Consider the following 288,358-nt stretch of genomic DNA (forward strand, 5'->3'; position numbering starts at 1 on the left):
GAAAAACAAAACAAAACAAAAACATAAGGCAATCTCGACCGGCTGGGAAGTAAGGACAGATCCGGCAGCCCAGCGTTTCCTTGGCAACGGGGCAAGCGCATCGCCACAGGAAAAGATTTGTTACTCTACCCCAGTGTGTGTTCCAAAACGTATGGGGGAACCTGTTGCGTTGTTCTCCTCAGTTCAGCCCTCCTCTTCTGCACCGGACTGGGAAACATCCCGGAGCAGCTGACCCCCCTCCCCGCCCCCCGAAACCCCGTCCACTGCCACAGCTGGCTAAGAGTGTGTATGGGGAGGAGGAGGGGGACATGGAGAAGGAGGCACAGGTGGTGGCGGGGTGGTCCCACGTGCGGAATCCTTTTCCTCTTTCTGCCTCTTGTAGTCTTCACGTGTTCCGCTCTGCTAAACGGTGGGGCCGTGGTATGCTCCCCAGAGTTCCCGCAGAGCCCAGCCTACCTGTAGGGGCGCGGGCAATCTTTGGAAAAGCTTAAGCGAAAGCGTCCCTCCTTCCCGCTGCGCTCCGTGAGGTGCCCCCAGGTCCGAGGCGGCGCGGTCACTGCGGCTCCCGGCCCCTTGGCGAGTCCGCCCCTGGCTGCGGCGGCGCGGGGCGAGGGCGGGAGGCGCGCGGCACCCGCACGCCCGGTATGCAAATACCCGGCCGGGGCCGTCCACCGCCTCCCCGCGCTCGGGGATAAAATGACGGGGCGGGGCGCCGCCGCCGCAGAAGCCGCTGGCCCGGGAGCCGACCGCGCGCTCCGGCCCAGCGCCTCTCTCCGCCCGCGCCGTCCGCGGAGGCAGCGCGCGCACAGCGCCCGCCGGCGCCGCTCAGCCCGTGTCCCGCCCGCCATGGCCCGCGCCGGGTCGGCTCCGGGTAAGGACGGGCAGCGAATCGGAGACTTGGGGCGGGGAGGGGGTGGGCGCGCACCGGGACCTCGAGGGAGGTGGCTTGCATCTCCTTGCGGGCCGCCTTCTCCTGGCGTCGAGAGGCACCTGCCTCGCCCGCACTTTCTGAACGGGAACCTGGGAGCCCGTCGCGCACCAGACCCAGCGCCTCAGCTGCGCTCTACCTGAGACCGGGCAGATGGCATTTCCCCAGGTTCTGAGAAGGGACAGTTTGTCCCAGGCCATCAGCAGTGGAGACCGAAAAAAACTGCGTTTGGTATGCACAGGATTAGAAGGAATTTAGAGTCTTTTGGATTAGAGTAAGATTGGTAGTCCAAAAAAAGTAAATAAAAGTTCCCTATTAAGAGCCCTGGTGGCGCAGTGATTAAAGCGCTCGGCCATTAACCTAAAGGTAGGGCGTTGGAATCCACCAGCCTCTCCAAAGCAGAAAGATGTGGCAGTCGGCTTCCGTAAAGATTTACAGCCTTAGAAACCCAGTGGGGGCATTTCTACTCTGTCCTATAGGGTCGCTATGATTTGGAATCGACTAGATGGCAGTGGGTTTCTAGTAAGAGATTATTGTATTGGTTTTTTCCCCCTAGCCATCCAGAGACACTTTCGGGAGGCAATGGGAGGGAGAGAAGCATAGAGGCTGAGAAGAGAAAGGTGTGAGTGTGTACACGTTTGAATGAGCAGAACTCATAGCCTGTACAGGCCAGAGACGCTGGACAGAAAATTCTTGCCAAGCCCAGCTACTTACCCAGCTCTGCAAATTGGATATATCTATGCTGTGGAGGAAACCCTGGTGGCGTAGTGGTTAGGTACTATGGCTGCTAACCAAGAGGTCAGCAGTTCAAATCCACCAGGCACTCCTTGGAAACTCTGTGGGGCAGTTCTGCGCTGTCCTATAGGGTCACTATGAGTCGAAATCGACTCAAGCGCAGTGGCAGTGGGTGGGAGTGCTGTGGAAAAAAGACTTTAGTAGCCCTTTTTTCTCCTTTCCCTTATTGAAACAAAGATGAGTCCTTCTGAAATCAACTCCATTTTTTAAAGCTAGAACCAGTCTCAGGGTGGGTGAATTAAGGCCTGGAGTTTGCTCTGCAGCCTGTGGTGCAAATTCCTGCCTGGTCTCTTTCCTTCCTTCACACCTGTCCACAATTCCAGGAGATGCAATATGGAAGGAAGAAAAATACTGTCCAAGAAGGTGTCCAAGTCCATCTTATTATTCTCTATTTTATATGAGGTATAGGATTTTCCTGGAATGGGGAGAACAGGAATCCTGCTTCTCTTCCCCGCCTTCCCTCTTTCTTAAAACCAGTCAGAACCACCCTAAGGATGGAGGACCTTAGCTTGTCTTCAGAACTGAGATAAGCACCTGGCAGAGAGGCAAATAGGTACCCTCGGGCTATAGAGCCTGAACTGGGAGGTCAAGGGGCAAAGAATGGGAAAAGCCACAGATCCTAGATAGGATTAATTTCAGAGGGAAGGGAGTGACTGTTTTACACACCTCTCCTCATGTTTCTGTTTGTGTATATTTGTGTTGGTTCTGGTCAGTCACTGGATTAAAGAAGACAGGAAGCATGTCAGAGTTCTGGCTGATTTCTGCCCCTGGCGACAAGGAAAATTTACAAGCTCTGGAGAGGATGAACACTGTAACTTCCAAGTCTAACCTGTCTTACAATACCAAATTTGCTATTCCTGACTTCAAGGTAAAATTCATGGGAGGAGGAAGGAGGTGGTGGGTGGGAGGAGTGGGTGTTGTCTGGGAAAACAAGGAGAAGATATAAGGGCAAAGGCTGTACCACTGAGGACCAGCCTGGGGTTCAGAATGAATCGGGGGAGTTGATGGTCTGAATGGGACTTGACCACATAGCTCAAAATTAACCAGTGGACTTGGAGCCACAGTGAAGAATGAATAGGAGGAAAAGGCTATGGGTAGCAGTGTCTAATGCTTCAAAAAGTGGGGAGAGCATTTATACACTTGCTGTCCTTAGGTTCTTCCTATTTTGTCTTCAACATCTAAGAAGACCAACAATCTAGTTAAGCCGTGCTGGCTTGGAGGGCTTCAGCCTTGAGTATCCTCTTAACCCAGGAGGCACAGGAGGAAACCCAGGATCCTTCTGGGTTTGCAGAGGAGAAAGAAGGGGATTTAGTAATAGCTAGGAGGGTGGCAGAAAGAGGTTTGAGTAATGATGGAGAGTCTGAGGGCTCTTGTAGTGGAGAACAAAGTTAAAATAAAACTAACTCCAAAGAGGAGCAAAATATGTGTACAGTCTTCAAAAAGAGTGGTAACACTGTGTTCCGAGCCCATAATTTGCTGACTTTAAAGCCTGCCCCTGTGCCGGGCAGACATAATGAAGGTTAGTGAGTTCAGCATCATCCTCTTACCATTTACTATGTGTGGGAGACTATGCAAGAATCTGAAGGATACAAAGATGCTGGAAGAAAAGGCCTGACTTCTGTCAGATTTGCTTAAAACCCAGTCAAGTTGTTTGAAAAGAAGGAAATTTGTTTATTAAAGACATCCAAACCAAAAAAAAAAAAAAAAAAACCTACCAAACCCATTGCTATTTAGTTGATTCCAACTCATAGTGACCCTACAGGACAGAGTATAACTGCCCCATAGAGTTTCCAAGGACTGGCTGGTGGATTCGAACTGCCGACCTTTTGGCTAGCAGGTGAGCTCTTGACTACTGCGCTGCCAGGGCTTCTAGAGACATCCAGTCCTCATAATTTCCTAGTGATATTTTTTTTCTTCTAAATTTTATTTTGTTGTTGTTGAGAATATACACAGCAAAACATACATTCTTGGAGCTGGGCAACCATTCTCACCCTCCTTTTCTGAGTTGTTCCTCCCTCATTAACATAAACTCACTGCCCCCTAAGATCCCTATCTAATTTTTCCAGTTGCTGTTGTCAATTTGACCTCCCATATGGATCATTCTTAAAAGAACATAATGCTCAGGACAGACCTTTTTTTACTAGTTAGGCTACCTGTTCAGTCTTAAGATGACTTCAGGTATGTTTTTGGTTTAATGTTTAAAGATTATCTCAGGGCAATAGTTTCAGGGTCCTTAGGGTTTTGAAGAGTTTCCCTCTAAAGTTTAAAGATTATTTCAATGCAATAGTTTAAGGGATTCATCCACCCTCCATGGCTCTAGAAAGTCTAGAGTCCATGAGAGTTTGTCCTAATGATATTTTAATGTCTGGGTGGTGGTTAATCATATGATAGCAAACTTTTTCCTTCGATTCTGTGAATAGACTTTTATATTCGATTTTTGACATTGTAATAATTTCCACATATCAAGGAACAGACCATTTATAAATAATTTGAAAATAAAAGGACCTCGATAATGATGAAGCAGAAGGAAAAACTGCCTCCCCTCCCTGGCAAGATCATTGTCAATACAGCAAAGAAGACCTGAGGAAGGGGTTGGTGGGAGAATCTTGAAGAAGGAAAGCTTTTAGTAATGATAACTTCTCAAACCTTTCTCTGATGTGTCTCTTCCTTAACTATAAGGATTAGTCATGTGAATAGCTGACCACCATTCAAAGAGGAAAATGAGCAGAGGTCAGACCATAGCATAAGTCACTCCTTCCTATGGCAAACCTATGATAGTTTCTCCTGTTGGCAAGAGAACACTTCAGAGTCCATCAGGTTTTTCCCAGTTTCCAGTCTAGCCATTGACTCAAGATGAAAGTTACAGAATTCACTGCACTATTTTTGAAATGGCAAACCACACTTAACCTGCCATAAAGTGTGTGTGCTTAAAACTTATTTGTGATCTTTCTAGGTGGGGACCTTGGATTCCCTTGTTGGTCTCTCTGATGAGTTGGGGAAACTCGATATCTTTGCTGAAAGGTAAAATATTTTGTATTTACTACATACAAGTCCAAATTTGGCATTGTTGTCACAGGACACAGTGTTCTTGCTTTGGCTGAACCCATGCTTGTCTAAACTCAGTCCTAGAAGTCAGCTGAAAGAGCCTGGGGAGGTCTGCTTGATGATACCAGGTCAACAGGGGCAGTTGATGAATAGGGGGAGTTTTGTTTGCTGGAGGCAGCATTTTTTTTTTTTAATTGTTTTTTAGGTGAAAGTCTACAGCTCAAGTTAATTTCTTATACAAAAATTTGTACACATATTATTATGTGACCCTAGTTGCTATCCCTATAATGTGACAGCACACTCCCCCTTTCCACCCCTCATTTCCCATGTCCATTCAATCAGCTTCTATCCTTTACTGCCTTCTCATCTCGCCTCTGGACAGGAAGTGCCCATTTAGTCACATGTACCTACTTAAAGTAGGAGGCACACTCTTTACGAGTATTACTTTGTTTTATAGTCCAGCCTAATCTTTGTCTGAAGAGTCAGCATCGGGAATGGTTTTAGTTCCGGGTTAACAGAGTCCGAGGGCCATGCCTTCTGGGGTTCGTCTAGTCTCAGTCAGACCATTAAGTCTGGTCTTCTTATATGAATTTGAGTTCTGCACCCTACTTTTCTCCTGCTCCGTCAGGGACTCGGTTTTTTTCCCTGTCAGGGCGGTCATTGGTGATAGCCGGGCATCATCTAGTTCTGGTCTCAGGCTGATGGGAGTCTCTGGTTTATGTGGCCCTTTTGTCTCTTGGGTTAATATTTTCCTTGTGTCTTTGGTGTTCTTCATTCTCCTTTGCTCCAGGTAGGCTGGGACCAATTGATGCATCTTAGATGGCCACTCACAAGCTTTTAATACCCCAGACGCCACATACCAAAGTGGGATGCAGAGTATTTTCTTAATACACTTTGTTATGCCAGCTGACCTAGATGTCCCCTGAAACCATGGTCCCCAGACCCCCACCCTGTTACTCTGTCCCTTGAAGTGTTTGGTTGCATTCAGTAAATGTGTTAGTTTTTTATTTAGTCAAGTTGTGCTGACTTCCTGTATCGTGTGTTGTCCTTCCCTTCAACTAAGATAATTCTTGTCTACTTATCTAGTTAGTGAATACGCCTCTCCCTCCCTCCCCACCCCGTAACCATCAAAGAATGTCTTCTGTGTTTAAACCTTTTCTTGAGTTCTCATAATAGTGGTCTCATATGATATTTGTCCTTTTGCGACTTGACTAATTTCACTTACCCTAATATGGATGCAGCATTTTTTTTAGGGACCTGCCTTGAAAAGGAAGAAGGCCATAATGTAAGGTGCAGAAAAACTTAAAAAAAAAAAATCAGTATAGTTTTTTTTCCAAAAAACTTTTGAAGTTTTTCTTTTTAGTGACATTTGCACGTACTAAAAAGTTCAAACAATACTAAAAGGTATACAGTGAAAATTAAGTTTTCCTCTCCTCTTCCCTTGTCCCCTAATTCTGCTCTTTTAAGGCAATATTATCATCAGTTTTTAGGTGAGTCTTCCAGAGATAGCCTATACAAAACAAAAAAAAACAAACAAAAAACAACCAAACGAGTTGCCATCGAATCTACTCCAACTCATGGTGACCCCATGTGTTACAGAGTGAACTATGAATATGTTCTTAAAAATCGTTTTATACAAATGGTAGTATACTGTCTGCACCTTGCTTTTTTTCATTTAATAATGTATCTTAGAGATGGTTTCATGTCAGTCCATGTCTGAGTTATCTAGTGCTGCTATAACAGAAATACCACAAGTGGATGGCTTTAACAAACAGAAATTTATTCTTTCACAGTTTAGGAGGCTAGAAGTCCGAATTCTGGGCACCAGCTTCAGGGGAAGGCTTTCTTTCTGTCAGCTCTGGTGGAAGGTCATTGTCATCAGTCTTCCCCTGGTCTAGGAGCTTCTCCATACAGGAACCCTCTCCTCCCAGCACTTCTTTCTTGGTAGTATGAGGTCCCCCTCCTCTCTGCTTATTTCTGTCTTTTGTATCTCAAAAGAGATTATCTCAAGATGCAGCCTACTCCTGTAGATTGTGTCTTGCCTCATTAACATAACTACCTCTAATCCTGCCTCATTAAACATCAGAGAGGTAGGATTTACAACACATAGGAAAGTCACTTCAGATTGCAAGATGGTGGCCAACTGCGTGGTACTGGGAATCATGGCCTAGCCAAGTTGACACACATTTTAGGGGGACACAGTTCAATCCATAACAGTCTAAAACTGCACATTCATTTTACTGGTCACGCTACCTTGGATAGATGTATCATAATTTATTTGAATTTACCTGTTGATAGCTATTTATGTTGCTTTAGTTTTTGCTAGTACCAGCAATGCTTTAGTTGTCATTAGTTGCTGTCAGTCAATTCCGACTCATGGTGGCCCCAGGTGTTGTAATGACTCTTTTTCATACTTCTTTGTGCACATGTAGAGGTAAGATAATTAAAAGTGAAGTTGCTGGGCCAAGGAGTATATACATTTAAATTTTTACTGATATGCCCAAATTACCCTTCAAAGTTGTTCTCATTTATACTACCATCGAAAACGTGAAACTTTTTTTAAAGAGTCTTAAAATCACACTTATTTTTTAAAAAAATTACTACAAATCTGGTGATAATCACTGGAAAGCATTTATATATCATAAAAAAACTTGAAAAAGAAAGTACAAATATTTATACCACCCAGAGATAACCACTGTTGCGGTTTTGCGGTATGTCCCTGTATTTTTTTCTGCACTAAGTATTGTTTATGCGTATATATATATATATTAATAAAAACGAGATCACATTACACAGTTTTGTAACTTGCTTTTGCCTTTATATCTTGAACTTTTTATGGAGCCCTGGTGGCTGTACTTGTTAACCAAAGGGTTTGCAATTTGAATCTACCAGCTGTTCCCTGGAAGCTCTATGGGGCAATTCTTCCTATAGGGTTGCTACGAGTTGGAATCAACTCAGTGGCAACAGGTTTTGGTTAACTATCCCACTGCATATGGATTTGCCACAATTTATCTACGAGGTAGTTTTTAAATATAATAATGTTTTGGTATAGATGGAAGTCTATTGTTTACCAAGTGTTTTCATTTGATTATCACCTCCTGAACTCCAGCACCCTGACTTAGACCCAGGGATTCTGACTGTTGACCCTGCTGACTCCTTACGGGGTTTCAAATTTTCAGGGCTGGTGGACATGCTTTTTTCTTTTCAGTGGAATATGGCTGCTACTGTTCTTTCTAAACGAATGTTTATGGCAACTGTATAATTAGGAGCCCTGTGAATATACTTTGAGGATTTCTAATCTGCAGATTGGTGCCATGGGCTAGAAATTAGGTTTTCTGTGTTTTAATTGCTGTTCACCTGCCGATTGTCTAAGCTTGTTAGTAACGTTTTACTGTATATGGGATGCTGGACACACTACATAAGGCAGTCCTTTTGAAACTCACATTCTTTGAGAAAGTTAACCTCTGGCTTCCAAGTCTGTAAAATGGGATAATAGGACCATCTCTCTGCTTTCACCACTACCTGTCAGTTTGTTGTACTGTGGTGGCTTGTGTGTTGCTATGATGCTGGTGAAGCTATGCCACCAGTATTTCAAATATCAGGAGGGTCACCCGTGGTGGACAGGTATCAGCAGAGCTTCCAGACTAAGACAGACTAGGAAGAAAAGCCTGGCAATCTACTTCTGAATATCAGCCAATAAAAACCCTATGGATCACAACAAGATATTATCTGTTATAGTGCTGGAAAATGAGCACCCTAAGTTGGAAGGCACTCAAAATACACAGTGACCTCAACAATGGATTCAAACATACCAACATTGTGAAGATGGCACAGGACCAAACAATATTTTGTTGTGTTGTACATGGGGTCACCATGAGTCAGAGCTGACAACTAATGAGGATTCTGCTTTCATGGGAGAAGGAAAGGAAGTAAAATAATGTTAAACCAGGTATTAGCAAATCTAGGACATGTCCCGTGATAAATTAACACCTGAGAGATGGTGCCAGCATCTACAGCAGTTTAGGGGTGAAGTTGTAGGTAGGCTGCTCACCACCAAGAAGCAGGGCCTGATGGATACCACCCCATTTCCCCTGGGCTGGCGATAGTCTTGCATTTTTCAGGCAGTCCTGACAAACCACAGCATGAGGTTGTTCAGTCAGGTGCAGTGATGTTGGCTTAAGAATGAGTTGTTCTGATGGCCTCCTACAGAAATGACAGCTATTCAGCCTTTTATTTTTCTAGAACTTGTCTTTGCCATCAGCTGTTGTCTACTCTAGGGCAAGTCCTCTAACCTCTTCCTTATTCACCAGAATATCCCTCTAGCTTTGTCATCTTCTACTCCTGGGTTATTACTGTTTCCACTTTGATTTCTTCTGTTTGTTTCCGTAAACATTGATGTTTTATTCTGCCTGGTACTTATTTGCCCCACAAGTTGCTTGAGATGGTACTGTAGCATATGTTTAAGAAATAATATCAAAACGTGTGAGCAAACAAGGTGATGGCTGTCCTTATGAAACGGATAGGGGCTATATTAATTAAAGTGTTTTAAAAAACACAAGGACAAGGTGTCATAAGAATGAAAATCACTGTGCATTGTTTATTTTATTTTGTTTTTGTGGGTATATTTTCTCAAATCCCTTCCTATCGGGGGAAGGAAAAATGCTGTGATCTGAGCCCCTCAAAATTCTTATTTCCAGCATTTATCTAGTCCAGGGGTTCATATGACCCTGTTCAGAGAGTGTAATGCTGGAGCTTGGTGTAAAATAGTGGAATATACGAGTAAAGCATGGAGACCCTCTTCAATTCTTTGAAATGTTCTTCCTGATTCTTTGAAAAGTACTCAAGTGTTATTGGATAAATAAAGGCTAGCTGGGTTTGTAACCCAGGCAGCGTAAACCTGTCAGCACTGCTTCTGGCCAGGAGAACAGAGAAGGGACAAGCTTTTTCAAGGTGTATTGTTTCCATATCCTTTTATTATTTATTTACTGAGAGCACTGGAGTGTTTTTCCATGTGGCTGGGAGAGAACTTTTGCTTACTGAACCTTTCCTTTTGATTTATTTCCGTTTATTAACCTACTCCTTATTTACATTGTAATTTGTGAACATTTGAGAAACCAAACAATTTTCTCTAAAAAAAAAAGTAAATAAAAAAGCCCCCCCCCCCCCCACTGTCTTAAAGAAGTGTTTGAGTCCCTCACAGTATCTTAGCTTGTTTTGGGGTGCTGGTTGAAATATTACATTTCACAGGCACCTGGGCGTTCAGATGTACCTCGTGGGTTTCTCTGGTAATTGTTGGCTGTCACTAGCCCCTGACAGCATTGTCTGTTTTGTAGAATAGCTGATGGCTTTTTCATTACCCACGTGGTTCCATGAAGTTGACTGAAGGTTGGCTGATCAAACATGGCATACCTGAGTGTGGATGTGTGTTCAGAGAGTGAATCAGTTCTTCTAAGGACATTCTAGAGAGAAACAAACAAACAAAAAATTACCCAAATGTAAAAATATCAGGTTGAGGTTATCTTCATGATACATTCATTGAACAAATGTCAGCTGAATGCCTAATATGCGATGTAGTAGAGTCGTCAAAGCTGCGTGGTGGTTCTACTGGGTGCCTTCCTCAGCCTTCTGCTCTCTCTCTGTAATGACTATTTCAAACCTTCTCTACCTTCCATTCTCCCATCCACCCCCGTTAACGCCTTTCTCACCCTGCACAGTTCCCCTAGACTCTTCCTCGACCTCCTCCCGAGCCCGTTCTTTTCCGATCTACCTATTTACCCTCTCACGGTGCAGATATCACCTCTCCTTCTTAGCACTGGAAACCCTGGTGGCTTAGTGGTTATGTGCTATGGCTGCTAACCAAAAGGTCGGCAGTTCAGTCCACCGGGACTCCTTGGAAACCCTATGGGGCAGTTCTATTCTGTCCTGTAGGGTCACTGTAAGTCTGAATCGAAGCAGCGGCAACGGCTTTGGTTTTTTCTTAGCGGCTACCACAGGTGACTTTAACAATTGCTCGTGGGATTATTCAGTTAGTATCTGTTTTCCCAGCTAGACTGTAAGCCCCACAAGGCCAGTCTTTTGCCACAGTTAGATCCCCAGCCCTGTAACATAATTGACTACATGAAAGAATGAAGGAAAGGAAAAATTCAGGAACATTAGTGCTGGACAGGCCCTTAGAGATCTAATCTAACCCCTTCATGTTCCAAATGAGGAAACAGGCCCAGAGAGAAGCTTCTAGAAAAAACTGGGTGGGCAGAGCATGGGTAAGACCCTGGATCCACCCACTCGCCCATCAATGTCTGTCTGGCTGCCTGTCCATCCGTCTGCCTCCCCTGCCTCTAACTGGATCCCATTTCCTTCAACAGGATTTAGCGGCTGGGCTTTACATTATGCTTCAAGTTCGGGAGGGTCATTGATAGAACTAACCAGAAAATGGCTTTATTTCCTCTTCCCTTCTATCCTTCCAGTCTCATCATCTGTCATTGTTGTTTCTTATGATATCACTTAATAGTATTTTTAATACAGTCACATTTAGAAAATCAAACAGTATAAAAAGGTACAAAAAGAAAATAGAAAAATTCTACTTTAACTCCAATCCCTGTCCCCATAGGTAACCATTAGGATTGTCTGTGTTTCCTTCCATGGTAAAAAGCAAACACAAATATGTACATTTCATAATCCAGCCCAAAGGCTTACCAATCTTAAAAACCTTATTTTGAGGTACATACTATTTTTTTTTTTTTTACTAAGCACAGACAGCTCTTTTGTTTGTTATATTCCGAGCATCTAAGGCAGCAGCTGGCACACCATTGGTGCAAAGATTCTACTGATAATTTATTTAGGATTACACTGAAATTAAGGACAGTTAACAACACCTTATACTGCCCTGGGTGGCACAGACAGCTAAGCTCTCAACTACTTGCTGTTCAAAGTCACCCAGAGGTACCTTGGAAGAAAGTCCTGGCAATCTGCTTCTGAAAGGTCACATCCTGGAAAACTCTAAGGAGCATAGTTCTATGCTGCAACATATGGGGTTGCCATTAGTTGGAATTGACTGGATGACACCTGAAAAAAAAAATTCTTATAATTTTTAGTGTTTCCATAAGTGTGGTTCATTTTTCTATTGACTCAATTCTTTTTCCTTGGTCCTCTCATAGAACTGTTAACATTTTATTCAATAAAGGTCCTGCATAGTATGTTATTGGATTATTTTGCTGAGTGTTTTCTATTTTATTGCCATTATAAATGAGATCTTTTCTCCATTGTATTTTTTTATATGCTTATTGTTTGTAAATAGGAAAAGTACTGATTTTCCATGTATTAATTTTGTGGCCCACTAACTTACTGAGTTTCCTTAGTTTTCTCTAATGGTTTTTCAGCTGATTTTCTTAGATTTTCTAGACACATGGTAATATTTGCAAATAATAATAATTTCATCTCCTTTGCTTATGTTTCTTTTTCTTGTTTAATTGCATAGGCTAATATTCCATACAAATGTTTGTTAGTTATGGTAGTGGACATCTTAGTGTTGTTCCTGACTTTAATTTGAATATTTCTAGTGTCTCACTATCAAATATCATTTTGACAATTTTAAATATATGTTATCATGGGGTGGTTCTATGCTGACCTATGGGGTCACTATGAGTTGGCATCAACTTGATAGCAATTGGTTTGGTTTGGTTTGGTTTAAGGAAGTATCTGTGTCTTTCTATTTTTATCTGGAATGAGTATTGAATTTTTTTAATTCCTTTTTATGCATGTAATGAGATGGGTTTTTTTTTTCCTGTTTGAACCTAATATGGTGTACTTATTGATAGATACCATAATTATTGAATAATCCTTGCAACCCAATCAGAAAGTTGAAGTCTATTTGCTAATTATTTATTTAAGATTTTCTATCAGTATTTATAAAGTCAGGAAAGATGTGCATCAGGGTTGTATTCTTTCACCATACCTATTCGATCTCTATGCTGAGCAAATAATCCGAGCAGCTGGACTTTATGAAGAAAAATGGGGCATCAAGATTGGAGGGAGACTTATTAACAATCTGCATCACACAGATGACACAACCTTGCTTCCTGAAAGAGAAGAGGACTTCAGGCACTTACTAATGAAGATTAAAGACTACAGCCTAAAGTATGGCTTACATCTCAACATAATGAAAACAGAAATCCTCACAATCCAAGCAACATTATGATAAACGGAGAAAACATTGAAATTGTCAAGGATTTCATTTTACTTGGATCCACAATCAACACCTGTGGAAGAAGCGATCAGGAAATCAAATGACATATTGCATTGGGCAAATCTGCTGCAAAAGACCTCTTTAAAGTGCTGAAAAGCAAAGATGTCACCTTGAAGACTAAGTGCATGTGACCCAAGCCATGTGTTTTCAGTTGCATGCGAAAGCTGGACAATGAATAAAGAAGACTGAAGAATTGACGCCTTTGAATTATGGTGTTGGTGAAGAATATTGAACATACCATGGACTGCCACAAGAACAAACAAATCTGTCTTGGAAGAAGTGCAGCCAGAATGCTCCTTAGAAGCAAGGATGGTGAGACTATGTGTCACATACTTTGGACATGTTATCAGGAGGGATCAATCCCTGGAGAAGGACATCATGCTTAGTAGAGAGTCAGAGAAAAAGAGGAAGACCCTTAATGAGATAGATTGACACAGTGGCTGCAACAATGGGCTCAAACATAACAAGGATTGTGAGGATGACAGAGGACCAGGCAGTGTTTTGTTCTGTTGTACATGGGGTTGCTATGAATCAGAACTGACTCGATGGCTCCTAATGACCACAAAATCAGTATTTATGACTAAGATGATAATACCAACTTCCCCAAATCAAATCAAACCTGTTGCCATCAAGTCAATTCTGACTCACAGCAACCCTACAGGACAGGGTAGAACTGCCCAATAGTTTCCAAGGAGTCGCTGGTGGATTCAAACTGATGAGCTTTTGGTTAGCAGTCAAGCTCTTAACTACCGCACCACAAGGGCTCCAGTACTAACATGGCTAACATACGATAGTTAGCACCTGTTAAGTGCTTGCTCTGACAGGCATAGAGACACGTAGTGATGAAGCTAAGATCAGATGTTAGGGAGTCTGGCTCCTGAGTCCCCATTCTTAACCACAATATTAAGATTGGTCTATGGCTTTCCATTTTTGTGCTACCAGTTTTAGTGTAAGAATGATGATGGCATTGTAAAATGAATTTGGAAACTTTCCTTCTTTTTCTATCCTCTGTGCTCTGTCCAGTATAATATCCACTAGCCACATGGAGCTACTGAACACTTGAATGTGGCTAGTCTGAATTAAGATGTGCTGTAATGTAAGATGCCTATTGCATTTTGAAAACTTTGTCCAAAAATGAGAGTTAAATATCTCATTAATAATTTTTTTTTTTGTTTTGGGTACATGTTGCAATGATAGTATTTTGGATATATTGGGTTCAATAAAATACATTGTTAAAATTAATTTCACTTGTTTCTTTTTACTTTTTTTAATGCGTCCACTAGAAAATTTAAATTACATATGTGGCTCTCATTATATATTTCTAATAGGCAGGGCTGGGTTAGAACTGTAGACCAAACCAAACCGAACCAAATCTGTTGCCGTTGAGCCAATTCTGACTCTAAGAGACCATATAGGACAGAGTAGAGCTCCAGGGAGCAGCTGGTGGATTTGAACTGCCAACCTCTTGGTTAGCAGCCGAACTCTTAACCACTGCATCACCAGGGCTCCAGAACTCTAGACAGTGCTTCTCAAAATTGAACATGAAAGTGAATCATCTGGGGATCTTGATAAAATGCAGATTCTGACTCATTGGGTCTGTGCTGCAGCCTGAGATTCTGCATTCCCTACAAGCTCCCCCGTGGTGCTGATGCTGCTGGTCTGCAGACCACGCTTGGCATACCAAGGCTGAACATTATGAAATCAGTGGCTCTCAAACTCCAGTGTGCTTCAGAATCCCCTGGAGGGTTTGCTAAAAGACGGGTTACTGGAATCTACCCTCAGAGCTGGGGTGGGGGGCCTGAGAAGCTACAGTTCTGACAAGCTCCCGGTGATGCTGCTGCTGCTCCTGCACCATGCTTTGTGAACTGCTTCTATAAATGGTAATGGAATGGTCTGCTTCTTATAGGCTTAAAATATATCTTTATGAAGCTCTGGGTCTGGTACATTTTTACTAGTCCTTTGATAATATCCACACATTTTTCCAGTATTATTGGTCTGTTGGTTTTCTCTTTGGAGGAGGAGGGATATCGATTTTGGTAAATTGAATTTCTCTAGGAAATAATCCATTTCATGAACTTTTCAAAGCTGTTTGCATAGTGTCTACCAGCTTACATTCTTTTGAGTTTTATAATTATCTCTGTATTTGCTCATTTTTTTTCATATTTGTGTTATCTTTGATTAGGCTATTCAGTGGTTTATCTATTTCACTCTTTAAGAGAAGTGGGTTTTGTTTTAATTTTATTTATTTATTTTTTAATTTGTGCTTTAGGTGAAAATTTACAGAGGAATTTAGTTTCTCATTCAACAATTTATATACAAATTGTTTTGTGGCATTGGTTGCAATCCTCAATCCCCAACACTCTCTCCTCCCACACCCCAATTCCCTGTTTCCATCTGTTCATTTTTCCTATTTTTCCTGTTGCTTTGGGGAGGTGTTGCCCTTTTGGTCTTGTATATATGATTGAACATTCTGCATGTGTTATTGTTTGTTTTAGAGACCTGTCTAATCTTTGTTTAAAGGGTGAACTTTGGGAATGGCTTCAGTTCTGAGTTAAAGTGGTTCCCTGGGGGCCTTATTCTCGGGGGGTTCTTCCAGTCTCTGTCAGACCTGTAAGTCTGTCTTCTTTCGTGTGTGTGAATTTGAATTTTGTCCTATATTTTTCTCCTGCTTTGTCTGGGACTTTCTACTGGGATCCCTGTCAGAGAAGTTGTTGGTGGTAGCTGGGCACCATCTGGTTCTTCTGGACTCAGGCTGGTGGAGGCTGTAGTGTTTGTGGCCCCTTAGTCCTTTGGACTAGTATTTCCCTTGTGTCTTTGATTTTATTCATTTTCCCTTGCTCCAGATGGGATGGGACCAGTAGATATATCTTAGATGGCCACTCGCAAGGTTTTAAGACCCCAGATGCTACTCACCAAAGTTGGATGTAGAACATTTTCTTTATGAACTCTGTTATTCCAGTTGACCTAGATGACCCTCACAGCCATGGTCCACAGCCCTCAGCCCCAGTAACTCAGTCCCTCAGGGTGTTTGAATGTGTCTATGAAGCTTAAGAGAAGTGGTTTTTATCTCCAGTTTATCAATTTATACTTTTCCTGATTTCTTATTCCTTAATTTTTGCGCTTAATTTTATTTTTCCTGCTTCATTTGGGTTTTCTTTTTTTTAAACAAAATATAGTGAGTTGCATCCTTATTTCATTTATTTTCTTCTGTAATGGTTAAGATAATGGACTTTTCTCTGAGAATTGTATAACTTAAGCTTAGATATGTGGTATTTTCATAATTTTTTTAAAAGACTTTCTTCAATTTTGTCCCCCTTTTTTTGGGAGGCTGGAATCTTTTTGTTTCTGTTTTGGTCTTTATTTTTTGATTCTTTTGCCGTGTGGTTAGAGAATGAAGTAGGGGCTATTTCTGTCTTTGAAGATTTGAGGTTTTCTTTGTGACCTAATACATTGTTGATTTTTCTGTGTTGTGTGTCTACCCAGAATGAGTACTTTGATTTCATTGTATAGAATTGATACATGTTTATGGAACCAACATTACCATATACCTTTACTTTTATGCTTTATGCACTTTGGTGCTTTTATTGCATCCATAGATATCTACAACTCCATTGAAATTGACCCCTTTACCATTCTCTAGTGCCTCCATTTGCAGTGTTTTCTGCCTTGAGTTCTACTCTATTTCCGATGTTGATATCACTTCCTGATTTGGTAACTGCTATTTATCAATCACCCACTGCACGTCAGACACCGTGTTAGGTGCTTTACAGTTCCTCATGGAATCTTTTCCACAGCCCTGTGAAGTAGGTTAATATCCACATTTCATAGAATATTAAGGTTCAGAGTTAAGTTACTTGTGTAAGATCGCATAGCTGATTAGCGTCAGGCCTTAACTTCCGACTACTTGATTCTCTGCCCTTTCTGTCAAAGGGTCATTGGCAGAGGACAGCTTCTCCCTTCCTCGCCTGCCTTTATCTTTAGTTCAGGCCCTGCTGGGATAACCTCTGTATTTGTCCTAGGTGACCCAGTATCTAACATGGTGTCCCCCTCCTTTCCTCCAGTTGCCAGCAGCTCTCACCAAACCGGAAGTGCAGCCTGCAGAGAAGGAAGGAATGTCAGCCTGCTGCTTTTTATACTGTATGCATTAGGTCAAGACCAGCCTGAGGCAATTTTGTGAAACTCACAAAATATTTCCTTGGAGGTTAACTTTAGCATAAGGCTGTTCCATCTTGGACAATGGTTAAGTCCCATCTGGGACTCATGGCCCCATTATTTGCCACGTCTCCACTCAATCATTTTCACTTAACATACTGTGTTGGTGCTTTTCATACCTTCAATAAATGGCAGCCATTTAGACTTTATTTTCGAGAACTTAAGGGGTAATTTTAATTGGTTCTTTTCAGACCTTTTTTGCATTGGCTTTGGCACAGTGGTTAAGAGCTATGGGCTACTAACCGAAAAAGGTCAGCAGTTCGAATCCCCTAGCCACTCCTTGGAAGCCCTGTGGAGCAGTTCTTTCTACTCTGTCCTAGGGGGTCACTATGAGTTGGAATGAACTTGATGGCCACGGGTTTGGTTTGGTTTTATGACTAAGTTAATGATACCATTTTCAACAAACACCTGACATTTATACATTCTTCTTCCTCACGAGCTCTTTTCCATCTCAATTAAAGGCTCCTTGGACCCAAGCACCTGACGCTCAAACAAATAGCCTGGGCACTACTTTCCTGTCTAGCCTCTTACGGATTCCACCTCCATAACCTATCCCATATCCATCTGCATCTCAGCATGTGCAGTGCTACAACCTAATGGAAACCACCTTAATCTCTTTTCTATATTATTGCAACAGACTCTAACCAATCTCATCACCACCCAACAGCCAAAGTTATCCTTTTTAAAACAGGATGTCACTGGACTCTTTTGCTTGAAACCCTCCCATGGCTTTCCAGAGCCCTTAAAATGAAATCCAAACTCTTGACCCTGGCTTCCAGATCCCTCTAGAATCAGGCCCCAGGCTTCCTCTTTTAGGCCCCACTGGTCCACTCACCTCCTTCCACACTGGCTCTAGCCTACCTGTATTTTGCACAAACTGTTTCCTTAGCCTGGAATGCCTCCCCACCCCTGAATCCCACCCTTGAGTGTTGGGTTCTTCTTTTTTTTTTAAATAATATTTTATTAAGTTTTTGATGAAAGTTTACACAGCAAGTTAGATTCGCGTTTGACAATTTCCACACAAATCGTTTGGTGACGTTAGTCACAGCGTGCCAACATTCTCTTTAATTGTGTTCGGTTTATTCCCTTTCCAGCACACTTACTACTCACTTACTGTCTTATCTGACAGTTGCATTTATGACAATAGTAAAAAAATCTACTATCCAACTATTTTGTCCATTCATGACATATGTCTGGGAGTAACGATTGCTGAGATGCAAGGTGAGAGAACACTGGCTGTGATGGTTAAGGTTATGTGTCAGTTTGGCTGGGCCATGAATCTCAGTGGTTTGGCAGTGGTGTAATGATGTAATTTGGCAGTTATGTAATGATGTAATTTGGCAGTTGTACTACTATGTCAATAAGTGAGGAGCGAGTATACTCTAGTTTCCCTGCCCCCTTATCTTCTCATCTTTAATTCTGAGTAATTGCTGACCTTTTGGTCTTATACTGATAGTTTTTATGTTGGGCACCAATCTTACAGGTAATATCCTTTATTTTGTGAGCCTCTCTGCTATTTCCCTAAAACGTGATCTTGGGATAGGTTTAAAGAGTGCCTCAGGGCGAAAATCTCAGGGATTGTTCTGTTCTTTACTGTTTGTCTGTTTTTTTTTTTTTTAATAAGAATTTGAGTTCTGCTCCATATTTTTCTCCCATTCCATCCAGGACCAACTATCATGACCCTGAGGAGAACAGTCGATGGTGGTAGCCAGGTACCATCTAGTTCTGGTCTCAGGGTAAATGAGATTGTGGCTCGGGTAGACCTGTTTCTTCTCCACACTTTTGGCTACTTTCTTACTGTTATGCTCCTGGTGAGTAGAGACCCATAGTTGTGTCTTAGATGGCTGCTTGCAAGTTTTTAAGATCCCAGATGCTATTCACTTTACTAGGATGCAGATCACAATTTTTGTGAACTATATTATGCCAATCAGGAAACCCTGATAGTGTAGTGGTTAAGAGTTGGGCTGCTAACCAAAAGGTTGCCAGTTCAAATCCACCAGGCACTCCTTGGAAACCCTATGGGGCAGTTCTCTGACCTACAGAGTCACTGAGTCGGAACTGACTCTACAGCAATAGATTTGGTGGTTTTTTAGGGTTTTTTTTTTTTTGTTATTATGCCAAATGACTGAATTGTCCCAAGACTATTGTCCTAGGCCTTCAAACCCAGGGAACCAATGTTGGAAGGTGGTTGTATATGAGGAGAATACATATTTGTGTCTTCAGTGAATATATAGAACTGCCCCCACAGGGTTTCCAAGGAGCATGTGGTGGATTTGAACTGCCAACCTTTTGGTTAACAACCATAGCTCTTAACCACTGCGCCACTAGGGCTCCTATAGATATTTCTATCTGCTCATACCTGTACAGCAATTTGCCTGTACCCATCCATATGTGCTCGAATGCTTGTTTTTACTTTGGGCTGTACTCACTATGGACACACTTCGGTTCCACTTTTTCCATCACCAAAAATAGTTAGTCTCTATAAAGACTACTTTCCCCACCTCATTCCACTCCGCTCCCCCAGTAACCACCAATGAACATTGGTCTGTCTGCATTTATTTATTCTTGTCTTTTTATAAAAGAGGCATCATACAATATTTGTCCTTATGTGCTTGACTTATTTCACTTAGCATTATGCCCTCCAGGTCCATCCGTTTTATAATATGTTTCCCAGACCCGTCATTGTTCTTTATGGCTGTGTAGCATTCCATTGGATGTATGAACCACAATTTGCGTATCCATTCATCCATTGATGGACACCTTGGTTGCTTCCACTTATTTGCTATTGTGAATAAGGCAGCAGTGAACTTGGATGTGTTTATGTCTGTTCGTGTCATCATTTTTAGGTCTCTAGAGTACATACCATGGAAAATCTGGTGGTGTAGAGGTTAAGAGTTACGGCTGCTAAACAAAAGTTTGCCAGTTCAAATCTACCAGGTGCGCCTTGGAAACCCTATGGGGCAGTTCTGCTCTGTCCTGTAGAGTCGGTATGAGTCAGAATTGACTTGATGGCAAAGGGTTTTGGTAGGGTATGTACCAGACCCCTGGTGGCACAGCGGTTAAAGCACTTGGCTGCTAACCAAAAGGTCGGTGGTTCGAACTCACCAGCCGCTCCATGGGAGAAACATTTGGCAGTCTGCTTCTGTAAAGATTTACAGTCTTGGAAACTCTATGGGGCAGTTCTACTCTGTCCTATAGGGTCACTATGAGTCAGAATCAATTCAAAGGCAGAGGGTTTAATTTTTTTGTTTTGATTTAGGGTGTATACCTAGGAGTGGGATTGCTGGATGATAGGGTAGTTCTATTTCTGTTTTTTTGAGAAAGCCATGCTGACTGTTCCTTGTCATCTGGATCTCAGTTTAAATGCCACCTCCAGCCTGCTCCCTCTAGGCCACTCGGTTTGAGTTCTGAACATTCCACAGGCCAGCTGTTTAATCCTTTCCTTGTTTTTGTCTGTCTCTTCCTGTAAAATATATGCCCCAGGGAAGCAGGAATCTTACAAAGTTATTAGATCACCGCTTCATTTTAGGTAAGGAGGTTGGGCAGTGGGGTCAGTTAGTTCTCCACTTTTCCACTTCGAGACTCACAGGCTGCAGTCAAGGTGTTGGCAGGGCTTTGTTCCTTTTCCGAGGCTCTGACAGAAAATCTGCTTCCAGGCTCATTCAAGTTATTTGATGGAATTCAACTCCATGCAGTTGTAGGACTGCTGTCCCCATTTCCTTGCTGGCTGTTGGATGGGATTGGGAGGAGTTGTTTCTCAGCTTCTGGAGGGTGCCTTTATTCCCTGGCTCCTGAAGCCCTGGTGGCTCAGTGGTTAAGAGCTCGGCTGCTAAGCAAAAGGTCAGCAGTTCAAACCCATCAGCTGTGACTTGGAAACTCTTTGGGCCAATTCTACTCTGTCCCATAGGGTCACTATGAGTCAGAGTTGAATCAACTCGATGGCAATGGGTTTGTTTGTTTGCTTTTTTTTTTTTTTTTTGCCCCCTTCAAAGCCAGCAAGGGCCCAGTCCTTATCAAACTTTGATTTCTACCTTGTCTGTCTTGTCAAGGAATCTTATTTGTATCCCTAGCTGCTAGAAGAGTGCTTGGCTCATAGTAGGTACTGAGTAAATATTTACTGAATCCATGTCCATCACCTCTCAGCAGAGGGCCTCCAATTTTAGCATCCATAAAATCTCTTGGGCAATTTTTAATTTTTATTTTTTAAAAACGCAGGTCCTTGAGCACCGGCCCCAGGGATTCTGATCTAGTTGGTTTGGGGTGAGGCCTAGGAACCTGCATTTTAAATTAGGGCTCCAGGTGCTTCCGAGGCAGGTGGTCTTTAGCTTTGAGAAATGCTGTTATGGTTCAACAAACACTTTATATAACCATTATCCCATTTAATCCCAAAGTACTTCTAAAAAGTCAGTCCCATAGCCAGAGAGACTATGTGGATGTTCAAAAGTTTTTAATAAGGTCACCCCCCGCCCTGCCAAACAGGTACATTCACATTCATCAAAAATAAACACCACGTAAAAGGATATACAAAGTAATGTCTCCCTCCTGCTCCTCCCACTCAACTTCCTTCCTCAGTACCCCCTTAGGAAACCACTTTTATTAGTTTCTTAAATACATTTCTGGTGGTTCTTTATGCAAACACAAAAGCATTCCAGCACATATTTCTATTTCTGCCCTTAAAAAAAAAAAAAAAAAAAAGTAGCATGCTACATATGCTATTTTGCATTTGCTTTTTTTCCCACCTAACAATATATCCTGGGAAGTTTTTCCCACCAGTAACTAGAGAGGTCTCTGCCTGTCTCACTTGCTTTTTAAGTTACCTAGCATTCCTCCAAGGAGCCCCGGTGGTGAAGTGTTAAGCGTTTCAGAGTTGGAATCAACTCTCTATGACAAATGGTTTGGTTATTTGGTTTTTAGCATTCCACCATGTGGAAGTACCATAGCTTATGAACCAGTCCCTTGTAGTTTTTTTTTTTTTTTATAGTTGGGTGGAAACCCTGGTGGCGTAGTGGTTAAGAGCTATGGCTACTAACCAAAAGGTTGGCAGTTCGAATCCACCAGGCGCTCTTTGGAAACCCTATGGACAGTTCTACTCTGTCCTGTAGGGTCACTATGAGTTGGAATCAACTCGTTGGCAGCAGGTTTGGTTTTATAGTTGGACACTTGGGTTACTTACTTTTTGAGTGAGGGGGCTGTTAACAGTACAGCAGCATGTAATCTAGCACACACATCATTACTTTGTATGTATAAATGTGCAGGTTTATCCACAAGATAATTTCTCAGCAAATTTCTGCGTCCAAGGGTCAAATGCCTTTGTAATTTTGACAGATGTCTAAACATTGCTCCTTGTGGTTGAACATTTTGCACTTTTAACAGCAGTCAAGGTAGCCATTTCCCCATAACCTTTCTAACAGACCGTATTATCAGATATATTTTGGTTTTCATAGATGAGTTGTTTTTAATAGCTTTATCAAGACATAAATGATGTACAAAAATGGCAAATTTTTGTTTTTTTCTTCCCAAATGTGTTTTTTTAAAGATTATTTTCAGCAACAATAACAAAATAAGTTATCTTTAAAAAATATACACAGCAAAACTACACTAAATCACCAGTTTCTGTGTGCACAGTGCAGTTACATTGATTACATTCTTCAAGTTGCGCAACCATTCTCACCCTCCTTTTCTGAATTTTTCCTTCCCAATTAACGTAAAGTCACTGCCCACTAAGGTTCCTATCTAATCTTTGGAGTTGCTGTTGTCAGTTTGATCCCATATCGATAGATCTTAGAAGAGCCCAGTGCTCAAGACAGACATTCTTTACTAGTTAAGCTAAACTATTGTTTGGTGTTAAGATGACTTCAGGGGATATTTTTGGTTTAAGACTTGAAGATTATCTTATGGTAATAGTTTCATTGGTTATTCCAGCCTCCATGGCTCCAGAAACTGGATTCAACGAGAATGTTAAGTTTTGTTCCTCATTTTCTCCCTTTTGATCAGAATTCTTCTATAGAACCTTTGATCGAAAGGTTCAGTAATGGTAGCCAGGCATCATCCAGTTCTCCTGGTCACGTGACAAAGGAGGCAATTGTTCATGGAGGCAGTTAGCTACACATCCATTTCCTCCTCTTATTCCTCACTCTCCTATGTTGCTACAGGTGAGTAGAGACCAATTATTGGGCCTTGGATGGCTGCTTGTAAGCTTTAAAGACTCCAAACATTATGTAATGAACTAGGGGGTAGAACAAAAGCACTAAACAAGTTATTAAGCCAATGAACTGGGATGTTGCATGAATCCATGACCCTAAACCTCCAAACCAAGGGACCAAGCTCCATGAGGTGTTTGGTTGTATATAAGCAGCATCGACAGCTATTCTTTTTTTTTTTTTGTCATTGTTGTAAATACATCTGTCATACAACTTTTGCCAGTTCAATTTTTTACAAGTGTACAACTTATTGACAGCACTTACAATGACCGACTATGCAACCCTACCTTTAATCAAGGCAATTTTTCCACCACAATTAATCCCCCGTTTCCCCCTTCCACACACCCCTGGTAGTGTTTTGATTTACATCTCTCTGATGGCTAATGATGTTGAGCGTCTCTCCATGTGTCTGGTGGCCATTTGAATATCCTCGTTGGTAAAATCTCTACTCAAGTCCTTTGCCTGTTTTATGATTGGGTTATTTGTATTTTTGTTAAGTTGTTGACGTTTTGTATATATTTTGGTTACTAGATTCTTATTGGATATATAGTTTCCGAAGATATTCTCCCAGTGTGTAACTTGTCTTTTCACCTTTTTTGGTAAAGTCTTTTGATGAACAAAAGTTAAAGATGGCAAATTTTTGAAGCGTACCATTTGATGAAGTTTGACATTTATAAGTCTGCCAAATCATCAACGGTCAAGATAATGTTTCCTTGTGTCCTGCACCCCTCGGCACTGATCTGATTCCTGTCACTACAGAATTGTTTGCATTTTTAAGGATTTTTATAGAAATGGAATAATATGCTATATAATCTTTTTATCTGATTTTTTTCATTCATTTTTCATTTTGAGATTCATCCATGTTGTGTTTGTATTTTAATAGTTAATTTTTACTGCTGAATAGTGTTCTGTTTTATGCATATACCACAATTTATTTATCTATTCACTGTTAGGGGACATTTGGGTTGTTCCCAATTTTTGGCTGTTACAAATAAAGCTATTATGAACATTCATGTACAAGTCTTTGTCCTGACAGATGTTTTCATGTCTTTCCGGTAAATACCTGTCCTTTGGGGCAGCTAGAGGAACCCTGATGGTGCAAATGATTGAGCACTTGGCTGCTAATTGAAACTTTGGAAGTTGTAACTCACTTGCCCAGCGGTTCTGCAGGAGAAAGACCTAACAATCGGTTCCCATAAAGATGTATAAATAAATAAATAAACCAAACCTATTGCCGTGGAGTCGATTCCGACTCATAGCAACCCTATAGGACTGAGTAGAACTGCCCCGTAGGGTTTCCAAGATTGTAATCTTCATGGAAGCAGACTGCCACCTCTTTACGCCAAAGAGAGGCTGGTGAGTTCAAACTGGGGACCTTTTGGTTAGCAGCTGAGTGCTTAACCACTGCATCACCAGGGCTCCTTTCCATAAAGATTACAGCCTAGGAAAGCCTATGGGGCAGTTCTGCTCTATCACATGGGGTACTATGAGTTGAAATCAACTCTACAGCACCTAATAACAACAGGTCAGCTAGGGTCCTGGGTACCCAGAGTGTGGTATGTGCAACCTCTGGGGCCCTCAAATCATGAACGCTTTATTCTATGGCAATGAGCATGCCTTGTAAGAGAAGCAAATCAGGAACGTTGAAAGCGCAAAGTCCCATGGACTTGGTACTGCAGCTGCATTGAGTGCTTACGGTTTGTAGACAGATGCCTTGGCTGTCTAGTGCTGCTTTAACAGAAGTACAAGTGGATGGCATTAACAAACAGAAATTTCTTCTCTCACAGTTAAGGAGGTTAGAAGTCCCAATTCAGGGTGCTGGCTCTAGGGGAAGGCTTTCTGTCTCTGTCAGCTCTGGAAGAAAGTCCTGTCTCTTGGACCTTTTGTGCCTGGGTGATCTTTATGTGGCTTGGCATCTTTCTTCCCCCATTGCTGCTGCTTTCATCTCTTTTATATCTCAAAAGAAATTGGATCAAGACACACCCTACACTAATCCAGTGTCTTAACATGACAAAGACAACCAATTTCCAGATGGGGTAGTAACCACAGGCATAGAGGTTAGGATTTACAACACATATTCTTGGGTAACACAATTCAATCCATGACAAGAGGGGAACTGAGAGGTCCATGGTCTTGGGGATGAGTTGGATGAGTAAAGACATGGTCCCCATGCTGGGCGATCAGTGCTGTGAAGCAGGAATGGCGGGTAGTGTGGCAGCTCTGGGGAGTGTCTGACCAACGTCCTGGTTCACATCTTAAAGAATCTGCTTAGCAAGCCAGCATTTGCAGAGCATCTGTGTATTTTTCAGGAGCCACTCTATTTTTATAGGAGCTGGTGATGGTACAATGAATAAAGCTTCAGACATTACTTATTTATTGAGGTACCCACGTGAGGAAACCAGCACTCTTAACCCAGCGTGGTAACTGCTTTGGTGGAGGTATGTTTCGAATGTAAGCACCATGAGAGTAGGAATTATTTTCTGTTCACCATTATATGCCCATGACATCATCTGGCATGTATCTGGTACTCAGTAAGTTTGTTGAATGCAAGAAGTGGCACATATCGAGTAGGGGTATATTGTATTTGTTAGGGTGGCTTGCTTAGAAGAGGTGGCGCTTGGGCTGAGCTATAAGGATGAATAGCATCCAGGTGACTCAGGATATTCCTGTTTGCTCAGGAAGGCTGGCACAGAAAGGGAAGGTTGGGAGAGTGGGGAAAAATGAGGCCAGACAGGCAGGGGGGTAAACTCTGCTAAGGAGCTTGGACATCCCTATTTGAATCATGGCAGTTACAAGCCATGATATGATGTGTGTTTTTAGGAAGGTTGCTTTGGCCGCGGCAGGAGGGATGAGCGGGAGGGGATCAGAGCAGGAGAGGAAGGGAAAGCAGTGAAGGCAACCCTGAGAAGGATGGCCGTGGCCTGTCTAGGGTTGTGACCCAGGGCAGGGCTTGGACAATTTTTTGTAGCTATAAAATACAGTAGTGATTGGAAAGAAGAACAGTGGAACCAGGGAACTTTGGAGAAAGTGGTGACACTCAACACAAGGGCTGCTTACTACATTTTGTTGGGGCCAAGCCAATCCTTGGCCTTCTCCTTCAGGCTCCGTCAAAGCCAAGGGGAAGGTCAGGCCTTTTTTTTTTTTTTTAATCGAGATATAAATCACATACTGTAATACTCAACCTCTTAGCGTGTACAATCCATTGATCTCCAGTATATTCGCAAAGTTGAAAGACTGTCACCACCATCTAGTTCTGAAACATTTTCATCGCCCCCAAAAGGAAACCCTGTGCCCATTACCATAGGGGCAGTGGTGGTTCAGTGGTAGAATTCTCACCTTCCACGTGAGAGACCTGGGTTCAATTCCTGGCCAGTGCACCTCATGTGCAGCCACCAACCCGTCTGTCTGTGGAGGCTTGTGTGTTGCTGTGATGCTGAACCGGTTTCAGCAGAAGCTTCCAGGCTAAAGTGGGCTAGGAAGATGATCCTGGTGATCTTCTGAAAATCAGCCGGTGCAAACAATGGACCGCAGTGATCCAGTCCTCAGCTGATCATGCGACTTGTGCAGGACCAGACAGTTTCATTCCATTGTGTGCGAGGTTGCCATGAGTCAGGGACTGACTTGAGGGGAGCTAACAACAACAACAACACACCCATTAGCAGTCACACCTTCTCTGTCCTCCCCCCCACCTCCCAGCCCCCAAAAACTACTAATCCACTTATTGTCTGTTCTGGACATTTCGTGTATATGGGGGGAAAAAAAGAAGCCTGTTGCCGACAAATCTGTTTTGCACAGAACTTTACCTCTGGTCACTAATAATAGCCATTGCCATAGAGTTGATTCCGACTCATAATGACCTTGTAGGACAGAGTAGAACTGCTCCATAGGGTTTCCAAGGAGCGGCTGGTAGATTTGAATTGCTGACCTTTTGGTTAGCAGCCAAGCTCTTAACCACTACTCCACCAGAGTTCCTGGACACAGAAGGCCAGGATATTTGGCCATCTCCCTGCAGATTTGCCAGGAACAGTGAGTCACAGAGCATTAGAAGGTGATCCGATGTAAGTGTGAGGCCCCCTAGCAGGTGGGGATGGAGTGACTCTACCCTGAGGATCAGAGGGGTGTCCCTGAACCCCAGCGGCCTCTGCAGAGCCGACAAAATGTTTGCCTGGACAGCCTACCTCTTCTTTCTTTTTAAAAAACTCTAAGAGGAAACAGACAGGAATTTAAAAGGGGAGAGGTTTTACAAATAGTACTATGCTATTAGAAGTCAATTTATTACTTCAAAAAATGCAGTTGAGGCAGAAAACATTGCACTGGGCAGGGAGGCCTTGTCTTTGTCTTGGTTCTGCCGCAAAGTACTAGGTGACCTCAGGAGGTCCCTGTCCCTCCTTGATCTCTAAATGTTGTTTCAGCTGTGACCCTGTGCGACCTATTTTTTTATGGTGATAAAACACATACTTCATTCTTTTAGAATTAAACCCAATGAATGTCTTTGCATAAATCTTGATATAAAGTTTGTCAGCATTTTTGATTATCTCCAGAAGTTGGATTCCCAGAAGTGGAATTACTGGTTCAGTGGATATAGACATATTTCAAGCTGTTTGTAGATATTGCCAAATTGTTTTCCAATGAGTTTGCAAGAAAGTACCATTTCCTCATGCCGTTACCTGTTCACGTCTTAAAAAAAAAATTACCTGACAAAATGAAAATGGTGCGCAGTTGTTTTCATGTGTGTTTCTTTGGTTACCAGTGAGAGTAAATGTATTTTCAAGTGCCTGTCAGCCATTCGTAGTTCTAGTTTTTATGATGTGCCTGTTCTTGGCCTTGGCCCATTCATCTCATGGGCCTGGCTGAGGGTGCCCACCACCAGGGCCACGTCCCTTTCCCGTCCTGTGACCCCTGCAGCTCCATGTGAATGGAGTCACTTCAGTTGGGCAACGTGGCCTCGCTGCTTGGTGGGCTGGCTTTGGCAAACTCTATAGAACTTAAATGTGTGTTGTTCTTTTCCAACCTAGATGCCCAGTTATTCCCAAAAGACTGCGGGACCCCAGAGCTTTTTGTTAGCGCTTCTCTGAGAGCTGAGTTCAGCACTAGGAGCCTTGCTTGCCCATCTCCCCGGAAGGGCAGACCTTTTCTCTGAGGGTATGTTACTGGGTGGAAACCCCAGGTTTTTGCTCGGCATGACTGGTATTGGCCAATAAATGAGAGACCCAATTGGGAGAACAGGAAAGTTACCTTTATTTCGTTGTATGAGAAAAAGGAGTCAGTCAGAGCTGCTGCTGCCAAGACTGCTTGCCAAGCGCAGGCAGGCAAGTTACTTTTAAAGCGACTTCGTACAAGTCACGTCAGCAACAGGCTTAATCATACTATGCAGGCGCAATGGGGTTTACATATAACCTCCAAGCAGAAGCAAAATTCAGATGCAAAGCTGGGGCCGGGGAGGGGACAGAAAAGGAAACAATTTTTCAATACAACACTGTAGGGGAGGAAGCCAGGTAAAGAATACAGCACTGTGGGGGCTCTGTCTCAGGTATATTTGGCTTTTTGAGGGGGCCCAGGCCTACTCTGCTGGGCAGGCCACAAAGTGGGTGAATCAAGCTGTGTAATATCCAACATGGCCACAGAGAATTCTGTTTTGACTGACAAAAGTCATTGTGCTGAATGGCTCTGCAGATAGTATGTGGAGGTCAGTTGTCATGCAAGTCAATTCTGACTCGTGGCACCCCGACGTGTGTCAGAGCTTAACTGTGCTCCACAGGGTGTTTCAACGGCTGACTTTCTGGAACAATTTAGCAATATGTACAGTCTGGCCTTTCTTCTGAGGTGCCTCTGAGTGAACTTGAACCTCCAAGCTTTTGGTAACTCTACTACCCAGGGACTCCAGTATGCAGAGGAGAATCCCAAAATGTTTGGATCAATTGCAGCCTCATTTGAATAAGATCAGTCCTTTATTTAGGGTTCCAGTTTGGAGAAAACAAACAAACAAAAAAAAAACCTGTTGCCGTTGAGTCGATTCCTACTCATAGTGATTCCTACTCATAGTGACCCTGTAATACACAGTAGAGCTACCCAGTAGGGTTTCCAAGAAGTACCTGGTGGATTCAAACTGCTTATGTTTTGGTTAGCAGCCATAGCTCTTAACCACTACGCCACCAGGGTTTCCTCCAGTTTGGAGAAGCAAGGCTAAAATTCAAAGCATGCTGTCCCTGCAGACAGAGTCCACCAGGGCTCCAAACCTCCCAGAAGCTTCACTGAATCTTTGTTGCTGTTTTTAAGGAAAGCCATTGAATTGCTCTCTAGTCCCATTTTTCTGGTGACTTAGCTGCAGGGCACGTTGATACTCATTGTGCCTTGGCCAGGAGGAAACAGAGACAAAGGAGCCTGGCGAGACATCCAGGGGCTCCATGAGTTGCCCCAGGTTTTTGTGTGCAAGCCTTCAGGGCCTCACTTCTTCAGTTTCTAGGGTTTACGTGTGGCTGCAGGAGGGAGGCCAGGCCTAGTGGGACTCCTCCAATTTAGAAACACTAAGGATTGCTAGGCCCTGTGGCGGCAGAGCTTGGAATTTTAATTATGCAGTAAAAGACATGCCAGGCTGTTCGTACAGCAACCGGTGTAATAGTCAAAGACTTGCTTTAGAGGCAGGGCTATTGGGAGGGTGGAGGTCAAGGGTTAGTACTAGCTGACTGTCTCCTGCCAACTTAGTGACCTTTCTCTGTCTCTCTGAGCCTCAATTTCCTTAGTTCTTGGGGACTTAGCCCTACCTTGTTTGTTTTGAGGATTCTAGATATATCTGACCCTGAAAACCCATTGCTGTTGAGTCAATTACAACTCATAGATGACCCTATAGGACAGAATAAAACAGCAAGGAGCAGCTGGTGGATTCAAACTGCCGACTTTTTGGTTAGTATCCGAGCTCTTAACCATAACGCCACCAGGACTCTGCATATCTGACCCTCCCAGTGCCGTCAAGTCGATTCCAACTCATAGCTACCCTATAGGACAGAGTAGAACTGCCCCATAGAGTTTCCAAGGAGTGCCTGGCAGATTGGAACTGCTGACCCTTTGGTTAGCAGCCATAGCACTTAACCACTGTGCCACCAGGTTTTCCATCTGACCCTAGCCATAGTATTTTCAGTCGCCTCATATTCATGGGAAAGCTGGACAACGAATAAGGAAGATCAAAGAAGAATTGACGCCTTTAAATTATTGTGTTGGCAACGAATATTGAATATATCATGGATTACCAGAGAAATAAACAAATCTGTCTTGGAAGAAGTACGGCCAGAATGCTCATTAGAAGGGAGAATGGCGAGACTTTGTCTCGTGTACTTTGGACATGTTATCAGGAGGGACCAGTCCCAGGAGAATGACATCATGCTTGGTGAAGTAGAGGGTCAGCAAAAAAGAGGAAGACCTCAGTGAGATGAATTGACACAGTAGCTGCAACAATGGGCTCAAACATAGCAATGATTGATTGTGAGGATGGCTTAGAACCAGGCAGAGTTTCTTTCTGTTTTTAATAGGATGGCTGACACCTAACAATGACGGATGTATCTGTGCAAAGTACCTTTCTGAGGATTCAAAGAAAGAGCTCCATAAATGCAAACTATTTAAAACCCTAAGGACCCTGAAACTATTGCCCTGAGATAATCTTTAAATCTTAAACCAAAAGTATCCCCTGAAGGTCTAGGGACCATGGTTTCAGGGGACATCTAAGCCAATTGGCATAATAACATCTATTAAGAAAACATACTGCATCCCACTTTGGAGAGTGGCGTCTGGGGTCTTAAATGCTTGCAAGCAGCCGTCCAAGATGCATCATTTGGTCTCAACCTACCTGGAGCAAAGGAGAATGAAGAATACAAAAGACACCAGGTAAATATGAGCCCAGGAGACAGCAGGGGCCACATAAACCGGAGACTACATCAGCCTGAGACTAGAAGAACTAGATGGTGCCTGGCTACCACATGACTGCCCTGACAGGGAACACAACAGAGAATCCCTGATGAAGCAGGAGAACAGTGGGATGCAGACCTCAAATTCTCATAAAAAGACCAGACTTAATGGTCTGACTGAGACTAGAGGGACCCCAGAGGTCATTGTCCCTGGACCCTCCATAGCCCAAGACTAGAACCATTCCCAAAGCCAACTCTTCAGACAGGGATTGGACTGGACTATAGGATAGAAAACGATACTGGTAAGGAGTGAGCTTCTTGACTCAAGTAGATACATGAGACTTTGTGGGCAGCTCCTGTCTGAAGGTAAGATGAGAAGGCAGAGGGGCACAGGACCTGGTTGAATAGACACGGGGAATGCAGGGTGGGGAGGAGGAGTGTGCTGTCTCATTAGGGGGAGAACAGCTAGGATTATGTAGCAAGGCATGTGTAAGTTTTTGTATGAGAGACTGACTTGATTTGTGAACTTTCACTTAAAGCACAATTTGAAAAAATTCCCTGAAGTCATCTTAACACCAATCAATAGTAAAGAATGTCAGCCTTGAGCATTATGCTCTTTTAAGAATTATCTATATGGGATCAAATTGACAACAGCAACTGGAAAGATTAGGTAGGAACCCTAGGAGGGCAGTGAGTTTATGTGAATGGTGGAGGAACAATTCAGAAAAGGAGGATGAGAATGGTTGTTATCAATGTCCCTAAATTTTATGTATAGAAATTGTTGAATTGGTATATCTTTTGCTGTATATATTCTCAGCAACAACAACAAAATAAATAAAATTTAGGGAGGAAAAAAAAGAACTGAGGAAAAAAAAATCCTAAGGAAACTCCAGTAGGCCACTTCCTTGTTTGCCCTTTCCTCACAGGTATCTAGGTAATTTCTGAAAACCAAACCAACCCTATTCTGCTTTTGCCTGAATTATCCAGAAAATCCAGGGGGAAGGGGAAACCCTCTCTTTTAAGTTGCATACACTTGCCCTGAGGAACCTTATATCCACCCTACTGTCATAAGCGTTTCACTGCTAACCGAAAGTTGGGCAATTCAAATCCACCTGCCACTCCTTGGAAACGCTATGAGGCAGTTCTAGTCTGTCCTATAGGGTTGCTATCAGTCAGAATTGATGTGTCAGCAATGGGTTTCGTTTTTGGGGTCATGAGGAGAACTGGACCTGTAGGACACCTAGCCCTTCTTCCCATAAAGCAAGGGGGTGGGGTGGTGGGTGGCATATCTCTCACCTGGGGTAGAGGGCCTTCCCAGTGCTGTCAAATCAATTCTGACTCGTGGCGACCCCATGTGTCACAGAGTAGAACTGCTGCATAGGGTTTTCTTGGCTATAATCTTTACAGAATCAGATCAGCAGGCCTGTCTTCCTCAGAGCCACTAGTTGGGTTCAAACTGCCAACCTTTATTATTATTATTTGTTGTTGTTGTGCTTTAGGTGGAGGTTTACAGAGCAAAGAGCAAACAGGTTTCTCATTAAACAACTAATACACGTATTGTTTTGTGACATTCGTTGCCAACCCCATGACATGTCCACACTCTCCCCTTCCCTACCTTGGGTTCCCCATTACCTCTTGCCTTCTCTCCTTTCCCCTGGGCTGGTGTGCCCATTTAGTCTCTTCTGGTTTTATGGGCCTGTCTAGTCTTTGGATGAAGGGTGAACCTCAGGAGTGACTTCATTACTGAGCTAAAAGAGTTCCGGGGGCCATACTCTCAGGGTTTCTCCAGTCTCTGTCAGGCCAGTAAGTCTGGTCTTTTTGTGTGTGTGTGTGAATTAGAATTTTGTTCTACATTTTTCTCTAGCTCTGTCCGAGACCCTCTTTTGTGATCCCTGTCAGGGCAGTTGGTGGTGGTAGCCGGGCGAATCCTCCTACTTTATTCTTCTTCAATAGTGCTTTACTTATCCAGGGCTTCTTTCCATTTAAAGTTAATGATTAGTTTTTCCATCTCTTTAAAGAGCGCTGGAAACCCTGGTGGCATAGTGGTTAAGTGCTGCAGCTGCTAACCAAAAGGTCAGCAGTTCAAATTCACCAGGTGCTCCTTGGAAACTCTATGGGGCAGTTCTACTCTGACCTATAAGGTCGTCGACTCAACGGCAACGGGTTTGGTTTTGGGTTAAAGAATGCTGTTGGTATTTGGATTGGGATTGCATTGTATTTGTCAATTGCTTTGGATAGAATTGACATTTTCACCGTGTTGGGTCTACCCACCCATGAGCATGGTATGTTTTTCTGTTTCTGTAGGTCTCTTTTGGTTTCTTGCAGTAGTGTTTTGTAGTTTTCTTTGTTCAGGTCTTTTACATCCCTGGTTAGATTTATTCCTAAGTATTTTATTTTTTTTAGGGACTATTATAAAGGGTATTGTTTTCCAGATTTTCTTTTCATCATTCTCTTTATTGGTGTATAGAAATCCAACTGATTTTTGTATGTTTGCCTTGTATCCTGTTACTCTGCTGAATCTTTCTACTAGTTCCCATAGTTTTCACATGGAATCTTTTGGATTTTCTATGTATGGTATCATATTATCTGCAAATAGGGACAATTTTACTTCTTCCTTACCAATTTGGATGCCCTTTATTTGTTTTTCCTGCCTTATTGCTCTAGCTGGGCCTTCCAGCACAATGTTAAATAGGAGTGGTGATAAAGGGCATCCTTGTCTTGTTCCTATTCTCAAGGGGAATAATTTCAGCCTCTCTGCATAAAGAATGGTGTTGGCTGTTGGTTTTGCATAGATGCCCTTTATTTTGTTGAGGAATGTCCCTTTTTACAGACAGGGTAAATTGTTTCTGCCACCCAGGGACTGTATACTTGGTCCACAGAAGTGCTCAAAAAATGTCTGTAGAATGAACAAACAGATGAAGCCTTGCTATGCACAATTTGCTATAGAGAATTCTGTGGAGACACTGTGTAAAAATGTCATTTATGAAGACTGTTCCGCTGTACTCGAGCCCTGGGGTAGGTGCTAGGGACTCAGGTGAGTGAAGAGATCAGTCTTGCCCTTCAGATTCACCTAGTCCTGTGCAGCCTTCCTGGAGAGCCAGGAGGCGTGGAGTCAGCCTGTCCTGCAGCCCCTCCGAAAGCCAGAGGCTTCAGCTTCCTGTGGAACCAGAAATCAGCAGGACTATGAGGTGCTCCTATAGTGTTTGTGGAAAGAAAGAAAGGAGCATTTTTATAACACTCCTGGCCACAGGCAGATCTACGAAGCTGCCTGGGGCAGCACCTTTTGTCCTGACCTCTCTCCCTCAGGTCCTGAGGGTCCTGCTGCCTGCCCAGGTCCAGAAGGCCTCCTCACCTTCTCCGTTCTGCACCTGCCTTACCTCATACCTAGGCATGCCCCCCCCCCCCCCCCCGCCCAACTCTTCCCATAGCCATTTTACTCATTTACTCCCTTTGGAGGTCTCACAAATGGCTACCAATGTAACACCAGTTAAATTGAAAGAAATATTAATGGACTGTGCCCAGGAGCATGCTTTCATTTTATTCGTTCATTTACAAATTGCTTTGCTTATTTGTAATACCACTATTGGCTTTTTGTTACTAATACATGCTGGTTATTTTTTTTTTAAATCCAAATTCTACCTTTGCAATTCCACTCCTCAAAGGACACCACTTCAACAATTTAGTACCAATCTTCTCAGACTTTTCTGTGCCTATACAAGCATGCATTTGTATGTTCTTGGGTTTTTTTTTTTTTTTTTTTTCACAAAAACGGAATCATAGGTACTATAGATACTCACTTCTTCCCCTATACTCTGTGGTGGACAAGGAGCCCTAGTGGTGCCATGGTTAAGCACTTGGCTGCTAACTGAAAGGTCTGCAGTACAAACCCAGCAGTGTCTCCATGGCAGAAGAGACCTGGTGATCTGCTCCCAAAAAGATTAGAGCCTAAGGAAACACTATGGGGCAGTTCTGCTCTGTCACGTGGGCTCACTATGAGTTGGAATCGACTCAGTGGCACCTAACACCAACTATGATGGATACCCTTTCATGGCAATAGATAAGGGATCTGTCTCATTCTTTTTTAGAGACTTCTTGGTGATCAGATGTTGATAAACACTGAAGTGGCTCCCTGTCTTTTCATAGTTAAAAGCTATGCTTCGGCAAGCATCCTTCTATGTATAGTCTTTCTGCATGCAGGTGAGTATAGCAGAAGGACAAATTTTTAGAAGTGGAATTGCTGGGTCAAAATACCTAGTGTGAAAAAACATTCAGTAGATAGGCTATCAAAGATATTCTATCAAAGTGGAATTGCTGGGTCAAAATGTCTAGCGTGAAGAAACATTTGATAGGTAGTCTAAAAACTCTACTTAGGTTGTACCAGTCGACACCCTGTATCAACAGTGCACTGGTGTACCTGTTTCTCCAGGTACTTGCCAATGCTGTAAATTATGAATCTTTGTAGTATGCCAATCTGATAAGTGAAAAATGATATTTCGGAGCAAGTGAGATTGAGTTTTTTTCCTAATGCTTATGGACCATTTGTTTTTGCTCTTCTGTGAATCTACAGATTTGCAGGCCCCCTCACTTTAATGCTGCAAATATTTGAATTTAGGGGAAATTCTAGCATCTAACCCTTGCTCTGACTCTATCTTAAACTTCATGAAGAGATTGGCATGCTTGGTTGGTAATTTATTTATTTTATTTTCTACTAGCTGAAGTAGAAAACGCTGGTGATGTAGTGGTTAAGTGCTATGGCTGCTAACCAAAGGGTCAGCAGTTCAAATCCGCCAGGCGCTCCTTGGAAGCTCTATGGGGCCGTTCTACCCTGTCCTATAGGGTCGCTATGAGTCAGAATCAATTCGACAGCACTGGGTTTGTTTTTTTTTTGTTTGTTTACTAGCAAAAGTAATATATGTTTTAGCTAATTCAAACAACATAAAAATACATAAAAAGTGCAAGTTTCCATTATTATACCTTCAGAGATACCCAGTGTTAAGAGTTTGGTCTTTTCTTTCAGGATTTTTTTCTAGATACACACACAGTGGTTAAGAGATACGATGTACTATGGCTGCTAACCGAAAGGTCAACAGTTCACATCTACCAGCCACTCCTTGGAAACCCTACGGAACAGTTCTGCTCTGTCCTATAAGGTCGCTATGAGTCAGAATTGATTCGATGGCAGTGGGTTTTATACTGGCATATAATATTTTAAAGTGGGATTATAGGCTTTACATCCTTAAATTTTTTTTAAACTTTGTTTTAAACGTAAGTTTAAACTTCCAGAAAAGTTGCAAGAATGTTAAAGAAGTTCCCACATACCCTTCACCTTGTTGTTGTTAGGTACTGTCGAGTCAGTTCCAACTCATAGCAACCCTGTGTACAACAGAACGAAACAGTGGCAGGTCCTACACCATTTCACAATCATTGCTATGTTTGAGCCCATTGTTGCAGCCACTGTGTCAATCCATCTCATTGAGGGTCTCCTCCTTTTTTGCTGACCCTCTACTTTACCAAGCATGTCATTCTCCAGGGGACTGGTCTTTCCTAATAACATGCCCCAAATTCACCTACTTTTTCCTAAATGTTAACTTTTACTACACTTGCTTTATCCTGTTTTTCTCTGAATTCTTTAACAGTAAGTTGCAGACATGATGTCCCTTTACCTATACATACTTTAGAGTATATTTCCCCAAAACAAGGGCATTCTCTTATATAACCTTAGTACAATGGTCAAAATCAGGAAAAAAATTCTGTTGCTTATTCTACAGACTTTACTTGGGTATTGTTCATTGTCTCACTAGTGTCCTTTCTAGCAAAAGAAAATCTCATATTCTCAGATCGCTCTTCTGTTGAACACTGAGATGGCTTTCTGTCTTTTGCAATTGTCGTGTCTCTTTAAACCAGTCGTGTCAAGTCAACTCTAGCTCATGGTGACTCCGTGTGTGTCAGGGTAGAACTGTGCTCTACAGGGTTTTCAGTGGCTGGTTTGTTAGAAGTAGATCACCAGACTTTTCTTCCGAGATACTGCTAGATGGACTTGAACCTCCAACCTTTAGTTAGTGCTGCTAACTAAAGCCTCAGTTAATCTGAAACAGCTATTCAGACTTTCTTTGACTTTCATGACACTCAATGTTTTGGAGTACAGGTGAGCTATTTCATAAAATTATTCTTAATTTGAATTTATTGGTGTTTCCTCATGATTGGATGAAGGCCATGAGCTTTTGATGGGAATAACACAGAAGTGATGTTGTGTTTTTGGTGCATTCTATCACGAAGCACACATTGTCGACTTTTTTCTCATTCTTGGTGCCGTCACCTTTGGTTGCTTTACTAAGGTGGTATCAGCTTCAAGATATATTGTTTTAAATGAGGTAAAATTTACATACAGTGAAATGAACACATCTTAAGTGAACAGATTGAGTTTTGACAACTGTATACATCAGTGTAACCAGCACCCTAACCACGGTCTTTATGTGCTGTTTTGTAATTTTCTTTTTTTACTAAAAATGTGATTTGTACATTTTCCTTTATGGATTTGTATACATTTTGGTGAATTATTTTAAGAAAAAGTGCCAGAATTTAGTTTCGACCAGTGTCATGGATTGAATTGTGTCCCCCCAAAATATGTGTCAACTTGGTTAGGCCTTGATTCCCAGTATTGTGTGTTTGTCCTCCATTTTGTGATGGTAACTTTATGTTAAAGAGGATTAGGGTGGAATTGTAACATCCTGACACAGGTCACATCCATGATCCAATGTAAATGTAAAGACAGTTTCCCTGAGGTGTCCCTGCACCACCTTTTATCTCTCAAGAGAAAAAGAAAAGGGAAGTGAGCGAAGAGGGGGGACCTCATACCACCAAGAAAGTGGTGCCAGGAGCAGGGCCCATACTTTGGACCTGAAGTTCCTGCACTGAGATGCTCCCAGACCAAAGGAAGACTGATGACAAGAACATTCCTCCAGAGCCAACACAGGGAGAAAGCTTTCCCCTGGAGCCAGCACCCTGAATGCAGACTGAATGCCTACTGAACTGTGAGAGAATAAACTTCTCTTTGTTAAAGCCACCCACTTGTGGTATTTCTGTTATACCAGCATTAGACGACTAAGACAACTAGCAATGAAGATCATGGACCTTGGAGTCAAGCAGTCTTGGGATCAGTTCCTGCCTTGACTCATGTTAGCTGTGTAGAGTGACCTTTAGCTCTCAAGTCTTAATTTTTTTTTATTGTACTTTGGATGAAGATGTACAGAACAAACTAGCTTCTCATTAAACAGTACACATATTGTTTTATGACATTGGTTAACAACCCCATGACATGTCAACACTGTCCCTTCTTGACCTTGTTCCCTGTTACCAGCTTTCCTGTCCCCTCCTGCCTTCTAGTCCTTGCCTCTGGACTGGTGTGCCCCTTTAGTCTCTTTTTGTTTTATGGACCTGTCTAATCTTTGGGTGAAGGGTAAACCTCAGGAGTGACTTCATTACTGAGCTAACAGGGAGTCTGGGGGCAATACTCTCAGGGTTTCTCCAGTATCTGTCAGGCCAGTAAGTCTCATCTTTTTTTGTGAGTTAGAATTTTGTTCTACATTTTTCTCCAGCTCTGTCCGAGACCCTCTATTGTGACCCTGTCAGAGCAATCCGTGGTGGTAGCCGGGCACCATCTAGTTGTGCTGGACTTAGTCTGGTGGAGGCTGTGGTAGTTGTGGCCCATTAGTCCTCTGGACTAATCTTTCTCTTGTGTCTTTGGTTTTCTTCATTCTTTCTTGCTCCCGAAGGGGTGAGACCAGTGGAGTATCTTAGATGGCCCCTGTTGTAGTAATGCCAAAGAAAGTTTTATTTGGCATATATTCAAAAAGGCAAAAGTGGGAAGCTAACAAGCATGCTGCTAGAACCATGTCTACCTGAGTCCAAGCAGATATTACAGAATGCACAAGAATGGAAAAATGGACAAGCATGCTGTTACAGTCATGCCTGCTTGAGTCCAAGGAATGTTATAGAATAGGCAAGAATGGGAAAGTGGACAAGCATGCTGTCACAGTCATGTCTGTCCAAGTCCAAGGAACTATTACAGAATGACCGGTGTATATTAACATTACAAAATGGGCAAAACCATCAAAAGCTTCACCCTTTCACAAATTGGCTAGAAATTGTAATCCTACATTTTGAATTGTCTTTCTCAAAAATCATTGGTACCGGTTTCAGTAAGGACAGTCAAGAGGATCTTCATTGGTCCAACAGATTGTCTATGCAGTAAATGCTAATAGAAGAAGATAAGAGCGGAAAGTCTTTTGTGTTTTGGTTGATTGGCTTATGTCAAATGTTCTCTAAAAGATATTTTCTAGGATTATCCTAGCTATTATCTTTATACCTCAGGGCCCAGTTGATGTGTCCTGTGAGTCCTTATGAGCCCAACTCCAGCTGGGTCACATTCTCTCTGCTCAAGGACAGGTAATAATGAGTCCAATATTATTTCCTAAGTCATTCCCACTTATTGATCAGAGAGTGGAGATGACACATCAATAATCAATAACTGGACTTAGTTGAGCTCCCAGATGATGGCCATCACAGGCTCTTTAAACTCATGGTGCTGGTTTTCCACTCAGTAGCATCTGGTTCTTCACCAGGATCTTAACAGTGATGCTGTCATCAATTGCATTGCCTTAGCAAGCAGAATCCATGGGCATCAACATTTCAGCCCAAGGCTTTTCTTTTGCCTTTTTAAGTGTGTAAGACAATAGAAAAACAATAGAAGATAAGTTTTATTATGCCGAATACTATCAGGGTGTGGACTAAGAATATTACTGTTCCTTGCAGTAGTGACCTAGACCATATACTTATTCCTGATGGTAACCAACCAAATAAATTGGATGTTTGTGTTACCAGGTGGCTTGCTGTCTAATTCTTTGCATACCTTGTTCTACTTCTCCTGTGTTATGTATCCAAATGCAACAAGAGGTATTTGCTACAGCACAGACTACACTTTCTCAGGATAATAAAAATCTAAGGCTATTTTTAGAGGTCAGCTTGGTTTATGAGGTCAGAGATCACTATTCAATTTCCAACCCACTAGTAACTTTGTCTGCTATTTGTCCCATGGTGATCAATAAATTTCTTAAAGATTTTCTCCAATTCAAATATACCATAACTAGGAATTAAAGCTCTTAGAAATGACCAACCCCACCCTGAGTGTTGGACCAGTGGACTTTCTTCTGACTCTTGTTTTACAATGGGTAACAAATTAACACTACCTTTCCAGTATTTACTAGCAACATTACTGTGAACATTGAAACATCTTAATTCTCAAAGTGTGTTATCCATGCATTTACCAGGAATCTGAACAAGAGATTGCCCACATAAACTCACTGTCAGTTGGAAAGGGATCATTTAAAATTAGTATAGTTGGATCCACCACACACAAAGTTTGTCTACAGAAGACGGAAGGTATAGAAAAATTGACATGTAACGACCAGATTTTCACTGCAGAATACATGATTAACAAGGTGATATAGGATGGACCTCCTCTGTTGGAGATCTTCAGTTAATCTGTTTAAACATACTAAGTGTTCTTCTTCAGGGCAAGTTGCCCCTCCTTGGTCTACCTATTAAGTCACGGCTCACTTTCTCAGAAGCTGAAATGTTACAAAACTGTTTTTATGAGAGAAGAACTTCTAATTCAAGAGTTACAATATCTAAACCCATTAGTTAAATAATTTAGAAGAAAGGAAAATAGTTTCTTATATCCAGAAAGCAGGCACTTAGAACATCAGCCATGTTCCCGGATAAAACCCGTATTATTCCTTTACTCAGTCTTATGTAGTTAATTTTTGTTCCACTTGATTCTGCATTAGCTGCGGTCTGTAAACCCATCAGCTTGTACACAAGATTTCTGGAAGTTTTACTCAGTCTAGACTCAGTCCGTCTTTTTGTCGAAATATTTTGGTCAAACATTTTCAGCAAACCAGCAAAGTAAAAACTTATTTGCAGATGACAAAACCTAATATGGCATGATTAGTTTATAAAAATAATACTCTTATAGTGAAAGACTTGATAGAAATTAATTACAAGCATAATGTAAAAGTCAAAATCAATTAAAAAAACTTTAGATAAAAATAGTTCTAGATATCATTAACTGTATTTTTAAGTCAGGATATACCAAGATTATCAAGTCTCTAAATACTAGAATGGTTTAAAAAAAAAAACAAAAAAAAAAACCTTCGTAGGTAAATAACATGAACTCCCCGGTTAAACCATTGGCTTTGATAAAGTTTGATAAAGTTGAAACCAAGTTAGCAATTAAGAAATAATGGTAAAATTATGACACAATAGCATGTGTTTGCTATCTAATATTAGGCAAAAACACAAGAGGAAGTATTAACATATAAATTTTAACCCAAAGGGAATCAGATATTTCTGTTGATTTTGACAACATAAAATAAAACTTTTTAGCACTTTTCCTTTATAAAAGTTTTTGCGGCTTTCCATGAAGTTTCTGAGTTTTCAGGAGTTTATTATAGTTCACTGTGAAACAAATGCCTATTTAGCCAAAGATCTTGAAGCAAAAAACCGTAGCATTTTTTTTTTTTTTTCTTCTAAAAGCCCTGCCGGTTGGTTTTTGACTCAGGAATCTTATTCTAGTGAGAGGCCAAAACTTTGTTTCAGATTATACAAATAAATCAACATTCTGACTCAGAAATCAAAGAAAATTTTGTTATTTTGACAGTGAGAAACATAATTCTTTGTTTTATATGCTATTTAGCAGTAAAGCTCCTAAAAATCTCATAAATTAAACCACTAAACTCTAGTCAGACTGATAAAAGTTTTGACCATATCAAAAAAATTTTTTTAAATAAACCTTTTAAACATTGTCTCTGTTGCATACCTTTTATAGTGTATCCCTTTAAAATGGCAAAAATGAACACACATTGGCAGATTTAAGTATATATATTCTTTCTCTTGTGGCATAAAATGCAAAAGTATATAAACTTAATGACATATATGTTATTTACTCAATTTAATTTCAGTAAGTTACTTAAAAGGTCTTGGGAATTATTTTAAGCCTGTATACCATAAAACATAACTGTTGAAATAAAGTTTGTTTAAATATTCTAAGTTTTTGTTCAGCTTTTACTACTTCTCATATTTTCCTCAATCTAATTTTAGTCCTTAAAGATTTTATCAACTGGCTTGGGAAATCATAAAGTCTCTGCTCAGTTGACCAATTCATTGATATGGATATAACTTTAAGTGCCTGGCTAAGGTTGGAAACATGTTCCCAGGCCATTTCAGGTGTGTCTCATTGTGATTTCTATTTTTTTTGGCTTCTTAAAGTTACAATAGAGAGAACTTGTTTACAGTTCTTTTATGATTGGGACCAACCCAATTTCTAACTATAGTAAGCTTCCTGGAGCTATATGACCTTGGAGACTGAGGACAGGGGAAGCCTGATGTTGCCCCACCCTCCCTATTTTTTAACTCATGGTTTAAGACAAGATTAGGTCATTCCAATTCATTTACATATGTTTAAAGTCACCTATATATTTTGAAAGGTTTCACTTTTAAGATTGACATAGTATAGAACATAAAGATTTTAGTGTACTCTTCAAATAGACCAATTTATATGAAAATTTCTCCAAATAGCTAACAAAAATCTAAATCCTAAGACAGACACAAGACATAGTTTTTCTAGATGAGAAGAGAACTGAGGTTTTAAGACAGCCTTACAAAACCAACAATTGTCAGCCATAACCTCCAACCTGATACAAGACAGAAGCTCAGACACAATGCTTTAGACCAGAAGTGAGCTCTCAGGACAAAACGAGACAGAAAAACCACATAAACTCAATGAAACAACACCACACAAAACTAGAATATGGGGATCCTAGTTTCTTAAAGTGTATACAACAATTTCTGGTAAGATTGACTCAATTCCACAGAAAAAACAGGTTCTAGATAAAACTTATTAACTTGGCAGATCCTCAGATGGGGGGTATTAGAGCTTTTGACAAAGCCTGAGCATCAAACCTAAGTTCTCCAAAGAGAAAAAGACAACACAAATGAAAGCTCATTTTCCCAAAGTGGTCGCTGAAATTTCATATTACTTGTAGTTTGTAGTATACTCAGTTTATAGTGTTTTTAAATAGGAACCCCAAACCAGTGTCTTGGTAAACCAACCCCAGTGCTGTTGAGTCGATTCAGACTCACAGAATAGAACTGCCATGTAGAGTTCCCAAGGAGCGCCTGGTGGATTTGAACTGCCAACCCCGGTAAAAAAAAAAAAAAAATCCAGGGTCATTTACCGAAGATGTTAAGCTCTAAGGTTCAAGCTTTTGGTTTCCTTCTTTTTGAACTTAATTCCTTCTGACGGCTGGAGAACTAGTCTCTTATTTTAGACCTTAAATATACTAGTTCCTCCAATTGAAGGTAAAGTAGCTACTGATGATTTTAATTTTAAAATCATGATTCTTTATTGAGAAACTGTATCATAAAAACAGGTATGGAGCTGTCATTTCTCCCTTCAAATTACATAACACAACTGTCACCTCCCCCTGAGAATTTGGCACAACAGGTCAGGAGCTGCCACCACCCCCCCACCCCCCCCACCCCCCCGCAAACTAGGCAAAACAGAAAATTATTTTCCAGGTTTTTTCTGAGCCATGAAAAGAAACCTAATGAGGAACGCCGCAGGTTTTGGACAGTGTTTCGCTTAGACCAATGTGTACCTTCGTTGTGCGAGAGCTTGCTTGTGGGTAGCAGGCAGCCTAATGCTCTAGCCTGTCTTGGGACCACCTTATTGTGTCACGGGAGATTAATGCTTGTGATGAGTGCCAGTGATTGTCGTAATGGTTTTATTGGTCGATCCATGCCTGAATTTTTGTGGCTTACAGTGGCTCAGAGCTCTTTGAAAATAGAATTACCTTTTTAATGTTTCAAATACCCAAATCCAGACCTAAACTGCAATTCACCAAGAGTTACTAGATATCGTCCTTAACCAAACGATCAAGCAAAAATCTAAGATTCTCTTTAATCAAACAACTGGTTTTTCAAACAAATAGGCCAAACAAAACTTAAGAAAACATGAGAAAGAGAACAAAAAAGAATAAGCAAAGGCTCATTTTCCAAGAGCACTCTCACCCTGTTGGTGTCCAAGTGACATGGAGTGGGAACACGTGGGTCCAGAAGATAGGACCTCTTTAGCTGGCCTCTGCTCCACAGTCCAGGTCTTCTTGAGTTTGACTGGATTCATAGCTTCAGAAATCCTGCTGATGACACCATTAACTGTTGTAGGGGAAAAAAATCACCAAGTTTAGTAAAGCAAGAGAAAGTTTTATTTGTCACATATTCAAAAAAAGGCAAAAATGGGAAGTGAACAAGCATGCTGCTAGAGCCATGTCTACCTGAGTCCAAGGAAATATTGCAGAATAAGCAAGAATAGGAAAATGGACAACCATGTTGCCACAGCCATGCCTGTCCAAGTCCAGCGAATATTACAGAATAGACAAGAATTGGAAAATGGACAAGCATGCTGTCACAGCCATGTCTGTCTGAGTCCAAGAAACATTACAGAATGACCAGTATATATTAACATTACAAAATGGGCAAAACCACTGAAAGCTTCACCTTTTCACAGATTGGCTAGAAACTGTGATCCTTCTTAACAATCATTGGTACAGGTTTCAGTAAGGACAGTCAAGAGGGTTTTCATTGGTCAAACAAATTTTCTATTCACTAAATGCTAATAGAAAAAGATAAGAATGGAGAGTCTTTTGTGTTCTGGTTGATTGGCTTATGTGAAAGGTTCCCTAAAAGATATCTTCTAGGATTATCCGAGCTATTGTCTTTGTACCTCAGGGCTCAGTTGATATGTCCTTGTGAGCCCAGCTTCAGTAGGCTCACATTCTCTGTCCTTCAAGGACAGGGAATGATGACTCCAATATTATTTCCCAAATCACCACTCACAGGCTTTTAAGACCCCAGATGCTACTCACCAAAGTAGAATGTAAAACTTTTCTTCATAGACTATGTTATGCCAATTGAGCTAGATGTTCCGTGAGACCATGGTCCCACAGCCCTCAGCCCAGTAATTTGGTCCCTCAGAGAGTTTGGATGTGTCTGTGGAGCTTCCGGAAACCCTGGTGGTGTAGTGGTTAAGTGCTACGGCTTCTTACCAAAGGGTCGGCAGTTCGAATCCACCAGGCGCTCCTCGGAAACTCTGTGGGGCAGTTCTGCTCTGTCCTATAGGGTCACTATGAGTCGGAATTGACTCGATGGCACTTGCGTTTTTTTTTGTATGGAGCTTCCATGACCTTACCTTGTATAAGTTGTGATGGCTTTGCCAGTACTGTGTACTGTCTTATCCTTCTTAAAAGTTCAAAGTCTTAATTTTTTTATCTTCAAAATGGGGATGTTTCCTAGCTCAAAACATTGTCTGAAGAATTGAACCCCCAACACACCTAACAGCCCATTCAAATCAATAAGAAAAAGATGAACAAGAGAGTAAAAAACAAAACAAACAAAAACAACAACCAGGCAAAGGATAAAAACCAAAAAACCAAACCCGTTGCCATCAAGTCAATTCCGATTCATAGCGACACTATAGGACTGAGTAGAACTGCCCCATAAGGCAAAGGATAGGAACATGAATTTATGGAAGTAGAGAATAGGTATTTGTAGAGCCAGTAGAGATACGAAAAGATATCCAGCTTCACTGGTGATCAAAGAAATCCAAATTCAAACAAGAATGAGATATAATTTTTCAGTTGTCAGATTGGAAGAGATTAAAAGATTCGTAACACCTAATGTTGATGAAGATTTAGGGTAACAAGCACTCATACATTGTTGATGAAAGTGTAAATTGGCTCAGTATATTTGAAGAGTAGTTTGGCCTTAATTATTAAAATTGAAGATGTTTGTACCCTTTATTACAGTAGTTACTTTTTTAGCAATTCATCCTACATGTATACCTGTACCAGTGGGCAAAATATATTTATAACTATACTCATCTTGACATTTTTAGTATCAAAGTAGACACAACCTAAAGGTCCAATAGTAGCGAATTAGTTATGATGCAATGATTAAAAGGAACGAGGAAGTTCTATTCTTAGGTGAAAAGATTTCACAATAGGGTGTAAGGTGAAAAGGGAAAATTTAAAATAGCCTATAGACTCTTAGGTTCCTTCCAATGAGAAAAAATTGGGAGATTCAACTGTACCACAATGTGTTGTTGTTGACTCTAGTTAATGATCACGTTTAGGTCGGAGCTTGGTATTTTCCACCTTCGGTTGGATCATCTTTTTTGGGAATAGTCATATATATGGATATCTTCCAGTCAGTTGGCCAGGTAGCTGTCTTCCAAATTTCTTGGCATAGACGAGTGAGCACTTCCAGTGCTGCATCCATTTGTTGAAACATCTCAACTGATATTCCGTCAATTCCTGGGGCCTTTTTTTTTTTTTTTTTGCCAGTGCCTTCAGTGAGCTTGGACCTCTTCCTTCAGTACCATCAACTCCTAATCATATGCTACCTCCTGAAATGGTTGACATCTACCAATTATTTTTGGTATAGTGACTCTGTGTTTTCCTTCCATCTTCTTTTGATGCTTCCTGCGTCGTTTAGTATTTTCCTCATAGAATCCTTCAGTATTGAAACTTGAGGCCTGAATTTTTTCTTCAATTCTTTCAGCTTGAGAAATGCTGAGTGTGTTCCTCCCTTTTGGTTTTTTATCTCCAGGTCTTTGTACATGTCATTATAATACTTTACTTTGTCTTCTCTAGCTGCCCCTTGGAAGCAGCAGTCAAGAAATCAAAAGATGCATTGCATTAGGCAAATCTGCTGCAAAAGACCTCTTTAAAGTGTTAAAAAGCCAAGATATCACCTTGAAGACTAAGGTGCACCTGACCCAGACCATGGTGTTTTCAGTCACCTCATATGCGTGCAAAAGCTGGACAATGAATAAGGAAGACCGAAGAAGAATTGATGCCTTTGAATTGTGGTGTTGGTGAAGAATATTGAGTAAAACATGTATTGCCAAAAAAACGAACAAATCTGACTTGGAAGAAGTAAACCAGAATGTTACTTAGAAGCAGGTTGGTGAGATTATGTCTCGCATACTTTGGACATGTTATCAGGAGGGATCCATCCCTGGAGAAGAATGTCATGCTTGGTAAAGTAGGGCCAGCGAAAAAGAGGAAGACCCCCAACAAGATGGATTGACAGAGCGGCTGCAACAGTGGGCTCAACCATAACAACAATTGTGAGAATGGCACAGGACCGGGCGGTATTTCATTCCATTGCACATAGTGTCGCTATGAGTCGGTAACGACTTGACGACACCTAACAACAACAGATCGGAGCTATTTTTTGTGACGCAGAACAAACGTTTTTTCCAGCACCTAAATTCTCTTAGGCCATGTTATTCTGAGGTGTTCAGTGGTGGTGTACATGCCTTAGGGCCAGTATGCAGCCACACTAATTATAGTTGAAGACCTCATAGAGGCTAGAGTCGGGGGCAGCAAAGAGTCGTTGACAAAATGCTGAGGAGTTCTGTTTTTAAATCTATTAAGGAGGAAGCTCATGTGTTATATTAGGTATTATAGGGGTGCCAGGATTTATTTATTCATTCAGCAAACACTTCCTGAGCAGCTCTTCTGGATAAAAGGGCTAGAGTTACCACTGCCCACACATAAGCAAATAATTATGAAAAGTTATAATGAAGGATATAGTAATATGAGACAACAGCCTGGACACTTCACTATAATAATGATAACAGTAGAACCATTGATAGCTTTAGACTGGAAGCTCCATGAGAGCAGGGACTTTTTTTTGTTGTTAGCATCTAGAACAGTGTTTGGCACATAGTAGTTGCTTAATATATGAAATTTGCTAAATGAATGAATGAATAAACTAATGAATGTATCTAATCAGGGTCTCAGCAGAGAACAGAAGACTCCAATTAGGTAATTTGAGGAGAGTCTGTTTATAAAGAGTCACAATGTTTGTGTATGGGGTGTAGGGGAATCACAAGGGGTAGGGCAGACATACAGGGCTGGTGGTGCAGGAGTTGTCACACTGCCTAGGCTGGAAGGAATGAGAAGAGGGAGAGGTTACTGGAACCAGGAGGGAACCAGACTTCCCCCTGTTCCTCCTGTCTCCTGCTAAACCCACCCAAAGCCAGAGGGCCAGAAGCTGCCCAGTGCAGTCCATACAGGCCTGCCTCCCAGGGTTGAGAGCCCATCTGGAGCCGCCAGCTGAAGATGTCTTCCTCACACTTCCAGGGACCTGGTACTTTACTCCCACTATACTTTTTATACTAACCTCTACAAATCACCCTATGCACTAAATAAGCTTATTATCCCCATTTTGCAGCTGAGGAAACTGAGATTGAGGTGAGTTATGTGAATTGTCCAAGGTTATAACTAGTAAGAGGCAGAACCAGTATTCTGAGGAAGTACCGACATTTGTGAAAATTTAAACCCAAGACAGTCCATAGTGACTGTAAAGACAGCAGTGTGGTCTGGTGGCCAAGAGCCTAGGCTTTGGAGTTCACAAACTGGACAGTTGAGGTTTGAATTACTTCTCTGAGCCTCAGTTTCCCCATCTGTAAAATGAAGTAATACCTACCTTTCAGGAATTTTTGTGAGGAACAAATGAGACAATAATTATAGAATGTTTGGCACTTGGAGGACTCTTCTAAGTGGTAGCTGCTACCAAAAGATGCTGTCAACTCAAACCATGGAAATGTTAAATGCGTTTTGGAAATGTGCCAAAATGCTAAGTATGTATTTCCTCCTGAATGGGGGAATACAGTTGTTCATTTTTTTGTTAACTACTTTATACTTGTATTTTTCAGTTCTTGACCATGAGCACCTATTACTTTGACAGTCGGGAAAACAAGTTGGTCCCCTCCCTTCTCCCTGTCTCCTTGCTTTTATCCTCTCAAGTGTTCTCTCCTGCCTGTACCAGGCCATAGTCCCCGGTGCTCCATACTCTGAGTGGCCAGCATAGCCAGTGCTAGGTGCCGGCAACATGGAAGACCATGTACTACGCTGGAATTAAGTGACCCAAGTCCACCCTTCCTGTAAACACTACCTCCGTCCTCAGGGGGCCTGGGAGAAGAACGTGGAGAGATGGCCTGAAGCAAAGATTTGGGTCATCTTTTATACTTTCATACTTTGTCCCTAGGTTGGTATGTTTTCCAGTTGGAATTCTAATTGATTACTGTCCTAGAACAGGTAATTCTTTGCTACCACATGTTCGGTGCCTGTTTAGTTATGTTAATAGTATTAATAGTAACCCTGCAAAATGAATATGATCCTCATTTTATGGGTAGGAAACCTGATGCTGAAAGAGATGAAGTCCATTTAGTTGAGTTCATACATTTGGTCATTGGCAGAGCCATGCAAGATTTGAAACCTTCTGCCACAAATCCCATACTTTACTTCCCTTTTCCAGGCTCCTGAAGCCTCCAGTGTGTTTGGGGGGATCTTTTTATTTCCTGAGTATAATAGCAATACTGGATTATAATAGAAAACATGTAAAATTGGAAGAGTATTTTTATGTTGTTGGCATAGTTTTGTATCTTGTTTTTTTCCAGATTCCATTATAATACATGTCTTGTTCCATGGTATTAGAAGTTCTTTGTAAACTTCATCTTTAGTAGCTGCTTTATAATCCCTCAGCTGGGCATACTCTCATTTACTTAGACAGTTCCCTATTGTTGGACCTTCTGGTTGTGTCCAGTTTTTACTGTTAACAACAGTGTTGTGAAGATACGTCTTTTTATTTAGAAAGGCTTTTCTGTTTGTACGAGTTCCTTAAAATAGTTTCCCAGAAGTGGAATTACTGGTTCAAAGGCTGTTAACATTTTAAGTTCCTTCAGACGTATTGCCACGATATTCCCCCAAAGTGTTGTAGGGGTTCATTTGTCTGTCAGCAGCATATGAGAGGATCTTAGGGCATTTTTCTACTCTAACCAGCTGTTTCTTTTCTTTTATCAAAGCCTCATAAAGAAAATGGCTCAGAGCGTGGTAGAAGTCATGGAAGATGCAAAGGGAAAGGTTCAGGAGAACCTCCTGGCCAACGGAGGTAGGTCAACAAAGTCTCCTTTTTGTGAGTGCTTGTTCAGCTCGTTTTAGACCATCTGTAGCCATAGCTGTGGCCTCGTAGCAATCACTGGAACACTGCAGACGTTCATGAGGCTTTAAATTGACAAGTCCCACAGAGGCCACACACCCTGTTTGTAGCTCAAGATCACCAAGTTGTTGCGAAATAGTCCTCCTGTGTTGTTTCTAAGACATCTGACTTTTTAATGGCGCTCTGGTGGCACAGTGGTTAAGAGCTTGGCTGCTAACCAAAGGTTCACATCCACCAGGCGCTCCTTGGAAGCCCCATGGGACAGTTCTCCTCTGTCCTATAGGGTCGCTATGAGTTAGATTCAACTCCATGGTGATTTTTTTTTTTTTTTTGCTGAACTCCCCAATGAAATTTGACATGAAAGTGGGTTCAGTGGAATCTAAGCCAGGCTCTTGCTGTTTGGCCCACCCATCTCTATCAGACTCCCCTTTTTTCCATGTGGAAAATTCCATCCCCCATACAGTAGAAGAAATGCTGGGATGGATTTATTCCTTTCTCCAAATGAAAGTGGAAAAAATGTGTTCATATGCAGAGGAATACTTCCAACGAGTCTTAATTTGTTGTCCAGTACATAGAAGACCGAGGGCTAGATGGAAAATGCATTTTGTAGCCACATTCACACTGGAATTTCCACTTACTCGATGTTGATAACTGTTTTGACTCCAATGGTGTTTTGACTCATTCTTTGTGTATATATACAATATGAATAAACTTGAAAACTGTGCACAACAAAAACTTTGTTGAGACTTGGAGATTTCAGAATTAGGTGTTAGGGATAATTAAACTTGCGTGACTGTATGCGTGCATATGTATCGAAAATGGAAGTACCTATTACATATTTAACATTTATACCATTAGGTCCATAGATACTTGTATTTTTTCTGTCTGGAAAACATTAAAAGGCTTTTTCATTTGCTTGTTGAAACTGACAAATGGGACTATTTGCCCTCCCAAATCTGAATGTTACTTTGTCTATCAGTGTGATTTAATGACCCCACTTTATTATATTGCAGGTTTGAAGGAAAAAATGAAATGCTTAAAGAGTAGGTCATATGTTGTGTGCCCCATGTTTGCGCTCAGCATGGTGCCCGCTTGCTCCTGGGAAGGGGGATCTTGGTTTGGTTTTAGGGGTACAGTGACCAGGTTACGATGGATTTCTCAAGTGAGAACCTCGTAGCTGGGTCACAATATCTGTATGACTCCATCTTCCCTCCCCCGTATTTCTTGTGTCTCCCTGCCTCTTCCCCGAGTGGCTCCGTGTGCCATCTGGGAACTGGGAAGCCTTGTCTCTGCAGAGTTCAGGCTGAGCATTGGCTTCCTTTGGCTTGCAGTGTGCCTCTCGTCTTCACAACTGTCCACCACGTCTCCCCACCTGCTCTTTGGGGCTGATGGTTTTATGGACACAGGCAGCTTAAATGCCAGGGCTTGGCTTTTGTGTGGTGTTTCTGAGCTTCACTCATACTGGGAGACTTCTTTTGTGCCTTCTGGGGGAATGTCTGTGCTCAAACAGGCCGTTCCTTGCTTAAGCTTTTGAAAAGATACTTGCTCTGTGTTTTCTCCAACCTGCTCAAGCTGGTGGAAGGAAAGACAGGAAATCATTTGAGAGTGAATACAAATGTTTTTTTTTTTTTTTTTTTATTGTGCTTTAAGTGAAAGTTTACAAATCAAGTCAGTCTCTCACACAAAACCTTATATATACCTTGCCGTATACTCCTAGTTGCTCTCCCCTTAATGAGACAGCACACTCCTTCTGTCCACTTTGTGTTTCCGTGTCCATTCAGCCAGCTTCTGTCCCCCTCCGTCTTCACATCTCCCCTCCAGATAGGAGCTGCGCAGATAGTCTCATGTGTCTGCTTGATCCAAGAAGCTCACTCCTCACCAGTATCATTTTCTATCTTATAGTCCAGTCCAATCCCTGTCTTAAGAGTGGGCTTTGGAAATGGTTCCTGTCTTGGACAAACAGAAGGTCTGGGGACCATGAATACAAGTCTTTACAGATTTGAAGTTATCAAAATGCCTTCTCAAATTCGATCTGTGCATCATGCTGAGATTTTTTGCTGATGCTGATATAAAATTATTTTTGTTAAATTATCGGCTGATCTTATTTCCCAGCAGGTGACTCTTAGGGCCCCAGCGTGAAGATCTGGCTTAAGGTAGAGAGCTACTTTTCTTCATAAAAACCTGGTCTTCAGGGCATGAGGAGCCAAGCTTACATTTAATTGTGATCAAAATGCTTACCAGTATCAATTGCTGTCGAGTCACCCCCAACTTATGACAACCCCATGTGTGTCAAAGTAGAACTGTGCTCCGTAGTATTTTTAATGGCTGATTTTTTGGAAGAAGATCACCAGGCCTTTCTTCTGAGGCACCTCTGGGTGAACTTGAACCTCCAACCTTCGGTTAGCAGTCGAGCACATTAACCATGTGCACCACACTGGAACTCCGATCAGAATGCTTACATGCTACTAAAAATTATTATTGCTTACGAAGGGGACAGAAGCTGGCTAACTGGACATGGGAATACAGGGTGGAGAGAAGGAGTGTGCTGTGTCTCATTAGGGGGAGAGCGACAAGGAATACATAGCAAGGTGTATGTAAATTTTTGTATCAGAGACTGATTCGATTTGTGAACTTTCACTTAAAGCACATTGAAAATAAAAAAGAATAAAAACCCTTAACGGACACAGAGCTTCTGTTAAGGGTGATGAAAAAAATTTGCAAATGGAGAGTGGTTTATGGAGAACATAATTAATGTCACTGAATTGTACGTGTAAAAAATGTTGAAATGGTAAATGGTTTGTTATGTATATATTTTTTTTACCACAATAAAAAAGAAAGAACAAAAAAGAATCATTGTTGCTTAAAATTACATGCTAGTCCTGCAGAGTGTCCTTCCTCTCTCCAGATGGTACTGACTCTAAGAGATGGCTGCCTTTCTTCTCTGGAGGAGGAAGTTCAGCTTTCTTTGGTCATGTGTTTCGTTACCTCTAATCCTCCTGTGAACTGGGCTCCCATGACGTCCAAGACTAGTTTTTCCACAGCATGTTCTGTAAACCAACCCTGCACAGTGGTCATGGGCACTAAGTTTTTGATTTTGGGAAGATATTTGCTCTGGGTTTTCCCCAGCTTGCTCAGACTGGTGGAATTAAAGTCAGTAAATCATGCTGGCCTATGCACGGTGTTCCCTGTGCACTCATAGTGCAAGTTCGTGTAAGTAAAGGCTCTGAAAAGTACTGCAGTAAAGAGACTTTTTAGAAACTTTGTTTTACTCAGGCTTTCCCAGTGTTATTTGAATGGGGGAATTCTTTTATTTTATAGAGGTGGGGTTTTTGTCAGATCTCCACCGCAGGACACGCAGGAATTTAAGGCCAGGAGACGAGGTTTTGGAGCCCATCAGGCCTGTGTGCTTATCCTGGTCTGTTGGCTAAATGCACTTTGTGACCTTGACAAGTCACTTCTCTTGGGCTAGATTTTCTCATCTGTGAGTGGAGTTAATAACGATTCCTTTATAGGTGCTTAGCTTTGCTGGGAACCTTTTGTTTTTGTTTGCTCTTCAGCCTTTAGCTGAGCTTTGAGCATGGAAGAACACAGATATATTTGATTACAGCCAAAGCTAAGCAAGCATGCAGTTCTTGGCCTGGGCGTTAGCATGTACACAAAAGACATAAACACCTCAAGGCCCGCCCAGGCATCTAGATACTCTTGCTTCAGCCAGTCCGGTTGCAGGTCATCTGCCTGCCAGGAGGCCTTGTTTGGTTCTCAGACGAGTCCACTGTTGCTCAAGAGGCCTTGCCGTGGGTGCAGCACTGTCTGCAGTGTGCTTCGATTTAGTACAAGCCTGTCTGCATCGTGGCCTGACTTGACACTGTGCCCTCCGAGGATTTCAGGCCGGGGGATCAGAGGAGAGGCTGGTTCTGTCCTGTGCAAGCAGAGAAAGGTGTCAGGAGGGCTGTAGGGGCTGCAGGTTTCTAAGGCAGAGGATGGTCTTCAACCATGTGCTTGCCAAAGGCAACGTGCATGGACAGGGAAGGCTGCCCTTGGATGCATCAGTAGGGACAAAGGTCAGGCCCTGGAGGTGGAGGTGATGCTGAAGACATGGAAGAAGAGGAATCAGAGGAGGCTGTCACAGCAACGGGCCCAGAGGTTTTGTTTGGTGTCTAGGAGAGGTCTGCACCATGTTCTTATCTAACATCCTTCATTCATTTATTCATCGAACACTTCCGAGCATCGGCAAGTACCTGGGTCCATGCTGGATGCTGAGGACTCAGAGATGATTGAGATACAGTCTTTGCAAGACCTTAAAGAGCTCACCGCCTAGTGGGGAAACAGACTCACAGTGTGATATATACTGTGATGGAAATATAGACAGAGTGCTTGGGAGTCCAGGGGGAATCGTCCCAAAGAGATGAGCTAAATCTTAAAGGAATTACAGGACTTCTTCAAGTGGAAAGGGTGAGTCCATTCTCTTGGTCTGAATGCCATGAATGCTTGGTCTGATTTGTCTTTTCTAATAACACAGTTATTAGGAAGATTAATGTCTGAGCACATTTATGGAGCACTTGCTGTGTGCCAGTCACTTTGATTGGCTTTGGGGATACAGACAGTTGAGTCATAGACCTTGCCCTCACATAGCCTGAAAAGAGAAGTAACGGTGATGGCACAGCGTGGTTAATTTAATGGTGGAGGCCAGTGTCCGTGAGCTCAGGCCAGCCAAGGGGAGGAGCGGACAGGGTGGGCTTTTTGAAGGAGTTAGGCCATGTCTTGAGTGTTGAAAGACAAAAGCAGCAGTACGAGAGAGAGACTGAGGTGCTGAGAGTGACTTAGCTTGGTGGGGCACTGGAGTTGACCGAGATGAGGTGGAATGTATCCTAAAATACGCATCTTCCTAACATCTGGTTCCTGACATCTCCTGGAAGCTTGTTTCCTGGCCTACGATGGCGGTGACGATTCCTCCCTTTCAGCATCTGAGCAGAACAGGAGGTAACGTTTGCCCACTCCTGGCACACGGTCTGGTTCAGTCAGTGGGTCTATTACATTCCTGCCATAGGATAAAGCCCAAGCTCCTCTGCAGGCAGTCCATGGCCCTTCACGACCCTTTCTTGTCTGTTCAGCCACCACCACGCTCCCTGCTGTCCTCCAGCCATAGTAGGTCGCTTCCCTCCCAGGCCTGAATCCTTTCTGCAGAATCATTTCCCCGTCATAGCTTGGCTTTCAAGGGCACCCTTCTCAACAGGCAGATACGTTAATCCTAATGCAAATGCTGTAAGTGTATGAAACCAATTTTCCCAAGGACTCTCCTAAGTCCGGGTAACCTAGAAGGTATCTGAATATGGTTCTGGTGAAGGATAAGACCAACGAGCAAGCTTCCTTTTTCCTCCTACGGGATAGCTGTGCCCTAGTTGTGGGTATACCAGGGAAAGGAAATGTGGTTCCTACTACGTGCTAGGCAGGGTGGTAGGTGCTTTATATGCATCGTCTCCTTTTGTAACGAGGGTTACGTAATTTATTCTTTGCCACAGTTTGCTCATCTGTAAAATGGGGATAATAATAGTACTTAATAGGGATGAGTGTAGCCCTAGTGGCACAGTGGTTAAGAGCTACAGTGAGGTACGGCTGCTAGCCAAAAAGGTCCACAGTTCGAATCCACCAGCCACTCCCTGGAAGCTTTATGAGGCAGTTCTACCCTGTCCTACAGGGTTGCTATGAGTCGGAATCAACTCGATGGCCATGGGTTTTATATGTTGATAACTCTGCCACTAGGTCAGATCCCTTTTCTGAACCCCATTTTGTTTCCAAAAGCTTGTTGGGGACTTGTTTACCCACCTGAAGCTTAACGTTGTCCCAGATTGAACTCAATTCTTCTCCCTGCTGCCCCGATCCCATGCTGCCACCTTCTGTGGCTGCTTGGCTGAGTGACTGTCCCCTTCCTCCACCCAGTCACTCATCCTAGAAGTCTGGGTGTCACCCCACCCTCCTTCATGGTCCTCCATCCTGCCGACTCTGGCCTCCTCTCTCTCCACCCATGGCTTTGGGCCCTCTGAGCTTAATCATCTTCTCCTGAACCTGAACAGAAGCCCCCCAGCTGGCTTCTGTCCTCAAAGCCATCCTTAACACCAGCCCACAGAGAAGTGTCCCCGACATGCTCCACCTTGGGCTGGCTGCTCCGCCTCTTGGAGACTTGGCTTTCAGACCTCTTTGGTGACACTTTTCAGGCCCACTTTCAGAGTTGGAGGTGATCTGTGTCCAATTCCTGCACCCACCAGGGCTCAGTAAGTGGAGTCTATTAGCATTATGACTACAGGGTAAAGCCCACACTTCTCTGAGTCCTATGGGATGCTTTGTGACCCTGCCCTTGGCTTTCGTTTTCCACCTCTGTTCATACTTCCTGTTACCTCCAGCTTTGCCCAGTGATTCAGTGCCCAGGACACGTGTTCACCATCCTCCTTGCCTGACGCCTGGCACCCTGCTTCCACCAGTTCACATGCAAACTCCTATGCACCTTCAAGCCTCTGCACAGATACTGTGTCCCCAGTGGAGCCTTTTTTGCCCTCCTGGAATTTAGTTAGGTGTTAACTCCCATCCTCCCACAGCAGCCTGACATTCTTCTGTTATACAGCTCACTGCAGTGTGTTCTTCACCTGATTGTCTCCCAATAAACAGGGAGCTCCTTGAAATCAAGGGTGTGGTGTGTCTGGTCTGATCGCTGTACCCCAGCGGGGTAGAGAGCAGATGTTCAGTAAAGGTGGTTGAAAGTCGAATGAGCAATGAGTCCCTTCATACGCAGAAGAGTAGACTGGGACGGACAGGTGTGCATATAACCTGGGCTGAGAAAGCCAATGTAGAAGGCCCATCTTGCTAGGGTTGGAGGAATTCCAGGGATCGTGATGGCACTGAAACATATGCTGAGTTTCCTGCCTTATCACCAGTTAACTAGTTGCCATCGAGTCAATTTTGACTCATGGCAACCCTGTGTGTGTCAGGGTAGAACCGTGCTCCATAGGGTTTTCTTCTTTTATCTTGCTGTGTTTTAGGTGAAAGTTTACAGCACAAATTAGTTTTCCAGTCAAAAATTTATGCACAAATTGTTTTGTGACTTTGGTTGCAACCTCCGCAATGTGTTGGCACTCTCCCCCTTTCCCTTTCCACCCTGGGTTCTCTTTGTCCGTTAGTTCTTCTAGTTTCCCTGTCCCCACCTGCCTTCTCTTCGTTGCTTTTGGGCAGGTGTTGCCAATTTGGTCATGTCCATATAGTTTTCAATGGCTGATTTTTTGGAAGTAGATCGCCACCACAAGAGGTGACTTATTAAAAAAAGGTAGCATACCAGGGCACCATGAGCGGCTGACCTACCATTTACATTCTTTGGCTATTCATAGAATTAATCTAAAGAGAGCAGGCCCCCCTCCAGGTGTGCATTCTCCCCTCTCCCCTTTCTCAGGTAAGAAAACTGAGGTTCAGAGAGGTGCTGTTACTAATATGCCCAAGGTCCAGGAACTCTGCAGCAGCCCAAGTGGCATTTAGTCTCATATGTATCTGACCCCCAACTCCAGGGCTCTGTCCCCCACCCCACAGCTGGTTAGATCTAGCCAGAAACACCCAGAGGCAACTTTTTGTTGCGGTTGTTTGTTTTTTTTTTGTATGAATATAAGGGTTTATTTTTCTTTCTTTTTTTTTTAAAAAAAAAAATCTGTTTGATTTATTTTTTATTGTTGAGAATATACACAGCAGAAATACACCAATTCAAGTTTCCACCTGTACAGTTCAGTGACTTTGATTACGTTCGTGGTGTTGTGCGACCATTCTCACCCTCCTTTTCCGAGTTGTTCCTCCCCCATTAACATTAACCACTGCCCCCTAAGGCTTCTATCTAGTCTTTCCAGTTACTGTTGTCAGTTTGATGCCATATAGATAGATCTTGAGCATACTGCTCCAGGCAGAGATTCTATACTAGTTAAGCTAAACTATCCTTTGGTGTTGAGATGACTTCAGGGGATATTTTTGGTTTAAGACTTAAAGATTATTTTGGGACAGTAGTTTCAGAGGTCATTTCAGCCTCCAGAAAGACTGGATTCCATGAGAATTTGAAATTTTGTTCCACATTTTCTCCCTTTTGATCAGGATTCTCCTACTGAATCTTTGATCAAAAGGTTCGATAAAGGTAGCTGGGCACCATCCAGTTTTTCTGATCTCATAGCAAAGGAGATAATAGTTCATGGAGGCAATTAGCCACACATCCATTTCCTCTTCCTATTCCTGGCCCTCCTTCCTCTGTCATTCCAGGCAGATAGAGACCAATTCTTGTGCCTTGGAGGGCTGCTTGCAAGTTTTTAAGACTGCAGGCACTATGCAACAAACTAGGACGTAGAACAGAAGCACTAAACACGTTATTAGGCCAATGAACTGGGATGTCCCATGAAACCATGACCCTAAAACTCCAAAACAAGGAACCAAACCCGTTGAGGTGTTTGGCTGTACAGAAGCAGCCTCAGCAGCTACTTTTCTTTTTTTGTCATTGTTGTAAATATATCTATCATACAGTTTTTGCCAGTTCAACTTTTTACAGCTGTACAACTTATTGACAGCAATTACATTGACTGACTGTGTAACCCTACCCTTAATCAATGCAATTTTTCCATCACCATAAACGGAAATTCAGCACTCCATAAGCAGTAACCTTTTCCACCTCCCTCCCTCCCTCCCAACTCTGGCAACCACTAATAAACTTTGGTCTTTATACATGTGCTTGTTCCTGCTTTTTTGTATAAGTGAAGTGTTCTGTTTTGTTTTTGAGAAAGTAAAGGAAAAAAGGAATTAATTGTGAAAACACCGATATTTATTCTATTAACTTAAAAGATTTTTTTCAGTACGTATGCAGCTTTGTTGCATTTCATTTTTAAATTTTATTTTATTATTGTTTTTGTTGAGAATATACACTGCAGACTATACACCAATTCAACAGTTTCTACATGTACAATTCAGTGACATTGATTACATTCTTCGAGTTGTGCAACCATTCTCACCTTTTTTTTCCAAATTGTTCCTACCCTGTGAGTTTCCTATCTAACTTCTGAGTTAACTTATAGACATTTATACAAAGAACATACACAAAAATGCACATCCAAACCAGATGGTAAAAATCGTGTTCACACACTCCATTTCTTTGGCCAGTATTTAAAATGCCTTCTCTAAAATAGACAGTGTTATTTTGAGATTGCCTTCTGTCTAGAGCTTGGGCTCAGGAAGCTTGTCCAGAGCCAGGTGGCTCCCATGATGTGCCTGGGAAGTCCACGAAGGGCTGTAGAGTTCATCTGGGCTTAACTGTGTTTACATACTAACCTGTAGTGCATAATTTCAGGTGAAATTGTATACTACAGATTAGTAAGTAAACACTAGTAAGCCTGTGTATACCTTGCTTATTGGGTAATCCGTCCCTGAGCACAACCTATTTGTACCACCTAGAGACCTTTTGGAAACGAGCTACGGGTGCTAACCAAAAGGTCGGCAGTTTGAATCCACCAGGCACTCCTTGGAAACCCTATGGAGCAGTTCTACTCTGTCCTGTAAGGTTGCTATGAGTATAGGGTCACTATGAGTCGAAATTGACTCGATGGCAATGGGTTTGGCTTTTAGGGGCCTTTTTCTCTTATTGTCATCATCGATGTTGTTAGCTGTCATCAAGTCGGCCCCCGACTCATGGTGACCCCGTGTGTTACAGAATAGAACTATTCCATAGGGTTTTCTTGGCTGTAATCTTTACGGAAGCAGTTTGCCAAGCATTTCTTCCCGTGGAGCTGCTGTGTGGGTTTGAACCACCAGCCTGTAGGTTAGCAGCCATTGGCACTCTGCTTGTGCCTTCCAGGCTCTCATTTCACTAGGGTGGTACATTTGTTACAGCTGATAAATCAATATTGATATATTTGTTATTAATGGAAATCCACATTAGCGTTCACTGTTTTGTGCAGTCCTATGGGTTTTGACAAATGCATAAATGACTATTTGTCTTTACAGCATCACACAATAATTTCCTTGCTCTGAAAATATCCTGTGACGATAATATTTTTCAGAGCATTTTTAGGGTGCCGCTGACAGTTTTGCCTGACAATCAGATGGTTTGCGCAGAACTCTCAGCTCCATTGGGGAATGTTTGCTTTCTCAGAGCTCTAGAGTCTGTCCACCAGTTTTTCTTTGTTTCCTTGGTGAAAACTGTGACTTTTGGCTTGCAATTGGTCTAACAAGCCTTAAAGAGTCCTGATTATTTGTTGAAATGTGTTTTTGTTCTTTTAGTTGACTTAACATCCTTTGTGACCCACTTTGAATGGGACATGGCCAAATACCCTGCAAAGCAGCCGCTGGTGACCGTGGTGGACACACTAGCAAAGGTAAGAGAAGGACCGTCTCTTTGTGGGTCCAGTAAACCTCTGTGGCCTGGGGCAGCTGCCCATCTGCCTTAGTTTCCTAGTGCTGCTGTGTGAGAAATACCACAGTAGGTGGCTTTGGTGAACAAAAATTTATTTTCTCACAATTTAGGAGGCTAGAAGTCTGAATTCAGGGCACCACTATAGGGGAAAGCTCTCTCTGTTTGCTCTACTGGGGAGGGAGGGCCGGGAGGACTTTGTCCAGCTTTTCCATTAGTATCTAGTCAAAAATGGTTGGCTTAAATTGGTTTCAACCTACCTGGAGCAAAGGCGAATGAAGAACACGAAGGACACAAAGTAATTATGAGCCCAAGAGACAGAAAGGGCCACATAAATCAGATACTACGTGAACCTGAGACCAGAAAAACTAGATGGTGCCTGAACACAACTGATGACTGCCCTGATGGAACAAAACAGAGAACCCCTAAAGGAGCGGGAGAGCAGTGGGATGCAGACCTCAAATTCTCATAAAAAGACCAGACTTAATGGCCTGACTAAGACTAGAAGGACCCCAGAGGCCGTGGTCCCCAGACCTTCTGTTAGCCCAAGACAGGAACCATTCCCAAAGCCAACCCTTCAGACAGGGATTGGACTGGACTATAAGATAGAAGATGATACTAGTGAGGAGTGGGCTTCTTGGATCAAGTAGACACGTGAAACTATGTGGGCATCTCCTGTCTGGAGGGTAGATGAGAAGACAGAAGGGGACAGAAGCTGGCTGAATGGACACAGGAATACAGGGTGGAGAGGAGTGTGCTGTCTCATTAGGGAGAGAGCAACTAGGAGTACATAGCAAGGTGTATATAAATTTTTGTATGAGAGACTGACTTGATTTGTAAACTTTCACTTAAAGCACAATAGAAATAAAAAAAAAACTAATTGGCTTAAGACACACCCTACATGGATGGCCTCATTAACATAACAAAGAAAACTCTATTCCCAAATGGGATTACATGGTCAGGTATAGGAGTTAGGATTTACAACCCATATTTTAGGCGGGACACAATTCAATCCATAACACCATCTTAGATGGATCTACATGGCTTTTGGATTCTGATAGAGCAAGAGGCTTGGGGTCCGTCCCACCTCCCAACTCTGCTCCAGCCAGACCTACAGGTGATTTCTGAGGTGTGACCCCCTTCCATGCCCAGGGGAAGGTCAAAGACCTTAGTTGGGAACCTCCCCTGCAGTCTTGGGGTTACGGTGCAGCCCTGGAAACAGTACAGCCAAACAGAACCTGCCCTCCCATATACCCCTCCTTTCCCTGCGTCGTCTGGAGGGGTGGGTGCTGGCTCTGCACCACAGGTGTTCTGAATCCTAGAGCCAAGTCACTAAACTCTGCTCTGCCTCTCTTTTTTTTAAAACTGTTCTGAGGAGGGAGCTCAGCCCCACCCCTCACCTACACACTGGAACACCGACTCTCCCCATCAGGCGATTATTTACATGACAAAAACTGTTTTCCTTTAGTGTTGAGTTTGGCAGGGAGCCTCTTTGGGCACTTTTTAACCCTTTGGTGACCCAATTATTTTCTACTTTGAATTTTTTGTTGACACCAAGTGTTTTCATTAATGGAAGCATGCTGAATCATTATGTCTGAATTTTTGGTAGATTGTATTTTTTTTTTTTCTTGCCCTCTCCCACAAGCCTACCCAAGTGCTTAGAGGTACACATGAAGTACCATAATTATTCCCCAGAGTGCCCAACAGGGTCTTTTGGTACATAAGTGTAACAAATAAAAATTTTCAGAATTTCTATTTTTCCTACAAAAAATTCAGACACCTCATACAGTACCCTATAAAAACAGTTATTTGCAGTACACGCCAGTTCCTTTGGTCAATGGTATAGCAGCATCCCAATAAACCCTGTGGGGCAGTTCTACTCTGTGCTATAGGGTCACTATGAGTTGAAATCGACTCAATGGCTTTACCGGAGAGAACAGCCTCGGTTTTTGTCTTCAGTGTATGAAGAATTCAAACACTCAGACAAATAGTGCCAAGTGAGGAGAGGTTTATTAGCTAGCAGAGGGTTAGTAGCAAAAGTACACTTGACTAGGGAGTGTCAAGTGGGCTACTCAGATATAGAGTCTGAGAGCCCTGATAGTCGTTTTCCTAGGGTTTTATACTCTCTTTCTCTTATCTCTCTCTGTTAATGTTTGACAGCCAAGTCAGGGACCCTATCAACTTAAGGACCTTATCAAGTTAGGGACCCCTATAGGGGCCATTTCCTGGGCTTAACGTTTAACTACGTAGGGACCATCTTATTGAGGAATGTCACCACCCCCCCGTCTCTTCTTCTTCCCTAGTGCAAGCTCTCTCCCTCCCCCTTACAATGGCAGTGGGTTTGGTTGGTTTTATATGTACCACTGGGCATGAAGGGTTAAAAGTGTGGCAGTTGCAGACCCCTAACTCCTAGGAGACATTTATGCTCCTGCTCATCACCCAGGGCACCCAGTCCCTCATTTGAGCTACTTGTGACAATAGTGAAGTCATTAAGTGGTGCAGCGACAATTGTATTGTGTTGATAAGGAACAACAACTTAAAGCTTTTTCTTCCTGAAATAAAAAACTGTGCACAATCTTTTGAGGACCATTGTGGATGTCTAGCAACCAGATTGACTTCTGATTATCTTCACTGAGGGTGGGCTCTGAAGAAGGTTCTGAGATTCAAGTTGACCAGTTATTTCTGCCTTTCCCCCTTCTCCCTCCCTCCACAGTCTCCCCAGCCCTTCTAAAAGTCAGGTCTCTGCTGGCCTGGGTGGTTGGGCAGGACTGGCTCCTGGGCCAGGAACAAAGCCTTTCTGTTCTCATTGTGCCTGGGTGGGTCATCGGGAAGGAGATGGGCCTCCAGGACCCACCCTTGTGCAGCTCTGTTTGTGTCCTGAGAACCAGGTGATGCCCCAGCCTACCTCTCCGGGAACTGGGGTGGAGCTGGGAGATTTGGGGAACCTGGGTGGGGCTCCTCAGGGCACAGCTTACATCACAGAGGTCTGGGCTCCTCTGAGACAATCAGGCAGTGATTCTGGAAGGCCCTTCAAGGAAGGGCTGCCCAGGTCTGGCTTTTCCAGAGGATGTTGTGAACCTCTACCATTTAACCAGACCTAGCCCAGTCAAGGGCAGTCAGTGTGGCTCACTGAGTCTACTCAGGAAATCACCGCCTGGCATGGCTGTTCCAGGGATGCCTGACCCTAGGGATGAGAATGTCCTGGAATATAGTTGGGGTGCTGGCTGAGCACGGGGAGCAGAGAAGTTGTAATGGCAAGAACTCGGCAGGGATTAAGAGACCTGCGTTCTCTCCAGTCCAGTGCCCAAAGAGTGACAGCCAGGAAGGTGGGAAGGGGGAAGGAGAGGCACCAGCCCAGATGGCCTGGAACCCTGCTGGGTTCGTGATTCTTGCATCAAGCCTCTGGGGTGGGTATCACTTTCCTCCACTTCCAGATGAGGAAGTAGGCTCAGAGGTTGTGACGTGTCCCAAGACACCCAGCTTTTAAAGCATTGTAACTGGGATTGGCACGCAGCTGTTAAAGAAGTGTAACTAGGATTGGCACGAAGCTATTAAAGTATTGTAACTAGGACTGGCATGTTACCAGGTGGAAACCCCAGGTTTTGCTCAGCGTGACTCATATTGGCCAATAAACAAGAGACTGAGGTGGGAGAACTTAAAGGTGCCTTTTATTTCATTGTGCAAGGAAGGAAGCAGTCGGGGCTGCTGCCTCCAAGACTGCTTCACGCAGGCGAGGAAAATAGGTACTTTTAAGGGAGTATTACAAGTAGGGAGCTCATATAAGTTATGTCAGCAACACTCAATCATACTATACAGGGGCCAGGATTTTCAAGGGGTAGGCAAAGCAAAACTGCAGTTTCTGATGCAGATTGCCAAGCAATGGTACTGAAAGTGATGAGGCTGGTGGAGCAAAGGAACTACGATTCTGATGCAGATTGCTTAGCCTGCCAAGCAATGGAACTGGAAATGGCTAGACAGGCCGAGCAGCTGCAGTGGAATTTTCACAGCCTGAGGACCCTCTGTATTAGGCAAGCAGCTATTAAAGAAAGTATTGTAACTAGGATTGGCACGCAGCTATTAAAGTATTGTAACTAGGATTGTAGTGCAGGTCTCTGGGGACCGATGCTGGGAACCTGCGTTTTTGAGGCCCGCTGGTGGTCAGAGGCTCCAGCGGGATTGGCTCCCTGACTCCTTCCTGCACTAGGAACATGCTTATGATACCCCCAGCCCTGGCCTCAGGCCTGTTCTCTGAGTGGGAGATCTAAATCTCTTAACTAGAGAGAAAGAAACCCAGAACCCCCTCCGTCCACTGGCAGGGTCCCGTGGAGGCCAAGTCACTGTGCGTGGGGCTCTGAGCAGCTCTTGTGGGTATCTGAGCAGGTCTCTCACACCTGGGAGGAGTACGTGTTTGTACCAAGTTTACAGTGTGCAAAGTACACTTGGGGTTTAGGTCCTGGGATTCCCAAATCAACCCAGAGTGGTGGCTGGGCAGGGATAATCCGGTTTGCAGAGGAGGAAGTGGAGGCCCAAGGCCCCACATGCTGTGGCAGAGCTGGGCTGAGCTGGGAACCTAGCCCCACCTGCTTCCACTGGTGTGAAGTGGTGTTTGTGTTGATGGGAGGGCCTTTGTCCGTAGTTCTCTGACTCACCCAGAGGCCTCCACCCCAGCCCTGCATATTACTTGGCATACGGTGCCCAGCACAGGCTAGTGTCAGTCATCACCAACCAGGTTCAGCTGCAGGTTCAGAAAAGCCCAAATCTCACAGGTTTAACACAACAAGGGTTTATTTCTCAATCACACTTATGCCTGAGAATGGTCAGTGGAGCTGCACCATGTTGACCTACTGGGAAGGCGGGGCACTGGCTGATGGTGTGTCCACCACCTGACACATCCCGGTGTGCTGTGGGAGGGGAATTACTCAGAAGCTGTCAAAGGCTCTGCCTGGCACCCATCACTTCAAGTGTGGAGAAGTGCAAGCTGGCCCTGTGCCTGGAAGGAGCACAGCTGGAAGCATTTGGTGACTAGCTCTGATGACTGCTGTGCTCAGCACCTGTTGAAAAACCCGTTGCCATCCAGTCGATTCCGACTCATAGCAACCCTATAGAACAGAGTAGAACTGCCCCATAGAGTTTCCAAGGAGTGCCTGATGGATTTGAACTGCTGACTTTTTGGTTAGCAGCCATAGCCCTTAACCACCATGCCACCAGGATTTCCAGTGCTCAGCACAGATCGGGTGAATTTGTTGGCAGGACACAGTCTAGGCCTCAGTCCTCCTTGCATACACACCCAAGCTTGGTGCACCCATTTCCCCAATGAGGAAAGTCTGCCTCTTGGCAGAGGTCAGGTTTGATAAGCAAATGTCTTTTAAGCACTACCTGTGTGCTGCCCCTATAGGACAGAATACAACTGCCCCATAAGGTTTCCAAGGAGTGGCTGGTGGATTCAAACTGCCAATGTTTTGGTTAGCGGCCGAGTTCTTAACCACTGTTCCAACAGGGCTCCAGATGTTCTGCCCTCTGCTGGAAATCGCAGAGACGAGTAGACACCGTGTCTGCCCTTGGGGAGCTCAGTGTAGTGAGAGAAAGGACTCACATTTGGAATTATTTCTGTGTCTACTGTACTAAGTCTCACAGTCGGTAGTACTGAGCTTGGAGAGGTTAAGGATCTTACACCAGTTCACACAGCCAATAAGAATTAGAAGTGGCATTCAAGTTGGGCCCAACTGGTTCCTTTTACTGCTTTACTGGTTTCCAAACACCCGACTGCAGCTTTTCATTGCTGTGGGGGAATCAGAAAAGTAAGGACAATGCGGTGATTTGGAGGTTTTTGTTTTTGTTTTTTTCCTTTTTTTAAGAGTATAAATCTTATTTTAAAAATCAAGATCTGTGGATTATACCCCTGGAAATTTCCTGGATATGATGTTATACTATAGTTTTGTAAGATGTTACCAGTGGGAAATCTGGATGAAGGGTACACGGGATCTCTGTGTACTATTTTTACAGGTTCTGTGAATCTCTAATCGTTTCAAAGCAAAATTTTTTTTAAAAATTATAAATCTTAGTTGAAAGGGAAGCCTATCAAAATGTAAAGATAAAAATGTTAAAGGCCCTTGTGACCATCACCCTTACTCACTTCCTTTACTCTCCCTAAAGGCAATCGATGTTTTAAAAGTTTGAAGTGGATCCATATAATGATATGTATAGATATATATAGATATTTCATATTTATGGATATATGGAGTCCTGGTGGTACAGTGGTCAAGAGCTCAGCTGCTAACCAAAAGGTCAGCAGTTCAAATCCACCAGCCACTCCCTGGAAACCCTATGGGGCAGTTCTACTCTGTCCTAGAGGGTCCCTGTGAGTCAGAATCAACTTGATGGCAATGGGTTTAGTTTTTCTGGTATATAAATGTATATTTAAACTCAAAATTGTTCATATCCTACAGATTATTCATTTTTTTCATAAAATGATTCATATAATTGGCTCCCACATACTCCTGAGAATCATCCAATGTAAGTCTACCTCATTCATTTAGTGGCTGCAGAGTATTCCATAACAGGGGATACCCTACTTCATGCAACTAATTCCTTATTAATGGGTTCTGCTGTTAAAGTTTGAGTCCCTGGAGGGTGGGGCTGGTGGTTTTTCTTTAAGTTACAACATACTCAACGTGGTGGTGTCATTGACCTCACCCACTCATTTGCTGCAGTCTTCAGCTGTTGTGTATTGAGGGTGCCCCATGAGTTGGACCCTGTTAAACATTTTTCTTTGCCTCTTGCTAACCCTGTTGTGCCCCCTTGTAGGGAGGGCATTCTCACCACGTTTGGCAGATAGGGCATCTGAGGCCAATCTTACTTCCCCTCTTTGCACCACACGCCCTGCCCCTGCCTGCTCATAGGAGAGAGATATAGGACTTGCTCTCTAAACCCTGGAATTTAGAACAAGGGGATCACCTTGAAACACCAAAAGGGCAACCTGGCTCGGGGCCGAAGGGAGCCTCCTCTGAGGACAGTGCTGCAGAGAGGCACAGGCTGAGCTTGTAAACTGGCACCTCGAGAGAGTAGAGGATGGGGGTCAGCCTGAACTGAGCTCTGGGAGGGCCTGAGAGGGCTAGGCATGGAGGGCCATGGGGCTGCTCAGACATTACAGGATGGTCTTGAAATCAGGAGCCGATTTGGGTCATTGTGTGGCCCTGGGAAAGCCATTCATGCCTCAGTATCTGTAAAGGGGGATATTAAACCCCTCCCTGGCCTGCCCACAGGCTTACGGTCAAAGCCAAATGTTGGAATGTTCTGAGAGCAGAGAGAGAAGTGTAAGCCATCTGTGGGCAAATGGGAAGGACTTGCTGTTTTTCTTAAGAGCACTCTGAGCAATTTGTGGCTCATTTTGAAAAGTTTTATCAATTTTTTGAATACTCAAGGTCACCAGAATATTTTGCTTTTATAAATAGCAATTAGCACAGATCGAAACAGATCTGAAATCCCGAACGGCCGCTTACAACACTCTGAAGACCAACCTGGAGAACCTGGAGAAGAAATCCATGTGAGTACCTGAGCCCCTCCTTGTGGGGCCACCAGATCGACCCCAGCAGGGCTTGTGCACTCACCATTGGGATCACTTGGTGATCAGGTGTGTTTGTCTGTGTGCGGGAGGGTAAGAATCAGACAGACAAACCGTCCTGCCTTGCCAAGGTCTGCATGCTGGAAGAGGAAGACCTGGGGCAGCCGACAGAGTAACTCCTTTCACGTGGCATCCGAGAGAAATAGGAATGCTGCTCCCACCCCACCACCTGCCACTGTCATAGGCAGGTCCTCTGTGGTTCTTGAGAATACCTAGGGGTGTGTTCCTGGGTCCTTCTGTGGGGGCTTTACAGTACAGGGAAGTATAGGGAAAAGGTGTCAGAACCTGGCCCTTGGGAGGAGCCACAGGGAAGTGGGGCTCTGTTGCCAAGTGCAGAGCAGTTTCAGGGGCCTAAGTGCCTTCTCTACCTACCTGAAGGGCCACCATGAAGGAAAGAGAGCAGACTGCTGTGTGAGGCCCAGTAGACAAAATGAGTCACCCAGATGGTAGGAGGTACCAGGGGAAAAGCGTAAGCTCAATGTCATGGTGTCAATGAATACCTGTGCGGTAGTAAGCATTCTCGTTGGTGTGTAAGAAGAAGCCAGGTGAGATCCTGCCAAGGGGGCTGGAAGGTGCTCCCAAGCAGGGTAGAGTTGGCATGGATAATACTCCCTAGACTCTGTGGATCGGGGGCTCCTTCAGTGAGGGAAGTGGCCCAAGGATGCTGAGAACCAGCTGTCAGCTCTCACAGTCATGACTGGTTGGCTCACTTCTGTGAAGAAAGGAAAAGGCACCTGAGAGGCCCGTCCGCTTCTGTTCCTCTCTCCTGAGGGTCGCTGGGACAGCTCTCTTCTTGTGAAAAAAGCAAATCTTACGTCAGTGGAACATTAGAAACCAGAGAGGGAAAAATTTACTTCATCTAGAAACTTATTTTTGCTTACCCTACTTTGCATCAGCACTAAGTGGACACAAACTGAGTTTCGCCTCCTCCTTGATCCTACCCCCTGTGTTGGGGAGCAGGGAGGATGGGAGAAGGCAGGGTGCCAGTGGAAGAGAGTCCTACATGGTGCCAGTGGCATAGACCAGTCAAGGCATTGGACCAGTGGACCGTGGGGCCATTCAGCCACCGGGCCACCCACTCATCGCACCATCAAATTGTAGACATCTTAAGAATTGATTGGGACTTGATCAAACATCTGGTTCAACTAGTGAAGCAATTCACTCATTCATTTGTTCACAGTAACATTCATTGATTTATTGAGCACACACACACTGAGTAAAAGATACCAAGAGGGGCAAAACAGCTCTCCCTCTTCTGTTATTTCTTTTTTTTTCTTTGATAAACATTTATTAGGCAGCTTCCATGCCTTCAGGCCTTACACTAGGCCCTAAAGATCCAAAGCAGAGTAAAAGATAATTTATACTGTTGCAGAGCTCACAATTATTCCTTCAACAAACACTGATTGGAAGTCTTCTTTGTGCCAGGTCCTGGGGATTCAGAGGTAAACTAGACAGGTAGGTCGAAGAGCATGAGGACAGCATGTTAAGTCCTATGGCAGAAAAGCTTGTACATGGTGCCCAAGAGAGGTATCTAAGGGATCTATCACAGTCACAGAGCTGTCCCATGATGGTATCTGTAGGGCTTTGTCAGCAGGTTGGCCAGCCTCTGTAAAATAGTATTTTACCTTTGCCTTTCAAGCTTTGGCCTTGCCTGAATGACTGAGAACTGTTTACGAGCGAAGCACTGTGTGCTAAGCCCACAGCCTCTGTGCTAATATCATGGCCTGTGTGCTAATGCTGCACACAGTCTTGATAGTGATGTCTTGGCCTACTTGCTAATATTATAGCCTTACTCTGTGCGCTAATGGTACCCTGGCCTCCATGCAGACCAGAGCTCCACTGGACACTTAGAAAAGCTATTTCAGGTGAGTGTCCCCCTGACTGCCAGACCTGCAAGGCCTGTAAAGTGAAACGTAGCTATATCTGGGGCCTATCTCTGCCAGTGATGGCCAGGCAGCTTCCCAAGCCAGCCGCCTTGTTGACACTTGAGCAACTGAAGCTGCCCGACACCTCGGGTCCCCTTCCAACAGGTGGCTTGCACGCGGGCAGAGCAGATCACTGAGGTGTGAGACTCGGCAGTCCCTGCGGTGACTGGTGGTAACACCTGAGTCCCTGCCAGCCCCCTGCCCTGGAGCGGGGGAGGCATTGGCCCTGGCTTCCCAGAAACAAAAACAGAGACAAGGGGCGTAGGGTGCACTCAGCCCAGGGGCCAGGGAGGAATAATCATTCATGAGTGTGTCCCAAGACCCCTCACTTTATTCTCTTAGGCTCTAGCTCCCATGGTGTCCGTCCCTCCCCAGGGAACATTCTTGAGACTTCCCTGTTTCCTGTCCCACTGCCTGTGTTGTGGGTATGGCTGGGGGCCAATATGTTCTGAAAACACAGGCCCGTGGTGCCTCTGTTTGCCGATACTGCTCACAACTTATTTGTTTCAAATGGATTTCAGGGGCAACCTCTTCACTCGGACACTGTGCGATATCGTGAGCAAAGAAGACTTTGTGTTGGATTCTGAGTACCTCATCACACTTCTGGTCATCGTTCCGAAGTAAGTGAGCAGGAACGTGGGGTGGATGGGGTCTGGGCCTGCCTTGGGTGCCCAGTGGAGAGACAAGTCAGCCCAGCCCCTGCCGGCCACCAGCCAGCTTCCCCTTGGCAACTGCCCCTGGCCTGGGAAGACCACCAGCATAGGGGTGGTAAGGAATCCCGTTGTGTCCCCCAGGTGGCTGCTCTGTTGGTAGCATCAGTAGTAGTGGTGACAGTGGGCTGGTGGTGATGGCAGTGACAGCACAGAGCATTTATTGAGCAACTGCTGTGTGCCACCTTGTAGCCATTATCCCATTTCATTCTCACCACCAGCCTGTGAGGTATATTATTATGTCCATTGTCCTGGGGCTAGAGAGGTCAGTTTATTTGCCCAAGGTCACACAAGGCCAGGCTTGGAAAGCTTGTGGACATCAGGCCTCCAAGCAGGTATCTATAGGTAAGCTCCTCACACAGCTTGGAGAGCCCTCCTCTCTTCCATGGGGTCCCTAGGACCCTCGCTGCATGTTGAGTCCGGGAGGGGCTGGGCAGGGGATTCCCAGTGCCTACTGCAGGGCCTCAGGGGACAATCGGGGCTTTGTCTTGACCCAGCTCTGCTCACCAGCAGTCCCTTGGGGAAAGGGGTGTGCTGCTTCCTTAATGCTCAGGGCATCCAAGAGCCTCTTCTGCAGAAATCACTGAACCATTCTATGTATTCTCATAGACCAAGCTATACACAATGGCAAAAAACCTATGAATCTCTCTCAGACATGGTGGTGCCTCGGTCAACCAAGTAAGTGAGACTCAAACATGGCCCTGGGTCTCCAAGGGGAGCATGTGTGGGTGCTCTGGGGGCACCAGGGAATACGAGGCCCCCCAGCCACTGACTCTCTGAGTACACGGCCTGCAGTTCCTTCCCCGTCACCCACCTTATCCATGTGCCAAACCCCTCCATCTGTCAAACCTCAGCTTCCCTGCCTGTTCAGTCACCTAGTGCTGCTATAACAGACATACCAGAAGTAGATGGCTTTAACAAAAAGAAATTGATTCTCTCACAGTCTAGTAGGTTACAAGTCCAAATTCAGGGTGTCAACTCCAGGGGAAGGCTTTCTCTCTGTTGGCTCTGGAGGAAGATTCCTTGTCATCAATCTTCCCCTGGTCAAGGAGCTTCTCAGGCGCAGGGACCCTGGGTCCAAAGGACATGCTCTGCTCCTGGTGCTGCTTTCTTGGTGGTATGAGGTCCCCCACTTTCTGCTTGCTTCCCTTTCCTTTTATCTCTTGAGAGAGATAAAAGGTGGTGCAGATCACACCCTAGGGAAACTCCCTTTACATTGGATCAAGAATGTGACCTGGGCAAAAAAAAATTACAATCCCACCCTAATCCTCTTTAACACAAAAGTACAATCACAAAATGGAGGACAACCACACAATACTGGAAATCATGGCCCAGCCAAACTGAAACACACATTTTTTGGGGGACATAATTCAATCTACAACACCATCCCTCCTTCGGGAAGCCATTCCCAGCTCTGCAGGCCGGCAGGGTCCTCCTCAATGCGGCCACAGCCCCTGTACTCATTGCTCGAGCTACCCTCATCCTGTACATTTTCAGGCTTGCCCTCTGATTCTTCCCTGCCTTGGAGGGCCAAGTGAGGTCCTGGCCAGAGCTGCTCCCCAGGGAATGGCTGTCTTAGTTATCTAGTGCTGCTATAACAGAAATACCACAAGTGGGTGGTTTTAACAAACGGAAATTTAATTTCTCACAGTTGGGGAGGTTAGAAGTCTGCATTCAGGGTACCAGCACTAGGGACAGGCTCTTTCTCTCTGTTGCCTCTGTAGGAAGGTCCTTGTCTCTTTTGAGCTTCTGCTCCTGGGCCATCTTCATGTGGCTTGGCATCTCTCTTCCCCATCTCTGCTTGCTCATTTGCTTGTTTAATCTCTGTTATATCTCAAAAGAGATTGACTTAAGACACGTCCTACGCTAATCCAGTTTCTTAACATAACAAAGAAAACCCACTTCTAAATGGGATTATGGAAACCCTGGTGGCATAGTGGTTAAGAGCTATGGCTGCTAACCAAAAGGCTGGCAGTTCAGATCTACCAGGTGCTCCTTGGAAACCCTATGGGGCAGTTCTACTCTGTCCTTTAGGGTCACTATGAGTTGGAATCATCTTGACGGCAACGGGTTTTTTTTTTAAAGGGATTATAACCACGGGTATAGGGGTAGGATTTCCAACATGTATTTTTCGGGGTCACAATTCAGTCCATAGCAATGGCCACAGAGGGTAAAGAGGGCAAGCAGGGGAGAAACCAGTCTCTGCTCATGGCCTGCTGCCATCAGAGCAGGATTGGCCGTGGGGCTGTAAAAATGGCAGGAGGAAAACAGATAAAAATGCTGTGGTGCGTTTTCACAGTGGAATACTACCCAGCTGGGGAAACGAGTGCTTTAGAGGTACATGTATCAGCAGAGATAACCCTCAGTATAAAAGACTGAGTGCCAAAAGCAAGCTGCAGATTGCTTAGAGCTGCGTGCATCAGCAGGGATAAACCTCGTATACAATGTTGAGTGAAGAAAGCAAGAAGGGTACATACCGCATGGAGCTATCTATTTAAAGCCTATAAGTGGACGAAAGTAAACCGTATGTGACTTGGGCACGCATGTGTGTGTGATGGAATCATAGAAGTTAGGGTGGGAATAAGAAATGCCCATCTCAGGATTGTGGTGACCTCTGGGGCAGAGAGGGAGATGCTGTGGGGAGGGCCACATAGAGGGCCTCAACTGTATGGTGTTGTTTTATATCTTAAACTGGGTGACTGGTACATGTTGTATTGTTGGGTGCTGTGGAGTCAATTCTGACTCATAGCGACCCCAAGTAACAGAGTAGAAGTGCTCTATAGGGTTTTTTAGGCTGTAATCTTTATGGAAGCAGATCGCCAGGCCTTTCTCCCATGGAGCCACTGGGCGGGTTCCAACCACCAAACTTGGTTAGCAGCCAAGTACTTAACCATTCTGACACCAGGGCTCCTTATGCTGATACATAAACCAAAGAAAACCTGCTGCTGAGTAGAACTGCCCCAGAGGGTTTCCAAGGAGCAGCTGGTGGATTCGAACTGCCAACCTTTTGGCTAGCAGCCGTGCTCTTAACTACTTCGCCACCAGGGCGCCATGTGATACATAGGGATTTGTTATTCTCCATAATTTTTGTACTTCTGAAATAGTTTGTAATTTAAAAAAAAACAACTTTTTTTTTCTTTTTTTTAATTTTAAAGTGGATCTGAGTGCAGTCGCTGCCCATTCACCTGCCCCACTACACACAGAGAGAGATTAAAGGCTGAGGGCAGGCCTGCCCCTGCCCATCCATGCCCCAGGCCTCTGTCCCGAGGCCCTCTCTCCCAGGGTCATTAGCTCCAGGTAGATAGTATCAGGAGCTACATGGAGGGATACAAGGAACAGGACAGTCACAGCCTGAGGTCACAAGGGGGCAGCTGGAGGAATGAACCAGGGCAGCCAGGCTGCAGGAGGAGGTGAACCTTGAGCCAAGGGGCTGGTCCAGGAAGGCTAAGGAAACGTTACCTGCTCTCAAATGGTTGCCTTTTTGTCACCAAGCACTAGAGGATCACTCAGGCCAGAGCCCCCAGGCCCTAGTACTTTTAATTGTCAGAGGGGACCTGAGAACCCTGATGAGGTGGCTATAAAGGGGTCTTAGAGGCCTTCTGGGCAGCCCCTATGGGTGTGGCTCAGAGAAAGGAAAGGTAGACCGGCCAGGATGCCCACAAGACCCCTCCTGTGTGCGAGGCTTCCCACTTTCAAGGTCTTCTCTCCCACAGGACTTAAAGACACTTCAACCACACACCCCAACAACTCCTGTGTGTGTCGGAGAAAACGTCTCCAGGGATAGTGGCCACCCTGGTCCTGTGTTGAAGGACACCAGGAAGGCCATCTAATTAGAATATTGTTCCGTTGGAAGTGAAATGGACGTTGTGGAATGGTTTCTACCACCTGTCAATCCGCCCTGCCTCATGTCAGAGCTGGGGCACCCTGTTATACAAATGAGATGACCAAGGCCTAGGAGTAGTCTGCCCGGAATCTCACAGGCTGAGAGGGGCTGGAGCTCTTTGGACTCCCAGCCTCGAGCCTTTTCTTCTGCGTAAACCAAAAAGACCAAACCTGTTGCTGTCAAGTAGATTCCAACTCATAGTAGAACTGCCTCGTAGGGTTTCCAAGGAATGGCGGTGGATTTGAACTGCAGACTTTTGGTTAGCAGCTGAGCTCTTAACCACTGTGCCACCAGGGCTTGTTCCTCTGCATAAGGGCCCTGCATTTAGACCATCTGGAGGGCCCTGAGGACTTAGACTGGAAGGGTCAGTGGAAGGGGCAGGAAAGAATGAGAAATGGCAAGGAGTAAAACCGCAGAGCCAGAGTTAGGAAATCACCCCAGACTGATGGGGACAGAGAAGCTGACGTCTAGTACCACCTGGCCCGTGGTGGCCCTGGTGATTAGTCCCATGAATAAGTGTTTCTCTCCAACAGACTGATTGCTGAGGACAACGAGGGTGGCCTCTTCACTGTGACTCTGTTTCGAAAAGTGATTGACGATTTCAAGACCAAGGCCAAAGAAAACAAGTAAGAAAACAAGCAGTGTGGGGGGCTACTCTGGGTTTGGTGTGTCTCCACTTGGGTGTCTGTGCTCGCTGGAAGCTTCCTGATGAAAGCCTCTTCCTTGCTTGTTTTAAGGTTCACTGTCCGTGAATTTTACTATGATGAAAAAGAAATTAAAAGGGAAAGGGAAGAGATGGCCAGATTGCTGTCCGATAAGAAGCAACAGTATGTGAGTATCTGATTGTGGCTGGCCGGATTTTCAGGCATGATGTTGAGCAGGGCCCCCATGCCAATACTTACCAGAGGACAGAAGAGCCCTTCCTTGTCCCCAGCTATCAATCTCCATTGTCCCCACTCCTTTGGGCTCATACCATCTGGGACCATCTGCTCTCATGGGGTCACCAGAGCAAGGTTTAGGGAAATGGGTGATCAGCACATGTAATTGTCAAGGTGGACTATGGACCATGAGCCAAGCGGTATGATATGACCCCACTGAGTCCTGAGGCTGACCCTTCTGGGAAGGAATTATTAACCCCATTTTGCAGATGAGGAAACTGAGGCTTTCAGAGGTCCATTAGTGGGTCTTTCCCCTGGGTAGAGGACCCTGCCTACCCCTCATCTGGGGTTAAGCAGTACAAGTTGGGGGCATCTGTGCCTGCGAGTCACAGTGCTCCAGTCTTGGAGCGTGCCATTGAACATGCAATGCTTGTCCTTAGTGATGTGGTTTCCAGGGAGTGGCACTAAGGAATGTGACATTCTCCATCACCAGCACCTGTGTTTACCTCCCCTGTGTTCTTAGCAAAGATTGGGGTGCTCATCTGCGTGACTTCCGACAATAGCCACTCAGAAACTTTTGGTGTAGAAGGGCAGCTTAGCTCAAGAGGGATAAAATCAGACCCATTTGTGCAATATGAACAGTGTAGCCTTGGGAAGGTCCCTCTACCACTCTGTAAAATGGGGACATTCAAGACTTGGTGTCGCCCAGCCATAGAGCTAGTTGAAGTCAGCTGACTCCCGAGGAGGGTTTTCCGGCCCCTCTTGCCCCTCCTGACCGGAGAGGGTTTTGTGGAGTGCCTTCCAGTTGCGCCTCTAGCTATAGAGAGGAAAGGAAGAATGAGTAGAATGTACTTCAAAGTCTTTTGGAGGAAAGACGGTGTGTAAATATAAAGCTGTAAGTATGTGCTTGAGGTCAAGTACAGTGGCCAGCAGATGTAGGTCCAAGGGGCTTTTGACATGGCTGAGTGTTTGACTGTGGCCTTCTACAAGATCTGGCTGGACGGCCTGGGGCATTCTGCACGTCCAGTTTGACCTCTCTCAACCAAGGGCCCATCTCCCAGGGACTCAAGAGAAGTAGCTATCCATCGAGAATGAGCACCAGCCATGAAGTCCCCCAGATGGGGTTCTCAGAGAGCCCACCTGGACTGGCTGTCCCCCTCTGAAGAGAAAAAGACAACTGATAACATAAAAGCTTGGCTGCTAACCAAAAGGTTGGTAGTTGGAAGCTACCAGCGGCTCCTTGGAAACCCTATGGGGCGGTTCTCCTCTTTCCTGTAGGGTCGCTATGGGTTTTTTTGTTTGTTTCCCCCAAACATAAACACACACATATATGTACCTGTATGTGTGTGTACACATATATGTATATACGTGTATGTGTATGTGTACACCAGGTGAACACATACACTCCTCAAAACCAAATCTTTCAGGCTCCACCTGTGGCTCAGGTGAGTGAGTGTAGTCCCTTCCTGGACAGAAAGGACTGAGTTGGGAGGTCTATAGCCTGAGCCCTGTGAGCGCCAGTCCTCAGAGCAGTGGCTGCAGACCCAAGAGAGTGAGGCAGGAAAATGGACTCGGACGTTGTAGAAAGATGTTCGCCAACAAGAGCTGAAATCCAGCGGGCTTTCTTTAAAAAAAATCCTAATTACCTATGAATTCTCCAGATACTGTCTTTAATTGAGGCTTTTCCCTAGTTGCTTTATGCTGATCTACATAGGGTCTCTGAGTTGGGAGCCAGAGAATGGAGCTTTCATGAGTGTCCAGCCCAGGAGATCCTGCCCGCAGGATAGGCGGTGAAGTAAGGCCTTTGACACCCACCTCAAACCCCCTGAGAATCTTGGGTAATACTCAAGAGTCTGATGTTTGCAACCTGGGTCTCAGGTTGCCAGCTGGGTGATTTTTTTATGTGGTGTAGATTTTTGCACCCCCTGCCTTTTTACTGGGATGGGCCTCTTCCCTGAGGAGCCCTTCCAGGATCTATTTGTGATGGGCAGTAGAGCCCTGAAGGAGACACGCTAACCCAGAAACATTGAGTTCCTTGTGAGGCCCTCTCTGTGTGCCAGTGAGCAGAGCCCCATGCTGGGATCAGCTGGGGTCAGCCCTGGCCCAGGCTTCTTGAGAATCCCTTTGCCCCTTCAGCCTTTTGGAAGTCGATACCAAGCATGTTGCATACTTTTTGTTACTTGTCATCCAGAGTGGGTAGGATGGGTCTGGGGCTTTTAGTTCACTTGAGAGCACAGGGTGGAATTTTCCTGGGCTTTCCACCTGTTTGCAGGGACAGAATGATAAAGGCTAAAAAGTCCTAACAGCACGCCTGACTAATTTTTCTGCATGTAGCATGCATATTAAGTGCACCAGTGAACGCCAAGGAGGCTCTGTGGGCTGGACATGGTGAAAGACATCCTGACCAAGCCTAGACAGATGAGCTCCGCAGGCAGGACTGTTTCCACTAACCACCTCTTGGTGCTATCCTTGTCTGCCAATTCGGGGGTCCCCACAAGGCTTGGCAGAGGGAGGGGGTTAGGGACCAACCCCTCTGCCTCTGATTAGCTCTGTCTGTGGAATATGGAACCCCAAGACTAACACCGCCAGTGGGCTCATGGCCACTTAATCAAACCTCCAGTCCAACCGCCGGGCTGCGTCCCTGGGGTCGGCCAGAATTTCCGAGCCTACTCTCATGTGCTTTTCAGATGAGAATGATGTTTGTTTGTGATGTGTGTTTGCTGAAAGATTAATAAGTCATTTCTGTACCTTTAGCAAACTTCCTGTGTTACCCTTAAAAAGGGATCATCTACCTTCTCGGACCACATGGTTAAGGTAACCCCGCTAGGTAACCCTGATAGGCCCGCTGCGGGGCAGACCGACAGAGAGAGAGAGAGTGAGGGCGAGGGTGAGGTAAGCAACCCCCTGGGAGCCCTGGGGTTCCCTGGCTCACATCTCCTCCCCAGCTCAGGCATCTGTGACTTCTCAGACAGCTCATCCTTGCACTTCCTGTTATCTCATATGGCTTTTGAGGTCTGAAATTCAGGGAGCCCGGAATCATCTGCAGGGCCTCTTTGGAGCTGTCCCCTTCTCTCCCAGCCATGAGTGGTGCTTGTCAGCCAGGGTGCCTCTGCCCTGGCTGGAGGTGGCTGCAGCTGGTGACGGAGCAGGGCCCCTGACTGGGGGTGGGTGGTGGGGGTGGTAGTCGGGCGGTTCAGCCCTCCTCCTGTGGCTGCTCTGATTGGACCCTCACGCCTGACCTTTGCGGGTCATTGGAGGTGTCAGGTAGGAGCTCGGAGCTCTTAATGGAAGACTCTGAGCTCTCCTGGAGTGGCCATGCCAGCATTAATGACAGCTGCTGTGGCCCTGAGGTTTGTGGACTGGTGAGGTGGGGCTTCCTCAGAAACGGGCAGCTGTTGGATGATGCTAGAACCCATGGGACCATCAGGCTGCTGACCTTGTGGCCGAGCCTTGGAAGGCTCCTTGACTGGGCAGTGTCAGATGGAGGCCGGTTAGCCACCTGCTGAAAGCCCTGGAGGTCAGGGGGTTGCCCAGCTGCCCCCACCCTGGTTTGTGGTGGCACCACGCATGTGCTAGGTGGCTGGACTGCTAAGCTTCTCCAGATCAGGGCCTGGATGATGTGATCCTGAGCCTTGCCCAGGGCGTGTCTGATGGACTCCTTCCTGTCTGCTTATGCTGGCTCCTGGGCATTTCTCAGTTCAGGGCTTGCTCTGTCCAGACGCACGTCGTCTTGGCCTGGGCCTCAGGCGCAGCCGTGAGGGGTCACGAGGCTCTTCTGTCTCCACAGGGCCCCCTCCTACGCTGGCTCAAGGTGAACTTCAGTGAAGCCTTTATTGCCTGGATCCACATAAAGGCCCTGAGGGTGTTTGTGGAGTCCGTGCTCAGGTGCGTGAAGTTGGCGTCCCTTGATGAGGAGCTCTCCTGAGGGTGGGGAGGATGGTCCCGTCCTGGTAGGTGCCTGGTGGGGTGGGAGCGGAAGGAGCCAGCTCTGGGGGCCACCTGGGCTGCCTCTCCCGCCTTTCCTGCTGTCTATCCCTGTGCTCTGCATCCCACCCCCTCCTGCCTCCTCTAGACCTGACCAGTCCACCCTGCCCTCCCCTTTCCGCATCTGTGGCTTGTTCCCTCCTGGCTCTTGGTGACATGCTGGAGTCTCCCTGACCCAGCTAAAACGCCCCTCAGCCTGCCTCCTGCTGCTGCCGAGTGCTCCTTCTGTTTCCTGTCGTTAGTACTCTCTCTCTCTCTGGCCTCCCGATTCCCACGTGGCCCTTTCCTGCTCCTGCCCCTCCATGCAGACTAGCAGCCTCCCCAGGGGTCCTATTTTCAGCCCTCAGCCTTCAAGGCCCCACTGCAGCAGGAAAAATAAAACAAAAACAGAAGCACCAGAACACAACTTATTTTGATCTTCAAAAAAAAAAAAAGAATGCAAAATAGGTTCACAGTAGAAAAATTTGGAAACTACAGATAAGCAGAAAGAATGAATAGAAATCACCTGTCATTTTAACACCAAGAGAAAATACCGTGAACTTTACGGCACGTACCCCTATAGTTTTTTGTTGGTATAGTTTTTCATTTATACTTACACAGAATTTTTACTAAAATGGAATCGAGCAGGAAATATTCTTTTGGAGCCTGCTTTGTGCCTTAATAGCCTTCTTATGAACATCCCGTCATTGAGTATTCGGGGTTTGTAACATCGAACATGCTAACTGCACCCTTCTTCCTGAGGGTCCCCTCTCCATGGGCTTCTGTGACCTGCAGTCTCCTGGGGAGGCTCCTCTGGTCCCTCAGACTCTATGGATCTTTCCTAGCTCCTTCCCTGCCTGTGCTGAAGCCTGCCTCAGGCTCCCCTACCTGGCCTTACCGTCTTCCTGGCCACCGCTCCCTAGTGGAGTTTTCCTGCGCACGTCTGGGCCTCCATATCTTGCCATTTGCTGGCTGTAGGCTTGACCTGGGTATCTGGCTCATCTTTCTCCCAAGCTCCAATGGCGCCATCATCCTTCCCATCACCAGGCTCCAAACCTCAGGGTCAGCTTGGACTCCTTCCCTCACTTCCCACCCCACCCCCCATGTACCCCTTGTCTATCTTGCCATTGCTTTCTCTCTTCCGTGTGTCTCCATGCCCCGCTTGCCTGGCTGTTGCCATAGGCCCTTACTTGGTCCCCTGCCTCCACATGGCTGCCAATGTATGTGTGGTTTGGCCCAGGTACAGATCTGACTGTGGTTTGTCATCCTTTCTTGCACCCCTCCTACACACACACACACACACACACACCTCACATTACATCTTGCCTGTAATGGTAAGGATTGCAGAGTTGGGCTGAAATATGTCCTCTAACTGGAGTGTTCTAGCCACCTGTAGAGGGGCCCCAGATAAACCCTGCTTGCTCCAGAAATCAGTGGTATGCAAGGTCCGATAGTGTGGCCTGTCTATGTCTCATGGGATGCCCATTTGCTAGAGAGATAAATACTTATTTTCCTCTACAAGAATATATATATATATTTTTTTCAAAATTGGACTGGGCATCAACTTATAACATTTTACGCTGTATATTTTTCCTGAATACAGATATAATACATGGACACTAAAAAGTTCAAGTTCAGAAATAGACACTGTAGAAAGAGCTCCTTGTCATCCTACTCCTTATGGAAAATCACGGTGAATGGTTAGGTGTGTTTTTAAGACTCTTATCCTTCAAATGGGATCATTTGTACTTAATATTTTGCAACTTGCTTTTTTCATTTGCTTTGTACTTTTTTTTTTTTTGTACTGTACTCCTATCAGCCTCTGTAGAGCTACATAGCCCTTTTAGATGGTTTTTTCATATTTTATCATGTGGAGATACAGTAGTCTAGGAAAATAGATGTTGAAACAGCAGGTTGATTTGAGCAGACAGACAGGTAAGGAACTGAACCGGTTGCCGTCAAGTTGATTCCGACTCATAGCAACCCTATAGGACAGAGTAGAGCTGCTCCATAGGGTTTCCAAGAAGTGCCTGGTGGATTACCAACTGCTGACATTTTGGTTAGCAGTTGTAGCTCTTAACCACTACTCCACCAGGGTTTTCGACAGGTAGGAAATAAAATTCATCTGTTTGTGCCTCTCACCTCCCATGTCTTTTTTTTAATAGTTTATTTTTGCTGCTGTTGAAAATATACACAGAATATACCTCAAATGAACCATTTCTACATATACAATTGAGTGACATAGATTTGTCCCCTCCCTTGTTGCTCTGCCTTCCTTGTCTCAAAGCTATTTGTCTTTTTCCCTACACAGGGGAGGGGCTCTGACTCAGCTCTCTACCTCTGTCGCCTAAGCCAGAGCTGGACAAAGAGTAGATGCTAAATGTTTGACAGAATGTAATCAATGTCAAGTGAACACGGACCTCAGTTGAGGGTGTCCTAGCTCATCCTCATGGATGAAGTGAACCAGGTGTTTAAATTATCCAAGAAGAAAATGGAAATAGGGCCAGGGTGAGTGGTGGGGCTATGATGAATTTGCTGCTTCCTCCAGGTGAAGCCTACCAGGTATCAGGATAATTAGGTCTAGGTCGCTGGAGAAATCTTGGTGGAGGGCAGATATTAGGGAGTCATCAGTGGTAGGGGGTCAGCAGAGCCATTTGTGTGTGTAGGTGAGATGACCCAGGGAGAGTCATAGAGAGGGAAGAGTGCCAAAGAGGAACCTGGGGAGCCCCGCCATCGGAGGAGTTAAGTGGAGGTAGGAAAAAAGCCCATGAAGACTCAGATGGAGGGTACCAGGAAGCCTAAGCAGGAAGGCGTAACCAAGAGTCAAAGCATCAAAAGGTTAGGATTTTAAACGTCCCTTGGATTTGGCCATTAGTAGGTCATTGGTGACCTGTATCAGGTCATTTTTGTGTAGTGGTGCGGGGAGGAGCTAGGGTGTTGTGGATGATAGGATGTGTGATACTCTCAGATTTGCTTCTAGAAGAGTGTGAGAGAGCTCTAGGGAGTTGAAGTTTATTTTAAACTGCAAGATTTGAGCATGTTGATAATGTCAATCGATAATGCTAAGGATTAAAGAGAAAGATTGAGAGACCCGCAGCAGAGGAGCGAGGTTGGTATGGCTACAAGTAGTCTCAGTAATGAGCGAACAGGTAGAGGGCTTCCCATCAGAGGACCTGTGCAATCAGCATGAAGTAGGGGGCGGGGCCCTTTACTGCCACACAGTCTTGGGAGGGAGTAGGATGGGTCAGAGGCTTGAAGAGAATGAGTGGGGAGTACTAACCAGCCATTCCTGGCAGTCACTTTCTGAGCAGAATGAAAGTGTCTGTCTGAATTGGTCCAGAGGGAGGGTATCCGGACCAGGGCCACAAAGAGAGTAAGACAAGAACTGGAAGGATCCTGAAAGAGGGTGGGAAGCTGTGAAACCAAGAGGGGAGGGCTGAGAAAGGGGTCAAGGGCTTGGGGACAGCAACGTTCATTCAGTCAACATTCATTACTTATTGAGTGCCTATTATTCAGTGGGTGCTGGGGACACAACAGTGAACAAAGCAGACTCATGCTTCTGGTAGAGAGGGAAGCTTTAAAGACAGGGACCTTAGTCCGGGAGAAGGATAAACAGTCTCCCAGGGCAATTTGGGAATGACTATGGTGGGATGGGAAACCCTGGTGGCATAGTGGTTAAGTGCTAAGGCCCAAGGGTCAGCAGTTCGAATCCACCAGGCACTCCTTGGAAACTCTATGGGGCAGTTCTACTCTGTCCTATAGGGTCGCTATGAGTCGGAATCGACTTGACAGCACTGGGTTTGGTTTTTTGGTTTATGGTGGGATGACCAGGTTGGAGGATGACAAAGGAGGGGTGGCAAAGCTTGAGCCTTTTAAAAGGAAGGGTTTTGCGTCCAGGTTTTAGTAGAGTGATAGCAGAGTACTGAGTTAGGCTAGGAAGTAGTTCTGGAAGGACTACCTACTCTGCTAGTAGGTGCTACATCCGCTTCCCCTGGGTAATCCCAGAGCCTTGATGACCAAAGATGGGAACAAAAGAAATGAGGGTGGTCAAGTAAGCCATTACTCTCACCAGTGATCCAGCCCATATGCCAATGAGTGTCATTCTTGTCAACACCTGCCAGCCTCTGTGGCACGTGTAAGCTTTAGGTCACATGCTGGCATTTTGCAATCCTGTCCTAGTCTTTTTATCCTGCTTGCCCAGTGTTTTTAGAGGCAACATGATTAGGTAGGTCTTAGGCTTGGTTGTAATAAATGCTGTAGCACCTGTGGTTACAAATGGCCCCCTTTCACATATTTACGTTTACCCCACCTTCCTTTCTGCATATCTCACAGAGTTCAGTATTTCAGCAAATACTTTGCACCATTAGCAGCCAGAAATGAGGACTGGAGAAACCTGGGAGCCAGGGGACAACTTATGGATATTGACTAGGAAATAAAAACTTAAGTGACTACAACAGATCCTGCCACCATGAATCATTTACACAGCAGGCCCCAGTCTGCAAGAACCAGAGTAAAAACACAAGAATAAAAGGGTGTCCTAAGAATTATCACATACATGACTAGAGCATGAAGAAACACGTGTGAGTAGCACTGACCGTTCAGGCATTTGCTGATAGTACATTTAAAAAAAGTCTGACCATCACAGAAGGCATGTTTATTTATATAGTACCCACTATAAATATTTTAACACCTCAGGAGTAATTTGTTCCCACAAATGACTTTCAATGTATTCAGTCATACAACTAAGTACATTTAAAATCTTTTCCTTTCCTTCCATTCAAAAAGCTAGGAAGGAACTCCCCATCTTGATGAACGTGGTTTTGTTTTTGGTACCTTCTCTTTGGTGGAGAAAAACACAACAGCTAAGCTGAGTTTTACAAAAGTTAGAACACTCAGTCCACTTGCCTCCATTCAACATGAGTGTTCACTACGTGATCACTTGGTTAGGGTGAAGGCGCTCTTGGCTGTGGAGTCAGAAACTGTCACTATCAGAAGTGGGTTACAGCATGGTCCAGAGATTTCCCATCCGGAAAGACCTAGTAGTCCCACCTCTGCCCCAGACATTTTCCTCAACCAAGTTTTACTTTGCTTGAAGCTTTTCATGCTTAATCAAACCTACGCTTTACTTCTTCATCCATACTTACATCTGGAGTAACTTACTTACACATTTTATTTCCCTGAAAAGGTATGGACTACCAGTCAATTTTCAGGCAGTGCTCTTACAACCTCATAAGAAGTCATCCACCAAACGTTTGAGAGAAGTGCTGAACTCCATCTTCAGACATCTGGATGAAGTCGCGGCTGCAAGTATATTGGATGTAGGTTTGCAAGTATAATCGCTGTATTTCTGTGGTCAGCCCCAGCTCTCCACATGGGTAGTATTTAAAAAAAAAATGGTACTTGCTAGCCTGTTATGAAACTCTGTATGTCACAAATGTTAAAGTAAAACAAGGAAAGACAGATGTTGTGTGCATGTGTGTTGGTGGAGGAGGGGGGTGCAAAGCAGAAAATATGATCCATGGCTGGAGAGCTTCCTAAAAAACATGAAAAATTAAAAAAGATAAACAGGAAATTGTAGTTTATGCAACTAAAACATATTACCATGTCTCCTTTTACAGGCATCTGTGGAGATCCCAGGATTACAGTTTAATAGCCAGGATTATTTTCCTTACGTCTACTTCCACATTGACCTCAGTCTTCTTGACTAGACAGGTCAGCGGGCACTAAGCTTCCACATCCACGCAAACTGCTACAGATGCTTCTTTTAGCCAGAGAATCGTCTAAACGTCCCGTGGAATTTAAATTTTCAGAGAAATTGCTCACACAGTTAGGTACGGTTGTATTTATTCTTTTTTAAGTTACAATAAAGAAATTGCTCTCAGTCCTGAGTTGCCTCTTCACTTAAATTCTAACATAATTCAGTCTTTATCGTTTAGCTTTTCATCTTTCTGTTTTACATCAGTGTGGACTACCTATAAACTGGTAACCTCCTGCTGTATCTCCTGTCTCAACATTTTGAGAGTTTGGTAAGAATACAAAACACCTTGAGCTCATATGCCCAAACAGTCACTAGTGATACCCCCAAAGACAAAATGCTGGGCAGGAAATGCAGTTCTCAAGTGACAATTCACTGTCTTCCACACTTTTAAACTGGTTTACGTTTACAAATGGAATTTGGAATTTTAGAACACACAAAATCTGTATTGTGGCAGGTATTCAGATGGTATCACTTGAATGAAAACAATCTTTTTTTTCTTTTTGAAAAAGCTTATAAGGAGGAAAGACATCTGGGACATCGCTTTGTAATACTAATTTACTGACTAAACATTAGACCCTGAATTTATGATACGGACACTAATTTCATACATTTATCAGCATTGTCCAGAATATTTCTGTTTTATTCTTTAATGGAAAAAAGCCATTAATTTTCAAATGAAGGGATCACATTAAAAAACACATATAAGAAAACAGCCTCAAAGAACATTCCGGCGGCAGTCAGAGGGATGGAAAAAATGTTTCAACAAACCATCAGTTTTTTTTCAAAATATTATTTGACAGAAAGCAACCCAATTCACTGGCTACAACAATTCATAGAATTTTTTCAATGTTTTCTTGAGATGCAAAAGTTCACTGTTGCAGTGTTTTCAAATGCCCAATCAAGCGTTACTTCTTGGGTTAAAAGGCCACTGGTAGATCCATCTGATTGTTTAAGAATGTTCCTCCACTGCTGGAAAAATCCGCTCCCAAGAAAACTGAATTTTTATGGCGCGCATCTCACAACTCATCTTTCCCTAAGTCATCCAGCTCCACGTCACTGAGATCAATATCATCTTCCACAGGAAGCTGTAAAACAGGAAACCATCGTGAACAAGCAGCGCAGAGTGTAACCCAGAACTGCGGATACCCATGGAGGGCCCTGAACATTCAACAAAACCAGATTCTCCTCGAACCATTAAACTTTTTCACTTTGCCTATTACGTAGATGGAAAAGCTGGGAACTCGGATAAAAAGTGATTTTAACCTAGCACCCCACTATCTCCTTATAACTGAAAGGCCATTTAAATTGTCTTTTTAAGGCAGCGTCTCTGAACTGAAAAGGCCATTTAAATTGTCCTTTTAAGGCAGCTTCTCTGAACTGCACAGGAATAAATGCAAATTGTAAAGCTATAATTTTACATTTCTCTAAGACAAAGTAAATGAATTCCAGGTTATTTACTTAAGGGGTGATAGGAAAGCAACCTAGTAATTACTGAAATTAAGTACCTTGGGTGTCTCATCAAGAATATTTAATTCCCTTTAATAGGGAAGATCAGGTTTAAGTGTCTTGAGAGAGAATGTTAACAAAGGTCCATGAGGCTATGCTAATATTCTGGCATGCCAAGGCTCTGGGTTTCATAGAAAGGAATTGATTTATAAGTAGCAAAAACACACAAGGACAAACCACAGCCTCCTCCAGCCTGAGACCAGAAGAACTAGATGGTGCCTGGCTACGACTACCAACCACTCTGACCAGGATCACAATGGAAGGTCCCAGGTAGAATGGGTAAAAAATGTAGAATTTAAATTCAAAAAAAGAAAAAGACTAGACTTATTGGTCTGAAAGAGAATGGAGGAACCCTCCCCTAAGACTATTGCCCTAAGACAACCTACTAACTTGAAACTACAGACACTCCTGGAGGCCACCGTTCAGGCAAATAATAGGGTGCTACAAAATAAACTATGAGTCGGAATCAACTCGATGGCAGTGGGTTTGGTTTTTTTTTTTTATAAAATAAACATCTGTAAAGAATGTACTCCTTGGGACAGTAGACTCTATGAGACCAAAAGGGCAACATTTGCCCAAAACTAAAGATGAAAAGACATGGAGGGGCAGGGAACTGGACTAAGAGGAAATGGGGAGCGCCGACTGACACGCTGTGGGGATTGTGACCAATGTCATGGAACAATCTGTATAAGAATCATTGACTGGAAAATTAATTTGCTAGGTAACTTTCACCTAAAGCACAATAAAATGTTTTTGAAAAAATGCAGAGGAATTTGGGAAGCAAAAAATGGATTAAAAAAACAAGACTTAAACACCTGACTTACCTCACCATCCTTGCCATCCCAAGGTTCTACTGTACTTATTTTAGGGAAGGCCCCACCTCCTACAGGTGCTGTAGATCCACGCCCAAAAGAGAGTTCCCTTAGGAGAAAAGTTACCAAAACAAGAACGTTGGTTTACAATGGATGGAGGGGGTAGGCAACTTTAAACAATAATGACTTGCCTAAAATGTACAGGGAGAGGTTATTTCTCAACTCTTGGTGCAATGTATTCCTGAAAAATATCTCATGAACAGTATTATGTTCTCAGACAGGGACCATAATACAATCAGGCATGATATTTTTGATTCACGACTTAGCCTCAGATAAAGCCAGTTACTATCAATAATTTTTAAGCCTACCATTATTTTGCTAAAATACAAATTAAGTACATAAAAGCTATCCAAGTTGACCTAGAATGTGGATAAAATCAATACTGATATATTTGATTAATAAAATTCTCAAATTTAAGACCCCAGAAAGGCTTTCTGAAATATGACTAGTTTCTTAAAACTAAATTCCTTTTCCTCACATTTTTGGTGGCAAGCACTTGAAACCAGCCCACAGGCACTAGCAACTGCTTCGAAGTATTATCTGTGCGGCCCTCTCAGTCATCTATGTTGCTGCTGTGTGCTGTTGAGTCGATTCCGACTCATAGCGACCCTATGGTAATCTACAGATGATGGCAATTCTCACGCCTCTACCTTTAAGAGGTATACCAAGGAACAGCATGTGAAGTCTTAACACTGTAGGTATTATTATGAACATGTGACCATAAAGATGTAAAGACAATCCCTAGAGTGAGCAAAGACTTCTTTAAAAGGAACTCGCCAATATGGTCTAGTGAAGGGCACTCTGAACACTGTTTAAAGATGGCGGGGGAGGGGACACCTCCAAAACCCAGGATATCCACTCTCTTGTTATGTGTTTGACAATACTTATTTTGTATGGTCGGGAAAAATACGAGTACCTTTATACATTGCTTTTGCTACCTTGCATTTTTTTTACAATGTATATCAATGGTTATTAAAAGGAAGCAATTTTGCCGTCCCCCTTCCGCCACCCCACCACCACCCCAAGGAACAGTTCCAAGGCCTGGAGACATGTCTGATGGTCACAATACATGGCAATGGTGGGTATCTATTAGGGAGACACCAGGGATGCTGCTAAACATTCTACAATGCACAGGCCAGCCCCCACAACAAAGAATTATTCTGCCCAATATGTCAGTAATGCCTGATGTACACGCATCAGTTATATTCAGAAAACAGAATTAAAAATAGGCTCTAGAAACTCACTTCACCACCAGTCATAAACTGCTAGTATTAGCACAGGACAGGGTCCTGACTAACACACAGGTGTACGGGCAAAGAACATACAGTGGCTCACGCAGTTCTATCTAAAATCTATGTCAGAATGGCTCAATTTACTATATATGGGTCATAGGCAAATTCAAGCTTATAAAGGAAACCCAAACCCATGAGAGTTAAGACAGAGCCAGTAGTCCTCCTCTTGCTAGTTTTGTGTCCTTAATCAGGTTATTTACTATCTGCAAGCATTGGCCCCTTCATCTATAGACTGCAGAGACGTAGCTGCTATTGGACATTTGGTAGATGGGGTCTGTGCTCCCTACTTAATGTCAGCAACAAGAGGGACAGAAAGATGCCAAACCCTCCTTTTAAACAGGAACAAAACTGAGGGGATTATGACTTCAGGGCAGAGTTCAATTCAGCTGTTTGCGTTTTTTCAATACTTCCATAAATGATGTCCCTTCTCTCTCCCACTCTTTTTAGGGCTAACTGCTCACAGGTATCTTCACTACTAACTAAGAGAGACTGGGGGAAACATAGCCCCTGCATTCAAAGAAACTGAATAGCCATCAACTGATAAAAAAAGAAAAATTCCAGTCTGTTCTTCACATCCTGGTGCATAATACACAATTCCAAACTTCTATTTACATTAGTGAACCTGAGAGTCCCTGGGTGGTGTACACAGGTAATGTACTTGCCTGCTAACTGGAAGATAGAAGGTTAGAGTCCACCCAGTGGTGCCTCGGAACAAAGGCTGGAGATCTACTTCCAAAAAAATCAGCCACTGAAAACCCTATGGAGCAATTTACCCTGACACACGTGGGGTTGCCAGGAATTGGAATTGACTTGACAGCAACTGGTAAATTTGGTGTTAGTACAGTTAGCTGATATATAGTAAGCAATTAAATTCTCAATAAGTCTAGCTGACATTTTTCAGGAAGGATGCAGGAATCATTGAGCATGTTGTTTTGAGCTCATTATAGTTTTCAACTGCTGTCACTCTATATTCATAAATTGTTAGTTCAGCTTCACTGTTACTGATTCTTAGTGGTTGTATAAACAACTTTACATATTTGCACTGACAGTATTTTTAACTTTGGTTTTTCAAAAGCCAGATTAAGAGAGGTATGTGTACTTTTCAAGTTCAAATAATTCATGCCTCTCACTGCTAAGCACACATATACATCATTTCTCTGCCAGCTCCAATCCTGGGTTGTTTGAACTAGTCAACTTCATTGGCAGTGTGCTGTGTACAAGCTGACATCTTTCTGTTAGAAAACATTCATATGTAGTGAGAACCAAGTTTCCTGTAATAAGTTTTTCTTCTTTCTACTTATTACCTGACGCTTATCACTGGTAGCTGGCTGGGTAAGGTCTGAGGTCTTGGCTACACCAAGGCCAAGATACAAAGTTTGCGAACCACAAGCCTGTATACTGATCTCCAGCTCAAAAGTAACTGTCTCAAGTTTATGACACGTTATTGTTCCCTGTAACTTTTCCTGGAAGCATTTAGCTTCCTTGTACTTAAACAAAAGAAACTAGAAAAGGAAAACTAGTTGAAAATACAAAACTTAAAACTGGGGTTAGAACTTCCAATTCCAAATAAGTTGAGTCCGCAGGTTCAATCTCATCGTTACTCATTCCTCTCATAAGCTCCCTGAGGGTTTCCACACTGGCATCAACGCTGAGGGATGAAGTACAGCTGAGAAGCAAAGCAGTCCTCACTGTCAGTGTGCCCCGTCCCGTTACCCAGTAAGCTCTCTAAGGGCAAGGATCTCTTTGCTAATCTTTAACTATTCCAGTGACAAGAATCTACTCATTCACTCATAAAATACTTACTATAAGAGCTTACTATTTATCTGCCAGGCTCTATTAGTGACTAGAGCTCTGGTGACACAGTGATTAAGAGCTACAACTGCTAACCAAAAGGTCAGCAGTTCGAATCCACCAGCTACTCCTTGGAAACCCTATGAGGCAGTTCTACTCTGTCCAATATGGTCGCTATGAGTCGGAATCACCTTCACGGCAGCGTGTTTTGTTTTGATTTCTCGGTTATTAGTCAAGTTTTGTGTAAAACTGATTCACCTTTGTGGAGCTCAACAGTTGTGGGGGAAGTCATTAACTGAATAACCACATAACTGAAGAAAAAGTACTGGGAGATATAACTGACTATAATAAAGGCACTGATTTAATCAAGGAGGGTGGAGAACGAGTGCAGGAGAGTGGTGGTGGTGAGGGAAGCCTGTGGGGAAAGGTAAAGGAGTCCTGGTGACGCAGTGGTTAAGTGCTCGGCTGCTATTCAAGAGGTTGGAGGTTCGAACCCACCAGCTGCTCCATGGGAGAAAGATGTGACTCTAAAGATTTACAGCCTTGGAAACCTTACGGGGCAGCTCTACTCTGTCCCCAGGGTCACTATGAGTCGGAACTGACTTGCCAGCCGCGGTAGCGGGTTATGGGGAAAGGTGAGGAGCCTCCTCCTGCCTCAGCAGAAGAAACAATGCACAGAAGACCCTGATGTAGAAGGGAGCAAGGCAGACAGAATAAAAACCTCAAGTAACAAAGGGGTTTCTAAATAAGTTTATGTAAATCAATTCTCATTTCCAATGATCACTTATTTTGTATACAGAATAATTTTACCTCCTAAGAAAGTTTATTTATCAAAAATGAATTCATTCTTTTAAGATATGCTAGGAGTCTGTTTCCCAGGCACACACAACATTTGGGTCTCATGTTAGCAGGGCTCGGAAAGCCAGCGATGAACAGAAAACCCAGGTTCGTTAGTTCTCCTCATAGAACAGTAAGAAGGACAACCTCTGATATATCTGTACCCAGAAGAGCTGATCCACTCTAAGCCTTCAAACTTCATCTATTCTACTCATGGCTGGCACCCAGGGATGACTAACCACATAGGAAATTTACGTTAGAGCCTACAGAAAAATCAGTTTCTAGTTTTCCAGTTGGCAGAGGACCGGATAAGCAAATCCATGATGGGCTGGGGTGGGGGGGCCGGGGGTAGAAAAAAAAAACCACATGCGCTTCATCTGTATCCAAGTTCTAAATATTTAGAGTTTATGAAGAATTAAGAGAACTCTATGACAATTACAAACTTAAGCAGCCCCCCATACATCTTTACAAAAACATCTGATTAAGCACGGTAACCAACTGCAATGCACAGCACCATCTGAGAACTGAATCAAAGAAACCATAAAAATGTAAGATGATGGAGGAAACTAACAATCAGAACAGCAGTACTGTGGTTAGGTTTTAAAAGTTCTCTTTTAGAGATACGTAATAAAACATCCACAGATTAAATGAATGGGATTTGCTTTAAAATATTAGTGGCAGAAGGAAATAAGGTTGATCACAAATTGGTAGTTCTTGAAGTTGAAAATAATGAGTACAAGTGTCCTTTATGCTAGCCTCTACTTCTGTCCATGTTTGAAGTAATTTTTTAAAAAAAGGAAAGTGGAACATTGAATAAAAAGAAAACACCTCATTACTTTGGGTTCCATTTATTTGCAAGCTAAAAAGACTCTAAAACTTAAGACTTAAATTTCCTATTTTATAGATTTCAAATGAGATCAGAGGATTTAGAAGAGATGCATACTTTTAATGTAATAAGCCCTCCCTCAAATTATTAAATCATGGTATACCTTACACTATCTTAAAAATAGCTAACATTAAGGTATTTATTCTGTTCCAGTACTAAACTTATCCTGGTTATTTCTTTCAATTCTCCAATGCCCCCAATAGGAGGTGCTGTTATCTCATGTAGCAAATAAACCGAGGGGCAGAGAAGTTACGCAACTTGCTCAAACAGCTGGCAAGAGAAAGAGCCAGGTTTATACCCAGGCAGAGTCATTAAAAAGCTACCCTCTCAACCACTCCGCTATACCTTCTGCTCTGCTCAAGGTCAGCTTAAACCCGTTGTTGTCTAATGGATACCAGGCATAGCGACCTATGGGCCGGGGTACAACTGCTCCACAGGGTTTCCAGGTCTGTGATCTTTACAGAAACAGACTGCCACATCTTTCTCCTGCACAGCGTCTGGTAGGTTCAAACTACCAGCCTTTCAGTTAGCAGCCAAGCACTTAGCCACTGTGCCACCAGGACTCCTTCAAGGTCAGCTTACAGGTAGCAAAACTAACATGCGGTGACCCTTGACAGTCTCACTTCAGAGCCCATACTCTTCAGGCCACACAGTATAGTCCCCAAACTCCTTCTGCTGATGTGAACTAGTAAGGCTGGCGAAGAGGTGCACAAACTTTCTAAGCATTATTATGACTATTTGCTATTCATCATAACCTTCTGAACCACCTTTGTATGCCGAGTAACTTTCACAGAGCAGCTGATAAATAAGGAAGAAAGTAAGAACTGAAACAAAAACTCTAGGTTAATGCTTTATATTCATCTAAAAGGCGATTATATCAGCTTCTAGGATGAGTTAAATAAATACAGGGCCCCTATGATGTTGTTCCCACGCTGTTGGGAGTCCTTTAAGTAAACGCGCCCATTTTCATATAGTTACATTCCAGAGCCAAATGCCCAGCAATGGAAACCGTATTACCTGAAGCCAGGAGTGCAAAGTTTGCTGGGGTAGGAATGGGGTAGGCAGGGCTGCCTCTATCCCATGAGATCTATGCAAGAATGAGAAAAAGGTGCCCCTTTCGGTAACCCCTTAGAGCCCCATGCCAGGTGCACGGCCTGGCAAGCAGGGTGGCCTGAGGGTAGGAAAATGTTAGCATCACTCATTATATGGAACACTGCTACTGGAAAAAGAACAAAGTAAAGAAACATGATTCCAATGCTCTAATTTGTTATTATCTAATTCTCCAGAATTTCAAATGCAGGATAATTACATTTATTACCTGATCTATATAAACCTAGTTTTGAATCAAAAACTGCAAGGGAACCAACCAGACAGACCAAACAAAAACCCTGCCCACCCAGAAAACAAGAAATTACCTGAGAAACTCATTAATGCCTTGCTCACTGAAAGACCCTTTCAGAAGAGCAAATTTCATCTTGCGTGCGTTGATGGCTGCCATGGCTGGGTATCCGAACCCTCCAATCCCCAACGCGTTCTCAAGTTCATACTGGGCTCCAGCTTCTGCCCACAGCCACCTAGAAAGGCAAGCTGGATTTTAGAGCAAAGATCCCTTTCAAATTAGTTAGAATCCAGTAGATCTTAGTTAAAGAATAAAAGATTATACTTCGAATACTTTGTGGAATGAAATGGGTATAGAAATAAATTAAGAATAGCATACCGTATTTCAGATGTGCCTTTAACTAACTCTAGTTCCTCCCTTTTGTTCCCGTAGGCCCTAACTCCAGAGGTCTACAGAATGAACTGGTCTGTCTATTAGACAGCTGTGGTTTTCCCCAACTCCTACCAGTCCACTAAACTACGTAAGTTTCCCTTCTTTGTTACCTGAAATTCCACCAATATCATTTGAGTTATTTTGCACACTCTTTAAAACATGTAATAATTTCTTTTAAAGAAAGAGTTATAGATGCGTCATTAACAAACACTGTGAAACGTACCTTTAGCTACCTCCTAAAACACTGAAGGATAAATCATTTTAGAACGCAGCATCTTGTGGGCTCATAGTTAGTATTTGTTTGACTAATGATGGAGGGACAAGGTCTTTGTGAGAGGGAGGGACACCAGGTACTGTGGAAGCATCTCTCGGATAACGTGGACAAGAAGCAAGAAGATAAATGAAAAGGTGATACATTTTGTTTTAAAAATTTGCCAAGATCCAGGCTTCACTCTTTATTTAGTCTTCAGAGCTCTAGCAGAAGGCAGCTATATCACTTAAGTTTTTGCTTGCTAGCCTGGAACCCCAACTGCCATTTAAAATGTGACTTTTTTTTAAGTAAAACGTACACTGGGGTACAATGAAATGTCTTATAAACTTTCAGAATCTAACCATTAAAAGCTGTATATAATGAAGTCGTCTTGTAGTTTTATTACACATGATTTTTAAGATTTAAGAATGACTTTTCCAGTTACTTAAAGATAATTTTCCAGTAACTTTGTAGAGGCTACTTTGCGTCAACCCTTATGTGAATCCATGTTTGTTCTGTTATTTGTGGCCACAGAACAATTTTTCCACATCCTCCCTAAAATAAATCTGTGGTTAAGATAACTTGTACAGTGAGATAAAAAATTTTAATAACTTACCCCCACATTTTCTTTTTGTATTTGTCTGCCAACTTCAGAAGGACTTCCAAATAAGAATTTCTGCCTGCAGCTCCTGATTTAAACAGACAGAAGTTCTTAAAGGTAAAAATAAAGCGGTCCATGAAACTGCTCTATTTTAGGAAAGTTCATGGCCACAGAACCAATGGAAAATGAGTTTGTCAGTCTTACCAGTATCGAGAATGTGGGGCAGCACAGCCACGACACAGAGCTGATGATCTTCACACGTTTTCTTGGCAATGTCCTCATTAATTATCTGAGGGGACCCAGGAGACAAAGAACTGTTCTAAGTATTGTTTAAAGGTGCACGACACAACACCCAAGCAAAAACTCAGCACTGTCATCTTCACTAAAGAAAGGGATACTTCTTGTCTGCATTAAGGAAACACTAATGCTCTATAAAAGATGTTTATCCATTATGGTAACTACACTAACAACTTCAGTCTTCTCCATGAACATTACATATTCTAAGATATCTATCTGGGGTGGTGGTGGTGAGGTATTTGCATATGTGGTACAATGAGTTCCTTTATGTGGCTTTTTGCCTTGGTTCTTTGGCGAAACTGCTTGAAACATTTTCCTAAGGAGCTGTTGTAACCTTTGCCCTAGTTCTTTGGAGAAACAACTTGGGGGGCCTCCCAGGTTGCTTTCTACCCCAGAAGGTTGTTAGTTTTTCCCAGAGGAGGCAGTCTCTGCTGGCAGAAAATGTTACCCTCTGAGTTGATTGACAACTCACGGGTAATCGAGAATTGGCTGAACTCTGGTCTGGTGAGGGAGGCCTTGCCTTTTAACTGATGAGGATTGAGATACATAAATGGCTGGCATGCACAGGTTTTCAGAGGCATCTTGGTTGACAGGAGCCAGCAGGCAAGTATGTCCTTGGACATGGAGGGTCCTCCCAGGCCTGGTACAAAAAAAGCTGCAGCTGATTAAGACCTGGGCTGGCAGAGAAGCAGAGCCATGTGGGAACAGAGTAGTCCTGCTACAGTGGTGATGACCTGGGCCAGTTAGCAACTGGGAGGCACTGAGTGGATGAGTGAACTGCTACACTGTCTATGAGCTGGGCCAGTCAGCAGCAGAGAGGCTGATGGCAGGGAGGCCAGAAGCAGACAGCCTGATGGCTGAGGGGCCCAGCTGTGGAGAACTGGTGCTAGGAGAGCAGCAGCTGAGGCAGCTGAGAGGGCTGCTACACTGGCTATGAGCTGGGCCAGCTAGCAGCAGAGGCCCGTGGTAGACAGCCTAACGGCAGAGAAGCTGGGTCCACTGATCACCAGAGGAGGGTAGTGGTGCTGGCTGAAAACAGTGTTAGAGCTGTTCCAGAGAGAGCTGGTCTGCTCCATCAGCCTTTTTGCTCTGAGAGCTGTCCTGGTCAGAAGCTGTACTGCACTGTAGAAGACAGAGAAGTGCTCTCCACTTCGGGGACCCTTCCCGATCTTGCCTGTGGGCTCCCTGACGCTAATCCCAAGCTGTTCCTGTGACTTTCAAGTTGATCCTGAACCTAAGTTGTAGCCTGTTACTTCCTTAATAAGCCACATAACTGTGAGTATGGTCTGTGAGTTCTGTGTGGCTATTGCAATGAATTATGGAACTCAGCAGAGAAGTAGGGAGTACCGTGGGGGTGTGGCTAGTGTCAGAAGTAACGGAGAAGTGCAAGGTGGAGATATACCTGACCTCTGCCTCCTAGGAACCAGCTTTGTGCTGATCCTGATTCTTCTGAATTCAGACAATTCATTTTGCTCTATTACAGTATATACACATAATCTCTGAAATCAGAATGCTTGGGCTCCTATCGTGGCTCTGCCACTTATTATTTATATGAGCTTAAAAAAATTGCTTTAGGAAGCACTCCATGCCTGTTTCCCATATGCAAAAAAAGGGATAAAAATGGTATCTATTATTTTTCATGTAAATGAAAACAATCTAGATGAAAGCATTGGAAAATTACGTGGCTATGTGCACAATAAACACTAGTTATTATTTTGAGAACGATAAATGAAAAAGTGACTGGATCCACTCCATTTTTAAGAAGCTTAGGTACATTTTTGCTCACAGTGCAATTACTTTACTGCTAAAAGCTATGGAAAGAAGCAATTCATTAGGCATCTTTTCGCCCGTTTGAAAGTTCAAATCACTTTAGTATTTCCCACTATCAGACAGGGAAAGCCTTCCTTACTATGAACGATTTAGCTGGCTTACCTCAAGCAGCTCAGGAGGTGGGGCATTATCAGAGAACAAATCTAAGGCCCGTGAAACTATGTCAGACTTTGTCCGACCGCCATCATAATCCACAGGAGACTCGCCTTTCTGAAAAATCTTGATTGTAGGAAATCCCCTAATCTATTAAAAAAAAAAAAAAAAAAAGCAGTGTACAATGTAAAAATAACATTAATTAAAGACAACACAATCTTTATTGTTCCTAAAACCACGTTGGAGGTAATTTAACAAAAACGTCTCAGTGTGCATCAATGTCAAAGGGCGACACACACAGGTAGTGTCCATCGGGGAGTCTCTAACAGACCATGAAGGTTAGCCAAATCTTACTCAAGCCCTGGGCCTACAGTTAATACAATGTATCTGTTCTCAAACAAATGGGTCACCTTTCAAAAGCCATATGAAAACCCTGTGGAAACTTGGGCAAGCTGAGCTACGTTAAGAACACAGAAGTAGTGTGATGTTAAAAAACAAAAATAGGACAGCCCTTAGTTCCAGACTGAATAGTTTTGTCAATAAGGTGACTTACGCTAACCCTCACATCCTTATTTACAGACTGGTTGAACACTTCCCCTCCTGCCCCATAAGGAGGCCTGGAGTACCAAATAAGGAAACACTCGAAAATAACACGTACTTTACAAAGAAATGAGGCTTATAAATACACTCACCCCGTATCGGCTGGCTAGGACCTGATTAACTGTAGCATCTACAGCTGCTAGTTTCACTTTTCCTTTTGTTTGATCTTTTACTTCAGTAGCTGCAGCAGCCCATTCTGGCTCTAGGCTGTGGAAAAAGATTTACATTTTAAAAGTGCATTTCAACTCAAAGCAAATATATTTTACGTAGCTTTTTGTCCAATTCAGATAAGTCACACCTGGAAACCATACTGTATGTAGCTTCACAAACTTATGATGCTACCCTTCACACTTGGTTTCCAATCCTTCATTCAAAAAAAAAAACAAAAAACCAAACCCACTGCCATCCAGTCAATTCTGACTCACAGTAACCCTATCAGAGTAGAACTGCCCCACAGGGTTTCCAAGGAGCACCTGGTGGATTCGAGCTGCCAATCTTTTGGTTAGCAGCTGAACTCTTAACCGCTCGCCACCAGGGTTTCCTTCCAATCCTTCATTACTTCCCCCAAATCTGGATCCTACTCCCTTGTTAATTCTTGAAATGATAAAAGGAACTCTAGGCACTAATGCTAAGGCTTAACATTCATTTAGAATCAGTTTTTCTGCAGAATATCTTGGAGGATACCTATTATCCATTTCACATCTTTGAAAATGAACCAAATACATGCACTACAAGTTCACTGACTTAAAAGACTCAGTGAACAACACTTACTTTTTGCAGTGTCCACACCAAGGAGCATAAAACTCAACCATCCAAACATCTTCACTCTCAAGGACATTTTTATCAAAGGTGTCGTCCGTCAGTTCAATCACGTCTTTCTTACTTGAACTTTCACTTCTGCCCTGTTATTTAAGCATATGCAAAATCTTAAATTACAACTTGGCCAAAAAGAACACCATTCCAATTATAACTCTGTGTGTGTGTGTGCACACACAGAGGACAGAGGTATATATGTATGTACCTACCACTCAGTCTGTCAGTTTGTGTCATACTGTGGTGGCTTGTGTGTTGCTGGAAGCTATGCCACCGGTATTTCAAATACCAGCAACGTCACCCATGGCGGAGCTTCTAGACTAAGACTACGAAGAAATACCTGGCAGTCTACTTTTGTAAAAAATTCACCAGTAAAACCCACGCTGGGGATGACAAGTTGAAGAATGGGGTATCACATTCATAATCAAAAAGAACATTTCAATATCTATTCTGAAGTACAATGCTGTCAGTGATAGGATAATATCCATACACCTACAAGAAAGACCAGTTAATACTACTACTATTCACATTTACACACTAGCCAAAGATGAAGAAATTCAAGATTTTTACCAACTTCTGCAGTCTGAAATCAATCAAACATGCACTAAAGATGCACTGAAAATTACCGGTGATTGGAATGTGAAAGTTGGAAACAAAAAAGGATTGGTAGTTGGAAGATATGGCCTTGGTGATAGAAACGACACCACAGATCTCAGGAAAGAATTTCACAAGACCAATGACTTTTTCGTTGCAAATAGCCTTTCTCAACAACATAAACGGCGATTACACATGTGGACCTCACCAGATGGAACACACTGGAATCAAATCTACATATGTAGAAAGAGATGATGGAGAAGCTCAATATCATCAGTCAGGGCAAGGCCAGGAGCCAGCTGCAGAACAGACCATCAATTGCTCAACTTTAATTGCAAACTCAAGTTGAAGAAAATTAGAATAAGTCCGCGAGAGCCAAAGCATGACCCTGAGTACATTCCACCTGAGTTGAGAGACCATATCAAGAATATATTTGACTCGTGAACACTAATGACCAAAGATCATAAGAGTTATAGAATGACATCAAGGACTCCATACATGAAGGAGGCAAGAGGTCATTATAAAGAGAGGAAAGAAAGACCAAAACGGAGGCCAGAAGAGACTCTGAAACTTGCTCCTGAATGTAGAGGATCTAAAGGAACAGAAGAAATGATCATGTAAAAGAGCTGAACAGAAGATTTCAAAAGGTAGCTCGAGAAGACAAAGTATGATAATGAAATGTGCTCTGACCTGGAGTTAGAAAACCAAAAGGGATGAACACACTCGGCATTTCTCAAGCTGAAAGAACTAAAGAAAAAATTCAAGCCTCGAGTTGCAATTTAAAGGATTCTATGGGCAAAATATTAAGCAACGCAGGAAGCATCAAAAGAAGATGGAAGGAATACACAGAGTCACTATACCAAAAAAAATTGGCCGACCTTCAACCATTTCAGGAGGTAGCATATGATAAAGAACCAACGGTACTGAAGGAAGACATCCAAGCTGCACTGAAGGCACCGGCAAAAAACAAGGCTCGAGGAACTGCTAGAATACGAATTGAGACGTTTCAACAAACAGATGATGTGCTGGAGGTGTTCACCCGTCTATGCCAAGAAATTTGGAAGACGGCAACCTGGCCAACTGACTGGAAGAGATTCATGTTTGTGCCCATTTTCAAGAAAGGTGATTCAACAGAATGTGGAAATTATTTAACAATATCATTAATATCACACTTAAGTAAAATTTTGCAAAGATAATTCAAAAACAGTGGCAGCAGTGCATCGACAGGGAACGGCCAGAAATTCAAGCTAGATTCAGAAGAGTACATGGAATCAGGGATATCACTGCTGATGTCAAATGGATCTTGGCTGAAAGCAGAGAATACCAAAAAGATGTTTACCTGTGTTTTATTGACTATGCAAAGGCATTAGGCTGTGTGGATCATAACAAGTTATGGATAACAATGCAAAGAACAGGAATTCCAGAACACTTAACTGTGCTCAGGAGGAACCTGTACATAGACTAAGAGGCCATTGTTCAAACAGAACAAGGGGATACTGCACAGCTTAAAATCAGGAAAGGTGTGCATCAGGGTTGTATCCTTTCCTCACGTGTGTTCAATCTGTATGCTGAGCAAGCAGTCTGAACAGTCGGACTATATAAAGAAGAATATGGCATCAGGATTGGAGGAAGTCTCATCAACAACATGAAAAATGCAAATAACACAACCTTGCTTGCTGGAAGTGAAGAGGACTTGAAGTACTTACTGATGAAGACCAAAGACCACAGCCTTCAGTATGGATTACACCTCAATATAAAACCAAAAAAACCAAACCCAGTGCTGTCAAGTCGATTCCAACTCATAGCGACCCTACAGGACAGGGTAGAACTACCCCATAGAGTTTCCAAGGAGCACCTCATGGATTTGAACTGCCGGCCCTTTGGTTTGCAGCCATAGCTCTTAACCACTATGCCATCAGGGTTTCCCCTCAACATAAAGAAAACAAAAATCCTCACAATTGGACCAATAAAGTATTATCATGATAAACAGAGAAAATACTGAAGTTGTGAAGGATTTCATTTTACTTGGATCCACAATCAACGCCCACGGAAGCAACAGTCAAGAAAGCAAACAACATTATGCACTGGGCAAATCTGCTGCAAAAGACCTCTTTAAAGGGCTAAAAATAAAAAGCAAAGATGCCACTTTCAGGATTAAGGTGTTCCTGAACCAAGCCATGGTATTTTCAGTCTTCTGATATATATGCCAATGTCGGACAATGAATAAGAAGACCGAAGAATAACTTGTATCTTTCAATTATGGTACTGGCAAAGAATATTGAATATACCATGAACTGCGGGAAGAATGAACAAATCTGTTTTGGAAGAAGTACAACCAGAATGCTCCTTAGAAATGAGGATGGTGAGACTTCGTCTCAAATACTTTGGACACGTTATCAGGAGAGACCTGTCACTGGAAAAGGACAGCATGCTTGGTAAAGTAAAGGGTCAGCAAAAGAAGGGAAGACCCTCAAGGAGATGGGTTGACATAGTGGCTGCAACAACGGGCTCAAGTATAACAACTGTGAGGTGCAGGATCAGGCAGTTTCATTATTGTACACAGGGTTGCTATGAGTCAGAACTAACTCTGTGTGTGTGTGTGTGTGTGTGTGTGTGTGTGTGTGTGTGTGAGAACATTAATCATGTCCACATCTTAAAGAAGTTTTAGAATTTTTATTCTTCAAGTAAAAACTATTCAATTGAAATTGGGGGCATTCCTTAATATTACTATTTTTACATGGTCAACAGGCTACTTTCAATAAAGACCAATATATATAAGTATAAAATACATCATGTACTTCAATTGTATCACCTGCCTTTTTTAGGAGAAACTTTAATAACACTTTTAGTAACACTGTTCTATTTCAGATCCAAGCAAGGATTGTTCTTGCTTTATCTCAGGATGCTACAGATAACTGCAATTACTGTCTTTTCATAAATAAAGTCCCCTAACATTCACAAAAGCTAAAAATAACATTTAATCCTTTTCTTTTGTCCAAGAATTTTCTTCAGTACTAAATCACAGTATTGTTATATTGCTTCCTGTTGCCTGGGCAAATAACACGGGGATTACAAAAAAAAAAGGAGACAACCATGCTCATTAAATGTCTAAGCCTGGAATAAAAGACAAGACTGTGAAAACTTTGGACACATTTTACAGCTATACAAAGAAGCTAGCTTTTCTAGTTTTACAAGCGTGAAGGGCCACCGTAAACACAGACATACACAATATGTAAGAATTTAATGCCTTTTCACGAGCACATACGGGCATCATGACTAAGCTGCATCATTCCCTATAAAGGCATCTACAGTACCAATCCACGAACGGGAACCTCTTTCTCGTCCTCATTTTCCCTATCTATTTATGTAGAATTTTCTATGGCTTTTGGGCCAACTGCCACATACAGGCCAAAGGTTATCCAAATTTCATCCGTGTTCTGTCCTGACCCAGCACCCTTGGCTGGGAGCTCTTTCTCCTTCTGCAGTCCAAACTTTTCTATTTCACCTTGGCTGTAGGAAACCTATTTGGGGGCCTGGTTCGTGGCCTACAGTCACGGCAAGATGCCCCAGGACTGACTGGCTATGGCAGTGTTGACTGACAGGAGGCCACAATGAGCAGGCGAGGTAGCTCTGACTCCCCCTGGGGTCAGCTGACCCAACCCCTATTCTTTTTTTAATGTAAAGTTCACCAATTAAAAACTTTAAAAGAAAAAACAAATGATCTTCTACCAGAAGTCTACATTCAGGCTTCAAAAGTATCACACACTAAAAACTGAAATGATGGAGCCTTACTTGTTTTCCAGAACTATATCCACCACTCCTTCCCCCGAGGCGATCCTTTACAAGCTGTCTTACAGCACTGAGAGCGGCATCTACAATGGCTTCAGCTGTTCTGCCACCTACAGGAAAACAAAGGACAGTCAGACGGAGCGATGGTAGCGGGCCACCTTGCCGTATTTATTGGTTAACTTCAGCTGATGTTCAAACTGATCTAACACGTGTGTATTTAGGACAGAGTACACTTTCCCCCCAGGACGCATCTTGTGCTTGGAAAGCTAATTCCTCTTCTTCCATTTTCTGTTATTAGTGTGAGCAAGAACTTCCTGCTCACTTGTAAATACCACCTACGAATGAGAAACGGAGAGTAATCCACCAAATCACTACTGAGTATATGACATGTACGCTGAAGATGAAGAAGCTTATTATCAAGTAAGGAAGACAGGGAACTTTCTAAGTACAAGTACCGAATGAGGAAAATACTGTTTCTGTGAGACAGTGGATAGGAAAGACTTTGTGGAAAAAGAGGTACCTTTGAAGCCAAGTAACTGGAAAGCAAACCAGGCCTCTTTTTTGGGAAGACATGGATATCACGCTGGAGCGTAGAGATAGGTAAAGTTGGGAGTCGGCCTAAGGGGTTTAAATGTAACCCACAGGATATGTGGAGTCAAGCTTTCTAGAACAAGGGAGGAGCATAATGATTCAAGTGTTCTAGAAAGATCTTAGGTGACTGCATTAAGTGGCCTTAAGGGTAATGGAATAAAGGCTTGAATTTCAACAGATGAAATAAGATTTTAGAGTGAAAGATAGTTAGGATGAATTATTAAAGATGTAGAGACCTGAACAAAACTAAGAAAGTTTCGTTTTGTGTATCATCCTGGGGAAAATTAGTTTGCCAAACTACTGAACAAAAGGGTATATTTTTATACTAAACATATTGTTAAATTATATAATATCCTATACCATGGCCTACAGTAGCAAGATACTGAAAACAACCAAAATGCCCATCAACAGACTGAATTCAAAAGAATACTGTAGAGCCATTAAAAATGATACAAATGTATATTTATTGACATAAAGATATTCACAATATGCTGAATGAAAGAAACTAGATTATAAAACAGTATTAAGTGTGAAGTACAACTTATTTTTAAAATGAAAATATACTCATTAAAATGCTTATCTACACTTTTAAAAAATCCTAAAAATATATACAAAATGCTAGCAGCTGTTATGACCGGGTAATATAATTTCCAGTGACTTATCTGCAATTTCCGTCTCTTATCAAGGCTTGAATATTGAAAAACTTCTAATACATGTCCATAATACAAAATTGAAAAAGTACGAAGGGCTGTATAATGTAACACCTTTCTTCTGCCCTTCTTTGATTCTCAGCCACCAAAGCATCATCTCCAATTTCTCACGTATCCCCCCCCCCTTCAGAGACGGTCTATTGAGTTACAAGCAAGTGTGGTGTGTTTTCTTTCTGCACAAATCAGAGTATGCTGTGTCCACTGCTCTGCTGCCTTTCTATATTCCCTGAACAATTTACCTCAGAAGCTTCCCAAATCACACAGAGGACTGCTTCATGTCTTTTAAACAGGTGCGTGGTATTCCACCACATGGATACATGATCATTTATGTACACAGGCCCCAACTGACCTATATTATTTCCAATCTTTTTATTACAATTGAGGGTTCAATGACTATCCCTGCCTGTATTTGTGTATGTTTGCCAGCTATAAATTTATCTGCAAAAAATATTTCTAGAGGTGGACACAACTGCCAAGACAAAGCATACATGCTTTTTTTTTTATTCCAATAGGTTTCTGCAGACCAAATCGCCCTTCACTAATAACTTACCTTCCTCCCAGCAACAGATGAGAGTACCCGTTTCCCCACCCTCACTAAAAAAAGAAAAAGCTCTTCATTTGATCATGCTTTCTGGGTGCCAATCCTTCTGAACATTCTTGCTATATTTGAGGGATTTTTCTCAAATAGTTGTCTTCCCCTTCGATTCTCAGCTTCTTTTGCACCTAGGACAGATCTACGCCCCTTCGTTCAGATGTGCTGCGCCAAACTCAGAAGTCAGCAACTGTGAGGGAGGCCCTGGGTGGAACCTGCTTTGCTGCAAGTCAGGCAGCGGTTTCCTCCAGTGCTCAGTTAGAGCGGGAATGGGTGCCAGTGGTTTTCTCGTCACAAGAGTCTTGATCCTAGAAGATTATTAGCCTTAAGCCAGGTTCTCCAGCTCTCTCAAAGCATCTGTGAATGGTCTGATGCCTTTTAATAAGCTTTTCTACTGCTTCATCAGCCATTCATTCACTTCTGCCATCCTGGGGCCAGCACCCATTATTATTTCAGGAACTCAAGTATCTGTGGGTTGTCTTAATGATTAAGAATGACTTTCAGGGTTATAAATTTAGAGATCTTTTTTAGTCCTGCTGCCTCAAGACTTGCATCACTGTAAAGGTCCTCCAATCAAAATCTTTAAGAAATCAATTCATGTAAGTAAGTTAATCAGTCAAAAAACCTTTCAATGACAACCTACTGCCCTAAAGAGTAGGGGCAAAAGCAAATATTCTATTCAAAAAAACTTAAAAGGAGTATTCATCTTCATCTGAGATGAGACACTCACCCCCCACTCAAAATATTTTAAAAAGTCTCGAGAAAGATACAGAGAAAGAAAAACAATCAATCAGATATACTGAAGAGTTTATTAGTTGTAAAATACGTTGAAGTCTACAAGAGATGATGAGCCATGAAGTTCTTCCTTACTGACAGTATAAATAAGAAAAAAAAAATTATAAGAACACAATGTTTCAATACCTGAATATTGTTTATGTACCCTATGAAGCCATCGTACTCTGCACACATGGGATCGCCCTGAGTCAGAATTGACTCAATGTCAACTAACAACAGGTTATGGTGTATGTGCCAAGCATCTCATGAAATCAAATTGTCTTCAGAAGACCCATGAGAGAATAAAAACAGAACATGCCCATTGTTGTAGCTGCTGAAGAAGAAGCCAAAGAATAGAACAGTGGAGCTAAGACTGTTTGTCATCTATCCATAAGCTATTTCCACCTTCACCCAGAGCAAGAGAGCTCCCCTTTGCTAGGCCCAAGGTTGTCTGGAATAAATTCTACAATTCCCGGCCTTCTCTGCACCCACTGGTGAGCATGTGACTAACTTCCGAATAACGGGGTGGAAGGTAAAGGGTGAATACAAATTCTGAGAAGTATCCTTCACTTCCCCTTTCCTGATGGCTAAAATGAGGACACAACGGCTACAGTTCCAGCTTAATCTTGAACAATGAGATGGCTTTGGAGATGGAAAACACACATGGCCAAGCAACAAGAGTCCGGATCCCTGATACCATGAAGTAGCATGCCAGCTCTGAACCGACACTTTCAGACATTCTGAATGAGAGACAGAAATTAACTTCTGTCTTTCCTAAACAGTTATTAAGCTAACTGGCTCTCAATCTGAATTTAATCCTAATATAAGAGTAAAAACCCTGTATTTAACCTCAATGAGGCAAGATGACAATAGCATTTGAAGTCTGCAGAAAACTATACACTCAAGAAAAAAGTCCGGTGGCTATTAACTGACATGGAAGTATAAGGAATAATATACACCATGAGGCTATCTTCAGAGTTCACAGACAGGAACTTCGATAGTATCTCTTTAGAAAGTTTCATCTTTCTTTTTTTAAAATAAAGTTCTCTAGTCAAATTGTCCAGAAAAAGCTAATAACTTTTCAGAACACTTCAGACCTGACATCAGAAAGAAAATACAATATAGCAACACTAAGATTGTGTTCAGGTAGTCTCAGTCAGGGAGGCAGAACACGATTATCAAGCATGTCACTTCCATAACACAGCTGGGCAAGCCCGCAACATAAAAACAGCCTACTGCTCCTTAGCGACTTCAGTTATCTGCATCTTCTGAGCCAGTGCCCCTCTCTGGTCTCTATCTGAAAACACACCGCATCAAGAAACACAGTAGATGTGTGGTAATGAATCACCTTTCCAAAACGAAAACAATTTGGCCTTTGTCCTTGGTTCCTGAGAGACAGCCTTTGGAATTTCTTTAGTAATTGAGGTGCTTTTATTATCTAAAATCTCCACACCACACCTGAGATTTGTGGTAATGAGTGGGACTGGCTAGACCAGAAAGACCACCTGGTCAGGAGGTATGATGTAACCTTGCATGCATATGTAACGAGGTCTCAATCCTGATTAGATGATGACTGAGACCAGTAAAGGCCCTGCACCTGGAAGTTTCCTTGTTGGCAAAGTGAGGATGGATGACATGCTGTCTTTGGGATATGGAAGCTCTGTGCTGGGAACCCGCCCAGACCTCGCCCATGTGTCTCTTCCTTATGGTCCTGATTTGTATCCTTTCGATACAATTAATCTGTAATTATCAAACTCAGTGGAGTAGTGGGAGCCAGGCCCAGGGGAGGCCCCCAAGCTTGCGGCTGGTATCCTGAAAGGGTAGCAGGAAAACCCCAAATTTGCGGCCAACAGATCAGAAGTAGGACTGTTGTGTAGACTCTTGGGTTTGCAGGTGGCATCTGCCTATTTGGAGTCTGAAGGACAGTGTCCTTTTAACTTGTGAGCTCTGATCTAGCTCCGGGTGCCAGGGTCAGAGAGGGAGTGTTGTGTGGGTAGCTGGTGTCAAAGATGACTAAGAAGTAGGAAAGTAGTGGGGATTTGATTAATCTCCATTGGATTTATGGTGATTGTTACCCACAAATTAGGAATAAATATTGGAAATTCTTTCTCGTCTTAGACTAGGGGTCAATATACCCAAAAGGGCCAGACTGTAAATATTTTAAGCACTGCAGGCCATACTGTCTGTTGCAACTGCTCGACTTTCTTGCTGTAGTGCAAAAGCAGCCATGGACAATATCTAAGCAAACAGGCATGACTGTGTTCCAAAAAACTTTATTTTCAAAAACACACAGTGGGCCAAATGTCAACCTCTGCTCTAAACATGCAATTTTTACAAGTTAGCGAACTACAGCAAATTAGTATTCCAAAGCAGAAAAGCAGGTGTTTACTCAAAAAAATGAAATTGAACACTCCATAGAACTTTAGAGTTGGGGAGCCTAGAAGAAATGATGTATCTGAGGCCCAGGTGGTGCAACAGTTAAGCACTTAGCTGCTAACCGAAAGGTTGGCAGTTCAAGCCCACCCAGCGGCTCTTTAGAAGAAAGACCTGGCTATCTGTTTCCATAAATATTACAGCCAAAAAGACGCTATGGGGTACTTCTATTGTGTCACATGGGGCAGCTATGAGTTGGAATCAACTCAGTAGCACCCAACAACAACAAAGGCCTTCTCTCCAAGTATTCCGACCCTTAGCTTAGAGATGTACAAAATACGATGACATTTACCAAGTATTTGTCTCATGTTTTATGTGTAATATTTCAATTAAACTTCTTTACAGATAAGAAACAGATTCTGAATGATTAAGTATTTTGTCACAAAGCAAAAGTGTGGTGAAGCTGGCAGTTAGGAACAGGCCAGTGCTCACACAACACAGATTTTGTACTCCCTTCCCTTTCCCTTTTCTGAGGATTTCTCTATCAGCTGGATACGAGACACCAGTACGGACACTACAGTAACTCTTTGTTTCGCTATGATGCTGATTCTCCTCCTCCCTGCAAGCCTGCACTTCTCACATACAGCAAAAAACTAAGACGTCAGACTCCAAGTTCTGTTACTTACAGGTCCCATGTAACAAAATCTTCTTGAAAAAAATTAACTGATTAAATTAGCCATAATTTAAACTTTAAATACTATTATGGTCGATATTTTTATTAGAAGCATGGATCCGACCCAACCCAGCAATTCTGAGCTTCTTCAATACAATGATCCACTTGGGGTATCTGGAACAATACAGCTGTTCTATAAAAGGACAGTGTGACTGAAATAACGTTTAGCCTTGGGAGCCTGGAGCCAGAATTCTGTCAGTTACCTCACCGACTCATAGCAGGTATTCACAATTATATACAGAACAGGAAGAATTTACTTTACGTACTATTAGTAGGAGACTAAATAACAGCCTTAATATTCAAATGCTGTATGTTTAGAAGGCATAAAGATTCATGGGCAAAATAACCCGTAACAACATCAACAGATAATTTAAAGTGACTCTTGGATTAGACGATCTTCTTTTCCCATGTCAATGTGCTCGACCCTTCTCCTTCAGTAAAGTGGAAACGTTAGAGCAAGAATATTTTAAGTAATTATAATGAGAAAGACAAGAGAGAATCATAGAACACGATTACTCTGTCACTGCTAAAGTCGCGTGGGCCTAAACTAGCATAAATAACAAAACTTTTACTTGTATGACACACATTTCATTTAATCTTCAGAACAATTCAGAGGAGGTAAGAATCCTCTATACCATTTTAGACATAAGGAAATTCTGACACAAAGAGGTTGAGAAACTTGCAGGTAGCAGAGCTCACAGGTTACAGGCTCTCTCCTATTTCTCACCTACCTGCTCAAATTATAATTCCAACCAGGGGAATGGAGATGAAAAGTTCTTACCCTGATAATCTTCAGGTCTGTTTTTGTTGGATCCAAAAATCCTGATGGTAGGAAATCCCTGCACGCCATACTGCCCTGCTAGGGACTGGTGCTTATCTGCATCAACTGCACCGACTTTTACAACATCCTGCAGAAAGAGTAGCAAAACACGTATTTTTCTTTCAATTACAACAGATTCCACCGGGCCTGTCATCTGATTCATGTAAACTCAGAGACAAGATAAGAGTAGGTTAAGTTAAAAAACACAGTTAATGAGGGCTTTTGTCTGGGAAATCATAAAAAGAGGATCTTAAAGTAGAATAATGGATGAAATCCAAGACAGCCCAGGGAGGGGACTCTGCAACTCCCAGAATTAGGGTGACTGAGAGTAATTCTGTCATACGTGTGGAAAACATAATTAACAAAAATAGACAACATAAAAACCAAAATATCTGTTATCCTCTTGCTCTCTGATTTTGACAAATAAACAAAGGTTTTGAGCCTCAATATGCAAATTAACTTCTTAGATGTCATTAAACCCCTTTGTATGTGTTTTTAAACATATATAAGTGAATTTGAACATCTCAGAAACTTACTTTTAATGCAGTTGCTACCTTCTTCCATTCTGGTGTTAATCTTTGGCAGTGGCCACACCTTTTAGGAGATAAAAACACAATAAGGCAGCAGTTAAAGCCTTTGATCCCCAATTTAAACAACAATAACAAAAAATCCATCAATGATTTCTTAAGTGAGATGGACTGGGTGCAGGGGCAGGGGCTTGCATGGAGTACAAACACTAATAAAACATGATCAGTGACCTTAACAAAAATTACCATTTTATGACATTTACCACAATCATTTTTCATACCATCCTAGTAGAAAAAGTTTCAGATTCACCGCTCCATTAAGCTGTATCAATTCCTAACACTGGGCTCGAACAGGTCCATTAGAGTTTACCTGGTCCAGTGTGCCTCAGTGTGTGGCCCAAGGAGTAAGGCTAGACAAAAGGCAGATTCATGGGCCCCAGGAAAACAGAGCTCCCAGGGAAGGGGTCCAAGAATCTGCATTTTAATAAGTTCTACTCGTGATTCTTAACCTACTAAGATTCGATGTTCCCTGACCTAGTCCAATCTTTTCCTTTTATAGGTAAGGTATCTGTATTTATAGCCTAGATCTCCGGTGCTGCTTTCAATGTTCTTCAGCTAACAGGGGCTGCTTCTGGAGTTAAGGACGCACACATAGACCTGAATGAGTAAGCCTAACAAGTTGGAAAGCACGTGATACCATAGGTGGTGATAAAAAGAGAGAAAGAAACACAAGAAAAAATAACTAATCTTTTAGCTATTATTGTTGTTAGCTGCCATCAAGTTGGCTGTCCACCAAGGCGATGACCCTGCACACAATGAAACAAAATGCTGCCTTGTCCTGTGCCATCCCCATCGTGGGTTGCTGATCAGACTGTTGTGATCGATAGGGTTTACACTGGCAGATTCTTGTAAGTACATCACCAGGCCTCTTCTTCTAGTCCATCTTGGTCTGGAAGTGCCACTGTAATCTGTTAAGCATCATAGCCACAGGGAAGTCTCCACTGACAGATGGGCGGTGGCTCTGCATGAAGTGCACTGGCTGGGAGCTGAATTGTTGTTGTTGTTAGGTGCCGTCGAGTCAGTTCCGACTCATAGCGACCCGATGCATAAGAGAACGAAACACTGCCCGGTCCTGAGCCATCCTTACAATCGTCGTTATGCTTCATCTCGTTGTTGCAGCCACTGTGTCAATCCACCTCGTTGAGGGTCTTCCTCTTTTCCGCTGACCCTGTACTCTGCCAAGCATGATGTCCTTCTACAGGGACTGATCCCTCCTGACAACATGTCCAAAGTATGTGGGACGCAGTCTCACCATCCTTGCCTCTATGGAGCATTCTGGCCTCACTTCTTCCAAGAGCTGAATTAGGGTCTCCCAACGGGAAGTTGAGAATTCTACCACTGAACCACCACTGCTCCCCTCTCAAGTACTAGTGTTTTAAAAAAAATTAATGTGAGTGCATCACACGTAGAAAAGTACTTTAAAGATTATATATATTATACACAAAACTTAGATTTCTAAGACTCACTCAAGTTGTAAGCAGCTATACTGTTCTTTTTTTTTGTTGTATAATCTTCACTGTATTCGTATACTATCCATATTCACTATATTAATACACCACAGTTCATGTGCCCATAGATTATTTGCTCTATGTATATATATATATTTAAAATAAAGCAAATTCTCTTTTTATGAGGTTTCTAAGGACCTAATTGCGAACTGAAAGATTGGAGGTTTGAACCCACCGGCTGCTCCACAGGACAAAGATGTGGCAGTCTGCCTCCATAAAGATTACAGCCTTGGAAACCATGTGGGGCAGTTCTACTCTGTCCTATAGGGTCACTATTAATCGGAATTGATTCGAGGACAACAGATGAGGACCTAACAAGCAAATACTATGTGCTAGCACCACGATGAGCACTTTTCATATATGATTTCTTTTAATTGGCCAACAACACTAAAGGCAGGCACTGTTTATTTTCCTTTTACACGTGATGAATGGCTGAAAAGTTAAGAAACTTAACCAATATCACACAGCCATGCAATGACCAAGCTGATGTGATTTTCTGATTCTAGATTCCACATTCTTAACTACCACGTAATATCGCCTCTCATTAAACGCAATCCCAATATTTTAAGTCAGGATCCTTTAGGGAAATGTCCTGAAATGTTGCTTCTATATATTTATATATAGTATATCTTATTGCTTAGGGGAGATATTTAGAAGTCCAGGAGTCAAATATTTACAGGGTCCTGTGCTCTTTAAATTCAGTTTATTCTATGAAAGGACTAAAATCAGAGATTGTCAAGTACCGGTAACCGTTGCCATCGAGTCAATTCTGACTCATAGCAACCCTACACAGGACAGAGTAGAGCTGTTTCACAGTTTCTAAGCAGCACCTGTTGGATTCGAACTGCTGACCTTTTGGTTAGCAGCCGTAGCACTTAACCACTATGCCACCAGATTTTCCTTGTCAAGTACATACCCCCTCAGTTTGAATGTTGGGCAATATGCAGACAGATCAACGCACATTAATATAATTTTGGCATACCTTCTGACTTATAAGCAAGGGGCAAAGTGGGCAAATCCCACCTTCATTGCTAACTATGTAAGGATCAGCACGAACCCGATTCTTACCTAGAAGTGAATCAGTCCTCATCTCCCTACATCATCTCCCTCACCAGCCACTCCCAACAGCCCTCTATCTCATCTTTGGTTGGCTGGGACCAGGGCAGGTGGTCCAGCCCCTTAACATCTGACCTGCCAGCCCCTTCTCTCCAGATCGACTGCCCACGCAGCTTTCTCTGATCCCAGCCACCTGAGCCAGGTCAGAACACACAAGGTCTTCAGAATGACCAACAGGTAGATGCCAGCGCCTGCTGACTCTCATTGGCCCTCTGTGGAACGGTTCACAGAACTCACAGAGGGTATCTATATTTCAAATTACTCATTCATTGTAACAAGAAAGAATACAAATGAAGAGACTCACAGGGTGCCCTAGGGAGCCACCACCCTGCCGGAAGTACATGCCTTCTCTAATCCAGGCAGCCCAACCACTTCCGTGTTCAGGGCCTTTTACTGGTTTCATTGTGTAGTCACAATGGGGCCTCACTGCGTATGCATGATTGATTGCATCATGTCCCCCTTCCTTCTTGAGGCTGGCTGACCAGGTGTGGTCTTTGGCGCTCCCACTCATTGTACATGTTTAAGTGTTGCCTGGCTGTTTTAGAAAACAAAGGCACTTTGATTGCTCAAGAAATTTGGTGCAGTGGTTAAGATCTATGGCTGCTAACCAAAAGGTCGGGAGTTCAAATCCACCAGTCGCTCCCCAGAAACTGTATGGGGCAGTTCTACCCTGTTCTATAGGGCCACTATGAGTTGGAATCGATTTGATGGCACAGGTTTAGTTTGGTTTATTTTTCAGGAAGGAGCCCTGGAGATGCAATGGTTAAGTGCTAGGTTGCTAACCTTAAAGGCTGGCAGTCTGAACCCGCCCAATGGCTCCACAGGAGAAAAGACCTCGCAATTTGCTCCTGTAAAGATTACAGCCTAGGAAACCCTATGGGGCAGTTCTACTCTGTCACATAGGGTCGCTATGAGTCAGAATCATTTCAATGGCACCCAGTATCTTTCAGGAACCAAAGACAAACGCCAAACTGAGTTCTTTGTCCCACCCCCTCTAATTCAGAGGCTCTTCACCTAGGGTCCATATACCCTCCCACCCCAGGATTGGTGAATTAAAATGTGGGTGGGGTGGGGGGGGTGTCCATGAACTTGGATGAGGGGAAAAACAATCTCTATTTTCACTAACATATAGTTGAAATTTAGAATTTTCTTCAATTATGAATGCAAACAACCTGCCATAGTTGATTAGTACTTGTGACTTTGTCATGAAAAAAAAATCACAGCTATTTTCATATCACTATAGTTGTCCCATACATGTTTATGCTCGTCATGATTTCAAAATCATGGCAGTTGTTATCCCTGCTGTTGGATTTCGGTAGTTGCTGTCTTCGTAAAGTACTTGCTCTTCACAATCTATTTAATATTTTGGTAACTGTAGTTCATTATTTTAGGTTTCCTTTGTGATCCTGGTGGTGCTGTAGTTAAGCGTTTGGCTGCTAACCAAAAGGTCGGCAGTTCGAATCCACCAGATACTCCCTGAAAACCCTATGGGCCAGTTCTGCTCTGTGCTACAGGGTTGTTATGAGTCGGAATTGACTCTACAGCAACAGGTTTTGTGATCAAAATCTGTTGCATCAAAATCTTTATTCTAAAAAGGGATTTAAAGCCTTCGATAAGCTGCCAAAGTAGTCCAAGGCATCAGGAAGTTAAAAGGTTAGACATTCTCCTACCCAGAGCACCATCAAGTAAAACTCTGCCAATGCCTTAAGGATTATTAATGACATGATCCAGAGGCTGCCTTCTCAAATATGCTGTCTGTACAGTTTTACAATGAGGTATAGTCTCTTCTTTCCTAGCTCTCAAAACAAAGTAAATTATTCATGCCATAAATGATAAAAATAGTCCAAACATGATTAAAAAACAAACTTGTACGAACTGCACACAAAGGCATTCAACAGTTAACTAAACCAAAACCCACTGGCGTCGAGTCGACTCCAACTCATAGTGACCCTACACAGCTTGGTCGATTACTATTTGTGTGTTTACTAATACAAGCAAGCTAACCCACGTAGAATTATCATTTCAATTTAACATACAAGAAACTGGAGCCTTTTAAAAAATAGGAAAAGGTATTAAAATGAATAGTTTTCACAATGTGGCAACATAAACTTTTAAAGTAGAGGGATTTTACCTCAATTGTATAGCTGTTCTTTTTTTCTGCACGAATCATAAGTCTTTATAACTTGGCTTTGAAACTTTTGCTATACTGGACATAAAATGAAATTTTCCATGAGGACTGGTGTTGAGTTTCCAAAACCAAGTTTCATGGTACTCCACAGAATAAAATTTAGGCAATAAAGTAAAAACTTTTATCCAGCATACCCTAAAATACACCCAATTCAGGTTACTCTAAGAATTTAACACTCCTGCTTCAGCTTGTAAGGCACTGGTCACATTTAAAACGACTACTTTAATTCTTTAGAAGAATCCTGATCAAAAGAGGGAAAACGCAGAACCGCAATTTCGAATTCTTACTGACTCCAGACTTTCTGGAGCCATGGAAGCTGGATAAACCCTGAAACTACCGCCCTGCGATAACCTTTAAACCTTAAACCAAAAATGTCCCCTGAAGTCTTCTTAAAAACAAACAATAGTTTACCTTAACTAGTAAAAAAAAAAAAAAAAAAAAGTCTGCCTTAAGCATTAAGCTCTTTTAAGAACTGTTACATGAGATCAAAGTGACAATGGCAACTCGAAGGATTAGGCAAGAACTTCCGGGGGCAGTGAATTTATGTTAATGGGGGAGGAACAACTCAGAGAAGGAGAGTGAGAATGACTGCACAACTCAAAGAATATAATCACTGTCACTGAACAGTACATGTAGAAATGGTTGAATTGGTGCACGTTTTCCTGCGTATATTCTCAACAACAAAATAGAGTGGGGAAAAAAAAAAGGCCTGCTTTTAGGTCACCGTGAGTTCCTCTTCACAGGTTATATACAGTCGGCTGATGTTAACCCCTCCTCAGGGTACTTGTGGTTGACAGTTCAGGGCAGGGACAGTCTCATGTACATTTTGCATCATTTTCATTGGCTTGCCTCTACTCTTCTATTCGTTGTTCTTTGCATTAAATGTTTAATTACATAAACAATTAGTGTAATTCTGTATTTTGACTACATATAGTGAAACCTGTGAGAGCTGGAACTCAACAGGGGACTGACTTGTTTTTCTGGGTCTCGCAAGTTTTCAGCCTTTGACTGGGGGCAGTTTTATTACTTATCTATCACTCATTTTAGTGGAAAATATTTGAGTTTTCCTTCTCTGACAGGTTTCCACCTTAAACAGGTTCCTGCTTTTGCAGGTTTTACTGTGTAATTCTGTGCCATTAGTTTCCATGTTTTTTTTCTAGCAGTGAATTATTCTTGTGAGCCATGAGGAGAATTTTAAAGCAAAATCGAATTTTTCCTACTGACGTGTTTCAGGAAACAATCCTCTTCAGTAAGTAGGATGGAGCCAATCACTGGTTCCTCCATTTCCTTTGCCCCAATAGTCTTTCTTCAGAAAATTAGTCTCCCTTCCATCCCCATTCTACTTGCCTCATCATAAGTACGTATCTCCTTAAAATTATGAGCTTTTCCCCCCTTTCTTCTTTCCTGCAACAATTAGCTACTTCTATCACTGTTTTTTTACTGACTCAATCTCCATGGCCTTTAGAAGACTCTTAAACACTTTGTGGAGTTTCCCATTTCCCTCTCCTCAACTTCTTTTAAACAAGCAGTAAGCTAGATAAGCTAGATGACTAAATAAAATCAGATTTTTAGATAGTATTTTTTCTACATAAAAATTTACGAAGTACTATAAACAATCTACAACTATTTCATAACACTTACCATGGAGCATAGAATTCTATAAGCCATAAACTATCACTTTGAATAACTTCTCGGTTGAAATTTGATGGTGTTAATTCAATTACATCATCGCTGGAGGAATATAGACCATTCACTGCTAGAAAGAAGGTACAGCTCACCAGACCTGGAATAACAACACAAGGCACACCATTACAGCAAGTTAATCTTCTGACAGGAAACCTTGGGCAAACACACAGGCCTCTTCAAATGACCAAGGCCCTTCACACAGGATGACCTGGGCCAGCTGTCTGCTAACCCCACTGACCTCTCCCATCTCTGCGGCAGCCCTTGAATTCCACTCCCACTGGTGCGGCACCAAGCAAGAAGGGAACGGACAGTGCCCACTTCCTTTCCAGGGCTGCAAAGCCAAAGATTTAAGTTCTTAAGTGCTTTACATGTATTAACGCGTTTATTTTTTACAACTCTGCTAAGGGGTAGGTACTATTTTTTGACATTTTACCAGTGAGGACATTGAAAAATTGAGAGGTTACATCTAGTTGTATGACCATGGAGTCCACAGTTTTTAGTCCTGCTGTTGCTTAGTTGCCAGATTAGCACATGCCTTATAACACAATTATTCATCTCCCCCACCAGTCTGTGATTCTCTCAAGAGCAATGACTGTTGTTATACTTTTATTTCTTCTAAAACTACCCACAGCAGGTTATTGGGTACTCACAACGTTGCTGGATGAGCTTAGAAGGGATTTTCATATGAACGGTGTTGTAAAGGGACACTGTAGAGTCTACTGCATTATTAGTAACACAGTTCAGCCACATTATGGATCAAGTGCATCTTCATTGGCTACTCTGGGAACTTAAGTGCAGTTTCTAACAATTACATAGGAAAACAAATTCTCAGCTGACTCACTAATAATATTGTGAGAACTCAAGTTTTTTGGCTTGGTAATACTATCAAAATTTCACCTCCTCCTTTTTAATTTATATACATCTAAATACTTTATCTTTCCTAATTGCATTGCTTAATACCTCGAAAACAACGCTAAATAATGGAATATTCTTCACTTGCTTTTGGCTTTAACAGAAATATGTTCCTATATGCATGATGCTGGCTTTTTGGTTGAAAGAGATGTATTTTATCATATTAAAGAAATTTCTAACTATTCCTGTCTTTTACTATCTTAGAAGGTGAGGATATGATCATATAATTCCTTTCTGTTAATCTCTGGATATAGTGGATAAGTGAAATGGGCCTCTCCTCTAAGGTTATTTGTGTGTGAATGCCATCTTAGATTTTTCTATGCTTACTTAATAAACAGAATTTGGAAGGTTAAAAAATGGAACTTTAAAAAATAACCCAATTAGCTAACAGATACATGAGGAAATGGTCAGGATCATTAGCTATTAGAGAAATGCACATCAAAACTACAATGAGAGTCCATCTCATTCCAACAAGGCTGGCATTCATCCAAAAAACACAAAATAATAAATGTTGGAGAGGTTGTGGAGAGACTGGAACACTTATACACTACTGGTGGGAATGTAAAATGATACAACCACTTTGGAAATTGATTTGGGGCTTCCTTAAAAAGCTAGAAATAAAAACTACCATACGATCCAGCAATCCTACTCCTTGGAATATATCCTAGAGAAATAAGAGCCTTTACACGAACAGATATATGCACACCCATGTTCACTGCTACACTGTTTACAATAGCAAAAAGTTGGAAGCAGCTAAGGTGCCCACCAACAGATGAATGGATAAATAATGGTATACTCACACAATGGAATACTACGCATCAATAAAGAACAGTGAGGAATCTGTGAAACATTTTATAACATGGTGGAATCTGGAAGGCATTATGCTGAGTGAAATTAGTCAGTTGCAAAAGGACAAATATTGTATAAGACCACTATTATAAGAACTCGAGAAATAGTTTAAACAGAGAAGAAAATATTCTTTGATGGTTACGAGAAGGAGGAGGGAAGGAGGGGTGGAGAGGGGTAATCACTAATTAGATAGTAGACAGAACTACTTTAGGTGAAGGGAAAGACAACACACAATACAGGCAAAGTCAGCACAACTGGACTAAACCAAAAGCAAAGAAGTTTCCAGAATAAACTGAATGCTTTGAAGGCCAGCGTAGCAGGAGCGGGGGTTTGGGGACCATGGTTTCAGGGGACACCTAAGTCAACTGGCATAATAAAATCTATTAAGAAAACATTCTGCATCCCACTTTGGAGAGCAGTGTCTGAGGTCTTAAATGCTAGCAAGTGGCCATCTAAGATGCATCAGTTGGTCTCAACCCACCTGGAGCAAAGGAAAACGAAGAACGCCAAGGGCACAAGGTAATTACAAGCCCAAGAGACAGAAAGGGCCACATAAACCAGAGACTACATCAGCCTGAGACCAGAAGAACTAGACGGTGCCCAGCCACAACCGATGACTGCCCTGACAGGAACAGAAGAGAGAATCCCTGAAGGAGCAGCAGAGCAGTGGGATGCAGACCCCAAATTTTCGTAAAAAGACCAGACTTAATGGTCTGACTGAGACTAGAAGGACCCCGGTGGTCATGGCTCCCAGACCTTCTGTTAGCCCAGGACAGGAACCATTCCCAAAGCCAACTCTTCAGACAGGGATTGGACTGGACAATGGGATAAAAAAAGATGCTGGTCAAGAATGAGCTTCTTGGATCAAGTAGACACTTGAGACTATGTTGCCATCTCCTATCTGGAGGGCAGATGAGGGCACAGGGGGTTAGAAGCTGGCAGAATGCTCACGAAAAGAGAAAGTGGAGGGAAGAGGCGGGCTGTCTCATTGGGGGAGAGAGCAATTAGGAGTATATAACCCAGTGCCGTCAAGGAGTATACAGCAAGGTGTATATAAATGTTTGTATGAGAAACTGACTTGATTTGTAAACTTTCACTGAAAGCACAGTAAAAATTAAAAACCCAATGATAAAGTTCTTCTGCAAGGTGTGTACACCAATGTTAACTGTCCTGCTGCCAAAGCCTCCATTTTAAATAGCACTCTCAAATACGACAGATCACTTGATCAGCATTACTATCTAGAAAGTGGAATTATCCTCATTTTGCAAATGAAGAAACAAAGGCAGGAGGAGATCAAGTGGTTTGTCAATGGCCACACATATAATCAGCAGTGAAGTTGCTAGGTGGAGTAAATGGTTAAGCACTTGGTTATTAAACAAAAGCTTGTTGGTTCAAACCCACCCAGTGGCACCCTGGAAGAGAAGCCTGGAGATGTGCTTCGAGAAAGTCACAGCCACAAAAACTCTACATGGGGCAGTTCTTTTCTTAAACACATGGGGTCACCATAAATTGCAATCAACTTGAGAGGACCTGGGTTTTTTTTCTTTTGTACAGTCAGTGGCAATCCAGCCTTCTGATTCCTATTTCCAAACTTTTTCTATTAAATCATGCTTTGTAAGAGCTCAAAATAAAATGGTTTGTGTCATGGACATGAATAAACAATTACGTACATTATTCAAGGATATTGCATTTAAATTACAGATACTGCTAATATTCTAGAACCATATGAAATAAACCTATGAAGCCACTTAAAGGGTTTAACATGCAGGGGGTATGATCGAATTTGCTTTCTAGAAAGATTCTTCTGCTGCCACGCGGAGAGTGGATTGGAGAAATTAAAGTGGAAAAATCCAGAGTGGTTGTCACATAAACAAAGGGAAAGATGGAATGGGCAACAGTTAAGGATTACTAGTGGGCATGTACTAAGGATGGAGCCCTGATGGCGCCGTGGTTAAAGCACTCAGCTGCTAACTGAAAGGTAAGCAAGCAATTTGAGCCCACCAAGAGAAAAATGTGGCAGTCTGCTCCCGTAAAGATTTACAGCCTTGGAAACCTTATGGGGCAGTTCTACTGTCCTGTAGGGTCACCGTGAGTCAGAATTGACTCAGTGGCAATTAGTTTGGTTTGGGGCTTTTTTTGGTTATAGGGAGGTAACTCAGAATAGACTAAAAACTGCCTATTGGATTTGGTCATTGGTGAGTGGCAGTTATAGTGTAGTGAAAATAAGCAGCAGCCAGCGTGCAGTGGACTGAAGAGAGTAAGGGGGAACAAGTCAGAGAGAACAATACAGATAACTCTACAAACAAGTTTCATTACAAACAGCAGAAGAGATCAAGTAAATGTGGGCAGAAGAAAGGTTTCTTTTTAAAGACGGGAGTGACCTAAGCACAAAGGGAAGAAATATGCAGAGAGGGAGAAGCTAAAGTACAGAGAATAACCAATTGAACAAAATGCCCAGAGTTAGAAGGAGGAAATGCACGGTCAGCGAAGGAGTACCCTTTGACAGGATGATCTCCTATTCCATTTCAAGAGGTGGAAAACAATGTGTGTGGATGGACATAAGATCAACCGAAGGGGTCTGCTCCCTCAACAACTGACTTGTCCAATATGGCGGCCACTAGCCACACACAGCTATCCCAACTGAGATGCGCTGTAAGTGTAAAGAGCACACTGAATTACCAAGGTTTGGTAGGGAGGGGGAAAAAAAGTAAAACACCTCATTAATATTCTTACACTGATTATATGTTACAATGGTAATATTTTTGCTATGTTGGATACAGGATGGTGCAGGACCAGGCGGTGTTTTGTTCTTTTGTACACAGGGTTGCTATGAGTGGGAATCAACTCAACGGCACCTAACAACAGCGACATTGGATGTATCTATTAGATATATAAATATTAGATATATAAACACATATTAAAATTAATTTTACCGGTTTCTTCTTGCCTTTCTAAATATGGTTACTTGCAAATCACACATAATTTGCATTCCATTTCTCTTGGCGAGCTTGAGCTGCTCTTTTTACTGCCACAGGATATGTTAAGTAGAATGCTACATGTTTAACGAAGCAAGTAATCAAGAGCCTAAGCAAGTCAGTTCAAACCATGAATAAGTCTGAAAGCAATGCTGGTCTTCGATAAACCTCTGCGGTGATTACTACTTTTAAAGACTCTTTTTTTGTAAACTTGATGTGCTGAAACCCCGGTGGTGAAGTGGTTAAGTTCTATGGCTGCTAACCAAGAGTTTGGCAGTTTGAATCTGACAAGCACTCCTTGGAAATTCTGTGGGGCAGTTCTACTCCATCCTACAGGGTCACTATAAGTCAGAATCGACTCAACAGCAGTGGGGTTTTTTTTTTTTTGTTTGATATGTACTGATACTAATTCAATCCATTGAGCACACTGTGAAAATTTTAAAAATGGAAAAAGAAGAAAAGCCATCAACTGTCTCACCAGAATAAGCGATTAATATTTTTGTGAAGAGTCTTACTGACATCTCTTTATGCATATACAGAAGCCTAAAATTTTACTGTTATATTTATATAAATGGGATCCTACTATACACAGCCTTATCTAATCTTTTCATTCAAAAATAAGTTAGTCATTTTCCACATAAGTAACTATGGATTACTTATTACCCCCCGTAACTCGTGGCTTGTGTTGCCAATCCACTACTGACAGATGTTTTGATTATTTCCAGCTTTTCACCAGTTAACGGTCCAATGCTGAAAAGTAGTATACTTTTTTCCCCTTAAATGAATACGATTATTTCCTTAAGGGGAGTTCTTACAAGGGGTGATCGGGAGGTATGGCTAACATTTTGTCGTACTCGTATGTTCAACTATCCTCCAGAAAGTGGCATTTTTACCTTTGGGGGGGGAGACAAAAACAAAATAATAACAATAATAGCTAACATTTATGAGGCACTTATTAGGTACCAGGCATTGTTCTAAACTTTCTGAATTATTAGCTCATTAAATAACCCTATGTGGTGTGTAACATCATACCCATTTTACAGAACAAGTAACTTCCTCAAGGTCACATAATTAGAAACAGCCCAAACAGGGTTATGCGAGCCAAATTTCTAAGGAATGGACTGGAGAATAGAGTAGTATAGTCCCATGGAGGGTCATTAGGTTCTTCCCCTTCTCCTGCCAATCAGGGACAGCAATAAACAACGCACTTTCCTCTTTGGGTTGTTTCAAGCAGGATGGGGCCTCCTAGAGATGGACTATGATTTTTTTTTTTTCCTCCAGGAATGTGCTTCCTTTCTATATTAAGATGGTTAAGATTACTGATACTCAGAACATGGCCTTGGACAATTTTTTTCTAGTAATGGACTTTTGTTAATTTTACCTAATGCTCAGCAGAGCATCCCCTACTTCTAAGTGGCTGCCCAATGAAAATGTCTTGATAAAAGTTTGAAACCTCAATTCCTTAAAAGGTAATAAGACCTAGTACAATTAATAACGGACTCAAGCAGAAAGAACAAATAGAAGATGTGTGAATTCTGACAGTATAAAAGTAGCCAAGAATTCCCCAATCCCAAGTCCCCAAAACAAAAAAAAAGCCCTGGGCTCATTTAAGATGATGAAGTAGGTCAATGCTGACCAACAATGTTCTGTTTCTAAAATTCACATCGACATTCCCACTCACTGATAATAAGCACCAACGGGCAATTCTGGAACAGCTATACAGGCAGATGGTTTTGCCATCTGTAGCTTCCCATTCCTCCATAGTATTGAAGGATGTTATAAATCCACGTCAGTAACATCTCTGTTCCACCCACACCTGCCAGCAAGAGTACATGGTCCCAAAGCAGTCATCCAAGAATCCAAGATGGTTTCCCAAAAGGCTGACTACATTTATTAAAATAACAAGTTCACAGAATCTCAGACTCTTCTGGAACCTAGTCTGAATTCACTCGCAGGAAACTAAACTGTCACTAAAATCGTTTTCCTTCATCTACTCTGTACAGTAGTAACTGCAAACATTTCTTTACATGTATTAATTCATTAATCCTCAGAACAAACTCTATGGAGTACTATTATCTATCCTGTTTAACGGATGAAACAGCACTGGCACAGAGGAGTTAAGCAACTTGCTCCCAGTCAGTCACACAGCGAGTAAATGGGGGAGAAAAGGGGCTGGGATTCAAACTCACACGATGGGCTCAAGATCCATAGTGTGCTGTCAAGGAGTGTTAACAGTGCCTTGGATATGGAAAAGGCAAGCCTACGCCCTCAAACTGTCCTCACCATAGTTTGCAATACAGAGATTTACCTAAGTCATTAAAGTCTGGGCTCAATTCAGTTTTCCAAAAGTTCGATCATATTTAAAGTACTCTTGCATCTCAAGAGCCGCTTTCTAACGAAACTATCAGTCTTATTTCAGAACTGAGTTCTAATATTTCAGTTTTTCCTAAATGTAGTTAGCGAAGAGCAAGGTCTTCCCTTTTGGCTTAAATCCAAACACCCGTGAAGCGGGATGTGGCCCAAATGAACCTCCCCCATGAATGAAACCATTAGCTGGACTTAACGGTTCAAAAGCAGCTCCCTGATTTGGCTGCTTCTCTCTTCAACCACAAAACTTGAAAACTGCTGACGATCGGACCGCTCCAATGTCCCCTCTTCACTAGGAGTCCACCACCCGGCACTAGGACCCTGGCCACGAAAACCCATCTCCTGGGGGTGCACCTACTTCCAAAGTCGGCATGGGCCGGAGCGCGCCCCTTCCCCTCCTCCATTCCCTCCCGCGCCCTAAAACACCGCGGAGTTTAGGGGAAGGGAATTCACACGCTCAGGGCCCACGCCGTGCGGGCTCCGTAGAGTACAATGGTCTCCTCCCCAGACACGCTCTCACGCCCATACTCCTCGCAGGTTCGGTCTGCGGAAGCCCCCTGCACCCAAGGGCGCTCGCACCCTCCCAACGCTCGCCCCGACTCCGGCCGCACCGAGTCCAGGCAAAGGAAAGCTGATCTCTCCGACTGGAAAGCCTCGCAGGGGAAACTTTGCTCAAGGGCAGCCCCCGCTCTTCCCCGCGGGACTTCCCCTACCCACCCCCCACCAGGACACAAAGGCGAGGTCCCTCCCGAGTGGGTTGGGCCCGGCGAACCCCCGCCTCAACGCGGGCTTGGCCGAAGCAACGCACCCACCCTCAGGACTGGCCGGGGAAGGGAAGCCCGCGTGCCTGGAGCGCCGGCTGAGGCGCGTCCCCTCCGCTGCCCGGGCACCCCGGGCTAGGCCCCGCCGCTCCCTGCTTCACCCAGCTCGAGGCCCGCCGTGTGAGAGTTGGGGGCCCTCCTGGACTTCAGCCCTCTGGGACTAGGAGGCCCCCCACGCCGCCCTTCGTTGTCCCAAGGCGACAGTACGCGACGCCGGGCCCCGCGCCTACCGAGCACCAGGCGAGCCATGCTGAGTGCCCCGGGTCCAGTCCCGCTCTGCCGCCGCTAGAGCTCCGCCGCGCGCCGCGCCCCCGCCGCCCGAAGTCCCCGCCCTCGGCCCAGCTAGGTAGGCAGAGGGGCGGGCCCGCGGCCAGGGGGCGGGCCGGAAGGCGCTCGCCAAGCCGTGGCCGCAGCTCATTGGTCCAGGTGGCCTTCGCTCGTATGCATAGCCAATGGGAGGTGGCCGGGTAGAGGTAACCGGTTTGGTTTTTTTTTTCGCGGGGAGGGAAGTGGAAAGCGGCGGAAGGAGGGACTTGTCTGAGGGGAGTGCTGACCAGCCTCTCCTCTGGTCTCTCGGATCCGTGTCTCCCAGAATTTCCTGGGAAAAAAAAATTTTTTTTTTTTTTTGGTACTGGCTGTATTTGCTTTTCACCGTTGGAGTCCAGTACTTGGTTTTCTTATTTCTCAGTTCCTATTCTTTTTCCCCTCTTGGCGCTAACGTGCCTCTTTCCAGTCCCCGCTCATCCCTCGCCTCCCGCCACCCTTTCCTCATCCTCCTTGTCCCGAGGAGAATAACTTTCTTTGGGTCCTCAGTGCATCCAGGGCTTTATTAAATGCCATATTAATTCCCCTTGTGTCCAGTCAGGTATTCAGTCAAAAAACACTTGCTATACGCTAGTCGTGCAACATAATTCGACAAATATTTATTTGGTTGAATTACTTTGAAAGTTCCATGTGCAGGCACATTGCAGTGTGCAAAGCCTTTCACATGTATGACCTCGTTCTCTGTAGGGCTTAAGCTGTGGGGCTTAAGCTTCAGGGCTCCTCGCTTACAGGGTTCCCTACTTTGCCCTTGGAAGGGCCATAGCAATGTGTTCATGTGGTCAGATGTTTTGTAAAATTCGCAAAAGTAGAATTTTTTAAAGCACAACAGGTTAACCGCTGTATCTTTCCACTTTGGTTTCCTCTCCTGTGTTTGGAGTGCTGGTCTTGGGCATTTCGTTTTTGTGTTAGTCAATTCTCCACAGTGCATAACGCATAAAACAGCTCTGGCTCTGGCCAAAACATTTACTGGGCAGAGTAGGGCCCAGAAGCAGTGGTGGCTGGCAGAACCTCCTGAAGGAAGTGGCACTAGAACTGAGTTTGAAAGAAGGCTTGCCATACAAAGAGGGGAATGTCATTCCAAGTACACAGAGCACAGGGCGTGAAGAAGGCACAGTGGGGTGAAACTACCGTATAAGTTCATTATAGCTAGAATGTTGAGTGTTAGGTAAGACACCCTGAGAGATGAAGATGTGGTTCTGGGGAGGCTTGTGTGACATGGTGAGGCATTCAGATCTTATGTAGGCAGGGCTGTGTTGCTCCCTAATTTTTGATTCTCTAAGAGTTCTTTGCTTTATTGATGCTGTTGTAAAATCTTCTAGGATTTGGCGTGTCAGAGTAGTCAATGATGGCCTCTAAAACAACCCTAAAATCTTAGTGGCTTTTACAATAATGGTTTGTTTCTTGCTTGGTGTTATGGATTGAATTGTGTCCCCAAAAAGTATGTGCTGTAAATCCTAACCCCCTATATCTGTGGTTATAGTCCCATTTGGGAATGGAGTTTTCTTTGATTCGTAGTATTTGATTAAGCAGTATTAGTGTAGGGTATGGTTTCAGTCAATCTTTAGATATAAAAGAGCAGATTAAGCAAGCAAGAACAAATAGAGGGGAAAACACCACATGATTGCCAAGGAACCTAGGAACAGAAGCTAGAAAGAGACAAAGATCTTCCCTTAGAGCAGACAGAGAGAGTCTTCCCCTAGAGCCCACGCCCTGAATGGGGACTTCTAGACTCCTAAACTGTGAGAAAATAAATTGCTGTTCATTAAAGCCACCAACTTGTGGTATTTCTGCTGTAGCAGCTCTAGATTGCTAAGACACTTGAGTAGCAGCCTTCCAGTCCTTGGGTGGCACAAACAGTTTGCCCCTGACTACTAATCTAAAGGCTGACAGTTTAAACCTACCCAGCAGCACTACAGAAGAAAGGCCTGGCAATCTGTTTCTATAAAGATTACAGCCAAGAAGACCCTATGAAACAGTTCTACTCTGTAGCACATGAGATCACCATGAGTTGGAATCGGCTTGATGAGATTGGGCTTAGGTTTAGCAGCCTTCCATGTGATGACTCAGGGACCCTGGCCCTTGCAGTGCCACCATCTTATAAAACATGCACCCTCAACACAGGAGATATGGCCTCCAATGGGGAAAAAATTGGTTTTTGGGGGGTGAAAAAATCTTGGCTATCACCAGGGTCAAGTTATATAAACAGATGTACAGTATATCTATCTGAGTATTACCATTTCATGGGGGTGAGAATGGGGGGTTAGGAAAAAAATCTATAATGGCTCCTTAGGGGAGTGATAATGAAAACAAGTTTTAGAAACACTGTTCTAGGATAATGCTGTCCAATAGAAATATAATGTGAGCCACACATGTAATTTAAAATTTTCTAAAAATTGCCTTAAAAAAGTAAAAAGAAACAGGTGAAATTAATTTTAATAATATATATTTAGCCCCTAATATCCCAAATATGAAACCCTGGTGGCATAATGGTTAAGAGCTACGGCTGCTAACCAAAAGGTTGGCAGTTCGAATCCACCAGGTGCTCCTTGGAAACCGTGAGGGGCAGTTCTACTCTGTCCTATAAGCTCACTATAAGTTGGAATCGACTCGATGGCCATGGGTTTGGTTTTGGTTTATCCCAAATATTACATGTAATCATATAAAAGTGATTAATGAGATATTTTGCATTCTTTTTTTCATATTAAATCTTTGAAACCGGTATGTATTATATACCTGAAGCACATTTCAATTTAGACTGCCACATTTCAAGTAGTCAGTGGCCACATGTAGCTAGTGGCTACTCTTTTGGACAGTACAGTTCTAGAACCTCCTGAGAATCTTCTAGTGGTCCTTTGCATTCAACTTACTCAAGAGCAAAGAGAGAAGAAGGATTGACAGGCCTGGAAGCAGCAAACCTCAGTTCCATCCACCTTCCATTGGACAAAGCCAGTCATGTGGGCCCAATCAACCTGCAAGGCTGGCTAAGAAATATAGTCTTCCTCAGTGTCCAAGAACAGAAAATAGGATTGGTTAGTCCATCCTTTGGCCTCTAAATATCCATGTTACTCTTCCTCCCCACAGAGAACACACTTACTCCCTCCCCGACAGGCTGAACCCAATGTCCCATGCAGTCTTACTCAGTCCTGGATGTCTTGATGATGTGTTGGCCTCTCCATCAGGTCAGGGCATGCATCCTCCTGGTGCAGCAGAGGGTAGAGAGTGTAGAGTAAAACAGAGAGAGAGAGACAGGGTTAGTTCTTCCAAAATACCTATTTATAGTCTAAAGGCAGACTGCACCCTAAGCAAACTCCCCTTTCAACTGATTAATTGATCACATTAGATTACATTACATTATGGAATAGCCACTAGTCTAGTGTTTGGCCAAATCACTGGGAGTCATAGCCCAGTCAAGTTGACCCATAAAATTGACCATCACAGTCTACATCTTGCCAGCTTGGCACCTACACACATCTCCTTCAACCATACATAATCTCCAAATAAAGACAATTACAGTGTCACTTCTGCCTAATGTGAGATAGCTAACATGTGTTACAAAGGAAAACACACTAACCCCTTTAGGTCTTGTATTTTATGATAAGCAATGGGATAAGAGAGGGAAGAAAACAAAGATATTTTCTGTTGCTATATATATGTGTGAAGCCCTGGTGGTGCATTGGTTAAGAGCTCGGCTGCTAATCAAAAAGGTCAGCAGTTCAAATCCACTAGCTGTTCCCTGGAAACCCTGTGGGGCAGTTCTACTCTGCCCTATAGGGTCACCGTGAGTTGGAATAGACTAGACAGCTATGGGTACACATATGTGCACACACACACAAACATATTAATAACAAAACAAGTAAGAAATACTCATGACAGTTAAGTCCTCGTTTCTGCAATGGGTCACATGGTTGTAGCTAGTGTTTATAACTACCTTCTTCTACTATCCATACCACATTCCCTTTGCCCTTAATAAGCAACTCAGCTGATTGTGATTCTTTGCTGGTGGGATGACCCAAACCTTCGTTCCTGAAGGGTCTAGGCCATGAGTAGTCATGTTGGAATTGGGTTGCTGTAGTTTTCTCATTCATTGTCAAAAAGGACATATCAAGATCTATCCTGAAACACAATGCTGTCAGTGATAGGATAATATACGTACGCATACAAGGAAAACCAGTTAATACTACTGTTATTCAAATTTATGAGCCAACCACTAATGCCAAAGATGAAGAAACTGAAGATTTTTACCAACTTTTGCAGTCTGAAATTGATCAAACATGCAATCAAGATGCATTGATGATTACTGGTGATTAGAATGGGAAACTTGGAAACAAAGAAGAAGGAGCTGTGGTTGGAAAATATGGCCTTGGTGAGAGAAATGAAATTGAAGATCCCATGATAGAATTTTGCAAGACCACCAACTTATTCATTGCAAATACCTTTTTCAACAGCATAAATGGTGACTATGTATGTGGACCTTGCCGGATGAAATATTCAGGAATCAAATCGACTACATTTGTGGAAAGAGATGATGGAGAAACTCAAATATCAGTCAGAACAAGGCCAGGGGCCGACTGCAGAACAGACCATCAATTTCTCATCTGCAAGTTCAAGTTGAAACTGAAGAAAATTAAAAAAAAAAAGGCCAAGAGCTGAAGAACAACCTTTAGTATATCCCACCTGAATTTAAAGACCATCTCAAGAATAGATTTGACACACTGAACATTAATGACAGAAGATCAGATGAGTTGTGGGATAATGTCAAGGACATCATACATAAAGAAAGCAAAAGGTCATTGAAAAGAAAGAGAAAAAAAAGACCCAATGATGTCAGAAGAGACTCTGAAACTTGCTCTTGAATGTAGAGTAGCTAAAGTGAAAGGAAGAAACGATGATGTAAAAGAGCTAAAAAGAAGATTTCAAAGGGTAGCTTGAAAAGATAAAGTAAAGTATTATACTGAAATGTAGAAAGACCTGGAGTTAGAAAACCAAAAGGGAAGAACACTTACTTGTGCTCATGCGGAACCTATATATACACCAAGAGGCACTGTTGAAACAAGTGGATACTGTGTGGTTTAAAGTCAGGAAAGGTGTATGTCATGGTTGTATCCTTTCACCATGCTTATTCAGTCCTTATGCTGAGCAAATAATCTGAGTAGCTGGACAATATGAAGAAGAACGTGGCGTCAGGATTGCAGGAAGACTTGTTAGCAAACTATGATATGCAGATGACACAACCTTGCTTGCTGAAAGCAAAGTGGACTTGAAGCACTTACTGATGAAGATCTTAATATAAAACAAAAATTCTCACAACTGGACCAATAAGCAACATCATGATAAAAGGAGAAAAGATTGAAGTTGTCAAGAATTTCATTTTACTTAGATCCATAATCAATGCCCATGGAAGCAGCAATCATGAAATCAAATGATATATTGCACTGGGCAAATTTGTTGCAAAAGCCCTCTTAAAGTGTTAAAAAGCAAAGATGTCACTTCAAGGACTAAGGTGTACATGACCCAAGCCTGAGTATTTTTATTTGCCTCAGATGTATGCTGGACAATGAATAAGGAAGACTGAAGAAGAACTGATGCCTTTGAATTATGGTGTTGGTCAATAATGTTGAATATACCATGGACTGCCAGAAGAACAAACAAATCTCTCTTGGGGTGGTGAGACTTTGTCTCATGTACTGTGGACATGTCTTTAAGAGGGATCAGTTCGAGGAGAAGGACATCATGCCTGGTAGAGGGTCAGTGAAAAAGAGGAAGACCCTCAATGAGATGACTGACACAGTGGCTACAAGAATGGGCTCAAACATAGCAACAATTGTGAGGATGGGAAAGGACTGGGCGGTGTTTCATTCTGTTGTACAAAGGGTCTCTGAGTTGAAACTGGCTCCACTACGGCACCTAACAACAGCAAGTTTTCCACTGACTTTAATCACAGGGCAAGATAATACTGAGACACTCTAAGGGATCTCCTGTATTCCAGACATAGTCTTCCTGACTTCCATTGTGTGATTAACAGCCCAATTTCCCCTTGGTAATTAGGTTCAATCACACTATCCAATATAATAACTCCTTTCTTTGCCAGTGATTCAGGGGCATGAGGAGCCCACAGTGGCTGGTGGCATTCTTAAATTTCAGTTCAATGGAATCAGCATTGTGTCTCCCTTTGGAACTAAAAGCATAGGGTTATGGGCAAAAATTTTGCAAATAGATCAGTTGAGGTAACACTGAGTGGTGCCACTCTCATTTCTACCCCTTGATTCCTGGACCCATAAATCCTGGCTACGGGAAAAATAGCACCATATATTAGGTGCTGATTTAAAGCATATGTGGTATCCTAGAGAACATTGCTCCAAAAACCAATTCAGAAAACTCATTCTTAGGATTCTAGGGTTCTGTTCCTCTAGAACCACTCATGGTACCAAAACCACTCTCGTTACTCTATAGAGAAACCCAATTCAACATGACTGCTAATGACCCAGGAACCCTGGTGGCGTAGTGGTTAAGAGCTATGGCTGCTAACCAAAAGGTCGGTGGTTCAAATCCACCAGGCGCTCCTTGGAAACCATATGGGTTCTACTCTGTCCTATAAGGTCGCCACGAGTCAGAATTGAGTCGATGGCAACAGGTTTTCTTTCTTTCTTTTTTTAACTAATGACCCAGACCCTTCAATGAGATGGATGGACGGACGGACGGACGGACGGACGTATATTGATTGATTTCAAGGAATTGGCTTATGCAGTTGGGGGGGCTGGGAAGTCCAAAACCCATAGGTCAGGCAACAGATTGGAGACTCCTGCAGGTTTACAGGATTGTGGGGGATTGGCAAGTCTAAAATCCATAGGTCAGGGAGCAAGTTGGAAACTTCTGTAGGCTTGCGTCCCAAAATCCATAGGTCAGGCGACGGGACAGTGCAGAGTCAAGAAAGAGAGCGAGTTCTGCCAAAATGACTGTTTATAGTCTGGAGGCAGCCCACACCTTAAGGAAACTCCCCTTTCAACTGATCAATTGGTTATGTTAGATTACATTATGGATGGTGATTACATTACACGGCATTAGATTACATTATGGAGCAGCAACGTATTGCATAGATGGTGACTAACATATTGTCTCCTAGGTAATTGTCTGGGCCTTTAGAGATGTCCATGTCCAGTTCCCAGAACTGGTGAATATGTTACATTACGTGACAAAGGAAAATTAAGGTTGCAGATGGAATTATATGAATGTGCTATTTTTATTATTATAATATCCCTCTCATAAGTCAAGGCAGGAAAAAGTAAGAGAACTGCTCAGGCATTATATTATGCAAACACCTGACCCCTGAGGCTTGGATAATGGCAGAAGGAAGACAACTGAGATGACTCCTAGATAGCTCTAGAAAATGAAGTAGAAGAACTGACAGGTTCATTGTATGGTAATACACAGCTCTCTCCTAGGAGCTCTTTAAAATCATCACCACAATCTGAATCCTGACAAACATTTTGTGGTGAATGTATAGTCTCAAATGTTTTAGGCTGGGTTCTCTAGAGAAGCAAAACCAGTGAACCATATACAGAGAGACAGACAGAGAAAGAAAAAGTGGCAGACAGAGGGGGAAGGGAGGGAGGGAGACAGAGAGAGATTTATCTCCAGGAAATGGCTCACACGGTTGTAGAGTCTGCCAAGTCCCAAGTCAATGGGCCAGGAGTCAGGTTGGAGGCTTCTCCTCACTCACGCAACTGCAGAGGCTGATGAACCCAAGATCAGCAGGTCAGATGGCAGGCTGCTGGCTTACAGGCTGTGGAGGCTTACGAATCCCAAGATCGGCAGAGAATACAGCAGGCCACTGGCTCAAGTCCCAAGAACTGGAGGCCAGCAAGATTTGCCAGAAGTCCTCATATATTGGATGTAGGCCACACCCCCGAGGAAACTCCCCTTACAACTGATTGACTGATCACAGTAGATCAGATCATGGAGGTGATTGCATGATATCACAAAACAGAGGATGATTACATCATTACATTACTGCCAAACCACTGAGAATCATGGCCCAGCCAAGTTGACACACAACCTTAACCATCACACCATCTGAGAGTCCTTTGCAAGGAAATACTTTTTCCCGTTGTTCTGTTGTTATTAAAAGAGTAGGAGAAAATAACACATGCATAACTTGATTGCAGAACATCCAAAACCAGTCCCCTCCCCTGGATCCCCACAGCCACAAGTTGATGAATGTCTAAAAATAAAAAAAAACCAAACTTACTGCCCTTGAGTCGATTCTGACTCTTAGGGACCCTATAGGACTGAGTAGAACTGCTTCATAGGGTTTCCAAGGAGCAGCTGGTAAATTTCAACTGTCATCCTTTTTGTTCGCAGCTGAGCTCTTAACCACCATGCCACTAGGCAATCTATAAATGACATGGTCACTGCCATTGTAGCATACTCTGAACTCTGTGCCCTTGGTAATTTTTTTTCTTCTTTTCTCGTGACACCTTTGCTGGTTTTTTTCTTTCCTTAATTGTCAGACTTTAAAAACCAATTTCTATGCTGAGACAAGAAGCCCTGGCCAATGCCCCAAAACTCTGGGTAGAGATTGGTCTAAACACGTTCTAAGAAAAACCATGAGTCAACTCTGACTCATGGTGACACCGTGTATGTCAGAGTAGGGTTTTCAATGGCTGATTTTTCAGCAGTAGATTTGCCAGGCCACCAGGCCTTTCTTCCAAGGTGCTTCTCAAACTTGAGCAAGTACACAAATCACCTGGGGCACTTGTGAAACTACAGATTCTGATTCTGTTGGTCTGGTTTGAAGCTTGAGATTCTGTATTTCTAACAAGCTCTGGGGAGACGATGATGCTGCTGGTCTTAGGACCACACTTAGCAAAGCTCAAGAGACCCCCCTCTTGCCTCAATGTTCCTCCCAGGGGTTTTTCTTTAGTCTGTCTGTGACAAAGGACTGCCTCCCTTCCCTTTTTCAGGACTAAGGTGCCCGGCCATTCCCCTTCCTTTCCAACTTGCTCTCAGAAAACAACTCCTCCATAGTTCATTCCCAGGCCTGGGAATGGGGGGTGGGGTGGAGGGTGTGACAATAGGCTGAAAGCTGCGACCTCCTCTTTTCCCCAGCCAGTCAACCACCAAGGCCGGCTGATTACTCTGTCTCCTAAATGTCTCTAGAAACCTCTCCTTTTCCCCCTCCGTCCAGGCCCTAGACCAGTTCTCACCCTCTCTTGCCTGGATTACAAAGAATAGCTTCCAGGTTGGTTCCTTGGCTTCCTTTCTTGCTCCCCTCCATTCCACCCTACACACCACATCCAAAGATCTTCCTACAATGCAAACCTGATCACCTCACCCACTCCCTTGCTTAACACCCTTCAATAACAATGGCTAACAATCGGGGGAACACGCCCTGGGGCATATGTGCAAAGTGTTCATGGATTGTCTCATTAAAGCCTGGCAGCAATCCTGCCAGGAAGCTACGGTAGTGTCCCTATTTACAACCAAGGAGACTGAAGCTCAGAGAGGTTGAGTAACTTGCTGCTATGAACTGAATTCCATTCCTCCAAATATGTGTTAGGTTAACCCCATGTACCTCCGCCTCATCCCCGCAGCCAGCCAATCATTGGCTGATTACTCTGTCTTCTAAATGTCTCTAGAATCATCTCCTCTTGGCATGCAATCTAACCTAATCTAATGTTATCACCTTCTACAGTGCAATCTATAAACGGAGGTCATACCAATGCAGGGTGGGCCCTAAACCTCATCACTTCTGAGTTATAGAAATAGAAGTAGAGACACAGGGGCACCTATGCACACAGGCAGACGCTACGTGAGGATTGCTAAGAACCAAGGAACGCCCGGGGCCACTGACAAGGAAGGGATAGACATGGACGAGACCCCAATTTGGCTTTTTCCAGAATGGGGAAAAAATAAATTTCTGTTCTTTAAAGTCCCCAACTGGTGGTGCATCTGTTACAGAACACTAGGAAACTAAGACACTTGCCTAAGCACACACAGGCAGTAAGGGCAAGAGGGGTGTGTCCCCAAGCTTGCCTGCCTCCAGGCCCCATGTCTCCTTCTCCATGCTATACTGCCCCTCCTCTCCTGGGGCTTGCTCTGCTTTCAGGAAAGTCTGGCCACCTGGACGCAGTCGCCATGGCCCTCCATGTCTGCTTTCTCTCTATCGTCCCCGCCTCATCCCTGGCCTCTATGCACCCCCATTACACTCGCAGGTCCTAGAACTGGCTGACCTCTCTCTCTCAGTTGCTTGCCTCTGAATATTCTGCTGGCTCTGTGGGAGGCACCCTTCTCTTCCCATTTCTTTGCTTGGCTACTTCTATTGATTCTTCCAGACTCAGTTGAGAAGTTACTCCTCTGGGCTCTCATTGCACTGAGGGCTTCTCTTTATCAGAATACTAAGCATTCTGCAGTATAATCTGTTATTTTCTTCCTTGGCCTTTCTGTGGGCTGTGTGCTCCTTGGGACCAGTGACTGTGCCTAGCACAGAACCTGGCATAATTAGCTTGTTTGTATGCATTTTGTTTTCATGAAGAGAAGAAATGTCTGATTGACAGGTACCTCGGTGTACTGTTCGGAAGCCTGTTCGCGTAGCGTGTGATTCATAAAGGTGTGTACACCCCACTGTTCATGCTACACCTCAGGAGTACAGCTGGTGCCCTGGGATATTTAGCATGCTGTTATGTCTTGCCCCCAAGATCAGTTCTGAGGCTGAGGCAGATTGATACAGGTACCACACAGGTCCTGGAAGGCATGGGACGGGTTGGTCACTTTTGCTTATCCTTTGTTTCCGTCGAGTTGATTTTGACTCATGGCGACTCCATGTGTGCAGAGTAGAACTGATCCATAGGGTTTTCAAGACCTTTCAGAAACAGATTGCCAGGCCTGTCTTCCAAGGCGCCTCCGGGTGGATTCGCGCTGCCAATCTTTTGACTAGTAGACAACGTAACAAGCGCTTAACCGTTTGCTCTATTCAGAAACTCCCATTTCACTTCGAAAGGCTCGTTCTGAGAAGGATTTCCTAATGCATCGGGCCTGGAGAGGCTGGGGTCAGCTCACGACCTGGAGTTCTACAGCCTCCGTCCTTAGTGCTGTGATGTCTGTGGTGGTCTATGTGGGCAAAGTAAGGCAGGGCCCACAAGCTTAAAGAGAAAGGAAATGAGTGGTCATCTGAGAGTGACAGTGATTAAATTCATACATAATAAGAGGAAAAGAATGACCTTTTAGGCCCAGAGGAAAAGGTCTCGCTGTAATTTAATCATTGGTAGCAGTGTATTTGAAGGATTCTGGTGGTACAGTAGTTAAAGCTCTTAGCTGCTAACTGAAGGGTCATCCGTTTGAACCTACCAGCTGCTCCACGGGAGAAAGATGTGGCAGTCTGTTTCCGTAAAGATTTAAAGCTTTGGAAACCCTACGGGGTAGCCCTACTTTGTCCTATAGGGTTGCTATGAGCTGGAATCAACTCAACAGCAGGTCTTTTTTGGGGGGAGGGGGTGCGGGGAGAGGTGCAAACACTTAAGTGCTTGGCTGCTGACTGAAAGGCTGAAGGTTCAAGTCTACCCAGAGGTGCCTTGGAAGAAAGGCTTGATGGCCTTCTTCTGAAAAGTCAGCCATTGAAAACCCGGTGGAGTGCAGTTCTAGTCTGACAAACATGAGGTCACCATGAGTTAGGATCGATTCAATGGAAACTTGTGTTTTGGTAGTGGAATATTTAAGTGGAAAAAAATGTGTAAAGTATGGGTAGGGGGTGGTCAGAAAAGCAAGCCCAGTGTGTTAATCACCTAGTGCGGGTGTAACAGAAATGCCACAAGTGGATGGCTTTAACAAAGAGGAGTTTATTCTCTCACAGTCCAGTTGACTAGAAGTCCAAATTCAGGGGGCCGGCTCCAGGAGAAGGCTTTCTCTCTCTGTCAACTCCAGGGGAAGGTCCTTATGGTGCATCAGTCCTCCCTTAGTCTGGAAGCATCTCAGTGCGGGAACTTCAGGTCCAAGGGACACACTCTGCTACTGGCACTGCTTTCTTGGTGATATGAGGTCCCCTACTCTCTGCTTGCATCCGTTTCCTTTTAATAAAAGGTGGTGCAGGCCACCCCCCAGGGAAACTCCTTTTACATTGGATCAGGGATGTGACCTGCGTAAGGATGTTACAATCCCACCCTAATCCTCTTTAACGTAAAATTACAATCACAAAATAGAGGACAAGCACACAATACTGGGAATCATGGCCTAACCAAGTTGATAGGTATTTTGGGGGGCACAATTCAATCCATGACACTCATGATGGTGCATTCAAGCCCCTTGAAGAGGAGACAGCCGGGCTTGGACAACTGCCTCTTCAGACGGCTCACAGTCCTTTGACTGTATCCACATCGGCAAACAGCCTTGTGATCACTGACTGGGCCTCCCAGGCTCCTACTCACCAAGGAGCGGGTGCTGGGGCACAGAGCTAAGAATTCCAGTCTCAGGAAAAGCAGCCTGTCTGCAGTAAACCAGAGAACTGGCAAGTGGTGAATAGGTCAGGGCCCCTGTGACTTCAGGGGTTTGAGTATACCTCAGAGTCTGACCTACTCTGGGGACTTGGAGGTTCTGAGTCTGTAAGGCCTAGCAATAGATGCTGCACCGTGAGGAATCCCCCAGAAGGGGGCAGGGGATGCCAATGGATGGGTGGGCTGTCCCCTGGAGACAGACAGGTGACTTCCCCAAGCCCTCTCCTTTCCTGTGTCCATGGCCTCCAACCTTTCTGGCCCTCAGACCTGCCCCCACCCCCTGGATTTCTTTACTCTTACTGGGACCTGGACTCCATAGCTGATAATCAACCCTTCGTGAATAATAAACTAGTCGCTGTAGAGCTGATTCATGGCGGCTTCATATGTGTCAGAGCAAAACTGTGTGCTCTGTGGGGTTTTCAATGGCTGCTTTTTCAGAAATAGAGCACCAGGCCTTTCTTCTGAGGTGCCTCTGGGTGGGCTCAAGCCTCCAAACTTTGGGTTAGCAGCTGAGCATGTTAACCATTTGTACTACTCAGGGACTCCTTATCACTAGGATTATTATGCTAATTCAGGCCTTCCTCATTAGTCACCTGGATAATTGCAGTCACTGCTTAACTAGTTTTTCTGCTCTTGACACCCCCTTAAATTTTGCACCTAAAGTGAGTGCCTCACTTGCCTCACCCTAGCCATGGCCCTGATTCTTAGAACAATGTTTGGCACATGGCAAATCTCATCCAGTATCATCTATAATCCAGTAGAATGCCTCCCCCCATTCTAGAAATCATAATTGTCATGGGAGAAAATACATGAAAGCATAATAAATAAACATCACTCATAAATCCACCTCCTGGAAAGAACTATTATTTAGATTTGAGCTCATGCCCTTCCAGTCCTTCTTCGTGTGTGCGTAAATATGTATTTTTAATTGGGAACATATTTCATGTATGGTCTTGTGTATTTTTAACATAACCTTTTATCCCTTTCATGGCCCATGGGACATACTGCATCCATCTACATTTTCCACCTCTGGGGTTCCTTGGGAAGCTGCTTTCCCACTGATAGTAAGTGCTGCTGGCAGGCGGGGACCTGTATAACTGTTTGAAACAAAAGAGATGGGTGTGTGCCATAAATTACCATTTTCACAGTGTATCGTATTAGGTGGTGCATCCTGGAGGTGTGATTGTGCAAACTTTTGTCTCTTTTGGCTTTTGTAAGGTGAGATAAGCCTTGTAAGTATATTTCCAGGTTCCTGTGTGTGATTTGTAAGCTGCATTTCTCATCCCACCAATCCTACCCCCAGAGTCCAGAGGGACATATGTGTCCCACGTAATATTGTTCAAAATTCATATTACCTACCAAAAATTCAGACACACTTAATGATTCTGCATGCATTCCATTAATGAAGAAACAAAAAAAATCAACAAATAGTTAAAAGCAAAAAATAACTAGGTCTTGAAAGGGATATTGAATATGTTTTCATAATTAAATACACTTCAGTAACATGATTTTCAATGGGCTGGCTCATAGTCTTTCTTCTGAATGTACTATAATTTATTTACCCAATCCTCTATTGTCAGACATTGTTTTTCCGTTACTTTTATCCATTAGAAGTGATGGTGCACTGACCGTTGTAGTCGTCATTGTTTGGTTTTAAGCAACATCTGACTCAAGCTAGGTTCAATAGACTTCTAGTTGCCATCAAGTAGATTTGACTCATGGCGACCCCACGTGTGACAGAGTAGAACTGTGCTCTATAGGGTTTTCAGTGGCTGGTTTTTTGGAAGTAGATTGTCAGGACTTTCTTCTGAGACACCTCTATATAGACTCAAAACTCCAGTCTTTTGGCTACCAGCCCAGAGCAGTTTGTACCAACCAAAAAAAAAAAAACAAAAAACAACCAAACCCATTGCCGTTGAGTCAGTTGCAACTAATGGGACCCCATGTGTTAAAACAGAGTGGAACTGTATTCCATAGGGTTTTCTGGGTTGTAGTCGTTGATGGAAGCAGATTGTCAGGCCTTTCTTCTGCACTGCCACTAGGTGGGTTCAAACTGCCAACTTTTCTTTTAGTAGTTGAGCACAAACCACTTGCACCACCCAGGGACTCCTTAAATAAAGGGCGTATTTTTGTTTGATTGTTTTTAGCAGCTTAAAACAACACACATTTATTCTCTCATAGTTTCTGTGGGTCAGGAGCCTGGGCACAGACTAGCCGGGTCCTTCTTCTCCAGGGTCTCACCTGGCCATAATCTAGGTGTCAGGTGGGACTGTGGTCACATCAGGGGCTTGAATGGGGAATGATTCATCTCCCCTTTAGGTTGTAGGACTGAAGTCTCTGTTTTCTTGCTGGCTGCCAGCCAAGGGCTGCTCTCAGACCCTACCCATTGCCATCAAGTCAATTCTGATTCATAACAACCCTATATGACAGAGTAGAACTGCCCCATAGGGTTTCTAAGGAGTGGCTGGGGGATTTGAACCGCTGACCTTTTGGTTAGCAGCTAAGCTCTTATCCACTGCGCCACCATGTCTCTTTAGCCTCTTTTAATCTGGAACATTTCCATGGCCTTTCTTTGCCTCTTATGACATTGACATTTTGGAAGAATACAGTCTGCCACCCTTCCCTTTTTTTTTAATACAACATTCCTCAATTGGGCTTAAACGATGTTTCCTTGTGATTATATTCAAGTTATGCATTCTCAGCCAGAATACTGCATGAGTAACTGGAGGCTTTTTCTCTGACAAGTCTTCCTCTTGGCCCATTGGCCCATTCATTCCTCTTCTCAGGATCTCAGAGGACAAGCTTTTACTTTATAGAATCAGACTATGATTATGGGAGAGTTGAAGATCTCTGGGTGGTACAAACAGTTTGCACTGAGCTACTGTCTGAAAGGTTGGTGGTTCAAATCCACCCAGCAGTGCTGAGGAAGAAAGGCCTGGTGATCTACTTCTGTAACATCACAGCCATTGACAATCCTATGGAGTGCAGTTCTACTCTAACATATGTTGAGTCGACATCAACTCAACAGCAATGGGTTTAGAGTTGAAGGAGGCCTCATAAGATAGTGAATTCAACCTGGTATTGTATGGTGGTAGGATGGAGGTGAACAAGACTGGCGATGTCCAGTAATGACTGATCAAGTGGACACTTACTGGGAATGTGCTTGGCGTATTGTAGGCATTCCACAAATGGGCTCTTTTGGCTTAGCTAATTCAAGGCTAGAACCCAAGTCTCTGATTCCCAGATTCATGCTCTTTCCCCTGTAACCTGCTGCCTTCTCTAAGACTTCTTTCTCTACTCCATTTCTCACACTTGTAGTTCTTTGCTGACACACACAATAAACAAAATTGACATATGCCAACTCATGCTCATGGCAACTCCAGGTTGCTAGGTATCACTGTACTTTCCTCTCCTACTCAAGAAACTCATGTGGTTTTAAGTGAATGACTGTAATGTTATTAAAAGATAACCTTGACGACTCTCTAGTTTATACAAAAAATAACTTGTTTGCAGACATGATTACTTTATTATTAACAACAAAGCCCTTGCCTCACACTTAACAGCTGATGGTGACTATCATGACAGAGCCCATGGAGCTGTGGCTGCAAACCATCTAACTCCAAAGGTCTCAGGCACCAATTCTGAGTTCTGGTTATTCTAGCCATCTCTGCGTTGGAGCAGAGAGCTCTCCTCAAGCACCAATATTGAGAGTGACTCTTTTGTAGTGGCAGAGACTACTAGTTAACCACCCAAATCTATATTCTTCTTCCTTGTCTTAGTCATCTACTGCTGCTATAACAAAAAATAACACAAGGGGATGGCTTTGACAAAGAGAAGTTTATTTTCTCACAGTAAAGTAGACTAAAAGTCCAAATTCAGGATGTCAGCTCTAGGGGAAGGTTTTCCTTCTCTGTCGACCTTTTCATCAATCTTTCCCCAGACTAGGAGCTTCTCTGCACGGGAATCCTGGGTGCAAAAGACGCGCTCTGCTCCCAGCAGTCTTTTCTTGGTGGTTAGGAGGTCCCCCTGTCTCTCTGCTGGCTTCTTTCTTTTGTATATCAGGAGTGCCTCAAGACACAATCCAATCTTGTAGATTGAGTCCTGCCTCACTAACACAACTGCTGCCCATCCTCCCTCACTAGCATCATAGAGGCAGGATTTACAACACACAGGAAAATCACACAATACGGGAATCATGGCCTAGCCAAATCGATACACACATTTTTGGTGGGGACATAATTCAATCCATGGCATTCCTCTATTTTGTTGTTGTGTGCCCTTGAGTTGATCCCAATTATGTAGAACTGCCCTATAGAGTTTCCTAGACTGTAATCTTTATGAGAGCAGACCGCCAGATCTTTTCTCCTATGAAGCCTTTCGGTTAGCAGCCTAGTGCTTAACCAGGGCAGACACGTGGCTGCCCTACTACAGTACACTTCCCAGTTCCCCGAGCAGTTGTCTAAGTCTCTGCCAGTGGAAAAGGAGAGGAAGTGACGTGTGCTACTGTCTTAGTTACCTAGTGCTGCTGTAACACAAATGCCGCGGTGGATGGCTTTAAAGTGCAGAAATTAATTTTCCCAGTGTTCTGGAGGCTAAAAGTCCAAATCAGGATTTCAGCCACACCAATTCCTTCCTTGTTGGTAGTCCTGGGTGTTCCTTGGTTGCTTGGCTTGTAGATGACTCTTATGTGGTGTCGGTATTCCTGCCAGTGTGTTTTCAGTGCCTCTATGTCTAATCTGCTCTTTTTATACTCAGAAGTGATTAGCTTTAGAACCCACCACACTCTGGTCTGATCTAATTAACATAACAAAGATAACCCTATTTTCAAACAGGATTGCACCCACAGGTATAGGGGTTGGGATTCTAACACGTACTTCGGGAGGGACACAATTTAATCCCTCCTCCCGCGAGCTAGTGCTTAGACATGGTGGCACCCCACCTTCAACCACGCAGACAAACACAGTGCCCTTGGGGGTGGTTGAGCAGTGACTTGGAAGGAACCCGAGTCCAGAATGACCATGAAGACCAGCGCTGCCCCGCTGGCCTAGACTGTTCAGTGTGGAACGTTTACATTAAAGAGAAATACAAGTCTACAGTTCTAAGCCGTTGTATTTTGAAATAATTTGTCGCAACAGTTTAGCTTTGACTAGTATAACCAAAAGCAAACCAAACCCAGTGCTGTTGAGTCGATTCCGACTCATAGCGACCCTATAGGACAGAGTAGAACTGCCCCATAGAGTTTCCAAGGAGCGCCTGGTGGATTTGAACTGCTGACCCTTTGGTTAGCAGCCATAGCAGGGTTTCCTTGACTAATATAAAGTGTAACATTCTCACAGTGAACTCTCAGAGCCTTGAAGAATTTGGGATCTGGATGAACAGGAGAGGACCTGGGTCGATCTCTCTGGGTACATGTTCATTTTTATAGTGATGTTTGGGTGACAGGCAGTGCTCCTCTCTGGCCCTTATTGATTCTGAGGCTCAGATTACAGGTAGAATAAGGCTGTGTCCTCTGCTGGCATAGGCAGGTGGAGGCTTTTACCCTGGGGGTCCCCTTTACCTGTCAGGTGACCTGGTGATGATGGTTGTTGGATACCTTAGGAGACTTTATCTTGATAGGGAGTGAGCAGGAGGAGAAGCCTCGGCTGGAAGTGAGGGAGAAACGATTACTGTCCACCATGTACCAAGCAGTGTGCTAGGGATTTACGCATGTAAACCTGCCAAAAATGCTTTTGATAATAGGATATGGTGCTGACAAACCGTGCTCTCTAAGAGAACAGATGGTCAGAAACTTTGCTGGTTGAAATAAAAACAGTAAGAATGGAAGCGCCTTCTCTTGCCTGGGGGATCCCAGTGACTTCAGACCCAGAGAAGCAGCCTTGATTTCCAACCCAGGGGTTTCTGGACCCAACATTCCACATATACCTTAACTTTGTAGTTTCTGGGGAAACAGGAACCTGAGTCCACTTTGCACCCTGTTTGTTCTTAATCCCTTTACACACAGCCCTGCTTTGCTTTGAGCCTATTAAAACACTGCTTCATTTAAATTTTACCTAAATTCTACCCTTCTCCAAAATCCTGCAATAATGCAGCTTCTTCTTTTGTTTAGTGAGAGTTATTCCACAGTTCTTCTGAAATGCCCCCACCTCCGCCCGCCGCAGCAAGCCAATGAACCTAAGTTAGTGGATCTGTAGGTTTGTCTCCAGTGATCTTTAGCAGATGGGCTGTATCACATACGTTGTTTCATTTAATCCTCATAGCCACCCTGCAAGATAGATATGACTATCCTCATTTTATAGAAGAAGAAATTGAAGCCCACAGAAGTTCTGCATACAGCATCAGCTGGGGTGACATGAAGGCTGGAAGCTGGAATCACCTGAAGGCTCACTCGCTCACATGCCTGGAAGTTGATGCTGGCTGTTGGCTGGGAGCTTACCTGGGCTGTTGGTCAGAACACCTATACTAGGCTCTGTGGTCTCTTTGCATGGGCTAGTTAGAATTTATTTTCTTATCTGGAAGCTGGGCTCCTAGAGTGAGCATCCTAAGAGTCAGGAAAAGAAGTCTCCAGTTTAAGGCCTGGGACTGGAAACTACCATTAGTTAAGCAGTCATGGAGCTGAGATTCCAAGGGAAGAGGGCATAGACATCACCTCTCAACGAGAAGTGTGTCAAAGAATTTTCAGGCCATATTTTAAAAGACACAAAAAGTTTTGGGACCATGTTTTAAAACAGTCTTCAGAAATTTATTTTATTAAGAAATCGGTATTTTATTTCCAGATTGGAAGGTTCTTTTCCCACTTCTCTGCTATTGAAATATTGCCCATCTTTTACAGCCCTGCTGAAATCTGCTTCCTTTTTTCCCGGTTTCCTCTTGGGTAGAAATTAATGATAGTGGCCTCAGCTCTTTCATAGCCTACTTTATCTTTTTTCCTCTCATTTGGCCATTGTAATGTAATCCAGCCAGTGGACAGTAAGATTTAATCAGTTTTCACTCCTCATAGCACCTGGCAGAGTGTCCCCTTACATAGCAAGTACCCAATAAACAAACATTGAATAAACGAATGATAATTGGGGTAGAGAGTAGAGAAAGAGAGGCCAGAGAAGACAAGGCTCCCAGTTTTTTTGGAGGCCATTGGCCATATAGTTGGGTGTTGCCTCCCGTTCGGCAATGTCTAACTGGATTTATGTGAACCAAACATCTAGAAAGAGGAAGCATTGTTGGAGAATTCAGCACTTTTCCCTCTGCTGGGTCAAAAGTGTTTCTGTGGCTTTAAAGATCCTAGCCAAGAGCAATAATAAATGACTCCTAATATAATATAATACAGCAAACAGAGATAGCTAGGAATATGTTCCTTATCTAGGAACCTTTCATAAGAGAGGCATCTAGCACAGTATTAATATTGCCACCCTCTGTGCCATCTAACAAGTCAGATAGACTGAGGCACTGTCCCCTAGCATTTGATTATATGATCTGACCTGGCTTTGTATTCCTAAACAATTTGCTAGGCTTCTAGGCAAGGCTAAGACAAAAACAAAACAATAATATGGTGTCCACGCAACAATCTGAGTTTAAGCCTTTGTTACTGGATGTTGCCTTCCTAGCAGTCTCAGAAGACAAGGAGTGAGCAAAGCTTCTTGAGGGCAGAGACAAGGCCTTCCCTTTCCGAGTCTCCTTCAATGCCTAGTCCACAGCTGTGTCCTGAGTAGAGACAGTGGACCACTTTAGCACCCCGTATCCTCCAGAATGGTCTGTGGCTGAAGTTAGAATAGCCCAGTGTCTTGGGGTGACTTGTCCCAATCGGGTCTGGGACTAGGCTATGAGGGATGATATACAGTAGCCCATTTCTCCAGAAGGTCTGTACAAATCACCTTGCTCAGTTTTTCTTGTGTTTCAGAGGTTGAAGGTCTGATGCTAATGAACCCAAGGAGATAAAACCAAGGGTTTAGACTAATTCGCAGCAGACAAGCTCACCAGCAACAAAATGGTTATCCCCGTTTCTCATCTCCACTGTCACTATCCTCATTATTTATCATTTGGAATACAGCCGCAGCCTCCTACTTCTGGTCTGTCACCACCTCATGGTACATGTGCCAGCTGGACACTATTTCTAAAGCTCATGTTGTTCCCTTCCTTAAAACACTCTAATGGCTCTACATGATCTTCAAAATAAAGTGTGAGGTTAGGAAGAAGGAAACAAATCTTTATTCAGTACCTACTGTGTGCCAGACACTTTCCCATCTGCATAACCTGACACCACCATCCATCCAGTTGCTCAAACCAAAAATCTTAAAAAAAACTTTTTTTTAATTGTACTTTAGATGAAGGTTTACAAAGCAAACTATTTTCTCATTAAACAATTAATACCAAATTGGTTTATGATGTTGGTTGCCAACCCCACGACATGTCAACCCTCTCCCCTTCTTGACCCTGGGTTCCCCATTACCAGCTTTTCTGTCCCTTCCTGCCTCCTTGTCCTTTCCCCTGGGCTGATGTGCCCATTTAGTCTCATTTTGTTTAATGGGCCTGTCTAATCTTTGGCTGAAGGGTGAACCTCAGGAGTGACTTCATTACTGAGCTTAAAGGGTGTCCAGGGGCCATACTCTCGGGGTTTCTCCGATCTCTGTCAGACCGGTAAGTCTGGTCTTTTTTTTTTGTTAGTTAGAATTTTGTTCTACATTTTTCTCTAACTCTGTCCGGGACGCCTTATTGTGATGCTTGTCAGAGCAGTTGGTGGTAGTAGCTGGAACTCAGACTGGTGGAGGCTGTTGTAGTTGTGGTCCATTAGTCCTTTGGACTAATCTTCCTCTTATGTCCTTGGTTTTCTTAATTCTCCCTTGCTCGAGATGGGGTGAGGCCAGTGGAGTATCTTAGATGGCCGCTTGCAAGTTTGTAAGACCCCAGATGTTACTCACTGAAGTAGAATGTAGAAATTTTCTTTATAAACTATGTTATGCCAGTTGAGATAGCTGTTCCCTGATTAAATAAAAAATCTTGTTGATTCCTCTCTTCCCATTGCCAGCTCCCAATATTCATCAGCCCATTCTGACAACTCTAGCTCCAAAACATATTCAAAATCTGTCCATATTTTTTCCATTTCCCCAGAGCTACCACCACCTTAGTTCCAATGCTTGTCTGGACATTGGCTGCTACCTCTTAGTATACATTATTGGTTCCCTATTGTGGTGGATGGAGCCCTGGTACGGAAACCCTGCACTGGGTTTTTTTTTTTGGGAGCCCTGGTAGCACAGTGCTTAAGAGCTTGGCTGCTAACCAAAAGGTCGGCAGTTCGAATCTACCAGCTGCTCCTTGGAAACCGTGTGGGGCAGTTCTACTCTGTCCTATAGGATCACTGTGAGTTGGAATCAACTTGACAGCAAGAAGTTTTTTTTTTTTTCCCTTGGTTATTTCAGTAGATGCTATGGTGTCACCCAGATACAGGATCAAAGTACTCATTCCTCCAGTTGCTGGGAGTATTGCCTGCTGTTGGCTCATAGCTGAATACTACCTCCTTTGGCTGAAAAAAAGCTGCCTTGCCCAGTGTTATCTCCCTTCCCAGGGGGTAGCCCACATTCAATGATCGGTTAATGTGGAGATACAAAAGACTGACCTCTTTGCTTCAGCTTGAGACACTCCTGAAGAGCCATCCCAGCTTCAGGCTCCCTGTGGAATCAACTGAGTCTTTTAGCAACTGCATCACGATTCAACTTATCCTTCAGCTCAATCTTATTTGGTGTTGTGGCCAACAGCACAATCCAGGAAACTTCCTGCAAACAAATATTGCTCTTAAGAGTCTGTTTCCTAGGGTTTGACCTACTGTACCCATCTAGTATTTATTCTGCCCCTTCCCATTGTACCACAACCATGCCATTTGGGCAGAAGAGACTCCGAACCAAGCTCTGGGATGGATTCTTATTAGCCTAGCCCAATCAACAGGACGCTATCCAGCTTGCCAGCTGGTTCAGGAAAGAGCTTGTCACTACAACCCACAACTAAGCCAGTGAGTGAATGGCATTCCCATGGCCATAGTGACCATTTTAGGGGTGAGCATGTGACCTAAATTAGCATTCTCACACCTTCCATCACCCAATTTTGTCTGTAACTTTGCCAAAAGCCATAATACCAAGCATGTTGACTTTATGCCCTCCAAACAAAAGATCTTGTGGTTCCCTGGATCCGCCTTCATTAGAGCGGGAAATATAAACATTTTTTTTTTCTTTTGATGGAAGCAATCAGCAAATCCTGCCAAATGGGAAACCTAAATATCCTTTTCTCCTCTCTATTCACACAGACTCTGCCCTGGTTCAGGTTTTATCATCTCTGACCTAAACTATTTCAGCAGCTGCTTTCCTTCACCTTCCTTCTGGCTCCCTCCTATTTCATCCTTCTCCAGAGCTTTTCAGAGGTTTTGAGAGAGGCCCAGGCCACCTCCTTATTTTATTTTTTGACATGCTAAAAACAAAGACACATCAAAGCAGGATTATAAGGTTATGATTTATTTTAGATGCTTACTTGGAACAAAATTAATGCCTTAAGTAACAACAAAACTGCTGTAAAATCATGCTTTTCAAAAGAGAATTATAGATTTTTAAATATTTTATTTTATTTTGGTTGTTGAGAATAAACACAGCAAAAAGTACTCCAATTCAACATTTTCTACACGGACAATTTAGTGGCAGAGGATTACAGATGTTTGTTGTTGTTAACATAGTACTCTCTGAGTGCCCTGGCTTGGTAATAGGACCCAAATTGAAAGTAGTTTCATGAATATCACATTCTCTCTATCCTGCCAATACAACGATCTCATTTGGATATAATCTCAAAAGTCCAAATATGGATTCCTTAGAGAATAAGAAGCGGGGCCAAGCGGTGCTTCCAGGTACCTGTGATAGCACAAACTAAACATCAGCTGTTCGCAAGCCTGCGCTGTGAAGTCCAAATGCCTTACCGACGTGATGCCCGTGCTCTGCGGCTCCAGCCACTCTGAAGTGCTTCAAGCATCTTGTACAAAACCCAAACAAAACCCATTGCCCTTGAGTGGGTTCCGACTCAGAGCGGCCCTATAGGAAAGGGTAGAGCTGCCCCATAGGGTTTCCAATGAGTGGCTGGTGGATTCCAACTGCCAATCTTTTGTTTAGCAGCCAAGCTAAACCACTTAACCACTGCGCCACCAGGGCACCATCTTGCACAAAGTCGTCCCTAAAAGTCTGTCCTCTTTCCTTCCCTTGGCTGACTCCTTTTCACTCTTTAAGGCCATGACCTTGTGTTACCCCTTCCAGGAAGCTTTCCCTGCCCTCTTCCTCAGGGAGGTTGAGGGGCAGCTGCTTCTCCAAGCTCTTCCTCACCTTGTGCTGTGGCCTTCTTACCACACATGTAGGTTGATTTGTCAGGGTCTGCCTCCTCCAGCGCAGATGAGGACCATGTCTGGGTTATAGCTACATTCCCAGCTCCTAGCATATGGCCGGGGTAAATGAATGAATGAACGTTTGAATGAACAAATGTTGTTGCGTGCTGAGTCAGTTAGGACTCATAGCAACCCTATATGACAGACTACAACTGCCCCATAGGGTTTCCAAGGCTATTATCTTTACAGAAGAGGAGGATCACATCTTTCTTACACGGAGACACTGGTGGTTTTGAACCCCTGACCATTTGGTTAGCAGCCAAGCTTTGACCACTATACCACCACTCGAATAAATGTATAAATAAATGAAATGCCACAGAAGTCTGAATTATAACTTCACCTGTAATAAAAAATATTGCCTAGCAGTTCCCCGTTCCTTTTGGGTGGGATGATTTTGTCTAAGCCTGGGGAACTTCGTGAGTTTGCAAGACTGTGCAACCAAGACTCGGCCCATGGATCACCGTCCTCTTATTTAAGCCTTCCTGAGGGGTGTGAGGAGCCCTGGTGGCACGGTGGCTAAGAGCTCGACTGCTAATCAAAAGATCAGCAGTTCAAATCCATCAGTAGCTCCTTGGAAATCCTATGGGGCAGTTCTACTCTGTCCTATAGTGTCTTGACTCAATGGCAATGGGTTTGGGGGGGGTGGGTATAGAGGAGTCCTGGTGGCTCTGGGGTTAAGCACTGCGCTGCTAACTGAAAGGTGGGTGGTTTGAACCTAGAAAGATGTGGCCGTCTGCTTCTGTAAAAGTTTATAGCCTTGGAAACGCTATGGACGGGAGTTCTACTCTGGCCTTTGGGGATGCCATTAAGTCTAAATGCCCTGGATGGCCACGTGTTTTCGTCGGGGGATGGGGGAAAAGGGTGTGGCTATGTTTTTTTTTTTTTTTTTTTTATGGCACTAGGAGGTACCATCAGAATGACCACCAGGTGGTGCTAAGGCCCTTCTTTGGAAAATTGCAAGCCATTTCTTCATTCGCAGGACGTGGCGAGCACATTCCAAGTGACTGCAGATCATTCCAAATTCTTTTCTGGGAGGCGTATACGTGAGCTCACCCTAACGATTTCCCAAACCCCAAACTCAGCCCGTGGGGGCAAAGCAATTTTGCAAAAGAGATGTAAATTCAGTTAAAGGGAGAAATTAGTCCAAGTAAATATGCAGAATCGTAGCCTCTTAGAAGTGAACTGCTTTACAGACCCTTAGCTCAGGCCCCTGCTCTGCAGTCAAGACCCCAGAAGAGGGCGTGGATTTTCCCCAGGACCCTCTTGGAGCCCACCTGTGCAAACAGGTTAGAACCTAGGCCCTCGGTCCCAGCGTCCTTTCTGTACCTCATTCTGCTGGTTTATCCAGAGGCAGATGGGCACACTGGTGTGGTTCTCTGGGCATGTAACGCCTCAGAGAAGCTCTTCCGGAGACTGTTTCATTCCTCCCCCAACTTACCGTCTCCAGCACTCCCTTCTAGGCAGTAATGGCCTCCTGCCTGTTTGTGCCTTGAACCAGGGGATGGACCTTCCCATTTCCCTTCACACCATTTTCCCTGGGAGGGTCCCTAGGTAGACTCCACTGTGTTTCAAGTCCATGCTGAAGAAATCCCCTCGCACCGATTTGTTTTGTTCGGGATTCTTTTGCTTACAGTCAGCGTGGTTTAGTTCCACACTTAAAACTCAGGGCCACAGATACATTGAGGTATTGACTACACTGGAGTGAGTATCAGATTTGAAGCCAGCCAGATAGGCTTCATGTTGAGGCCTAGTGATCTTACAATGCTCCCTGGGTGTAGGGTCACGTCCCTTCTCCTCCCCCTACACACACACAAACACACACCCCTTCCCCTTGACCCTTGTTGCCCAGGTCACAGCATTGCCCAACTCCAACGAGCCCCATCTGTATTGGAGTCTTACCTACACAGAACCCTCTTAAGTTCTGAAAACCACTGGACTGGCTGATCTCCAAGGGCCACCCCACCTCGGCAGTTACCCAGCTGGGGAGAAGGTACCTAGTTCCTTCCTGGTGTGAGTTACCCTCTGGCTTTGTGGCTATAGCCCCTCATCTTCTTGCTGCCATTGAACTGAAGAATGCTTCTCTTATATGGAAACATCACTCCAGAGACAAGCTAACTTTCAGGACAGAATGCCTCCAAAAGCTTATTTTAAAATGATTTGTTTCAGGTTTATGTTAGAAAATTTTTTGAGTGAAAAACTCCTCTCTGTTCCTGACACTGGCGAGTAATGTGTTTGGTTGATTCTTAGCTCCAGAGTTTATTTGCCTTGAAAGACGATCTTGGAAACAAACTCAATCTAAACTGGTGGGGAAGGAAAGAAGTAGGGAACTAGTTAAACCCAGAATCAAACAATTCATTTTGAGAACACAAAGTCCCTACCATGTGCCAAGATAAGTACTTTGCTAGACGTAAGGGTGTAAGAATGAGACAGAAGTAGTCAAAGAGGCTCCTAGGGTAACACACAAAGATTCCAGTTTTTAAGGGGCACCATCAGGACATGTGGAGTGCCAGGGTGGTGCTCAGCTACTAACGGGTAGGCTGACAGTTCAAATCCACCCAGAAGTGCCTCAGAAGAAAGGCCTGGCAGTCTACTTCCAAAAGTTCACAGCCACTGAAAACACAATGGAGCACAGTTCTACTCTGACACATGTGGTGTCAACATGAGTTGCAATTGACTAGATGACTTTTTTTTTTTTTTTTAAATCAGGACCTGTACTTGCTGAACAGTAGGACTGGAGAGAAATTCAGAGCTATGCCAACCTCTTACCAAGGTAAAGAGAAAGGGATTAAATCAGTGTTAAATATGAGCTGGTAATAATCAGCGGTGGTCTTTTAATTACTTATTTTCTACAATGTTGACTTTTCCTAAGAAGTGAGAAATCTTAGTAAGGCTGGGTCTACAGGTGTTCAGTTTTTATAAAAGTAGATGGACACCTCATTGTTTCATTCCACCCTTCCAACGTGTCAGGCGCTGTCGGAGGCGCTGGAGATGTGGGAGCTGAGTAAGACATGGTCTCCGGCTTTGTGGAGCTCACAGTCCAGCAGATCACTTCCACGTAATGGTCAGGACAGTTGTGCATGGGGTATCACGTACCAAACAGTGGAACCTTATCCCCACTGAGGAGTGGTGGGTGGGAGTGGGTATCAGAGAGACTTTCGGAAACGAGGTAACATCTACAATGATTCCTAAAGGAATTACCCAGGGGAAGTAAGTAGGAAGGGCATTCAGTGGTGAAAACAGCAGGGCAGTGGCTTGGAAACACGAAACACCATGGTACCTGAAAGAGCTGTGAGAGCTGTAAGTCCTTCTGTTTTAGTGTCAAAAGCAAGGGAAGGAGTCCCCTGAGATGAGGCTCAAGGGGTGGGCAGGGCCTTCTCTAATCTCTTGGCTCTGCAGGACTATGAAGGGTATAAGCAAGATATGATTAGGTTTGCTCTAAAGACAGCATCCGCCATCCTTCACGTGTATGGCTTGGTGGAGGCTCATTCTCAGTGGTTCTCCTGTGGCTCTCACCACGCTCTTCTATGGCTGTTGAATCACCTGTAGATACCCCCTGAGGGTGGGAATCACATCTGACTCAGGGTTTTTCAGAGGCCTGACTTACTGTGGATGTTCAATAAATGTTTGTTAAGTAATAAATGAAGCCAAGTGTGGCCATTTATCCATTTATGCACTCAGTCAGCATTTATGAAGTGCTTTTTCTAGATGGAAGAGACAGATCAGGGGCTTTCAGAACAGTGAGAGTGCCCACCACTGGAGCCACACTTACGGGAAGTGACGGAAAGATATGGTGGCTGAGAGCTGGAAATGTGGGCTTGATTATAGCCTCGCTAGATGGTAATAAAGTATCCAAGACATTTATATTGCCAATGCAAAGTAAATTATTTACATGGAAACATGAAGAACCATGGGGTTCAGAAAGGCAGAATTTGAATGTATTTCCCAGCTCCACCCAGGGAAGCAGGCTGACTTCAGAATTATGGTCACTAGAAAGGCCTTTCATACGAAACCTATTGCTACTGAGTTGATTCTGACTTTTAGCAACCCTATAGCATAGAGTAGAACTGCCCCCATAGGGCTTCCAAGGAGCAGCTGGTGGATTTGAACTGCTGACCTTTTGGTTAGCAGCTGAGCTCTTAACCACCGCACCACTAGGGCTCCCCCAGCCTTGGTAGGGTTGCCATATTTAGCAAATGAAAATAAAGACACCTAGTGTCTTCGTCATCTAGTGCTGGTATAACAGAAATACCATAAGTGGATGGTTTTAACAAAGAGAAATTTATTTCTTCACAGTAAAGCAGGCTAAAAGTCCAAATTCAAAGTGTCACCTGCAGGGGAAGGCTTTCTCCTTCTGTCAGCCTTCTCATCAGTGTTCCCCCAGACTAGGAGCTTCTTTGCACAGGGACCCCAGGTCTAAACGGTGCGCTCTGCTCCTGGTGCTTCTTTCTTGGTGGCATGAGGTCCCCCTGTCTCTCTGCTTACTTTTATCTTTTATGTCCCAAGAGATTGCCTCAAGACACCATCCAATCCTGTAGGGTGAGTCCTGCCTCACTAACACAGCTGCTGCCCATCCTCCCTCATTAACATAAAGGCAGGATTTAAAACATATAGGAAAATCACACACTATCAGGAATCATGGCCTAGCCCCATTGATACACACATTTTTGGGGGGACATAATTCAATCCATGACACCTAGTTAAATCTGAATTTCAGATAAATGAGGCATCATTTTTTTTTTTAGTATATGGATGTCCCAAATGTTGCAGCTGTATACCGTGGAGCAGGGACAGATCTTTTGGCAGTCCTCTCTGTAGCCTGGATGTGACGTGTCACCAGACACTGATTCAGGCACAACAAACAGCCTTGGATTGCACCATCAGCATTGGGAGGGATGCCCTGCATGACAGACATAAATATTCTGGTCACTGGACAGGGTTGGCCCTCATTGAACATGAATCATCAGTATTGCCAGTCATTATGTGAGCCCTCCTGGGTCAGGTATCTCCACTCATTGTGTGAGTCTTCCTGGGTCTGGTATCTCCATTCACTGTGTGAGTCTTCCTGGGTTTGGTATTTCCATTCATTGTGTGAGCCTTCATGGTCTAGTATCTTCATTCATTGTGTGAGTCTTTGTGGGTCTGGTATTTCCATTCCTTGGATGAGTCTAAATGGGTCTGGCATCTCCACTCATTGTGTGAGTCTTCATGGGTTTGATATTTCCATTTGTTGTGTGAGTCTTCATGGGTCCGGTATCTCCACTCATTATGTGAGTCTTCATGGGCTTGGTGTTTCCATTTGTTGTGTGAGTCTTCCTGGGTCTGACATCTTTACTCATTGTGTGAGACTTTGTGAGTCTGACAGATTCTAGGGCCTGACACTATGGGTCTTCTAATCTGGGGTCTAGCCCTAGTCATGCTACTCCCTCCTATCCCCGAATCCTGGCCCTCTGTGGTCCTTCTCTGTGCAGTCATTCACGGGGAGTGGATGTCTGAACTTCCCAAGTGCCACGCTCTCGACTGGGTGCTGAAACCACAGAGGGAGCAGCCAGGGTCCCATGTCGTCTTCTCAGAACATTTGTGAGTCCCTTCTCAAAGCTCCCTGAATCCCAGGATACCTGCTCCAGCCTTATAAGCACCTCTGAATACCGACACATTCTTCTCATACTGACAGACTGGAGCTCCTAGAGGGCAGGGCAGGAGAGCATTCCTGGGCAAAGCACCTGGCACACGATAGACTATCTGACAATACTTATGAAATAAGTGAATAAGGGAACTTAGACTGGAAAGGTTAAATGATGTCCCCCGGGCTAGGAGCTACAGAGTGTCTAAAGCAAAACTCGGGATACGAGAATCCAGAAAAGGCATCGGGCCGAGTGCAAGGCCTGGTTATCAGAAGCCGTGGGCGTTCATTGTGGAGAAGGCTTTCCTCTCTCTCAGCCCTCATGCTTGCTTCTCTATGGTGCACTTACCTTTTGATGATGTTGTAGGGAAATGAAGGTGCTCTGGTGGCACAGTGGTTAAAGCAGCTTGGCTGCTAACCGAAAGGTTGATGGTTCGAATCCACCAGCTGCTCCACAGGAGAAAGATGTGACGGTCTGCTTCTGTAAAGATTTACAGGCTTGGAAACCCTATAGGGCGTCCTACCTTGTCCTGTAGGTTTGCTCTGAGTCGGAATTGCCTCAGCGGCAATGGGTTTTTGGGTAGGGATAGGAAATTCTAAAACAAAATCCTCTTTCTCCCCTGACTCCCCAAACTTGTGAAGAGTTAACCCTGGCATTATGCACCTACTAAATGCCGCAGAATCCCAACAGCGTATACAGTGAGCTCAATACAAATCTGATGAAAAATCCCCAATGAATTTTTATCTTTTCCCAGGGGTTGTGGCTGCATGATTTCCAAAAGAGGCAGCTCCTCAGTCTTTATTCAGGCTCGACTTCTGAGCAGAGGTTTAAAAGGTAAAAGGCTTGAGCTGGATCAAAGGGAAGCTTGATTCCTAAGCAGACCACAGATGCTGCCTGCAGCAGCGTGCTTTGGAGAGAAAAATACTCTCGCCGAAGGGAAACGTTCTAAAACCTTCCAGATTTGTGTGCCTGCTCCTTTGTGAGGCTGCCCTGGCTCCCCGGGGCCGGGTCTTGCCTCCCGCTGCTGTGCCCTGGCCACTCTGTACAGGCCTTTGGTGGGGCCTCAACCCTGGGTACTACACTCACCTCTCGCTCCTCCAAACTGGGCCTCTCAGGGGCAGGGTCCCGTTTAGGCCATAGCACAGGACCTGGAACTGAGGAGATGCTCCGTACACCTTTGCTGATTGAATAAAGGACCAGGCTCCTGTGGCCGAGGGGAGTGCAAGTCTTTCTTACAAACAGCATCTCATTGACAGGCAGGACTTCTCTTTTCCCTTTCGCATATTTAGTGCCTGGTAGTGGTACAGAGGGGCCCTGGTGGCACAGCGGTTTAGAACTCAGCAGTTAACCAAAAGGTTGGCAGTTCGAATCCATCAGCTGTTCCTTGAAAACTCTATGGGGCAGTTCTGCTCTGTCCTATAGGGTCGCTATAAGCCAAAATCAACTTCATGGTGATGAGTTTGTAGTGACTGGCAGGAGCCCTGGTGGTGCAATAGTTAAGCACTCGACTGCAAACCAAAAAGTTGGCTATTTGAACCCACCAGTGGCTCTGCGAGAAAAAAAGACTTGGCAATCTGTTCCCTTAAAGATTACAGCCTAGGAAACTCTATGCAGGCAGTTGTACTCTTTGTCATAGCAGGTTGTTGTGAGTTGGAATTGACTAGATGGAACACAACAACAACACAGTGGCACACGGTGGACACTCAGAAAATGTTGAATGAATTTAGTTTTATAGCGTGTGTTTTTGAGCGTCTGGGGTGAGGGGCCAACAGCGACAAACATTGCTACTACTTCCGTGCTTACTGAGTATGTATTCTGTGTCAGCCGCAGTGCTGCACGTTTTCCCAGGATGATCTCACCGAAGCCTCACAACCGAGCTGAGAGCTTATGCATCAGATGACGGTGATGTCTGGGGACTTGGTCAGGGCCACACGGCTGGCAGATGGGTGAGGTGGGTGACGTACCCAAGTCTGTCTGACTCCAGAGCCTGCACTCCAGATCATACTGCCCCACGGCAAATCAAAGCCACTCCAGGTTCTTTCATCACTGGACTTATTCTTGAGAGCAAACCAAAAGGTCGCTGGCTCGAACCCACTAGCTGCTCCATGGGAGAAAGATGCGGCAGTCTGCTTCTATAAAGATTATAGCCTTGGAAAACTTATGGGGCAGTTCTACTCCATATAGGGTCGCTGTGAGTCTTACTTAACTTGACGGCAACAAATTAGATTTTTTTTCTTTTGGTTATGGATTGAGTAATGTCCACTAGGTGTCACTGCAGGCAAGAGTTGGACTTAGCTCTTGGAGGCCTTTGTAGGCCTGGGAAGCAGGCAGAGAACCAGGCAGTTAGGTTCCTGAATGCATTAAAAATATATATTTTTTATACACCAAAAGCATAAACAGAAAATGACAAAATAGATAAATTGGACTTCATCAAAATGTAAAGCTTGTGTGCACCAAAGGACCTTATCAAAAAAGTGAAGAGACAGAATGGGAGAAAATATTTGATAACCATATATCTAATAAACCCACCCATTGCCGTTGAGTCGGTTCTGACTCATAGTGACCCTATACGACAGAGTAGAACTGCCCCATGGGGTTTCCAAGGATTGGCTGGTGGATTCAAACTACTGACCTTTTTGTTAGCAGCTTAAACACTGTGCCACCAGGGCTCCAACAGGTCTAAGAAGGGTTTAATATTCAGACTATATAAAGAACTCCTACAGCTCAACAACTTTTTAAATGGCAAAGGACTTGAATAGATACTTCTCCAGAGAAGATATACAAATGGCCAATAAGCACATGAGAAGAGTAGTCGTTGTTGTTAGGTACCATTGAGTCAATTTTGACCCACAGTTACCCTGTTCAGATTAGAACTGCCGCATAGGGTTTCCTAGGCTGTAATCTTTACAGAACAGATTGCCAGGTCTTTTCTCCCAAGGAGCTTCTGGGGAGGTTCATACTGCCGACCTTTTGGTTGGTTAGCAGCTGAGCTCTTAACTGTTGCACAACTAGGGCTTTTTTCACACCCACTTGCATGGTTATTATCAGAAAAACTGAAAATAATAAGTGTTGGTGAAGATTGGAGCAGTTGGAACCCTCATCCATTGCTGGTGGGAATGATGTGGAAAACAGTCAAGCACTTCCTCTAAAGTTAAGCATAGAATTACCATATGATCCAGCAATTCCACTCCTAGATTTATACCCCCAAAAACTGAAAGCAGGGACACAAAACAGATACATGTACACCAGTGTTCATTCCATCACTACTCACATTAGCCAAAAGGTAGAAACAACTCAAGTGCCCATCAAAAGATGAGTAGATAAACAAAATGTGGTCTATCCATACAATGGAATATTATCCAGCCATGAAGAGAAATGAAGTTTTGATACGTGCTACAACATGGATGAACTTTGAAAACCTTATGCTGAGTGAGATAAGTCAGTCATAAAAGGAAAAACATTGAATGATCTCACTTACATGAAATATCGAGAATAGGCAAATACGTAGAGACAAAAGTTTATTAGTGGTTACCAGAGGCTGGGGGGAGCAGAAACGGGGAGTTATTTCTAAGGGGCACTAAGTTTCTGTTTGAGGTGACGAAAAACATTTGGAAATGGGTAGTGATGATTGTCCAACATGCGGAATATAATTAATGTCACTGAATTTTACACTTAAAAATGGCAAATGTTTTATTAAGTATATTTTACCACAATGCTGTTGCTAGGTGCTATGGAGTTGGCTTTGACTCACAGCGACCCTACAGGACAGAGCAGGGCTGCCCCATAGGGTTTCCAAGGAGCACCTGATTGATTTGAACTGCTGACCTTTCTAATAGCTGAGTTTTAACCTATAAGCCACCAGGACTCTTCTCCCATAATAGAGCTAAAAAATTGTTTGTTTGTTTTTTTTTAGTTTTTACTGTGCCTTAAGTGAAAATTTACAAATCAAGTCAGTCTCTCACACAAAAACTTATATACATCTTGCTACATACTTCTAATTGCTCTCCCCCTAATGCAACAACCTGCTTCCTCCGTCCACTCTCTCTTTTCGTGTCCATTTCGCCAGCTTCTAACCCCCTCTACCCTCTCGTCTCCCCTCCAGGCAGGAGATGCCAACGTAGTCTCAGGTGTCCACCTGATCCAAGAAGCCCACTCCTCACCAGCATCCCTCTCCAACCCATTGTCCAGTCCCATCCCTGTCTGAAGAGTTGGCTTTGGGAATGGTTCCTGTCCTGGGGCAACAGAAGGTCTGGGGGCCATGACCACCAGGGTCCTTTGAGTCTCAGTCAGACCATTAAGTCTGGTCTTTTTATGAGAATTTGGGGTCTGCATCCCACTGCTCTCCTGCTCCCTCAGGGGTTCTCTGTGGTGTTCCCTGTCAGGGCAGTCGTCGGTTGTAGCTGGGCATCATCTAGTTCCTCTGGTCTCAGGCTGAAGTAGTCCCTGGTTTATGTGGCCCTTTCTGTCTCTTGAGCTCGTAATTACCTTGTCCTCGGTGTTCTTCATTCTCCTTTGCTCCAGGTGGGTTGAGACCAATTGATGCATCTTAGATGGCTGCTAAAAAATATTTTTATGTGTGCCTTTTCTCAGGAAAATGTTTTAGTAGAAAATCAAAACCCAGACCCATGAAGAAACTAGTACTTCCATCTGGTGTTGGGGACGGAGCCCTGGATGGGATGACGGGCGTCGATTTAGTTTCCACCTCTGAGTTCCACTTTTCCTCCTCTGTAAAGCAGGGATGGCAGCCTTAGCCCTGCCTACTTCGCAGGGCCACTGTGGGGGATCAAATGTAGTAATGGATGTAATGACACCTGCCAACTGTAAAGTGCTGTTCCTGCCTGAGATGATTGCAGTAACCCAGATGCCAATCGAGGAAAATGCATTACTTGTTCCTTGGCCTGTTTCCTCCCCATTTCTGCTTATCCTCCATGACAGAACTTCTTAGAGTTCTGCACTAAATGACAATGGCCATTTGTCATATGGCCAATGGCAATAGTAACAGAAAAATAAAATCTTGCTCTCCACCTTGTTGTTATCTGCCGTGAGTCAACCTCGACTCATGGCCACCCCATGTAAATGACAAAATAAAACTCTACCCAGTCCTGCACCATTCCCACGATGGATTGCAGGTTGGAGTATTGTGATCCACAAGGCTTTCATTGGCTGATTTTTTGGAAATAGATTGCCAGGCCTTTCTTCGTAGTCTTAGTCTGGAATCTTTGCTGAAACCTCTTCAGCATGACAGCAACATGCGAGCCTCCACTGACAGATGGTGGCTATGCATGAGGTGCATTGGCTGGGAATCAAACCTGGGTCTCCCCCACAGAAGGTGAGAATTCCACCACTAAAATGCCAACCCTTGCCCTCCCCCCCCAATTCTGACTCATAGCAACCCTATAGGACAGACAAGAACTGCCCCGTAGGGTTTTCAAGGCTATAAATCTTTGAGAAAGCAGACTGCCACATCTTTCTCCCTCAGAGCTGTTGGTGGGTTTGAACTGCTAACCTTTCAGTTAGAAGCTGAGTCATTAACCACTGCACTGCCAGGGCTCTTTGCTTTCTGCCTTACCTTGTATAATTCTCACACTGAGGTAGGGCAAAATCAAAGAAGCAGCATCATAAGCTCTGCCATTTAGAGAAGTCCCTCCACGTCTTACAAGTTACCCTGAACATTTTCCTAATGAAAGGTGGGACTGACTTCAGGAACCCATGAGTGATGGGGGAGGAGACCTCCCAAAGTCTGCCCTTCTTTTCAACCTGTAAAGTTTGAGGTTGAGAATCAAAATGCACGGGCAGGCTGGGAGCCACACAGACACCAGGGGCCCTTGGGCTGTGTCTGTAGGGAACGAGATGTGGGCACTCTCATCAATGTTGGCCCAACCTTGCCCTTAGGGCTCGGGGGTAGGAGAAGAAGGCCTGTCCTTTAAGGGGTTTTACACCTAGGGGTGAAGCACCTAGGTGAGAAGTTAACCTCCATCAGGGGAAGCCCCTGATTCTCGAAACTTTTTGGTGTATGGGGACAGAGAAATTATCTCCTTTTACCATAGAAGGGACTTTCCAGGCCATAATACCCAAACCTTTCATTTTATAGGTGAAGACACTGATGCACAGAAGACACTGAGTGGACAGCCATTCTCCTCTCCTTACGCCCTCACCTCCATCCCACCACGTGCTCAATTCCAAGTTCAGGATTTCACCTTCCCTCCACCCACCAGGCATCTCTGCAACCCTACCCGGCAATTCCACAAACAATTACTTAACTAGAGCTATCTCCTGCCCCCACGGAGTGGACCCCCGGCAAGAGAGTCAGCTTCAGGCCACACAAAGCAAAAAGCAGTGTGGATAGGGGCAGGGACGGTCACAGGGGCACAAGGAAGCGCGGTGGGGCCCCCAGAAGGGAGTGACTCAGGCTCCTCTACCCAGTGTTTGTGAGGAGTCCGTGACTGTAAACAGCCATTCTCTATCCCAGGGACTCAAGTGTAGTGCCAGAAAGCAGGACACATTTGTTCAGCTCAAGGCTGGGAGACAAACCTCCATCTGCTGCTTGCAGGGAGAAAAAATTACATCTGTCTGGTAATCAAGTACTGTGTTTTTCTGGACCACTGTTGTTAGGTACCGTCAAGTCAGTTTCGATTATAGTGACCCAATGGGACAGAGTAGAACTGCCCCATAGGGTTTTCTAGGCTGTAATCTTTCCAGGGAGCCCTGGTGGTGCAGTGGTTAAGAGCTACAGAGAGCTATTGCTAACCAAAAGGTAAGCAGTTCAAATCTACCAGCCATTCCTCAACGCCAACAGGTTTAGCTTTGGTTTTTGAATCTTTACAGGGAGCCGTTGTGGCGCAGTGGTTAAGTTCTCAGCTGATAACCGAAAGGTCAGTGGTTTCAACCCACCAGCCGCACTGCGGGAGAAAGATGTGGCAGTCTGCTTCCGTAAAGATTACAGCCTTGGAAACCCTGTGGGGCAGTGCTACTCTGTCCTATAGGGTTGCTGTGAGTTAGAATTGACCCCATGGCAATGAGTCTGGTTTTTGGTTTTATGAGAGCAGGTCTCGAGGTCTTTCTCCCTGAGGGTTGCTGGGTGGCTTCAAATCACCAACCTTTTGATTAACAGCTGAGCACTTAACCACTGTTCCACCAGCACTAAGAGCTCATTAAAGAGCCCTGGTGGTGCAATGGTTAAGTGCTTGCTTGTTTTTTTTTTTTTTTTTTTAATTGCAGTGACTATATAGGTAACAAAACGTTTGCTATTTCAACAACCTTCACACGTACAGTTCAGTGACGTGAAATGTATTCATCTATTTAGGCTTTTCTTTATACAGTGTCTTTTTACTCCCACTTTGTTCTACAGGGATTAAAGAGAATAAATGACTTATTCCTGTAACATGGACGGGGTAGGGGCCGGGCGTATAAGCGCTCAGAGCAGCAGGCAGGGCAGTGGGAACACACCTGAGACTGGCACCCCCAGGTCCTACTCCTCCATCCATGTGAATGAGCTGTGTGAGCACAGAAATGATAAAATTGCTCTGAGTCTCATTTGTCTCATTCTTACAGGTTAATAGAGTCCCTAGGTGGCCCAAGGAAACCCTGGTGGCGTAGTGGTTAAGTGCTATGGCTGCTAACCAAAAGGTCAGCAGCTCGAATCCACCAGGCACTCCTTGGAAACTCTATGGGGCAGTTCTACTCTGTCCTATAGGGTCACTATGAGTCGGAATCGACTCGACGGTAGTGGGTGGGTTAGGTGGCCCAAACAGTTAAGCACTTGACTACTAGCTGAAAGGTTGGTGGTTCCAACCCACCCAGAGAAGCCTCGGAAGACAGGCCTGGCAATCTGCTTCCAGAAGGTCATACAGCCTTGAAACCCTATGGAGCAGTTTTACTCTGCACACCTGGGCTCACCCTGAGTCGAAATTGACATGACAGCAATGAATAACAACAAAGGTTAATAATGGTTTATAATGTTATTTGTTCCACTTACAACAAAGAAATCCTACCTTTCTTAAACAACAGAACCCTGAATCTGCCTGAGTTTAGTACTGGGAGGGGAATTTTCCAGAAGTGGCTGGATAAAGGGGTCTGGCTCTGTTTCCTGTGTCTGTTCTTACTGTCACCTCCCCATTCCTGTTAGTGGGGCCACCAGTGTGCTGGTTCCCAGGGGCATTGCTCCCAAATTGGGCACTATCCCCTTCCCAGGACTCCCCTGAGCCCAGGTGGGCAGAGCTGACATTCTCACTTACTAAATATTAAAGAAGAGTTCAGGAGATGGAGAGTGGAATGTGTATTACTTATTTATACCCAAGTTAGTCCCAAAAGTATTAGAGGTGGTTCACAAATATGCATTCAGTATGACAAGATAAAAAAAAAAAAGGGGAGAAATAAAAACGAGGGGAGAAAAAAAAAAAAAAGGAAAATGAAGCCAGGGTGAGGATGGCACAGAAAATTCAGACCACAAGTTTACAAACACTCCCAAAGCACACTGACCCTGTGTCAGCACTAAGTGCTTTACAAATATAAACTCATTTAATCATCATGACAACCTTATAAGGAAGGTGCTATTATTATCCCCATTTTATGAGCAAGGAAGCTCAGGCACAGAAAGGTTATGTAACTTGCCCAAGGGCTCCCAGCTAGGAAGTGGCAGACCTGGGATTTGAACCCCGGGCAGTCAAGTGCACAAGTTCATGTTACCTATGTTGCTTCTTCAGGAGCCCCTGGTTGGTACAAATAGTTAAGGCCTCGACTATTAACTGAAAGGTTGGCAGTTCTAACACACCCTGGGTGGCAATCTGCTTCCAAAAGGTCACAGCCTTGAAAATCCTATGGAACAGCTCTACTCTGCACATATGGGGTCACCAAGAGTCGGAAGCCTGTTTCTTCATGACATCACATGTGTGTGCTAGTAGTGGAGGAGGGCCTGACCATGAACAGCACAAACAAGAAATATCTTTGAAGTCTTACATTTTATCTTAGGAATCATAAGCATTTTGTGTTTTATTTCACCATATCTCTGTATCTGAATAACAAGATATTATACAAAATTAGGCTTTTTCTGTCTCAGTTTCCAGATGAGGTCCCAAAGGGTGCTGAACAAAGTGAAAGGCATCAAGTAGACCGTCTATGCATGACACGCAACTGGGTCAGCTGAAACCTGCGTCTGCTAGCATTAGCCCATCACTCACCTCCATGGAGAATAAGGCAAGGCTAAGAGTTTGGAATCCCTGGGTGGTGTAAAGGGTTAATGTGCTCTGCTGCTAGCTAAAAAGTTGAAGGTTCAAGTCCACCCAGAGGCACCTCAGAAGAAAGGTCTGACGATCTATTTCCAAAGGTCATGGACAAACCCTGTGGAGCACAGTTCCACTCTGACACACATGGGGTCGCCATGAGTCAGGGTTGACTCAATAACAACTGATTTAAGAGTTTGAAGAGGTTAGAGAGGCTGGTGGAGGGGATTTCTCTGGAAAGGTTGTCAGTGTGTTCTGTGTTTCTTCTCCCCTCCCCACCTGAAGTTCAAGGGAACCATTTGGATAGACTGACATGTGTCTCTGGAATTGTCTGAGTCCCCCTTGAAAATTCTCAAGGTGAGTGGCTGTGACAAACTACTTAAGAAGGCTGTGTAAGGGGAGTGGCTCTTCATTCATTCAAACATTTATTTGACAAACATTGAGGGCCCAGCACATTCAAGGAATGCTAGGGATCCAACAGTCAACAACACAGACTGCCCTGTGGAACTTACATTCTGATAAGGAGGGACTCTGCCCAAAAGGACCCTGTGAAGTGGCCAGGGGCCTGCAAATGAGGATGGAGCAGAGGGGAGAACCGTGATTGGATAACTGGGAAAGGTGCTGAGTCTGTGGCCTAGGTCCCTCCACTTAACATGCCCTAAAGATAATGAACTACTAACACCACTTATTGGTAGTTTTTATGGATTGAATTGTGTCCCCCCAAAATGTGTATCAACTTGGTTAGGCCATGATTCCCAGTATTGTGTGGTTAACCACTATTTTGTGATCTGATGTGATTATCCTATGTGTTGTAAATCCTAGCCTCTATGATGTTAATGAGGCAGGATTAGAGGCAGTTATGTTAATGAGGCAGGACTCAATCTACAAGATTAGGTTGTATTTTGAGTCAATCTCTTTTGAGATATAAAAAAAAGAGAAGTGAGCAGAGAGACAGAGAGACCACATACCACCAAGTAAGATATGCCAGGAGTAGGATCCTTTGGATCCAAGGTCCCTGCACTGAGAAACTCCTAGACCCAGGGAAGACTGATGACAAGAATCTTTCCCCAGAGCCGACAGAGAGAAAGCATTCCCGTGGAGCTGGCACCCTGAATTCAGACTTCTGGCCTCCTACACTGTGAGAGAATAAACTTCTGTTTGTTAAGGCCATCCACTTGTGGTATTTCTGTTACGGTGGCACTAGATAACTAGGACAGCAGTCTACTATGTGCTAGGCACTTTAAATATAATTATCTTCTAATCCTTGTACTCCCAGAAGGTAGGTTTTGTAACCCCATCTTGCAGAGGGAACATGCAGGCTCAGGAACTTATGTGAGGGTGGGTGCTGATGTCCACCGCCAGCACTTTTGCTCAGAGCTGGCTGTGTTCCTGCCATTTGATGTGCTTCTCTTAGTTTCCACAAATGAAGAAGGTGGTGATGGAATCTCTTTGAGATCCATCCCTGCTGTGATCTGACACAGATCCTGAAATATGTAGATTCCCCAGAGGGCTCAAGGGAAGAAAAGCTCCTCTTGGAAATCTGTTCTGCTTATAAAGGAGTAGGATCTGTGTGGAGCTCAAAAGAAGCAGATTCTAAGCAATTTGCTCCAATCATTTACAGGTTTTTATTTTGTGAACGGTTCCTGAGATTCTAACCAAATGCTAGTACAGCTGACGAGTCCCTAGGTGGTGTAAAGGAGCCCTGGTGGCACAGTGGTTAAGAGCTCGGCTGCTAACTGAAAATTCCGTGGTTCAAACCCATGCAATGCTCCGCTGGAGAAAGATGTGGCAGTCTGCTTCTGTAAAGATTACAGCCTTGGAAACCCTATGGGGAAGTTCTACTCTGTCCTATAGAGCCACTGTAGGGTCACTATGAGTCAGAATTGACTGAACAATAAAGGTGAGGTGGTGCAAATGGTTAACATGCATTGCCGCTAACCCAAAGGTTGGTAGTTTGAATCCACTTAGAGGTGCCTTGGAAGAAAGGCCTGGTAATCTACTTCTGAAAAATTAGCCACTGAAAATCTTACGTTGCACAGTTCCACTCTGACCCATATCGGCTCACCATAAATAATTAGAATTGAGTTGACAGGAGCTTCTATTTTTTTTTTTTTTTAGCTACCATTGCGATTCTTTTCTTTCTTTTTTTTTTTTGAACATGTTATTGTGTTTTAGGTGAAGATTTACCCAGCAAATTAGTTTCCCATTAAACAATTCATGCACAAATTATTTTGTGACATTGATTACTATCCCTGCAATGAGTCAGCATTCTCTCCTTTTCCACCTTGCATTTCACATTTCCATCCATCTAGTATCCCTGCCCCTCCTTGCCCTCTCATCTTTGTTTTTGAGCAAATGTTGGCTGTTTGATCTCATATAGTTGATTGTTCCCACGGGTGTTATCGTTTGTTTTATAGGCCAGTCTACCATTGGGCTGAAAGGTGACCTCCGGAAGTGGCTTCAGTTCCAGATTAAAAGGGTGTCTTAGAATGATAGTCTTGGGAGTTCCTTCAGTCTCTGTCTGTCCAGTAAGTCTGATCTTTTTTTTTTTTTATGAATTTGAGTTTTGTTCTACATTTTTCCCCCATTCTAACCAGGACCTTCTATTGTGTCCCTGGTCAGAATAGTTGGTGGCAGCAGCCAGGCACCATCTAGTTCTTCTGGTCTCAGGCTAAAGGGGGCTATGCTTTGTGTGGGCCATTAGCCTTTTGGACTAACTACTTCCTTGAGTCTTTGGTTTCCTTCACTCTCTGTCTTAGTTATCTAGAGCTGCTATAACAGAAATATCACAAGTGGATGGCTTTAACAAACAGAAATTTATTTTCTCACAGTCTAGGAGGCTAGAATTCCAAAGTCAGGGTGCCAACTCCAGGGGAAGGCTTTCTGTCTCTGTCAGCTCTGGGGGAAGGTCCTTGTCATCAATCTTCCCCTGGTCTAGCAGTTTCTCAGAGCAGGTACCCTGAGACCAAAGGACATGATCTTCTCTGGGCTTCTTCTTTCTTTGTGGTATGAGGTCCCTCTGTCTCTCTGCTCACTTCTCTCTTATATTGCAAAAGAGATTGATTTAAGACAAAATGTAATCTTGTAGATTGAGTCCTACCTCATTATCACAACTGCCTCTAATTCTGTCTCTTTAACATCATAGAGGTAGGATTTACAACATCTGGGAAAATCACATCAGATAACAAAATGGTGGACAATCACAATACTGAGAATCATGGCCCAGCCAAGTTGACACACATTTCTGGGGATAACAATTCAACCCATAGCACTTTCCTTTGCTCCAGGTGGTAGGAGACCAATAGTTTTATTTTAGATGTATCTTATTCCACCCCCCTCCCCTTTTTTTAAGGTGTCATCATTTACAGCTTAACACCTCTGGTTGCCTATAGTCGTTTTTTTTTTTTTTTAAACTTTATTTTACTTTTGGTATCTGGGTGATGTTGCCATGTGTATTTATCTCAGGTTTTGTCTGATGTCGTTGGTTCTCTATCCGAAGGACTCCTTTTAATATTTCTTGTAAGTCTGGTCTGCTTTTTACAAATTCCCTTAGCTTCTTCTTATCTGAGAATGTCTTAGTTTTGCCATTGTTTTTGAAAGACAGTTTTGCTGGGTGTATGATTCTTGGTTGGCAGTTCTTTTCTTCAGGATTTTATATATGTCATCCTATTGCCTTCTTGCCTGCATGGTTTCTGATGAGAAATGAAAGCTTAGTCTTTGTAAGTGGTATTCCATTTTTTGTGAGCTGCTTTCAGAATTCTTTCTTTGTTTTTGGTTTTGAAAAGTTTGATTATGATATGTGTTGGTCAAAATTTGGGGGGAGGGGTCTATCCTTTATGGGGTTCTTTGAGCTTCTTGGATGGTAATCTTTTTGTCTTTCAGGATATTTGGGAAGTTTTCAGCCAATATATCTTCAAAGATTCTCGCTGTACTTTTTGTCCCCATCCTCCTCTGAAATTCCTATTATGTGTAAATTGACGGTGCCCCACATAACTCTTAGCCTTTCTTCCTTCTTTTTTCTGATTGTTCCTCAAACAAATTAGTATCAAGGGATTTGTCCTGTATTTCACTGATTCTTTCTTCTATTGATTAAATTCCGTGTCCTTCCACTGACTTATCTATTGCTGATATTTTATTGTTAATCTTGGGAGTTTCAAATTGTTTTCGTATGGCTTCTAATTGTCTATTGAGTCTGTCATTTTGTTCTTGTATTGTTTTCCTGAATTTCTCTAGGATTTTTTTCTGTGTTTTCCTTGATCTCTTTGAGGACTCAAAATATAAGTCTTTTGTTTCCTTCTCAGGTAGTTCTATTATTGTTTCTTCTTCAGGAAGGTTTTCTTTCCCTTTATTTTGCTTACTTGTTTGAACCATCTTGTTTTTTCGTGTGATTTGTTACTGTCTGATGTCTCCGAGGCATTAAGGTGTTATTTTATTTATATATGAATTTATTAATTGATTGTACACTTGTTTGTTGTGTTCTTATTTTTGTTTTGTTTTCATATATGAGGGTGGGGGGTGGGAATGCTCTGCTGATAGCTGGTCTGGTGGCATGGGAGTACTCACCACCTCTTGCCAGGTGGTTGGGGCAGCAGTAGGTAGGGCAAACACACATGGCTGTTCACCAGGCTTGTGGGGCAGCTGGGGGATGGATGGGTAGGCACAGGCTGCCTCCTGTCATAAGCCCAGCAGTGTGGGAGGGCTTGATGGTAATTGCTGGGTGGATGGGATGGCAGGGGGGTGCATGTGAAAAGTGACCAGCAGTGCAGAGCATTCATTGCTGCTTGCCAGGTGGGCAGGGCAGTGGGCAGGGGGATGTGACAGGCAACTGGTTGTGTGGGTGCACTCACTGATGCTTGTCAAGTAGGAGGGGTGGCAGGCGGGGGTAGGTATGGCAGGTAGGCAAATGTGGCAGGTGACCAGCTGCATGGGAGCACTTACTGCTTCTCACTTGGTGGGCAGTGGGTGACAGACTGAGTGGGCCTAGGTGGGGGGAGAAGGAGCTTGTACTGCTGTCCCTGGGCAGGTGGGGTGGCAGGGGTGGGGGGTGTTCATGCTGCTAATCACCAGGAGGATGGAGGAAGGGGGACCATCCTTTTGCCTGGGAAAGGACATCATGCCTGGTAAAGTAGTAGGTCACCAAAAAAGAGGAAGGCCCTCAACGAGATGGACTGACACAGTGGCTGCAACAATGTGCTCAAGTATAACAACAATTGTGAGGATGGCGCAGGACCGTTAGGCTCTGTGTTCCTGCAGCAACTGTGGAAACTCGCCAAAGAGTGTGGGCCAGAGCTAGTCTACAGGATCAACCCACTAAATGGCCAAACAGCTCATTAGAGGGTGACAGAAGCCTGGAGCTAGTCCACAGAAAATGGCTTATTAGGTGATGGACATGTTTGTCAGAAAATGAATGCTGTAGAAACCCTGCGCATGGATTCCACTGGCAGCTGAGCTTCAGAAGGAAAACAGGACTCTGGAAGTAGGGAGAGAAACCTCTTCCTCTGCTACAGTCTCGCAGTGTCTCTCTAGCGCCCTCTGTTGACCAAGCCGAACATTGTGCCAACTGGCAATGGGGAAATGTTCACAGGGTCCAGCTTCAGTATTGCAAAGCAGAGAAAGGAAGAATGGATTTGGAGCTGAGAGACAGCAGACTTGTAACTGGCACACGTGGTAGCAATATAGTGGGGGAGTTGTGTAATGGGATGGGAGTTTGTGCCTCCCCCACAATTGTCCATAGTTTTGTGACATTGCAAAAACTGCATTAAAAAATTGTGATAGGGATAAAACCATGCACTAGTTAAATACATACTCCATGTATGCCCTGTTATCTGTCTTCTTAATCCACATAATTATTACCATCCCTGTTGCACAGATTAGTAAACGAGGCTCAGAGACATTAAATAACTTGTTTGAAGTCGTGCTAATAATAATTGATGCCCATCTGCCTCTAAGCCTGCCTTCTTTCTCCTGTATCCTGCTGTCCCCCTTATAGAGAACTGGAGACCCTGGTAGAGTCTGCTTCCAGGAGTTTAGTGCCAGCCCTCACTCTGCCCTTCCTTGACAACTTGGCCCTCTGCTGACCCTGTGGGTCCTGACTATGGAAGACGTTGTCTTCTGTATTCTCAAGTGCAGGGTATAAACTGGCCTGGGCACAGGCCCTGGGACCTTGAATGCCCCTCACAGCTCTAATATTAGAACGCTGCCTTTGAACAGCTCTGAGAGAGCACCTGACTCTGGGCACGCAGAGCACGTAAAGGGCTCCTGAATAGATCTCACCCCCAGGGCAAAACAATCTGGCTTTCAGTTGACTCTCATTACCACTTAAAAATGTTTCTGCGCCTTAAAAATGGAAGGCTTTCTCTTTTGAAGGGAAGTAAGACAGGGACATTCCTGAGCACCCTTCCTGCAAAATCCTTCCTCCTTGGGCTTCTTGATAAGCAAGTGTCTGACAGGTGTGGAGACAAGCTTGCTTAATAGGGACAGGAATGGCAAAGGGCCAGCTTGGATCAGCTGTCCCATCCCCAGGGCAGGGATTCAGAGCTCTCTATGAGAATGCCTACAAGTGTTCTAGGCCAGCTCCTATATGTACGGTTACTAGCTGTAAGTCACACTGGGATAGAGGGGACTGGGTTTCTCTAGGAGAGCTGTAAGAAACCTTCCAGATTCTATATTCATCAATCCATGTGCTTACTAACATTTATCGAACCTGTTATGTACCAGGCACTGTGGTAAGGTCTTTTCCGAGTTATGTAAGCTTTACAACAACTCTGTGAAGTAGGCACTATTGTTGTCCCCATTTTACAGATGAGGAAACTGAGGCTCAAGGACGTTAAATAGCCACTAAGCCGAACTGTGAGAGATTCAGTCCTTGCAGTTTCTGGAATCTGCCTTTGATGCAGGCTCACCTCATGACAGGCCCCCTTTTCTTTTGTTCCTTTACCCCTTGGAGATCTGGCCTGGTGTGTGTTTGTGGGCTTGTGTCTCCTCCCTGCCTCGTTCCAAAACGGGTTTCAGATAGTGTACCAAAATACAGATGAAATGAAAAGTGGATAAATTAAAAAAATCGGGTGAAGAAAAATACAGATATAGTAGGAAGATAATGCCCAAGAGAAAAGTTGTTATTAGGTGCTATGGATCAATTCTGATTCATAGTGACCCCATGTGACAGAGTAGAACTGCCTCATAGAGTTTCTTGGCTGTAATCTTTTTGTGTGTGTGTGTGTGCTTTAAGTGAAAGTCTACAAATCAAATCAGTCTCTCATACAAAAACTTATACACACTTTACTATGTACTCCTAGCTGCTCTCCCCCTAAAGAGACAGCACACTCTTCCTGTCCACCCTGTATTCCCCGGGTCCATTCAACCAGCTTCTGTCCCCCTCAGCCTTCACATCTCGCCTCCAGGCAGGAGTTGCCCACATAGTTTTATGTGTCTACTTGAGCCAAGAAGCTCACTTCTCACCAGTGTCATCTTCTGTCTTGTAGTCCAGTCCAATCCCTGTCTAAAGAGTTGGCTTCGAGAATGGTTCCAGTCTTGGGCTAACAAAGGGTCTGTGGACCATGACCTCCGGAGTCCCTCTAGTCTCAGTCAGACCATTAAGTCTAGTTTTTTTTAAGGAGAATTTGAGGTCTGCATCCCACTGTTCTCCTGCTCCATCAGGGATTCTCTGTTGTGTTCCCTGTCAGGGCAGTGGTAGCTGGGTAGTAGCCAGGTACCATCTAGTTTTTCCGGCCTCAGGCTGATGTAGTCTCTGGCTTATGTGGCCCTTTCTGTCTCTTGGGCTCGTCTTTACCTTTTGTCTTTGGTGTTCTTTATTCCCCTTTGCTCTAGGTGGCTTGAGACCAATTGATGCATCTTAGATGGCTGCTTGCTAGCATTTAAGACCCCAGACTCCACTCACCAAAGTGGGATGCAGAAAGTTTTAATACATTTTGTTATGCCAACTGACCTCGATGTCCCCTGAAACCATGGTCCTCAGACCCCCATCCCTGCTACTCTGGCCTTTGAAGCATTTGGTTGTATTCAGGAAACTTCTTTGCTTTTGGTTTAGTCCAGTTGTGCTGACCTCTCCTGTATCATGTATTGTCTTTGCCTCCACCTAAAATAGTTCTTATCTACTATCTAATTAGTGAATACCCTTCTCCCTCCCTCCCCACCCTCATAACCATCAAAGAATGTTTTCTTCTCTGATTAAACTTTTTCTTGAGCTTTTATAATAGTGGTCTCATACAATATTTGTTCTTTTGCAACTGAATAATTTCACTCAGCATAATGCCTTCCAGATTCCCTCATGTTATGAGCTGTTTCACCGATTCATTGTTGTTCTTAATCATTGTATAGTATTCCATTATGTGAATATACCATAATTTATTTATCCATTTATCCATTGATGGGTACCTTGGTTGCTTCCATCTTTTTGCTATTGTAAACAGTGCTGCAGTGAACATGGGTGTGCATATATCTGTTTGCGTGAAGGCTCTTATTTCTCTAGGATACATTCCAAGGAGGGGGATTGCTGGGTAGTATGGTAGTTCTATTTCTAGCTTTTTAAGGAAATGCCAGATCAATTTCCAAAGTGGTTGTACCATTTTACATTCCCACCAGCAGTGTATAAATGTTCCAGTTTCTCCACAACCTTTCCAACATTTATTATTTTGTGTTTTTTTTGATTAATGCCACCATTGTTGTTGGGGTGAGATGGTATCTCATTGTAGTTTTTTTTTTTTAATAACTTTTATTAAGCTTCAAGTGAACGTTTACAAATCCAATCAGTCTGTCACATATAAGTTTACATACATCTCACTCCCTACTCCCACTTGCTCTCCCCCTCTTGAGTCAGCCCTTTCAGTCTCTCCTTTCTTGACAATTTTGCTGGCTTCCCTCTCTCTCTATCCTCCCATCCCCCCTCCAGACAAGAGTTGCCAACACAATCTCAAGTGTCCACCTGATATAATTAGCTCACTCTTCATCAGCGTCTCTCTCCCACCCTCTGACCAGTCCCTTTCATTTCTGATGAGTTGTCTTCGGGGATGGTTCCTGTCCTGTGTCAACAGAAGGTCTGGGGAGCATGGCCGCCGGGATTCCTCCAGTCTCAGTCAGACCATTAAGTTTGGTCTTTTTATGAGAATATGGGGTCTGCATCCCACTGATCTCCTGCTCCCTCAGGGGTCCTCTGCTGTGCTCCCTGTCAGGGCAGTCATCGATTGTGGCCGGGCACCAACTAGTTCTTCTGGTCTCAGGATGATGTAAGTCTCTGGTTCATGTGGCCCTTTCTGTCTCTTGGGCTCTTAGTTGTCGTGTGGCCTTGGTGTTCTTCATTTTCCTTTGGTCCAGGTGGGTTGAGACCAATTGCTGCATCTTAGATGGCCGCTTGTTAGCATTTAAGACCCCAGACGCCACATTTCAAAGTGGGATGCAGAATGATTTCATAATAGAATTATTTTGCCAATTGACTTAGAAGTCCCCGCAAACCATGTTCCCCAGACACCCGCGCTTGCTCCGCTGACCTTTAAAGCATTCATTTTATCCCGGAAACTTCTTTGCTTTTGGTCCAGTCCAATTGAGCTGACCTTCCATGTATTGAGTGTTGTCTTTCCCTTCACCTAAAGCAGTTCTTATCTACTGATTAGTCAATAAAAAACCCTCTCCCACCCTCCCTCCCTCCCCCCCTCGTAACCACAAAAGTATGTGTTCTTCTCAGGTTTATTATTTCTCAAGATCTTATAATAGTGGTCTTATACAATATTTGTCCTTTTGCCTCTGACTAATTTTGCTCAGCATAATGCCTTCCAGGTTCCTCCATGTTATGAAATGTTTCAGAGATTCGTCACTGTTCTTTATCGATGCGTAGTATTCCATTGTGTGAATATACCACAATTTATTTACCCATTCATCTGTTGATGGACACCTTGGTTGCTTCCAACTTTTTGCTATTGTAAACAGAGCTGCAATAAACATGGGTGTGCATATATCTGTTTGTATGAAGGCTCTTGTATCTCTAGGGTATATTCCTAGGAGTGGGATTTCTGGGTTGTATGGTAGTTCTATTTCTAACTGTTTAAGATAACGCCAGGTAGATTTCCAAAGTGGTTGTACCATTTTACATTCCCACCAGCAGTGTATGAGAGTTCCAATCTCTCCGCAGCCTCTCCAACATTTATTATTTTGTGTTTTTTGGATTAATGCCAGCCTTGCTGGTGTGAGATGGAATCTCATCGTAGTTTTAATTTGCATTTCTCTAATGGCTAATGATCGAGAGCATTTTCTCATGTATCTGTTGGCTGCCTGAATATCTTCTTTAGTGAAATGTGTGTTCATATCCTTTGCCCACTTCTTGATTGGGTTGTTTGTCTTTTTGTGGTTGAGTTTTGACAGAATCATGTAGATTTTAGAGATCAGGCGCTGGTCGGAGATGTCATAGCTGAAAATTCTTTCCCAATCTGTAGGTGGTCTTTTTACTCTTTTGGAGAAGTCTTTAGATGAGCATAGGTGTTTGATTTTTAGGAGCTCCCAGTTATCGGGTTTCTCTTCATCATTTTTGGTAATGTTTTGTATTCTGTTTATACCTTGTATTAGGGCTCCTAGGGTTGTCCCAAATTTTTCTTCCATGATCTTTATCGTTTTAGTCTTTATGTTTAGATCTTTGATCCACTTGGAGTTAGTTTTTGTGCATGGTGTGAGGTATGGGTCCTGTTTCATTTTTTTGCAAATGGATATCCAGTTATGCCAGCACCATTTGTTAAAAAGGCTATCTTTTCCCCAGTTAATTGACACTGGTCCTTTGTCAAATATCAGCTGCTCATACGTGGATGGATCTATGTCTGGGTTCTCAACTCTGTTCCATTGGTCTATGTGTCTGTTGTTGTACCAATACCAGGCTGTTTTGACTACTGTGGCTGTATAATAGGTTCTGAAGTCAGGTAAGCTGAGGCCTCCCACTTTCTTCTTCTTTTTCAGTAGTGCTTTGCTTATCCGGGGCTTCTTTCCCTTCCATATGAAATTGGTGATTTGTTTCTCTATCCCCTTAAAATATGACATTGGAATTTGGATCGGAAGTGCGTTAAATGTATAGATGGCTTTTGGTAGAATAGACATTTTTACTATGTTAAGTCTTCCTATCCATGAGCAAGATATGTTTTTCCACTTAAGCATGTCCTTTTGAATTTCTTGTAGTAGAGCTTTGTAGTTTTCTTTGTATAGGTCTTTTACATCCTTGGTAAGATTTATTCCTAAGTATCTTATCTTCTTGGGGGCTACTGTGAATGGTATTGATTTGGTTATGTCCTCTTCGGTGTTCTTTTTGTTGATGTAGAGGAATCCAAGTGATTTTTGTATGTTTATTTTATAGCCTGAGACTCTGCCAAACTCTTCTATTAGTTTCAGTAGTTTTCTGGAGGATTCCTTAGGGTTTTCTGTGTATATAATCATGTCATCTGCAAATAGTGATAACTTTACTTCTTCCTTGCCAATCCGGATACCTTTTATTTCTTTGTCTAGCCTAATTGCCCTGGCTAAGACTTCCAACACGATGTTGAATAAGAGCGGTGATAAAGGGCATCCTTGTCTGGTTCCCGTTCTCAAGGGAAATGCTTTCAGGTTCTCTCCATTTAGAGTGATATTGGCTGTTGGCTTTGCATAGATGCCCTTTATTATGTTGAGGAATTTTCCTTCAATTCCTATTTTGGTAAGAGTTTTTATCATGAATGGGTGTTGGACTTTGTCAAATGCCTTTTCTGCATCAATTGATAAGATCATGTGGTTTTTGTCTTTTGTTTTATTTATGTGATGGATTACATTAATGGTTTTTCTGATATTAAACCAGCCTTGCATACCTGGTATAAATCCCACTTGATCAGGGTGAATTATTTTTTTGATGTGTTGTTGGATTCTATTGGCTAGAATTTTGTTGAGGATTTTTGCATCAATGTTCATGAGGGATATAGGTCTATAATTTTCTTTTTTTGTAATGTCTTTACCTGGTTTTGGTATCAGGGAGATGGTGGCTTCATAGAATGAGTTGGGTAGTATTCCGTCATTTTCTATGCTTTGGAATACCTTTAGTAGTAGTGGTGTTAACTCTTCTCTGAAAGTTTGGTAGAACTCTGCAGTGAAGCCATCCGGGCCAGGGCTTTTTTTTGTTGGGAGTTTTTTGATTACCGTTTCAATCTCTTTTTTTGTTATGGGTCTATTTAGTTGTTCTACTTCTGAATGTGTTAGTTTAGGTAGGTAGTGTTTTTCCAGGAATTCATCCATTTCTTCTAGGTTTGCAAATTTGTTAGAGTACAATTTTTCATAATAATCTGAAATGATTCTTTTAATTTCATTTGGTTCTGTTGCGATGTGGTCCTTCTCATTTCTTATTCGGGTTATTTGTTTCCTTTCCTGTATTTCTTTAGTCAGTCTAGCCAATGGTTTATCAATTTTGTTAATTTTTTCAAAGAACCAGCTTTTGGCTTTGTTAATTCTTTCGATTGTTTTTCTGTTCTCTAATTCATTTAGTTCAGCTCTAATTTTTATTATTTGTTTTCTTCTGGTGCCTGATGAATTCTTTTGTTGCTCACTTTCTATTTGTTCAAGTTGTAGGGACAGTTCTCTGATTTTGGCTCTTTCTTCTTTTTGTATGTGTGCATTTATTGATACAAATTGGCCTCTGAGCACTGCTTTTCCTGTGTCCCAGAGGTTTTGATAGGAAGTATTTTCATTCTCGTTGCTTTCTATGAATTTCCTTATTCCCTCCTTGATGTCTTCTATAACCCAGTCTTTTTTCAGGAGGGTATTGTTCATTTTCCAAGTATTTGATTTCTTTTCCCTAGTTTTTCTGTTATTGATCTCTAGTTTTATTGCCTTGTGGTCTGAGAAGATGCTTTGTAATATTTCGATGTTTTGGACTCTGCAAAGGTTTGTTTTATGACCTAATATGTGGTCTATTCTAGAGAATGTTCCATGTGCGCTAGAAAAAAAAGTATATTTTGCAGCAGTTGGGTGGAGAGTTCTGTATAAGTCAACGAGGTCAAGTTGGTTGATTGTTGTAATTAGATCTTCCGTGTCTCTGTTGAGCTTCTTACTGGATGTCCTGTCCTTCTCCGAAAGTGGTGTGTTGAAGTCTCCTACTATAATTGTGGAGGTATCTATCTCGCTTTTCAATTCTGTTAAAATTTGATTTATGTATCTTGCAGCCCTGTCATTGGGTGCGTAAATATTTAATATGGTTATGTCTTCCTGATCAATTGTCCCTTTTATCATTATATAGTGTCCTTCTTTATCCTTTGTGGTGGATTTAAGTCTAAAGTCTATTTTGTCCGAAATTAATATTGCTACTCCTCTTCTTTTTTGCTTATTGTTTGCTTGATATACTTTTTTCCATCCTTTGAGTTTTAGTTTGTTTGTGTCTCTAAGTCTAAGGTGTGTCTCTTGTAGGCAGCATATAGATGGATCGTGTTTCTTTATCCAGTCTGTGACTCTCTGTCTCTTTATTGGTGCATTTAGTCCATTTACATTCAGGGTAATTATAGATAAATAAGTTTTTAGTGCTGTCATTTTGATGCCTTTTTATGTGTGTTGTTGACAATTTCATTTTTCCACGTACCTTTTTGTGCTGAGGCGTTTTTCTTAGTAAATTGTGAGATCCTCATTTTCATAGTGCTTGACTTTAGGTTAGTTGAGTCGTTACGTTTTTCTTGGTTTTTATCTTGAGTTATAGAGTTGTTATACCTTTTTGTGGTTACCTCATTATTTACCCCTATTTTTCTAAGTAAAAACCTAACTTGTATTGTTCTATATCGCCTTGTATCACTCTCCATATGGCAGTTCAATGCCTCCTGTATTTAGTCCCTCTTTTTGATTATTGTGATCTTTTACCTATTGACTTCCATGATTCCCTGTTATGTGTATTTTTTTTTTAATTAATCTTAATTTGTTTGTTTTTGTGATTTCCCTATTTGAGTTGATATCAGGATGTTCTGTTTTGTGTCCTTGTGTTGTGCTGATATCTGATAATATTGGTTCTCTGACCAAACAATATCCTTTAGTATTTCTTGTAGCTTTGGTTTGGTTTTTGCAAATTCTCTAAACTTGTGTTTGTCTGTAAATATCTTAATTATGCCTTCATATTTCAGAGAGAGTTTTGCTGGATATATGATCCTTGGCTGGCAGTTTTTCTCCTTCAGTGTTCTGTATATGTCGTCCCATTCCCTTCTTGCCTGCATGGTTTCTGCTGAGTAGTCAGAACATATTCTTATTGATTCTCCCTTGAAGGAAACCTTTCTTTTCTCCCTGGCTGCTTTTAAAATTTTCTGTTTATCTTTGGTTTTGGCAAGTTTGATGATAATATGTCTTGGTGTTTTTCTTTTTGGATCAATCTTAAATGGGGTTCGATGAGCATCTTGGATAGCTATCCTTTCGCCTTTCATGATGTCAGGGAAGTTTTGTGTCAGGAGTTCTTCAACTATTTTCTCTGTGTTTTCTGTCCCCCCTCCCTGTTCTGGGACTCCAGTCACCCGCAGGTTATCCTTCTTGGTAGAGTCCCACATAATTCTTAGGGTTTCTTCATTTTTTTTAATTCTTTTATCTGATTTTTTTTCAGCTATGTTGGTGTTGATTCCCTGGTCCTCCAGATGTCCCAGTCTGCATTCTAATTGCTCGAGTCTGCTCCTCTGACTTCCTAGTGCATTGTCTAATTCTGTTATTTTATTGTTAATCTTTTGGATTTCTACATGTTGTCTCTCTATGGATTCTTGCAACTTATTAATTTTTCCTGTATGTTCTTGAATACTCTTTTTGAGTTCTTCAACAGTTTTATCAGTGTGTTCCTTGGCTTTTTCTGCAGTTATCCTAATTTCATTTGTGATATCATTAAGCATTCTGTAAATTAGTTTTTTATATTCTGTATCTGATAATTCCAAGATTGTATCTTCATTTGGGAAAGATTTTGATTCTTTTGTTTGGGGGGTTGTAGAAGCTGTCATGGTCTGCTTCTTTAAGTGGTTTGATATGGATTGTTGTCTCCGAGCCATCACTGGGAAACTAGTTTTTCCAGAAAATCCACTAAAAAAAAATGCAGTCAGATCCCTATCAGAGTTCTCCCTCTGGCTCAGGCTATTGAGATGTTAATGAAGCCGCCTGGGGAGGGTGGGGGAGGGAACAGAGAGATAGGAGAGTAGCACCTCAGAATATAGCCAGAGTTGCTTGTCTTGCTTGGAATGACTATTATATCTGAGATTCCCGCAGGCGCATCGCCTATGTGTGCTGGCTGTGTGGAGATTGCCCCCGGGGGGTCTGGCCCGCTGGAGTCACGGTCAGATCCTCCGCTTCCAGCCCCACCCCCAGCATCAAGGCTCCCCTACTGGGACAGTGCACTCTCGACTCCAAAATCAGTCGCTGCCTCCCGGGGACTTCTCGTCCCTCCAGCAGCGTGGCCGTGCCACCTCCGAGAACCAGTTGGGCCTCCTCCCGGGGTTAGTTCAGATGGGTGGAGCAGCTCTCCGTGCTTGTGCCGTGACCGAGTGTCCCAGCTGGGACGCTGTTCTCCCCGCTCCAATACCAGTCGCTGCCTCCCGGGGACTTCTCCTACCGGCTGAGTCCCACGCCGCCCGCGTGACCCGGCTGGTCCCCTTCCCGGGGTTAGTTCAGGGGGGTGGAGCAACTGTCCGTGTTTATGCCGTACCTGCGTCCAGTCTAAATCCCTGCGGGACAGTTCCCCGGCTCGGACGCTGCTCTTTCTGCTCCAAGACCAGTCACTGCCTCCCGGGGACTTCTCCTACCGGCTGCATCCCACGCTGCCCGCGGAACTGGCTGGTCCCCCTCCCGGGGTTAGTTCAGGGGCGCGGGGCAGCTCTCTGTGCTTGTGCCGTACCTGACTGGTACGCTGGCTCCAGGCTCTGGAAACAATCGCTGCTTCCCCGTATTAGTTTGTTCTCCGTCTCTAAATCTGTGTTTGTTGTTCAGGGTTCGTAAATTGTTATGTATGTGATCGATTCACTTGTTTTTCCATGTCTTTGTTGTAAGAGGGATCCGAGGTAGCGTCTGCCTAGTCCACCATCTTGGCTCCGCCCCCTCATTGTAGTTTTGATTTGCATTTCTCTAATGCCTAATGATTGTGAGCATTTCCTCATGTATCTGTTACTGGCTGTAATTTTTATGGAAGCAGATTACCAGGTCTTTTTCCCATGGAGCAGCTGGGTAGTTTCATACCACCAGCCTTTAGGTTAGCAGCCAGGTGCTTAACCGTTACATCACCAGGGCTCCTTGAGAGAAAGGTAATGTGCACATATTCAGTTAAAAAGTCAGGGTAGAGACTCCTAAAAGACAAAACAGAGAGAAACTTGATAAGTTAACATATTTACTATTTACACACCAGGTAAAATAAACCAACCAGTCCTATACACATCCACATTTATAGATCTCAAAAAATATAGAAGGTTAAGCAGCAAAAACAGATGAAGAATGGAAAGCTCAGAGAGTTTAAGGAACTGGTCCAAAGTTGCATAGCTTATAACTGGCAGATCCAGGATGCAAAGCCAAGTGTTCCTGACTCTCGAGCTGGGCTCTAATTTTGTGCATCATATTTTTCTTCCTTTTAAAACAGGACACAGTTCTGCCTCTGTAGAGAAAGCAGATACCTAAATGGTTCATTGAGTCCCAGTGTGGTAAGTGTGCCGGAGGCTTACTGCTCAGTACAGGATTTCAGAGGAGCACAGGGGTGGGGGTGGGAGGTAGGTGATCATAAGCTGGGTCTTAAAGGATGCCCTGGGGTAGGTGGGAAGCTGGGGCTGGGTGGTATGCTAGCCATTCCAAGCAGTGGATATAGCATGAGCGAAGGCCTGGAAGCTAAAAATAGCTTGTGTGTGTATGAGTAGTTCAGTATTTCCGGAGCTTAAAGAGCCAGACCCGCCACCCGTATTTCAGTTTGTCCTACTGTGGTGGCTTATGTGTTGCTATGATACTGGAATCTATGCCATTGGTATTTCAAATACCAGCAGGATCATCATGGTGGGCACGATTCAGTGGAGCTTCCAGGCTAAGACAGACTAGGAAGAAAGACCTGGTGATGTACTTCCAAAAATGAACCACTGAAAACCCCCTCTGAAACACAACTGTCAAAAACATAAATTGCTTAGAGAAACACCAAAAATTAGTGTAACGCATATATTTATTTTGAGTAGATACAATTCAAATCAGGCAGTGTGGTCTGAACATGTGTGGCAGGGTGCTCCAAAGAGGGATCAGTGAAAGTGGGTTATATTGTTATTGTTGTTACTTGGTGGCTGTCAGATTGCTTCCGACTCATAGTGACCCTGTGTATAACAAAATGAAACTTTGCCTGGTCCTGCACCAACCTCACAATCGTTGTTATGCTTGAGCCCATTGTTGTAGCTGCTGTGTCAGTCCATCTCATTAAGGGTCTTCCTGTTTTTCGCTGACCCTCTACTTTACCAAGCATGATGTCCTTCTCCAGGGACTGGTCCTTCCTGATAATATGTCCAAAGTATGTGTGACGAAGTCTTACCATCCTTGCTTCCAAGGAGCGTTCTGACTGTACTTCTTCCAAGACAGATTTGTTCGTTCTTCTGACACTCATTGTATATTCAATATTCTTCACCAACAGCATAATTCAAAGGCATCAATTCTTCTTTGGTCTTCCTTATTATATTATTATGCTCATTTCTCAGTAGATAACACCAAAGCACAAGCAGGTTTTCAGGGTCCGTTGGTTACAGAAACAGAATCACCAAGGACACACCGTACATCCTAAAACACAGCCTCTAGTAAGAACCTGGAGTTCCTGCTTCTCAAAGCTGGCTGCACATAGATAATTTTCCAAAAGAACCAAATGCCTAGGGCAAAATGCTCTCCACTAAGCTGCTTACTAAGCTATTGTTTTACCTGAACGTGATGCCAGGGAACCAGTTTCTTCAAGGTTCAAAAGGACACCTAAGGGCAGATGGCCTGGGTGGGTCACCCCAATTCCATGAACCCAGAAGTCTGGATTCCAAGAGAAAACAAAACAATTTTGTCACAACAGAATATTGTCTGATACAGTGCTAGAAGATGAGCGACCCCTAGGTCGGAATATACTCAAAATACACAGTGGCCTCAACAATAGACTCAAGCATACTAACCGTCATGAAGATGGTGCAATACGATGCAGGACCAGGCAACGTTTCTTTCTGTTTACATGAGGTTCCTATGAATTGTAGCCAACTCAATGGCAGCTAACAACAATGACAAAATTCAGACAAGGGCTATGTAGAATGAGGCTGGAGAGATGGGCAGGACATGGAAGGCTTGCATTCCCATTAAGGAGGGTGGACTGTATCTTTAAGGTCATAGATAAAGTGAGAATATAATTTATAGTCCTCTCCAGGACACTTTTCAGAGTGAAAAGGTGATAAAAATAATTAACAGGTGTTAATTGCTCTATATCAAGCATAAACTGTGACTGTCCCAGGCACCCTTGTAATAAAGCACCCTGAAGAGCTTTAATTAGGGGTGTGACATGATCAGATTTGCATTTGAGAAGAATTGCTGGCTGTCTCGTGTGCACAAGACAGGTTGAATGTATGTTCTTTTAAACAGGTAGAAAAAGCAGAGAATTCAGATGTACAAAAAGTATATGGTGACAAGTGTAAGTTTCCCTGTCACCCTTATCCATGAGTTCCATTCCTCAAAAGGAATCACTGTCACCAGCTTTAGTGTTTTATTCTAGAGGTAGTCTAAGAATATAAAAGCATGTATGTATATATCTCCCTTTTTAACTCCAGTAGTAGCATGAGAGACACATGTTTCTACATCTTGCCTTTTGTTTAATATCTCTTTCAAGTCGTTGTGTATTAGTACATATAAAGCTGTCTAGATCTTTTTATTGTTTTTCAAATACTCCATGGATCCAGCATATTGTCTTCAATTTCTCTCCTATTGATGGACATATAGGAATTGCTTTTAGTTTCTTGCTATTGCAAACAATGCATAAAATGAATCCCTGTAGTAGAATTGCGGAGTCAAAGAATTATATGCACATTTATAATTTTAATAAATATTGCCAAATCGCCCTCCATAGAGGTGGTTCTAGTTTGCACTCCTTCCAGTCGTGGTTTTTGTTCTGGATGATTAGGGGAGGAGAGCTATCCATTGGACACAGAGAGAGAGAATAGGTAATTGTTGTGATAGTCCAGGAGAGAGATGAGGCAGTCGTGGCGGGGGTAACGAGGAGGCGCTGATTTGGAGAAATACTTTAGGAGGTAAAATTGGCCTATTTGGGTGATTGGGTAGATGTGGAGGGAAGGGGATATTTTTTACTTTTCTACCCTGGGAAACGGGGAGATAATGGTGATGATAATGGTAACCGAGATAGAGGGTACAGCCTCCTGGGAAGAAGGAAGTTGGATAGAAGGGGCTGAGACTGGGGAGAAGCTCTAGGCTGGAGGCACAGGTTAATGAAGCACCAGTAGGTGATGGGAGGTGAAGCCTCGTATGTGGATGGTGCAGCCCTGAGAGAGTGTGTGGGGGGAGAGGAGCAGCTGAAAGCAGTTGTGAGAGAGGCCAAGAGTTGATGGAAGGGCCTGGAGTAGGGTGAGGCAAGCCAAGCACCTGGGACACAAAATTTAAGGAGACCCTCACTCTCAGGCGCTGGCCCTGCACTTGCACAACCTTGAGAGTGAGTGCCACCTTAAATTTTGCTTCCTAGGTACCTCACTTGCCCCATCCTAGTCCCAGCCCTAGTGGAGGGAGCTTTGGGACTTGTCTGTATTTAAGAGACAGGCCAAAGTGAGCAAGGAACAAAGATAAAAAGAATGCTTGGAGAGGCCAAGGAGGTAGACTTCCCAGTTTGTGGGAGGCAGTTCTAGAAAAGGAGGCACTAAAAATGCCCGTTAGATATAGGGATTAGGAGGTCACTGGAGCCCTTAGCAGAGCAGTTTTAGTAACGTGACAGAGGCTGGACGCGGTGGAATCCTATGAAACAGTAATAGAAAGTCACGGTGTGTATCCATTGGTTGTGTCCTAACAACAGCGTGTTCTCAAAAGGGATAGGTGTTCTAGAATGTGAGACCAAATCACAGAAGAATGCCATGTTCTAGAATGTCTACATACATTTGCCAATTTTTTTACTTAAAGGCACACAGAGGATAAGTAAAAATTACCCCCCTTTTCCTCTAAATTTCCAGGTTCTGGATGGCAGACATTTATTACACTAATAGCACTTAAAACTTTGCCAGGGTCATCTGCCTGAATTTAAGGTTAATGTGACGTGAAACAGGACCAAAGCAGCATTTCTGCAGGGGAATGAGCTCGAAGCTGTTCTTCGCCACGTCTTTAATCAAACATCAATAAACATTTTGAGAATTTACTGTGGGATGATACGTACCCTAGAGACAATGCTGGTGGTTGGCTTTTTCCCTCCTTCCTTGGATCCTTCCCCTTTGAACCCTTTCCTCATCAGTGGTGACTGATATGACCCAAAGTTTACTTTCAGCAGCTTTTAATGATAAGCAGTAAATTGGGATGTTGGTGGAGGAGGGGGCTAATTTGGCCTCTTTTTCCAACACTGTTATTCCCTTGTTTGGTCTCTCCAGGGACTATGCATAACTCCCCGAGATCACACCTTGATGCATAATATGTGCTGTGTTCCACCGTCTCCTAATGGACCATGAGCTGGTCTCTGGGGCAAGGACTGAGTCTCAGGCATCTCTCGAGGGGCCACTGCACTAGGCACAGGGGATGAGAGGATGGATAAGATCATCTTTGAGATCCCCAGTTCAGTAAAAAAAAATGGAGGAGATAAATTTGTCAATAGGTTCGTAGGAAGAAATGCAATAAACTAGAGGGAAGAAGAAGGCAAGGTAAGGGGCACCTAATCAGCCCTAGGCAGTCAGCAAAGGCTTCCTAGAGGAAGTGATACTTGAAGCATTCACCAGTCAGCCTAGCGAAAGTTGTGGAAAGGGTGTTTCTGACCACAGAAACAGCCTATGTAAAACATGCATGTTTGGAATAGCATGGTATACAGGTTACCAACATCTGTGTGTACAACTGTTACCAACCAACCCCCATATAGCCTATTATATTAAATATTTGAAGTACATACAATGGTTTGTAATAACGAACAGGTGCTACTTGGGGACATACATCAAAACTTTATTATTATTTCTGTATTATTATGTTAAAGGTATTTCAGTATATCTGGAAGTGTTTCTTTAATGTTTTTTTATGCATAGAAATGCACACGATATACTAAGACCAAAGGGTCAACAGTTCAAATCCACCAGGCGCTCCTTGGAAACTCCATGGGGCACTGGGTGTTTGTTTTATACTAAGACAAATATTTGACTGATGTTAGATAAGAACAGTACCTAACAGTTCCGACTTACGTATGAATTCTACTTAAAGACACACTTAGTAACAGAACTTGTTTGTAAGCCAGGGACTTCTTGTATACCAGGAATTATAAGTGGTTTGGTGATACTGGAATCCCAAGTCCAGAGAGTTAGCATCCCCGGTGTTATGCCTCGTACAGAACAGACCTAGCAACTGCTGTGAAATAAAGAACAAAATGTCACGGGATAAGGCCTTTTTTAGGCAAAAGAGAGAGGGGAATTTTCTGGGCAAATCAGTGTGAGTTGCAATATCGTCAACCTGTCAGTGTCAGTTCCCTTCCACCATATTGCTTGCAGAAGGTAGCCTCTGAGCCTGGGTGTGGAATGAGAGCACCGAAGGAGAGGATCAGGCTCAGCCCTACCAGGCTGGGAGAGCTTTGTGAAAGTTTTGACCTTGCCCTCATAGTTCTTTGTCCCACATGCAGGATGGAAGGGGAATGACACCCTCTGCTTTCTCATGAGTCCTGTGTTAATGTGACCTTGGATGGGGTCATGCCTTGTGTCTTTTCTACTAGTACTTTGGTTTTTACTGTTATGCTTTGGGTTGTCCTGAGGGGTGCCCTAAGAAACAGCTGCCAGAACTCTTGTGTTTATTAAAGATATGTTGTTTAGGTCCTTGATGACTACACCACTCAGCACGTGGGGCAGACATTCCTGTCAGGCCCACCTAACCCCTGGAAAAGCCAATGCTTCCGCCCAGTTTTTATTGTGGTAATTTAAGTTAAAAATTATTTCGAACACTTAAAAATTCAGAAAATACAGAGGATTTCTGACGCCCCAAATGAACAAACATTAACATATTTTCTTTTTTACTTCAAATCTTTCTGTTTGCTTGTTTTTTTTTTTTTTTTTTATAAATAAAGAGTTATGGATAAAATCGAAGCCTCTTATGTTTGCCTTCCCTGTTCTTTTCTCCTTTGCCTCTCCCTAGAGGAAAACACTCTCGTTTCCATAATTTATATTGTATGCTTTCATAAGCAGTGTGGCAATACATAGTATCATACAGTGTGTTTAAGAACCCCTGGTGGTGCAACGATTAAGCGCTTATCTGCCAACTTGGCAGGTCAGAGCCACTCAGCAGCTCTTTGAACTTACCCAGCAGCTCTGTGGGAGAAAGTCCTGACAATCTTCTTCTGCAAAGATTACAGCCAAGGAAACCTTATGGTTGAAGTCAACTTGACAGCACCTAACAACGTTCTAGATATTTCGTATAAGTGAGATCATATAATATTTGTCCTTTTGTGACTGACGTATTTCACCCACTTCAACTATCAAGTGGGCCTCAGGATGCAGTCATGAAGGTGTTAGCTTGTTAGACATATTGTGCTGGGCAGGAGCGTGCTTTGCCTATCATATAGTCCTGGTTAGGCGTCTTTGGGTCTGGCCAATCTTGGGCACCACAGTTGGAACTCAGAGCTTCTAAAGAGCATTGGCTGATGCCCGCAGTTAACAGGAATCCCTGCTTCCTACGACTCCAATAGTCCTTTGTACCAATCCTTCTTTATAAATCTGTCCTAGCCCAGCCCCCTCTGCCCAGCCAGAAGGGCTCCTCTGAAATGGCCCAGAAGCATGAGCTGGTTCCAGGCTCTCCTGGTGTTCTCTTCTCTGTCAGTGCCCTTGGAGAACATCCTGTTCTTTCTGTAGCCCCATTTAGGCTCTATCCCAAAACCTAATACCCTAAATAATCGCCTTAGGACCGCAGTGGTGTCCTGACCCCAAGACTGCTTATCTGGGCATGGTGGGACCTACACAAACCCTGTTGTGACGTCTTTTCACATGGCTTGGTGCCACCCTGTTTACAACTTCCCTCACCAGAGGGCCCTCTGTCTGGTGTGCACCCTGGTTTATGAGCATCTCAAAGGAGGGACCACATCTTGCTTATTAGAGCCACAGTGCCTAGGACAGGCACACAGTAGATGCTAAAGAAATTAAATAAAATAAAAAATTAATTGAAATAATGGCCGAATAGAAATGTTCAGCCCGTATCTTAGTTATGTAGTGCTGCTATAACAGAATTACCACAAATGGATGGTTTTAACAAATAAAAATTTATTCTCTCACAGCCTAGGAGGCTAGAAGTCTAAACTCAGGGTATCAACTCCAGGGGGAGGCTTTCTCTCTCTGTCAGCTGTGGGGGAAGGTCCTTGTCATCAATATTCCCCCGGTCTAGGAGCTTCTCAGCACAGGGACCCCAGGTCCAAAGGAAACGCTTCGCTCCTGGCTCTTCTTTGTTGGTAGCATGAAGTCCCATTCCTCTCTGCTTGCTTCTCTCTTTTATATCTCAAAAGAGATTGGCTCAAGATACAACCAAAGACTGTAGATTGAGTCTTGCCTCATTAACATAACTGCCTCTAATTCCACTTCATTAACATCATAGAGGTAGGATTTATGACACATAGGATAACCACATCAGATGACAAAATGGTAGACAACCACACAGTACTGGGAATCATGGCCTAGCCAGGTTGATACACATTTTTTGGGACACAATTCAACCCTTAACAGTCTGTTTTAATTTACAACTGTGTTTTTAAAAAAATCTTTGCTGTGTAGAAGGATGGGATGTGGTTACTCCCCCTGCTTTATAACATAAGGAATTAAGTTCTTCTTGTCTTAGAAGGGAAATCCTGGTGGCGTAGTGGTTAAGTGCTATGGCTGCTAACCGAAAGGTCAGCAGTTCAAATCTACCAGATGCTCTTTAGAAACTCTACAGGGCAGTTCTACTCTGACCTATAGGGGCGATATGAGTCGGAATCAACTTGACGGCAATGGGTTTTGTTTTGTTTTTTGTCTTTGAAGGGAACCCTGGTGTCGTCTACTAATCAAAAGAAAGGGGGAAAAAGAGCCAGTCTTCACCATCTCTGAACGCCAATTCCTCTGAGCATAGACCTGTACTTTGGGCATTGTCCCCAGTTGGACCTAATGTCTGAAAGTTGTTATTTGTTTGGAGAGGCTCCCCAGGCCTCCAGACACCTGCCCCTGGAGGGGAGGTGCTTGAGTACACACAGGACTGCCTGTACCCCTCATGCTCCCCACACCGGGGTAGTCCTGGCTTTGTGTCTTCAGATTGGCTTCCAACCCTGGCTTCCCCTCCTCTTCCAGCCTCCCAGACCATAGCTGGAGTAAGAGCCAGACTGCCACTGGTTTCTTCTTAAAAGAGTGGCACCTCTAGACACGTGGCTTGTAGCTCAAGACGCCAGGAAATGTGGATGCTTTTCCAATTGGTAACTATTTCCTTCTTAGAAACTGGAGATAATTGATAAATTCTGCTAACAGATCCCAGGGAGCTTTTGTGGCCCTGCCCTGAGTGTTCTTCTCCCTCTGTATTAGCGTGGGAACAATTGTGCATTTGTTCCTGTTTGGGACTCAAGGAGGAACTAAGTAAGACATAACCATGGTAACTAACAGGCAATTGACTCCAATCGCCGTTGCTAATCACTAAAAAAAATCACTAGGTTAGAATTTCCTGCTGTAAAGCTCTTTTTGAACTTCCTCAAGAGAGCTTCACAAGTTTGGTGTGAGAAGCGGAAGTTCCACCGCTTAGAGGCTTTTTTCAGGTCCCTGGGACCTTGGCTGCAGGCGCTGTGGTGGGAAGAACATCTGACCAGAGTCAGGAGCCCTGGGCCCAGGTCCCAGCTTCACTGCTCCAACTTGTGTGACCTTGGGCAAGTCACTTCCTTCTGACCCTTAGTTTTCCTTATGAAAATGGGCTGAAATTTATGGCTGTCTTGGATTATCATGAGAATAAAGAGTTAATTCCTGTGTTATGGACTGAATTGTGACCCCTCCCCCCCCCCACAATTATATGTTATAAATCCTTACCCTTATACCTGTGGATATAATCCCATTTGGGAACAGGGATTTCTTTATTATGTTACTAAGGCATGTTACTGCAGGGTGTGTCTTAAACCAATCACTTTTTGAGATATAGAAGAGATCAGGTACAGAAGAAAGTAAGGGCAATGAGGGAAGACAGATGCCACGTGGGGATCTCCAAGGGACTCCAAGAACACCAGAGAAGCTGAGATAAGGATTTTTTTGCCAGAAGAGACAGAGAGAGCCTTCCCGTAGAGCCCACGCCCTATATTTGAACTTCTAACCTCCTAAACTGTGAGAAAATAAAATTGTGTTGGTTAAAGCCACCCATTTGTGGTGTTTTTATTATAGCAGCACTAAGAAACTAAGACAGCCTGTGAATCCTATTTTAGAAGTATTGCAAATGTCAGGAGTTGTTCATATTAGTAGAACCCTTGTGTTTGGCCTTGCTTTTCAGCCCCACGGGATATGTTTATGGATGGTGGAGTGAGGGAAGTTGGATGATGAGTTTTGTGCTAGCAGAACTTCAAATCAAAAGTGTCCAGACCTAGCTGCCAACAACAGGTTAATCTGTACCACCCTGGGGCAAACAAGGAGGGGTCAAGCGATTGTGTTTTTTCTTGGAAAGTGTGTAGCAAAATTGTTCCAGGAAATATGTAATGAAAATGTTCTTGCCACAATGTTTGCAGGGAATGTTCTCAGGAAATGCATGTTGGAAAATAGATTAGCTGATGTTGTGAAAGGTTGCTTGAGGTTACAGTTTCAGGAAGTCTCTGCGTATAAATACCCTTTCAACTTTTCTGGAGTGGAGCACTTCGTGATTTTTACCTCGTGCTGCCCAACTTGTGTTGCTATTCCTCAATAGAACTCCTTTTCTTTTACTCCTAACATAGTATGAGATTTTCTTCTTTGACAGTCAGCTGATTTTTAAAAAACGTTTATTATGGTAATTTTCAAATACAAATAAAAGTAGAGAATAATGATCTCCCATGAATCCATCACCAACTTCAGCAATTAGCAACCTTTTGCCAATTCTGTTTCATCCACCCCCTTTTTAAAAACAGCTTTATTAAGTGTACCTTTCAATGAATTTAGACAAATTTAGTTACTCCTATAACCATTATCACAGGTATAGAGCATTTTCATCACTTCTAAAAGTTCCTTTGTGTCCCTTCGTAGTCAATACTCCCCATGGTCCTAGGCAATAACTGATCTACTTTCTGTTATTATAGATTAGATTTGTCTTTCTTAGAGCTCCACATGGGGGCATTAGTGGTTCATGGATAGAATTCTCGCCTTCCATGTGGGAGATGTGGGTTCTTTCTTGGTCAGCGCACCTCACATGCACCCACCACCCATCCATCACTGGAGATCTATGTGCTGCTCTGATGCTGGACAGGTTTCGTCAGGGTTTCCAGACTAGGACTATGAAGAAAAGTCTGGCAATCTACTTCTGAAAATCAGCCCATGAAAACCCTATGAATCACAATGATGTGATTTGAAACTGATCATGAGGATGGTGCAGGAGAGGGCAGGGCTTTGTTCCTTTGTGCATGAAATCACCATGAGTCGAGGGTCAACTTGATGGCAGCTAACAACAGAGTTCCATATAAATGTAATCTGTCATGTCCGGCATCCTTCCCCGAGCATATTGCCTGTGTTGTTGTGTGTATCAGTTCATTCCTTTTGTTGCTGAGTAGTATTCTAAATTCTACTGAACAAATATATCACTTTATGTATTGAATGAAATATAAGAAATATATTAATTCACCTGATGATATTTAAGTTGTTTCCAGTTTTTAACTATTATGAATAAAGATGCTATGAACAGTCATGTGCAAGTCTTGTGTTGTCAAAAAATTATCCAAAACTTGGAAATAGGCAAAAGTGGGTTTTCTTTCAATTCAGTCCTGGGGCCACTTCTTTTGAGAATCTATTGACTGAGCTATTTTACAAACCTGTATAGTCAGATGTTAACATGTAGATATTTCAGCCTGGTAGAGAGGCAAATAATTTCTGCTTGGCCAAAAAGATAACCCCAAAGATTGTGGCTTATGGTCTTGTAGGATATTATGCAGCTTTGTATTAAAGTACCTGTTTTTACTTTTAATACAAAACTGGATAAAACAACTCAAATGCACTTTAAACCTGTTCTAAATCTTACTGACTTTCTTGTTAATTAATGAGTTAAATAAAATCTTTGATTAATGTTCATTTTATATTTGCATGAGAATCATATTTCTTAACCTTTTGAAGCTGTATGTTTATAAGAAAAAGCCAAAGTGTTTTCCCAAGAAGTTGTTAAATTTTATCCCATCAGCAATATATAAGAATTCCAGTTGCTCCACATCCTTTTCAACACTTGGTATTGTTAGTCTTTTTAATTTTAGTTATTTTAATAATTGTGTGTTTTATATCATGGTAGTTTTTTTTTTTAGTTTTAATTTGTATTTCCCAGTGACTAACGATGTTGAACATCTTTTCATATCCTTATTGGCCATTTCTATATTGCTTTTGTTTGTTTTGTAAAGTGTGTGTTCAAATCTTTTGTCTACTTTTTAAAAATGATTTGTTTGAAGGAAAATATTAGCCCAAAGGACTAAAGGACCACATGAACCAGAAACTCGAACAGCCTGAGCCCAGAAGAACTAGATGGTGCCTGGCTACTACTGCCAACTGCTCTGACAGGGACCATAACAAACAGTCGTGGACAGAATGGGAGAAAAATGTAGAACAGAATTCAAATTCATGAAAAAGACCAGACTTACTGATCTGACAGAGACTGGAGGAACCCCTGAAACTATGGCCTGGACACTCCTGCTAACTCAGAGCTGAAACCATTCCTGAAGCCCACTTTTCAGACAAAGATTAGACAGGCCTATAAAACAAAAAATAACACATGTGAGGAACATGTTTCTTAGTTCTAGCAAATATACTAGACCAAATGGGCAACTGCTGTCCAAAAGGAAGATGAGAAGGCAGGAAGGGACAGGAACTGGATGGATGGACACAGAGAACCCAGGGTGAAAAGGGGCATTGTGCTGTCACATTGTGGGCATTGCAACCAATGTAACAAAACAATGTGTGTATAAATTTTTGAATGAGAAATTGAGCTGCAAACTTTCACTTAAAGCACAATAAAAAAAAAAAAAATGAGTTGTCTGTCTTGTTTTTCTTTTTTAAAGAAAACTCTACATGTGATACAACCTCAGCAGTCAGTACTTCAGCATACATCTTTAACTGATAAAGGCAAGTTTTTTTTTCTTTTATCTAACTGCAATGCTATCAATAGACCTAATGAGACACATAGGGTTAACTGTGCTGGCAAAATAGAAGAGCTGTTAAGAGATTACCACCTGAAAGCTGGGTAAACAGGAACCACATCCTGTCAACAGGAGATAAGGTTAAAACAACTGGTGAATTACTACTTCCCTCAGTATTTTTCTAGTTCCTTCCCCCTTTACAGTCTCCGCATGTGCAGAAGAACAAAGTGTGAATGCTGTTTGACCTTCTTTGGCCCTCCAAAGGGGGTGATGTAGTGCAGAAGATCAGTGTGCCTGTGCTATTTCCCATAATAAGTGATGCCAAGGGCTGCCAAGAGGACTCCATCTTGAATATCAGCAGGTTCCATCCTGGATTCCAGATGCGCGAGCAGCCTAATTAGTATGCACCACCATTCTGAGAGGGACCTGTCCCTTCAAAGAAACCCACCAAATATTCAGTGCTTTACTGTCCCCACCAAACCCATATAAGCCCTCGCTTTGCTTCCCTTTTCAAGTCAGCCCTTTGGAAAAGCACGGGCCCTCACTGACTCCTTTTATTTGTCACAAGTAAAATAAACCTGTTTGAGCTGAACCCAAAATTGTCTTCTTTGTGTGTTCTTACATACAAGAAAAAGACAAGGACCCATTGAGTCTGGAGGGCCTCCGTGCTCTCAGTGGTCACACTAACAAAATTAACAATAGTTCCTTAATATCATCTACCATAATTCATATTCTAATTTCCCTTATTGTCTTAAAGATGTCTTTTTATATTTGGCTTGTTTAAATTAGGTTAACACACATCATAAGAAAAAGAGGCGTATCAAATCTGATTATTCCAAAGAGCCCTGATGGCACAATGGCTAAGTGCTTGGCTGCTAACTGAAAGGTCAGCGATTGACCGTTTAAACCCACCAGCCGCTCCACGGGAGAAAAGACCTGGCAATCTGCCTCTGAAAAGATTACAGCCTTGGAAACCCTGTGGGGGCAGTTCTGCTCTGTCCTATAGGGTCACTATGAGTAGGAATTGGCTCAGTGGCACACAACAACAACATTGCTCATAGGTTCAGCAAAAAGGGTGGATCTCAATGTTCATTTCTTCACAATTATTGTTCTCGCTTGGTGAATACTTCCCTCCAACCATAACCCTGGTAAAGGGACTAAAGATGCCAGACCCAGAGAAAGAGAGAGAATGAATATGTATGTGTGTGTATATTTGTATGTGTCTAGTTACAACTCCCTAACCTGAATATCCCATACGTAACATTCCTGAACTGAATAGGCCCCAATGAAGGTTTAAGCCTGTCTTCATTCCAATGAAATGGCTACTATTACTATTCCCATTTACAGATGAGAAAACTGATATATAGAAAAGCTGCTCTAAGGTTGCATATTAAATGGAAACTGGCAGTCTGGTTTAATATATAAACTCTTAACTCATTGCTGTGGAGTCAATTCTGACTCACAGTGACCCTTTGGACAGAGTACAACTGCCCCATAGGGTTTCCAAGGAGTGGCTGATGGATTCAAACTGCTGACCTTTTGGTTAGCAGCCATAGCTCTTAACCACTGTGCCACTCGGGCTCCAAATTGTTAACAAATACATTTTTTAAAAAGGTAAAATCAAGATTCTCATATGAATATAAAATAAGCATGCGTCAAATATTTTAACTTATCACTTAATGAAGGAACCACTAATATGTTATAATCACTTCAAAGAAAAATTTGTAACGGCGCATATGCAGACAAATAAATACTAAACCGAATTTACAAATAGATACAAAACAGGTCTATCTACAGGGAAATAATCAACTGCATTCAGTAAACACAATTAATTTGCATTTCTGTGAATGAGGGTGATCTACATCATAGTCCGTTTTCTACAATTTACAGAGTTGTAAAATAGCTCAAAGACAGTGAAAGGCTGAGATAACCTGAAGTACTTGCTAGACAGACACCAGTAATCTTTTTGGTTCATTTCTAAGTCTCTCAGAATTTTTGATACTTGGACACTATGACCTATCATCTGGAAAACATCCCACGTGGACACTCCTTTGGTTCCTGTCTTTATTTCCCACAGTTCTTTCTCCTTTACCCTTCCTTTCTCAGTTCCCTGTTTACTGCTCCATTCCTCTCTAGAGAAATAATCAGGTTCCTCTCCTTTTCCCTCTTCTTCCCTTCTTGTGCATCAGAAATTTCATGGTTCCAGGCTCAGCTGAATGCCCTAGTTTTCTTGGCTGGATTTCTGATAGCTCTGCAGAACTGAGACAGAGCTCTGATCGCAGCAACTGCTGGCTGAAGAAGGTGGGGAGGGTCAGCTATTATCCCATGGATGAGGACTGAGAGTGGAGTGGGGGAATGGAAGAAGGAAATATGGGTGGTCACGTATAGACTTCCACTGTTCTTCACTTTTAAATTTCAGGCATAATACACGTAATGCCAACGGGAAAATTTGTTCCCTTTCAAAGATTCTGCCACCCTCCGTTTGATCTGTGTGACAAATTTTTTTTCTCTTATTAATTAAATCTAATACAAAGCTTTCTTATATTAACATATAATGGAATTTTCTAGGGCCAAATTGCTTAAACCTTATCCCTAGGTTGACCCATGGTTCTATCAGCCAGGGAAGATGCTAGACCCTCAAAGACAGGCTAGTAGATAGATCACCGTAACTTGAGTTAAATTTAACACAAACCCATAACCCCCAAACAGTGCAACTTTGCTCGTACCCCACCCCATCAATCTCCCTGTGAAAGAGTGGCTTCCTAAATAGTTGCCATCCTCTTATATTTTATCAGATATGATTTATACTTCAGTTTTCTTTTGGTTTAAATTTACCTGCTGCTTCTATTTCCATCCTATTAATTTCAAGCTTTCTATGTCTACAAGACTGACCCTTGTAGGCAACATATTAGTGAACTTTTTTTTTTTTTTTGTAGTCTGAGAGTCTCTGTACTATTTGGCAAGTTTAACCTATTTACATTTATTGTAATGGCTTTATATTAGGATTAGGACTTACTGATGTCATCTTACTTCATGTTTATACTTTTTTTTTTCTTTAACTTTTCAGCTTTCCATTGGATAGGTTGCATTTTATTCTGTGGTTTGAAAAGTTATATATTCTATTTTTTTCTTATACTAATTTTCCTTAAGAACCCTGTTCACATAGATGTCAAAGAGAGAAATTAACAACAGTTATCTTGCTTCAATTTTGGAATTTTCTTACTCATGAACCCAAATATTCACTTTAAAGAAATCCTTGACTAAAATTAATCTGCCAGCAGCTTTTCTTTCACTCCAAGTTGCAAATCCTTTCTTTCTTGTTTGAAGCCAGGCTTACTAAACTTAAATTTCAAAAGATACGGCTGGGTGGAGGACCATCTTGTGACCTGATATCAGTTGATTTCAGTAGAAGGGAAAGGGCAGCATTCAATCAATTGTGCTAAGATTAGCCAATGGTTGATCTTCTATACTTCTCCCTCCTCTTTATAAAGTCTCATTGTACCTAGTTTTTTTTAAGCCATTTGTGTTTTCTGGAATCAAAATGGCCTCTGTATATAAATATAGAATTACTGCTCAGAATAAACCTTATGTTCAAGTTTCGTTGAGTTTTGATTATTCTTAACATAGATTTAACCTTTTTGATTTCATAAACTTAGTATTTGTATCTTACCTCTAACAAGGCAAGTATTTGAACATTCTCTCTCATCCCTTTGCCCTCTCCTACCCCTATCATGTTGACATTGTGTGAACTTTTAGTTCTGGAAAAAATATCCTTTTCCTATTTCTTTTTATTTGTTTGTTTTCTTAAACAACAATTAATCACGGACTTTGATTAATTATAATTTCCATGTTTCAGATAATATATTCCTAGATTTGTTTCTCTTCTTCCTTCTAGTACTATGACAGATCTTTCAAGGCTTTGTATGCCTGAGAATATTTGTTGTATGCCCCATATCCGACCGACAATTTAGCCCAATATAAGATGCTATTTTTTTCCTTCAATTCTTAAAAAGATGTTGCTGCATTGTCTTCTTGTATCTAGTGCTGCTTTTGAAGTCTGATTTCAATCTGATTCTCATTCTCTTTTAGGTGATATTATTACCGGGTAGAAACCCCAGGTTCTGATTCGGCGTGACTCGATACGGCCAATAAACAAGAGACAGAAGTGGGAGAACAAGAAAGGCAGCTTTATTTTGTCGTACAAAGAGATGGAGTCAGTTGGTGTTTACTGCTGCCAAGACTACTCTCCAAGGGAGGGCAGGCAGGTTACTTTTAAAGGGGTTTACAAGTACAGAGATCATACAAGTTATGTTGGCAACAGTCTTATTCATACCATGCAGGATCAATGGAGTTTACATATAACCTCCAAGCAAAAGCAGGATTCAGATGCAAAGCTGGGGAGAGGAGTCCAGCAAAGGAAACGATTTTGTAATACAAAACTATAGGGGAGGAAGCCAGGTAAATAATACAACACTGTGGGGATTCTGTCTCAATATGATCTTTCTCTCTGGAAACTTTTAGGATTTTCTATTAGCCTTTGATGCTTTTAAATTTTACTAAGGAGCCCTGGTGGCTTAGTGGTTAAGAGCTCAGCTGCTAACCAAAATGTCAGCAGTTCGAATCTACCAGCTGCTCATTGGAACCCTGTGGGGCATTTCTACTCTGTCCTATGGGATTGCTAAGAGTTGGATTTGACTTGACGGCAACAGTTTATGATTTTTCTCTCTGAAAACTTTTAGAATTTCCTATTAGCCTTTGATACTTTTAAATTTTACTATTGTTAAAATAATATTAAGCCAATAATAGAAATTGATTTAAGTTCATTGAATATACTATTTGCAAACTGGGGTGACAGTCAAGAATGTTCCAAAGATGAAAAGGACTTCCAAAAATTCTAATACCCCATCTTATCGACATTGCCATGGAAAAGAACAGTAACCTTTAAAAAAAAAAAAAAATTTGCCATCAAGTCAATTACAACTCATAGCAACACTATAGGGACAGAGTAGAACTGCTCCATGGAGCTTCCAAGGAGTAGATGGTGGATTCGAACTTCTGATATTTTGGTCGGCAGCCTGAGCTCTTAGCCACTGCACCACCAGAGTTTACATAATACCAATTCACTCTCAGACACAATTTCTAGTCAGACCCTGGAGTTTTCTGTTTCTTGAAACTGACTGCACATAGATAATTCTTCAAAAGAGCCCAATGCCTAAGGCAAAATGGCCTTTACTAAGCTGCTTACTAGGCTATCATTTGACTTAAAATTGACTTTGAGAAACCAGTCTGCTCAAGGCTCAAGGTTCAAAAGGACACCTTCAGGGCAATGGCTTGAGTGGGTCACCCCAACTCCATGGACCCCAGAAATCTGGATGCCAGGAGAATTAGAAACTGTTTCTCAATCACGTTATTGTAATGTTTATACCTTTTTAGCTTTCAGCTTTCCGTTGGATAGGTTGCATTTTATTCTGTAGTTGGAAAAGCTATATATTCTGTTTTTTTCTTATAGTGATTTTTCTTAATTCTTTTCACATAGATGTCAAAGGCAGAAATTGATAGCAGGTATCTTGCTTTGATTTTGGGGTCTTCTTACTCTCAAATCTTTCTGTTTTTGTATACTTCCTATTTTTCCAGGTGTACCCAGCCCAGGCAAATGGCTTGATTGTTCTTACAGGAACTTCCGGAAAGTCCCATCAGCTCTTCAGTGGAAGACATTAACAGATGTGCCCCAGAATTCTTTGAATTCCTCAGCTCAAAAATCCTTGCTTTGTGGTTTCCTGGATTGTCTTACCCTAATGTCATGATTCTCACCCAATCCTAGTCAAGTCTCCCCTCCCCCCAATTTGAATCAAACTTCCAATTCTCAATAAATTTTGACCTTGTCTTCTAGCCTCTGAGACACTGCCAAACCTTTGGGAGGTGTGATGCTCTCCCTTACTGAGCAAGGTAAACAGTAAATTTGGCTTAGTCTTTTTAACAGATTATGTGGGTAATGTTTGGGGAGGCAGCTTTTGACACCAGGTACTATTACCAATCGTCAATCTGACCCAAAAGTTCCTTGTCTTTTCCAGAGTAAGAACACATGCGAAAGACAAACTTTATCTTCAGCAAGCTTTATTTTGTGTGAGTCAAGCAAAAGGAGTCAGCGGGGAACTAAGCCTCTCCAAAAGACTGACTCCAAAAGGGAAGCAAGGCTAGGGCTTATGTGGGTTCAATGGAGACAATAGAGTAATGACTATTTCGTGGGCTTCTTTCAAGTGGCAGGTACCTCCCAGAATGATGGTGCATGCTAAGTAGGTTGCGGGCGCATCTGGAATCCAAGATGGAACCTGCTGATATTCAAGGTGGAGTCCTCTCGGCAGCCGTTGGTGTCACTTATTATGGGATATAGCGCAAATGCACTGATCTTCAACACTACATCACCATCTCTGGAGGGCTAAGGAAGGCTTAACGGCGGCCACACTTTGTTCTTCTGTGCATGTGGAGCCTGTAAAGGGGGAAGGAACTAGAAAAACAGTAAGAAGGAGATAGTAATTCACGGGTTGTTTCAACCTTATCTTATGTTGACAGGGTGTGGTTCCTGTTTACTCAAATTCTAGATGGTAATGTTTTAACAGCTCCTTTGTTCCGCCAGCACAGTTAACCCTATGTGTCTCAGTACCACTTAAGATAGCCTTCCAACTCATATGCATATACATATATCATTGTTCTTGTTGTTTGTTCTTCTAATCTGTGCTTCTCTGGCATCTGTAATTTTTTCCAGGTTGATTTTAGGGGAGGAAGTCATCAGGCAGTAAAAGTTTGCTGTCCTGACTGACTTTCCTCCTGATTGCATTAAACCATTGCATCAAATAGGACTCATGTTGTTTAGTTGTGGATTGTCCAGGACTGCAAACCAATTCCTGGTTTTGTATACTGCCGATTTTGGGCTTGTTTAATAAAACTCCCTGCTTAAATTTTATGTTTTCCTGTGATTGACCCTGATCTCCAACTAATTTTGATCGGCATTTCAGTTTCAATCAGGGGGGATATTTGTTAATCCTGTGACTAAAACACAATGGTGATCTAATAACGGAGTAATAATGCCAGCTTAATTATTCCTGTTCTTTGTGACTATTTTTAAAATATAGAGTCTGTAGGCAGTGAATAATTACATACCGGTAGATGTTTTTGTGGTTTAAAAATTTCTTATTTTCTAATTCTAGGTATCTGGTTAGCGTAATGGGTATTTTTACTCATATGCAATAAAAAAGCCAAGTATTTACAAAAATTAAGTATGGTATTGAAATCATGGCTGTTTCAGCTTATAATTACTGCCTATGATGATAGCATGAGCAGTACCACTCCTGCTAAAGGTCTTGTGTTAACTAATTGCCCTTGACACTGGGGAAAAGACTATGGAATGAAAAGAGCACACTCAGGATTTGAAGCCAAAGGGGCATGGGTTCAAATCCTGGCTGTGCCACCTACAAGCTGTGAAGTATATTAAGACTTGTGAACTTTCTGATCTTTGATTTCCTTAGATGTAAATAAAAATATTTGTATCTATTGTTGGATTGTCAGGAGGATGTTTGCCATTATTTTTGCGTGTTTGATTGAAGTGGATGCCATTTTAGGTTTTCAACGTTATACTATCAATCTCTACACCACTGAGGGCTTAGATGTCTTCCCTTGCCCAGCTTATCCCATAATCTACAAAGCTGAACAAATCCTTCAAAATAGAAGGAGGGATATTCTTAGTTATCTGGTGCTGCCATAACAGAAATACTACAGGTGGGTGAGTTTAAGGAACAGAAACTTATTTTCTCACTGTCCGGAGGCTAAAAGTCCAAATCAGGGTCTTAGCCATGTTGATTCCTTCTGTGAACCTCTCTCCTAATTCCTAGTGTCTGCCCGTGATACTTGGTGTCCTTAGCATTCCTTGGTATCTGTCTTTCCCCTGTGTATCTGTCTCTTTCCCCTATGTATTCTGCTCTTCTTATAACTCAGAAGTGATTACGTTTAGGACCCACCTACTGAAGTGATTAGGTTTATAGTCTTATTAACATAACAAAAAACCTATTTCCGAACACGGTCATGTTTACAGGTTCCATACCAAAAATCTGTTGCCATTGAGTCAATTCTGACTCATGGCAACCCCATGTGTTAAGAAATAGAACTGCTCCATGGGATTATCTTGGCTGTAATCTTTATGGAAGCAGATCATCAGGCCTTTATTCCATGGCATTGCTGGCGGGTTCAAATCAGCAAACTTTAGGTTAGTTAAAAAAAAAAAAAAAAGAATGATTGCTGTCGAGTTGATTCCAACTTATAGCAACCCTGTAGGACAGAGTAAAAGTGCCCCATAGAATTTCCAAGGATTGACTGGTGGATTCAAACTGCTGAACTTTTGATTAGCAGCTGAGCCCTTAACCACTGTGCAACCAGGGCTCCTTAGTTGAGTGCAAACCTTGTTTATTTACAAGTACAGGGGTTAGGATTTTAACACATATTTTGGGGGACACAATTCAATCCGTAAGAGGATATTTGTTCATAAAAACATTACTATGCTGGAGAAAGGTTGGTGGAATCTGAAAGGGATAAGCTCAGTTTCTGCAGAAGTCCGTAAAAAGAGAGAACATGTACCAAGCTACAAGCAGGAAGGGCACACACAGCCCAGTTGTAACCTGGACTGTGGTGTTAACATAGGAGACATTGTGTGTATCTAGACAAAGGAAAAGCTTGGTAGGAAAGTTTAGAACTCCAAGTAGAAAAGTTTAGAACTGCCCAAGGGAGAGAGCTCTGACCCAGGTGTTCTACCCAGCATGACTATTTCATGGTAGAGATGGTGGGCCAGACTGCCGTTCCCCCAAGACTGCTTCTTCTCATTCCTATTCTCTGAGTTCGCTCATGCCACCCATACTCATTATCATTAGCCTTGCTGTGCTGTGCTCGCCTGCAGTATAAAATGGGTTCTGTAGGGGTCTGGATTAACTGTCTCCGAACTTTCATTTATGTTTATTTTTTATCTTGTTCTAACATTTCTATTTTGGTTTATGTGTTATAGTGTGCATAATGTGGTGCTTGTTAGGTGCTGTCGAGTTGGTTCCGACTCACAGTGACCCTATGTACAACAGAACAAAACACTGCCCAGTCCTGTGGCATCCTCACAATCATTGCTCTTTAAGCCCATTTTTGCAGCCACTGTGTCAATCCTTCTTGTCGAGGATCTTACTCTTTTTTGTTGACTCTCTCCCTTACCAAGCATGATGTCCTTCTCCAGGGACTGGTCCCTTCTGATAACATGTTCAAAGTGTGCGAGATGAAGTCTAGCCATCCTCACTTCCAAGGAGCGCTGTGGTTGTACTTCTTCCAAGACAGACTTGTTCGTTTTCCTGGCAGTCCATGATATATTCAATATTTTTCACCAACACCATAGTTCAAAGACATCAGTTCTTCTTTGGTCTTTCTTATTCATTGTTGAGCTTTTGCATCCATATGAGGTGACTGAAAATACCACGGCTTGGGTCAGGTGCACCTTAGTCCTCAAAGTGACATCTTTGCTTTTCAACACCTTAAAGAATTCTTTTGCAGCAGATTTTCCCAATCCAATACGTCGTTCGATTTCTTGACTGCTGCTTCCATGGGTGTTGATTGTGAATCGAAGTAAAATGAAATCTTCGACAACCTCAATATTTTCCCCACAATGTTGGTTACTGGTTCAGTTGTGAGATTTTTGCTATCTTTATGTTGAGGTATAATCCAAACTGAAGGCTGTAGTCTTTGATTTTCATCAGTAAGTGCTTCAAATCCTCCTTGCTTTCAGCAAGCCAGGTTGTGTCATCTGCATATTGAAGGTTGTTAATGAGTCTCCCACCAATCTTGATGCCACATTCTTCTTCATATAGTCACATAATGTGATAGTATAATTATATTCAATACTTATAAAATTCATAAAATATAAGTGTGCATTTATTGAGGATGCATACACTAAATATTTTGCATATGGGTTGACTGCACATTAAAAAAAAAAAAGATCACTGCTCTAGGCTGTCTTGTCCTGTTGACCATTGTATTTAAAACTGCATATTATATTTCTTCTCCACCCAATCAGGTTCTCATGAGCTTAGATATTAGGAGCTGGTCTCTCTGGGTGATCAGCAGGTTGGAACATCTGCATCTGCGAAAGACATAGCCAAGAAGTAGCCTCTACGTGGTCATAATTCTCCTTCCACAAATGCATAGCTCAACAGGCTAACCTATTCCAAAAGTGGTACTCTCATAGGGTTCCTTTGTTTAAGTTCTCTGCTACTATGTCTGACAGAATCTAGATCTAACTTAGATCTCACTCCTTGATTGGCCCTTTTATACAGAGGAGGGAGTTTCATAGCTGAAAATGCAATTTAGCCTCCCACTATCTTAAAAGCCTTAACCTCTCTGAGCCTTAGCTTCTGAATCTGTCAAGTGATGGGATAATAACTTTCTTGTCTACCTCATAGGATTGTTATAAAGATTAAATAAGAGATCATATATTGAAACTGTACAATACCAAAGATAAGGAAAAGGTATTAAAAACAGTGAGAGGGAAAATGGCAGATTACTTTCGAAAGAATGGCAATTTATGCTAACAGATTTATTCTTTTTCCTTCTTTGTGTTTTTGTGTCTGATTCTTCTGTCTTTTGTAGATGATGAAAAGTTTACTATATTTATAATTTACTGGCTATGCTCAGTAAATGATCTCCCAACTTTGTTGACCACATCCTGAGGTTCAATGTCAGAAGTGCCTTCTTTTCCCTATCAGCCAGCAAAGTGTACTGATCTTGGCCACGTAAGCATCATAGAGCTTCTTCATAGTTTGATCTGATATTTCTTGGCCTTGGCGTTCATGATGACTACAAGTGTGCTATTGCTCTTGATCTCCATGGCTGACTATTTAGTCATGGGGAATCGAGTGCTAGCATGTAGGTCAAGTTGACCATTTAGGGTGAGCTCTTCCGGGGATATTTGAATTGTCTTTAGAGCCACAGTGTCTTGGGCTGCCATAATGTGTGTGAAATGCGGAACAACGCCTTTTTCACCCTTTTGTCTTTTGTTGCTATGGACCTTTTCTGAACCGCCTTCTTGGCCTTCAAAGCCTTTGCTTTGGTTTCATTTTTGGGAGTGGTAGTGGTTTCAATTTTTTATTTCAGCACTATTGGTAAAAAGGCAATAGCCAACTTCTTAATAGCAATAATGGAAGCCAGAAGATGGTGGACTAATACTTTCAATATGCTGGAAAATAGAGCTGACAATCTAGCATTTTATATGTAGAAAAACTGCTTTACAAAAATGAGGTTAAAATAAAGACATTTCGGGATGAACAGAACTGAGAGGGTTTATCACCAACAGATCCTCACTAAAGGAAATTCTAAAGGCACAGATCATCCTAGGTGGAAGCTTTGAAATGTAAAATGAGATGGAGGGCAAAGAAGTTGGAAATATGTGGATAAATCCAAGCAAACCTTTATTATAATTAAGCAGTAATAATAATGATAATGAATAATTTGTGAGGTTAAACAAATGAAATAGAACAAATATATGAGAAATAATAGCATATAAGTTATGAGGTTCTTCTCGTATTTGGAAGGAGGATAAAAATATTGATTAAGTACATTAAAACCTTTAGGTTAACTATTGAAAGAAGAGAAGCAGTGTATAATTTGGGAACTATTAAAGGGAAGAAATGGAATAAGAAAAAATTCCATTTTAATCCATATAAAGGCAAGGAAGAAGAAAAATCAAAGATGCATAAAAAAGCAGGGCAAATGTAAAGGACAAAATACGCAGAGAAACAAATCCAAATATATATGATCACAATACACATAAATGAGCTAAACATTCCAGTTAAAAGGTAACATTTGTCAGACTGGATAGAAGAATAAACCCAGCCAGATGCTGTTTGTAAGAGACACATATAAGACATAAGAGGTGGAATTTGCTTTAAAATAATATGGGGGATAGATAAGTGGATGGTGGTGTGGATGGGGCAGGACTGGCCATTGATTGTTGTTGAGACTGGGTAATGGTTATATGGGGATTTACTATTCTATTCTACTTTGATGCATGTATGGGATCCTCCATAATAAAAAGAACCCTCCCCCCCAAAAAATCATACAAAAACCAAACTATAAACAAACAATTGTTAAAAGTGAAAATAGAGCAAATGTATTAAGCAAATGCTAATCATAAGAAGATGTAGGTATAATTTAACAGCAGGCAAAATAGAGTTTAGGGTTAAAAGGATCACTGCATAATCGTTAAAGATCCAATTCACCAGGATGATATAATAATTTTAAACATGTACTCATTTAATAATATAGCCTTAAAATATATAAGGCAAACATTGGTCTAAAAAAAGAATTGCGAGAAGAAATTGAAAAATCTCCTATCACTTGGAAGATTTAAATATACCTTTCATTAATTGTTAGGGAAAACAGACAAAAAATTCAGTTTGGATATAGAAAATTTGAGCAATACATTTGGTAAGCTTGACATAATACACATGTTAATATGTAGAACATTGCATTCAACAAATGAGTGACATCTTCTATTAGCCTTTGAAAAAACTTTGAACTATGGGAAATTTCTAAAATCTTGAGAACGGGAAAGAGTAGCCTAATAACCCCCAAATGTGTATCACCCAGCTTCACCAGTTTATCAAGACATGGGCGCCCCTGTTTCATCTGTATCTACCCACTCCTTTCTCCTGGATTATTTATTTTATTTTTGAATTTTATTTATTGTGCTTTAGGTAAAAGTTTACAAATCAAGTCATTCTCTCATACAAAAGCCATACACACCCCGCTGTGCACTCCCAGCTGCGCTCCCCTTAATGAGACAGCACTTTTCTCTTCTCTACCCTGGATTCCCCGTGTCCATTCTCTCAGCTCCTGTTCCCCTCTTCCTTCTCATCTCGCCACCAGACAGGAGTCACCCACATAGTCTCGTGTCTACTTGAGCCACGAAGTTCACTCCTCACCAGCATCATTGTCTATCTTATAGTCCAATTGGTTTCAGGAATGGTTCCAACCTTGGGCTGTCAAAATGTCTGGGGACCGTGACTGTCAGGGTCCCTCTGATCTCAGTCAGACCTTTTTATGAGAATTTAAGATCTGCATCCCACTGTTCTCCTGCTCCATCAGGGATTCCCTGTTGTGTTCCCTGTCAGGGCAGCGATCAATTGTAGCTGGGCACCATCTAGTTCTTTTTCCTGGATTATTTTTGAAGCAAATTCCAGGTATAATCTTATTCATAAATATTTCAGTAGCTAGCTTTAAAAAGGCCTGACGTCTGCTTCTAAAAGCTAACAACCCTGAAGAGCCTATGGAACGCAGTTCTACTTTGCACACAGGGAGTTACCAGGAGTGAAAATTGACCAGATGGCAAGTGTTTTTATTTTTTGTTTTTAATCCTTGAAAGATAGAGATATTTTAAAACATTATCATGGTATTATGTTAATAGTTAATCCTTAATATTGAGTCAGAGTTCAAATTTCTCCAATTCTTATACATATATAAATATGTAGTTTGTTTGAATAATATATTGTGATTAGATAACATGTCTTTTGGATCTCTTTTCATCCATAGATACCCCACCTTTTTAAAAAAGAAAAAATTTCCTTGCAATTTAGTTTTTGAAGAAACTGGATTATTTGTCATGGATGTGTGATATTATGTAACATGTTCTTGTAGTTTGAGCTAAAGACTTGATCAGTTTCAGATTGATTTTTTTTTATTAGGAAAAATGTATAGGATATTGTTGTGTTCTATCAGGAAGCACATAATAATGGGTTCTTTTTCTTTTGGGGGATGTTAGCAGCCATTGATGATCATTGCCTATTTTTGTTAATTCATCAGGTATTGTGAAATGGAGATATTCTGATCCTGTAACTCCTTTTTCATTTTTTTAAATAGAATACTTTTATACCAATAATCTTGTCCCCATCAACTCATGGGTTACCCTGAGATATAGTTTGTAGAGGAAAAGCAGGAAAAACATATGATTCTTTGTCTTTGTTTATTGGTTTTCAAAATAGATTCCTTAATATCATGGATTGAATTGTGTCCCCCCAAAATATCTGTCAACTTGGCTAGGTTATGATTCCCGGTATTATATGATTATCTATCATCTGATGTGATTTCCTTATATGTTGTAAATCCTATCACTATGATGTAATGGGATGGGATGGATTAGTGGCAGTTATATTGATGAAGTCTACAAGATTAGAGAGTGTCTTAAATCAATTTCTTTGAGATATAAAAGAGAGAAGCAAGCAGAGAGATGGGGGACCTCACACCACCAAGAAACCAGCTCTGGAGGCAGAGTACATCCTTTGGACCTGAGGTTCCTGTGCTGAGATGCTCCCAGACCAAGGGAAGTCATACGACAAGGACTTTCCTCCAGGGCTGACAAAGAGAGAAAGCCTTCCCCTTGAGCCAGCACCCTGAATTCGGACTTCTAGGCTACTAGCCTGTGAGAGAATAAATTTCTGTTTGTTAAAGCCATCCACTTGTGGTATTTCTGTTACAGCAGCACTAGATGACTAAGACATCTAGCATCCTCCAAAGGTGACAAACACTTTTTTTGAGTATTAAACAAGACTTTATTTTGAAGCATTATTTTAAGCATGGATTTAGACACATATGAAGTGTTTCATCCATTGCAGTTGTACTTATTATTGGTGCTCAATTATTCCTCTTTGGCCAGTGGGAGTCTATGTTCAGGTTGGGTCCTGAGTCCTTTTGACAAGACCCTAGAAATCGAAAAGAAAACTTCCTTACTTTTTGGTATGGCAGAATGTTCCAGACTCATCTTGTACATTTCTTGCCCCAGGCTTGGAATCAGGCATTTTTTTCCAAGAAAACTTGAACTACAATCTAGATGCCAAGGGTGCTCATTGCTACAGGATTGGTCACTATTTGTGGGCCTTTTCATTGTACAGAGCTTCTCTGGATAGTTTTTCCACCAAACAGATACAGTGTTAGGTTCATTTGTTTTAATTTTAAGGGTTAATTTATACCAGTAACTATTGCTGCATTACCAAACCAACAAAACCAAACCCATTGCCATTGAGTCAATTCCAACTCATAGTGACCGTATAGGACAGATATAACTGCCCCAAAGAGTTTCCGAGGAGCGCCTGGTGGATTCGAACTGCCAACCTTCTGGTTGGCAGCCATAGCAAAAAAAATAGCACTTAGCCACTACAAAAAAAAACTATCCCCAAATTTAGTGAAGTAAAACAACCTTTTTTTTTTTTTAAATGCATATAGACTATTTATTTTTCCTCAGAGGGTCAGTTTACTAGCACACCAGTTCTCCCAGCCTTTGATTCTTCCTAGTTGAGGCTGCAGACACCATAGTACAGTAAGAGATAAGCAGTCCCTGCTGTCACCCTTTTGAATTCCTAACCCACAAAGTCTAAAAACCAAAACCTAAACCCACTGCCGTTGAGTCAATTCCAACTCGTAGCAACCCTACAGGACAGAGTAGAACTGCACCATAGAGTTTCCAAGGAGTGCCTGGTGGGTTGAAACTGGCAACATTTTGGAGCTTCAACTGGGAAGACTCAAAGACTGAGAGAACTGGTGTGCTAGTAAACTGACCCTCTGAGGAAAAATAAATACAGTCTTGATTTGTAGTGCTTACTAATTTCCTTGTTGTAAACACTCCCACCATGGTTGATTTCAAGCTACCAATTGTTCAACAACTGGCTCACAACGTATTTAACACAGCTTTCCTGAGATAATATAAACCAGCTCCAGCAACCCACTGGCTAGAGTAAATTAATAGCGGGGGTCTTGGATTAACTCATATATTTGGCACGTGAGCTTGGTGAACTCAGGCTAAAATTGCTGACTGGAATTCCACCTGTTGCTTCTCAGAGAATGCTTTGGCTTCTTCACAGCTTGGTGGCTTAAGCACAAATGTTCCAGCAAACAAGGTGGAAGCTGTATTCCCTTTTCTCACCTAGCTTTGGAAGTTACGAAGTATCAGTTCTACTACATTCTACTGGTTATAAGTGAGTCACAAGTCTTCCCAGATTAAAGGGGTCAATGAATGGACACATTGGTGGCATAGTGGTTAAGTGCTACAGCTGCTAACCAAAAGGTCAGCAGTTCAAATCCACCAGGCGCTCCTTGGAAACTCTATGGGGCAGTTCTACTCTGTGCTATAGGGTCACTATGAGTCAGAATCAACTCGACGGCAGTGGGCAAAAATGGGTATGACTGGATGGGGGCCTTGGTGGCGCAGTGGTTAAGTGTTCCGCTGCTAACTACTTGATTGGCAGTTCGAAACTACCAGCCACTCCTTGGAAACACTGTGGGACAGTTTTACTCTGTCCCACAGGGTTGTCGTGAGTCAGAATTGACTCCACAGTAACCGTTTTTTGTTTTTTTTTTTAATTGAATGGTTGGGAGGAGTGTCAAAGAACTGGTAGCTGTTTTTAAAAACCATGCTAGTCTGCTCTGTGGTCACAAATTATTTACATTTCTTCCAAAACCCTAATGGTGAATGGGGAATTAAAAAAAAAATGCCTTTGAGATCAGAAGAAGACAATGATGCCTAATATCACAGACTTACCAACACTGTGGTGAAGGTTCTAACCAGCAAAAAGAAAAAATGTGGATATAATATTGAAAGAGAAGAAGGGAATCTATATCATTGCTTATGGATGATAAGATCATGTATTTAGAAAATCCAAAATCCATAGAAAAATAATTAGAATAAGAAAGTTTAGTAAAGTTATCAGATACGAAATCAATATATAAAGTCCAATAGGTTTTTTTATTCCAGCAAAAGTCAATTTTGAAAAGAATAATATTAAAAATATAATATCATCAACGATATTGAGTGCATAGGGATAAATTAACAACAGATGTATAAGACCAATATAAAGTGATACAATTTCCATGAAAAGCATTGAAGAAGACCAAAATAAATGGATAGTATGCCATTTTTTATTGATATAAAATACTCAGAATCATGTAGATGTTAATTCTTTCCAAACCAATACCTACATGAAATTCTATGCTAATCAAAATCTCAACAAATCTTTTTTTTTTTTGGTGGAAATTCACAAGCTGATCTCAGCATGTAAACAGAGATGAGCAATTGGTCATATAAACAAAAAACTCCAGAAGAAGAACATGGTGGGGGACCTAACCCTATGAGACATCGATACTTAGAAAAAAGTTAAAGTAATTAAGACAATGTAGTATAGGCACAGAGATATAAAAATGAACCAATGAAACAAAATGTAGGCTCAGAGAACAATTAGGAATACACACAAACTTAACAAAACAGGCAGTGCAGATTAATCAGGAAATGTACTTTTCACTAATAGTGCTCGGATAAAAGTAGCCAAGGGAAAAACAGTAAAATAGGATCCTTTCTGACATCACATACGAAAATCAATTCCAGGCATATTAAAAACTTACGTATGAGAGGCAAAGTTATAAAACGTTAAGATGATAATACAGTATTTGAGCCCTGGTGGCTCAGTCGTTACATCCCTTAGCTGCTAACTGAAAGCTTGGCAGTTGGAACCCACCAGCCGATGTGGCAGTCTGCTCCTGTCAAGATTTACAGCCTTGGAAACTCTATGAGGCAGTTCTACCCTATCCTATAGGGCTACTATGAGTTGGAATCCACTCAGCAGCAGTGGGTTTGGTTGTTTTTTTGATACAATATTTACCTTTATTCAAGATAAGAAGTTCTTAAATAAGACACCAAAAAGCACAAACCATAAAGGCAAAGGTGGATAAATTAGACGTTAAAATTAAGAACTCGTGTTCATTAAAGGGACCATGAGGATAGTCAGAAGACAAACCACAAACTAATAGATGCTTGCAATGCATAATTGACACAGAATTAATATCTAGAATATATGTATAAAGAACTCCCAAAAGTTAATTAGAAAAGAACAATCTAATGGAAAAAATGGGCAAAAGACCTGAACAGTCTTCTCTTAAAAGAGAGAACTGAGAAAACTAATAAACATATAAACTCATTAGCAATTTGCGGAATGCAAATTAAACCATGAGATACAATTTCACACCTACAGAATTGGCAAAAATTAAGCCAGATAATACCAAGAATTGGTTAATCTATCCACTGGTGGTGAGAACGTAATTAGCAAAAGTATTTTGGAACAAAATTTGACATTACCTAGTAAAGTTGAAGAAACCTATACTTCAGTACCTAGCAGTTCCACTCCTAGGTATGTATATCTTAGAGCAAGTTTTAGAACATCCATAGCAGCATTTTGTCTAGTGACATAAAATTAGAAAGAATGTAAAAGTTCAATGACAGGAAAAAAAAATTGAATAAGTTCCTGGTATATTTATACAATGGAATGCCATAAAGCAATGAAAGCAAATACACTGCCTACTTTGGACACGTTATCAGGAGGGACCAGTCCCTGGAGAAGGACATCATGCTTGGTAAACTCATGGTCAGTGAAAAAGAGGAAGACCCTCAATGAGATGGATTAACACAGTGGCTGCAACAGTGGGCTCAAACATAGCAACGATTGTGGGGATGGCGCAGGACTGCACAGTGTTTTATGTTCTGTTGTACATAGAGTCGCTATGAAACAGAACCAACTCGATGGCACCTAACAACATGTTCACTGAGAAGGATGAATCTCAGGGTTTAAAATAAGCAGTTGGAGAAGAATAATCTATATCATTCCATAGGGAAAGTTTAAAAATATGCAAAACCAAACATATTTTCAGGGATACAAACATGGTAAAACTATGAAGTACAGCAAGGGAATGGCTAATACAAAATTCATGATCGTGTTACCCCAGGATTGAGAGTAGGGGATGTGATTGGAAGGGCACAAAGGTGGCTGCAAAGATGCTGGCCATAGTCTGTTTCTCAAGCTGGGTTGTGGGTATGTGGATATTTGTAGCACTGGTATTCTTTATACTCTACATGCTGGTTATGAATATCCTTCTATATTCAACACTCAGTAAAAACAAACAATGGTTGAAATACTTTGAGTTTACAAGGGATTATTATTGTTGCATCTCCTTGGGAGGATCAGGCCATACTTAGTAACTACTCTGTGTCATCCTGTAATTGCTAACCAAAAAAACAAAAAACAAACCCATTGCCATTGAGTCAGTTCTGACTCATAGCGACCCTATAGGACAGAGTAGAACTGTCCTATAGGGTTTCCAAGGAGCAGCTGGTGGATTTGAACTGTTGACCTTTTGGTTAACAGCTGAGCTCTTAACCATGTGCTACCAGGGCTTCAGTTGCTAACCAGGATCTGTTATATACAATCCTAACTCCCACAGCACAGTGTTGGGTCTACTCTGGACAGCTGGAGTGAGGATGCAATTGTGCCAAGGATTATAACAAGAAAGGAGGCAGAAAGGGGGCTTCCTAGGAGGACATCCTGGACTTTCCCACAGTAACATCTGAAGCAGGAAGTTGTTTGGGCTATTTTCGCCTATTTGGACTATTTTGTCTAAGAGTGGCTTAACCAGACCAATGCCAATCCCTGAAGGGCCCTGGGAGACACCGTGTCTGACACATAAATCACCAGATAGCAAGCTTCTGTGAGGAGAAGATAATAATGGAATATAGAGAGTTGGAGGCACCATCCTTCTGTCTTACCTATGGTTGTCAAGGTTACCAGAGCCTCATGTTTCTTAGTAACCACTCCTCCCAAAATAGTCTCCATTGGTGCCAGCCAGTGAAATCCCATAACACAATCAATTTTTACACTGTTTTGAGAAAAAATAAAGGAGGCTCTTTACATTCAATAAGATTACCCAAAGCATGAACAACCTTTTCCTCATCTGATCTTGACCATAGGTTGGTGAAAGATCATGACCCTCATTTGGCTTGCCCAAAGTTAGATGACTACCAAGTATCAGAACTGAATCAAAAACTGAGGTTTTCTGAAGACGTTGGTCAAAACTCTTCCTGTGCCCAGATACTGTCTCTCATTGCTTACGTTTGGTTTCGTTACATGACAGAAAGGATGGGCTGGACCAACGGTCAGCTCTGATAGTTTAAGTATGTTGAGCTAAGGTTCTACTGGAGTAGCTGATGCTGCCATTACCCTCCATCTTCTTCCTTGCCAACAATTTTGTTCAAGTGTGCAGGGGGCTGTCTGCTTCTTGGGACCCTTCCTTGCCACAGGGGGTGAAGGTCGATTAGTTGTAATGATAATTCTGTTTTCCCTTGTTAGTGACTCTTTAAATATGGACATGTGACCCAAAACTGGCTAGTGGGGGTGAAGGTAAGTCTTCAGGGGAGAGTTCTTGGAAAGATATTTCTCTCTAAGAAAAGAAATTCAAAGGAGGATGTGTCCCTCTTCTATGACTGGATGTCCTTTCATCTGTATGTGATGTTGTCTATTTGATGGCCAAGAAGGGGTACAGTACTGTTGATGGCTAAGTAGAAGGATGGAAAGCACTTGGTATCAGCTCTGAGAAACCAGATGTCCCTCGAAACCAGGTTCACTACATCCTGTAGTATGTTGAGTACACATTTACTGCACCTGTGGCTTTCTGCTCTGTACAGAGCTCCTATTGGGTATGTGCTCCCTACTCCTTGGCTTTGAGCCACCTGGTGCTGTGGACCCTCCCCCCTCCCCAAACAGGTCAATCTTTACATGGACTTGGGGAGGGAGAGGTGGAGGGAAGCTGGTGAGAAAGTCACTGATGAGAGTTGGGCTGATTCTATTGACTCATAGTAATTCCTAATGGGAAGTATCTGTACCCCATTGTGGGGGACTCCTTGGTGGCTCTCTTCAGAACGGCCTCAGCTTTGGGCCCTACTAACAGTTGAAATACCACAAGTATTGTGCCATTCAGCATCTTTTGACAGTAGACTTATTTTGTAAACTCTCATCCCATGGAAAATCCCTTACAATATAGACAAAAGTCGTAGTGACAGTTTGGAGGAAGTTCTGTTAAAGTGCACAGAACTATTGGCCTTAAAAGAGTGTCAGTTGAGTCACTCATTTCACCTTTACTAAGCATCTGGTTAATAAATGTCTGGTCTGTGCTAAGCACTGGCTCCAAGGAAGGGTTATACAAAAGCAATTAAGACATGGTTCCTGTCCTTTCAGAGCCCAGAGCCCAGCAGAGACAATGCAGATCCATGAAGAGCTCTGCCAAGTAGCAGAGGCCATTGGTGTTGGAGAACTCTCAAAGCTGGGTCTTGTAGGACGGGGAGTTGCTTCCTGGCCCTTTGAGTTGGAAGGGGGTGAGACTGGAGGAGGCAAAATGTATGGTGGGCTCCAGGATCACTAAGCAGTCCCATTTGGAAGTTTGTTTTGGAAGTAATGGGAAGGATAGAGTAAGGAAAAATCCTGAGGGACTTCACCTCTGGATGAAATATTGGGGACTTTTTTTGGTCTGCAGTGGCTGGGAAGGGATGGAAGGGGTTCAGGTGAGAGAGTGAGATGCCAGGATTTGTGTTTTTGAGGTTGTGGTGTGACAGGTGAATTGAGGGAGAGATGCAGAAGGTAGGGAAGCTAGTTAGGAGGCGACTACTGTATCCTGTGAAAGCTACTGAAGGAGCGAAGGAGGTGCTACCCAAACGGGAAGAAAGGAACAGTCCACTGCCTAGAATTGAAAAGAATGTTGAGCATGGAGCTAGAACACATGGATTCTAGTCCTGGTTTTGAGACAGGGACAGAAGGCTGGTCAGCCTCAAGACCAGAATAACAGGCCTGTCGTTCTGGGACTCTCCTGTGGGTGATGTTACAAGACAACCCACACATGCAGCCTGTGATGCACAAAATCTTACATATCTCTCTCAAGTTATTTTCCAGGACTGCACTATAAGGGTGGCATCTTATATATCTCTCTAAAGTTATTTTTCAGGACCCCACTATAGGGGTGGCTCCTTACATATCTCTCTCAAGTTGTTTTTCAGGACCCCCCCCCCCCCCACAGGAGTGGCATCCTGCATATCTCTCTTATAAGTTGCTTTTCAGTACTCTACCATAGGGGGTGGTCTTACAAGATAACCCACATTCTGGACTCTGACGCATGAAGTTCTCCGTATCTTCCCTACAAGCTGTTTTCCAAAGGTGAACAGGATCAGCCGATCCCCAGGGCATGCGCAGTGAGAATGGGTGAGACCTTACAGTCTTATCAAGCGGCCACTGAGACTGTGCAGTGGTGACGTGACATTGTCCAAACTGACCCTACCTTGGATTCCAAATGCACACGGACCTAATTTCTTAACCCCTCTATTTCTCAGAAAGCCCCACCTTTTTCCCTAAAAAGCAATGAATAAAACATGAGATCCTTCCCACCTAAAACCCCTGATAAACTCCAGGAAAACCTCCATTCAGAGAGAGACTGGAGGCTAGCGTAGGCAGAAACCCCTCTCCGTCCCTCCCTCAAGAGCCTCTGCTTTTTTTACTATCACTAATAAACCTTTGTTTGTGGGGAATCTCTGCGCCTCTCCTGGTCATTCTTGGTCAGTAGAAGGTAAGAACCTAAACAGGACTTGGTCCCAAGCTGGGAAGCCTCGCCCTGCAACAGTTTGACCTCTTAATTGATTCAAACTTGGTCAAATCATTACTCCTATCTATTTCCTCAACACAAACAAAATGGAGAGAAAATGATCTTCGCTCTTCTTAGCTCTCTGAAGCTCTGATTCTCTGATGCATGAGATATATGCAGAAATCTAAACATATGGTTTTAGGTTGGACGCAAATGAAGGAGGGAAGGCTCAAAGAAATCTCCCTACCTCTGATCCCTGAATATCCTGGAGGTGGTGTTGCTGTAAGTTTCCTAGGTGGTACAAACAGTTGGCACTCGACTACTAACCTAAAGGTTGGTGGTTTGAACCCACCCAGCAGCACTGCAGAAGGCCTGGAGATCTGCTTCCATTACAGATTACAGCCAAGAAAACCATATGGAGTGCAATTCTACTTTGCAACACAAGGGGTCGCCATGAGTTGGGATCGATGGTAATGGCTTTGGTTTTGGTGTTGCTATGAGCAGGGATAAGGAAGTTAGAAGGAGGAGTCAGCTCTGTGTGGGAAAATGGGTTCTATTTCAGTTTTTTGAATCTGAGGCAAGAAACTGGGGAGAGGGGAAAGGTGTATGTTCAGCAAGCAGCTGGAAGTGGACAGGGCTGGAGACACAGTTTGGATGTTTTCTGTGTGGAAGGAAGAAGGTAGACATGGATGAAGTAACAGAGGGAGGTGGTATAGAGAATTAAGAAGCTGAGAGCAGGAACCATTCCCAAAGCCAACTCTTCAGACAGGGATTGGACTGGACTATGGGATAGAAAATGATACTGGTAAGGAGTGAGCTTCTTGGATCAGGTAGACACATGAGACTATGTGGGCAGCTCCTGTCTGGAGGCGAGGTGAGAAGGCAGAGGGGGTCAGAAGCTGGCTGAATGGGCATGAAAATAGAGAGTGGAGGGAAGGAGTGTGCTGTCGCATCAGTGGGAGAGCAACTAGGAGTATATAGCAAGGTGTGTATAAATTTTTGTATGAGAGACTGACTTGATTTGTAAACTTTCACTTAAAGCACAATAAAAAAAAAAAAAAAAAAGAAGCTGAGAGCAGACCCCTGCAGAGTACTAGCATTCAGGGATGAGAGAGGCATCAATAACAAGATGACGCAGAGGAGGAGTGGTCAGAGGTGTAGGGGAACTAGTTCAGTAGAGTGTGAGGGGCACTAAGGGGGAGGAAATTTAGAGGGGGTGATGTTAATGTGGATATTTATTGACATGCAAAGAATCTTACTGTATATTATATGAAAAAAGAAAACTGGTTGCAAAATAGCATAATGGTATGAAACCCTTTTTTTAAATAAACCTGTATGTTGTCTGTGTCCTCCAGACAATACCACCAGGAGCCCCTCTGGAGCTGAGCAATATTGGGTTCATGGGCTTGTTGCAACAAGGAAGAAGGCACACCATGTGTCCCAGAAAGAGAGTGACAGAAGGGACTTGCTTACAGAATTTAGGCTTGTGTTGGGCGATTTGGGGCAGGTTTCAAGAAAGTAGGTTTTTGTTCTGGATTAAATGCTATCCAGAAGCAGAGGGTAGTTGTGTGAGTAGCTTAATAAATCTTATCTAGAAGGCAGGAGGAATAAAGCCAGGCTAAAGCTATAAGTCTATCAATTTGTTGTACTGTGGTCACTTACATGTTGTTATGATGCTGGAAGCTATGTCACCGGTATTTCAAATACCAGCAGGATTATCCGTGGTGGACAGGTTTCAACAGAGCTTCCAGACTAAGATAGACTGCAAAGAAAGGCCTGGGGATCTACTTCCTATACGTAGCCAATGAAAACCCTATGGATCACAAGATAATATTGTCCAATATTCTGGAAAAGGAGCTCCTACGTAGGAAGGCACTCAAAACACACAGTGGCCACAACAATGGATTTGCGCATGCCAGCGTTCATGAGATGGTGGAGGGTGGGTAACATTTTGTGCTGCTGTATATGGGGTTGTCGTCAGTCAGAGCCTACTCGATAGCAACTCAAAGCAATAGCTATAATTGATAAGTAAGCAGCCATCACTCATATTGCCCAGGACAGGGGAGTATATGAAACAGCAAGAGGGACACCATTTCTCTCAGGGTAGGAAGAAAGCTGGAGACAATGGATGGAGGTGATGGGGAGAAGAATGGAGCAGCTCCGTCAGAATGGCCTCTGTGTCTGTCAGGAAGAGGCAGCTGGTTGGGAGAAGCAGAGAAGCCCAAACTGCCCTTCGGTGACATCCTGTTGCAGCCAAGGGCTCACAATAATGGCTTTTTGATGACAACAATCTCAGCCGCCAAGTTCTTAAGTCTTGAGACCTCAGGAATGCAAATGTCTGCAGTGGCTTGTTTTTCTAGCCTTTCTTTAATTCCTTTGCTTGCTTCCCAAGAATGTATCAGAATTAATGAAGCAGTTCTATTATTAAACCACTTAGAAATTTAGAAGACAAAGTATTCAGGTTTGAATGCGGTAATTAGATACTGGGGAAAAACGTTTGTAAGAGAATTTCATATAAATCTCTTGTGTTACCCCTTTGTACCGCATCCCTGAAAAAATCGGATGGCTCACAGAGCTCAAAAACTGAGCTCTTTGATGTGTTTTGGTGTAAGGCAAAAGTATTTCTATTTCCAGTGGAATGCTTTATGAAACACTTCAAAATATAGATCTGAAATTCCCTTTCTGGTTTAACATCTACTGAGAAAGTTAGGGACCATTTTTCACCTTTGAAGAAGTGTGTGATGCTGTTGAAAGCCATCAGGATCTGCTTTGGCAGAACCAATGCCTGCTAAGATGCCGGGGCACCATTCATTCTATTCTGGGCTGAGACTCGTCAAATACCATTTTGCTGATGGAGAAACGGAGGCTTTAGGATATGGCAAGGCTATAGATGGTAATGGGAGTGGGGGACTCTCAGGCAGAGCAGTCTGGAGAGAGGCCCAGGAGGCCTTGGGCATGAACTTGTGCCCCCAGCCTTACTTCCTCATGGTAGACACACAGCAACACACATTTGTACGAGCTCAGCAATTTAAGAGCTTTGTTTTCAGGCATTACCTCACCAGTTTCAGATCACCCTGTGAAACAGGTGCAAATAGTTTTCTTCAAAGGGGGCACATTGCTCACATACTCAAAGTAAGGGCAAATGTGAGTTGTTCCCAGCTCCACATTTGTCTTGGCTTGGTGCCAGTTTAGACATATGTATGCATCTATAGGAGTCCCTGGGTGGTGCAAATGGATAATGTGCTTCACTGCTAACCAATAGGTTGGAGGTTCGAGTCTACCCAGAGGCACCTCAGAAGAAAGGCGTGGTGATCTGCTTCTGAAAAACCAGCTATTGGAAATGCTCGGGAGCTCAGTTCTACTCTGACACCCGTGGAGTTGCTGTGAGTCAGAGTGGACTCCTCCTCCTCTTCCTTCTATGTCTCCCAGTCCTCTCCTCCTCCTTATTTTTGCGTTTTTTTCTCTCTGGCTGGTGAGATGCTCAAACAGCTCTAATTATTTAGTTGCCATTGTCATTTAATTGTTTGCCCATTAATTCATTCACTTATTTAAAAAAAATCTATTAAAATGTACATCCTAAGTAATGAGAGTATTTGTCAACAGGGATGCCTATGGCATTGACGTAGGAACCTTGGTTTTCTTGTCAGGAGACGGGAGATGGAGTTGACAGACTGCTGTTACTCACATGTCATGTAATGCCCCATGAGCCCCAGTTTCCTTATCCATAAAATGGGGATGATGACAACTCCTTCCTCAGCGTTGTGGTGCAGACCACGTGTGTGTGAACGCACTGTATTAATGGAAAGATGAGAGGAATTCTTTTTTAGAAGATGCCTTCTGGAGAAAGAACACAGTGACCATTCAGAGAGAGAGTTGATGAGGGTTAGGGCAATTATAACAGAATCTTCAAACTGGGAAGAATCACTTTAAGGGATTCTGGGAACTCCTGGGAAGCACCGTGAGCTCAGTTGCTCTTGTGCTCCATAAATTCTTTATGAGGAAATCAAACCAGTAGGCCCCGGCCCTGTGGCAATTCGCAGTTCCTCTATAAATTCTATGCTGTCCTTGGGATATACTAAAGCTATTTTTTTTTTTTTGTCTTTCTGAAAGACTGAGCAATAGGAAAACGAGTCTTTAAGAGCTTGCTCCATTAACACTGAGTTATTTGGCCTTTTGAACAATCTCAAGTGTCAAGTCTGGGGAAACAGGAGTTAGGGATTAGGAGTCAGACTGACCTGGGTTCAAACTTGCCACCTGTGAGCAAAGGAATTTTTGTCAAGTTATTCAGCTCTCTGAGCCTGTTTCGTCTGTAAAATAGGGATAACAAGATTATGCCTCAGGGATTGTGTAAGAACTACATGAAGTAATGTTTGTGAAGCACCAAGACTTTTACCTGGCACCTTGCATGTACCCATTGAGACTTGTTGTTAGCTGCCATTGAGTCAGCCTCCAACTCATGGCGACCCCATACACAACAGAACAAATGTTGCCCATCTTGCATCATCCCCATAATGGATTGTGGATTGGGCCCCTGTGATCCACAGGGTTTTCATTGGCTGATTTTTTGGAACTAGATTGCTAGGCCTTTCTTCCTAGTCCATCTCAGTTTGGAAGTGCTGCTGAAATCTATTCAGCCTCACAGCAACACACAAGCCACCACTAACAGATGGGTGGTGGGTGTGTATAAGGTACATTGGCCAGGATTTAAATCTGGGTCTCCCACGTGGAAGGTGAGAATTCAACCACCGAGCCACCACTGCCCCCCATTAAGAATTTTCTGCCCTCTCCTGAGAGACCACCTCTTGTCATTTTGTTCTTTGTAAGCTGAAGAGAGTGAGCTGTCTCCAGGGTCTGCTTCTGTTCCTGCATTCTGGAGCTCTGTAATCTTGAGACTGGAGGATAGTGACTTTCAGGGGTCACTGGGCTCTGTGCTTGGTCCAGTCTGTTGTTCATAACTCAGAGAAAGGCAAAAAGGGCCCACGGATGCCTCAAATCTTAGAAAACTGGCCAACAATGGATGGCAGAATCAATCCTCACAGGATTTTGGTGGGCTCAATGATTAGCCAAATCTGACTAAATTTATTAGGTTTCAGTTCAGGAACCAAAAACAAACTGCCACAGTCCAGACTAGGGGTAGGCCCAGAGTAATGATGGCTCGTATGAAAAAAGTTTGGGGGTTTTAGTTGGTTTTAAGTTCAGTGTGAATTCACAGTGTTTCTGGTTTTCAAAGCAGCTGAAGTATGCAATCATAGGGTTGCTATGAGTCGGAATTGACTCGATGGCACACTACAACAAAGTATACAACCCAATATGGTACCCAGGACAAGAAATGAGACATACCCACTGAATTCTGCTGCAGCCTGGCTACAGTCTCCTTGATTTTTACACGTAAAATTATTTTAAGTTAGATTTCTGCATTTATCAAAACTATACATGTATATATGGCAAAGAATATTGAATATACTATAGACTGCCAGAAGAACAAACAAATCTGTTCTCGAAGAAGTGCAGCCAGAATCTTCTTGGAAGCAAGGATAGGGAGACTTCATCTCACATACTTTGGACATGTTATCAGGAGGGACCAATCCCTGGAGAAGGACATTATGTCTGGTAAAGTAAAGGGTCATCAAAAAAGAGAAAGATTCTCAACGAGATGGATTGACACAGTGGCTACAACAATTGGCTCAAGCATAGCAACTATTTTGAGGGTGGTGCAGGACTGGGCAATGCTTTGTTCTGTTGTACATAGGGTCACTACAAGTTGGAACTGACTCAACAGCACCTAAGAACAACAACAACATACATGTATACAGATTGAATGGTCAAATAATACTACAAGGATTATGATAAAAAACAGCAGTCTCCTGCCTTACCTTTCCCAACCCCTACTTCCCACTCCCCAAAAGAAACTAAAAATTTTATCTATTTTTCCTGCTGCTTACATCCATATTTCTAATTAACTTATTTATGCTGCTGTTTCTTGATTCCTTCCTGTAGTAAACATCGTCTGTTGTGACTTCCTACTATGAACAGTGAGGGTTTAGCTTGGCTTATACCATCTCTCACAATAGGGCTTCTGAAAGCACATAAGACATCTTTGTTCAAGTTTTAGAAAGGCCTTTGTTCAAGTCCTTTCTCCAGCTGACAGAACCTCGCCAGGGTGCACAGGTTGGTGAGCACAGCAGAGCTGGAATTTGGGCCCTGGATCTGTGCGGTGCGCAGACTGGATGACCGTACATTGACCCCCTACCTCTCCCACACATTATTTCCTCACCTCATATCTTCTCAATACCATTTTATGAGTTCTTGATTAAATGAATATTGTCTATCTTCAGTAGTATGATTATGTAAGAGTTATGCATTCCTAAGTTGTCATAGACTCTGAAGACATTTCCTTTTTGTACAACTTTTTGTTTTTTCCTTGAATCTCTGGTTAAGAATTCTTATATGCTTGAACAGTTCTGCAAAATTCCTCCCCATCCTACTTTCCACACGGCTAACTGAGCAGACAATCTATCTGTTCCATTTCCCCACCTGAAAACTCCCTCTGCCCTTCTGTCTCAACTGGACTGATTGTTTGGGGGCTGACTGCGCAGCTGGTCTCTGGGGATTCTGTCTCTCCTCTGCGTTGGGTCCTCGGGCTCCTGGATTCCATGAGTTCCTCTTGCTTTATTCCCTTGTTTGCTACAGCACACCTTCCAGAGCTTCCTGAGAAAGGGCACATGTCTGACAATCTCTCTATTCTATCCTCATACTGGATCGATGGGCTAAGTTAAAACTAAGTTAAAATTCTGGGTTAGAAATCATCTTCCACAGAATTTCAAAGGCATCTCTGTTAGTCTCCTAGGGCTGTTGTAATGATGTACCACAAACTGGGTGGTTTGTAAAAACAGAAATTTATTATCTTAAAGTTTCAGAGGCTGTTGCTGTTAGGTGCCATCAAGTCGATTCTAACTCACAGTGACCCCTGTGTGACAGAGTAGAACTGCCCTGTAGGTTTTTCTTGTCTGTAATTTTCATGGAAGCAGGTTGCCAGGTCTTTCTCCTGTGGAGCCACTGGGTGGGTTTGAAACACCAAACTTTCGGTTAGCAGTAGAGTGCTTAACCTTTTGCGCTACCAGGGCTCCTAGTAGCCCTTTTGCAAAAATTAAACCAAATTCATAGTAACCTATAGGACAGGGTAGAACTGCCCCATAATGTTTCCAAGAAGCATCTGGTGGATTTGAACTGCTGACCTTCTGGTGTAGCTCTTGACCACTATGCCACCAGGGTTTCCAGCTCAGGATGATGGAAGGGCCATGCTTTCTGTGAAGGCTCTAGGGGAGGCTTTTTTCTTGTCTCTCCCAGCTTTTGAGAGCCCCAGGCGTTCCTTGCCTTGTAGCTGCACCATGACTCTGTAGTCACATGGCCATTTTTCTTCTGTCTCTCCGTGTCTCTTCCCTTTTTTGTAAGGACACCATACCATTGGATTAGGACCCACCCTACTCTGTTATGACTTTGGGTAAACTGATAACATTTCCAAACAAGGTTACGTTCACAGGTGCCAGGGGTTTAGGACTTCAACATATCTTTCTGGGCATGCAATTCAATCCATAATATCTCTCCGTCATTTTCTAACTATTGAGAAGTCCAATACCATTCCTTTCCCAATTTGTTGTTTCTCTCTGGGAGCTCCAGTTGTTAGTTGTCATTGAGGTGCTTCAGAATCATGGTGACCTTATGTATAAGAGAATGAAACCTTGCCCAGTCTGTTGGCATCTCCATGATCTTTTGTATGTTAGAGCCTATTTTTGAGGTAGTTGTGTCAGTACATTTCATTGAGAGCTTCTCTTCGTTTCACTGACCCTCTTCTCTATCTTTATCTTTCCTAGGGATTGGTCTTTACATGTACAATGTAGTGACATTGGTTGTATTTTTTGAATTGTGCAACCACTTTTACCCTCCTTTTCTGAGTTGTTCCTCCCCCATTAACATATACTCACTGCCCCCTAATTTTCCTATCTAATCTTTTGAGTTTCTGTTGTCGATTTGATTCCATGTAGATGGATCTTGAAAGAGCACAATGCTCAAAGCAGCCATTCTAGGTAAGCTAAACTGTTGTTTGATTTTAAGAAGACTTTAGGGGATATTTTTGGTTTAAGCTTTAAAGATTATCTCAGGGCAATAGTTTCAGGGGCTCATCCAGTCTCCGTGGCTCCAAAAAGTCTGGAGTCCATGAGAATTTGAAGTTTTGTTCTATATTTTAACCCTTTTTGATTAGGATTCTTCTATAGACTCTTTGATCAAAATGGGCACAATTCAGTTCTTCTGGTCTCATGGTCAAGCAGGCAGTTGTTCATGGAGACAATTAGCCACATATTCTGTACTCTTCTCCTATTCCTGGCTCTCCTTCTTCCTTTGTTGCTGCAGCTTGCAAGCTTTTAAGACCTCAGGCACTACGAAAAAAAGTAGGAGGTAGAACAGAAGCACTAAACATGTTATTAGGCCAATTAATTGGGATATCCCATGAAACCATGACCCTGAACCTCCAAACCAAGGAACCAAATCCCATGAGGTTTTTGGTTGTATATAAGCAGCTTCAGCAGCTACTCCTTTTTTTTTCTTTTTGTGTTGTTGAAAGTATATCTATCTCACAACTTTTGTTAATTCAACTTTTTACAGGTGTACAATTGCTCGACAGCAATTGCAGTAATCAGCTTTGCAACCTTACCCTTAATCAACGTGATTTTTCCATCATCACTCACCTCCCCCCTTTTCCCCCTCCCTCCTGTCCCTCGTATCCACTAATAAACTTTGGTCTCTATACATTTGCCTTTTCTTGTCTTTTTTTATAAGTGAGGTCATACAATATTTGTCCTTTTGTGATTAACTTATTTCACTCAGCATGACATCTTCAAACTCCATCCATATTGCAGCATGTATCAAGACTTTATTTCTCCTACTGGCTGAGTAGTATTCCACTGTATGCGTATACCACATTTTGTTTATCCATTCATCTGTTGATGGGCCTTTAGGTTGTTTTCACCTTTTGGTAATTGTGAATAGTGCTGCAATGAACATTGGTGTACAAGTTTCTGTTTTGAGTTTCCACTTTCAAGTCTTTTTGGTATATACCTAGGAGGGGAATTGCTGGGTCATATGGTAGTTCTGTTTTTAGTTTTTTGAGGAACCCCCACACTGTTTTCCACCATTTTATATTCCCACATTCTTGCCAACATTTGTTATTTACTTATTTATTTTTTATCTTAGCCATCCTAAACCTCCCCCCCCACCCCCGATCAAATCTGTTGCCCTTAAGTCTATTCCAACTCATAGTGACCCTACAGAACAGAGTGAACTGCCCCATAGGGTTTCCAAGGAGCAGCTGTTGGATTCGAATTGCTGATCTTTCAGGTAGCAACCAGCTCTTAACCACTGCTTCCCCAGGGCTCTTAGTGGGAGTGAAATGGTATCTCATTGTGGTTTTGATTTGCATCTCCCTGATGGCTAATGATGCAGAGCATCTTTTCATGTGTTTAGTGACCATTTGAATGTCCTCTTTGGTGAAATGCCTATTCAAATCTTTTGCCCATTTTATGATTATGTTGTCTTTGTTTTTAAGTTGTTGAAGTTTTATATATGTTGTGGTTACTAGATTCTTATTGGATATATTGTTTCCAAAGATATTCTCCCAGTGTATAGCTCATCTTTTCATTTTTTTGGTAAAGTGTTTTGATGAACAAAAGGTTTTCATTTTTATGAGATCCTGTTTATCTGTTTTGTCTTTTGCTGTTTGTGCTTTTGTTATTTTGTTATTACATTAGATAATCCATTGTTAAAAACTAGGCCTGACAGTGTTGTCCCTGCATTTTCTTCTAAGAATTTTATGTTTTAGTTTGCACATTTAGGATTGGTCTTTGCTGATGAAGTGTCCAAAGTAAGAAAGATGAAGTCTTGCCATTCTGGCTTCTAAGGAGCATTTCGATTGTGTTTCTTCCAAAACTGATTTGTTTGTTCTTCTGGCGGTCCACTGTATATTCAGTATTTTTTGCCAGCAACCACAATTCAAATGCATCAATTCTTCTTCTGTCTTCTGTTATCATTGTCCAGCTTTCTCATGTATTTGAGGCTATTGAAAAGACTGTGGTTTGGGTCAGCCACGCTTTACTCCACAAAGTGACATGTTTGCTTTTTAGAACTTTGAAGACGTCTTTTGCAGCAAATTTGCTACATGAACATTGATGGTTCTTCCAGGTAGAATGAAGTCCTTGGCAACTTCAATTTTTTCTTCATTTATTATGATGTTGTTTATTGGTCCAGCTGTGAGGATTTTCATTTACTTTACGTTCAGGTGTAATTTATACTGAAGACTGGTCTTTTATCTTTATCAGTAAGTGCTTTAAGTTGTCTTCATTTTTTAGCAACCAATGTTGTGTCATCTGCATATTGCAGATTGTTAATTAGTCTTCCTCCAACCCTGATGCCTTATTCTTCATCTATTCCAGCTTCTTGGATTATTTGTTCATCATACAGATTGAATAAGCGAGGTGAAGGGATACAACCCTGCCACACATCTTTTTCAATTTTGAACCGTGTAGATCCCCATGCTCTGTTTCAAGGACTGTCCTGATCCATGTACAGATTTCTCATAAGCACAATTAAGTGTTCTGGAATTCTCATTCTTTGTAATGTTAATCATAATTTATTGTAACCTACACAGTTAAGTGCCTTTGTATAGTCTATAAAACACAGGTAAACGTTTTTCTAGTATTCTCTTCTCTGGGCCAAGACCTATCTGACATCAGCAATGATATCCATTGTTCCTGACCTCTTCTGATTCCATCTTGAACTCTGGCAGCTTCCTGTCAATGTACAGCTGCAGTCATTTTTTAACTATCTACAACAAAATTTTGCTACTATGTGATATTATAGATATTGTTTGATTTTTTTCCCTCATTCCATTTGATCACCTTTCTTTGGACTAGGCATAAATATGGATCTCTTCCAGTCAGTTGGCCAGGTGGGTGTCTTCCAAATTTCTTGACGTCAACCAGTGAGCGCCTCCAGCATTGCATCTGTTTGTTGAAGCATCTCAATTGGTATTTTGTGTCTCCAGTCTTTTAAAATTTCATAATGAGGTATTTTGATGTGGTTCTTTTTTAACATTCAATGGTCTTTTAATTCTATAAACTCCTGTCCTTCGGTTTTAGGGTATTTTCTTATTTTTTTGCTTTGATAATCCCCCACCCCCATTTATCTCTGTTCTTTTTGGAATTAGTTGGAATTTGGAATCATTGAAATAATCCTTAAATTTACAGCTTTGCTAGTACTCTATGCTCTACGACTTTCTTTTCTTTGCCAGCCTTATAGTTAAAAATGGTATCTCACAATTTTCATTTGTATACTTTGATTATGCATGACAGTGAGCATCTTTTGCATATTTTAAAGCCATTTGTAGTCATTTTCTGTGAAGAGTATGATTGTGTTTACATTTACTCGTTTAGGGTAGATTAACTGTTAAAATGATCTCATGTTAAAGTCCTAGTCAGTTAGTGCATAGCCTTCTACCTGATGATTCAGGGACCCAGGCTCCTTCCATCTTGCGGCTCTGCCATCCCTTAAGCCCTTGGGATCCTCTACTGGATAATCTGCATCTGTCCAGAAGACAAGGGATGAGGAAGAGGATGGTGAAGGCATACCACTTTAATGAACTTGGCCTAGTGGTGACAGGCATTTTGTTGGCTAGAACCATTTAAATGCAAGAGAGCTAGCCAATCTAGTCTATGTGTGTGTGTGTGTGCCTAGTAAAAAGAGAAAACAGATTTGATAAACACGTAGCATTGTCTCTGCCACAATGTCCTTTGCCCATTTTTCTACTCATTTATTTGTCTGAGGTCATTTGTAAGGAAATCAGCCCTTTAAACTTCTCCCATACTTTATTCTAGTGTTTTTACTTTTATAGTTTTATTTTTGATGCTTAACTTTTTCTACCATCGTAGTTTGTTTTGGTGAAAGTGTAAAATAAAGATCTATATTTTTTCCCTCCAAATGGCCGTTCAATTGTTCAGTACCATTTTACTGAATAATTTATAATCCTCACTGGATCTCAGGCATTTTAGAAATACTCACTTACTTGTACATTTTTTTCATAAGTGTTAAAAATGTGTCTTGTGCCCAGGTACATATATTCCAAGCACAGCTCTCCCTTGCTTCGTGGTGATTTTATTCATCACTCTTTCCAAGCAGGATTTCAAGTGGCAGATAATGAGTTCCATCTGATGTTTCATGCTTGAGGAGTGGCACTGTCTGGTGAAGGGCTTTAAATTCGGGATTGGAACTGAGTGTCTCCTTAGAAAGTAGGGGAAGGGGATTACCATTTACTGGGTGCTTACTCTGTGCAGGCTGTCTGCTAAAGGCTTTCCATCTATTATAACAATCACTGCTCACAATACTCCTCTGAGATAGGTAGTGCTCTCCCCTTACACCCATGAGGAGGCTGAGGTCCAGAGGATAAGTCACTGACTAAAATTTCCACAGATGATGTCTTAGGCTAGAGAAGCAAAAACCGGTAAAGTGTATAAATATATGTATAAAAAAAATTTTTTTTTTTTATAAATATATGTATAGAGAGATTTATATCAACGAAACAGCTTATGCAATTGTAGAGGCTGGAACATCCCAAGTCCATGGATCAGGATAGAGGTTTCCCCTGATTCACGTAGCTGCAGGGGCTGGTGAACCCAAGATCTGCAGGTCAGAGAGCAGGGCTCTTGCTCACAGGCTGTGGAAGATCAACGAATCCCAAGATTGGCAGGTAAGTTGCTAGCTCAAGTTCCAAGAACCAGGGGTCAGATGAACAGGAGGCAGCTGCAAGATCCAGAGAGGACAAAAGCCAGAGCATCCACTTATATTCAGATGCAGGCTACATGTCCAAGGAAACTCCCTGTCAACTGATTGCCTACTCACAGCAGGTCCCATTATGGGGTCAATCACATATAAACCCTGAGAATCATGGTCCAGCCAATTGACACACAATCTTTACCATCACAGATGGTAAGTGGTAGATTCAAAGGTGTGGGTGGGTGGGTGGTGGGAGAATACCGAATCTAACCTCAAACTGGAATTACCTGGAATAAGGAAGAGAAAAATAAACTACGAAAAATCTCTTGGCAAAGTCAGCCCTTCAATGTTTTAAAAAAGAAATCCACAGAAATGGTTTGTGTTAACACCTAATATGACTCAATCATGCTTCTTTGAACAAGGGACCTAGAAATAGGTCACTGAAATAACTCAAAATTCATTAGCTATGAAAACTAAAAGTTCCCACCTTCTTAGGAAAGGAACAATTGTCATTTGGCCATAGTAACAAGTAACTACCAGTGTTATGGATTGAATTTTGTCTCCCCAAAATGTGTATCAACTTGGTTAGTCCATGATTCCCTGTATTTTGATTGTCCACCATTTTGTCATCTGATATGATTTTTCTATGTGTGCTGTAATGGAATGTGTGATGTTAATGGAAGCCCTGGTGGTACAGTGGTTAAGAGTTGCAGCTGCCAACCAAAAGGTCAGAAGTTCAAATCTACTAGCTGTTCTTTGGAATCCCTATGGAGCAGTTCTACTCTGTCTTATGGGGTCTCTATAAGTCAGAATGAACTCAACGGCAACCATAGAGAGAGAGGATGTTAATGAAGGGGGATTAGTGGCAGTTATGTTAATGAGGCAGGACTCAATTTACAAGATTAGGTTGTGTCTTAAGTCAATCTCTTTTGAGATATAAAAGAGAGAAGCAAGCAAAGAGACATAGGGACCTCATATCCCCAAGAAAGAAGTGCCAGGACCAGTGCATCCTTTGGACCCAGGGTCCCTTCGCTGTGAAGCTCCTAGACCAGGGGAAGATTGATGAAAAGAACCTTCCCTAGAGCTGACAGAGAGAGAGAGCCTTCCCCTGGAGCTGGCACCCTGAATTTGGACTTCTATCCTTTTAGACTGTGAGAGAATAAATTTCTCTTTTTAAAGCCATCCACTTGTGGTATTTCTGTTATAGCAGCACTAGATAACCAAGATAGCCAGAAACAGTTTACATAGGTTCAAAATGATGAATGATAATTTTGTACCAATACCCATGCTTCTGAAAGTCAGCCAGTAACTGACAGTGCTCCTTCTTAAAGTCAGCCAATCACCAACGACCTCACTCTTGGAACCAGGTTTCCAAAGCTAAGGTTCATCAACCACTAAACATTCCCACCTCTAAGTCTGTGTGGGTCTCTGAACCCCATGTTCCCAAATCCCTGCATAAGACCAGCTCTCTGCTTTGCTCAGAGAGACCATGCTTTACCAGAACAGCACCCCCTTACTTTTTAAGCAAAAAATAAATTCAGCTGCTTTTCTTTACTCAGATATTGAGAGCTGGATTCTTCTACTGACAGCTACTTAAATTATTATCAAATTGAATTTTGTCAGGCTGGTTTTATACTCTACCTGATGATGACACAAACAACAACAAAATACTACTAGAAATAATAATAATGCCTATCTCACACAAAACAGATGACCTTGGTTTTCTGGTCCTACGGTGTTCAGTTTGCTGCTGAACAGAGTACAACTACCATATATGATGCTTACCACATCAATTTTATTCCTGGGTTCCTAAAAAACAGTCACCAGCTTCATAAGGGCTGGGATGTTCTCTGCCTTACCACCGGTGTCTAGTAGAGGATCTGACCTATTTCAGATGCCCAATAAACATTTTTTAAATTTTATTTTGTTGTTGTTGAGAATATACACTGCAAATCATACACCGATTCAACCGTTTCTACATGTACATTTCAATAACATTGATTACATTCTTCGAGTTATCAACTATTCTCACCATCCTTTTCTAATTTGTTTCCCATTCACATAAACTCACTCTCCCCTTGGTTTCACATCTAACCTTTTGGGTTGCTGTTGTCAATTTGATCCCATATAGATAGATCTTAAAAGAACACAATGCTCAAGGCAGACATTTTTTTACCAGTTATGCTAAACTATTGTTTGGTTTTAAGAAGACTTGAGGGGATATTTTTGGTTTAAGTTTTAAAGATTATTTCAGGGTGATAGTTTTCAATAAATATTTTGGCAAATGCTTTAGTTTTACCCACCGAACAGTAATGTGGCCCAGGAGAAAAGAGAGAAGACAATGTAGAAAAAGAAAGGAGAGCTCCGGGGAGGAGCAGCAAGGGCGTCTCTGAGACAATGGAGGAATCCCAAGAGAGCTGGCAGAGTGGGAAGAGCCTGGGCTTTGCAGTTAAGCAGAACCAAGTTCAAATTCTGACTCCACTGTGTCCTACTGGTGTGACCTTGGTCAAACTACTTAACGTCTATGAGCCACTGATGTTTCCTGATTTATGCAATGAGGGTAATACTTAACTTCCCAGGTTATTAAGATTAAATAAGATATCATCTAGGGAAATACTTAATTCAGGTCTTGGCGGACAGTAGGTAATACATCTCCTTATGCTATGGCTCTAGCTGAGGGCTGAGTCGGGAGGATGTCAGTCAACAAATATTTATTGAGCACCCACCGTGTGCCAGGCACTGGGGATATAACAGTGGAAAAGATAGGTGCAATCCCTGCCTTTTTGGTACGTAGAGAGTCTGGGAAGAAGGGCGACATTAAACAGGTTATTATGAAGAATTATGAGCAGGAGCGTGTTTTGGAAAAAATGCAGAATCAGAGGATGTTAGGACTTTAGGTGCCCTCAGCCACCGTCTGTTTTAAACAGAGAGGGGAGGTGGTCTTCCCATGCCCACGCATCGAGGCAGAGAGAGCTGTTTCTCGTACCTTCTGCAGTGCCTTGATGAGGGGGAATGGCCCCTTAGGGAAACTGAAAGCTGAAGAAATGGGGTGGCCGTATGAGTGGCTGGGCAGAAGGGGTACCTGCTAGGGGGTGCTCAGTAAATATTAGCTCCCTGCCCGCCTTCCCACTGCTGGCCCTGCCAGCCTGTAGGGACAGTCTGGGACCAGCCAAGGGACCAGCCTTTGGGTGCTGGGCCTGCTGTGCACTGGGAGGCTCTGGAAGAGGCAGGCAGGGACCTACCTCTCCCTCTGCCAGCCATGGCCTGGCCTAGAGGGGAAGAGGTGACACTGACCTTTACTGCTTGTCTGTTCTGCCCCTGGATGGCACTCTGTGCAGGGCTTCAATACATGGTCTCATTTAGTTCTTACCCAAACCAAAAATCAGTGAAAAGCCAATTGCTGTGGAGTCAATTCTGACTCACGGAGACCCCATGTGCATGAGAGTAGAACTGTGCTCCATAGGGTTTTTAATGGCCGATTTTTCAGGAGCAGACCACCAGGCCTTTCTTCCCAGGGGCCTCTGGGTGGACTTGGATCTCTAGCCTCTCAGATTGCAGCGAGCCCTCTTATCCCCATTTTACAGAAGGGAATAGGCCCAACAGCTCATAGTTAGTAGTGGCTGAGTCAGGATTCAAGGCCATGTCTGGGGGTCTCCAGGCCCTCGCTCAGGCCATTACATACCACATGGCTCCTGGGGCCTGAGGGTCATGGGATGTAGGGCCGTCGTGCCCTCCCCAATAGGCTTGGGGTTCATGTGTATGGTCCTAGGTTCATGCTTACATGACTTGGGGCTCTTTGGCTACCACTGCTGCTGCATGGAAGGGTTCCCTGGTAGCGCAGGGGGCACCCTCAGGCCTTCCTGGTTTACCCCTTGTGGGGAGAGGTACCCTGGGATGGGAGGGTGCCAGAATTCCTGCCCTAAGCCCCTGGCGCCTCATCAGGTGCCAGCTCAGCTTTCAGCTATGCACTCCCTCTGGACCATCTCCTGTTTTGGTATCTTCCAGGCAGCCTCTTCGAATCTCCATGAGTCAGAGAGTCTTTCCTTAAGCCATGATCCTGCTCACAGTGGAGAACAGAAGGCTGTTTATAAAAAAAAAAACAAGGTCACAGGAATTAAGAGGTTCATTGTGTTGATACTATCCATGCATATTAGTTGAGAGTGCTTTGGAGTGGCAATTGGGAGACATATCTTCTGGTCCCATCTTTGCCAGGGACTTGCTGTGTGAAATAGGACCAATTTCTATCCCTTTCAAGGAGTCCATGGGTGGTGTAAACGGTTAAGTGCTCAACTACTAACCAAAGAGGTGCCTGGGAAACCCTGGTGGTATAGTGGTTAAGAGCTATGGCTGCTAACCAAAAGGTGGACAGTTTGAATCCACCAGGCACCCCATGGAAACCCTATGGGACAGTTCTACTCTGTCTTATAGCATCTCTATGAGTCAGAATCAACTCAGCAGCAGCGGGTTTGGTTTTTTTTTTTTTAGAGGAGCAGTTCTACTCTGCAACACATGTCATTCCATGAGTTGGAATTGACTCGAAGGCAACTGGTTTGGTTTTTGGATTGGCGGTGTTAAGAGTTTTGTAGTCTGCAAAATGCGTGGGTTTGGTTAGGTGATGTGAGATAGCCTGCTTGGGTATAAACATCACCAGATTTGGCAGAAAGGCAGATTTGGGATCTAATCTTACCTATGCCGCTTACAAGTTGTGTGATCTTGACATGATCGCTTGGCCTCTTTGAGCCTCAGTTTCCTCACCTGTCACCTGAGGACAATGGTCCCTGTGCTATTAGGTTGTTGGAGGGTCTCATGAGAAAGTGCATGGACAGAGCTGAGCCCACCAGCTGGCCCACAGTGAATGCTCAATGAAGACTGCTTCTCCTCCCCTTTCCTGCCCCTCTGATCCCCTTTTCTAATGAGAAATATTAGGATTCTATGTGTTTAATTGCTCAATTGTAAAAGAATTTTTTATGTGTTTAATCACTCAATTGTAAAAGAAACATGTCATTGTAGGGGAATTAGTCAGTGAATACATGCTGATTCATAAATGGGGCAGGTGAGAAGCACAAGCGGAATTGGGTGGGGGAAAATATGGGAGTCCTGTTTCTGCATTCCCCAGGACAGACTCAAAGAGGTCTGACCTCAAAGGACCCTACCCTTCACTTCCTCTCTGGCCCATTTTAATGAAGGGAAACTGAGGCTGAAGGAATGGCTGAGCAATGGCTAATGCAATCAGCACCCCCAAAAACTAACCATTTCAAATTCCTGAAATAGGTGTACCTTACTTTGTATGGCAAAAGAGTGAATATTACCTTACATAGTGTAATATGTGCCTAAGTTAAGGATCTCGAGGAAAGGGGCTTAGCTTGGATTATCCAGATGGGGCTTAAATGCAATCACATTTCTTACAAGAGAGAGGGGGTTTTGAGACTAAGACAGAGAAGAGGAGGAGGCAATGTAACCACGGAGACAGAGATTGGAGTGATATGGCCACAAAGACAGGACTGCCTGAAGCTCCTAAAAACTGGGAGAGACAAGGAATGGAATCTCCCCTAGAGTCTTGGGAGGGAGCATGGCTCTGCCAACACCTTGATTTTGGATTTCTGGCCTCCAGAACTGCAAGAGAATAAATTTCTGTTGTTTTAAGCTACATAGTTTTGGGTCATTTGTTACAGCAGCCCGAGAAGACTGATACAGCCTCTTTGCAGTAAGTGATCAGAAGAATCATGGCCAGCTGCAAGACAGAGGCCTTGCTCCTTCAGAGCCAAGCAAAAGTTTTCCCAGTTATGCCAAATGTGTATATTGGGAGGTACCCACTGCGGGGGTGGGAGCAGCAGAGAGAGAGCGCTGGAGACCTCAGAAGCGGAAAGCCCCTTAGAGCCTGTCCTGGGTCCCCCGCACATTATCTTGTTGCCTGCAACAACACAGGGTCTTTCTTCATTGTGCTATTCCAGGTTAAATGCGGCCCAGGCCCGAGGCTGCTGAGGCAGCCACTGGAGAAATTCCAGAGCACATCCAGGGCCCAGGAGCTGTGAACCCAGCTGGAAAGCCGAGTCCCTCAGAGAGAGCCTGGGGTTGGGGGTGCTGCTGCAGCCTCAGCCCTTTCTTTCCATCTGCAGGGTCCTTCGGACTTCGTCCAGCCTTCTTGGTCATTACAGAGGCGCCTGGCTGAGTGATGAGGTTAGGCGTAGGGATGGGGTGCAATAAAAAACAAAACAAAAAACCTGTTGCTGTGGAGTAGATTCCAACTCATGGCTACCTCATGTGTTATAGAGTAGAAATGCTCCCTAGAGTTTTCTTGGCTATGATCTTTATGAAAGCAGATCACCAGACCTTTCTTCTGTAGCGCTGCTAGGTGGGTTTGAACTGCCAACCTTTAGGCTAGTAAGCCAAAAAAAAAAAAGAAAGAAAGAAAACAAAAACAAAAACCAAACCCGTTGCCTTTGAGTCGATTCCAACTTATAGTGACCCTATAGGACAGAGTAGAACTGCCCCCATAGAGTTTCCAAGGAGTGGCTGCTGGATTTGAACTGCCAACCTTCTGGTTAGCAGCTAAGCTCTTAACCACCATGCAACTGGGCTCCTTTAGGTTAGTAGTGGGTGCAAACTCTTTGCTCCACATAAGGATATGGTGTGGTTGTTTTTAGTTGCCATCGAGTCGATTCTGATCCATGACGACTCCTTGTGTGCAGAACAGAACTGCTCCGTGGGGTTTTCAAGGCTGTGACCTTTGGAAGCGAATCACCAGGCTTATCTTCCAAGACTCCTCTGGGTGGGTTCGAACCGCCAACCTTTCAGCTAGTAGTCGAGCACTTAACCATTTGTGCCACCCAGGGACTCCTAGGGGTGCAACAGGGGCTGTAAAAGGCAGGCAAGCAGGGAGGACAGAGAGATTGTGTGCTGAAGTGGGTTATAAACAAAGTGAGCTCAGAAAGGAGCTATGGATTGAGATTAGTCAAGGAAAGTGGCACAAGCAGTTTGATACTGGCTGCTAACCAAAAAGTTGACAGTTCAAACCCACCCAGCGACACCATGGAAGAAAGCCTGGCATATCCAAACACTTTGAGGGACTGAGTGGCTGAGGCTGGGGCCTGGGGACCATAGTCTTGGGGGGCATCTAGGTCAATTGGCATAACAAAGCTCATAAAGAAAATGTTCTACATCCAACTTTGGTGAGTAGCATCTGGGGTCTTAAAAGCTTGAGAGTGGCCATCTAAGATACATCTACTTGTCCCATCCCATCTGGCGCAAAGGAGAATGAAGAAAACCAAAGACACAAGGGAAATATTAGTCCACAGGACTAATGGACCACAAGTACCACAGCCTCCACCAGCCTAAGCCCATAAGAACTAGATGGTGCCCAGCTACCTCCACCAACTGCTCTGACAGGGATCACAATTAGAGGGTCCCAGACAGAGCTAGAGAAAAATATAGAGCAAAATTCAAATTAACACACACACATACACAAAACAGGCTTACTGGTCTGAGAGAGACTAGAAGAACCCCTGAGACTATGGTCCCCGGGCATCCTTTTAACTCAGAACTGAAGGCACTCCCGAAGTTCACCTTTCCACTAAAGATTAGACTCGTCTATAAAACAAGCAATAACACACGTGAGGAATGTGCTTCCTAGTTCAATCATGTTTACGACACCAAAAGGGCAACACCTGCCCAAAACCAATGATGAGAAATCATGAAGGGACAGGAAAAATGGATGGATGGGTATGGGGAATTGGGTGTGGGAGGGAAGGGTGTCGACTTATCGCAGGAACTGCAACCGATGTCAGCAAACAATTTATGTGTAAATTTTCGAATGAGAAACTAATTTGCTCTGTAAACTTTCACCTAAAGCTTGCCTCCCTGCTTTCTGTCTCCCTTTGTTTCTTCTTCCCTCCATCTTTCTTCTTTTTCTTCCTCTTATCTTTCCTTCCTCCCTTGCTTCTACTCACAGTCCCTTTTTCCCTCCCTCTCTTCCTCTTTCTTCCTCCCTCCCTTCCTCCTTCGCTTCCTCCCTTCCTTCTCATCTCTTGTCTCAGGCTCTGGACTAGCCCTGGGACACAGAGAAAGCTAGGCATGCATGGTCCCTGTGCTCTAGGAGCTCACAGTCTAATAGGCGAGATGGGCTCATAAACAAAAGTTACAATGAAATATTTGTCAGACTTCTTATAGGCTAGTTTGCCAGTCTCTAGAAAAAGGGTGTGCTCCATTTGGGGTGGAGGCAACAAATTCTGAGAGGTGGAGCAGTAAGGAGGTGCTGGGTGAGGCTAAGTTTTAGGTGGGCTGGTTCTGATAATGGAGGTCCCCTGAGTCAGGACTCTGAACAGTCTAATAACAGCTGGGTCCTTCATGGCAATTCCATCCTCTGAAACCATCCCTAAACCATTGCTGTTGAGCTGATTCTGACTCAGAGAGATCCTATAAGACAGAGTAGAACTACCCCATAGAGTTTCCAAGGAGCGACTGTGGATTCGAGCTGCCAGCCTATTGGTTAGCAGCTTTAGCTTGCCGTAGCTCTTAACCACTGTGCCACATGGTAAATCCAAGCCCAAAGGCACAGGGATTGCGAAGGCAGCAGGGATGGGTTTCCTGGATCTGAGGCTCCCCTAAAAATAGAGACAATTAATCCCCAAATCCCATTATTTTCCTAGCACCTGCTCTCCACCCATTATCTATAAAAAGGGGTTATTGATATTTTCTCACAGGGTTGTGGTTAAGTATTAAATGAAATAAAGAATGTGCCTGGCACAGACAGGATGGCTTAGTAAATGACAGCTACTCAACCGCAGACTCAAACATACCAATGATCAAACATAGCAATGATCAAGAAGGTGGTGCAGGACTGGTGATGTTTAGTTCTGGTATATATAAGGTCACCATGAATCTGAGCTGGCTAGATAGCAACTAACAAGTTAACCATAAGTCCCTGGGTGGTGCGAACGGTTAAAGCGCTTGGTCGTTAACTGAAAGGTTGGAGGTTTGAGCTCATCCAGAGGCACCTTGAAAAAAATCCTGGTGATCTACTTCTAAAAAGTCAGCCATTGAAAATCCTACGGAGCACAGTTCAACTCTAACGCACATGGGGTCACCATGTTGGAGTTGACTTGTTGGCAACTGGTTTTGCTAGCACTCAACCATCATCTTTTGGATCCAGAACTCTTCTAGAAATAATCCTGAGAACATAGACCGTGCCTTGTTATCCACGGTCAGAAAATGACAGCAACCACCTATTTTCAACCCATTCTAAACCAGGCCTGCCTCTGTGATTCCCTGAGGTGACTGTGGAAGACACAGGGGTCTAACTGCCTTGCTTCCTGAGACATCCGGGTGGGCTCAAAGGCAACCATGGCAGAGCTGTCCTGCTCCCCTGGGCCTCCCTGCATGCAGGCTGCAAATGCTTCTCATGCTGGAAACCCTGGCCAAGGGGAGTCTTGTCTGGCTGTTCTATGGTTGTGTCCTTGACTTCTGGCATTTGCAGCAACAGTGTTTATAGAGTTTGTGGGGCCTGCAAAGGCACGTTCACCCAGGATGACTACTGCTGCTATTTGAAGTGTTAAACCCATTGCCGTTGAGTCGATTGCAGCTCACAGTGACCCTATGGGACGAAGTAGAACTGCCGCATAGGGTTTGAAGTGTATGGGGCCTTGAAATATGCTAGATCTTACTGAAATTATTTTAGAAAATAAAAGCTTCATTGAGTTTAAAAAAAAATTCTCATATCACAGAGTTCACCCATTTAGAGTATACAATTCATGTTTTTTAGTATATTCACAGAGTTGTGAAACCATCACTACCATCAATTTTAAGACATTTTCATCATGCCCAAAATAAACCCCAAACCCCTTAGAGGTCAACTTCTAATTCCCCCACCCCCACCCCCAGCCCTAGCAATCACTAGTCTACTTTCTGTCTCTATAAGCCAAAAAAACTGAACTTTTTGCTGTGGAGTTGATTCTGACTGATAGTGACCCTATGGGACAGAGTAGAACTGCCCTATAGGGTTTCCAAGGAGCAGCTGGTGGATTTGAACTGCCTTTTGGTTGGCAGCTGTAACTCTTAACCACTGTGCCATCAGCGTTCTATAGTGTTCCTTTTCGAGATTGTTCACATAAACGGAATCATATAAACATGTGGTCTCTTGCGACTTCTTTCACTTAACATTAATGTTTCCAAGGTTCATCTATGTTGTAGGTCGTATCAGTAATTCATTTCCTTTTTTGACTGAATAATATTTTATTGTGATAAACATATGATTAATGCTGCTATGAACATTTATGTTACACATTTTTGTGTGGACATATATATGTTTTTGTTTCTCCAGTATTTGCTTGGGGGTGAAAATGTTGGGTCATATTATAACTTTATGCCAACTCTTGTTATTGTCTGTCTTTCTGATTGCAGCCATCCCACTGGGTGTAAAGTGGTATCTCATTATGGTATTGATTTGTATTTCCCTGATAACTAATGATGTCAAGCATCTTTTTATATGCCATTTGCACATTTTCTTCAGAGAAATGTCTATTCAGATCCTTTACCCATTTTTTAATAGGGTCATTTATCCTTTTATTGTTGAGGTGTAAGAGTTCTTTTTATATTCTAGATACAACTTCCTTACCTGATATATAATTTGTAAGTATGTTCTCCCCTTCTGTGGACTGTCTTTTCACTTTCTGAATGGTTTCCTTTGAAGCACAAAAGTTTTTAATTTTGGTGAAGTCCAATTTGTCTGTTTTTCTTTGCTGCTTTGTGCTTTTGGTGTTATGTTTAAGAATCTACTGTCAAAGAAATTTAGTCCTATGTTTTCTTCTATGAATTCTTTAGTTTTCGCTCTAACATTTAGGTCTCTGGTCCACTGTGAGTTAATTTTTGTGTCTAGTATGAGGTAGAGGTCCAAGGTCATTCTTTTGCATGTAGCTATCCAGTTGTCCCAGCATTACAGTTGTCCTTCAGTTTCCATGGGGGATGGGTTCCAGGACCCCCTGTGGATACCAAAATCCAAGGATGCTCAAGTCCCTTATATAAAATGGTGTAGTATTTGCATAAAACCTATGCACCTCCTCCTGTATACTGTAAATCACCTCTAAACTACTTATAATACCTAATATCATGTACATGCTATGTAAGATTTGATTCATCACAACTGAAGACTTGCTCTGGAAGGTAACTTATGAGTTTCTTGAGCTTTTCTGGGAACGCTGATGCTACCTGGGCATCCGCCAATGCTGACTCTCATATAATCTCGAAGTTCTGAAGGCCGTTGCACTTTACAGAGGTAGCCAGCCCTCCCTTACTAACCCCATGGAGAGATAGCACAGCACTTTACGCTCCCTCTTAGCCTTTGAGGGTTTGTTTTGACCACTTCAGTACTTTTTAGGGGCCATTTTTCCACAAAGATGAAAGGTGTACACAATATAAGAAGCCAACGAACAAGATACCCAGCAAACAATGCTCAAACCAGGGGAGCTGGAAAAACACTGAGAACCTGTGAGGTGGCAGGAGGCTGCTGCAGGAGATCCTACCCATCACCTCAGTCACATGCATTCAGTGCAGGGCTCTGAGAGTTTCAAAAAAAGTTTTGCTTTTCTGAAACTTTATGTTTTTTTTTTTTCCAAATATTTTCCATCCATGGTTGGTTGAATCTGTGGTTGCAGCACCCGCTGATACGGAGGGCGGACTGTGTTTGCTAAAAAAACTATTCTTTCTCCACTGAATTGTCTTAGCGCCACTGTCAAAAATCACTTGATTGTAAATACATGGGTATATTTCTAGACTTACAATTCAATTGCATTGATCTAGACGCCTATCCTTATGGCAGCACCACAGGGTCTTGATTACCATTGCTTTGTAGTAAGCTTTGGCATAGGAATGTTAGAGTCCTCCAACTTTGTTCTTCAAGATATTTTGGCGCCAATGTCCAGGGTTTGAAAGCACTGTGTTCTCAGCTGCTCCTCTCTGGAGTGAAGTTTCAGTCATGCTAAATTGAGAGGGAGGGAGTGGGTCCTGGCTCAAATGCCACACCTTTTCTTTTCTTACTGAGTTTTATTTTTAATTATTTTTATTTTGGTGAAAATATATGTAACAAAACATTCACCATTTGAACAATTTCCACATATATAATTCAGTGACATTAATTACATTCTTCAAGCTGTGCAACCATTATCGTTATCCTTTTTGAAATTACTCCACCATCATTAACATAAACTCTATGTCCTCTAAGCAAAAACGTCTTCTTTTCCCCTCCCTCCCACCCCTGGTTTCAATATGTTTGCTTATTTCATATAAGTGAGATCATACACTATTTATCCTTTTGTGACGGACTTACTTTGCTCAGCATAATGTTTTCAAGGTTCATCTATGTGTGGCATGCAATAGGACTTGACTTCTCTTTATGGCTGAGTAATATTCCATTGTATGTATATACCACATTTTATTTATCCATTCATCTGTTGATGGACATTTTGGTTGTTTTCATTTTTTGGCTACTGTGGAAAGTGCTGTCACGAACATTGATACAGTTTCTGTTTGTGTACCTGCTTTCACTTTTTCTGGGTATGTACCTAGGATTGTGATTGCTGCATTATCTGATCCATGTTCAGCTTTTTTAGGAACTATAAAACTGTTTTTCACAGTGGCAGTACCATTTTACATGCCTGCCAGCAATGAATGAGGGTTCTAGTTTCTCCATAACTTCACCAACAGCTGTTTTCCATTTTTTTTAAGTCATTGTCATTCTAATTGTGCTTTAGGAGAAAGTTTACAGCTCAAGTTAATTTCTCTTTCAAAAATTTATACACAAATTGTTTTGTGACATTGGTTAAAATCCCCACGATGTGACAGCATGCCCCCCCTTTCACCTTCAGTTCTCTGTGTCCATTCATCCAGTTCCTGTCCCTTCCTGCCTTCTCATCTTGCTTTTGGACAGCAGTTGCCTATTTGGTCTCATATATTTGATTGAACTAAGAAGCACATTTGTCACGTGTGTTATTTTTTGATTTATAGGCCTGTCTAATCTTTGTCTGAAAAGTAGGTTTTGGGAATGGTTACGGTTCTGGGTTAGCAGAGTGTCCATGGACCACAGTTTTGAGGATTCTGCCAGTCTCTGTCAGACCAGTAAGTCTGGTCTTTTTTTGTGAATTTGAGTTCTGTTTTACATTTTTCTCCCACTCTGTCTGGGACTGTCTGTTGTGATCCCTGTCATAGTGGTCGTTGGTGATAGCTGGACACCATCTAGCTCTTCTGGCCTCAAGCTGGTGGAATGTCTGGTTTGTGTGGTCCCTTAGACCTTTGGGCTAATATTTTACTTATGTCTTTGATTTTCATCATTCTCGTTTGCTCCAGATGGAACGGGACCAGTAGACATATCTTAGATGGCCACTTGCAAGCTTTTAAGACCTCAGATGCTACTCACTAAAGAGGGATGTAGAACATTTTCTTTATGAACTACGTTATGCCATTCGATCTAGATATCCCCTAAGACTATGGTTCCCAGGTCCCAGCCCCAGCTACTCAGTCTCTCAAAGTGTTTAGATGTGTCTAGGAAACTTCTATGATTTTGCTTTGGTCCAGTTGTGCTTACTTCCCCTATATTGTATGCTGTCTTTCCCTTCACTGAAATTGGTACTTGTCTACTATCTAGTTAGTGATTCCCTGCCCGCCCCCCACTCGTAAGCATCAAATAATGCTTTTTTCTGTGTGTAAACCTTTTCTTGAGTTCTTATAATAGTGGTCTCATACAGTATTTGTCCTTTTGTGACTGACTTATTTCATTCAGCATAATGCCCTCTAGATTCATCCATGTTGTGAGATGTTTCTCGGATTCATCATTGTTCTTTATCATTGATTAGTATTCCACTGTGTGTATGTACCATAATTTGTTTATCCATTCATCTGTTGATGGGCATTTAAGGTTGTTTCCATCTTTTTGCTATTGTGAATAATGCTGTAATGAGCATTATTCAGTTGATGGCTCTTATTTCTCTAGGGTATGTTTCTAGGAGTGGGATTGCTAGATTGTGTGGTATTTCTATTTCTAACTTTTGAAAGAAGTGCCATATCGTTTTCCAAAGTGGTTGTACTATTTTACATTCCCACCAGCAGTGTATAAGTGTTCCAATCTCCCCACAGCCTCTCCAACGTTTGTTATTTTGTGTTTTTTGGATTAGTGCCAGTATTGTCAGGGAGAGATGGTATATCAGTGTAGTTTTGCTCTGCCAGGTGCTCCTTGGAAACTCTATGGGGCAGTTCTACCCTGCCCTATAGGGTTGCTATGAGTCGGAATCGACTCGATGGCACTGGGTTTGGTTTTTTTTTTTGGTAATGGCTAAAGATCTGGAGTATTTCCTCAAGTGTCTGTTAGCTGTCATTGTGGTTTTGTATCTCTCTAATGGCTGGAGACATCGAGCATCTTTTCACGTGCTTATTGGCCATTCAAAGATCCTCTTCTGTAAAATGTTCAAGTCCTTTGCCCTTTTTTTTTTTTTTTTAATTGGGTTGTTTGTCTCTTTGTTAAGTTGAGAAGTTTTTAAATATATATTGTGGATATTAGATCCTTATCAGGATCTAATTCTCCCAATCTGTCAGTTATTGTTATGGATTGAATTGTGTCCTCTCGAAATGTGTGTCAACTTGATTAGGCCATGATTGCCGGTATTGTGGGATTGTCCACCATTTTGTCATCTGATGTGATTTTCCTATGCGTTGTAAATCCTACCTCTACGATGTTAATGAGGTGGGATTAGCGGCAGTTATGTTAATGAGGCAGGACTCAGTCTACAAGATTAGGTTGTGTCTTAAATCAATCTCTTTTGAAATATAAAAAAGAAAAGCAAGCAGAGAGACAGGGGTACCTCATATCACCAAGAAACAAGAGCTAGGAGAATAGCATGTTCTTTGGACCCAGGGTCCCTATTCTCAGAAGCTCCTCTACCAGGGGAAGACTGATGACAAGGATCTTCCCGCAGAGCTGACAGAGAGCCTTCTCCTGGAGCTGGCACCCTGAATTCAGACTCCTGGCCTCCTAAATTGTGAGAGAACAAATTTTTCTTTGTTAAAGCCATCTAGTTGTGTTGTTTCTGTTATAGCAGTGGTAGGTGACTAAGATGGTTATCTTTTTAATTTGTTGATAAAGACATTTGATGAACAAAAATATTCAATTTTTATGAGGTTCTGGTTATCTGTTTTGTCTTTTGCTCCTCAAGCTTTTGTTGTCATACCTGATAATCCATTTTAAAAACTAGATCCCTCATTTACATCCTTATATTTTCTTCTAAGAATTTTATGGTTTTAGTTTTCACATAAGGTTCTTAATCCATTTTGAATTGGTTTTCATGTATGGTGTGAGGCATGGATCCTGATTCATGTTAACCATGTGGACAGTCATGAGAGCCTAGGGGAAGGCAGAATAACAAGACTAAAAGAGCCTGGGTCCCTTAATGACTTCATAGAGCAGCAACACCCGCCTTGGGGCACTGCTGATATTTAGACTGTTAGGTGAAAGAAAAACACTTTTCTATTTTAAGTCACCAAATTTTGGGGTCTCTGACACAGCAGTTTGGCCTAAATCCTAAGTAACACATATGTTAGCAGTCATAAGGTGTGGTGAGGTGTCTAACTCTTACAGCAATATGGTTCTATGCCAGATTCAGTTTAGAATTTATGTTATTTATTGTTACCTCTAACATTACATAGGTTCCAAGAATTTTTAGGATGTTATAGTAGACATATTCTACCTATTTTACTTATAATTTTGAATTCCATTTAACTATAAAACCAAATACATGCCCAAAAGCACTTTTGGAAGTTATCACTCTTGACAAACGTGGGTGCCTACTTTTATCAGACAATGAGAATTATACAACCTGATGGATTTCCTTTATGCCCTGACTTTCAGGAAGCTTAGAGCCAGTTCTTACCTTATCGCCAACTTATTATTATAAACCATAGGTTTATAAATGCATTTCTTCCCCTCCATGTGTATATATATATATATATATATATCTTTTTTTTTTTATTCATTTAGGGACTTATTGCACCTAGTGCTTCACACCGTCATGCCTTTGCCTATGATATTCCCCCTGCACCCGTGCCCTTGTGCACTGAAGAGTTCCTACTTTCCTTATGATTAAACTCAAAGGCTTTCTATCTGCACTGATGTCCTCCCATGAGAAGCACCCCTTCTGAACATATCAGAGCTTTATCACATTGAATTTACTTTAGCTGGCTAGTTTTCCTACTAGAGTGTGAGCTCATTATGGCAATCACTGCTAATTGTCCCCTTTAGAGGTACGGGTGAATTTGTCCAAGACCGGTCCTCTGTAGACTGGTCTCTTGCAAAGCTTTATGGACACGAGCTAAATTAAGTGCTTGAGCAATCCATTCTGTGAGATTGCTGAGGTGCCCATGTCATAAAAGCTATAATGGCAGGGCTCCAACCCTAGCCCTTGATAATGCTAGAGAAGGACCAGTGCTCTCCTAACCATGAATGCTGAGATGGCAGGGCAGGGTTGGAGCCAAAGACTTGCATGTCATACTGCTTTTGTGTCCTAGCACCTGCTAGGACAGATTCTGATGCCTGGTCCTGCCAGATGTCTGAGTGCAATGAACCACAGAAGACTGCCTACCTGCTGCTACTCTATGAGTTTTCCTCAATAAACAGGTTCCAGAGGGCTAGATATATATGTGCTGTCTGGCTACTCACACTGTTTGCTTGACACCCCTGGTATCCATTCTCCCTTCCTCTTAGAACCTCATGAGTTTTTGTTGGGCCCATGTGGCAGCCCAACTAGAGGCAATTTTCCCTAGCCACCTTTGAAGCCCACACGGCTGTATAACTATTCTGGATTCAGAGTTAGCCAATGGGATGTGATCAAAAGTAATCTGTGCAAATTTCAGTTAGGAAATTTCTTGCCTTCCCCTTCGATCATGGTAAAAAGATAACACCCTAGGGTATGACAGACCAGTAAGACAGGAGGGACATGGATGCTGGAAATGTTTTGTGCTTCTATCTGGTGGTGCTTGCACAGGTATACATATGTAAAAATTAATTGAGATTTACTCTTAAGATTTTTGTATTGTGTGTAATTTATACCTCGGTAAGAAAAAAAGAAGAAAAAGGCACCTGGTTTCCTGAAATACCTTGTGGAGTAGAATTCTTTCTGGACTGTTACAAAAGAAAGAAGCAAACTCCTGTATGGTTTGAGCCATTGTATTTAAGGGCATTTTTGTTATATCCTTTTAGCTTGTACCTTAATTAATATATTCCTTAAGTGTAGGAAGTTTTTATTTTTTATATTTGTCCCTATTACTTCCACAGAACTTGGTGAATAGTAGGTACTCAATACATGCTTAACGTATGAGTGTTTTTCTATCTGCCTTTTATCAGCAGCATTAGGACATCTAGTATAAATAAATGCGAAAAATGAAAAAAAATGCAACATGCAAGAAGAGGGAGAGAACTTCTTCCTCCATGGCCTGAAGTAGGCAGTGCAGCTTCGCAACCCACCTAACTCCCTTATAGTGGGATCTGGTTCCATAGTTTTCAACTTTCTTAAGCAAATGACAAAGACTTTCTGAGATAGGAAATGCTACCTGCCCTGCTATTGGGTGTCCATGTGGGTATGAATGTTTAAGTGGAATGCATAAGGGGAAAACACCTGCATGCTAATTTCCACAAGAATCACTGCGTACTCCTCAGCAGGCAGGCTCAAGGTGGTGGTGGGGGCAAGATCCAGATGATGGCTCAGGAGCACAGAAGAGTGTTGTCAGAGTGGGTAATGCTGCGAGTGCAGGTGAGTCGTTTGGGGAAGGCTGTGAAACAGAATGAAGAAGGGCTGACAACACAGCCGGCATCCTGCTGGGCCTCGAGGGGAATCTACCGCTGGTTCAGTCAGCAAACATTCAATTCCGTGATCTAGCTCTGTGCTGGGGGCTGGGACACAGAGAACACACATTGCCCTTGCCCTTAAGGAGCTCGTAGTCCAGCTGGCAAGGCATACCCCTAAACCAATGCTGTAATAGTAACACTATTTCATTTACAACTATTTGATGTCTCACCCTCTACCAAACATGATGCCCTTTTCTAGCAACTGGTTTTTTCCTGATGACGTGTCCAAAGTAAGGGAGTTAATATCTTGCCATCCTTTCTTCTAAAGCGCATTCTAGTTGCATTTGTTCTAAGACTGATGTGTCCATTTGAAACACATGCTCAAATGAAAATGAGGGAAACCCTTAATGGACTTAATGGACTCAAAACTGTAATAATGGGCTCAAACATGCTAATGATCATGAAGATGGTGCAAGACCAGGCAATGTTTCTTCTGTTGTACATAAGGTTGCCATAAGCCGGAGCCGACTTGACGGCAACTAGCAGCAACAACAGATATCTGGTACATTTTATACATTATTTTGTTTTCACAACAATCTTGCAAAGAAGCATTACTTACAGGTGAGAAGGCAGACATTTGAAGAGGTAAATCAACTTTCCCAAAGTCAAAGTCAGGAGGCCAGACTAAACCAGATCTGATGACACTGAAGCCCACCTTCTCTTCACTGTCCCACTGCAACAGGGACCATTCTGGGTGGAGACCTGGGTTGTGAGGATAGTAATAGAGCCCCGTGTAAGGTGCCGGGGGGAGGGTGTGGTCTATAGGGGAGGGGTAGAGATGAGGCTAGAGAGGTACCTCCCTTTGGGGATAAGCCCTGACCTGGTCCTGAAGAAAGGGGCCCTGATGGCACAGTGGTTAAGAGCTCGGTTGCTAGTAGTAAGGTTTGCAGTTCAAACCCATCAGCCACTCCAAGGGAGAAAGACGTGGCAGTCTGGTCCCGTAAAGATTACAGCCTTGGAAACCCTATGGGGCAGTTCTACTCTGTGCTATAGGGTTGCTATGAGTCAGAACTGACTCGAGGCAAATGGATGGGTACGGTTCCTGAAGGCAAAGGTCAGTCGTCTGTCAGTAGAATGACACCTCTACCAGCCAAGGGGCTCGTTCACTCATTTACTGAGCATGAGTAAGGATCTCTTCAGGAGGGAGAACCCTCCCTGGAGAGGCACTTAGGCTGTGTATGGACCCTGCCTGGCCCCTCATTCTGTGTCATCCCTGGGGTATCACAGAGGAGTACTGAAGATCCCCATTTCCCAAAGTACCCTTCATGGAACAGTAATTTTTGAGGAAAAGAGGTCAGTGGTAAAATAAATTAAGAAAATGGGGCTTATTTCCTCTCTCTCGGAAATGCTTGCGGGTTAGCTTATTAAAGGCTCTGAGAAGTAAAGAATTGTTTTTAACTTTGTTTAGCCCAGAATTTCCCACAGAACTTTTTTTCCCCCTCAGGCCTTTTTTAAAGGCGCCTCGTTTCCTCAGAGCTGATAGTTAAAGCAACTCACCTTGAGAGACACTGCCTGGGATGACCTAGATAAGGCCAACCAAGGAGGCCCCCCTGGGCAGAAAGGGAAATTCTGGGACTTCCCTGAGTGAGGCACTGGTCATAGGACAGAGGACACAGAGGGAGCTTTTTTTTTTTATATTTTCTGTGGTAAAAATATACCCAGCAAAGCATACACCAATTCAACAATATCTACACATTGTGGTTGTTGTTAGGCAACATTGAGTCAGTTCCGACTCATAGCGACCATATGTACAACAGAACAAAACACTGCCCGGTCCTGCGCCATCCTCACAATCGTTGGTATGCTTGAGCCCATTTTTGTAGCTACTGTGTCAATCCATCTTGTTGAGGGTCTTCTTCTTTTTCGGTGACCCTCCACTTTGCTAAGCATGATGTTCTTCTCCAGGAACTGGTCCTGATAACACGTCCAAAGTACATGAGACGAAGTCTTAACCATTCTCACATCTAAAGAGCATTCTGGTTGTACTTCTTCCAAGACAGATCGGTTCATTCTTCCGGCAGTCAGGGTATATTCAATACTCTTCGCCAACACCATAATTCAAAGACATCAGTTCTATACTGTTTACATTCTTCAGATTGTGCAACCATTTTTGCTATCCTTTTCTAAATGATTTCACCATCATTCACATAAGCTCCCTGCCCCCTAAGCTTCTCATCTAACTTATGAAATTGCTGTTGTCAATTTGATTACAGGAGGTGGCATTTCCAGGATGGCATAAGAAGAGAATGTTTGTGAAGAATTTCCAAGGCAGGAGGAGGATGGGGCTCCTTCTTGGGGCTGCCCCTGGAGTCTTGTTGTCCTATCCTGGGGTACACAGAGTCTCCCTGATTCAGCTGGGCCTACACAGCTAGTGTGTGGTGAAGCAGGATTTGGATCTCCAGAGGGGCTTTTTTCACTTCATGACCCATCAAAGCAAAGAAACAGCAGATGCACCTTCCTGGTAGGGAGGTGGTGGTTGATCAACATCTGGTGTGTCCTAGTTCCAGCCACACCTGGGCCCTTGATACCTCACAGGCGCACAATGCTAAGATGTAGGCGGTGTAGGCACCCAAAATAGACCACAGGTCTGTAGACAGTTTTTCGTTCTGCTCATCGATTTTCTCCTCAACTGGGTTTACAATTACATACATACCTCCCTCAAGCTTTTCACTTCTTTGTCTTTGGGGAGATTAAGGAATTTTCTGTGGTAAGAAGTGTTTGCCACTGGCCTGCTGTGTGACTTTTAGCAAGCTCTTTAACTTCATTTTCTCATTTACAAAATGGAAACAATAATAATACTTGCCCTACCTAGCACCCGTAAGGGACATATGTGTGAGAGCCAGGATAATAATAATAACTATCACTTTATTCTGTGCCAGGAACTATTATAGAAGCAGTCTCTAAAAGTTGCTTGTCAGGTACAGTGTACATAATGTACCATGTGAATGTGACGTATATATTTTTTATAGCTCTTTATATATATAAATGTGGTATTTAGTCATGTATCGATCAGAAGAAATTTGCATAAATAATGTTCTTTTTTTTCTCATTTTAATGAGAAACTTTTGCTAAAAAAGTAGAAAACCTTCTGTGAAGAGTTGTAAAAGTCATGCTTAACTGGTTGCCATTGAGTCAATTCTGACTCATAGCAACCCCATAGGATAGAGTAGAACTACCCCATAGGGTTTCCAAGGAGCAGCTGGTGGATCCGAACTGCTGACCTTTTGGTTAGCTCTTAACCACCGGGCCACCAGGGCTCTGAGGTATAATTTACATACCATACTATTTAGGTATACAGCCTTACTAGAGTGGACAAATGTATATAATTGTGTAAACATCACCACGATCCAGACAGAATATTACCATCAACCCCAAAAGTTGCCTTTTGAAGTGGGTTGCGTCCTCCCACCTGCAGCCCCAGCAGTCATTGATTGGATTTCTGTCCCTATAAAAACAAAAAACAAACCCACTGCCCTTCCGACTCATAGCGACCCTATAGTTTTCCTATTTCTGGACGGCATATAAAGGAAATCGTTCTGTAAGCTTTTGTGACTTCTTTCACCCAGTATAATGGTTTTTTGTCTCTTTTTCTTGTGGTGAAAATACACATGACGAAACATTCACCAATCACTTCATGGATAGTTAGGTGACATTGGCTACGTTCTTCTTGTTGTGTAACCGTTATTGTTGTTCTTTTCCAGATTATTCCACCACCGTGAACATAAACTCAATGTCACCTAAGCACAAACTTCTTCCTCTCTGGCTCCCCCCTGCTCCTGGTAACTGCTAATAATCTTTGGTTTCTGTATATTTGCTTATTTCATGTAAGTGAGATCATACAGCATTTGCCCTTTTGTGACTGATTCATTTCACTCAGATTAATGTTTTTAAGATTCTTTCATGTTATAAATGTTTCCGTAGTTTGTTCTTTTTTAATGCTCGATAAAGAGCCCTGATTAAAGACATCGACTGCTAACCGGAAGGCTGGTGGTTCAAGACCACCAGCGGCTCCTTGGGAGAAAGACGTGGCAGTCGCTTCCTTTGAGATTTACAGCCTTGGAAACCCTATGGGGTCGTTATGAATCGGAACCAACTTGACGGCAGTGGGTTTGGTTTTTTGGTTAGCATTCCATTGTATGGATGTACCACAGTTTGTTCAGTCGCCTGTTGAAGGACTTTTGAGTTCTTTCCAAGTTGGGGCTCTTATAAATAGAGTGGCTATGAAAATTTACGTACAAGTCTTTATATGCACGTACGCTTTCATTTCTCTTGGGTAAACAGCTTGGAGTGGAATGACTAGTCATATACACACACATAGTAAGGGTATATTAAACTTTTTAAGAAACTGCCAAACTGTTTTCCAAAGTGGCTGTAGTACATACCCACCAGCGGTGCGTGAGTTCCAAATGCTTCACATCTTGCCGAGCACTTAATATTGTCAGTTTTTTTTTTTTTTAATTTTTAGCCATTCTAATAGGTGTATAGTGGTATCTCATTGAGGTCTGAATTTGCATTTCCCTAATGACTGATGAGGAGCCTTGGTGGCACAGTAGCTAAGAGCTTGTCTATTAACAAAAAGGTCAGCAGTTTGAATTTACCAGCCACTCCTTGGATGTCCTATGGAGCAGTTCTACGCTGTCCATTAGGGTCGCTATGAGCTGGAATTGACTCAACGGCAACGAGGTTTAATGACTAGTGATGCCAAGCATCTTTTCATGTGATGGTTTACTATCCATATTTCTTCTTTGATGAAGTGTCCGTTCAGATATTTTACCCATGATGGTAACTACACGATTATAGTGAATTTCCCTTATCAGTTGAGGATACCTCTTCTATTAATCCTAAAATCTAGTCCTGTAGTCCAGTATTAGGCTCACGGTAATCATCAAACGGAAGAAAATTCTGGCAATCTACTTCCGAAAACCAGCCATTGAAAACGCTATGGAGCAGAATGATTCAATGTCATTGTGCATGGGACCTCCATGAGTAGAGGGCTGACTCTGTAGCAGCTAACAACAACCGTCATCAGGTGGAGAAGGAGAAATGGGAGCTAACATTTACTCTGTGCCTACTGTGTGCTCAGAAATTTCACACACATAATTGGCTTCGTTTCCACTTACTTGACTTGGAAGTTTACTGAAGAGAAATCTGAGTGTAATAAGACAAAGCTACTGAATGGCAGTGCTGGGATTTGCACCCAGGTCTCTCTGATCAGAGAGTTTTGGATCAGTGGTCCAGCCATGTGTTTAAACATACTGCCTATGTGGGTTACATTAGCTGTTTCCTTATGTATGTATGTGTATACCTTGATGGCAGGAACCTTATCAGGTTCATTTATATCTTCTCAACAACATCTAGCATAGTGCCAGGTGCACAGTGGAGAGGGCTTATAAAAGGCTGGGTGAAGTGATGAGGGGATGGATGGATGGATGGATGGATGGATGGATGGATGGATGGATGGATGGATGGATGGATGGATGGATGGATGGATGGATGGATGGATGGATGGATGGATGGATGGATGGATGGATGGATGGATGGATGGATGGATGGATGGATGGATGGATGGATGGATGGATGGATGGATGGATGGATGGATGGATGGATGGATGGGTGGGTGGGTGGGTGGGTGGGTGGGTGGGTGGGTGGGTGGATGGATGGATGGATGGATGGATGGATGGACGGTTGGACGGATGGATGGATGGACAGTTGGATGGATGGATGGATGGATGGATGGATGGACAGACGGACAGATGGACGGACAGATGGATGGATGATTGGATAAAATGATCAACTTCTACATATGAGAGTCCTTCCAACAGCCTTTATAGATGGTCTGAGGAAACCCCCAAAGACTCCCAGGCTGCATTCTGGGAACCACTGCTCTCAGTTCTAAATCTCCTAGCTTTTTCAGGTGCAAAAGATAAGTAAGAAGGAGAAAAAAAAAAAAAAAAAAAACGTGGGAGGTGGGGAACATGACTTTCCTAGTATTCCTCAAGTCTCAAAATCAGAAGCTGCCCTTTGCCACCTTCTCAGCCCCTTGGAGCCTGTCCTCATTGCACTCTAGCTCCCCTTGGCTCTCTCCTGCCTGCTTGGGAAGGAGAGCTTTCCGCACCTACGGTCTGAAAACTGCCAGGGAGAAAGCTCTTTCAGAAACTGACGAGGCTTGCGTAGGAGGGAGGTGCATTTTTTAGCCCTAGTCTTGGTTGCAGAGATTTGGGTATTTAGCTGCGTTCATTTAAAAGTCAATTTACCCCAGGAGACAAGGGAAATAGAATGTTCTAAAGCTCAAATAGCGTGATTTTTGCAAAAATCAGACACAGGGAAAATCAACCCCGCTCCCTTTTAAAACTATCAAAATTAAGATCTATTTGTTCAGCTGTTTATTTCGTACAGACAAGCTGAGAAGATTACAAATGAAAAGATGCCTGGCTTGTGGTTTATTCCTGCTGATAGCTTTGAGAGGGGCAATCTTCCTTCCACTGTTAAGATTCGGGTAGCTCAGCCCCTCTGGTCCGCCTTTGCAGCTTTGCAGTCTTTGCCTTGGGCCTCTCTTGGAATTGTTGTGAGAAGCCAGTGGGCTAGTGGGTATGACAGAGCTTTATTAAAGATGAAGCTTTCTCTGAGGGATAATCTCTTTCATTGGTGCTGCTATTATTTACCTTGTGCTTTGCAAGTTGGTTTCTCACTTATTTATACACTCTCTTTCCAGTGAGACTGTCACTGCCTGAGGGCAGAATTCATTTCCTACTCTTCTCGACAAGGCCTTCTCTGTCTTACACATACCCAAACCAAACCCATTGCCCTTGAGTCAATTCCGACTCACACAGACCCTATAGGACAGACTAGGACTACCCCATAGGATTTCCAAGAAGCGGCTGGTGGATTCGAACTGCCGACCTTTTGGTTAGCAGCCGAGCTCTTAACCATAAATACTCGTGGATTTGGGGTGTGTGTGTGAGCATGCACATGTATACACATGTACAATATGACTGGAGATGGGAGAGTTAAGCAGCAAACCCCAGGCAGGCCATAAGCAGACAGCTTTTAAGCCCAGCTGCTTCGGGGAGGTGGGGGTGGTTGATAATGGGACAAAGTCAACAATTATAATTTAAAGGACTTTTTGTAATGGAGGAATCTTTTAGAGAATCAGCCCCGATGACATTTTCTTCTAACCCTCAAACTCAAGATTCTTTGCCCATGTGGCTGCCCAGAGAATTAGCAGAGCCCATTTTATACGGGAGGAAAGTTGTCCTTCAAATATTGATTTAATAGCAGCAAGGACAGGGTGTATTAGATTCCTGGAGTTGCCAAAAGTTACCACAAACTAGGGGGCTCAATACAGCAGTGCTTTATTCTCTTACAGTTCTGGATGCTAGAAGCTTGAATCAGTGTCAGCAGACTGTTTCTGAAGGCTCTAGGGAGGAGTCCTTTCTGTTTCTTCCTGGCTTCTAATGGTTGCTGGCCATCCTTGGTGGTCCTCGGTTTATGGCAGCGTAACTCTAATCTCTACCTTAGTCTTCACCTGGCTTAGTCCTTCATGTATAAGAACACCTTCATTGGATTTAAGGCCAACCCTAATCCAGTGAGAATTCATCCTAACTAATTACATTTACAAAGACCCTATTTCCAAATAAGGTCACATTCTGGGGTTCTGGGCAGACATGAGTTTTGGGGGGAGAGTATTCAACATAGTACACAGGGCCACTGGGGACAAGAAAAATCAGTTGATGGAGGACAGGTGCAGACAGAGGTATAGAGAATTCTTTGCCCTCATGTTTAAGTGGGGACCCTGGAAAATCTCCTGAGATTAAGAAGTGGATTTGTGGTTAACACAAAACAGTAGAATGAAAGAGGGAAAAGATGTTTTATGTCTTACACACTCACAGGGAGAGATTAGTTGTGAACAGTGGAACCAGATTTTGTAAACAGCATTGATGGCTTGGCACCAAATCTGTTGCTATCAAGTCAATTCCAACTCATGGTGACCCCATGTGTGTTAGAGTATAATTGCACTCTATAGGGTTTATAATGGTTGGTTTTTTGGAATTAGATTGCCAGGGCTTTCTTCTGAGGTGCTTTTAGGTAGACTTGAATCTTTAACTTTTTAGTTAGCAACCAAGAGCATTGACTGCTTCTACCACCCAGGGACTCTGATGGCTTGGTAAACTCTGCTTAGTTCATTCCATTGTGTGGTCTCAATGTTTTCTGTACTACTCCTTTTGTTGTCTTTATATACAATATTTTCAGGTTAAAAGAACTTCAGGTATTTAACAACACAGAGGGGCATCCCTCTGTGTCCTCTAGGCTGCACCCTTGTGATTTGTCTGTCCCAAAATTAGGCTTATTTACATAACCATACCGGATCATTTATTCCAAGTTTTTGTTCAAAAAACATATATGTAAAAATGGCATGGTGGAGGTGTCTGACCTCCTCTGCTTCACAAGGGGGACAGAGAATCTGCATCAGTGTCAGCCCAAAGCTGATTCATATGAAGCAGAGGCCAGACATGCCTCCTCTCTTCAACCTTTTTATTCTGACGTCAGCCGTCTCTCCCACGGCACTTTCTACTTCTCTGCTGGGTTTGATAATTAGTTGCAGTGGCCACACAGAATTCACAGACAATACTCATGATTATGGGGTTTATAGGGGGATTTATAGGAAATAACAGGTTACAATTCAGGATCACAAATGACTCAGGATACCGTTCTTTGATCAAGACAACCTCTTCTCTGCCGTGCCTACAGGCAGGCCTCTCTCTGGCCCTTGGCCTCTTTGCCTGGCCTCTGTCCTGCTTAGGCAAGTGTTACAAAGCTCTTTAGCTCCACTGATAAATGCTCGGAGGCACCCCACTCCACTAGTAAGCCCCGGCCTGAAAGTGCTCAGCTCTCTCACTCTGTGGGGCTGGCAAGCCTAGCTCCGCCTACAAGTGCGCAGAGTCACCCCACTCTGCCAGGAAGACTTTTGCCTGAAGGGACTCAGCTGTCTTGGTCCGTGGGTCAGCACACCCACTGTAACCACCTTGCTTTGTGTGCCAGCAAGTCCACTGGGCCATCTTGAGCTGGTCCCCTGGTTCTGCTGCCACCATTTCTCTGCTACCACTTCTCACTATCTTGTACCACCTCTGGTGTTACAGCTCTCTCTCTCTCTGTCTAGAAGGCTCTGTGTCTAAGAAGTTCTCAGCACAGGGATCCTGCATCCAAAGGACACGCTCCACTCCTGTCTCTTCTTGGTGGTAGTGAGTTCCCCCCTCTTTGTCTCAAGGATGGCTCATTTGAAGCTTAGCAGGATGGCAAAACTACCCAATCCCCTTGTTAGGGCTCCATACACCTTATTTGCCTGGTCCCACCCCCACAAGACTTCCATGCACCCTATTTGCATTAGTAGCAAGCTGTCCAATCGCCTTCGTGTACCACAAGCACCTTATTTGCATAGTCCCACCCAGTCATTGTGTGGGAGTCACAAAGACTATGGCTAGATGAAAGCCATATTAAGTAATTCACTGTACCTTAAAAAAAAAAAAATTTTTTTTTTTTTAATCTGGTTGCCTTAGGATGGCACTCCAAGTCCTTCATAATCTGACCCTTGACAATCTTCTCAGTCTTACCCTCGGGCTACTGGTGTTCTGCACATACCCACTTCTCTCTGAACCTCCATGCCTTTGCACTACTGGCTGAAAAGCTTTTCCTTCCCCTTACTATTTGCTAATTTCTTACTCATCCTTTAGACCCAGCTGCAGGTTTTGCTTCTTCTGGTCAGTAGCTGGTTGATAGCTTCCACTTCTGGGCTGAGCTGGCCCCTTGGACATCACTGTTCTCTGTGATGTTCCACAGTGATATCTTCTCCTTTTTGTTTCCTTCATTACTTGAGATCCTCACAGGCAGGGATTGGGGCTTATTTAAATCACACTTCCAGCTCCTGGTACATAGTAGGTTCAAGCCATTAGATGGAAGGAGTGATTATACTAAATAGTTTGATTGAATTTGATTTAGCTGGGCCTGAAGCCTTCTGCCATCGTGTGGTGGTAGTTCAGTTTGCTTTAGGAAGGTGGCTGTCCTGCGACCTTCTCCTCTGGAAGTAAAAGATGAATATGTACAATGGCCCCAAAGATATCCGTTGAGGACTAAGGTGTGCCTGACCCAAACCATGATATTTTCAATCTCCTCATATGCATGCAAAAGCGGGACAATGAATAAGGAGGACCGAAGAAGAATTGATACCTTTGAATTATGGTGTTGGCAAAGAATAACGAATATACCACGAACTGCCGGAAGAATGACCAAATTTTGTCTTGGAAGTACAGCCAGAATGCTCCTTGGAAACAAAGATGGTAAGACTTCATCTCACATACTTTGGACATGTTATCAGGAGGGACCAGTCCCTGGAGAAGGTCATCATGCTTGGTAGAGGATCAGTGAAAAAGAAAAAGACCTTCAACGAGATGGATTGACACAGTGGCTGCAACAATGGGCTCAAACATAGAAATGATTGTGAGGATGGTGCAGGACCAGGCAGTGTTTCGTTCTGTTGTACATAGGGTTGCTATGAATCAGAACTGGCTCAATGGTTCCTAACAACAACAACAAAAGATATCTGGGTCCCAATCCCTGAAAACTGTGAATGTCACCTTATTTGGAAAAAAGGTCTTTACAGATATGATTAAGGATTTTGAGATGGGCAGATTATCCTGGATCATTTGTGAGGGTCATAAATGCAATCACAAGGGTCCTTATAAGAGGGAGGTAGCAGGTAATTTGACACAAGAAGAAGGCTATGAACAGAGATTGGAGAGATGCACTTTGAAGATGGCAGAAGGGGCCACAAACCAAGGAATACAGGTGGGTACTAGAAACTAAAAAAGGCAAGGAAATGGATTTTCTCCTCAAAGCCTCCAGAGGAATCAACTCTGTTAACACCTTGACGCTCCAATCCAACCCAGTGCTGTTGAGTTGATTCTGACTCATAGCGACCCTATAGGACAGAGTAGAACTGCCCCATAGAGTTTCCAAGGAGCGCCTGGTGGATTTAAACTGCCGACCCTTTGGTTAGCAGCTGTAGCACTTAACCACTATGCCACCAAGGTTTCCAGCTTGACGTTAGTACGGATTTTAGACTTCTGACGTCCAGAATAGTTAGAGAATAAATTTGTGTTAGTTAAGCACCAAGTTTGTGAGAATGTGTTACTGGAGCTATAGAAAACTAATATAGTCAGCTACAAAAGAAACTAAGCAGACACTTAATAAGCCTCCAATTTTCCACCTGAGAGTTTAGCAGTCACAGACTAAAATGGAACCATCTTTTACATTTTCTTCTGAGCAGCTATTAATCTCTTCAGGCCTCAATTTCCTCATTTGTAAAGTGAAGGGCTGGACTGCACCATTGGTTCCAACCCAGATCGTGCATCAGAGTCACTGCTCAAAGCACAGCTTTCCAGTTACTGCCCCCACCTAGAGAAATGGAATCTTCCCTGGTGGACCTAGGAATTTGCCCCTTGGATAAATCTTGAGGGAGCCCTGGGCCGGGGGCTCTCCTAGGCCCCTCTGGCCACCCCCCACCTAGTTATGCTGTAACAGAGGTGCTGCTGGGAAATTGTCCCTTCACAGCCAGTCCTGACCATGGAAGATGGTGTCAGTCCAACTATTGTCTGGTCGAGCTCTAACATTGCTTTAAATTTGAATTTCATTTTCTTCTGGCTAGTAAATACAGATTAATTCTTTATATTTAAAATCCAATTCTGGATTTCTCATCTTTGTGTTTTTTACTGGAATCTCATTAGCATTTTTTTTTCCTTAGAAATGCAAGCACACTGGGATTCACAGTTGGAGCTTGGGAATCCAGGAGCACAAAGGAACTAGATGTTAAGAAGTACATTTTTATGAATGGGGAAACTAAGCCCCAGATGGGTAAGTGATCTCAGTCCCAGATGGCAAAGTGACACACAAAAGAGAGGGCAAGCAGTTGTGTCCTTCTTGTCTCTCCTGAAGGCAATGCTTGGGTTAGAAATGGCTAAAGTGTAGAGGCACCAAGAAAGCTCCCAGGATGCACTCTTGTTTGCCTTGTAAGTGTTCATCTAAGTCTGGGAGAGAGTTGAGGTAGGTTTCAAAAGTCACCCTAATACAAGTTAACAATTCCTTAAGGCCAATTTATTTTGGAATCAGGTGGGATTTTTTTTTTTCCTCCAAAATTAAAAAAAAAAAAAGTTTTCATACAATACTTATAGCAGGTCTAGAGGTCTGGGCAGCACCCTGTAATCCAACACCTAAATGTTTCTGCAGAGAAACTAAGCATATTCACACCAAGTGGGACAGACAGTACATCAGATGAGGTCTAGTATGGTGACCAAATAAGATTGCCACAAATTTGTGAAAAAACTTTTTTTTCCAGTTTTTTGGATTTCAGAACGGACAAAAAGGGGCTGTGCACTGTAACAGTCCAACAGATCTGACTATTTTGGTTGAACAGGAAGGAAAATTATCATATCAGGAGTAGGAAACCTGTTGAGTCTGGAGGTTCCCTCCAATAACCTGCTCCTTAGTTGTCCTAGGCACCAGGGACAAAGGGGAGCCTGCGTATTTGCCAAAGGAGAGGAGACACAGCAATGGTGTCTTTGGGAGGAAAGAGCACATGTAGCCACCCCTCTGTGTTGGGCTAGAAAAGCTCTCCAACAATTTTCCATTCATTGCCTGCTGAGCTGCAAATTACCACCTCACCCCAGGCTGAAGTGCGCAGATGTTTCCCTCTGATCAAGGCGCATAATTAACACCTGTCAAAGTGATAGGATGGGAAAGGAGGAGGAGCCCACTTATATCTCAAGAACTGTTCCTCAAGAAGTTTTCTGTGCCTAGGAAGAATATTCCTGTCTTGGAGGGATTAAAAAGCCATCTTATAAAATGAAGAGACAGGTGCTAGCCTCTGAGTTTACATGTTTGGTTTCAGCAAGCATACTGACAGATGCCTGATGAGCTATGAAAACTTATTTTGTTTAATAATGGAACCATAGCCCCACACATTAATTCCAAATGCGGGAATGACCTTTTACTTTGCTCCTCTTGACTCAAGAGAGTCTTCTGTGGGTAGAAAGAGGTTACTTGGTACTATATATATATTTTATCTCCATAGTTATTTTATACAAAGCAAAACAAGGGAAAGATTACCTTTAGAGCTGGAGTTTATGGTCAACTATTTTGGGGAGCTCTGCAATTAATTAAATATCCAGTGATATGTAAATCGCTGAGAAGCTCGTGGTCTTATAGGACATAGTTGCACGTCACCAGGGTTTTTGTTTCAATTATGAAAGATGTCAAAACTGTTCATACACAGTGTTTGTAAAGAATCAGTTTTACACAAAGAGGGGTCTGGAGACCAGTGGTGCAGTGGTTAAGATCTATGGCTGCTAACCAAAATGTTGGCAGTTCGAATCCAATAGCCGCTCCTTGGAAACCCTATGGGGCAGTTCTACTCTGTCCTATAGGGTCGCTATGAGTTGGAATCAACTTGAAGACAATGTTTTTTATTTTTTAAAAGAGGTGTCTGGCCTTCCCTCAGCTCTTGGGAAATAATCTCTAAACCTTTGGAATGTTCTGGCTGAGAAGAGTGTCTTCGTTTACCTGGGGCCTTGGGCCACACCATATAGTGTAACACTGTGATTTATGATGGGGATTTGGGCCACATGGTAACAGCTTTATCTCCAAAGGTGCTGGAGATGAAGGGTCAGTCACACAGGAAGCCAACCAAGTATACATGATTGAGCCCCAATAAAAACTCTGGACACCAAGGCTCAGGTGAGCTTCCCTGATTGGCAATACTTCCTGCATATTGTCATACTTCATTTACAGAAGAAGTTAACACTGTCCATGACTCCACTGGGAGAGAACAACCAGAAATTCCATGCATGGAACTCCTAGATTCTGCTCCATTTGCCTCTTGCCTTGGCTGATTTTAGTCTGTATCCTTTTGCTGTAATAAACCATAATCACAATAATACAGCCTTCAGTGAGTTCTATGAGCCCTTCTAGTAAATTATCAAACCTGAGGAATGGTGACAGGAGCTGTGTCACAGAGCTGCAAAAAAATCTTCACAGTGGGAGTCTGCAAAGAGCCACAAAAGTGCCACAAGAAAAGCTTTAAAGCATTTGCCATGGCTAATTTAATACTGAGGTCCTTCGGTGGCACAAATGATTTGTGATCAACTACTAACCGAATCAACTCAATGGCAACGGGTTTGGTTTTTTTGTTTACTAACCCAAAGGCTGGTTGTTCAAATCCATCCAGTGGTGCCATGCAGGAATGGCCTGGTGATCTGCTTCCCTAAAGATTACAGCCAAGAAGATCTTATGGAAAAGTTCTACTTTGTAACACACGGGGTTGCCATGAGTCAGAATTGACTTGATGGGAATGGGTTGATGTAAATGGTTAAGTGCTCATCTACTAGCTGAAAAGTTGGTAGTTTGAGCTCGCACAGAGGTACCTTGGGAGACAGACCTGGTGATTTGCTTCTGAAAGGCTACAGGCTTGAAAACCTTATGAAGCAGTTCTACTGTACACACATGGGGTCACCATAAGTGCAAATTGGCTCAACGGCAACTAACAACAACAATTTAATGCCCTAGTACATAAGTGCCAGTAAGGTGAGACCTTTCTTGTCCCTTACCCCCTGTCATGGATTGAATTGTGCCCCCAAAAAATGTGTGTCAACTTGGCTAGTCCATGATTCCCAGTATTGTATACTTATCCACAATTTTGTCATCTGATGTGATTTTCTTTTGTGTTGTGGAACCTATCTCTGTGATGTTAATGAGATGGGATTGGTGGCAGTTGTGTTGATTGGGCAGGACTCAGTCTACAGGATTGGACTATGTCTTGAACCAATCTCTTTTGAGATATGGGAGAAAGAAGTGAGCGGAGAGACATGGGGACCTCAAACCACCAAGAAACAAGAACTGGGAGTGAGCATGTCCCTGGGACCTGGGATTCCTGCTCTGAGAATCTCCTAGATCAGGGAAAGATTGATGATAAGGACTTTCCTCCAGAGCCGACAGAGAAAGAAAGCCTTCCCCTGGAGCTGACGCCCTGAATTTGGACTTCTAGCTTACTAGACTGCGAGAGAATAAACTTTTGTTAGTTGAAGCCATCCATTTGTGGTATTTCTGTTATAGCAACACTAGATGACTAAGACACCCTCCTTCCCTCTCTATACTGATCATGAAGAGGACATGGCCAGTTTAAGTTTTGCTGCCTTGGACTCAGCCTGATTTGTGGCATCCACCACCCAGATCTAAATAAGAAGGATGAGAGGCCAAGGGACCTTACTTAAATAGAGATCCTGAGTGATGGATGCTGCCCCTGACATTGGACCTAGCTGCGATGCACTCTTGGGAAGCTGGAAAGGGTACTTGGCTTTCAATGCAAGTTACCTGTTCTGAATAAAACTGAGAAACATTTCAACAGGTACCCAATTCACACACCTGATTCTACTCCTGCCACAGCAGAACTTACTAAGATGATGTTTAATCATAACCTTCCCTTTTTACAATGTTACCATCTGTGACATCGAGACTCATGTCTTAGGTAATTGCATAGAGTGCAATTAAGTAATTGTTATGTCATCAGAAACTTGTGATGTCGTCAACAGCTATGCAAACTGGTGTCAGTGTTTCTAATGAGCTCTGTAATGTCACCGTTGGTGCTGTAACCTGTTATGCCATTGAGCATAACATGACCTGTGCTGTCAGCGACTGCGACATAGCTTGAGCACATCAGGAAAAATGAAGTCACAGATTATGCACCAATGTTTTCCTTGGCTTGAGTGCTGTTTTTGAGATAAGGGCTATAGGTTTCTCTAGAAGTACTCATTTAGCTCAGAACCTGAAGTGAGGTTTTCTTGGGAGGGGCACACGGGGTTGGGAGGATGTTTCAATTCCAGGGAAGTAAAGGTGAGAGAAAGGAAAGTGAGACAGAAAGGAAGAGAAAGTAAATACAACGGCCTGTAAGACCCAGTAGGTCACAACTTCTTAGAACAACCGAGCTGATTTCGAAGCCACTTGGATGTCTCTGGAGATGCCATGTGAACCGCTGCATTACAGAACAATTCACCCAGTGGGGGATGGCTACGAAGGGCAAGAAGCTCATCAGCCAGCCCCCTCCCATCTCCTGTCTCTAGCTGGCCAGAGTTATTAACTCCTCTACACTTTCAGAGTGTACAATTAAGCCCCTCTGGGTAGCACCCAGAAACTGCTCCAGAAGAAGTAGGAGCCTGAGCCTCTGCTGTCCAGTCAGGTCCCTTCCACTGTGGGAGCTGCTGGAGGCTCCCACTGGGATCACACAGCCCCTGTATTGAAGACAAGCCCTGACAGTATTGATTCGGGCAGGCTGCAGTGCAGCCCACGCTGCTGTAGTCTGGGCAGTGCAAGCATTCCCAGAGCTGATCCTGGGGGCAGCCTTGGGGAGGCAGTTGTGGGTCCACACCCTGGATGCAACTCTACAAATGGCCAAGGAGCTTGAGGTTGGGAAATCTGGAGGGATGCATAAATCTGGACCAATTCAGTCTCCAAGTGTCTCTTTTTTTTTTTTTGCACTTTATAGAAGAAGGTTTACAGAACAAGCTAGCTTCTCATTAAGCAGTTAGTACACATATTGTTTTATGACATTGGTTAACAATCCCACATGTCAACACTCTTGCTTCTCGTCCCTGAGTTCCCTATTACCAGCTTTCCTGTCTCTTCCTGCCTTCTCGTCCTTGCCCCTGGGCTGCCCTTTTAGTCTCATTTTGTTTTATGGGCCTGTCTAATCTTTGGATGAGGGGTGAACCTCTGGAATGACTTCATTAGTGAGCTAAAAGGGTGTCAGGGGGCCATACTGTCAAGGTTTCTCCAGTCTCTGTCAGGCTAGTAAGTCTGGTCTTTTTTTGTGTGAATTTTGTTCTACATTTTTCTTCAGCTCTGTCCAGGACCCTCTATTATGATCCCCGTCAGAGCAGTCCGTGGTGGTAGCCAGGCACCCTCTAGTTGTGCTGGACTCAGTCTGGTTGAGGCCGTGGTAGTTGTGGTACACTAACCTTTCCCTTGTGTCTTTAGTTTTCTTCATTCTTCCTTGTTCCCAAAGCGGGGAGACCATGGAGTATCTTGGATGGCTGCTCACAGGCTTTTAAGACCCCAGACGCTACTCGTCAAAGTAGAGTGTAGAACATTTTTTTTATAAACTGTGTATGCCATCTGAGCTAGATGTTTCCCAAAACCATGGTCCCCACAACTCTCAGCCCAGTAATTTGGTCCCTCAGGGAGTATGGATGTGTTTCTGGAGCTTCTATGACCTTGCCTTGTACAAGTTGTGCTGGCTTCCCCAGTATTGTGTACTGTCTTACCCTTCACCAAAGTTACCACTTACCTGTTGTCTATTTAGTGTTTTTCAATCCCCACCCTTCCCCTCCCTCATAACCATGAAAGATTATTTCTTTTTGTGCGTAAACCTTTTCGTGAGTTTTTATAGTAGTGGTTTCATACAATATTTGTCCTCTTGTGATTGACTTATTTCACTCAGCTTAATGCCCTCCAGATTCGCCCATGTTGTGAGATGCTTTGAAGATTCATCATTGTTCTTTATCATTGTGTAGTACTCCATTGTGTGTATGTACCATGGTTTGTTATCCATTCATCTGTTGATGGGCATCCAGGTTGTTTCCATCTTTTTGCTATTGTGGTCAATGCTGCAGTGAACATGGGTGTATATATATCTATTCGTGTGATGACTCATTTCTCTAGGATATATTCCTAGGAGTGGGATTGCTGGATCATATGGTATTTCTATTTCTAGCTTTCTAAGGAAGCTCCATATCATTTTCCAAAATGGTTGTACCACGTTGCCTTCCCACCAGCAGTGCAAAAGAATTCCAATCTCCCGCAGCCTCTCCAACATTTGTTATTTTCTTTTTTTTTTTTGATTTGTGCCAGTAATGCTGGGGTGAGATGATATCTCATTGTGGTTTTGATTTGCATTTCTCTAATGGCTGGTGATTGCAAGCATTTCCTCATGTGTCTGTTAGCTGCTTGAATGTCTTCTTTGGTGAAGTGTCCATTTCCTTTGCTCATTTTTAAAATCAGATTATTTGTCTTTTTGTTGCACAGGTGTTGGATTTTCCTGTAGATTTTAGAGGTTTGACCTGTGTTGGATTTGTAAAACCAATATATATATATATATTTTTTCTGCCCAGTCTGTAGTTTCTTTACTCTTTTGGTGAAGTCTTTGGATGAGAATAAGTATTTAATTTTCAGAAGATCCCAGTTATCTAGATTATCTTCTGGAGTTTGTATGTTGTTAGTTACAGTCTGTATCCTGTTAACGCCGTGTATTAGGGCCTCTAGCTTTGATCTTATTTTTTCTTCTATGATCTTTATAGTTTTTGGTTTTATATTTAAGTCTTTGATCCATTTCAAATTAGTTTTTGTGTATGGTGTGAGTTATGGGCCCTGTTTAATTTTTTTTGCAGATGGACATCCAGTTTTGCCATCAGTATTTGTTAAAAAGACTGTCTTTTCCCCATTTGATGGACTTTGGGCCCTTGTTGAAGATCAGGTGACTGTAGGTGAATGGATCTACATTTAGGTTCTCAGTTCTGTTCCATTGGTCAATGTATCTGTCGTTGTACCAGTACCAGGCTGTTTGGACTGCTGTAGCTGTATAGTAGGTTTTGAGGTCATGTAGTGCAAGTCTTCCTACCTTCTTCTTCTTCAATAGTGCTTTACTTATCTGGGGTCTCTTCCCTTTCCATATAAAGTTAATGATTAGTTTTTCCATCTCTTTAAAGAATGTTTTTGGTATTTGGATCGGGGTTACATTGTATTTGTAGATTGCTTTGGGTAGAATTGTCACTTTCAGAATGTTGAGCCTACCTACCCATGAGCATGGTATGTTTTTCCATTTAAATAAGTCTCTTTTGGTTTCTTGCAGTAGTGTTTTGTAGTTTTCTTTGCATAGGTCTTTTACGTCCCTGGTTAGATTTATTCCTAAGTTGTTTTTTTTTTTTTTGAAAGGGTACTATTATAAATGGTATTGTTCTCTTGATTTCTTTTTTGTAGTTCTCTTTATTGGTGTATAGGAAGCCAACTGATTTTTTTATGTTTATTTTGTATCCTGCAACTCTACTGAATCTTTCTACTAATTCCAGTAGTTTTCTCATGGAGCCTTTTGGGTTTTCTGTGTATAGTATCGTATCCACAAATAGGAACAGTTTTACTTCTTCATTACCATTTTGGATACCCTTTATTCCCTTTTATAGCCTTATTGCTCTGGCTAGGACTTCCAGCACAAAGTTAAATAGGAGTGGTGATAAAGGCCATCCTTGTCTTGTTCCTGTTCTCAAGGGGAATGTTTTCAGCCTCTCTCCATTAAGAATCATGTTGGCTATTGGTTTTGTATATAAAAAAAAAAATGCCCTTTATTATGTCGAGGAATTTCCCTTTATACCTATTTTATGGAGAGTTTTTTTCGGGAATGGGTGTTGGACTTTGTTGAAAGCCTTTTCTGCAGTGATTGAGATGATCAGTGATTCTTTCCTTTTATTTATGTGTTGGATTACGTTGATTCATTTTCTAATGTTGAACTATCCTTGCATACCTGATTGAATCCCATGTGGTGTATTATTATTTTTTTTTTTTATATGATGCTGAATTATATTGGCTAAAGCTCGGTTGAGAATTTTTGTATCTATATTCATGAGAGATATTGATCTATAATTTTTTTGTGGTGTCTTTGTTTGATTTTGGTATTAGGGTTATAACACTTCATAGGATGAATTTGGAATATCCCTTACTTTTCTATGTTCTGAAATAGTTTAAGTAGTAATGATGTAAGCTCTTCTCTGAATGTTTGGTAGAATTCTCCAGTGAAGCCATCTGAGCCAGGGCTTTTTTTTGTTGAGAGTTTTTTTTTTTTTGATTACCTTTTCAATCTCTTATTATGGGTCTGTTCAGGTTTTCTACATCATTTTGTGTTAATTTGGGTAGGTAGTGTGTTTCTAGAAATGTGTCCATTTCCTCTAGGCTTTCAAATTTGTTGGAGTATAGTTTTTCATAATACTCTGTTATGATCCTTTTTATTTCACTTGGGTCAGTTGTAATGTCCCCTATTTCATTTCTTACTTGGGTATTTGCCTCCTCTTCTGTTTTTGTCTATTTGGCCAGTGGTTTGTCAGTTTTTGTTGATTCTTTCAAAGGACCAACTTTTGGTTTTGTCAATTCTTTCCATTGTTTTTCTATTCTCTGTTTCACTTATTTCTGCTCTGATCTTTATTCTTTTCTTTCTTCTGGTGGCTGTGGGCTTCTTTTGCTGTTCTCTTTCTGTTTGTTAGAGTTGTGTAGCTAATGTTTTGATTTTGCCCCTTCTTTTTTGATGTGTGCTTCTACTGGAATAAATTGACCTCTGAGCACTGCCTTTGGTGTGTCCCAAAGGTTTTGGTATGGTGTGTTTTCATTTTTGTTTGATTTTGGGAATTTTTTGATTCCATCTTTGATTTCTTCTATTACCCAGTGACTTTTAAACGGGGTGTTATTCAGTTCCCATGTAATTGATTTTTTTTTCCTTGCTCTTCCTGTTGCTAATTTCTATGTTGATGCATTGTGATCAGAGAATGTACTTTGTTTTATCTCAATGTTTTAGATTTTGTTGAGGGTTACTTGGTGGCCTAAGAATGTGTACTTTGCAGCTGTTGGGTGAAGTGTTCTACATGTCTATGAGTTCAAGTTGTCTGATTGTGGCCTTTTGATCTTCTGTATCTTTGTTGAATTTCTTTCTAGATGTTTTGTCCTTTACTGAGAGTGATGTGTTGAGGCCTCCTACTATTATTGTGGAACTGTCAATTTCTCTTTTCAGTGCTGTTAGAGTTTGCTGTATGTATTTTGGAGCCTTGTCATTGGGTGCGTAGATGTTTATTATGGTTATGTCTTCTGATGGATCATACTTTTAATTATTATATAGTGCCCTTCTTTGTCTCTCATGGAGGATTTTGTTTTAAAGTCTATTTTATCTGAGATTAGTATTGCCACTCCTGCTCTTTTTGGGTAGCCGTTTGCTTGATACATTATTTTCCATCCTTTGATTTTTAATAAATTCATGTCTTTGTTTCTAATGCGTGTCTCTTGTAGACAGCATATTGATAGATCCTTTTTTTTTTTTTTCCACCCATTCTGTCATCTTCTGTCTCTTTATGGGTGCATTTAGGCCATTTAAGTTCAGTGTAATTATTGATAGGTGGGTGTTTATTGCCGTCACTTTGTAGTGCTTTTTTTGTGGTGCTGACATTTTCTTACTTTCTCTTACACTCCTGTGCTAAATTCCTTTTGTTTGTGGGGTTTTTTAAAATTTCTTTTGTTTCTGTAGACTTTGTTTTTACTGAAAGTTTGTGTTTTTCTTTATTTTGATGAGTAATTTTGTTAACTTTCTTTGTGCTTACCTTGAAATTTACCCTTATCTTCCTAGGTTTGAACCAGTCTTTTATTACTTGGTATGGCCTTCCTTTCCTTTCCATTAGAAAGTTCTATACCTATACCATTTATTCCCTCTTTTATGGTTCTGACGTTGTTGTCATTTACAGATTAACCTCTCTGGTTCCCTGTTGTAAATCTTTTGGTTTTGAATAGTCTGTGAGAGTTCATTTCCTAGGTTGGTATCTGGCTGGTGGAATCTTGCGTCCTAGATTTAGGCTGTCGTCTGGTGTTGTTTGTTCTCAAACAGAAGGATCCCCTTTAATAATCCTTGTAAGTTTGGTTTGGTTTTTACATGTTCCCATAATTTCCATTTATCTGGAAATGTCCTAATTTCACCATCATATTTGAATGAGAGTTTTGCAGGATATATTATTCTTGGTTGGCAATTTTTTTCTTTCAGTGTTTTATATATGTCATCCTATTGCCTTCTTGCCTGCATGATTTCTGCTGATTAATCAGAGCTTAGTCTTCTTGTTTCCCCTCTGTATGTGACTTTTCATTTTCCTTGAGCTGCTCTCAGGATTCTTTCTTTGTCTTTGCTTTCAGCGAGTGTGATTATGATGTGCCTTGGTGAGTTTCTTTTGGGGTCTATTCTATATAGGGTTCATTGAGCTTCTTGGATGGTCAGCTTTTCATCTTTCATGATATTAGGGAACTTTTCCATCAGTAATTCTTCAATGATCCTCTCTGTGTTTTCCATTTTCTCCCCCTGTTCTGGAACTCCAATCACTTGCAAGTTTTTGCTTTTGATTTCATCCCACATCCTTCTTAGGGTTTCTTCATTTCTCTTCATTCTTTTTTCTGATTTTTCCTGAAAGTGACATGCAAGTATTTGTCTTCTCTTTTGCTGATACTGTCTCCTATTATTTCAGACCTGCTCCTCAGACCTTCTATGACACTGTCCACTTCTGAAATCTTGGTGTTTATCTTTTGGGTTTCTAATTGTTGTTTTGGTATAATTTCTAGTTGTGAATTTATTCTGATGTTTTGTACCTGTATTATTTTCTTGAATTCTTTCACTGTTTTCTCTGAATTTTCCATGATTTTGTCCGCATTTTCCATGAATTTGTCTGTTTTTTCCTCATTTTTGTCTGCTTTTTGCTTCAACTCTTGGATAGCTCTAAATATTAGAGGTTTGAATTCCTTATCAGGTAGTTCCAGTGCCTTTTCTTCTACTGGAAGGTCACCTGGTGTTTCATTTTGGACACCTACAGGAACCATCTTGCCCTGTTTTTTCATATGCTTTGATATTGTCTGCTGTCTTTGGGACATTCAGTAGTTATTTCCTCATTTATTGATTGTAGATTTGTTTCATCCTGCTTTTTCGTTTTATATGTTTATGTCTGAGCAGATGGGCTGTGCATTCTTTGTTGTTTACTTGTCTGTGGGCATGATATTTTCACCTCCTTGTCCAATGGGCAGGGCCAGTCACTCAGCTATGGTGCAGCAGGGCAGGTCCAGCTGAAGGGGAGGGGCTGGTATGGGTAGTTTGTGGCACATACTGGGGCTGACAGAGTGGATCAGGGTTCAGTGCAGAGTAGGTTTAGGTAGGCCATGCCTGTTCTGCTCAGGGGTGTGATGTTCAGCTCATGGTGCAGATAGGCATGAGGTAGCGGGGAAATTGTGATGTGTGGAGATATGATGGGTATGGGAAAGAAGAGAAAGAAAAACAGGAACCAAAAAACAAAAAGTGCTGAGGAAGCCTGCCATTGGAATGGAGAGATGAGAAACTGAGAAATGAAGAAAACAAAATAAAAAAAGAAAGAAATAGAAATGCCCCCCAGGGATCCCACTGGTGACCAGAGGAGTGGCTCCTAGGCATTGGGGCACAGCCTATCTAGAAGGAGCAGAGATGGCACACATGCCAGGTATTTAGGAAACAGGAAAAGAAGGCAAGTAGAGAAAGATGAGAAACGAAGAAATGAAGAAAAGGAAAAAAGAAAAAATAAATAAATAAAAGAAAAAAAATACCCCCAGGGATCCCACCAGTGACTAGGGAAGTGGCTCCTGGCCTCAAGACACAGCCTGTCTAGAAGGGGCAGAGATGGCACACAGCACCAGGTATTCAGAGACAGAAAAAGAAGGACAGTAGAGAAAGATGAGAAACTGAAAAATGAAGAAAAATGAAAAAAGAAAAAAGAAATGCCCCCAGTGGTCCCACCAGTGAGGGTGCACAGACTGGGGAAGTGGCTCTCAAGTCGTTCAGTACAGCCTAGCTAGAAGGGGCAGAGATGGCACACAGCTCCATGTATTCAGGAGACAGGAAAAGAAGGTAAGTAGAGAGAGATGAAAACTGAGAAATGAAGAAAAACAAAAAGGAAAAAAGAAAAAAAATAGGTCTCAGGCATCCCATCACCGTGGCAGCGCAGTGATGCAATTGTCCACCCAAGTGGCACTTCACAGCCTGTCAGGAAGAAGCAAAGATGGCACACAGAGCCAGGTGTTTGAGAGAAAGGAGGGGGAAGAGGCGAGAGACAGGGAAGAAACCAAAAGAAGCTGAAAAAAGCAACACCAGCAACAAAGAAATGGCACTGAAGGAGCCGGCTGGTGTGGGTGGGGTGAATCCAGGGGGCGCTTCCTGGCCGAGTGACCATGGCCACTGGGAAGTGGCGGATGCTGAGCAAGGGAAAGAAAGGTGGGGGGTAGGAAAGCATGTATCACTGATTACCGGGTGCTCTGTCTCCTGCTGGGAGCTCCATGAAGCTGTTTTCCCTTGCCCGCTGTCTGCCAATCTCTGACAGGAGCACAAGGTGGCAAATCTGTGCTGTGTTAGCTGAGAGGGACCTCTGCTCCCTATCTCTCCTCCCTCTCCATTCTCTGTCAGTTTCTTATTCCATTCAGTGCTTGGTTGAGTTCTTTATCTCTTTATTTGGTGCTTATGGTTCCAGGACTGATGTTTGTCTGTGTTTTACTTAGTTTTTTGGGTCTTTGCTGTGGAGGGACAGCCTGGTGCTTCCATCTATAGTGTCATGTTGGCTCCGCTCCCTCCAAATGTCCTAACTCTATTTTGGAAACCCTTTTTCGGGTTGTTAACACCTCCCTGCAATTTATCTGTGGACATTTTGAAATTGAGAGGTTGATCTCATGGCTTTCAGAAACAACTGAGTGGCCAGGTGTGGGTTCAGACCTGCCAAACCCTGCTGCTTAGTTCCTGGTAAGAGCAAGTGCTCAGATGAAAAGCACCCTTCTCAGGCCTCCACCTGGCTTCATGTGTGCATGTCTCTGCCAGGTACTTTCCAGGTCCTAAAACAGAAGCATAGAGCCCAGCAATTTCAAAGCCCTGAGAGGAAAAGGGAGCCCAGGTGGTTCAGTGTTAAGAGCTTGGCTGCTAACCAAAAGGTCGGCAGTTTGCATCTACCAGCTGCTCCTTGAAAACGCTATGGGGCAGTTCTGTTCTGTCCTATAGGGTTGCTATGTATTGGAATTGATTCTACAGCAACTGGTTTGGTTTTGGTTTTCTTTGTAAGGTGAAAACAGCTATGGTGCAGCCACCCATATCTGGTGCAAAAGCAGATAAGCTGAATCTCCTTTTAAAAAGAGAAGGGATCTAGCAAATTCCTCACCTCTTGTGGAGGAAACCAATGTGCCTTTTGGGCCTCCCTTCCAGGAAGGGCTAGTTACCACTGCTGTCGGCTCCTTCAAGGTTTGCTGTAGTACAGAGATCTGCTTCAGCCAAGACCACTGCCTTCCTTGTGGTCCTCTTCCAGTGGCTGATCAGGGCAGGGGTTTCAAATCCAGCCATCTTGGCCCACTGTGGGGCACCCCTGCTGGGCCAAGTCCGTCCCAGAGCTCCCCAGGGGGCTGGCCAGGCTTCACCTGTCTGTATTGCTATTTGACTTCTCTTCTTGCCCAATCCTTCCTTTTCCTCCCTTCCACAGGTGTCCACCTCTATTAAACTTTCTGCACAGCAAACTCACCAGCATCTGCTTCCAGAAGACCTGACCTGCAATGCCTCTGTAACAAGGTCCTCTTTTGTATCTTGTGTCCTGACCAGAGGTGGAAGGGGCATTCGCCCTTGACAAATCCTTGTTGTGAGGCAGTGAATAGACCAGTGAAAACAAGGCAGGTCAGGGACCCTGGGCTGGGAGGAAGTCCAGTCTGCCAGGCAGAACAATGTCCAGAGAGTATGTTGTCCGTTCAGCTGCAGGGAAGTCCAGGAAAAGATCACAGAGCACCTTAGTAGGCTCACCCAGCAAAAGGAAGACTGTCAGAGGGTAGCAGGCAGTAGGTGACTCAGCATAGGGTAGTCCCTGCACAAGAGCAAACAGGCAGGTACTAGGAGGCATATCAAGGTAGGGTGTCAGGCTCAGAGAACAAGGCAGGGTCTCGATTCCCAGGCTTGGGATTAAATCAGCCTACTGAAGGAATGAATGTGAGCATCAGGAGTTTCTGAAGACTCTGGAACTGGGCTGCCATGAGCGAGAGAGGGCCTTTATGCCAATTAGGAGAAGGGTCCTCCTTGGCCCCACCACTCCCAAACCTGGGTGGGGCCATCCCTGCAGACACACGGCTTGGTAAGCAGAGGGCACCTTTGGGTGAAGAAGATGGCACTCCTGCTTCCAGGCAGAGGCAGCTCTGCATCAGGAAACATGGTTTGGAGAGTGGAGCGTGGGCTGGGTTTCAGCACCCACTCAGCTCCTCTGCCAGAAGCCTTCGTTCTGTGCACAGAACTCAAAATTGTACACAACAGCCCTGCTCCCAGAGTTGGAATTATGGAATAAACCTCTGCCTCGATGAGAGTCAGGCAGAGGAAAATAAGGCATCTCAGATGACACCAAGAGTGGGCATTGCTGTGGTCCACACAGTACTCACCGGCATGTCCTCTGTCACCTGCAAACTGTATAACAGCTCACTGTCCATGGCCCTCTCACAGAACCATCTCCTCTGACCTTCACCAAGACACTCAGAGGTAGGTATTAGCAATAATACATTTTAGAGGTGAAAACAAGGAAGCTCAGAGAGGACAGATGAGTCGCCCAAATTCACTCAGTGATCATGGAGCTGGGGCTAAGTCTGCTCCTCTTGACCCAGCAATCTAAAAAGACCCCATCACACTGTGGGGCATTTAACAGTTCTCACAGATGGCATCAGGGTAATAACAACCAGTGCCTTAGAGCAAAGAGGGCCACATTACTATTGTTAGTTGCTGTTGAGTCAGCTCTGACTCATAGCAACTCCATGCACGACAGAATGAAATGTTGGCCAGACCTGTACCATTCTCATAATTGTCCGTATATTTGAGTCCATTGTTGTGATCCACTGTGCATTTGGAGTGCCTTCCAACCTAGGTGACTTATCTTCCAGCACTATATTGGAAAACCTTCCGTTGTGATCCACAGAGTTTTCACTGGTTAATTTTCAGAAGTAAATCACCAGTCCTTTCTTCCTTGTCTGTCTTAATCTGGAAGTTCCACTGAAATCTGCCCACTCTGGGTGACCCTGCTGGTATTTGAAATACCAGTGGCATAGTTTCCAGCATCATAGCAACATGCAGCTCACCATAGTACAATAAACTGATGGGTGGTAAAGTCTAACTATAAACCAAAAAAACAAACCCATTGCCACTGAACTGATTTTGACTCATAGTCATAGTGACCACAGACAGGACAAAGTAGAACTGCCCCATAGGGTTTCCAAGGAGTAGCTGGCGGATTCAAATTGCTGACCTTTTGGTTAGCAGCCCATCTCTTAACCGCTGTGCCACCGTACAGGGGAGAAATCTTAGGCTTGGGGTGGCCTCATGACTTGCCAAAGATCACATAGCTGCTTAATGAAAGAGCCATTCCTGGAACTGGGTCTCTGTCTGCCCAGGCTGGTGCCTTTCTGTCCATTTCCCATGCCACTCTCTTGATGACTCCAGAGAGAGAAGCATGTATTGGGAAGTCTAGTGTTGTGCTTTATCATGTAGCATCTCCTGCATGCTGGTAGAAAAAGATTCCTTTTCCTCTTCTCTCTGTGTGCTTTGCATCTTCCTTATTTGCAAATATAATCAAAATCTGAGCCTGTAGCATCCATCCAAGGAACCCCAGTGGTGCTAATCAAAAGGTTTTTGCTAAGAACCCATACAACGGCTCCATGGGAGAAAAGGCCTGGAGATCTGCTCCTGTGAAGATTACAGCCCCGAAAGCCCTCTGGAGCAGTTCTACTCTGTCACATGGTGTTGCCATGAGTCAAAATTGACTCGATGGAAGCTAACAACAACAACAGCACTCATCAAACTTTTGCCAGGCCTAGGCTGGGTACTGAGGACACAAAGGCAAAAAAGCATCTGCTCTCAAAGACCTCACTGTCTAGAAAGGTCAAGACAAATGTGCAAATCAATTGCCACCTAATGTGAAAAGAACCATGGCAGAGGTCAATGGCGGTGGGGGAGAGGCTGGGAAGGGCAGTAATATGGCTCCAGGAACTGGCTAAGATTCCTGCAGATGGTGCTAAGTATTGCGGGTTGAGGAGTTGGCTGGAAGTAGTCGAGACAGATGTGAAGGCAGAGGTTGGGGGCAGCCAGGAATTGCAACTAGCTTGGGACAGCTTGAAAGCTGCAGCCAGAGTGGTCAGTAGGGACCTGAGAGCAATGCTGAAGGGTTTGAACTTGATCCAGAGGGCAGTGGGGAGCCACGAAGTGTTCTGAGCAGAGGTGACTCAGAAAAACTTGAATTTTAAAAGATTGCCTTAGCATGTGGAAGATGAACAAAGGAGGATTGGCCTCAGTGACCATCTCAGTGAGATGGGGGTGCCCTTCACTGAGATGGAGCCTGGAAGAGGGCTGGAGGGGACAATGATGAATTTGATTTTGGACATGTGGACTCAGCAACAATTGGCCTCTCCATAGAAGAGAACAGCACGGTGGCTGAGAACAGTGCAACCTGCATCTCAGATCATTTTTCCTAATTTATTGTTGTTTTTAGGTGCCATCCAGTTGGTTCCAACTCATGGTGACCCTATGCACAACAGAACAAAACACAGCCCAGTCCTGTGCCATTTTCACAATCATTGCTATGTTTGAGCCCATTGTTGCAGCCCCTGTGTCAATTCATCTCATTTAAGGTCTTCCTCTTTTTCGCTGACCTCTACCTTATCAAATGTGATGTCTTTCTCTAAGGACTCATCCCTCCTGATAACCTGTCCAAAGCACATGAGATGAGGTCTTGCCATCCTTGCTTCCAAGGAGCACTCTGGCTGTACTTCTTCCAAGATAGACTTGTTCATTCTTCTGGCAGTCCCTGGTATGTTCAATATTCTCAGCCAACACCGTAATTCAAAGGCATGAATTCTTCTTCGGTCTTCCTTATTCATCATCCAGCTTTCACATGCATATGTGGCGATTGAAAATACCATGGTTTTTGTCAGGCGCACCTTAGTCCTCAAAGTAACATCATTGCTTTTCAACACTTTAAAGAGATCTTTTGCAGCAGATTTTCCCAGTGCAATACGTGGTTTGATTTCCTGACTGCTGCTTCTATGGGCATTGATTTTGGATCCAAGAAAAATGAAATCCTTGACCACTTCAATATTTTCTGTTTGTCATGATGTTGCTTGTTGGTCCAGTTGTGAGGATTTTTGTTTTCTTTATGTCGAGGTGTAATTCATACTGAAGGCTGTGGTCTTTGATCTTCATCAGTAAGTGCTTCAAGTCCTCTTCACCTTCAGCAAGCAAGGTTGTGTCATCTGCATGTCACAAGTTGTTAATGAGTCTTCCACCAATCCTGATGCAATGTACTTCTTCATATAGTCCAGCTTCTTGGATTATTTGCTCAGCATACAGCTTGAATAAATATGGTGAAAGGACACAACCTTGACGAACATCTTTCCTGATTTTAAACCACTCAGTACCCCCTCGTTCTGTTCAAATGACTGCTTCTTGTTCTACATACAGGTTCCTCATGAGCACAATGAAGTGTTCTGGGACTCCCATTCTTCACAATGTTACCCATAATTTGTTGTGATCCACACAGTCAAATGCCTTTGCATAGTCAATAAAACCCAGGTAAACATCTTTCTGGTATTCTCTGCTTTCAGCCAAGATCCGTCTGACATCAGCAATGATAACCCTCTTTCCACATCCTCTTCAGAATCTGGCTTGACTTTCTGGTAGTGCCCTGTCAAAGTACTGCTGCCACTGTTTTTTAATTATCTTCAGCAAATTTTACTTGTGTGTGATGTTAATGATATCGTTTGATAATTTCCACATTCTGTTGGATTATCTTTCTTTGAAATGGGCACAAATATGAATCTCTCCCAGCTGGTTGGCCAGGTAGCTGTCTTCCAAATTTGTTGGCATAGACAAGTGAGTTCTTCCAGTGCTACATTTGTTTGTTGAAACATCTCAGTATTCTGTCAATTCCTGGAGTCCTGTTTTTTGCCAATGCTTTCAGTGAAGCTCAGATTTCTTCCTTCAACACCATTGGTTCTTGATCATGTGATACCTCCTAAAACGGTTAACGTGGACTAATTCTTTTGGTACAGTGTCTCTGTGTATTCCTTCCATCTTCGTTTGACGCTTCATGCATCGTTCAATATTTTGCTCATAGACTCCTTCAAAACTGCAACTCGAGGCTTGAATTTTTTTTTTTTCAGTTCTTTCAGCTTGAGAAATGCAGAGTGTGTTCTTCCCTTTTGGTTTTCGAACTCCAGGTCTTTGCACATTTCTTTTTATTTATTCCATTGCTCTTTTGAGTTTAAAAAAATTTTTTTTCATTGTGCTTTAAGTGGAAGTTTACAGCTAAATTTAGTTTTTCATACAAAATTTTTTACACACATTGTTATGTGACCCTAGTTGCTCTCTCTATAATGTGACAGCACGCTCCTCCTTTCCACCCTGGATTTCCTGTACCCATTCGACCAGCTCCTGTCGCTTCCTGCCTTCTCTACTCACCTCTGGACAGAAGCTGCCCATTTAGTCTCATGTATCTTACTTGGACTAAGAAGCACACTCTTCACAAGGATCATTTTATGTCTTACAGTCCAGTCTAATTTTTGTTTGAAGACTTGGCTTCAGGAAAGTTTTCAGTTTTGGGTTAACAGAGAGTGTGGGAGGCCATGTCTTAAGTGGTTCCTCCAGTCTCAGTCAGACCATTAAGTTTGGTCTTTTTACTAGAATTTGAGTTTTGCACCCCACTTTTCTCCTGCTCCGTGCACATTTCATTATAATACTCTACTTTGTCTTCTCTAGTCGCCTTTTGAAATCTTCTGTTCAGGTCTTTTATTTCATCATTTCTTCCATTCACTTTAGCTACTGTACATTCAAGAGCAAGTTTCAGAGTCTCTTCTGACAACCATTTTGGTCTTTTCTTTCTTTCCTGTCTTTTTAATGACCTTTTGTTTTCTTCATGTATGATGTCCTTGATGTCATCCTACAACTTGTCTGGCCTTTGGTCCTTAGTGTTCAATGCATCAAATCTATTCTTGAGGTGGCCTCCAAATTCACATGGAATATACTCGAGATTGTACTTTGGTTCGCATAGACTTGTTTTAATTTTCTTCAGCTTCAGTTTAAATTTGTACGTGAGCAATTGATGGTCTATTACACAGTCGGAGCCTGGCGTTGTTCTGACTGATGGCATTGAGCTTCCCCGTCATCCCTTTCCACAGATGTAGTCTATTTGATTCCTGTGTTTTCCATCTGGTGAGGTCCACATGTGCAGTCACTGTTTATGTTGTTGAAAAAAGATATTTTCCATGAATAAATCGCTGGTCTCGCAAAGTTCTATCATGTGATCTCCATTGATATCACTATCACCAAAGGCACATTTTCCAACTATGGATCCTTCTTCTTTGTTTCCAGCTTATGCATTCCAATTACTAGTAATTATCAATGCATCCTGGTTGCATGTTTGATCAATTTCAGATTGCAGAAGTTGGTAAAAATCTTCAATTTCTTCATCTTTGACATTAATGATTGGTGCATAAATTTTAATAATAGTCATATTAACTGGTCTTCCTCATGTCATATGGATATTATCCTATCACTGACACCACTGTATTCCAGGATAGATCTTGAAATGTTCTTTTTGATAATGAAGGTAATATGCCATTCCTCTTCGATTTGTCATTGTTGGCATAGTAGGCCATATGATTGTCTGATTCAAAATGGCTGATGCCAGCCCTTTTCAGCTCACTAATGCCTATATCAATCTTTATATATTCCATTTCATTTCGGACAACTTCCAATTTTCCTAGATTCATAGTTCGTACATTCCGTATTCTTATTTTTAGGGGATGTTTGCAGCTGTTTCTTCTCATTTTGAGTTATGCCACATTAGCAAATGAAGGTCCCAAAAGCTTTACTCCATGTACATCATTGAGGTCAACTTTACTTTGAGGCTGCAGCTCTTCCCCAGTCGTATTTTGAGTCCCTTCTGGGCTCATCTTCCAGCACTACATCAGACGATGTTCTGCTGCTATTCAGAAGGTTTTCACTGGTCAATTTTTTCAGGAGTAGACAGCCAGGTCCTTCTTCCTAGTCTGTCTTAGTCTGGAAGCTCTGCTGAAAGATGTACAAGGATTTGCCCCAAGAGGAAAGTTGCCAGGGACAAGAGCCTGCAGGGGTAGCCACCTGGCCCCAGAGTTCTTTTAACCACCGCCCCAAGCCCCACATCAAAGCGAGACTACTTGCTTTTCAGGCTTCTTGTTCAGAACCACTCACCTGACTCACTTTTTGCCCTCCATGCTGTCATTCTCTTGACCTTCCCAGCTACCACTTACATGGTTTCTTTTCCCATTTTCAGTGTCACCTCATCGTTCCCAATTAGCATTCACACTGTGATCCAGGCTCATACAAGGATTGAGCCCTTCTTCCTGACATGCAACCTTGGGAGCCTTGAATGAGTACTCTACCTGAAGAATTCCATACCCAGGGTTTCAGTCCCCTGTGAACAGTGCTCCCATCCAGACTGCCCACCAGAAGGAACTGGACAGTGGGCTTCAGCATAACCTGGGCTCCAAATCAGGGACAATTTTACTGATTTTCAACTTGTGTTTCTTTGCCACTGGCCACCTCAGACCAACGTTGATGGGGCAAATTGGTTTGGAGTTAAATATTTTCTGGTCACTGGATTTCTCTGTATGGAGGCTTTCTTACCCTTCTAGATCCTTCCAGTGGGCTTTCTTGCTTCACTTTTCTGCCTTTAGACTGCAAGCTTACCCCCATTCAGTCCACCCACCTCCCCTCCCAATTTGCTCAGCAAAGCCTACTCCGAAATCAGCTGTGAAAAGGCGAGAACGTACTTGCAGTAAACAGATTAGGGTGGCTGCCTGGTTCCAAAGTGCTCCAGTGGCCATGTCCATGGCATTTACTTTGTACCTAGCCATGACCAATGGATCTAAGAAAAAGAAACACAGGACCCCAACCTGACCTATTTGATTCTCTGTCCTGCTATGCTTCCTGCCTTCATGCTTCTGCTCCCAATAACAGCTTGGGAAGAGGATTTGGCTTCTCCAGTTCTGAAAATCTCTGGATTCCCAAGCTTTAGGCTCCCTAGGATTACGGTCTAATTTTGCTAAGAAAGAAGAGAAGGCATCTCTTAGCAAAACTGTATTTTCTTCTTTTTATCTTTCTGCTGGGTTCCCTTTAGCCCTGTTGTTGTTAAGTGCCATCAAGTCAATTTTCTACTCATAGCAACCCTATGTGACAGAGTAAAACTGCCCCATAGGGTTTTCCAGGCTGTAGTCTTTACAGGAGCAGATCACTAGGTCTTTCTCCTGTGGAGTCACTGGGTAGGTTTGAACCTCCAACCATATGGTTAGTAGCAGAGTGCTTAATCATTGCACCACCAGGTCTCCTCCTTTAGCCCTAACATATCTTTCTTTTGTAAGACCTCACTGAAGACTGCAAGAAGCAGCCAGCCCACCTCAACTTTCCTACTTTCCCTTCTAAGTCCCTGTCTTAGTCATTTAGTGCTGCTGTAACAGAAATACCACAAGTGGATGGATTTAACAAAGATAAGTTTATTCTCTCACAGTCTAGTAGGCTAGAAGTCCAAATTCAGGGCATCAGTTCCAGAGGAAGGCTTTCTCTGTTGGCTCTGGAGGAAGGTCCTTGTTATCAATCTTCCCCTAGACTAGGAGTTTCCCCCTGCAGGCACCCCAGGTCCAAAGGAAGCACTCTACACCTGGAGCTGCTTTCTTGGTGGTATGGGGTCCCCACGCTCTGCTCACTTCTCCTTCCATTTATCTCTTGTAAGATAAAAGGTGATGCAGGTCACACTCTAGGGAAACTCCCTTTACATTGGACTAGGGATGTGACCTGAGTAAGGGTGTTACATCCCACTCTAACCTTCTTTAACATAACCCAATCTTGCCTCATTAACCGAAGTCAGGGATTAGAGTTTACAACACAAGGAAAATTACGTCAACCACGAAATGGAGGACAACCATACAATACTGGGAATCATGGCCTAACCAAGTTGACACATATTTTGGGGGACACAATTCAACCTATGACAACCCCCAACACTAAAGTCATTGTAAAATATGGTCTGTAGCCCAAGGAACCATACATAACTGTTAAACAACTATTTGTTGTTGTTAGCTGCTGTTGAGTCAATTCTGACTCATGGTGACCCCATGTGTGCAGAGTGGAACTGCTCCATGGGTTTTTCAAGGCTGTAACCTTTTGGAAGCAGATCACCAGACTCATCTTCAAAGGTGCATCTAGGTGGTTTTGAATTGCTGACCTTTCGCTAGTTGTTGAGCTCTTAACCATTTGTACTGCCTGGAGACTCCTAAAAGCTACAGTAAAACCTGCAAAAGCCAGAACTCTTGTAAGGCAAATACCTATTAGAGAAGGAAAACTCAAATATTTTCCATTAAAGCAAATGATAGAAAAGTGGTAAGGCAGAAAACATATAAGACCCAGAAAAACAAGGCGAGACAGTCCTGTTGAGTTCCAGTTCTCACAGGTTCTCACTGTATTTACAACAGCAGAACAAGAATGCCAATATACCAGCCCAGGACCAAAGGTTTCCCTTCCCTAGCTACTTGACAGCTTCAATTCCACCAATTCATATTTTAGGTATTTGGCAATGGTTACATTTCCTTGTACAAAATTTGGTAGTGGTGAAAATGCTGAAAGTTGCAACCCAAAGTGGCTTAAGCAATAAAGGAATGTATTGGCTCACTTAACAAGAAAATTCAAAAGCAGTTTGAGCTTTAGAATCAGTCTGCATCTAGCCTTTCAGTGAAACAAAGATCACATTGATTTCGTCTTCTATTCTGCCATTGGTCATGTCAGTTTCATTTGAAGGCTGATTCTCCTCATGGTTGCAAGATGAATGCCAGCATCTTCCAGAGAAACACGCTTCCTTGTCCATATCCAGAAAAAGAATAAGTTTTCTTGCCCCAACAATCAAACAAAAATCTTTTGCTGTACTCTGATTGGAGCAACTTAGATTCTTCCCATGCCTAGTCACTATGGCAGGGGAATGCTCTGCAGTGCAAGGTTCGTGGATGGACCACTTGCCTTTCCCTAAAACAAAAAGATGTATGGGTGAAGGGGATGAGGTTAGTGGTTTAGACTGATCAGGACACTCTTCTAGATCTGGGGATGGAGGTCAGTCCTATTCAGACTCCATGGCTACTACACAATGGTGGAGAGGTGGAACGAAAGTTGGAGAGGCAAACACAGTGAACAATGTGGGCATCCATCTCCCCAATATTTAACTTATCCCTACTTCTTTTTCCTGAGTGTTAGCACATTTTTACCCTTAAGGAGATTAAAGCTCATTTACATATTGGTGCTGAGAAGTCAATAGGTTTGTAACTATTTTTTTAGGTCCCATTTTAATCCCAATATTATGAAAAATAGAGTCCTTGTGGCAATGGTTAAGCAGTTGGCTGCTAACTGAAAGGTTGACTGTTCCAACCTACTCAGTGACTCTGCAGGAGAAAGACTTGACAATATGCTACCATAAATATTACAGCCTAGAAAACAGTATAGGGAAGTTCTACTCTGTCCCATGGGGTTGCTAAGAGTCAGAATCGACTTGATGGCACCCTACAACATTAAGAAAAATAGGGGCACTAATAGCAACACGTCATCACAGTTCACGATATTCATTCTCTCTCTCAAAATAACCATCTGATATAAGTTAAGTGAGTGTTATCTCTATTTTGTAGGACAGGAAAATGAGACTCAAAGAGGCAAAGTGACTTGTCCAAGGTGACATGGCTAGTGCATGGCAGAGGTGGGACTCAAAGCTTAGCTTTCTGACTAGAAATCCAATCTGCCTAATATTGCCTTAATGGTCCCAGGGAATGGGATGATTTTACTCTCAGGAAGTAGAAAGGGGCCTCTTTTCCTCTCAAGGGTTTGCATGTTGTACACGTCCCCCGAATGTCATGAGCTCCTCATCATGAGAGGCATATCCAAGCCAAGATCTAGTGCCTACTTAGAGTGATACGGTAGCAGGGATTTCTGATATGGGTGGAAGGTTGTTGACTAAATGATCTAAGCTTCCGTGAAAGAACCTTGTACTCCCCAAACGACTCTGTTGTGCATCCCGTGGTATGACTAAGACACAGGAGGCTCCTGAGGAAGCATGACCCATTAACACTTAATGATTGGATGTTGATTTGGAGGAAGGCACTTAGGCTCATGACATCATAATTATTTGATTCTCTTGTACTGAACATCCCACAAATGACTGTAATTATCAAGTCCTGCCTGACATGACATTTTCTTCAAAACATTAGGAAATGCTCCTGAATTTTCTCTCTTTACACCCATCCCATTCTGCATCCCACCTTCCATCCCTGCCTGTCTCACCTCCTTCTCTGCTCCCAGTTCACTTTCAGCCCACATGACTTTCCACTTCCCATATCATGTCCGTTCTCTCCTCTTTTCCTCCGAGACCAAAGCCCAGAGTTGCTAGACTGGACACCTCTCCAGAATCTGCCCCCTCCAGCTCACCCTGAGGAGAGGGAGGACCTTACCTCCCTGCCCCATCCCATCCAGAAGGAGGCACTGCCCATGTCCTGGTGTCCCAGAGATGGCCTCGAAGAATCAGTTCTGGGGCTTGGTCCTCAGTCCAACTGATGTTATTTATTGGACCAGTTATGAGGATTTTCATTTTCTTTATGACTCGGAAGAACAGCCTGGAGATCTACTTCTGTTAATCAGCCAGTGAAAACCTTACGGATAGTAACAGAATGTTGTCCCTAAACTAAGGTGATCTAAAGTAAAAAGCAAAAACAGCCTCTAGTCTTTTCAATCTCAGGATTGACATAATCTTTTTTTTCTTAAAAAAATATTGAAAATGGCTTTATTGAAATATAATTGACATAAATAAGCTATGTATATTTGCAAGGTACAATTGGATAAATTTTGACGATATATGTATATATGTGTCTCCTTTGTAATCTTCCCTGCAGTCCTGCTCACACTGCGGTAACCATTGATGTGTCTTCTGTCACTATGTGTTAGTTTGTCTTTCTGGGAATTTGATATAAATGGAACCATACAGTGAATACTCTTTTTCTCTGGCTTCTTTTCACTCAGAATAATTATTTTGAGATTCATCCTTGTTTAGTCTTTATCAATAGTTCATTTTTTTGGTTGGATGGATACTATTCCATTGTGTAGATATACTACAATTTCTTTACTCGTTTGCTCATTGATAGACATATAGGTTGTTTCCAGTTTTTGCTCATTACAAATAAAGCTGATATGCACATTTCTGTACAAGTTTTTCTGTGGGCATATGCTTTCATTTCTTTTGCATAAATACCTAGGAGTAGAATGACTGGGTCATATAGTTGTATGTTTAAGTTTTTAAGAAACTGCTTTGAAACAGTTAGTTTCCCAAAATGGTAGCACTATTTTATATACCCACTAGCAATATATGGGAACCCCTGGTGGTGTAGTGGTTAAGTGCTGTGGCTGCTAACCAAAGGGTAGGCAGTTCAAATCCACCAGGCGCTCCTTGGATACTCTATAGGGCAGTTCTACCCTGTCCTACGGGGTCCCTGTGAGTCGGACTCGACTCGATGGCAATGGGTTTTTAGCAATATATGAGAGTTAAATTTGTCCCAAGTCCTTGTCAACGTCAATCTTTTTTTTCTATTTTAGCCATATCTAATAGTGATATGTAGTGATATCTCATGTGGTTTGTCTTTTCTTTCTCTTAACAGTGTTTCTTGAAGAGTAGAAGTTTTTAATTTTGATAATCTAATTTATCAGTTAGTTTTTTTATAGATTGTGTTTTTGGTGTCCTATCTAAGAAATCTTTGCCTAACCCAAGGCCACAAAGGTTTGCTCCTATGTTTTCTTCTAGGAGTTTCATAGTTTTAGGTTTTACATTTTGAATTAATTTTTGTATATGGGCAAGGTATGGATCAACGTTCTATTTTTTTTTTTTTTTTTTGCATATAAATATCCAGTTGTTTCAACACCTCTTGTTGAAAAGGCTATCCATTGAATTGCCTTTGCACCTTTAAGTAAAATCATTTATCCATATATGTGTGGGTCTACGTCTGATCTTTGTGTCCTGTTTCATTGATCTATTTGTCTATCTTTTTTTTTTTTTTATATGCCAATAGCACTCCGTCTTTATAAAGAGTCTGGAGATCAGGTAGTATTAGTCCTCCAACTTTGCTTTCCTTTTTCAAAGTTGTTTTGGCTATACTAGATCCTTTGTATTTCCACATAAATTTTAGAATACATTTGTTGATTTATATTTTAAAAATGCTGGGATTGTGATTACATTGAATCTATAGATCAATTTAGGAAGAACCGACAATATTGAATTTTTGACCCATGAACATGGTAAAAAAAAAAAACAAAACTTACTGCCATCGAGTCGATTTTGACTCATAGTGACCCTATAGGACAGAGTAGAACTGCCTCACAGGGTTTCCAAGGCTGTAAATTTTTTTTTTTTTTAATTTTTTATTGTTCTTTAGATGAAAGTTTACAGAGCAAATTACCTTCTCATTAAACAATACACGTATTGTTTTGTCACATAGATTGCCAACTCCATGGTGTGTCAACACTCTCCCCTTCTCGATCTTGGGTTTCCTATCACCAGCTTTCCTGCCCTCCCCTGCCTTCTTATCCTTGCTCCTGGGTTGGTATGCCCATTTAGTCTCTTTTTGTTTTACAGACCTGTCTAATCTTTGGCTGAAGGGTAAACCTCAGAAGTGAGTTCAGTACTGAATTAAAAGAGTGTCCAGGGGCCATGCTCTTGGAGTTTCTCCATTCTCTATCAGATCAGTAAAGTCTGTTTTTTTTGTGTGTGTTGAGTTTTTATTTTGTTCTACATCTTTCTCCAGCTCTGTCCAGGACTTTCTGTTGTGATTCCTGTCAAAGCAGTTGGTGATGGTAGCTGGGCACCATCTAGTTGTGCTGGACCTAGCCTGGTGGAGGCTGCGGTAGTTGTGGTCCTTTAGTCCTTTGGAATAATCTTTCCCTTGTGTGTTTGGTTTTCGTCATTCTCCCTTGCTCCAGTCAGGGTGGGACCACTGGAGTATCTTAGACGATCACTCCCAAGCTTTTAAGACCCCAGATGCTACTCACCAAAGTAGAATGTAGAACATTTTCTTTATAAACTACGTTATGCCAGTTGAGCTAGATGTCCCCCAAGACCGTGGTCCACACAGCCCTCAGCCCGTAATTCAGTCCCTCAGGGAATTTGGATGTGTCTACGAAGCTTCCGTGACCTTGCCAAGGCTGTAAATCTTTATAGAAGTAGAATGAACATGGTACATCTCTCCATTATATTTAGGTCTTCCTTAATTCCTCCCAGCAATGTTTTGTGGTTTTCAGTGTACAGGTCTTGCACATCTTTTATCAGATTTATCTCTAAGTATTTAATGTTTTTTGATGCTATTGTAAATGGCATTGCTTTTTAAATTTTCATTTCTGATGTTTGGTGCTAGTAAATAGAAATACAGTTGATTTTTGTATATCGAGCCTGCAGCCTTGCAGGCTTTTACAGGCACTTATTAGTTCTAGTAGTGTTTTTGTAGATTCCATTGGATTTCTATATAGACAATCATATTGTTACCCCCATGTGTCTGTAAGCTTGTCATACTGTGGGGGCTTGGATGTTTCTGTGATGCTGGAAGCTATGCCACCGGCATTCAAATACCAGCAAGGTCACCCACAGCAGACAGGTTTCAGCTGAGCTTCCAGGCTGAGACAGACTAGAAAGAAGGACCTGGCAATCTAGTTCTGAAAAGAATTAGCCAGTGAAAACCTTATGAATAGCAGTAGAACATTGTCTGACAAATCTGTCTTCGAAGAAGTACTACCAGAATGCTCCTTAGAAGCAAGGATGGAGAGATTATATCTCACATACTTTGGAAATGTTATTAGGAGGGATCAGTCCCTCGAGAAGGACATCCTGCTTGGTAAAGTAGAGGGTCAGCGAAAAAGAGGAAGACTGTCAATGAGATGGACTGACACAGTGGCTGGAACAATGGGCTCAGGCATAACAACTTTTGTGAGGGTGGTGCAGAACTGGGCAGTGTTTCCTTATGTTGTACGTAAGGTCACCATGAGTCGGAACTGACTCAGTGGCACCGAACAACAACAACAAATTGTGAATGAAGTCAGGTTTATTTTTCCTTTTCAGTGTAAATGAATTAAAGTCATCTTTGTCATTTTCTTTTTATATATTCTGGGATTTGATTTGCTGTTTTTTTTTTTTTAACTGAGATATAATTCATATACCATAAAATACACCATTTAAAAGTATACAATTCGGTGGTTACTATATTCACAAGGTTGGCTAGCCATCACCATTACCTAATTCTAGAACACTTTCTTTACCCCCAGAATAAATCCATATCCATTGGCAGTCATTCCCCATTCCTTCTACCCCCAACCACTGGCAACCAATAATCCACATTCTGTTTGTATGAATTTGCCTATTCTGGACATTTCATATAGATTGAATCATACAGTACGTAGCATTTTGTTACTGGCTTCTTTCACTTAACGTAATGTTTTCAAGGTTCATCCATCCGTGTCGTAGCATGTATCAGGACTTTGTTTCAATTTATGGCTGAGTAATATTCCATTGTGTGTGTATATAGCACAATTTCATTATCCAGTGAAATATTTGGATTATTTCTACTTTTCAGCTACTATGAAGAATACTGCTATGTATATTTTTGTTTACAATTTTTTTGTGTGGACATGTTTTCAATTCTATTGGGTATACCTAGGAGTGGAATTGCTGAGTCATGTGGTAAATCTATGTTTACATTTTCGAGGAACTGCCAAATTGTTTTCCAAAGTGATGGCACCATTTTACGTTCCCACTAGCAATACTTGTTATTGTCCGTCTTTTTCATTATAGGCATCCTTGTTGTTGTTAGGTGCCATCAGGTTAGTTCCAACTCATAGCTACATACAATGGAATGAAACACTGCCCGGTCCTGCACCATCTTCACAATCGTTGCTATGTTTGATTCCATTGTTGCACCCACTGTGTCAATCTATCTCATTGAAGGTCTTCCTCTTTTTCACTGACCCTCTACTTTACCAAGCATGATGTCCTTCTCCAGGGATTGGTCCCTCCCACTAACTTGTCAAAAGGAAGTGAGATAAAGTCTCGCCATCCTTGCTTCTAAGGACCATTCTGGAATCCTGTTGGGTGTGAAGTGGTATCTTGTGGTTTTTAATTTGTGTTTCCCTGGTGGCTAAAAATGTTGCATATCTTTTTAATACTTATTGGCCATTTTTATATCTTTTTTGGAGAAATGTCTATTCAAATCCTTTGCCCATTTTTCGATTGGGCTGTCTATTTAGTGTTAAGTTGTAAGAGTTCTTTATATATTCTGGATGCTAGTCCCTTATCAGATGTAGAATTTGAAAATATTTTCTCCCATTCTATGGTTTGTCTCTTCACTTTCTTGATGGTGTCTTTGAAGCACAAAAGTGTTTAACTTACCTATTTTTTTTTTGTTGTTGTTGTTTTTGCTCTAGGTACCATACCTAAGAAACCATTGCCTAAGACAAGGTCACTAAAATTTATAGCTATATTTCTTTCTAAAAGTTTTATAGTTTCAACTTTTACATTTAAGTCTTCGATTCATTTACCACATAACCAGTAATTCCACTGGCAGGAATATACCCAAGGGAATTGAAAACACGTCCACAAAACAACAACAAAGCAAAAAACAACTTGTATATAAATGTTCATAGCAGCATTATTTTAAATAGTGGAAATTAGGAATAAACTTTATACCCAAAAATATGGGAGTAGATAAGTCAGTACTAACATGAAATAATATATTGAGGTATAAATAGCTAAGTAAAAAAAATAATAAAATGCAAGTTGAAGAATTCTATCTACCTATGTATTTAATCTAAAAGAAAATAATAACTTTATTTTTATGTATCTAATCTATCTGTCTGTCTCTCTATCGATCAACTATGTATCACCCATCTATCATCTATTTATCTATCAACTATCCCTCTCTCTGTCTATGATCTGTCTATCAATAAAAAGGCCTAAAAATAATACACACCAAATTGTATGTGGTAGACAGAATTCTAAGATGGTCTCCAAGATTTCACTCCCTGATATACATGTCCTGTATAATGCCTAGGAGCCCTGGCAGTGCAGTAGTTAAGTGCTTGGCTGTGAACCGGAAGACTGGTGGTTTGAACCCACCAGCTGCTCCATGGGACAAAAATGTGGCATTTTGCTTCCATAAAGATTTACGGCCTTGGAAACACTAGAGGCAGTTCTACTCTGTCTTACAGTGTCACTATGAGTCAGAAGTGACTTGGTGGCACTGGGTTTTAGTTTTTGTATAATGGCTGTAATTCCCTTTGAAGGCCTGTGAATATGATAAATGTCACTTCTGTGCATAGGTTATATGGCAAAGGTGAAGAAATTCTGAAGGTGTGATTAAGGTCCCTAATCAGTTTGACTTTGAGTTAATCAAAGGGAGATTATCCTAGATGGGCCTGACCTAATCAGGTGAGCCCTTTAAAAAAGGGTTTAGGCCTTTTCTGAGATCAGAAAGATTATACTGCTGCCCTCAAAGAAGAATTAAGCTGCCATACTTCTACAGCTGCAAGGAAATGAATTGTGGTACATTAGCATGGAACAGAGCCTTGAACATCAGATGAGACTGTAATCCCTGCCCACACCTTGATTAAACCCTTATGAGAACTTGAGCAGAGGACCCATCTAAGCCATGTCCAGATTCATGACCCAGGGACCATGTGA

General features: G+C 42.8%; 2 protein-coding genes across 4 annotated transcripts; one reads left to right on the forward strand and one right to left on the reverse strand.

The window, feature by feature from the left end:
- Window positions 1-742: 742 nt before the first annotated feature.
- On the forward strand, window positions 743-85,572 carry ATP6V1C2 (ATPase H+ transporting V1 subunit C2). Of its 3 annotated transcripts, XM_049902879.1 has the most exons (14): window positions 743-871; window positions 2,437-2,591; window positions 4,677-4,744; window positions 50,309-50,394; window positions 60,724-60,818; window positions 68,305-68,396; window positions 70,921-71,019; window positions 71,719-71,787; window positions 75,526-75,618; window positions 75,730-75,823; window positions 78,625-78,762; window positions 79,658-79,755; window positions 85,019-85,151; window positions 85,452-85,572. In XM_049902879.1, exons 1-14 carry the CDS (start codon window positions 847-849, stop codon window positions 85,539-85,541), a joined length of 1,335 nt encoding a protein of 444 aa, XP_049758836.1. In that variant the 5' UTR covers window positions 743-846; the 3' UTR covers window positions 85,542-85,572. The 3 variants fall into 3 exon arrangements, 2 of the variants coding, with proteins under 2 accessions (XP_049758836.1, XP_049758837.1); XM_049902880.1 differs by lacking the exon at window positions 78,625-78,762; XR_007519551.1 differs by lacking the exons at window positions 85,019-85,151; window positions 85,452-85,572 and having other exon boundaries at window positions 78,625-79,387; window positions 79,658-79,739.
- An 88-nt stretch (window positions 85,573-85,660) lies between these two features.
- On the reverse strand, window positions 85,661-125,348 carry PDIA6 (protein disulfide isomerase family A member 6). Its single transcript, XM_049902881.1, has 13 exons — window positions 125,246-125,348; window positions 117,047-117,188; window positions 110,543-110,600; window positions 109,968-110,094; window positions 103,417-103,523; window positions 98,989-99,119; window positions 98,310-98,424; window positions 97,627-97,767; window positions 95,602-95,686; window positions 95,413-95,485; window positions 94,191-94,349; window positions 87,922-88,018; window positions 85,661-86,676 (listed from the first exon to the last, which is right to left on the reverse strand). Exons 1-13 carry the CDS (start codon window positions 125,262-125,264, stop codon window positions 86,608-86,610), a joined length of 1,323 nt encoding a protein of 440 aa, XP_049758838.1. The 5' UTR covers window positions 125,265-125,348; the 3' UTR covers window positions 85,661-86,607.
- Window positions 125,349-288,358: the final 163,010 nt, after the last annotated feature.

This window comes from Elephas maximus, chromosome 12, assembly GCF_024166365.1.
Source record: "Elephas maximus indicus isolate mEleMax1 chromosome 12, mEleMax1 primary haplotype, whole genome shotgun sequence".
NCBI lineage: Eukaryota > Metazoa > Chordata > Mammalia > Proboscidea > Elephantidae > Elephas > Elephas maximus.

Coding starts and splice junctions, on each gene's coding strand:
- ATP6V1C2 (XM_049902879.1), top strand. CDS start 847: ATGGCCCGCGCCGGGTCGGCTCCGG. Junction 4,745..50,308: donor CTCGATATCTTTGCTGAAAG/GTAAAATATTTT, acceptor CTTTTATCAAAG/CCTCATAAAGAAAATGGCTC. Junction 79,756..85,018: donor TTTGTGGAGTCCGTGCTCAG/GTGCGTGAAGTT, acceptor TTCCCTGAAAAG/GTATGGACTACCAGTCAATT.
- PDIA6 (XM_049902881.1), bottom strand. Junction 95,687..97,626: donor CACCTCCTGAGCTGCTTGAG/GTAAGCCAGCTA, acceptor GGGTCCCCTCAG/ATAATTAATGAGGACATTGC. Junction 95,486..95,601: donor GCCCCACATTCTCGATACTG/GTAAGACTGACA, acceptor TGTTTAAATCAG/GAGCTGCAGGCAGAAATTCT.